Source organism: Urocampus carinirostris, chromosome 7, assembly GCF_059441175.1.
Source record: "Urocampus carinirostris isolate Australia breed hairy pipefish chromosome 7, RoL_Ucar_1.0, whole genome shotgun sequence".
Taxonomy (NCBI): Eukaryota; Metazoa; Chordata; class Actinopteri; order Syngnathiformes; family Syngnathidae; genus Urocampus; species Urocampus carinirostris.
Window position 1 is genome coordinate 7,611,944 of NC_142355.1, and position 281,375 is coordinate 7,893,318.

Below are 281,375 nucleotides of genomic sequence, written 5' to 3' on the forward strand. Positions count from 1 at the left end.
AATGTATTGCTTTCTGGTCTCCCGATGTCTAGCATCAAAAGTTTGCAGCTGGTTCAGAATGCAGCAGCTAGACTTTTGACTAAGACCAAAAAGTTTGAGCATATTACTCCTGTATTGGCCAACTTGCACTGGCTCCCAGTCCACTTAAGATGTGACTTTAAGGTTCTCTTATTAACATATTAATGTTTGCATGGACTTGCACCCTCTTATCTCTCTGATTTGATTTCCCCCTATGTTCCTGCACGGAGTCTGCGCTCGAACAATGCCGGTCTACTTGTGTATCTGAGAGCCAAGAAGTCTGCAGGCTCGAGAGCGTTCTCCATCCGGGCCCCGGTGCTATGAAATGCCCTGCCTCCGGAGATAAGATCTGCAACCTCGATGGAAGTTTTTAAATCAAGGCTTAAGACACACTTCTATTCCAAAGCTTATGATTGATGCCCACCTCATATTCTGTATTGTCCTGTCTTTTTCCAACTGCCTTCCTGGTGGTGATATGAAGGAGAAGGACGATTTGAGATGAATCAGCGGACCAGCGTTTGACCTGAAGCATGTGAACGCCTGCATGGACCAGCTGGCAGAGATGGGAAGCTGCGTTGTGGCCGTCATAGACTTTCTGGACTAGTTTACAGGCTGGGGGCGTCGCTGCTGTCATGCACTTTCAACATGGTACCTAGTGTTTACTATGTTCGTGTACTGTAATGCTAATTGTAATTCACCCTGGTCATCCTGAAAGGGGGATACCACATGTGAGGTCCCTTCTCAAGGTTTCTCTTTTTCCTCACGCTGAGGTTTTGAGTTGTTCCTTGCCCGTATGTTGGTTTAAGATCAGGTAATTGTATCATTGTAATCCTGTGCAGTCCTTTGAGAGATTTTTGTGATTAAGGGCTATATAAATAAATTTGACTTAACTTGAAGCGAAAAAGAGAAAACACTTTTAAGGGAGCTAGCTCCCGCCGTTCACTTGAAAGAGTCGGCTCATAAAGCCCTTACGTTCGCGAACGACACACCACTGCCAAACTGGCAGAGTCGCACCTGGACTTACCAAAGTCTCCACGCCCTCGTGTAGTGAACGCCACGCATTTATCTATGTAACATTTTTGTTTGAAAGACGAGGACACACTGACATCTTAATTTGTTTATCTCACGTGTTTATTTTTCCCACACTCATCATCACTGGAAAGGTTTTTGCGGTTTTATCCCCGCGTTCAACCAACCGATAAAAGGACGCCTTCAATACCCGCTCAGTGTTTGCGTCTCTCTTCGCTGGCTTCAAAGTTCGCGTCCTGGTGTTTGAATTCCACGCAGTTAAGTAAGTATATTTGACTGAATTCCACGTAAATCAGCCTCGCGTGCCAGGGGTAGGACAAAAGACGTCGCGGGGTTTCTTTGTTGAGAGGGAATCGAACAGGTGGCTGGATTTAATGGTGAAATTATCAAACCGTATTAACAGCGGTTTACGTGACTCGAAGGTCGCCTTTTCACATCTCTTAAACTCTGTTTTTTGTGTGTAATAGAATAAATCTTGTACAATAATCTACTTTGTTGCCTTTAGCTAGCTCGCACGGTTTTCTTAAGACAAGCCTCACTCTGCTCCCGATGTCCTTTGGACGTTTGCTATGGCGCTAAATTAGATAAGAACAGATTTTAGCTGTCAAGCTCCAAATGTTGTATTTTCCCTTACAAAATACAAAATAATCTTACACCATATTTTTTTCAAACGTGTTTATTTATGTAGTTTAACATGTTCCATTGTACATGTGCTTCGTTATATCTCATCTCATTAGCTGCACCGCTTATCCTCAGTAGGGTCGCGGGGGTGCTGGAGCCCATACCAGCAAGCAGTGGGCAGGGGACACCCTGAACTGGTTGCCGGCCAATCGCAGGGCACACAGGGACAGACAACTCGCTCGCTCATTCACACCTAGGGACAATTTGGACCGGGCAATCCACCTGAAATGCATGTTTTTGGAATGTGTGAGGAAACCGGAGTGCCCGGAGGAAACCCACGCAAGCACGGGGAGAACATACAAACTCCGCACAGGAAGTCCGGTAGCTGGATTTTAACCCACACAGGTTGTTCCCAAGACCTTAGAACTGTGCCGCACACGCGCAAACCACTGCTCCACCGTGCTGCCCTCGTTATATCATATATTTATTGTTAATTAACATATTGTTGTGAGATACTGAGTTGCTCGACATGAATGAGGTTTATTATGAAATAAGTAGAAAAATTAAGTAGCTTGGACGTTCACTGTAGAAGGAAAAAATACATGCAAATATAATTTAGTAGAACAATGCATTTTCTTATTCATATTATTAATTCATTTTCTGTATTAAATTATTGTTCGTAATATACTGATTAAAGGGATAACTTTAAATCAGTACATTTTCATTTTCTCCTTTTATACTAACTTATACAACAATAATGATCCGTAATATAATGCATCAAAGCAAGTGAGCCGTTTAATGAGTTGAGCCGGGGAAAAAAAACGGTTTTCTAAAAAGAGACTGACTTCCTTTCACTACATAAATACCACATGAAATCCGAGGCGGCAGATGCATCCATACCGTAGCATCAAATCGCTCGCTTCGTTTGCAACGAAAAAAACGATACCGAGATAGAGGCTACCGCGGCCAACTCATTTGACTTGATTGATTTGCCGTTTCCTGATAGTCGGTGCATACCGAATGGTACCCATCATTGACAAATTTGCTTTTTTCCCGTCGAGATTTTCTTGTACGTCGTACTCGTCTTAAAATGCAAAATAAACGTACTTTGTACGGCAAAAACGTACAGGTTGACAGGTATGTATGTTGCACCAAATTGAATCCCAAAATAGTCGTTGTGGTGTTTTACCTCGTCCAATGTTCTGTTTTCAAAAGTTTACAGTCGCTTTTCCACCCCAAAAAAAAAAAAATCAAACAAACAAAGACGTCTTTTGGCCAGAGCCTCACCCAGAGCTAGGGTCTGGGTGAGGTTGGGCCGAATCAGGTTTTCCACAAAAAAACCACAAAACCATCCAACTATTGTCAAATATCAATTTCCTAATGCTAAATAAAAATACGATTTTTGAAACCTCATCAAGAATTAATATGAAAATAATAAGTAATATGTAGTCTGAACAGAGTGAAAATCTCCCCTCGCCACAAGCCCCCTCTTGTCTGCCGGCGAGATCTGTCATGAGCATTTTTTTGTTAAGAAAGGATATAAAAATAAACCTGACCAATAACTGAATCCTCATCCCATCTCATTCGTCGTACCGCTTATCCTGATTAGGGTCGCGGGGGGGCTGGAGCCCATCCCAGCCATCTCCGGGCAGTGGGCAGGGGACACCCTGAACTGGTTGCCAGCCAGTCGCAGGGCACACAGGGACAGACAACTCATTCACTCATTCACACCTAGGGACAATTTGGACCGGCCAATTCACCTGAAATGCATGTTTTTGGAACGTGGGAGGAAACCGGAGTGCCCGGAGGAAACCCACGCAAGCACGGGGAGAACATACAAACTCCGCACAGAAAGTCTGGAGCTGGATTTGAACCCACGACAGGTACCTATGACATGAACTGTGCCGCACAAGCGCTAACCACTGCGCCGCTATGCTGCCCCTAACTGAATCCTATTTTTTTTTTTTAATTTAAAGTTTTCCTTGGTTGGTTGGATCCCCTAACCACTGACTGTGGTGTGTCTCGGGCAACTACAGCCTGGGGGCACCCATCCCTCTCTAGGCCAACATATGTTTTCACCTGGTCAAAATCCTCCCCAAAAATGGACAGGCAAAACAGTTCATCAAGAAAATGAAAAAAAATAAATAAGAAAAAAACAGTACAGTAAACAAGGAGGGGTTCCTCTAACATTAAATGGACACTGTATAATATTTGAGTATTAGCTGTCTCTGCATTACGTGGCGCAACTAAAAACGAGTGCGACAAAGCTCAAAAAAATAATACAAACTACGGAGACTCAAAGTGACCGAACTGCCCCACTTTTCCTTTTCCATGGCCAGCATTTTGCAAGTTTTTTCGGGGGTACCTGTAGCAGCAAGATGGCAGAGAATTTTCTGAACGCCTTTTAGGTGAGACTAATGTTACGTAAAATAAATGTTAATTTCTCAAACAAAAAGTTTTTAAAACATGCAAGTTTCTATCACAGTTAATGTATTTTTGCTTAAGATTTAAAACAACATAATTTTTTATTTTTTTTTTAAATGAAAACTTTTTTAGCACAAGATGTTACCGAAATATTACAGGTACTGGACTTTTGAATGTAGAATAGTCCTTTTTTTCTTATTTTTGCAAGACTTTGTGTAATATTATTGATACCTGGCAGTGTTCTGGTTTGCCCGCGTCCCTGCGTCCTAGACGCATGATTTTTGCTGGGGACGCGTCGTGTCAAATTAACCTGCGTCCCCGGGACGAAACTTTTTTGACACCAAATTGTCGTTATCCCTTTTTAACAAAGATTTACCGCACTCCAAACTTTTCGTGAGGTAGATCCGCCATTGTTGTTTTGGTCTCGCGGTCAAGACTTCCCAAAGCGCTTTACAGTGTGCTTCACATTTCCCAATAGCGGCCGTGCAGCCATGTAAGGCGCTAACCTGCTTATTGGGGGCATTAGGGGTTCAGTGTCTTACCCAAGGACACTTCGACATGTAACACGGAGGAGCCGGGAATCGAACCTGCGATCTCTTGATCCAAAGACGAGCGCGCTACCTCCTGACCCACTCCCCCTCTCTCATTTTCTCTTTATCTCTTTTTCCCTCCTTTCTTTCTTTATTTCTTTCATTCTCACTCTCTTTCTCAGTCTCTCTCTTACCCTCTCTCTCATTCTCTCCTTTTGTCTTGTTCTCCATTTCTTTATCTATTTTTCTCTATCCTTTTTTTCTTTCTCACTCCCTCTTATATTCGTTCTTTCTCTTTTTCTCTCTCCTTTCTTCCATTCTCTGTCTTTTTTCCTCTCTTTCTCACTCCCCCTCGCTCAATTTCTCCCTATTTTTCCCTCCTTTTTTTCATTCTCCCTCTCTTTCTCAATCTATCTCTCTTCCCCTCTCATTCTCTCCTTTTGTCTTTTTCTCAATTTCTTTCTTTATCTCTTTAATATGAATTTGGTCGGTTTATTTTTTGTTTAAAATCATTCAACCTTGTTTTTTAGCCCTAGGAGCCATGCATAAATACTCAACATTGTTTTTGGTCTTGTCTGCCAAAGAATAGTGATTCCCAACAATTTTTTTTGTTTTCGCTTTGTTTTTTTGCCTGTATGTAATCACCTTTTTTTTTCTTACTCTAGATCTCAAGACCTTAAGAAGTTTCGGTGTGAATCGTTTTGGAATGCCGCAGGATATGAGCTTTCATCAGAGGAGGAAAATCACCCAGACGCCTAAACGTTAGACTCTGAAAGACTTAAACACTACAATGCCTCTGAGCCTAAAATGTCTACAACCAAGCATGTTGTTATGAAAGACAAAGAAGAGAACGTAGAAAAGAAGTTAGAGTGGAGTTACATCGAGTGGTTGGAAAATGAAGTCGTCACATCGAGTGTGGTGGATGCTGAGACGCAAACCTCCGAAGGCACTTTCGAGCACAAGGAGTGTCAAACAAGCAACCCTGTGATTATGCACATCGACCTCAAGCGAACACACTCCAAGCTGAGGCATTCTCCTCCGCTGGATCCCGATGGCAGCGTCGCACCTTTTTTCCAGTTCGACCGGCAGGCTCCGGGCCGCATTTCCACATCTCCTACCTTGAGAAGGATAAGGAGCACCAGACGTCCAGTGTCCGACTCCCAGGATGCTGCCAGGATGGCCAGCACCCAGGAGGAACCCTCCACAGTATGCCTGTCATCACCTTTACACAGAGTGAAATCTCCCCTCGCCACAAGCCCCCTCTTGTCCGCCGGCGAGATCTGTCATGAGCATTCGCCAATATCAGCCTGCGGCCGACAGAGAACCCGATCCCATAGATCAAAGACTATTGGCAATGGTATCGCTTCCGTGAAGCCGCAATGTCGCAGTGTTCATCCAAGTCCTGTTAGGGATTTTGTATTCTCTGATAAAGAACAACAGGTGAGAAATACTTTTTTTCTGAGTAAAAAATCCACAACTTTGACACGCCTCACAACAGTGTCTGGACATTTTACGATCAGTGTAAGGCGCATTACTGAAAAAAATAGCAATTACAGTTGTTAGCAGGGTTGAGTAGGGTTACTTTAACTTAATTACTTTCAATTACTTTTGGATTACTCCAATACCAAATATGCTAATAAAAGACATAAGAAAGTAAATAGGAATAAAATGACTACATTTTGTGCAGGCTTGGGGAGTAACGGAATACATGGAAGGGCAAAAATTATGTTGGCAAGCTGTTTGGATTTATTTTCATTTTGTTTCTGTCGCATTTTATGTTCGTTTTGCCAGAGATCAAAGCCAGGAGAGAAAGCTTACCACGTGTTGTGAGTCATCATTTTATTCATATTTAGTTTCTTTTGTCTTTTCTTAGCATATTTGGTATTGGTGTAATCCAGAAGTAATTGAAAGTAATCCAGTTAAAGTAACCCTACCCAACCCTGGTTGTTAGTTACTTCATTTTAAAATTGATTGCATTCGCCCCTAGATTACTAAAGATTATTAAAGAAGTGCATTTTGAACATTGAAATTAACTCTAGTTACAAACTACCGTATGTACTCACATTGAAGCTGACCCCCTAAAACGGCTTAAAACAGCCATATAAGAAAATAAATGGAAGAAAAGGTGTACACCAACCTGTGGAAGCAGTGAACCCGTCAATATTTTGGCTTGTGCAATCTTCAGAGCTTGCAAACGAACACGGATACACTCCATATCCGTTTTGTCTTCCACCATTGGGTAATGTCCACAACGTTTTTCCTTTTTCCCTCCAGGCATGGTGTATTGCAAAAATAATTTTACAAATAAAAAGGCCCAAATTCAGAACTTTTACTGTAAATGATGTGCTAAATTCTTTGTTCTTTATAATTGTCCTGATCATAGCTCGGTTATTGCTATGCAACGAAAGTAGCGATTCTTGTACCTTCTTTGTATTTCTCAGTCGCAGGCTTTGTTTTTGATGCCTTGGGGGACTCACAGTGAATAAATATAGTATAAAATATAGTATTGTATCACTGGTTCTGAACTGAACAAAGAGAACGTTTTTGTAGGAGTTCAGCCAATAGCACATAAGCATCTTTATTTCATGTCGTGACCAATGTTCCCTGTAATTTTACTCGGGTCTGAGCGTTCTCACAAAGTCGGTGAGCAACGCTTGAAACAACAGTGAGCAACCATAATCCCAAGTGTGGCAAGACGATTAATCAATTAATTAATCAAGTTACACTTTGCTGCGTTTCTGGCAATGCAAAATTATTTGCAAATTATAAATGAATTGACTCATGTACAATTGCAAAAGTTGTACGGCCTACAAACGTCATTTGTCGTTTTTACAATTCTTTCACAAGATTTCCATTTCTTATTTTTCCTGATATATTTTGTCGCATAATACTAATATTTTTTGTTTAGTCGGTTGCAAGATATAGAACTGTACTTAATCACATTTTTTAGTGGAAGTACAATGTTGGCAACAAGATTCACTTGATATAATTGGAAATTATTTGAATGCAACACAAACTTTTTCTTCTTTTTCCTGTGTTTTATTTCTTTTTTTTTTAATTCCTTTAAAAAAAATCTCATTGTGTTTATTTTTTCCGAGCTGTTACTTTTTTATTTTTGTTCTCTATTTACTTTTTTCCTACATTTCTTTCTTTTCTTTTTTTCTGGCTTTTTTCTAAATGTTTACTTCTTTTTTTCTCTTCCTTTTGTTTCTTTTTTTCTCAGCTTTTCACTACTTTTTCATTTTGGTATTATTTTCTTTTTTGTTCTATTCCCCCATTCCTTTAAGTCATTTTGTGCATAATTTTACATAATATTTGGTCATGTTGGGATTAAAGAAGCAAAAACAACCTGAAGAGCCGTTTAGGACCCGAAAGAGCCGGTTCCTTTTAGTGAGCCGAGCCAAAGAAGCCGGTTCTCGACAAACTCTACTAACTTTACTCAACTTCGTTCTACTTCGACTCGACTTCAAAATACCGCATTTAGGACACAAGGTCAGGGGAACCCGTGTATTTTTACCTTCATGCACTGTAACTTTGACTTAAGTCGCTTCTTAATTAGTAATTTTGAGCCCTCATTTTTGTGCGCTGGCTAGATTTTCTTGTGCGCTGAGAATGTGCGAGCAGTGCGCAATTGCACACGCTTGCAGCTTAGAGGGAACACTGGTCGTGACACAAACCAATAGCAGAACACTATTAGCAGACAGGCATCTGAGAGACTTATGGGGCATGTGCCTTGCACAGTCATATGCAGAAACGCCACAAAGTTTGAATTTTTTTCTAGTATTCGGGCACACAAAATCAATATGGTAATGCTGTATGGTGAAGAAATTGCCATAAACTGGGGCTGAAAAAACATTTTGCATCGTAAGGCTTGGCGGCCATAACCTGGGTATCTACTGCAATATAGAGATCCGTGTTGTAGGGTGATGTTGACACTTTTGTGTAAGGACGATTGACAATTAACTTTGCTTCTACACTAATTGATGCCTGGACATGAGTTAATTAGATCTTGGTGATAATTCCATTTCTGATAGTGTTTGGGAGTTTTTCTTTTTATTACCATTAAAAGGCTACCAACAACTTTCTCCACTTTTGATGCGGCATTCACCTAACACTTTTAAGGGAATTTACTTTTTTAGATATTGTCAAACACATTGTAATATTCTTGCATAGATGGATCTTGCAACTGCTTCAAACTAAGCAATACGGCTCTTCATAAGTAAATCTGGCTTGGAGTTAAAATGCAGACATGCTAATCTTCATTGCATCAATCAAATTTTGGTAAATATAAAGCCAAAGCAACACATCGATTGCATGATTTGGTCCAGTATATAGAGGGTATATTTCCTACTACAGTTTACAGTCAAGGTGCTACACCAACAAACCCTGGTTTGGCTGTATGTCACCATGGAATCCTGTATATAGAAGCACATTAAACGATGTATGCCCACTGTTGAGACATGAACAAACTGTAAACACCTAAAAAGGAGAACCCCCCGCCAGCCACGTATTTGATTAGGTGAGTAGTAGGGGTTGGTGGTCACATAGCTGTCACATAGTTGAAGGACACATTCGTATCCATCGCGTTTGCAGTATTTTCTGACATTTTTACGAAAGATCTCTGTTCACACAACTGGTTTTGAAATTATGACAAAATTGATGGTCACAATAGCTTTCAAGATCTTAAAGGGACAGTGTGCAATATTTAGTACCTCCTAATGGTACAAAGAAAACATTGATTTGAATGATAGGCAAAAATAAATGATCATACCTATGTTAATAGTTATAGATATTCATAGGTCGCCGCCATATTTGTCTGGCACCTTGCTGCCACGCTGTCTTCGTGATCAAACATTACACAATGTACTTCTAAATTTGTCCCTCTCCCGCAGTTACTTATAGTGGTATATTTGTTTTTATGGGACTCTGGCATTATTTCATAGATCTGATCAAATCATCAAATGACACTCCGTCAAATAAAATGCGCTAAAAAATTTGCTTTTGTCTGGAGAGCAGGTTTTGTTAATTATGCCTTAAATAAATATCAAAATATTTTGCGTTCGTGGCTCTTTGAGTCAAAAGGTTCCTGACCCCTGCTTTCAAAAGATGCAGGTGGAGAGCGGCACTCTGATACCTAAATCGATACCACTCGAGGGACTTGACCCCGGAGCCCTTAAATTTCAGGCTCGCTATGTGGTGCAGTCTTCCCAGTGTGGATTTTAATCCACCGGCTGGAAATGAAATTGTTACACATTCCTCCCTTGTAGAAGTCCGTTCGGGCTCATTCTTCCTTGCCCCCTGTGGTGGTCAACCACAATGCAAGCTTTTGACAGCCAATGAATCAGCAGTTACATGCACTGACAGGTCGGACCGAGCCCACTGCCCGCAGAGGCCTGGGAAGTGTTCTCCCTGGGCCCCCATTCACGGCAGTCGGCAGTCCTCTAATAATGGAAGGGTCATTGAGCGATGGAAGAAGATAATAGGAGATCTTTTCATCAGCTCTTGCTATTCAACACAGTCGCATTCTCAGGAGAGTGCCGACATTCTCCTCAGATATTGTCTGGCTTTTTAACCGGAGCGACCACTTAAAACAGTGTTTCAAATTTGAATGTCTTTGAAAGTGATATAATGGCGACATTGGTTAGAAGAGCACTCTACGTTGCCCATGGAATGTAGAGTGCAATGTAAGACAAAGTCCCATCATTGGGTTGTTTACCTCTGACCAGGTTTTATTTTCTTTGGCATTTGCCTGCGAAGAAAGCTAAAAATGGGTTCCAGCTGGGCCAAGAAAAACATGTGGGACATAATTGGAAATACATTTTCCTTCTTCACCCTACTTCCCAGAAAAAGGAATTCTAATTAAAATTGATTTGGTTTTAAGTTCCTGGACATCGGCAATAATTTCAGAGGTGAAACTCCATACACAGGGTAGGATTTCGGGATAATACTAATATTTTATTCATGCAGTCCAAATTATTACAAATGGATGATTCAATAAATTTTTTCACTTCACAACTGTTATTTAAGGTCAACAAAAACATGGTTCCAGAAAACATCTAGAAATTATTCATTTGGAAAGAGGGAAATTATGACTTGAAGGGCTGTAGTAAATTCAAAATCCCAAAGGTGAGAACAACCAGGAAAAGTATGTGTGTGGCTGTGTGTGGAGTCAAACTTTGGAATAATTTACAAGATGAGATCAAACAATGTCCAACTAATCATTTGTTCAAATTTAAATACAAAAAACCATTACTGGCGAAATCCAGGGATGAAGAAAATGGGATATGAGTGAGATTGGAAATACTGCGTTTAAAACTATGGTTAACCTGTTATTGTTGCTATTATTATATCATAACTTATTATAAATATTATGTTTATTTTTATTGTTGTTACTATCATTGGTGCCGCGGTGAGATTTGGTAACTAGGCGCATTATGACGTTGAGGGATGGGTATTATGAAGATTAGTGTATAAAATGTGATTTTTGTAATTATTATAATTAGTAATATCTGACCTATGTAATAAGTATATCCATGAGATTTTGTTATATCAGACACAAGAGGAGAAGAGGATTTATAAAATGTATTTAATAGGGAAGATAGGGAAAATAGGGAAAATGAGCATCTGCTTCTGACTACCCTTTTTCGAACTTGTTAAGTGCCATTATTTTGTTGTTGACTCATTGTTTTTGTCCTGTTTTTATATTAATGTTCGAAATAAAGTTTTCATTCATTTCATTCAAACTCTGGAATATAAGGACGTACAGCCCAACCTTTTGATTCGAGCACCTCTAAATTCAAGATTTTATTTTCTAAATGATTAACCTTTCTTGGCTCTGAGCTGATCAAAGGTTATTTGGTGCGGTAAATTATATTTTGTTGCACGTTTTTTTTTAATTGTCTTAAATGCTGCTGCCAATAGGGCTACATTTTCTCATCTCATCTCATCAGCTTCACCGCTTATACTCAGTAGGGTCGCGGGGGTGCTGGAGCCCATCCCAGCAAGCAGTGGGCAGGGGACACCCTGAACTGGTTGCCAGCCAATCGCAGGGCACACTGGGACAGACAACTCATTCGCTCATTCACACCTAGGGACAATTTGGACCGGCCAATCCACCTGAAATGCATGTCTTTGGAATGTGGGAGGAAACCGGAGTGCCCGGAGGAAACCCACGCAAGCACGGGGAGAACATACAAACTCCGCACAGTAAGGCCGGGAGCTGGATTTGAACCCACGCAGGAGGTTCCCACAACCTCAGATCTGTGCCGCACACGTGCTAACCACTGCTCCGCCGTGCTGCTCTTTTACACTTTGCTATTCAATAATGGACTCATACAGGAGACAAAAAGCACATTTATATGATAATGAGAAACAAATGGGCTTCCTTTTTCAGTTGTGAAGATTTATTAACCAAACATCGATTAAGTTGGCCTGATGGCATTATTAATGCACCCACTGAGCAGAGCTGATGCTCCACACTAATGACACCAGCGTCGGTACTGCTAGTTACTCATTCTAGCCGCTCATGCTAGCTGCTCACACTAGCAACTGACAGGGTTGGCACAAGAAATAACAGTGCAAAAGCACCAGGACCGATTGGGGCCAAACTTAAGAATTCTTTGAGGGAAAATCACGCTCCTCTGCAGAAGGCAGGGATGAATTGAATTTACCATTTGAATGAATATAAATGTATACATATTTTTATTGCCCAACAGTATGTTGTAGAGCTTTGGTCTGCAACCTTATCTGTACCACGAACCAGTGCGCCTGACTAAATTCTGGCAGCCTGGCCCAGGTCAGGTAATGTTTATCTGTATTGCCCTTAATCACAAGAAGTCTCAAAAAGCTGTACAGACTACAGACAATTATTACACAACCCCCTGATCTAACAGCTACATGAGAGCAATGAAAAATTGAGAACTTCAGCAAGAGGCAATTAAGGAACCTTGAGAAGCAGCCGCACATAAGAAAAAAACATTCAAAATCCAATGTGTAAACACTAGACTACTAAGGATCCCGATGACAAAGGATTAGATTAGATTAGGTAGATGTTATCTCATCATCACACAGTTTTTACTGTCGGTACTACATTGTAAAAAGTTGTTTTGGCTGAACTTGTTTCTGTAATACTCTTACATTGTTGTGCTAAGTGGAACTGTAAGTAAAAATGGTCTGACGAGATAATATCTGATACCTTTTCCCTTGTCATCCACAATCTTAGTGGGCTAGTGGTTAGGATTTGGTGCTCTCACCACCGCTATCCAGGTTCAATTCACAGTGCATCCAGAGCTAAGCAAATGAGGACAGTAATATTTGTCGACTGACCAATCATTGCCCGATTAGGGTGATATACAGTACTGCTGTATAACCTCGGTGTAATTAAAGTTAAAACAAAAGAGCGTGTATAAGCATAAGAAAAATGACCCACAGCCCGGTACCGGTCCGCGGCCCGGTCGTTGTATAGCGTATGGGTCACAGTATTATTATTGTATTTGCAGAGCTAAACTTAACCGTTTGTCTATCTTGATTCAAATTGTACATTATCTTTGCAGGTGGAGGAGCATCGGCCGGACAGGTGAGTGTTTTGCATGCTGTGCTGGTGTCATACCCATTTAAATGTGACGTGTGAATATATCCGTCCTCTTTCTTTCTGAAAAGTCTAAATTATCACAATGAGTTGGCTGTGTTGTGACTGGCCGTCGGCACAAAGACATAATCCGACCTGTCTTCTAGCAGCACGTGAGGGCCTTGCCTTATGTCATCGTGTGCCTGTGAGCAAGGATGAGGGGAAGTCCTTGTTTGAGGAAGCCCCGTCGCGCGTTCTTTGTAGCTCATGTCTTTGTTAGTAGACCACAGTTAAGTTTTGAGAGTCCCATGGTTCTGTGCAGACTAGACAATCCCTCATTAATGCTGTTTTCTCTCACTGCCACCCACACTCCTCCTAATGGGCGGCTGGCCTGTTCCCTGGCTGGATAATTAGGCAGTTATTGTCTCTTTAATTACACGCTAGCGCTACACCGCTTACGGTAGCCGAGCCCTGCGGAGGTATCTGCGGAGTGGGTTTTGTTTACGGGCATCATTATTTCTCTTGTTGAACAGGGGACAAAATGGGCACTTTTACAAGGGGTCTGAGTGGACACAGAGGAGGCTTTCTGAGTGTCCACAAAGCAACAGCGTGTCATTGTGAGGATGTTGCGGAATGAAGCGCACGCACTCGCTCTGACCTGATTTGCAGGCCATTCGTGCCCTTCTTCTGAATCTCATGAGGCCTGAATGTTCTTCAGGTGCTGAAGCCCACTCTCGGTTATCTCCTTGTAACGTTGACTCTTTTACTTTACCTGAAAGGATCAGTTTGTTCCATCAGAGGTCAACAAGGGTGAATGCCGCTTAGTTATCCGATTCCCACCTGCGGGCATTTGTAACATTAGAGCTCATTGTGCGCTTTGAGGAAGAGAAAAATAGGCAGTGATGGTTTTGCATGTTATCACAAGCCGAGGTAAGGCTGGTGTGGTTCTTCTTTTCTGTGCTTCCGCCCGGGTTTGTCGGTCACACCAAGTCTAATGTGTAAGTGGAGCTTTGTTTTGCGTTTTGTATTCAGTAAAGCAATTGTGCTTCCATAAAGATGTTTGCAGTGAACTGAGAACAATGAGCTTCTTTCATCAGTTTTGTATCTCTGAACCTTTTGTTGGTGTTGGGGAAATGAAATCACAGAGAGCTGTCAAGGGTCATTGACCAACTGTCATGCTGCGGCTTGTGAACGTATCCTTCTGGAAAACTAGCCTGTTTGCTTGGATAAGTTGAGGGATAAAATACTTGTTAGTTACATCATGGCACATCCCACAATCCTTACCTGTCATCAAGTATCGCGCCGTACCTGGAAAATGACCCAAAAGGTTTTTCTCACACGATGTACATTTATGTCTACTAGTCTTAATGAAGAAATCTGTAAATCATTTTATGAAATTTGAAGCAGGTATCAAAATTCACCTTTCTAATTCATCTCAGTTGTCAGCCATTTTGACCCTTGCTCAATGGGTGAGAATTATGTCACAGTTGCTCAAATCAAGTAAGGACTAATCACAGTTTACTCAGAGAAAATTGAGGTGTGGCTTGCTGTTTCCTGAGTCTTAAAAAAATGTACAATAGCCACCTCCTATGATGGATTAAAAACGGGTGGCGATCAATTCCTATCATACTCCACATACGCAATCTAATCGTATTCTTGCGGCTGTCTGCTGATATCATTAGTGTGGATGAGCCTTCTTTCGTCCCATGACTTGAATACCTGGCACAATCCTTGTTTGTGTGTGTGTAGATGACAGCCTGGGATGTTCAGGTACATGGTTTTTATACACCATGCTGTGTTGCATTTTATTGTGTGAAAAGTCCTATACAAATAATCATGATCAAAATTGACTCAGAATGCTGTGCATTTAGGAGTGTGGGACAATGGAACATATGGAATGGGGAATCCTTTGACTTTTGACATGTGTACGCTAATTTCTAAGCCCAACAACAATGACCAACAATAATACTAGCCTTTAAAAACATTAAATTACTAAACTATTACAATTTCAGTCAACTTTCAAAAAACAAGTGTGCAGATTCTGGCGCATATGCTCATGTTTACATTGTTTCAATTTGAATATTTAAAACTTAAATGATCAGGTATTTTGAATTGTGGGGTAGAATCAATTACTGTATTCGGTGAATATAGATGGGTAAATCACTGAAATATTTTGCAACACAGATTGTGTAAATGTTTAAAGTTTGAAAAGTACAAAAAAATTCTTACTGAACCAACCTGTAAAGCTGCGGACTTGGTTTATGATCTGTAAGGCACAACTGATTGACATTTGTTATGATAGGCACCTGTTTACTCTTTTCCTGTCACAGCACAGATTATATTTAAGATCTTGAGCTTTGATTTGAGGAAAATGACAACTGACTTCAACAGCCCTAACTAGCCCAACCCATTCCTATAGCCAGAAGTATGGCTTTGTAACCAGGCTGTACTTGCCCAAGGACCACAGGAAATGGTGCCCCTATCGCCCTAGTGGTTGAGGGATCCAACCAACTACCAAAAAGGAGACTGAAGACTTTTAGAATTGAAGACGTACCTGTTTCAACACAATGGCTTTGAAATTTCCATATGTTCAGCTCTGTCAGAAGGCTATAAAAGTGGAAATACGTTGCCCCACGTGTGCTGTGAATAGCCAATTTGCTTATGGTGCACATGGCATTTCGCTGGCATTTCAAAAAGAATTCAGTTATTTCCTCCTGACGTACAGGAAGTATCCACTCTTATCGAGCCTGCGTTACTTGTTGCATAAATGTTACGAGACTAATCCAAAAGGCATATCACATTTGTGTGCTTTTATGTAATACAGCAAAATTATGGCCTTGTGTAATTTTTCTCTTTGCTTTAGGCTGGAGGAAAGGAGGCGTAGCTCTGTAGTGGTCAGTTTACCTGGCTTGGATGTTTCACCTGGAGATCTGTTTGTATCCAATGGAGCTGCTGACATGCTGAATAACTTTTCTGGTAAATAAAGAACCAAATAATAGTCCCTATTGTACCTTTTGGCGGATGAACAAACATCATTTTTCTTTGAACTTCCTTCTCACGTGTCAGTGTAAACATCTTTCAGGTACAACAACAAGTAAATGCTTCATGATTGTGTATGAAATAATTTTCAGACAAGTTTGTCAATGGCCAATTTATTGTCGGATTACTATTTATGTGCACATTTTCACAATTCACTGTCCTTTGAAATCGAGCATGTGTTCTATTTATTATTGCAGATACAAAGAAGTCAAAGTGGCCTTTTTCAAGGCGTAGCACTGTAAGTCTTTTTTGTTCTCTAGTTACCGTTGATGTGGTTTTGTGTATTTGTTTTTCAGGTTTCAACAAAGTTCTTTGACCCACTTACAAAGCAGCTTAATTTGGTTCTTCAGTCCTCATCCTTTTTTCCTGTTTTGAAAATATAAAACTTGAGCCAAATCGATCAGTTGAATTTTTGGTAATGGAAGACAAGGCCTGAATGTATAAGATTTTTGTTTAGTTAACACACATTTTCTCCTTTCCTTTGATTCTCTCGATTTTATTTTCCACACTGTCTCAAAGATTGAAAAGTTTAAATCGAAAGTCAAAACTTTGAAACTGCGCAACTCTTGAGTTAAAGCTTAATACCTGCGTTACTCATAAGCTAAGTTTAATTTCTAACTTTAGTCTCACTGATTTTTAACTTCCAGACAAAAGGGAAGTCCCAAACAAGTGTGTCTGTGTCTGATATTGAAGGCTATCTTTCATCGACACAAATTCAGGACTGGCGGAACTGTGACCTTCAAAAGTATAAGGTGAGAAATGACGTCAGTCGGCAGCATTATTTGTTGTGTAAACATGTCTTGTTGGCGTTGCGAGAGAATTTTAATGGCTGTGATATTCAATGCTAACATATACAGATTTCCAAAACGGTATCTGTGTCCAGTAAAGTTTGTTTCTCTGACATAAGTTGTGTGAGAACCTGATTTTCTAGATTCTCATCCTCTAGCATAAAAATATCAATGACTTGCATGCTTGAGTGGATCAGCATGATAAGAAGAACTTCACAGAAAGTGACAGTTTTGATAGGAAATGAGATTACTTTTACTAGTATCTCGCATGCAATTTTGGGACTTTTTTTGTGCAGGACTACTCGGTCGCTGAGTTTCTGCAGGACCAGTCTTCCCAGTCAAGTGCCACCTCTGACCCACTGGGCCTCAAAAGACTAGAAGCCATCTGGGAGCTCTTCACCAGCGAGTGTGTTTACTTCCTAGATCAGCTCATGGTCCTCAAAGAGGTGATTTTCTCAATACAATGTCTCTTGACACACACACACATATAGGTCCACAAATAAACACGCCAAAGCCAAACAAAAACCCGAAACCTGTTACTTTTACTGTCGCATCGGATTACAAACAAGAGTGCGTTTAAGCCGATTTCCCGCCTCCTTTGTCACATCAGGTGTTTTTGTCTACGCTCACAAACCTGCAGATGAGAACCTGCCTGGCTGATATCGACGCCTGGAGGCTGTTTGCAAACCTCAGTGAGCTTTGCTTGGTGAGATTGAATGCAAACATAGCAAAAGGACCTCATCAATTTATACTTATTGCATCAATAAATCATCAGTTATGTCACATGATCAAGGTCCCTTGTGGCATTTTGATCTTCCAAGCAGGCATAACTAATTATAATACTGGATGGGGTGTCATTTTTTTTTTCTGATGAATACTTTTTAATGCATAAAGTTTGTCTCTGTGATTATAAAGCAAAAAGTCATCCTACCCCCAATTCCATGTTACAGGTGAGCTTTGCCTTCCTAAATAACTTGCTGCGTGTCATCAAGGACTCGTTGGACGTCACAGACCAATCTGCCCTCCTTGAGCTGTTGAGCAAAGTAAGATGCTATCATCACTTTTTCATATGCAGTGGAACCTCGGTTTTCGAACGCCTCTCAATTCGAACAAATCGGAGTCTGACCAAAAATTTAGAGAAATTCTTGCTTCGCTGTTCGGTCAAAATAATCGGAGTTCGAACGCCGGTAATGCGTGAGTGCGTACGCTAGGGTGCGATGCTAAGCGGCGTACGGGTGTAGATCACTCTTTTCGCGACTGACTGTTATCGCGTGCGGACGTGCTTCGTTTTGCTTTCGCTTTTAATATAGGTGTACGAAGTGTTTTAGCCCCTAATTATGCCTCCGAAGAAAGTCAGTGCAAGCAGCAAAGTTGCTACAGGTGAAAAAAGAAAAGTAGTGCGTACAACTATTGCATTTAAGAAAGAAATAATAGCAAAATATGAAGGAGGTGTGCGAGTGTCTGATCTTGCTAGGGAATACAGCATGGCTAAATCTACGATCAGTACGATACTAAAGAATAAGGAGTAGGGTGGTCCTTATTTTTCGACTTTTAAAATTTCATGCTCTGACCCCTTGAATATGTTCCAATATATACAAAACGTAATTAGGCAAAGTTTCATCAAAATCAAAGGATATTTAGAGGTCGCTCAAGGCCTCTGAAATTTTGGTATGAAAAATAAGGATTTTTCGCACATTATATCAGACCTAGTGTACAAAGTTACTTGTAACTTTTCTTGTGTTACAATTATAAGCAATGGACTGAAATTGAATGTTCTAAAACGCCGTACACATAGGGTTAAGATTTCCGTTTTTTCTCGAAAATTGCCAAAATTTGACCATTTTGGGAAATTTCAAAGTCGTTGAGCTACCTCTAAATATTATCCAAATTGTTCAAAATTGCACACAGTGTGTTTTTATCGATATAAGAACATGCGGGGGGTCAGAGCCCAATATTTCAAAAAAAAAAATTTCGACCCCCATTAAGGACCACCCTAATAAGGAGGCTGTAAAATCTAGTGATGTGGCTAAGAGAGTGAGTGCTATAAGCAAGCAACGGCCGCAAGTTTTGGAAGAGGTTGAAAAACTTTTGATGATTTTTCTCTCCCCACCGTCCACCTGCGCCTTCTGCTGACCACCACAAAGGTAAGAAATCCTATTCATAATTCTTTTCTTTATCCTTTTTTTAAATTTTTACACCTTTATGTTAGCGTAATCTTTCGTACGGAAGATTACGATAACGCGAACGTACGATTAGGCTAGGTTAGCTTTACGTTAAACATTCAAGATAAACATTCAGGGTGTTGGAACGGATTTGAACGATTTACATTATTTTTAATGGGAAAAAAATTTTCGGGTGATCGAATGAATCGGTTTTCGAACAGGGTTCTGGAACGGATTATGGTCGAGAACCGAGGTTCCACTGTACTCAAAATCATCAGCGTAACATTTTGACTGTGTTCTGATTGTCGGACTTCCTTTGATTTCTGCTGCTGCATGTTCAATAATGCACATAATAATGGACAAAAGTCAAATAGAATGCCCCCGTTGAGTCAAACATCAAACGGACTGTGCAGACTTCCCACAGGCCGCTCCCTCAAGCTTTTGAAGTCATTGAAACTTTTTCAATAGCCTTGAGTGACTCTCCGTTGTGTGCGAGACTGTTCACACAGACATTATTGTGACAGCATCAGGGAGGGACGGGAAAAAACTGCGCCAGCAGTCCCGAGCTTTGCGTGCAAGCACTCAGCTGTGATGAACAAGAAAACATGACGTGACGAACCAAGCTGGCTGCTGGGAGGAAAGCGTCAAGAAAATGGCACATGATAATTACCTGTTTGCGTTTGTAGTTGTAAGGTGGCATCGTTCATGAATGAGGACTACTTGAAAGTCACTCAAAACCTGAATATTATTCTTTTTAGCTGCTGATAGTGAATCAATAAATGAATAGCCTTTCTTAAATTAAAGGGCTTTTCTTTTCAGTGGAAGGAAAACAAATTAAAAATGTTTAAATATGCAAAGGGATACATTAAGTTTACAGGTCGACCGAATATTGGGTGGGCCGATTATCTGCGCAGATATTTGGGAATATTGGGATATTCGGTATGGCCAATTGTTTAGGCTTCGATGCCTTATCTCCCTCGCGCCTCTCCTCGTAACACACCTTCTGATTAGATAAGCAACATGGGCAGAGCCACTAGAGCAAAAGCTTTCCGGCCACCACACACTGCATACTGCAAACATTAGCAGTTCCGCAAACTCATGACAAGATGTCTGAGTGTGAATCAACCTGCTCACAATATTGAGATTTTAAAAAATCGGTGCTGTGGTAAAAAAGCATGGGTGATTTATAAATCAAAAAGTTCAGGTGAAGACTGATATATTACTTTTTATCATAACATTTCATCAATTAAGCGTGAGTGGAGAGCATAAAAAGCACGCTGAAGAGGAAGGCTGAGTGATTAGCTGTTACCATAACGTCAATCTGGCTCTAAAACAGGAGTGCCCACACTATTCAATTTGCGAGCTCCGTTTAAACATCCATTGCCTTTTGCTTCTTTTGTTCAGAGTTAATTCATTTTGGTTATATTGACATTTTTATTTATTATTAAAAAATATTAATCAGGTAGCGATTTAGGTTTTCTGTACCTTTAACACGAGTTGCTGCTTAACCTAATTTGATTTCCTGCACTGTTAGTTTTTGTATTTAAGTAAATTATCAGTCAAGTTAGTTGTGTTGAAATTCTGATTTATTTAATGTGATGGTTTTCAGAGAGCTATTAGTTTTTTATTTTATTTGAATTGATCGCAGATTTTGGTTTTTTTTAGATTACTAAAAATGTCTTACCCCCAAGTCTTAACGTTTACAGCAAATGAATATTTGCTTCAAATATCAGTTATCGGCCACCTCTTAATACCAATAATTTGCATCCGTCGTCGATCCCTTATATCAATTATATATACAATTAAAACTGCACGATTAACCAAAATCTAATCGATAGTGCGATGCAACGTAGTTCAAATGTGTAATCGCATAACACTGCGTTATTTTCCCAAGAATTTATAGACGGCAACCCTAACAAAGCTCGCCGAGGGCGCTGTTTACTTGATTTTAATATTTTGATAATACTGCGAAATATACCTAAAATCATATTCCAAGATGTACCCAAAGTTAATCAAATGCTGTTGTTTAACATTTAAGAGAATCTGGATGGTTTTTGTCTCATTTTAAAGGTCACACTCTGAAATTTTTCCCCTAAGTGAAATAATCACTGCAATTGCTACTAACTTTGAACAATCTATGTTGGAACACACATAAATTGTGGGCTTTTATTCTTTCCTGTTTTTTTTTTGTTTATTTTGCAATACCATGCCTGCAACAGGGTGTAGCATGGGCATTTTAGCTGGAAAATGGCTAGGACAAATACATTAAGCATAACCTAGTCCCAGGTTGAATTTCATCATAATCTGAAAAAAGAAACATTAGTATTTTGCACATTTTTGTATGTCTAGGCTATTCCAAAAGTGGCAATTTGAAGACTCCAAAAAGACCAGTGTCTAGGGACATCATACAGACTCGTCTTTGCTTCTCAACACTTCGCAAGCGGTTTAAAGCATGTCACTCGAATTAACCCTTAGATGCATAAGTAAGATTAAAAATGACCCCATAGGTTGTTATTCTTAGAAATATTTGATAGTAAAGTTGACATATTGACATATTCCAGGTATTCCTCGTAAAACATGTGTATGGAATGTTGCCATTATTACTAGTTTTAGTTTGAACAATTTTATTGACACTTTTGACAGCAAATAAACAATGTGAGGTTCGAACAACTTTTCTCGACATTTTTAACAGCAATTAAACATATTAACCCCACTCACACTTTACCACTGGACCACCAGTGGTATAGAAGACATACGAAATGGCATCAGAGCGTATCTAATTATTACACTATTTTCACTCATGGTGCCACAAATACAGATTTTCATAATACATTCTAATAAGTTAAACAGTCTCTCCACTTTTAAACCTGTGCGTCAATAACTTTTTGGTTTGATACGTATACATACGTAAGAGGTTGGATTGTACTTTTTTGAAAGACTTTGTTTTCTGATTCTGTCTTTCACAAGAAGTAGAGAGACTGTTTTTATCTATCAGAGTGCACTGTGCAAATCAGTGTTTCTGGAACTGTGAGTATGAATAGTGCAATAATGTCTTGGCGCTCTCACTGCCGCGACCCAGGTTTGAATCTGTTGCATTGAATGTGTTGCGATTTGTGGCAGCAATACGGAAGTCTACCGTAAAACCTCATGTAGTTACGAAAACCTATTATTACTGTGTGCATTTCAAATTCATCCATTGTATTGTGGTGTATATTAGGCGCATTGAGTTCTAAGGTGCACTTTGATATTTCTGGCAAGTTTTAGATTTTTGAGTGCGCCTTGTAGTCTGGAAAATACAGTAACTAGTGTATTTATAACCACCCCAGTTTTGTGGTTGAAATTAAAAAAGGCAGACTTTAAGTACTGCTCATTTTTTCTGTTCATTTTCAGCAGACGTACCCATCCATAGCATGGTTTTCTTATGTTTTTGTGTGCGTGGAAAGGCTCAAGTCATCTGTTTTTATGATGCGTTTATCTTTTTTGCCTCTATCTGTTGGCAGACTTTCCGGGAGAGCGTTTGCCATTGCTTGCAGAAGTACTGCCTCAACTACTCGACGGCCTTGCTTTATCTGGACAGCCTCAAGCCCAGAGAGGACTTTGGGTCTTACGTCAAGGTACAGCGGGGCACTGGGGCCATGTGTGTGCGTCACAGTTCACAAATTCTGACTCTGGATCAAAACAGCCTTCTCAATCTCATAGCGCCACGCGTCTTTAAAAAAAAAAGCTGTAAACTTGGCCCTTACGAATGTGGGAATACCGGTAGGAACCAAAAGGCGGAACTAATGTATCTTTGTTAAGAACTGCACCAGGGACATTAAAGGTTCTGCCCATTCTCGAAGTACTGTAAATTTTGAGCAACATGACGCTACTTTTTATTTCCACATTTGAATCACTGCGGCTTTAAATACATTGCGGCTTTTTATTCTCTGCGCTGCGGATGTTTGCAAGGGTTTCGGACGCGCGCCGCTCCCTTCCAACGAGTTTCCACAGCTGCAGTGCCCATCTAGGCCCTACGTCAACGTGGTGGCGCAACGCATCCCCAGTTTGCCTTGGCAGGCATCGAGCAGCTGGCTTAGACCTGGTGCGCGGACCAGGAAAATCCGACTGATTAAAACCAAGCATTGCGATTTCTGCCAAGGTCTCTGAATGTCAAAGTGAACAAATTCAATTAAGTACTGGTAAACGGCGCGGGTAACTGACTCCCTTTGGTAGCCAAATGCCTCGCCATCTAAAAAAAATCACGTTCATTAATGGATAAACACATTTTCTATTGTCCCTAGGGAGTAAGAACACAGTCTTTACAGATCAGGGGCAAAAAGTAACACATTGTGTCATGTTTAAGACACTCCTTTTATGGACAGCTGTCAATCGCAATCAAGTAGCGCAGCAATCAATATTAATTACAATTGCATTAACATACGCAAGAGTGCAACAGAAATCATTATGCATAAATGAGAATAGAATAGAATATACCTTTATTGTCATTGTTACAAAATGGGTTAACATATTGTGACAACGAAATTGGGCATGACACTCCAGTTTCACACATTCACAGTGAGTTAAAAAACCAAGAAGATAAAGGAACAGAGAAGATAAGGTTATAAAACAAGGAGGATAATGTTATAGTTATAATTGACACAATATTTAAACAAGAAATGTCGGCATGTAGGATGTCACATACAGTTTGGAATCGTAAGGGTTTGTGCAATACGCATTTGGTGCAAAATAGTCATCATAGTGCAAAAAAAAAATAGTCAACATTGTGCAAGGTGAGCAGTAAACATGTGCAAGAGACATAAGTGGACTATTTCTAAAGATTTTGGCTGATTGAATATTTTAGTGTGGCAGCAATAGGAGAAAAAGTCCTTATATTCACGGTAATTACCTGCTGCATTCATGTACAATGCTTTTTGTCACACTCGAGCATACATTTTAATGGCAAGTTAATCGATATTGACTGCTGCGGATAGAATACGCAAAGGATTATCCTAATTGCAGCACAAGGTGTTGCTTTTCTCTTTTTTAAAATATAAGAAATGGATGTTAATCAGTTCATTTATATGGTCGTTTTAGCCTGCGAGATTCGGTTTTAAATTTGTGCATGCGGCTTTTAGTCAGGTGCACTCTGTAGTCCAAGATTTACGGTAATGTTTTGGAGGCTTACAAGCTCGTATGTGTCAAGTCAAGTCAAATTTATTTATATAGCCCTTAATCACAAAAATGTCTCAAAGGACTGCACATGATTACAATGACACAATTACCTGATCTTAAACCAACATGCGAGCAAGGAACAACTCAAAACCTCAGCGTGAGGAAAAAGAGAAACTTTGAGAAGGGACCTCACAAGTGGTATCCCCCTTTCAAGATGACCAGGGTGAATTACATTTAGCATTACAGTACACAAAGACAAAGTAGTAAACACTAGGTAACATGTTTGTCCGGAAAGTGCATGACAGCAGCAACGCCCCCAACCTGTAAACTAGTCCAGAAAGCCTATGACGGCCACGACGCAGCTTCCCATCTCTGCCAGCTGGTCCATGCAGGCGTTCACATGCTTCAGGTCAAATGCTGGTCCGCTGACTCATCTCAAATCGTCCTTCTCCTTCGTATCACCAGGCAGGCAGTCGGAAAAAGACAGAACAATACAGAATATGAGGTGGGCATCAATCATAAGCTTTGGAACAGAAGTGTGTCTTAAGCCTTGATTTAAAAACTTCCATTGAGGTTGCAGATCTTATCTCGCGCTCTCAAGCCTGCAGGCTTCTTGGCTCTCGGAGTCACGAGTAGACCGGCATTTTCCGAGCGCAGACTCCTTGCAGGAACATAGGGGGAAATCAAATCAGAGAGATGAGATAAAATGTGTGATTAAAGGAGCCTGAAAAGATACACTCGTCTCATGGGTCTTAGTCATACGATGTGTAGAACATTGTTATAACGGTTCACCTTCAACTAGCGGGTGTTTGTTATTGTTTTGGCAGCCGTGCCCTTTTTTATTGGCGTCTTTGCCTGTCCCTCATGTTTTTTCTACCCAGTGGTGTGAGAGCAACAAGCAATGCCGCAGGTTGCAACTGCGCGACCTGCTGGTGGCGCCGTTGCAAAGACTGACCCGCTACCCGCTGCTCCTACGGAACATCGCCAGGAGGTTCCAGACTAAGGAAGAAAGCAGAGACGTGCAGGCGGTCGCTGAGCAAGTGGACGTGTCAATATGTGAGTAAACACTCCTTCCACTGAAATTGCGTATTCAAAATTCCTCGAAGGTGGAGTGAATTTTACAGTGCGGGACGGTCATGTGGATGCCATCGTTTGGTCTCACAGGTCTCGTCCCAGTCGGTCTGATTTTAAGTCGACTCGGCAAGTTACTTGTTAACGGCCTTGTAGTTCTTAAACATTATGCACTACGGCTGGACTACAAACCAATTACCATAATGAGGAATTCAAAATTGACATGTTTTACTTACACATTAAGTTCTGTTGTTGTCATACTATGAACAAAAGATACCGTATTTTTTGCACTTTAAAAGCAAAAATCGGCCAGGAATTTGAAAGTACGCCTTACAACCCAGTGTGCCTTCATAAACCGCAAAATATGGTCGATAAGATTGGAAAAACATAGTTTTTATAAAGTGCGGCACCATGAGGGGTTTGGCGGTGGGCGATCATTGATCAATCGAAAAACATTGACGACCAAAATCGCAAATTACAGTATGCAACAGAAATTGAACCCGGTTTGAGGTGTTGAGCCAACATTTACCCACTAGGCCTTAAAAGCAATATATATATCAGGGGTGTCAAACTCATTTTAACTCGGGGGGCCACTCAATAGAACAAACATTCTCTTGGGGACTGGCCTAGTAGATTAGAGAGAAAGAGAAAAAGAGGGATAGAAATAAAAGAGAGGGAGAGAAAAGAAGGTTGGGCCAAAAAAAGGGAGAGGGAGAGGCATTTGTGAGAGGCACCTGTCTTTGGCAACATTAAGTGGACATGTTTCAACCTGCAGATCATTTTTCTCTTGCACTTCTCTCAGCGTTATCTCGTGGGCCGGATTCAGTCCCTTATCTGGCCCGATCCAGCCCGCGGGGCGCCTGTTTGACACCCCTGATATATATAATATTTATATTTTTTCCCCACACATTTCACAAAATTCCACAAAACTGCCAAACACGCTCTCCAGATAAAAGCTTAATTCTTCCGCATATTTAATTTCACTGTGTGTCGTTAGATGAATTCATCAAATCTATTAAATGATGGTAATACCTGAGCCTGTGTCCATTGTCAACAAATATGCCACTTCAAATTTGTCTCCCTCCCAAATGGATTTAGGATGTTGAGGCCGTCATTTTAATCATAATAGTTGCAAAACAAGGTGTGAGCAAAGTTATTGAGTAAAAATGTCACACAATACTGTAAACAAGGAACCAACGTATGTATTTACCTTTGACGCAGACGACGCTGGGCAAGAGAAAGAAAGAAGTGTGCTCGCTGTGTGTGCACAGATCCACCCAGACCCACCATATCAAATTGCTCCTGCTGCTTTGCTGGAGATTTGGGGTGTCTGCAGTTTGTTCTATGGGTTTTCATCATAAAGTGTCTCAACAATGATGATAGATTGTATGAGTTTCCATATTTATATATATATGTGTATATATATTATTTGTGGAGCCGTCATGATTCATTCGTTTATCGCGCGCCTGTGTTTCGTTGGCTGTGTTAAAACACGGATCGCTCCTCGGTGCTGCGCGGAAACATGCTCACAAACGGAGCAGAGGAGTAGGGGCGGGACCGTAGAGCTTCTAAACAACACGGCGCACGTCTGAAATGTTTAAATTTCAGGTAAATGTGCTTTAAAAATAAAAACATTATTTTGCGGTGCACTTGCGTGCCACTGGTTAACCCCTCGCGTGCCAGCAGTGGCATGCGTGTCATAAGTTGCCGACCCCTGATATATATAAAAAAAAATGTGTGGTTTTTTTTTTCTCAGTGCCGCCACGAAAACTGCACTGTTTTTAAAGCCGCAGTGTTTAAAATGTGGCAAAAAATAGCATCCTGTAGTCCGGAATTTTGCTGATTTAATGTATTTTGCTCATTTCTATCGTTGAAAAAATTAATTTCTGATTGAGCTGATTATTGATTGATTATTGCTCCAGCGAAGGTCGGGGGTCCCGTCCCTGTGCGTTGAGCCGACCAGATGAACCAGGTTTTTCCAATGCTGGCGGTCTTGTGCCAGCTGTTCTGCATCCTCTACAGCAACTCCGTGTTGTTGGAGGTCGCCCGCAACGACGTCGAGCCATCGAGTGCGGGGTTTCCCTCGTGGTCGTCTCCAGCCTGCTGCCTTTGGGTCAAACTGGAGAATGGCTCGTGTCGGATGGTCTGGTGGTAGACGAAGGACATGGCCAAACCAGCGGGTGCGGCGTTGTGCGACCAAGGAAGATGCTTGGGGCTGGCACGTGCGGGCTCTAAGCTCTTTATTGGAGACTCGTTGGGGCCACATGATGTTCTCGGTGGTTCTGAGAGCCCTGCTATCAAAACCGTCGATTCTTGTGGCCAGGGTGTCGTTCAGGGGCCATGTTTCTGAGCCATAAAGCAGGATAGAGAGTACGGCGAGGTTGTAAATGCGGAGCTTCGTCTTGCGTGCGATGGTCTGGTGCCGCCAGAGTGGTTTCCAGAGAGACTGCAGAGCAGATGCTGCCAGGGCTCTTCTGCGGAGAATCTCTGGTTTTAGGTCCCCATTGTGTGTCACCATGGACCCCAGATACACAAAGCTCTTGACAGGCTCTACGATGTCGCTACCAATTTGGATGGGAGGTGGATCTGGTCCATCACCAACATACATGAACTTGGTTTTCGTCCAACTCACTTGGAGGCCATTGAGCTGATGGCTGATAATCTAGAATTTTGCCTGAGACAAGTTAAAGGAGTTTCTAATATTGGTTCTTGCTATTTGATAGGATTAGGCAGATGGCTTGATAGTACGCATTTAAAGAAATATTCTTTGCTGAAACAAAAACATAATATCTAATTTATCCGATTTATTTGAATTGTACATCATGTCGACAAGAAATGGAAAGCGATGGGACATTTAGCTCAATAACACTACCAACAGATTGATGAACTTGATGGAGAAGGGACACGTTGAAAATGTAAAAATGATCGTCAGTTAGATAGTTCTAATTTTTAAAAACCGGTCGCACGAGCTCAGTTGTCAACACTTTCACTGGTCGTGAATCGTTTGGCGTGCTCACCTGATAGCGACACCTTGGCAACACTCCAAAACAAGCCAGCACACACCTCAAAACTGGCCTTGCATGTCTAATAATACTTAAAGAATGGCAGAGTAGCTTGGCTCAGTGGCAAGGAGTGTTTTATAAGTTTTTAAAAAAAAATAAAAAAATAATAATCTTCATGGGCTCTAATCTGTTAGCATGCAGTCACACCCGTAATTTAAGAGGCAGGTATGCCCAGCCAAATTGTTGGGACATGATGACGTTGTGAAAGGCTCAAAGATCAGAACAACTCACGGGCTGTAAACGTTTAGAACACATATTTTTTTTGTACCCAAATAAGAACTCCGTCTGGGTGCATGTTCTACACAAGCAGGGTTGGGTAGGGTTACTTTAACTGGATTACTTTCAATGACTTTTGGATTACTCCAATACCAAATATGTTAATAAAAGACAAAAGAAACTAAATATGAATAAAATGACTCAATTTTGTGCAGGCTTGGGGAGTAACGGAATACATGGAACGGCCAAAATGATGTTGGCAAGCTGTTTGGAATTTTTTTCATTTTGTTTCTGTCGCATTTTATGTTAGTTTTGCCGGAGATCAAAGAGATCAAAGCCAGGAGAGAAAGCTTATCACGTGTTGTGAGTCATAATTCAGATTCAGATTTACTTTATTGTCATTCGTATACACGTGTATACAGAACGAAATGTCAATACATCTGACCCGCACAGTTTCTTTGACCGTCAGCCGGGATAGATAAGATTAACCATGTCTTCGTCAGAATTTTAGCGCAGCAGTTCGTCATCTCGCGGTTCGATGCCACTATCAGTTGTTAAATGGTCCAGTTTATTGTCCAGAGAGCGAACGTTGGAGAATGGATGGGAGAGGCGTTTTGCAGGGTTTAGCCTTTAGCCTAGCTGTTAGCCCGGCCCGACAACCTCGCTTCCTCGTCCGGCGGTCACACCGCTGTCTTGCCACTCTGCTTCGCTGCTTTGTAGGCCGCTGGGTCTTGTTGACATAGCAGTCCGTGGCTAATAAACACTCCCGAGTGGTCGTAGCACCGAGCGCTTGATGTCTGGATGATCGCATATCCAGCAAAAAAAAACTGCGATCGTATCTTAATCTGCAGTTCGAGCCGACTTTGTGCGCCGTCAAAACTGAGTCGAAGACTGGGTCTTATGGCCGAAGTGTAAAAAACTGTTGCGAGCCGATGCAGCCGCAGCCGAACAGGGGCGCCGCCATGATCTATTTTATTCATATTTAGTTTCTTTTGTCTTTTATTGGCATAGTTGGTATTGGAGTCATCCAAAAGTAATTGAAAGTAATCCAGTTCAAGTAACCCTACCCAACCCTGGTTGTTAGTTACTTAATTTTAAAAATAATTGCATTAGCCCAGTTTCTGCTTGTATCATTCCTCTGTGTGCTACAAGTCCACAGTGCTTCGCAACAACAAATTATCCCATGAGAAATGTGCATCCGCATTAATGCACAGAGGTAAAAGGATTGTGTTACCCTGTAATTTAAACGTAAATGGTTCCTTCTGTGCGGAAATTCACTTAATGCCGATGGTTGGTAATGTGAATTCCAGCTCTTATTAAGGAAGTGTGTCTTTCGGCTCAGCTCACTAAGAGCTGGCTCTTCTGACTTCGAAAAGGTTCTCAATTTTGTTGTTGTTGCTTTAATCAAAATACTAAATTACCATTTCTGTGATGTGCAGAATGAATATGTCAATAATTTAAAAAAAAAAGTACTACTATATTATAAACGTTAGAGCCAACAGCAATGTTCCCTCTAATTTTCCTTACGGGTCTGAGCGTTCACACAAAGTCGGTGAGCAACGCTTGAAACAACAGTGAGCAACGGCAATCCCAAGTGAGGCAACTAAATCAATATCAAACATGTCCAAAACTTGACATCACGTTAAATTTTGCTGAGTTTCCGGCAGTGCAAAATTATTTTTCACTTTTGAATGAATTGACTAATGTACGATTGCAAAGGTTGCAGGGCCAACAAACGTCATTTGTTTTTACAATTCTTTCACAAGATTCTCATTTCTCTTTTTTCCTGGTATCTTTTGTCGCATAATGCTAACATTTTGGGGGGCTTATTTAGTCGGTTGCACGATACAGGACTGCATTCAATCACATTTTTTAGTGGAAGTACAATGTTGGCAACAAGATTGACTTGGTATAATTGGAAATTATTTGAATGCAATACAAACTTTTTCTTCTTTTTCCCTGTTTTTTTTGTACTTTTTTAAAATTCCTTTTAAAAAAATCTCATTGTGTTTATTTTTTCCTAGCTGTCACTTTTTTCTTTTTGTTCTCTATTTTTTTTTTCCTTTATTTGTTTTTCATTTTCTTTTTTTCTGGCTTTTTTCTGAATGTTTCCTTTTTTTCCTTTTTCTTTTTTTCTCAGCTTTTCACTACTTTTTCATTTTGGTATTTTTTTCTTTTTTGTTCTATTCCCGCCCTTCCTTTGTCATTTTGTGCATAGTTTTACATAATATTTGGTCATGTAGGGATTAAAGAAGCAAAAACAACCCGAAGAGCCGTTTGGTACCCGAAAGAGACGGTTATTTTTAGTGAGCCGAGCTAAAGAGACCGGGTCTCGAAAAACTCTACTGACTTTACTCAACTTCGTTTTACTTCGACATTGACTTCAAAATACTGCATTCAGAACACAGCGTCAGGGGAACCCGTGTATTTTTACATTCATGCACTGTAACTTTGACTTAATCCGCTTTTTAATTAGCAATTTCGAGCCCTAATTTTTGTGAGCTGGCAAGATTTTCTTGTGCGCAAAATAAGCTCTGGGTAGTGCGCAATTGTGCACACACGCAGCTTATAGGGAACATTGGCCGTCAGTATCATGCAAATGAGTCAAAATTTGGTTCCTTTACATGATTTGACTCATTTCTTTGTGTCCTCCTTATTGCACTCTGTCTCCTAAACACAGAGACATCATCACTGGTATTGATCAATCACATGTGCCTTCAAAAGAAAAACAGGGGAAAAAAGTTAAGCTTAGATTAGGTTGCAGATCGATCCTCGGGGGGAAGCACCAGGGCCTCGAACCTATGGATTTCTTCTTGGCTCTTGGGATCACGAGTAGACCAGCATTTTCAGAGCAAAGGCACCGGACCGGAACATAGGGGGAAGTTAAATCTGAATGATATGAAGGAGCAAGTCCAAGTATTATTTTGTATAATACCAAGAGAACTTTGAAATCACATCTTAGGCTAACAGGGAGCCAATGCAAGTTAGCTAAAATCAGGGTAATGTGATCAAACTTTCTTGTCTTAGTTAAAAGCCTCGCTGCAGTATTTTGTACCAGCTGAAGGCTCTTGATTTTGCACTTCGGTAGACCGATATACCTGTAATTTGAATAAGTTTATATGTTACTGTAAGGGAATACAGTTACATGCCTACTGTATACCAATTATGTCACACCGTTACATGAATTGCTTTAATCCCCAAGCCTGCGCTCATCACAGTATTCCTTTACACATTGTTTGTATTAAGTTCTTAATATAATGTGCAATTCAGCAATTTTGAAAAGGAAAACCCAGAATTGTCAAGTTGTTTTTTTTAAAATATATTTCCATAATGCCTTCCCTGATTTCTGTCTCATGACTGTAGCTTTTACGTGCCAATGTATTGAATGCATACTCAACCCCTGCCGAGCCATTTTTGTGATCAATTATGTTGCCTTTTCCTCAAGGTGACCTGGAGGGCAAGGTGAAATGGTTGGACAACTACCAGAAGGTCAAGCAACTGAGAGATGCGCTGGTGTGGCTGCCATTGTGGGAGCGGGACAAGCGGGCCTTTGTCCCTGAGGTAGGTTGGTCAATCCTGACGGCCGATACTTGCATACTGTTGGAGAGGTACTACTGCCCTCCCAAAATCGGCGTCAAATGAAAATCAATGTGGACCCTTTATCACGATTTCTCATTTGATTGTTAAATGTGAGCCACTCTGCCAGAATGAGCTGCAAGGAGCTGTGTTCCATTTTTGGCTACACACAGATAACTGAGAAAAAACAAGGAAAATAATGAAAAAAATATCATTCAATACATTTGATTTGCTATTTGAAAGATATGACTTTCAAACACATTCGCCGAGTTTCATAATCCTCATAAATAGGGAAAGTATCACAAACGGCAAATTAAAGTTCAAATTTCCTGATTTTAGAAAACAAAATTACAGTAAATTCCAGACTATAAGCCGCTACTTTTTTTCCCTAACTTTCAACCCTGCGGCTTATTCAGTGATGCGGCCAATTTATGTAATATTTCTAACGGCCGCCAGCGGCGCCAGAGTGTTGCTACCATTAACTGCCCAGTCACAGGCACAGTTTTGCTATATTATTATTATTAAAGCTTTAAAAACTCTCTCAGTGTACCGTCTTTCTTTGTAAATATGTGTAACCCATGTATAATATGTATTTGCAACTGTATATTTTCGTAATGTATTTATTTGTATTTATTTTAGACACTTATTCCGATATGTTTTGCACATGTGAACGAAAAAGGAGTGGCGGAAAAAACGCGGGGTGCCGAGTTTAAGTGGGGACCGCTGAAGGTGAGGGACAGACAAGGAAAGAAGAGGGGGTAAAAAGTTGGTTGAAGAAAAAGGAGTTGCGTGAGTAAATGTGTTCATCTGATATATTTTTCCCACCCTTACCTTTGGAAATATACACTTTTTTCCTTGGATTACTTTCAACGGGACCCAGACTCTGCAGGTCTGCATCAAACCTTAAGTACCGATATCCTTTTCCGTTCATTTTGCCGGCTGTGATTTTTGTACTGTGGACTTGAATGAAGGACATTTAGTTTCAATCGCGGGACTTGAAGTCGGGTTTGGGTTAATTTTGTGTTTGTGTTACATGTTTAAATGTGGGCGCGTGCGGCTTATATACAGGTGCGGCTTGTGTATGTACAAAATCGGTTTTCCTCTTAAAATGTGGTTGGTGCGGCTTATAATCAGGTGCGCTCTATAGTCCGGAATTTACGGTAGTTCTTATTGTGTATTTAAATCAATATGTGCTGAAATGTCTCAGTCTGGCCATATTCTTTTTTTATGTGTACAATGCTTTTGTTAAAATTACACTTTAGAGTTGGACTATCCCTTTAACTGTAAAAACATTTGAATGACATCACACCAAAAAACAAAGACCATTTTAAACGTGATTTTTCTCAAGGTTTTGATCAGAAAAGGGTGGATGGAAGGCCTTCATTCAAATGGTCATGTCTTCAAAATAGTCGATCATAAAGCCTTACCTATAGTATCATTTTAAAGCACATTTCTTATACTTTTCATTGATACCCAAATTTGATTTTTGCCTCTAACTCATTTCGGTAGATCAGGTCACATATGGCTACCAGAGGGCCACTCGTAGCATTAAAGACTGCCTTCACGTACCGATACTTCTAATCCATTCCTGATTTTGCAACACTCTGACCTACCGTAAATTCCGGACTATAGAGCGCACCTGATTATAAGCCGCATCCACAACATTTTAAGAGGATAACCGCTTTTGTACTCATGCAAGCCGCACCTGTAGATAAGCCGCATGCGCCTACATTAAAACATGTAACACAATCACAAAATTTACCCAAACCCTACTTTGAGTCCCGCGATTTTAACTGATTTTAACAGTACACAGTTCAAAAACCACAGCCAGCAAAATTACGGAAAATGATACCGGTACTTAAGGTTTGATGCAGACCTGCAGAGTCCGGGTCCCGTTGAAAGTAATCCAAGGAAAAAAAGTGTATATTTCTAAAGGTAATGGTGAGAAAAATATATATCCACTATTGTCAGGGATCAGAATGGAGATTTTCATTTTCAGCTGAAATAGCCAGGGTCCAGGAATAAAGCAGGGCGGAGCCAACACTACAACCCCCCCCACCCCACAACCCCCCAAGCTCCTGGGTTTTAGGCAACTTACTTGTCCAAAACCATGCTTATATTTATCATTTAAGTAACATTTTTAGAAGATTAAAATAATTTGCCCACATAACTGATTTTTTTGTAAATACTGCAAGATAAGTTCAAATGCAGTTCAGTCCCTGCAGCTTGAGCAACAATGCGGCCAATTTTTCTAACGGCCGCCAGGGTGCGCCAGAGCAATAAAGGAAAGAGTGAGACAGTCGGATTTTGAATTTGTTTGCTACGCAAGAGAAAAAGTGAAAAAGTCGGAATGCCGTTGGGGTTCAAAAACAGCGGAAATCCGCGGAGCCGCGGAAAATTCTGATCCCTGTATTGTCTGCCGTGTCCACAAACACTCACCTTTACCGGTCCCCACTTCCCGTCATTCCCCGCGTCTGTTACGCCCCTTTTTTTTAATTGGTCAGTGCAAGACTTATCAGAATAAGTCTCTAAAATAAATACATTACAAAAATATACAGTTGCAAATACATATTATACATGGTTACACATATTTACAAAGAAAGAAGGTACACCGAGAGAGTTTTCAAAGCTTTAATAATAGTATTATAACTTTCATCCCAAACCGTGCCTGTGAAGGGTAGCAAAACGCTACTAACAACACGCTCGCAATACAGTTAACGGGTCTGTTAAAAAAAACATACCGTATATGTAGAAATCACGGTAAACCTTTCTCATCTTCCTCCCTATAACTGACGTCATCAAAGTTGACCTCGTTTAGTATGGGAAAGAGACTTTATCATATAAACTTCGTCCCACGCTCCCTTATTCAAAAACATGCTAGCAACACGCTCGCAAGGTAAAGTTTGCGTGCAGTAGCTCTGTTTCCTTCTTTATCGGACTGCTCAATTGCGTTTACCTTGTAAGCTGCGTCATGTCAGGCAGTGTGTTGTATTTCCTTTTTTGAATATAAGTGTTAATTTTTAATACTTCTTAAAGCAATCAATAAGGGTACAATGCTTGTGTTATTTTGTGCCTCCTAGTGGTTAAAAACTTCAATCATTTACAAACATCAATGATTTAAATGCTTGTAGGCAATGTTCCCTGTAATTTTCCACGGGTCTGAGCGTTCACACAAAGTCGGTGAGCAACGCTTGAAACAACACTGAGCAACAGCAATCCCAACTGTGGCAACTAAGTCGTTATCAAACATGTCCAAAACTTGACATCACGTTACATTATGCTGAGTTTCTGGCAATGCAAAAAATGTTTTCACTTTTGAATGAATTGACTAATGTATTAATGCAAAGGTTGTACGGCCTACAAACGTCATTTGTTTTTACAACAATTCTTTCACAAGATTTCCATTTCTTTTTTTTCCCTGTATCTTTTGTCGCATACTACTAACATTTTTGAGGGCTTATTTAGTCGGTTGCACGATACACAACTGTATTTAATCACATTTTTTAGTGGAAGTACAATGTTGACAACAAGATTGACTTGGTATAATTGGAAATTATTTGAATGCAACACAAACTTGTTCTTCTTTTTCCCTGTTTTTTTCTATTTTTTTTTTAATTCCTTTAAAAAAAAATCTTATTGTTTATTTTTTCCGAGCTGTTACTTTTTTCTTTTTGTTCTCTATCTACTTTTTTCCTTTGTTTCTTTCTTTTCTTTTTTTCTGGCTTTTTTCTGAATTTTTCCTTCTTTTTTCTCTTTGTTTTTTTTCCTCAGCTTTTCACTACTTTTTTATTTTGGTATTTTTTTCTTTTTTGTTCTATTCCCCCTTTAAGTCATTTTGTGCACATTTTACATAATATTTGGTCATGTTGGGATTAAAGAAGCAAAAACGACCTGAAGAGCTGTGTGACCCGAAAGAGCCGGTACTTTTTAGTGAGCCGAGCCGAAGAAGCCGGTTCTCAAAACTCTACTGACTTTACACAACTTCGTTCCACTTCGACCTTGACTTCCAAATACCGCATATGGAACACAACGTCAGGGGAACCCTTATATTTTTACCTTCATGCACTGTAACCTTGACCTAATTCGCTTCTTACTTAGCAATTTCGAGCCCTGATTTTTGTGAGCTGGCTAGATTTTCTTGTGCGCGGAAAAGCTCTGGGTAGTGCGCAATTGCGCACGTGCGCAGCATAGAGGGAACATGGCTTGCAGGTCAAGGTCAAGAAATTTGATTATTTTTCATAACATGAGGCTCACTTAAAGGGAGCGGACATGATTGTCCGCCATCTTGCTGCGTTCAGATACACGAAAAAGTGGTCAAGTATTACAAAGTGTCCCTTTAAATCATTCAGCCTCGCTTTTCATGGAATACAGACATGCGTTATGGGCTCCGAATCTGAGGCTGCTCCGTCTTGTTTGCCTTCAGACAGTGAAGCATCTGCTGAAGGCGGTGACCTTGGAGAATCTCATCTCGCACCGGAGTCTGCTGCACGACGGCAAGCTGGTGCTCACAGGTGCGCCCGAAACTGGCTTAGGGGGCGCTCTCACGCCGTCTCACAGAACATCTCTTCCCCAGAGAACGCCAAGTTCATCGACGTCTACCTCTTCCTCTTTGACGAATTCCTGCTCATCACCAAGATCAAGAGGAACAAGAAGGTGCGTCGGTGGGGAGATGCATTTGTTAGCAAAAAAAAAAAATCGAATACCGTAAATTCCGGACTATAAAGCGCACCTGATTACAAGCCGCACCCACCACATTTCGGGGGGAAAATCGATTTTGTACATACACAAGCCGCACCTCTATATTAGCCGCATGCGCCCACATTGAAAAAAACGCAATACAAACACGAAATTAACCCATACCCGATACAGTCCAAAAAACACAGCCGTCAAAATGAATGGAACATAATACCGGTACTTAACATTTAATGCAGACCTGCAGGTGCCCGTTGAAAGTAATCCAAGGAAAAAAGTGTATATTTCCAAAGGTAAGGGTGGGAAAAAATATATATCCACTATTGTCAGCCGCATCCACAAACACGTCTCACCTTTACTCCACTTCCCGTCAGCCCGCGTTTGCGCCGCCTCTTTTTTCTCATTTGCTCGTACAAAACGTATCAGAATAAGTTTCTAGAATACATTACAAAGATATACAGTTGCAAATACATATTATACATGGTTACATATATTTACAAAGAAAGACGGTACACCGAGAGAGTTTTCAAAGCTTTAATAATAATATTATATCTTTCATCCCAAACCGTGCCTGTGAAGGGTAGCAAAACGCTACTAGGAACACGCTCGCAACACAGCTCTGTTAAAAAAACATGCCGCACTTGTAGTGAGCACGGTAAGCCGTCCTCATCTTCCTCTTCATAGCTGACGTCATCAAAGTTGTCTTCCTCTAGTCTGGGAAAGAGACTTTGTCATATAGACGTCGTCCCACGTTCCCTTATTCAAAAACGCGCTGGCAACTCGCTCGCTCCTTCTTTATCAGACTGCTCGATTGCTTTTAGCTTGAATGTTGCGTCATGTGTCTTTCTTTTTGCAATTTGCATGATGAAGATATGTCTACACTAATTTGTGCACAAGCTAAAAAGTTTCAGTCTAAATCTTACCTTTTGTACTCGAGCGCCGCTGGCAGCCGTTAGAAAAATTACGTAAATTGTCCGCATCACTGAATAAGCCGCAGGGTTAAAAGTTTGGGAAAAAAGTAGCGGCTTATAGTCCGGAATTTACGGTAGGTTTCCTCTTGTACAACACCCCTGATTAATTGATCTTGTTTGTATTCAATTTTGAGCGTTCCTCCCTTCTTGCCACCTTCCCAAACAAATATAATTTAAGATAACGAAACCTAATGTATGAAGTTGAATCATGAAACCGCCCCAAATTCAAACTTTCTTTATAAAAGTACAGTGTTTATTTTACCTGTGAAAAGTGATGGGTCCCGGGTACTCGCATGCTCAAAAATCTATGGGTCCCAACAGAGATCTATGACTCCCCAAAATTTAGTGTGCTCCATGCCCTTACAAACGTATTTTCCCTTACAAAATACAAATATATCTTTTCTTTTTCAAACATGTTTATTTATGTAGTTTAACATGTTATATTGTACATGTGTTTCGTTATATCATATATATTGTTAATGAACATTTTGTTGTGAGACACTGAGTTGCCTGACATGAATGAGATTTATTATGAAAAAAGTTCAAAAATGAAGTCGCTTGTACGTTCACTGTAGAAGGAAAAAATATATGCAAATATAATTAAGTAGAATAATACATTTTCTTATTCATATTATGAATTCATTTTCTGCATTAAATTATTGTTGGTAATATACTGATTAAACGGGATCACCACAAACCTGTCTTTTTTTCACTTTCTCCTTTTATACTTCCTTTTTTTCTTAACTTCTTTATACAACATAATCATTCGTAATATAACGCATCAAAGCAAGTGAGCCGTTGGAGAGCCGCTCTTTAATGAGTTGAGCCGAAAAAGCCGGTTCTCTAAAAAGAGACAAACTTTCACTACACAACTCGAACTGGAGATCGGCGTGCAGACGAAAACTCGAACCGCGAGACCAAAACAACAATGGTGGATCTGCCTGACGAAATCTGACGGTAAATCTTTGTTAAAAAATGATAATGACAATTTTGTGTCAAAAAAGTTGCGTCCCGGGGACGCACGTTGATTTGACACGAAGCGTCCCCAGCAAAAATAATGCGTCTAAGACGCAGGGACGCGGGCAAACGAGAACACTGAAAGTAATATTATTTAGCAAATACATCCTGAAAGAGTACAGACTTCTTCTCTGCGGGTGTTCTGCTCTCTGGTACACAATTTTAGCTGAAATGGCTTAAATAGGCCAGGACAGGAAAAACAACTTGTAGTAATAAATCTTCAGGATAACATATTAAAATATAACAGTTTATTCTAAGTTTGTCAATGGTCAAAATACTTGAACATCACTACAAGTGCTACAATTAACAATCTAGAAATCTCTCTTCAATTAAAGCCAAAGTTTCTTTTAAATCAGGGGCAGGATCAGTCATAAAATGTCACTGAGCACGGCAACGAATTGAAAAAAAAAATATACAGAATGTAATCAACACAGCCCAGAAGATTATTGGCTCCTCTCTGCCCAGTCTGGAGGAAATTGCCAGCTTGCTATATTGCAACAGTCAGTATTCCAAGGTAATTTTGATGCACTATTGTTAAAATGTAACTTTTTTTTCTCATTGCACTATATGAGGGCTCGCAAGCCATATAGCCTATGGCTCGCGAGCCACATGTGGCCCTTTTCAAGAGTCCACATGGCAATTTTGTACCCTGGCATTATTCATTCCTTTTAGTTTGGGAATTTTAGGGGCTCAATACTCTTCACCCCCTCCAAAAAGAGGAGTTAAAAAAATACTGATAAATGAGCAGTTACCTACCTTAAATTCCAGACTATAGAGCGCAGCTGATTATAAGCTGCACCCTCCACATTTTAAGAGGATAACCGCTTTTGTCCTTACACAAGCCGCACCTGTATATAAGCCGCATGCGCCCACATTAAAACATGTAACACAATCACAAAATTAACCCAAGCCCGACCTGCGATTGTAACTGAATACAAAGTACACAGTTCCAAAACCACAGCCAGCAAAATGGACGGAAAATGATACCGGTACTTAATGTTTGATGCAGACCTGCAGAGTCTGGGTCCCGTTGAAAATAATCCAAGGAAAAAAAAAAGTATATTTCCAAAGGTGAGGGTGGAAAAAATATATATCCACTATTGTCCGCTGCGTCCACAAAAACGTCTCACCTTTACTCCACTTCCCATCAGCCCCCGTTTTTGATTCGCCCGTGGAAAGCATATCAGAATAAGTCTCTAAAATAAATACATTACAAAAATATACAGTTGGAAATACATGTTATACATGGTTACACATATTTACAAAGAAAGACGGTACACCGAGAGAGTTTTCAAAGCTTTAATAATAATATTATAGCTTTCATCCCAAACCGTGCCTGTGAAGGGTAGCCAAACGCTACTAGGAACACGCTCGCAACACACAAAACGGACCTGTTAAAAATATATACGTTATTTGTGGAAATCAGGGTAAACCGTTCTCATCTTCCTCCTTATAACTGACGTCTTCAAAGTCGTCTTCCCTAGTATGGGGAAGACGGATTTGTCATAAAGACGTCGTCCCACACTCCCTTTTTCTAAAACACGCTAAGCAAAGTTTACGTGCAGTAGCTCCATTTTCCTTCTTTATCGGACTGCTCGATTGCTTTTAGCTTGAAAGCTGCGTCATGTGCCTTACTTAATGCTATTTACATGGTGAGGATATGTCTATGCTAATTTAAATTGTGCACAAGCTAAGAAGTTGCAGTCTTCTTCAGCGCATATATTCCACCGGTCTAAATCTTACCTTTTGTACTCGAGCGCCACTGGCGGCCGTTAGAAAAATTATATAAATTGGCCGCATCCCTGAATAAGCCGCAGGGTTGAACGTTTGGGGAAAAAGTAGCGGCTTATAGTCCGGAATTTAAGGTAAATGGGTTCCCCTTTGCTTTTGCGCAGAGGTCCCTGGGCCCGGAAGCCAACACTCTACGCTTGTCACAGAACTTGGAACTGGACCAGTTGCTGAAGGAAGGCTGCACCTTCACAGTTCTGGACCAGCCTGTTTCTCTGGACCGTCTCCAGCTCAGGAACATTGATCAACTAAACGCCTCTAGTAAGTCCAAGGACTCATCTGGGATGTTGTCTTTTCCTTCATTTGTTATGATTTCTCTTTTTTTGTTTGTTTTTTGAAGCATCGGGGCTGCCATATTCTTTTATAATCACGCACCAGAACCGCTACCAGCAGTGCATCGGTGCATTCGTCCTGCAGGCTGGGTCAGAAGCTTCCAAGGTATGCAAATCAAGGAACATCCCTTGGATTCAATTTACTGTAAATTCTGGACTACAGGTGGCGCCTGATTGAATGTCTGGCCTTTATTATTCATCATACAAGTATACGATTGATAAGTATAATAGCCGCACGTGCAAATTTGAGGAAGAAACTCAACTTTGTTTTCAGGCTGTAGGCTTAAACAGCCATGAAAATGAACTCATTCATGTCCATTTTGTACGTTTGAAAAAAAAAAAATCAGCAGGAAAATGTCTCATAAAGAAAAGTAACTACCGTGAATTCCGGACTATAGAGCGCACCTGTATATAAGCCGCACCCACCACATTTTAAGAGGAAAACCGGTTTTGTACTTACACAAGCCGCACCTGTATATAAGCCGCATGCGGCCACATTAAAAGAATGTAACACAAACATAAAATTAACCCAAACCCGGCTTTAAGTCCCGCGATTGAAAATGGATCTCCTTCAGTAAAGTACACAGTCCAAAAATCACAGCCGGCAAAATGAACGTAAAATGACACCGATACTTAAGGTTTGATGCAGACCGGCAGAGTCCGGGTCCCGTTGAAAGTAATCCAAGGAAAAAAGTCTATATTTCCAAAGGTAAGGGTGGGAAAAATATATATCCACTATTGTCCGCTGCGTCCACAAACACTCACCTTTACCGGTCCCCACTTCCCGTCACCTCGCGTTTGTTACGCCCCTTCTTTTTAATTGGCCCGTTCAAAACATATCAGAAAAAGTGTCCAAAATAAATACAAATAATTACATTACAAAAATATACAGTTGCAAATACATATTATACATGGTTACACATGTTTACAAAAAAAGACGGTACACCGAGAGAGTTTTCAAAGCTTTAATACTAATAACATAACTTTCATCCCAAACAGTGCCTGTGACAGGGCAGTTAATGGTAGCAACACGCTCGCAACACGGTAAATGGGTCTGGTATAAAAACATACCGTACTTGTAAAAATCACGGTAAACCGTCCTCATCTTCCTCCTTAGAACTGAAGCCATCAAAGTCGTCTCCCTTAGTGTCGAAAAGAAACTGTCATATAGACGTCGTCCCACGCTCCCATCCACTCCTGATTCTGTGCCCTCCTCTCCGTCACGCAGCAGACCGGCTTTTCGGAACCCGTTGGTGATGGCGGATTATTTTATGCTGCCCCACGCTCTAAGAATCCACTGGCAGACTTGCAAAAAGGTTGCCTTTCCCATGCGGCCAGTTTTAGTGAAAGATTTCTCGCCGCTAGTCAAGCCAAGAAGTTGCAGTCTTCCTCGGCGCATATATTCCACCGGTCTAAATCTTACCTTTCGTACTCGAGCGCCGCTGGCGGCCGTTAGAAAAATTATATAAATTGGCCGCATCACTGAATAAGACGCAGGGTTGAAAGTTTGGGAAAAAAGAAGCGGCTTATAGTCTGGAATTTACGGTAATTGTTCTATGATTAAGACTCACGTTTGCAGTCTCTGTCCTCAGCTCTCAATGTCAATCAACTATGGCAGCAGTCAACAATCATCTGATTGACATGAACATTTACGAAAGAGTGTGACAAAAATCATTATACATGAATACTTGGAATCTTGTAATGAGTACTGTCGGCTGATTGAATATTTTAGTATGGCAAGAGGTGACTAATTATTGGGTATATTATTTTCTATTGTGCCAGAAACTAACGTCATGTCAGGCTGGGATCAGTCTGATGACTAAGTCTGATAATTTCCGTGTACTCCTCCTTAGCAACTATTAACAACATGTATACCGTATTTTCCGCACTATAAGGCGCACCTAAAAGCCTTTATTTTTTTCAAAAGCTGACCATGCGCCTTATAATACAGTGCGCCTTATATATGGATCAATATTAAGTCGCAAAGTCTTGCAACTAATGCAGCAGCCTCCGACTAAATTTCCCCCCGAACGCCAAGTAGTCCCAATGTATGCTGGGATTTATTTACCGGCGTTTCATTGGCTAACCAATGTGTCAATCATCATTTGAATCGATCACTATTGGCTAAAGTTATTCGGAGTTAAAGGGGCGGATCCTTTTTATCATTTACAGGCTAGCATAGGCTAAAGGGGCGAAACAAAGCCTGTAATTGGCCGAAAAAGATGAATGTGTATAGCATGTTGGGTTGACGGCATAGAGACAGTATTTTACTATTCTGTATTGTATTTGTAAATATTTTACTCTCCTGGATTTACTACACTCACGGATATAAGAGGACCATGGTTGCACATTATTATTGAACACAACGACTTCGGTGAGCTACTCCGGCTATATATTTTCCCTGTATCTTGTTTCAGACTGAACTCAATGTTTCTGTGATAAGCGGTGCAGATAATGGATGGAATGGAGTGTCTATTTTTAAATTCTACTCAATTCCAAGTGTTTATTGTCATATGCACAGTAAAGTTGCGAGCGAAAAAGAAAATAGAAACTAAGGCATGGTTGGCATTTCTTGAATCCCAAGACTTTAACCTTCCGAATGATATTTGGAACGATGCATTTGAGTGACATCGTACGGACACCGCATCCGCACTTGCCTACGACACGTATTTGCGTCTTTGCAAGCTTTGGGAATGTTAAGGGTGTAATCAGTTGGACTGAACTATCTGACTGTTTTGTCCACGTTCCCATTGTAGCGCCTTATCATTTGGTGCGTCTTATATATGTCAAATATAGGACCAAGAACTATTTTTTTCGGGGTGCGCCCTATAACCCGGTGCGCCTTATAGTGCGGAAAATACGGTAATTTGTTTTTTATGGAGCTGTAGCAGTACTTGGTTCTCTTATGACTTTGTCATATGTGCTAGGGATGGGAGAGGTAAAGATCAGTTGCATGGCACAGCAAATGTAAAATAAGTTGTGATTGTACTGAAATTTAGTCCATACAGTACAATAAGTTTTGGGAATATTTTTGTTGGACCCGTGTATATTTTTATCCATCCATCCATTATCTGCACCGCTTATCCTCAGTAAGGTCGCGGGGGTGCTGGAGCCAATCCCAGCTATCTGTGGGCAGGGGACACCCTGAACTGGTTGCCAGCCAGTCGCAGGTCACACAGACAACTCTCACTCATTCACACCTAGGGACAATTCAGACCGGCCAATTAACCTGATTTGCATGTCTTTGGAATGTGGGAGGAAACTCACTCAAGCACGGGGAGAACATGCAAACTCCACACAGAGAGGCGGCAGTAGCTTGACTTGAACCCTAAACCTCTGCACCGCGGGGCTGCACGCTAACCACCCAGCTGCCGTGCTGCTTATATACATATGTACTTATCCTTGAAGTAATTAAAGGCATTTAATTTTTCATTCAAAAAATTTTCTTAATTGGTATTAAAATGGGTTAAATCCAATTTTCGGATAACTTAAAAAACATCTAAAAAAAATCTAACATTTATAAATTGGCTTTTAATAATTCACCGATTTACTTGTAGCAACCAACGTCACTCCAATAGTGCTTTCAAAACGGCAATGTGGTTTCAGTCTGGCCTTTCAGAGCAGACGCATGTCTTAGATCTACCCACAATACGCACAGCAACTTCAGACAGAGATGTTTACTTTAGACCATGGGAAACTGTAGAAGGGAGTCCTAGATACTCTTGCTGTTTACCCACGCTTCATTCAATTATTTCACCTTGACATCCAGAGCACTTGGCAGAAATCGCATTGCATCATCCGACACCGCGTGTCTCCGAAATGCATTGTTTTAATTAAACGGTAGGATTCCCTGGTCCGCATCAGTACTAGGCTGCTCGCTAGGGGACGCTCACACTTCCGTTCTGGTTCCCCGGCATTTTTATTGCACGCCAATGTTTTTTTTTTTAATTAGAGGGAGTGGCTGTCGAAGATCGAGGAGGCCGTGTCGGCCATGCTGAAGCTGGACTCTCGGCAGGCCCGCGTCAAAAACGCCTCCTTGTGGTTGGAGTCGTCGCAGATCTGAAGATCTTTCCACACTCCAGACAAACGCGTCCACCTGAACGAGTTGTAGACGACACAGACGGGCTCCGGCACTAGCATGTACAGTACGACGGCTAACTTCTACTGTAGTGTACATTAAAGCTCTCGCATGTTGTACAACTTCCTTCGTATCTCTTTGTATCCGAGGAGCAATATTGGTGGGTGACGGTCTTGGGACGAACGCGGTACAAAAGAACCCCTTACTGGAACCCAGTTACTTTTCTCGGTCACCAGAACTGGAACGCGTCATAAGTACAATTCGGTATCTCGACTGTGGATACGACGTGGAGCGTAAGTGCGTTACTCATTAAATGCAAATAATGAACAGTGATGTTCTCGGTCTGCTGGATAGCTCTAGATTGTTCATATTGTCATAAACAACCTTCGATTCATCAGCGCGCGTGCGCAATCGCGCACTGCCCGCACAATAAAATCTATCCAGCGCAATGTTCCCTCTAAGCTGCGTGTGTGCGCAATTGCGCACTACCCAGAGCTTTTCCGAGCACAAGAAAATCTAGCCGGCTCACAAAAATCAGGGCTCGAAATTGCTAATTAAGAAGCGAACTAAGTCAAAGTTACAGTGCATGTAGGTAAAAATACACGGGTTCCCCTGACACTGTGTTCTAAATGCGGTATTTTGAGGTCAATGTCGAAGTAGAACGAAGTTGAGTAAAGTCAGTAGAGTTTTTCGAGAACCGGCTTCTTTGGCTCGGCTCACTAAAAGGAACCGGCTCTTTCTGGTCCTAAACGGCTCTTAAGGTTGATTTTGCTTCTTTCATCTCTACAAGACCAAATATTATGTAAAATTGTGCACAGAGTGACTTATAGGAGGGGGGGAATAGAACAAAAAAGGAAAAAAATACCAAAATGAAAAAGTAGTGAAAAGCTGAGAAAAAAACAAAACAAAAGGAAGAGAAAAAAGGACATTTTCAGAAAAAAGCCAGAGAAAAATAAAAAGAAACAAAGGAAAAAAGTAAATAGAGTAAAAAGTAACGGCTAGGAAAACAAACAATGAGATTTTTTCAAAGGAATTTAAAAAAAAAATAATGGAAAAAAAAACAGGGAAAAAGAAGAAAACGTTTGTGTTGCATTCAATAATTTCCAATTATACCAAGTCAATCTAGTTGCCAACATTGTACTTCCACTAAAAAACGTGATTAAATACAGTTGTGTATCGTGCAACCGACTAAATAAGCCCCCAAAAATGTTAGTATTATGCGACAAAAGATACCAGGAAAAAAAGAAATGGAAATCTTGCGAGAGAATTGTTGTAAAGCCAAATGACGTTTGTAGGACGTACAACCTTTGCAATAATACATGAGTCAATTCATTCAAAAGTGAAAATAATTTTTTGCATTGCCGGAAAGTCAGCAAAATGTAACGTGACGTCAAGTTTTGGATAATAACTTAGTTGCCACACTTGGGATTGCCGTTGCTCACTGTTGTTTCAAGCGTTGCTCCCCGACTTTGTGTGAACGCTCAGACCCGTGGAAAATTACAGGGAACATTGATGGACAGTATTCAAAAACGGAGGGTGGATTGAATCCCAGAGACAAAATGGATATGAAGTGTCTCGGCTAAGCGTTGATTTTCAAGCTCTCAAGATTGCACAAGCTAAAAATGATGAAAAGTAACCACTTCTAGAGGTCGGTGCACAAGTTTTCTTCCGTTTCTTTTATTATGCGTGTTATGTTCAATGCAAAAGTAACCAATCAGGAAGAACGGGAGATTCACCGAAGGACCTGCTCATGTCAAGGTAATAAGTCCATTTTAGAACGTTATCCAGTATTTTTCAGGGTTGTGTTTCACAAGCTATTTTAAAAACGTAATTTGTTCTTGTATTTGGTCATTAATTTGTTGTTGCACTGAAAGGTGAATATTTTAAAGTGTCTTGGAGGGATTCAAGTTTCTTAGTCTAAAAAAGTTGAAATGAATTATGGCAGAGTGAAAAAATAAATATTATAATCCTGTAGAGTAATAGATTTTTCAAAAACGGATCAATTACATTAACTTTTTTTTATTTTGTTTCCTTATACATTGCTTTGTACTTTTATTCATTATTAGTTGTGATTGCTCCAGCGAGGCACGACTACATTGCCAAGTTTTGGCAATGCTAACTTCTTCATAGTAAAAAATTTTGGTAATGGCTATATTTTAACGACTTCATATTTACAAATAATGCTAATGGACTCATGTTGATGAGTTATGCTAATGGATATGCTGAAAAGTTATGCTAACGGCTAAATGCTAACTTCTTGATACTAGAAAATGTTGGTAATGGCAATATTTTAAAGACTTCATATTTACAAATTATGCTAATGGCCTCATGATGACGGGTTATGCTAATGGGTATATGCTGAAAAGCGTTGCTAACGGCTAAATGCTAACTTCTTCATGCTAAAAAATGTTGGTGATGGCTATATTTTAATAACTTCATATTTACAAACTGCCAATGGGTACATGTTGATGAATTATGCTAATGGATACATGCTAAAAAGTGATGCTAATGGATAAATGCTAACTGCTTCATGCTAAAAAATTATGCTACTGGCCACATGCTAACGAATCAGCAAAATGAATGGGCTCAATGCATTCCGGATTGGCCAACTCAAATGGAACAGCCCATTCTATTTGAATTTGTATATTTTAAGAGTTTTTAAAGTGTAATAAGTGTTATTACTATGTTATTACCATGAATGTGAGTTTTAGACCTCCACAAGGCATATATATCCTTGTTGCTAACGATTATGGGCCCATCCGAAATGAACTTGATGTTGGGCAGGCTTGGGGAGTAACGGATTACATGGAACGGCAAAAATGATGTTGGCAAGCTATTAGGATTTATTTTCATTTTGTTTCTGTCGCATTTTATGTTCGTTTTGCCGGAGATCAAAGCCAGGAGAGAAAGCTTACCACGTGTTGTGAGTCATCATTTTATTCATATTTAGTTTCTTTTGTCTTTTATTAGCATATTTGGTATTGGAGTCATCCAAAAGTAATTGAAAGTAATCAAGTTAAAGTAACCCTACCCAACCCTGGTGGTTTGCAATAACCTGTGCAGCCCTTTGAGACTTTTGTGATTAAGGGCTTTACAAATAAACACGACTTAACATTTATACAAGAAAACTGTTTCACATATTAAAATATGATAACATTTACCACTTTGTAATGTCAAAAGATTGTTTATGTATGCAAAAAGTCAAGAGTGGAAACATTAACAGAACGGAGAATATTTTATTTACTTACATATTAATGAATTTCAAAGTGAACTGAGGGCAGCACGGCGGTGCAGTGGTTAGCGCTTGTGCGGCACAGTTCATGTCATGGGAACCTGTCGTGGGTTCAACTCCAGCTCCAGACTTCCTGTGCGGAGTTTGCATGTTCTCCCCGTGCTTGCGTGGGTTTCCTCCCACGTTCCAAAAACATGCATTTCAGGTGAATTGGCCGGTCAAATTGTACCTAGGAGTGAATGAGCGAATGAGTTGTCTGTCCCCGTGTACCCTGCGATTGGCTGGCAACCAGTTCAGGGTGTCCCCTGCCCACTGCCCGGAGATGGCTAGGATAGGTTCCAGCCCCCCCGTGACCCTAATGAGGATAAGCGGTACGGCTAATGAGATGAGATCAAAGTGAACCGATCCAAATGAGTGATAAGTGGGACTTTTATTTCTCCTCTGTATCCTGAATAAATAACGGTGCAAAAACAGACAGTCGCACACCTTTACTCAAAGCTTCCCTCAAAACGAAAAGCTGGTTAGCATGCCCGACAGCAAAAAACAAAAACAAAAAAAATCCCCAGTTCAGTGTTTTAATAATCAAATATGTGGTGACTCATCATAAAAGAACAATGCATTCGACAAATTTTAAGTTTCCCGTCTTGTGAAAAGCATTATAATTGTCAGCTGTTGTAAGTATGGCAAGGGTAGAAAAGCTTAGTCTTGTAATACAGGAGAAACTGAGCTATGAATGGGATTAAATCCTGTGTGGTCTCTGCAGATTATTTTGGCACATGATTCCAACGTTGCAATAGAGCTCCCACTGTCCAACTGAGGTAGACAAAATAACACCAGTTTGTGAAACTAAAATAACCATAAACCGAGGCCATCATTTGTTTCCATTTAATACCTTCAGTGCTTAAAACAGGGGTGTCAAACTCATTTTAAATGGGGGGCCACACGATAGAACAAACATTCTGTCGGGGGCCGGACTAGTAGATTAAAGAGAAAGAAAAAGAGATAAAGATATAAGAGGAAGAGGGCGGGACAAAGCAGAGAGGGAGAGAGCGTGAGAAACAAAAGAGATAAAAAGAGAAGTCGTGAGACAGGGGGAAAGAAAGGGAGAGGAAGAAAGAAATCCAAAGAGAAATAGAAAGACAGGAGAGAAAAGAGAAAAGAAAGCGCGAAGGGTATGAAGAGAGAAAGAGAAAAGGAGAAAAAGAGGGAGAGAGCATGAGAAACAAAAGAGATAAAAAGTCGTGAGAGAGGGGGAAAAGAAAAGGAGAGGAAGAAAGAAATCCAAAGAGAACTAGAAAGACAGAAGGAGAGAAAAGAAAGCGCAAAGGGTATGAAGAGAGAGAGAAAAGGAGAAAAAGAGGGAGAGAGCGTGAGAAACAAGAGATAAAAAGTTGTGAGAGAGGGGGAAAAAGGGAGAGGAAGAAAGAAATCCAAAGAGAAATAGAAAGACAGAAGGAGAGAAAAGAAAGCGCAAAGGGTATGAAAAGAGAAAGAGAAAAGGAGAAAAAAAGGGAGAGAGCGTGAGAAACAAATGAGATAAAAAGTTGTGAGGGGGAAAAAAAGGGAGTAGAAGAAGGAAATCCAAAGAGAAATAGAAAGACAGAAGGAGAGAAAAGAGAAAAGAAAGCGCGGAGGGTATGAAAAGAGAAGAGAAAAGGAAAAAAGGAAGTTAGAGCAAAAGAAGTTAAAAGACAGAGAAAGAGACAAAGAGCAACAAAGGAAGAGGAAAAAGAGAAACACAGAGAGTGAAAGAGACAGAGTGGGAGAAAAGGGGTGGAAAAGAAAGCGAGGGAGAGAAATAAATACAAGTACAGTGTCTTTGTTCAAGGCACCTGGCTTTGGCAACATCAAGTTGACATAATTCAACCAGCAGCTCGTTTTTCTCTTGCGCTTCTCTGAGTGTTGTCAGGCGGGCCGGATTCAATCCCTTAGTGGGCCTGATCTGGCCTGCGGGCCGCCTGTTTGACACCTGTGGCTTAAAATGATTAAAAGGCGGGTTCAAAACCCAAGAAAATGTACTGCAGTTTGGGTGTTTATCGTACATTCTTTGGTCATAAGTTTTAAAACATCACCAATCCTCTGAGATGTAAATGAGTACATGATTAGGGCGAATTAAATTAAAATGTATTCGTTTTGAAGATTGGGATTCATTCTTCCGAATTTGAATAAAGAATTCAAAAGCATGAGAAGGATTTCTCAAATGTTAAATATGCGCACTGCCTGACCCCGGCCAAGTCTGTAGTCCACCTCCGGCCAAACACCTTGAAGCATATCCTGAGTGAAAGTCTCCATCAGATTTCTATTTTTTCCTTTTCTTACATTCAAATGATCTGCTTGCGAGTTATCACAGGGAACTTCAGTGTCTAGCGAAAGTCTTTACACCCCCCCTGCCCCCAAGAATTTGTCCTATTACCACATTTCAGGCTTCAAACTTAAAGCTAAAAAAAACTGGAAATATTTTCCAAGAATCCACAACACGTGAGACACAATTTAGAGGCAAATCATTTCAACATTTATCTTAAATTTACAACAAAAAAGCTGAGAAGTGTTGCAAAAATCGCCCCCCTGTTTCTCCAGCTCAGCCAACTGACTCCAGAAATTCCCGAGTGACTGATTATAATAATTAATATTCAAAGGATATGAAATGTTCTGAAACATTACAATAATGTCAACAAAGACGCTCATCCACAGGCTACCACACAAAGCAAATCAGAGCTTAAAAAGAAATGAACCATTCAAGTCATAGGATAGAATTCATACCTGTCAACCTGTACGTTTTTGCCGTAAAAATTACGTCTATTATGCATTTTAAGATGAGTACGACGTACGAGGAAATCTGTTCGGAAAAACGCAAATTTGTCAATGATGGGTACCATCCGATATACACCGACTATCACGAAACGGCAAATCAATCGAGTCAAAAGAGTTCGCCGCGGTAGCCTCTAACTCGGTATTGCTTTTTTTCGTTGGAAATCAAGCGAGCGGTTTGATGCTACTGTGCGCATGCATCTGCCGCCTCGGATTTCACGTGGTAGTTATGTAGTGAAAGGAAGTCCGAAACGGCAAATCAATCGAGTCAAACGAGTTCGAGTTGTGTAGTGAAAGAAAGTCCGTCTCTTTTTTAGAAAATCTGTACGTAAAAATGCAAATTTGTCAATGATGGGTACCATCCGGTATACACCGACTATCACGAAACGGCATATTAATCAAGTCAAACGAGTTCGCCGCGGTAGCCTCTATCTCGGTATCGTTTTTTTTTTTTTTTTGTAAACGAAGCTAGCGGTTTGATGCTACTGTGCGCATGCGTCTGCCACCTCGGATTTCATGTGGTAGTTATGAAGTGAAAGGAAGTCCGTCTCATTTTAGAGAACCGGCTTTTTCGGCTCAACTCATTAAAGAGAGCCGGCTCTCAAACGGCTCACTTGCTTTGATGCATTATATTACGAATCATTATTGTTGTAAAAAGAAGTTAGTATAAAAGGAGAAAATGAAAATATACGGATTAAAAGTTATCCCTTTAATCAGTACATTACCAACAATAATTTAATGCAGAAAATGAATTCATAATTTGAATAAGAAAATGCATTATTCTACTTAATTCTATTTGCATGTATTTTTTCCTTCTACAGTGAACGTCCAAGCAACTTCATTTTGGAACTTTTTTTTATAATAAAGCTCGTTCATGTCGAGCAACAAAATGTTAATCAACAATATATATGATATAACGAAACACATGTACAATATAACATGTTAAACTACATAAATAAACACGTTTGAAAGAAAAAATATGGCATAAGATTATTTTGTTTTTTGTAAGGGAAAATACGGCAGTTTGTAAGGGCATGTAGCCCTGGAGGTTGACAGGTATGCATTTTGCACAGGGTTGGGTAGGGTTACTTTAACTGGATTACTTTCAATTACTTTTGGATGACTCCAATACCAAATATGCTAATAAAAGACAAAAGGAACTAAATATGAATAAAATGACTCAATTTTGTGCAGGCTTGGGGAGTAATGGGATACATGGAACAGCAAAAATGATGTTGGCAAGCTGTTTGGATTTATTTTCATTTTGTTTCTGTCACATTTGATGTTAGTTTTGCCGGAGATCAAAGAGATCAAAGCCAGGAGAGAAAGCTTACCACGTGTTGTGAGTCATCATTTTATTCATATTTAGTTTTGTTTGTCTTTTATTAGCATTTTTGGTATTGGAGTCATCCAAAAGTAATTGAAAGTAATCCAGTTAAAGTAACCCTACCCAACCCTGGTTTTGCATGAGTAAATCCACCCAGCAATCAAAAGCTTTTGACTCGCATAGGAGGCATCAAAAATAATAATTTGGTTTTGAGACAAAGCAATTACTCTTGAACATAGCGAAGCGGCTGTGCTTCAGAGCATCTTTCAGTGATACCTTCAATCTTCAGTGAAACTCAACAGTCACATGAGGCGTTCGCTTGCTTCTGTCGCCACCTGCTGGCCCTTTACAGAATGAGCAAAGGCACAAAAACATGCACACACAGTTCCGTCACATATAATTTCCTCTTAGAGGTAAGATCTTAAGCCTGAGCTCGACCCGATAATCGAAAAGAGGGCTTGGAGGGGGACTGAATCTATCGCGCGGCACAAAGGAAAAGAAACAAAGAACAATGACAGGTGAATAATTAAAAAAAAAAAAAAGTCAGAGAGAAACCTTAATATGAAAATGTTAGGTTTGCTTCAGGCTCGGTCAGTCAAATCCGGTTAATCGGTAGGCCTGGATTTTTGTTTTTACTTCCTCTACAAAAAGAGGCTCTCTGTCCTTTTTAGTGCACATGAAAAAAACAACTTCAAGGTTTGGATTTTTCTTTCCCTTGAGAGTGGACTCAACCTTGAAGGTCCTCGAAGCAGGTCTCGCAGACCCGGACGGCTTTTTTGGAGGAGGGCGTCATGGCGTTTCTCGACGAACACTCGCCGCAGAAAATGTTACCGCAGTGTCTGCAGTGGTGCTGCAGTAACCACAGAAGAAAACAGTTTTCATTTCGGCCGATTTGAAAAACTGGCATTGTAAAACACGGTAGTATTTGGTAGCACTGGAGCACCATTTACATTATTTTAATAAGTCTATTTTTTTCATTACCCTATATTTTCACAAGCCAAATTTGTCGAAGTGTCCTTGGGTAAGACACTGAACCCCTAATACCCCCAATATGCAGGTTAGCGCCTTACATGGCTGCATGGCCGCTATTGGGAAATGTGAAGCACACTGTAAAGCTCTTTGTGAAGTCTTGACTTGAAAAGCGCTATATACATGCAGATCATTTCATTTCATACAACTGTGCTATGCTCCCCCCTTTGCCCGAGAGGGACCACATCTAATTTGATTGCGATTTAGTGAGTTTTATTACCTTTTAATGCAGATCATTTCATTTAATTTCATGCAACTGTGCTATGCTCCCCCCTTTGCCCAAGAGGGACCACATCTAATTTCATTGCGATTTAGTGAGTTTTATTACCTTTTTTTTGCTCATAATAATAATAAGACCCAGGAAAGTTGGTGATAGGTTGATGGAAAAGTGGAAAAAAAAGTGACAACCAGAGAGGGCGAAGAAGGAAATGATTGTAATGTTCGAAAATGAATGCGAGTGTCTGCTATCAAAGGTAATAGTCAATGGTTTCAAATTGTTTTAATTTTAGGTTTAACCATTATTCAAATATCTGCTCTGCTTATCTTTAGTAGGGTCGCGGGGGTGCTGGAGCATCTTCGGGCAGTTGGCAGGGGACACCCTGAACTGGTTGCCTGCCAGTCGCAGGGCACATTGAGACAGACAACTAACTCACTCACTCACACCTCGGGGCAATTTAGACTGGCCAATTAAACCTGACATTCATGTTTTTCGGAATGCCTGGAGGAAACCCACGGAAGCACGGGGAGAACATGCAAACTTCGCACAGTAAGCCCGGTAACTGGATTTGATCCCATGACCTCAGAACTGTGCCGCGCATGCGCTTACCACTCATTCACTGTGCCGCCACATTTTTAGCTTTATAACATGTATATTAATCTTGTATCCATGCATTTAAATAACTAGTGCTATTTAGGTACATAATTTATGAATATCTTGGTACATGTTTCTATTAGTATGTAGCTGTTTTAAGTAGTTTTAGGGTTTTGCGTATATGAGAGTATAAACACTTAAAAAAAAAAATCCGTGTATTTTGTACTAATGCTGTCTTTAAAAAGTGGGATACAAAACTGGGGCAAAATATTACGGAAAATTATTTAATATTTTTGTAATGTATTTATTTCAGATACTTATTCTGATACATTTTACACGGGCGAATCAAAAAGAAGGGGCGAAACAAACGAGGGGTGACGGGAAGTGGGGTAAAGGTGAGACCTGTTTCTGGATGCGGCGGAAAATAGTGGATATATATTTTTCCCCCCTTACCTTTGGAAATATACTCTTTTTTCCTTGGATTACTTTCAACGGGACCCAGACTCTGCAGGTCTGCATCAAACCTTAAGTACCGGTATCATTTTCCGTTCATTTTGCCGGCTGTGATTTTTGGACTGCGTACTTTAATGAGGGACATTCAGTTTCAATCGCGGGACTTAAAGTCGGGTTTAGGTTAATTTTGTGTTACATTTTTTAATGTAGGCGCATGCGGCTTATATACAGGTGCGGCTTGTGTAAGTACAAAATCGATTTTCCTCTTAAAATGTGGTGGGTGCTGCTTATAATCAGGTGCGCTCTATTGTCCGGAATTTACGGTATTTCAAATAAATCAAAATCAGCAATTTTTCGGGGCATACTAGCCTTGCCCTTAATGTAAATTGAGTTTTCGAAATGATGGCTTAAGTCTTATCATACTGACAGACGGGGGCAGCACGGCGGTTAGCGCGTGTGCGGCACAGTTTTGAGGTCATGGGTTCAAATCCAGCTACAAACCTTCCTGTGTGGAGTTTGCATGTTCTCCCCGTGCTTGCGTGGGTTTCCTCCGGGCACTCCGGTTTCCTCCCACATTCCAAAAACATGCATGTCAGGTATATTGGCCGGTCTAAATTGTCCCTAGGTGTGATTGAGCGAGAGAATTGTCTGTCTCTGTGTGCCCTGCGACTGGCTGGCAACCAGTTCAGGGTGTCCCCTGCCCGCTGCCCGAAAATAGCTGGGATGGGCTCCAGCACCCCCGCGACCCTACTGAGGATAAGCGGTACAGATAATGGATGGATGGATTCTGACAGACCTTCCAGTGACGGCTCATCGAGAGTCACGTTCAGCTCCACTAGTGGTCAATTGATATTTAACATTCTGAGGCTCTTGCTATTTGGTTCATTTTTACTGAGCCTGGGAGTTATTTTTTTCATAATAGTTCACACCGCACTTATGCATTTTTGTTTGTTAAAAATGTATCAAATAATCCAATTTATTTCGTTCCACTTTACAATAGTGCCCTAATTGAAGATTTTTGACAAAAAATGTAAAAGTTCTCATCTTTTAAGAGAAAGTATGTGTTATTTTGCTCCACATAGTGTTAAAAAACAATATTAATTCAAACGAGAAGCAGAAGTACATAAACTATCATATAAACATGCAATTTTAAATACACTCGTAAATCGAGACATTTGCATTTCATTTGTATGCTTAGCACTTCACTTATAACTTTCTTCCTACCTTCCTGACGGTGACAGAAAAGCCAATCCCGCAAGCCATGCAGTTCTGAACCTCGTGATCATCTGCCCACCTCCTGGTAAGACTCTGAGACTGCTTAATCTGAAAACAATATGCAAGATTTGGATTATGCATGAAATGCAAATCCCAAGCGGCGAGTCTCCGTTTTAGTTCCCCAACCTGGAGGGACTGGTTCTCTCGGCCCAGCTCCTGCATGGCTGCCGTGGTGTCGTCCACTTTGCGCCTGAGTTCCACCACTTTGGCCTGGAGCTTCTCAATTTCGCCTTCACCTTTTACACACCTGTTTTGATCAAAATAAGTGTGTCAAACGTAGAGTCCGAGGTGTTCTGATCTCCTTGTGTGTGATACACAATTTTACAGCATCTTCACGACCGAATTTTCCACACTAAAGGCGCACCCCCGGAAACCAGTCTGGTGTCATATTTTTCACACTATAAGGCACATGAAATTGAGACCAAAGTTGAAGATACCGTGTATATTAGTATATAACCATTCATACACTTACAGTATTGCTGTTTGAAATTGCAATACATTGTTTGCAGCATGGCGGCGCAGTGGTTAGCGCGTGTGCGGCAAAGTTTTGAGGTCATGAGATCAAACCTTCCTGTGTGGAGTTTGCATGCTCTCCCCGTGATTACGTGGGTTTCCTCCGGGCACTCCGGTTTCCTCCCACATTCCCAAAACATGCATGTCAGGTTAATTGGCCAGTCCAAATTGTCCCTAGGTGGGAATGGGCGAGCAAACAGTCTTTCCCTGTGTGCCCTGCGACTGGCTGGCAACCAGTTCAGGGTGTCTACTGCCCGAAGATAGCTGGGATGGGCTCCAGCACCCCGTGACCCTACTGAAGATAAGGGGTCCAGATAATGGATCGATGGGTGTTTGCAACAGAAATCGATCTCGGCTAGCGGCAGTGAGAACGCCGACCTTTATCACTGGACCCAAATGGTACAGGTGACCAGGGTTGGGTAGGGTTACTTTAACTTGATTACTTTCAATTACTTTTGGATTACTCCAATACACAATATGCTAATAAAAGACAAAAGAAACTAAATATGAGTAAAATGACTAAATTTTGTGCAGGCTTGGGGAGTAACGGAATACATGGAACGGCAAAAATGATGTTGGCAAGCTGTTTGGATTTATTTTAATTTTGTTCCTGTCGCATTTGATGTTAGTTTTGCCGGAGATCAAAGAGATCAAAGCCAGGAGAGAAAGCTTACCACGTGTTGTGAGTCATCATTTTATTCATATTTAGTTTCTTTTGTCTTTTATTAGCATATTTGGTATTGGAGTAATCCAAAAGTAATTGAAAGTGCGGCTGCATCGGGTCAGATGCAATCGACATTTCGTTCTGTGTACATTGTTACACAGAATGACAATACAAGGAAATTATTATTATTATTATTATTATTAAAGTAACCCTACCCAACCCTGCAGGTGACATACAAAAAGGCATAGAATACACTATGCAAATGATTGTTTCTGGCACTGTGAATAAAAATAGTGTGATAATGCAAAGACATCAGAGCATAGTTCATATGTCATCTGTACCACTGGAAGTCTAAGTCGGCGCCTTGACCGCCACAACACGGGTTTAAATTCTGTTGCAAACAATGGTTTGCGATTTGGGCCAGTGATGATTATTGATTGGTCAATCAATGCTCAAATACAGAAGTATATCACAAGACCTTATGTAATAACGCAAACCTATGAATACTGTACCAATTTCAAATCTTATCCACCGCATTTTGCAGTATAAAGGTTATAGGTCACACTTGAGAATTTCTAGCCAATTCGGGGTTATTAGGTGCGCGAATTAGAAAAAAGTGATGAGTTAAGGTTAGTGTCCAAAACAGTAAAACTGAAACATGAAATGAAAATGCATTGAATCTAATGCGACACCCCAAACGATTGAAAAAATCCAGAAAGCAATTAGCACTGTCAATGAAATAGAAATTCTTTTCTATCAACAAAAGGATTTCTTCATAACTGGGATTGGCAACATACTCTTGACGCTTTTGTACATTTTGACACAAAACGTCACGTCGGTCTGCCTTCCAAATAATTAAAAATACAAACTCACCGAATAAATTAACCTTGAGAAAAACCGGAGTGGTGTTCTTGACTTAGGGCTCCTTGCATCCTTCACTATAATTTATAGCTTCATTTACAATCATTCCATCATTCATGACCTAGTTGACTATTCTCCATGCCGATACCCTATATGCGCAAAAGTTTGGTTCGATTTATCCTTCACTGCGTTTTCAGCAGGCGGGAATCCCCGTTTCCAAAATGACAGTCGCATGGCCTGACTGACTGCTCTGATTTCAATTGAAACGTCCCACCTCTAAGCCCCGGTTCAATTTCAGTCTGAAACGTAGCGGTGGCAGTTATTTAAGGTGAACAAAAACAGTGCCAGAAAACATCCAAAAATTAATCATTCAGAAAGAGGGAAATTATAAATTGAGGGGCTGTAGTAAATTCAAAGTCCCAAAGGTGAGAACAACCAGGAAAAGTATGTGTGTATTTGTGTGTGCAGTCAAACTTTGGAATCATTTACAAGATGAGATCAAACAATGTCCAACTATTCATGTGTTAAAATTGAAATACAAAAAAAACATTACTGGCGAAATCCAGGGATGAAGAAAATGGGATATGAGTGAGATTGGAAATACTGCGTTTAAAACTATGGTTAACTTTGTTGTTATTGTTGCTATTATTATATCATAACTGTTATTATAAATATTATTTTGATTTATATTATTGTTATTATCATTGGTGCCGCAGTGATGTTTGGTAACTAGTTGAGGGATGGGTATTACGAAAATGAGTATAAAATATATGATTATTGTAATGATGATAATTATTGATATCTGACCTGTGTAATAAGTATATCCATGAGATTTTGTTATATTAGACACAAGAGGAGAAGAGGATTTGGAAAATGTATTTAATAGGGAAGATAAAGGGGTAGGGAAAATAAGCATCTGCTTCTGACTACCACTTTTCTAACATGTTAGGTCATACAGTAAGACCTCGGTTATCGCGGTTAATGGGGACCAAAACCACCCGCGATAAGTTAAAATCCGCGAAGTAGCGGCGCACCTTCAAAAAAAAAAAAAAAAAAATCATATTTTTTTTTAATTATTATTTTTTAGACCCGTTTAATGGGGAGCAAAACCACCCGCAAAAACTGAAAATAAGCAAAGTAGCGACGCCCCTTCGAAAAAAAAAAAAAAAAATCTCACCTCATCTCATTATCTGCACCGCTTATCCTTATTATTCGCGAGCGAGCCCCTAACCCGCGGCGCGGGTACAATCAGGCGCGATACGCACGACACCGCGGCGGCCTGTCGGAAGCGCAGCAGAATGCGCGTTCACGCGAGGGGGGGAGGATTTTGTACGGGAGTCGGATTTGGGCACAACACCGGCGCGCGGTTTTGGTGCGGCTTCCGCTTCACCGCCCCCTAACCCCATTGGTCCTACCCCTTTCCCCCCGATCGAGGGCCGTGTAGCGCCATGTGGAGCCATCGCGGCCCGAGCGGGAGACGTGACGTTGGTGACTTTTTCATTCGCGTTAACAAACGCATTTTGTAGAATACGACCGCGCTTTATTGTTTAAATAAACGCGTTATATAGACTATGATCGCCCAATTATTTTAATTAGCTTTATGGTTTCAATAAGTGTATTACTGTATATAGAATACGATCGCTTTTGTCGGAAGCGCAGCAGAATGCGCGTTCACGCGAGAGGGGGAGGATTCTGTACGGGAGTCGGATTTGGGCACAACCCCGGGAAAAAAAATATATATATTTTACCATTACAGACCGCGAAGCTCTGAATCCGCGAACATCGAACCGCGAAGTAGCGAGGTCCCACTGTATTATTTTGTTGTTGACTCACTGTTTTTGTCCTGTTTTTATTTTAATGTTCGAAATAAAGTTTTCATTCATTCATTCAAAAAAACTGGATGTTCTAAATTATTTTTCTTCAGAACCATTGGTTGCCGATCATGGCTTAAGAATCTGACAGATGATTGAGTTGAAAGCACAATAACTGGAGCAGACGATAAAGAGTTCGAGGGCACTCACCTCTCGAGAAGTGCCCGCCTCTCGTCCTGGTTGTGTTGCACGGTGGCCTCCAGCACGGCGATCTCGCCCCTCAGCTCGTCCGTCTGCTTGTCCAGCTCGGAAACTCGGCGCTGGCTGCCCTGCCATTCTCTCTTCAGCGTGGCCACGTTTTCATTCAGCGCCGTTACCTGCACGCCCAGTTTGGCCTCCAGCTCCTCGCCTCGCTTCACCTGCTCGTCTTTCGCGCGCTTTTCGCCAGCCTAGAGGAGGACGTGACAAAATTGCTGTGACAGCATATGCATAGAACGCATCATATTGCAAATCAAGTAGGAAAAAAACTACAACAGCAAAAGCCTAAATTATAAAAGGAGAAAGGAAAAATTAATGTCCGGGAGGAAGATGTGAAAAAGTTCAAAGCAGGAATGGGATACAAGAATATATTGCAACATTTACACATCTTCTAGAGTACTGTGCCACCATCCATCCATCATCTGCACCGCTTATCCCCAGTAGGGTCGCGGGGGTGCTGGAGCCCATCCCAGCAATCTACGGGCAGTGGGCAGGGGACACCCTGAACCGGTTGCCAGCCAATCGCAGGGCACACAGGGACAGACAACTCATTCGCTCATTCACTCCCAGGGACAATTTGGACCGGCCAATTAACCTGACAAGCATGTTTTTGGAATGTAGGAGGAAACCGGAGTGCCCGGAGGAAACCCACGCAAGCACGGGGAGAACATGCAAACTCCACACAGTAGGTTCGATCTCACGACCTCAGAACTGTGCCGCACACGCACTAACCACTTGCCCCGCCGTGCTGCCCACTGTGCCACCAATAATATAAAAATGGAGGGAGCATAAAACCATTGCAAACCTACCATAACCATATTATCCTTCTAAACTCTGGCCCAAAACAAGGAGAATACTAAACAGAAAAGCAACCAAGAGGACCTTGATCACATTAGATGACTTGCAGGCATACACAACTAAGGTGGAACAATCTGTGTATGAGACGATTATTAGTCATACTCCAAACAAATCTGCCCTTGATGGAGGTGTGGCAAGAAGAAAGCCATTTCTGAAAGAATTCCAGAAAAACGGCCGTTTGGCATTTGCAAGAGGCCACATGTGAGACACAAGCTGTTTTGGTCAGGATAAACCCAAATTCAACTTTTTGGGCTGAATGCAAAGCATTGCAATTGACCTAAGGATAACACTGTACATCATCCTGAAAACCCCATCCCCACTGTCAAACATGGTGGTGGTAGCATCGTGCTCTTGAGTTACTTTTCTTCTGCAAGGACTGAGAAAATCTTTACGGTTGATGGGAATATGGATGGAGCCAAATACAGGGGGATTCTGGCAGATATCCTTTTGGAGTCTGCAAGGGGAACTTTTGCAAGGCACTGTAGCTATTCATCATTGACCTGGATGTCAGGAAAAGGACCATTTAGTTTTAATATTGGGAAAATTCACTGGTTACACAAGCGATTCAGGCTACGAGCACAAGATCCTGCAACAAATTCAGATCTTATGAAGAGGTACCACTGTATAAGGAAAAAGGGTGTGCAAAGATGGACAAACAACCTAAGCAGAAATTCTTTGTTTTGTGAGCTTACCAGCTGATCTTGGAACTCTTTGGTTTTGATAACAAGCTGCTCCTCTATCTTATTCCTTCTGTCCCTGTCGGTCTGGTGCTCTTTCTGTTCCCGCTGGAGAGCACCCTGTGCAGCCTCTACCTGGCCCTGCAGCTCCAGTTTCTGCTGGATCAGCAGCTGCTTGCCCTCCTGCAACTCTCGCAGCTCCTGAAGTGACGGCGGCAAAAACGTAAGAATTGTGAACTAAAAGACAGCCACACCGATGCCATCAAGGAGGTATCGAAAGAACCAACCTTGTCACTCTTTTCCGTGAGCGTTTTCATTTCCAAAGTCAGCCTGGCGTTGTTTTTTTCAAAATGATTCTTGGCTTTAAGCAGCTCCTCAATTTTACTCCTTTCCTTCTCCAGTTCCCCTTTAACGTGACCCTTAATGCGTCGTTAAACAGAGTTAATAATTTATATTGAAATAAAAAGAACAGTCCTGTATTCTGTAGTGCAGTGGTCTGCAACCTTTTCTGTACCATGGACTAGTTTAATTTCTGACAATATATTAGTAGCCTGGCCTAATAATAGTACTAATAATGATATCAATTAAAATGATAAGCCTTAACCCATAGTGTAATGACTAGACCACAAGGGATCTAGAACAGTGGTCCTCAACTCCTCTGATTTGGGAACCCACTACCCCCCTAATAAGGAGCTGTGAACCAAATCAAGAAATAAACTCCACTTTTCAAAATTATCAAATGAAAGGGTTGTGCAGTTTAAAGCAGAGATAGTAAAATGTATTCACCTTTTGCCCCGAAACAAAAGAAGCAACATTTTCGACCCCGATCTGTCCTTTCAAACACATGTGAAGAAAATTACTAGAACCGCTTTCTTCCATCTCCGTAACATTGCTAAAATTCGTCCTATACTTTCTCAGTCGGATGCGGAAATCATAATTCACGCGTTTGTTACCTCCCATCTCGACTACTGTAATGGACTACTTTCCGGTCTTCCAATGACCAGACTCAAGAGTCTTCAGCTGGTACAAAATGCTGCAGCGAGGCTTCTAACAAGGACAAAAAAGTACGATCACATCACCCCAATTTTGGCTAACCTGCATTGGCTCCCTGTTAGCCTAAGATGCGATTTTAAGGTTCTCCTACTACTATACAAAATCATACATGGACTTTCCCCCTCATATCTTTCAGATCTCATCTCCCCCTATGTCCCGGCCCGAAGCCTTCGTTCCGAGAGCGCCGGTCTCCTGGTGATCCCAAGAGCCAAGAAGTGTTCCGCTGGTTCGAGAGCGTTCTCCATTCGGGCAACGGTGTTGTGGAATGCTCTTCCCCCTGAGATCCGATCTGCAACCTCGGTGGAAATGTTTAAATCTAGGCTTAAAACTCACTTCTACTCTATAGCATACGAGTAACCTAAACTTCTTATGTGTAATAACTTGTGAAGCCCTTAGAGACTAATTGTGATTAAGGGCTATACAAATAAAAATGACTTGACTTGACTTGAAAGCCAAAACCACCCCAAGTAATGATATTCCCGTTAATGCTCAAAATTTTAAACGTTTCACTTCTTTGTCTTATCTTTATATTCGATTGGCCATTCTCAACATGCATACACAAATTTCAGATGTCTTTCTTTTTAAAGGTTTGTACACTTTTCATGGCCAAATCCAAGCACTTTTAGGGACTTTCAAAGCCAATTTTCCAGGACCATAAAATAGAGAAATCCAGTATATATAATGCATTTTGCAGAGCCACCAATAAAATCTGCAAATGACAACTACAATTTATCAAAACATAAGTTTTAGATCTTGAGTAAATTGCGTATATCTTTGTGAATCTGAACAACACGAGACAAATCTCTCCCCTTAGGTCACAGTAATCTCAGTAATATGTAGCTTACATTTTCACTTGCATTAAGTTGTTTTTTACATTTACCACTGGGAAACACTACCTTATTTTTTTTGCACGGCCCATAATAAGTGTCCATAATGAAAACGTAATCCCTGCCCCAATACACACTTAATATTGCCTGTTTTGAGTGTAGTGTACAGCTGTCCACTGGAGTGCAACCCGTATAGGCAATAACGCTTGATAGGACAATGCCATACAAACCAATGCCAGTTGCTGTTAATCTCGAGGGTAGAAGATATGTAATGGCGAAGCAAAGCCACCAGAGAGCAGTGTCTGTCATTTTTAAGCAGACTTGAGGAACATAGAAACATTTTCAAGCATTGATAAGTACCTCACCCAAAATTCAAGCCCTTTCCAATCCTTGAAAAATATTAAATTAAAGGATTACAAGAACCTGTATGAACCCTTTTTTCTATGGTAAGGAATGTCAGGTGTGAACTCGAATCTGCAAAACAGTATTGCCATCTTCTGTCAGAGTGTCATTAAGTTTCAGGTTTTCTTTTTCCAGCATTAGTCTGTGACCCACTTTTGGGTCCCGACCCACCAGTTGAGAAACACTGGTCTCGATAATAAAGTCCATAGCTCATATATTCTCCACTGTATCGGCGTTTTGTCATACTTAACATGCATAAACAATCTTCTGTGGTTTGCATTTACCGGACATTATTGCTGTTAGGGAGTGTACTTGACCCTTATTTTTTCTTTTCCTAACATTATTTTTTCAAGACAAAGCCCCGCGACCAACCACTGGAGAAACACTGATATAGACGACATTGGAAAAGGCATTACATTTGATCAAGTCACGCTATCTTTACTCACAGTACCACATTGTATAACATTGTTTTGGCTGAACTCACACTGTAACACATGTGCGGTTTTTTCATTTTCCTCATGTTGAGGTTTTTGAGTTTTTCCTTGCCCTCATGTAGGTTTTAGATCAGGGGATAGTGTAATAATAGTCTGTAATAATAGTCTGTGGTTTACAATAACCTGTGAAGCCCTTTGAGACTCTTTGTGATTAAGGCTATACAAATAAACATGACTTGACATGGCTTAAATATAGTGTGATGATGATATAAAATCGAATGCCTTCTCCTACGTCATCTACATTCGCAGTGGTCTAGTAGTTCAGATTTGGCACAGTCATCGACCCGGGTATTATTTCTATTGCATCCAATGCTGAGTAAATGTGATCAGCGGGTCTTGTCGACTGACCAATCATTGCTCAGTTACGTTAATATACTACCATAAAACCTCTTGAATAACATTCACCCAAACATTGTGTATCCCTTGTGGGTAAAAAATGAAAGTATACATAAAATATTTCTATCTAAGCAAGAAATAAGGCAACTTGTTATTCTTAAGGCGGCAGTAGCTCAGGAGGTAGAGCGCTCGTCTTGGGATCAAGGGATCCCAGTTCGAATCCCGGCTCGTCCGTGTTACATGTCGAAGTGTCCTTGGGTAAGACACTGAACCCCTAATACCCCCAATAAGCAGGTTAGCGCCTTACATGGCTGCAAGGCCGCTATTGGGAAATGTGGAGCACATTGTAAAGCGCTTTGGGAAGTTATTGACTTGAAAAGCGCTATATAAATGCAGATCATTTCATTTCATTTCATTAAAATTTGGCCTGGTACCTAACAACACCGGGCCAGTACCGGTCCGCGGCCTGATGGTTGCTGACCACTGTTGCAGAGGACGTCTCATTCGTTATATGTCCTTACCTGTTGCTTCTGTAAATCTTTCAAAGACTTTTCCTGCTGTTGAAGTTTCTGATCTCTACTTTCAAGCTCCTGTTTGAGAGAACTCTGGAGTGTCTTGAGCTCCTGGATCTGATTTTTTAAAGCAGTCTGATGGGTCTGGTTAGCTGTCAGCTCCTCCTGGTTCAAACGTAGCTTGTCTTCTGATACCTACATGTCCCAAATATTTCTTGGTAAAAGTTGTGTGCACATGTGATTTTACTATTTCAAATCATCACGCATTTTTTGTGGCGGTCAAAAACCTTCCAGATTTAAAAAGTAATTGGTAAAAAAAAAAAAGAGCTAAATGGGAGAGTTTGAGACGTGCAGTGTCCTTCCTGTCATGATTTCCACAAGACTGAACAATTACCATGTGTACAGGAACAGCAGTGACATCAATGTGTCTCTTAAAGGCACAATTTCAATATATTGCCAGAACTTTAGCTAAGCACAAGCTTAGGCAACACGCTGTCTTATTGAAATTGAATGAGACTAAACGTACTTTGAGGTCCTGCTGCAGGGATGAAAGTTCCGACTCCTTGCCGTAGAAATCCGACTGGAGCTTGGCAAGGCTCTGGCGAGTTTGCTCTAAGGTTTCTTGCAGCTCTGTTGAGCGGCTCTTCTCGCAAGCAAGCTGCTGGCTGACTTCTGTTGTCTCCTCCTTCATTTGGCGCTCCTTCTCAGTCTGGAGGAGACAATCCAATTGGTGAGAAAAAAACACTCATAAGATACTCAGAAGATGAATGTGTGAAACGATCCAGTAACGTTGTCTCATGCTTACTTTTTTATCAGTGATTTTCTGCAATTCTGAAATTTGTCCATTCATCTTCGTCATCTGCTCTTCGTGGTTGGCGGTGGCTGTCTGAAGTTGGGCCTGCAGCTTCTTCACATTGTGGTCCTTCTCCGTCAGCATTTCCTGACACTTTCTGTTTTGCTGCTCCAGTGATGCCAACTGTGCTTTAAATTTGGTCTCGGCCTAATGTTTAAAAAGGGGGACAAAACATATTGTGTCTGCACAGAATCTTTTTTTTCCCACGTGACACCAGGTAAGCGGGGCGTGGAATTTACAAGCAAATAGTTTTTTGAAATACAGTTAAAAATGATTACTGTCAAGATAAAGGTTTGAAAAATAATGCAAACTGTATTAACTCCTGAGTCATTGCGCAGGCAGGATGAAAGTTTTAACTCTGTGAATCAGCTATTTCAGAAAGATGCTTCACCTTTTTGGGGCTTTTTTTATTGTAAATACAGAAATATTTTACTCCATCAGGGATTACTATTCACAATTTCCCTACTACATGGAATTTTATTGTGCATTGTGTTCAAAATTCTGATTGTCTAAACAGTCGCCCCACCCCTTTTCTGCCTATGCGTCAATAATGTTGCAGTCCAAATTGTACACGAAAAAAAAAAGCTTGACAAAACTCACATTACATATGCACATTTTTTTTTTATAAAAGCCCCCATTTCAACAAAACACTCTAGACTAACAAAAGCACCTGCAGCTTCGTGATAGTCTGTGTATACCGGATGGTACCCATAATCGACAAATTTGCGTTTTTCCGTACAGATTTTCTCGTACGTCGTACACGTCTTAAAATGCATAATAAACATACTTTGTTGGTAAAAACGTACAGGTTGACAGGTATGCAAGCACAAGGGAGAACATGCAAACTCTGCAAAGGAAGACTGGTAGCTGGATTTAAATCAACTTTATTCCCTTAATTGGCTTTTATATTATGGACAGAAACCAACAACTACCTGAATTTATGTCATTTGGACAGCGAGTCATTTTGGAAAAGCGAAATTTTTCATGGTCAAATTCAAGCACCTTTCAAGCACTTTCAAGGTAAATTTTCCAATTTCTCCAGTTCCATTAAGAGGAAATCCAACGTAAATCAATCCATAGCCCTTCTGTTTGAGGTGACTGAGTGCGGCCAGTAGGAAAAAGAACCAACAAATTTGATACATACAGCCAAATGTTAAACCAGTAGCTGAATATTCCGGACTATAAGCCGCTACTTTTTTCCCTAACTTTCAACCCTGCGGCTTATTCAGTGATGCGGCCAATTTATGTAATTTTTCTATCGGCCGCCAGCGGCGCTCGAGTGTTGCTACCATTAACTGCCCTGTCACAGTCACCGTTTGGGATGAAAGTTATATTATTATTATTAAAGCTTTGAACACTCTCTCGGTGTACCGTCTTTCTTTGTAAATATGTGTAACCCGTGTATAATATTTATTTGCAACTGTATATTTTTGTAATGTATTTATTTGTATTTATTTTAGACACTTATTCTGATATGTTTTGCACGGGTGAATGAAAAAGGAGGGGCGGAACAAACGCGGGGTGACGGGTTTAGTGGGGACCGCTAAAGGTGAGGGACCGTTTGGGATGAAAGTTATATTATTATTATTAAAGCTTTGAAAACTCTCTCGGTGTACCGTCTTTTTTTGTAAATATGTGTAACCCATGTATAATATGTATTTGCAACTCTATATTTTTGTAATGTATTTATTAGTATTTTTTCAGACACTTATTCTGATATGTTTTGCACGGGTGAATGAAAAAGGAGGGGCGGAACAAACGCGGGGTGACGGGTTTAACTGGGACCGATAAAGTTGAGGGACGGACAAAAAAAGGTGAAGAGGGGGATAAAAAGTTGGTTAAAGAAAAACGAGTTGCGTGAGTAAATGTGTTCATCTGATATATTTTTCCCACCCTTACCTTTGGAAATATACACTTTGTTCCTTGGATTACTTTCAACGGAACCCGGACTCTGCAGGTCTGCATCAAACCGTAAGCACGGTATCATTTTCCGTTCATTTTGCCGGCTGTGATTTTTGGACTGTACACTTTAATGAAGGACATTTAGTTTAAATCGCGGGACTTGATGTCGGGTTTGGGTTAATATTGTGTTTGTGTTACATTTTTTAATGTGGACGCATGCGGCTTATATACAGGTGCGGCTTGTGTATGGACAAAATTGGTTTTCCTCTTAAAATGTGGTGGGTGCGGCTTATAATCAGGTGCGCTCTATAGTCCGGAATGTACGGTACAATTCATTCCATTCTTTTCTGTCAATTTCTTCTCAAAAGCCTCAAAATTTTTCAGTTTTTCTTAATGCTGCTCTTTTGAGTCAGTTTAATTTTGAAAGGAGGTACAGAGTTAGTTTTTAGCTTCAGGTTTTTCCGCATTGCTCTCAGCATAGGATTTTTGGTGTGCTTTACATGTTCTGATGCACCTGTCCCAATGCATCTGTAGGGGGCAATGACGCTTTACATGGACACGACATGCAAATAGAAACGATTGCAGCTTTTTTTATTATTGTTTTTCCTTTATGTGTGGTCTGTGAGTCAGACTGCCACAAAAAAGGGCAAGAATTTCAAGGACGAAATTCAAGCATTTTACACACCTTAATAGCACAACATTAAAATTCAAGCATTTTCAAGGATTTGAGGCACCCGGATGAGCGTTGGAAAAGGTGCATTTTGAATTTTGGTACATTCGCATTGCCGATGACGTTTTGTTCACAAATCAAGAATTAAAATACACGTCAGACTACAATTTGTATTGTGGCCTCCAAATAAGGATTTTGAGGGCTGTATTTCATGACAAATCGAGTTGTTCTTTTCACAAATTGATACTTTTCGACATTTGGACTTTCTTTGTTGTATACGAGTTGGCTGTAGCAAATTTGTTTCGCACCTGCTGGGAATATCAGTTCAAATAAAGTGGCAGGAATTTTAATTAACTTTGCTTTAGGTATGCTTATGCACGTACCTCTCTCATCTGCTCCAGTTGTTGCTGGGTTTCTATAAGTGCCTTGTTGACGCTGTCATTATTCCTCAACAGGTCCCCCTTTGTCTTTTCATGAGACTTTTCCTATAAATAGAATAACAAATGTGATTAGAATAAGGAAGAATCCGTACAGACTATTTTTTGAAGTGACCAACTGGAACAAGGTAACATGATGTACAATTTATTAATTGATTCAACTGCCAAATATAGTCCTGTGTGTAGTACTTGTTTATAACATGGACCCCTAATTCGAAAAAAAAACCCAAATTGATTAAAATTTTGTTTTACTTTTTTAAGCTCAAACTAAGTAACAAACATTGTTGAATACGTGCAGCCATGATTAAAATCATTTATAGACAACGTTAACAATGAACATCATACTAAACATACAAATTTAATCTATCCATCTATCTATGTATCCTGGTCATCCCTCGAGAGAGGTGACCAACAACAAGACAAACACATTCAAAAACAAAGAAAATAAAAAAGGGAAAAAGTAAATTTTTGGACTGTGGCCAACCTAAATGCCTTAACAAACAAGTTAAGCACCTCGGCACCCAAGTTTGTCGTGCTTTCGTCCCTCCAGATGAAACGGGACACAAGAAGCGGCCATTTCACTCGGGTCAGGGTGACACAACACACTCTTCTGTTCAACAGCAGGGCCCAACAGCCTTTGCTCGTTTACCCCTCCCGCATCATACAGGTGCCCTGCCCCCATTCCTTTAGAACACAGGTGTCAAACAGGCGGCCCGCGGACCAGATCAGGCCCGCTAAGGGATTGAATCCGGCCCCTTCAGAGAAGCGCAAGGGGAAAAACAAGCTGAAGGTTGAAATATATCAACTTGATGTTGCCAAAGGTGCCTCTCAGAAAGACACTGTACCTACCTACCTCTCTCTCTACCTCTCTCTCTCTCTCTTCATACCCTTCGCGCTTTCTTTTGTCTTTTCTCTCCTTCTGTCGTTCCATTTCTCTTTGGATTTCTTTCTTCCTCTCCCTCACGACTTTTTATCTTTTGTTTCTCACGCGCTCTCCCTCTCTTTTTCTTTCTTTGTCCCGCCCTCTCTCCTTTTCCCTCCCTCTTTCTCTTATTTCTTTATGTCTTTTTCTTTCTCTTTAATCTACTAGTCCGCCCCCCCCGACAGAATGTTTGTTCTATCGTGTGGCCCCCGAGTTAAAATGAGTTTGACACCCCTGCCTTAGAACGTCTCAAAATCCCACTATCATTTTAGAACACCTTTCCACGCATTCCTACCACCAACAGGAGCTCTAGCTTCCTCTATATTTAGACCTCTTTCCTGCAGTGCACTCATAACACCATCCATCCACGTCAATCGCAGCCTTCCATATGACATACCATTTATGTATTTATTTCGACAGCACACTATCCATTAACTCTCAAATAAATAACATAACCCAGGCAGCCTACTTTCACCTGCGCTCCATCAACTGTCTCCGCCCCTCCCTCACCCCACACACATCCTCGTCCATAGCCTTGTCACCTCACGCCTCCATTTCCCTCCTGTACGATTTACCTCAGAGGTCCCTCCATAAACTTCAGCTGGTCCATTACTCTGCTGCATGCATTATCACCAAAAACTCCACTCGACATCATATCACCTCTGTCCTTCATCAACTCCACTGGCTCCCAATATACCATAGAATCAATTACAAAATCTTGCTCTACACCTACATGGCCATTCATAACCTTGCCCCTGCCTACCTCTCCGACATCCTTCACATTGCCACGCCATCCCGCACCCTCAGATCATCATCCACCTGCCCGCCTCAGCTCCATGGGGAGCAGAGCTTTTAGCCGCTCTGCCCCCTAGTTCTGGAACTCATTGCGGCCTGTCCCTGTCCACCTTCAAATCCAGACTCAAAACTCACCTCTTCAGACTTGCCTTTCCTTGGCCATCTGCTTCACATACCGCTACTTTTAACTCTAATGTGTTTTATTTGCTATTTATTACTTGCTTGTTTTACTTTATTGTTGTGTCCTACTATATGTACAGTGACTTCGGGTGTCCTGAAAGGCGCTTCGAAATACAATGCATTATCATTATTATTTATTGTCTTTTAAAGTCTGATTCATCATCAGATACACTAAAGAGTTTTTCCTCATCGTGCCTTTTTTGTCATTTATTTATATTTTTCAGGACAACTTTCTGTTTTCCTTATTCTCGAGTATTGTCTCTTGTACCGTGACTACAAGTGTTGTGATAATGAGATAAAACATCTAATGTTTTGTGATTTGTATGACGTGCCCCCAAACCATAAGTTATTTTTAGGTTAAAATAATGTCCGTAGTACAAGAATAAATACGGTAGTCAGTTTTGGTCTTTATGTAAGTTCATATTTGTTTTTTCATGTAAAATATAGAAAAAGAACAACCTATCGTAGTTTGGGACTGGCGTTTGACAGAATAAGTGAGGGATTGAAATCTAAATTATTTTGGCAAACATCACACCGTTATGACACAAAAACAAATTCTAAGAAACAAAATGTGCAGTTCAGCTACCTCTGCTGGACGATCATTGAACTGAAACTTTAGAAAATAATGTCTCTACTGATAACTGTATGCAGTAAGAAACGTAAGTGTTGTTTTCTGTTGACAAAGCCAACAGAATGCCGAAATGTCTGAAGTCCTTTCTTCATCCTCTAACGTTCGTCTCTGGTACTGTGACTTAAAAAATTAGTGCGATAAAGAGACGAAATCAAATGCTATTTCGCATGTCATCTATATCACTAACGATCATAATTTGGCGCACTCACCACCGCGACCTGGTTTCAACTCTTGTTGCATCCTATATTGCACTGAAATATTTATCGACCATTGATTGCACAAATACGGTAATATACTACCATAAAACCTCATGTATAATCAACACCCAGGCTTTGCCTTCTTATTCAGGTAAAAAAATGCGAATAAATATGATAATTCAATGCTGACGAGAGGGAAGTATGATCCTATGTGCTGACATCAGGAACCTGTCAGTATGTCCCTTTTTGACACAAGCGGGAATCTCCTCACACATTTCCTATTTCAACAACCAGAACTAAACTGACCTTTTCCTCCATGGCTTCTTTCTGCTTGTTCCTTTCAGTTTCTAGTTGATTCTGACATTCTTTAGTGGCCTTTACGGCTTTGTCGAGACTTTCCCGAAGGGAGGACAGTTCTTTCTCTTGAAAATCTTTCTCCTGTTGGGCCTTGGTTAGTTGTGCAGCGAGGCTCTTTGTTTTCTTGTCCCAATCTGCACGCTGTGTCTTCCCTTCTTGCGTCAGCTTGACCACATTAAGCTCAAGGGCAGCTTTGCCCTTCTGGCAGCACTCCAACTCTTTCTGGGTGTCACTTAAACTGGAACTCTTTGCTTTGATTTCCTCTTGGAGAGTCACGTTCCTAAATGGAGCAGCATATTGTAAATTGCTCAAATAAAATGACACCATTAAAATTATGTGAATGCATATCGTACATACATTGGTTAGAGACAAGTGGTATAGGTATCAGGTCTTGTTTGGCTTGGTGTCGGTATCAGGAATATATCTAAATGTATCTGCAGTCTTTTCATTTACAAATTAGAACTACATTAGATTTTATAGAAATAGAAAAAGAAAAATATTTACAAAGCAACTTGAGGATATAATCTGCTATATAAACAGTATCTGTCACTACGTAATCGTTGAAAACTAAAACACATGTTAAATAAAAATACTACATTTATTTGAAGTATGTAATGAAATGCGGGGCAGCACGGTGGTGCAGTGGTTAGCGCGTGTTGTGGCACAGTTCTAAGGTCTTGGGAACCTCCTGTGTGGGTTCAAATCCAGCTACGGGACTTACTGTGCGGAGTTTGCATGTTCTCCCCGTGCTGTGCTTGGGTTTCTTCCGGGCACTCCGGTTTCCTCCCACATTCCAAAGACATGCATTTCAGGTGGATTGGCCGGTCTAAATTGTCCCTAGGTGTGAATGAGCGAGCGAGTTGTCTGTCCCTGTGTGCCCTGCGATTGGCTGGCAACCGGTTCAGGGTGTCCCCTGCCCACTGCCCGATGATTGCTGGGATGGGCTCCAGCACCCCCGCGACCCTACTGAGGATAAGCGGTGCAGCTAATGAGATGAGATGTTATGTAATGCATCGGCATCTCATGTTACACGGAGTGCATTCAGGTAGTTTACCTAGAAGTAAGGGAAGGGCGATTTAGTCACATGATGAAATGGTTTTGTTTTTTTTACCCCAAAATATAGTTTAGATTTTTTTCAAAATTCTAACAATTTTGTATAGTTAAATATTGAGATAATAACAAATGATTAAAACATGACAAAGAGTACTAATGTGTGGCGCCATCACGCGGTCATTTTTCAAATTATGCTGCCGTTTTACGCAGAATCTAAGGCTGCAGCTGTCCGATATTGTACAATTCATATACCTATAAGGATATGTTGTAAATACAGACAAAAAAGTAACTTTACTTGATAATGTGCACCCAACTGCCAAATTTAAGGCAACATTTTAATCTGCTGATTCGATTGCGTTGACGCTAACCATTAAGTTAGCAGCCGAGTCAGCGATTCTGATTGCTAATGATAGCGTCCACAATAATAATAATAATAATAATAATTTCCTTTGTATTGTCATTCTGTGTAACAATGTACACAGAACGAAATGTCGATACACCTGACCCGTTGTAGCGAGCCGATGCAGCCGCAGCCAACAGAGGGCGCCGCCATTTTACCAATGTTATAAGTCTTAGGTATGACTCGGCCGAGGCGCGAACCAGCGACCTCCCAGTCTCAAAGCGGGCGCCTTACCATCTAGGCCACAATGCATGCATGCAAGCATCTGTGACACTAACCACCAGAGGTAGAAACTCGGTTGGCATAAATACGCATTAAAATCTATATACCATATACCCTATAACAGGGGTTTACAACCTTTTGAAAGCTGAAAAATACTTTTTGTTACTAATTAGCGAGAAGGCCACCCAGTTTGATATGCATTTTTAAAAAAACAACTTATCACGTTATTACTATAATATTATTATGTTATTACCGGATTATTGGAAGTAAGGTTGAATAGAATCTGTCAATACCTAAAAAAAAATGTTTCACAATGACCTAGCACTGGTGAGCTATTTTCAGAACCGGTCTGCAGTTACCTCAGCTGTCTTTAGGGGGCACCACATTAGAGACCTCTATAACATTTCTGACACGCATAGCAGTGTTCATGCTGCACTAGCTCAAGTAACGATTGTGGTGAGGGCTGAACCAAAGAAAACTTGAATAAACCAAATTACAGAAGCCAATTAGGGCAGAGGAGGAAGAACATCATAGTAAATGGTCAGGAATTAAAAAAAAACTGAATGAATGATAAAAAAAAACTACCGTAAATTCCGAACTATAAGCCGCTACTTTTTTCCCAAACATTCAATCCTGCGGCTTATTCATTGATGCGGCCAATTCATGTAATCTTTTTAACGGCCGCCAGCGGCGCTCGAGTACAAAAGGTAAGATTTAGACCGCTGGAATATATGCGCCGAGGAAGACTGCAACTTCTTACCTTGTGCACAAATTAAATTTGCGTAAACTTACCCTCATCATGCAAATTGCAAAAAAAAAGCAACGTGACGCAGCTATCAAGCTAAAAGCAATCAAGCAATCCGATAAAGAAGGTAACAAAGCTATTGTACGTAAACTTTACTTTGCGAGCGTGTTGCTAGCGTGTTTTGAAGAAGAAGGGAGCGTGGGATGACATCTATATGACAAAGTTCCTTTCCGATACTGAGGAAGACGACTTTGATTGCGTCAGTCATAAGGGGGAAGATGAGGATGGTTTACCGTGACTTTTACAAGTACGGTATATTTTTTTAACAGACCCGTTTACTGTTTTGAGAGCGTGTTGCTAGTAGCATGTTGTTACCTGTCACAGTCACGGTTTGGGATGAAAGTTATAATATTATTATTAAAGCTTTGAAAACTCTCTCGGTGTACCGTCTTTCTTTGTAAATATGTGTAACCATGTATAATATGTATTTGCAACTGTATATTTTTGTAATGTATTTATTTTAGAGACTTATTCTGATATGTTTTCCAAGGGCGAATCAAAAAGAAGGGGCGAAAACAACGGGGGCTGACGGGAAGTGGAGTAAAGGTGAGACGTGTTTTTGTACGCAGCGGACAATAGTGGATATATATTTTTCCCACCCTTACCTTTGGAAATATAGATTTTTTTTTTCCCTGGATTACTTTCAACGGGACCCGTACTCTGCAGGTCTGCATCAAACCTTAAGTACCGGTATCATTTTCCGTTTATTTTGCCGGCTGTGGTTTTTGGACTGTGTACTTTATATTCAGTTACAATCGCGGGACTCAAAGCTGAGTTTGGGTTACTTTTGTGATTGTATTACATGTTTTAATGTGGGCGCATGCAGCTTATATACAGGTGCGGCTTGTGTAAGTACAAAAGCGGTTATCCTCTTACAATGTGGTGGGTGCGGCTTATAATCAGTTGCGCTCTACAGTACGGAATTTACAGTATATATCACAATGCTCACCCAAAGTAAAAATGTTGCTCTTTAATTCAGAAAAACTGTGCTTTTTCAGCAAACATTGAAGTTAAAGCCAGCGACTACTACTACTACATTATGGTTTGTGATTACCCATTTCATTAATCATGTTTGTGCATTGCCGATGCTTGTCATACTCACGCTGCTTTTTCATTGTCCAACGAAAGCTGCAGCTCTTTCACTTTCTGTTTCACGCCCGATGCTTCCTTCTGCACATTTTTTATTTCTTGTCGTGTTTGATCTCTTGTTGCCTGTACCTCAGCGACTTGTGCTTCCAGTTTCTGGAAAATAACCAAACCATTTCAAGAAGTTCGATAACACATTTGATAGCTCAATGACGGTAAAACAGTCACCACAGACCTTGTTCAGCCCTTGCAGTTTCTCTCCATTTTGCTCAGAGGCCAAAATTTTCTCCTTGTATTCCTTTAAAGAGGCCTCCAGCTGACTGCAATGCTCCTGCCTCTCCTTGAGCCTCTGTGCCTGCTCTTCCACTTTCTTCTGAATTTTAATGAGCTCCTTCACAACATCCCCAACGAAAACCAACATTAAAAATAGAGACCTGATTCGAAAACCATTGATGCTTACAAGCAATGTTCCCTCTAATTCTGAGCGTTCACACAAAGTCGGTGAGCAACGCTTGAAACAACAGTGAGCAACCGCAATCCCAAGTGTGGCAACTAAATCATTATCAAACATGTCCAAAACTTGACATCACGTTACATTTTGCCGAGTTTCCGGCAATGCAAAATTATTTTTCACTTTTGAAAGAATTGATTAATGTACTATTGCAAAGGTTGTTCGGCCTAAAAACGTCATTTGTTTTTACAATTCTTTTACAAGATTTTTTTTTTCTTGGTATCTTTTGTCGCATAATTCTAACATTTTGGGGGGCTTATTTAGTCGGTTGCGCCATACAAAACTGTATTTAATTACATTTTTTTAGGGGAAGTACAATGTTGGCAACAAGATTGACTTTATATAATTGGAAATTATTTGAATGCAACATAAACTTTTTCTTCTTTTCCCCTGTTTTTTTCCTCCTTTTTTTATTCCTTTAAAAAAATCTGTGTTTATTTTTTCCTAGCTTTTACTTTTTTCTTTTTGTTCTTTATTTACTTTTTTCTCTTTTTTCAGTTTTTTTTTCTGAAATTTTCCTTCTTTTTTCTCTTCCTTCTTGTTACTTTTTTTCTCAGCGATTCACTACTTTTTCAGTTTTTTTTTCTTTTTTGTTCTATTCCCCCCTTCCTTTAAGTCATTTTGTGCATAATTTTATATAATATTTGGTCATGTTGGGATGAAAGAAGCAAAAACAGCCTGAAGAGCCATTTAGGACCCGAAAGAGCCGGTTCCTTTTAGTCAGCCGAGCCGAAGAGGCCGGTTCTCGAAACACTCTACTAACTTTACTCAACTTCGTTCTACTTCGACATTAACTTCAAAATACAGCATTTATAACACAGCGTCAGGGAAACCCATGCATTTTTACCTCCATGCACCGTAACTTTGACTTAATTTGCTTCTTAATTAGCAATTTCGAGCCATGATTTTTGTGAGCTGGCTAGATTTTCTTGTGTGCAGAAAAGCTCTGGGCAGTGCGCAATTGCGCACACACGCAGCTTAGAGGGAACATTGCTTACAAGTCACCTGCTGTTTGTCTTGGAGTGCATGCTGGGCAGACTCTAGGTTGTTGTCCAGGTTGGCCTTCTGTGCAGCTTTTGCTGCCTCCGTAGACAGCAGCATCTCAGTTTTTGCCTTCAGCTAAAATGAAACAGGCCAAATCATCAGTGACTACAGTCAATTCCAGACACTACTTTTTGGCAAAATTTTAAAGGCTGCCGCATTAAATATGGTGCGGCTTATTCTTTTTCTTTTGTGTTGGCACTGAGGACAATGGCGAGCTGCTCTTTTCCACAACGCATGCTCTCTAAATTAAAAACTACAGAAAAGATGTCTGGAAACATTTATGACGCGCTCTGAGGTAAATAATTTATATTTTTGTCAACATTATTCATATAATACATAAGCAAAATGGAAGATATGACAGTACTTTATTCCTGTTCACAACATACTCACAACATTTAAATGTGGGGTGCGTTATTTGAGGTGTTCTTAAAAAGTTAAAGTTACATATTTTCTCTATTACGTATGTGTTAAGAATAGACAACTGAATTTAAAGAGCCCTTATGCTTTGTTTTCCATTGCGTCTATCTGCTTTATCCCTCTTTTATCAGGCCTGTTCGGGGCGGAACAAACCCCAAGAAAGATTTTCTTTAAAAAGAAGAGTTTTTTCGAGCGTTTAAAAACTGCCATGTACTTGAACGCAAATCATGTTACACTTGGCATAAAGTCATGATAGCGGCAATATTTTTTTAAATGTCGCACCTCATATTTCATTTGAGCTGAATGAAATGTGAAACGTTTTATTCCGATTTTTCATCAAACATTTTGCCTATCTGCTTTCTTCTTACTTTTATCAGAGCTGTAGAAGGAGACGGGACTGGGGAGAATGCTGGATAGTGATGGCATGCCCGTCGTGTTATCTTTTTTTTTTGTCACATGAAAATGGTGGAAGTAGGAAAAGGCCCACTTCAAGTAAAGTTCAAATGCCAACCCGAACCCCAAGAAATAAGAAGAGTTTATTCGAACGCGTCTAAAAAAATGCATGTACTCGCACTAGCATCATAAACGGGCTGACGAAGGCTGCAATCATGAGTTCAAGCCAGTAGATGGCGACAGAGAGAAACAAAGATTCAATATCCGTACAGCTCTTTCAAACTTTTTCACCCACTTATTAAGTTCTCAATTTACAGCAGTGGAAGCAAATTTATGTCAAAATATCTATCAAAAACATGACACTTTTATTTCCATATCATTGTTATCAAGTTGCTGAAGTTTCCTTGAGGAATGATAACTAGGGAATGCAATGTAGTACAACAATGCAGCAACCACCAAAGACACAAAACACATGCCTGTGTTGCAATTTGGCAGTATTCTCCACAGCATTGTTGACCTGGAACTGTAGTCTAGAAATGTAGGGCCGAGGTTTTAGTCAACGCAGTCCTCATTTGCATTTTCTATTGGCGCAGTAGTAAATATGTGCTCGTATTTGCAATCGCTATCTTAAATATTCACATCTAAAAACATGTGACGTAAACAACGCAGAGCAGATCTGAAAAACGGCGCAGAAGAAAATGGCGTAGGGTGTGCAGGTGCACAGCGCTGTGGTATTCAACAGCCAAAGACAACAAGGCCGAATTACACACGCGGTAGCACCAGGTGTTAACCGGACTTAAAATGTAAGAAATGGATGTGAATTTCATTTTTTCATGACCATTTAATTTTGCTCGTAAATTCAAGCATGCAGCTTTTAATCAGGTGTAATCTATAATCCAGAGTTTACAGTATTTATTTAGCATCCTTTCAATCTCTCAAAGAGTTTACAACCTACCTGAGAGTCCAACTGGGTCACCTTCTCCTTGCTGTCAGCAAGCTCAGCATTGAGTTCAGAAACAGAAGTTTCTAGCGCGTGGGTCCGGTCCTGGGACGAACGCAGGACAGTTTTCTGCTCCTGAACTTGTTTATGCAGATTCTCCAGAGCTTGCTTGTTGCTCTCCGATTGATTCTTCATCTTGACTGTCATCTGAGTTACCTTTATATCGAGAAAATAAGCAAATGTTTAATGCCTTCACATCCATGATTTTTTTTTCTTTGATGGTTATGCCCTTGCCATAATGGGGGAACTTTTGATGAGCTTGTGAGATAGTGAGAGAAACAAAAGTTTTGGCCTAACGAATAATATGAAACACTAGCTTGGCACATAAGGTCTTACTTCAGGAGACACCATTGCACCCTAAAGCCCCGACACAAAGTAAGAATTAAAGGATTGTGCAGTTTAAACCAGAAAGTAGAATATATTCACATTAAAAAAAAGACCAGAAAAAAAACAACTACGTCAAAAAATAAGCTGCATTTTTAATGGAATCCAAAGAGTTTCACTTTGTTTTCAAGATAATACATTTTTGTGAACACTGCCAAGGACAGAGACTAATAAAAACCTAGAAGTGCAATGATAGAATAGCAAATGACTTAAAAAGTGTTTTTATTATCAAATATTATTCTGATACCCTGCGATTGGCTGGCAACCAGTTCAGGGTGTCCCCTGCCCACTGCTTGCTGGGATGGGCTCCAGCACCCCCGCGACCCTACTGTGGATAAGCGGTGCAGCTAATGAGATGAGATGAGATTATTCGGATAACCTTTAGATAAGAAATTCTCTAAATCATCTTATTTTTTGCCTCTTTTATTGTGAGCCATCGATCCATCTATTTTCCGCACTGCTTATCCTCAACAGGGTCTTGGGGGCTGTTGGAGCCCATCCCTGCTATCTTCGGGCAGGGGACAAAGGACATCCTCAACTGGTTGCAGGCCTGTCGCAGCTAATGTGAGCCAAGCGAGTAAAAAAATGATCATGAGTGGATTTTTTCAACAATGATTTATTAATAATTTGTCAATTGTCCATTATTTCTAGATTAGCATCAGTTGTAGGTCCCAAAAATTAAGTAAAAATAGAATGTTTTTTTTTTTTTTTAATGAAAAAAACTTACTACTTTTATCTTAACAGTAGCGCATTTTCTGTGCAAGAATGTCTCTAACCTGTTCCTGTAGTGTGTGGTTTTTCTCCTTGAGTTGGTGGAGCAAAGCAGCCTCTCCTTCGCCGGCTTGTATCTTGGCACACAAGTCTTCCCTCTCAATTTCCAGCTGGGTCACAATCTCCTTACTCTTTAGCAGCAGGGCTTCCAAATTTTGAATGGTCTGGTCTTTATCCCCAATCTGGCGTAAGACTTGCTCCAGGTCAGTCTACAAAAAAGTACGGCAAGCGGCAGGGATGAAACGACGTTTTCTTCAAGCAAATTGGTATTTCACAATAAGTTGGTACCTCACGATGAGTGATAAAAATGTGCCCAAAGCAAAACACGTTTGAATGGGAATGACAATTTTGAATATGTGAGAACACTCACTTTGGCATTCACAGGGAAACATTCTGATTTAAAGTCTATTTCCTGAGTGGTTGTTGTGAACCCTTTTAAGGTATAATACAATCAAATCTTTGCATGGTGGCATAACAATGTTATTTATAAAGTAATGATCCCTTGCTGTGGTTTACTTAGTTCGGTGGCTTTGGGGTTAGGGCGCCCGGTCCGAGGCTGTGAGGTCGCTGGTTCAAGCCTAGGCCGAGTCACACCTAAGACTTACAACATTGGTACTCATTGCCTCCCTTCTTGGCGCTTGGCATTAGGGGTTGGAATTGGGGGGGGTTTGGTCACCTAATGACTCCCAACACATCAGTTGGGTTGAGCAAGGGGGCTGGGAATCCCCTCCTCTGTATCAATCTCCCAGAAAGAGTCAGGAATGTGTTTTTGACTCTAGCCGCCCCCACTAGAGGGATATGGCTCCGGTATATAATCTATATATATATAATGTAATAATCCCTTGCTGTGGTTTACTTTTAGCGGTTTCGCTGCGGATTTTCATTGTGAATTGTGTTCTGCATTCTGAATGCCATTTTTTCGTTTTTCGATAACGTCCACTTGAAGAAAAAAATATCATCTGAAGAAAAAAATGGGATAGTGTCTTGATTCAATAGAGCAAGATATTTTTTTTAAATATAATTTTACAGTATAGAAGTTATTTATAAATAGCAAAGTTGTTTTATTTATTAAACAAATGCTTGATCCTGTAAATAGGGTTTGTTAATTGGTTTTCATGTATAGTAGCGTATCTAATTAATAAGTGTTATAAATGTTTCTACTTTGCAGGTTTTGGCTTTTGTAGGTCTTTTTTAGGATGTAACCCCCGTAAAAAACGAGGGATTAGTGAACACGATAAATATAAATATAGTGATTGACTGTAATAGTTTCTTGATAGACTAATGCAAATTCGTTTAATGCATTGACGTAGGTAAGATCAGTGTTTCTGAACTTTTTTGAGCCAAAGTAATTTTTTTTTTAATTGAAAAAAAATCAGAAAGCACTGTTAAATGCTAAAAAAGAAATTGGGGGCTCCAGTTAAATATTAGCACTTAGATACTCAATACAGTCTATTGTGTAGCTTTAGCTAAACATATAAAGTTGCTCTCATTAAAATGGCTTGGATATAATTAATTATTTGTGATGAACCACTGTTCAGAAAGTAACATAGGCAAATCATTTTGGTGACTAATTTTGTTGTAATTTAAAAAAATATATTTGGATTATTTTGGAGTTGTTTTCCACCTGATTTTACTAGATTTTCAACTTGTGAAATCCAAACATTAAACTTAAAATTAGCAGAATTATTAGCTAATAGAAAAAAAATTAACGATAATATTTGAACTTGTTTTTCTAATAAAATAATTTACATTTATTTCAAAGTAAATTACACATAAATGTATATGTTTTTTTTTTTATTGAGTTGCTCTCATTAAAGAGTTTTGGATTGAAATTATTATTTCTGGAAACCAAAGTTAAGAAGGCATTACGGGTAATTAATTTTTGTAGTTATTTTAAAAAAAAATCTGTGACACTTCAGAAAAGGACTCTCTGCAGACCAGAGGAACTCTTAATTTGGCCAATATGAGGAAACACTGCTGGAGTGTCGTTCATCAAATCACTGGAAATGAAGGACTGATTCTTTTACCTGCGTCTCACGAAGTTTTCCATTGGTGTTCTGCTGCAGTGCTACCAGCTCCTGGTGCTGCTGCTTGGCTTTCTCCAGTTGCTGCTGTAGGTCTGCGTTCCTATTTGAACTTTCTTTTGCCTTCAAGGAGACATGCTTGTAATCTTTAAACTGCAATTTCGTGGACCGTAATGACACATGCTGAAACGGAGTCTCATGTTTACCTGTTCTTCAGCACGGGAGAGTTTCAGATGCAAGTCGGCTGCTTGCTGCTCTTTATCCTTCAGTTTCTCCCCGGAAAGTTGTCTCTGTTCTTTCAGACGACCTTGCAGCTCACCCACCTGTCTCTCTGTCTCCAATAGCTTTGCGTGAAGCTAGACAAACGTGGGCACATCAGAGTAGACATTTCTCCATATACTGTATTTTCATGCAATTTGCTGTTTTTGTTGCGCCTTAAGCTGTCCATTAATGGTTCCCATCACATGCACACATCTACATTCGTGCAACATCAGTGCAGCGGCCATATTGAATTGTCTTTATTATCATCGATATTAATGTAGTGAAACATTGTATGCATTGTGATTAGACTCGTTGGGTGTGTGCGTAAGTTTACCTTTTTGATTTTGTGACTGACCTCAGAAATATGACAAAAAAAGCTTTGGTTGGGTAAAAGCAGTTTTTAGATCAATGTTTCAGTCTACGATACGACAGAGGTGCACTGATCGATAAACAACAAACGTACGAGCTAGAGACAAACGGGTGGAAAAGGGGTTAGGGTTAAATTAAGGCTCTTTGGGATTGCTTTTTTCGCAAGCCTGGGCCATAGCCCAAAGCCGCATTGCACTAAGTGAGTGAGGGCCTTTCTCTGACCTCCACTCACCAGATAAGGGTCCACCGTTTTCGGCCAGGCTTTCAGGGACATTTGGGGTTCTTTCTAGAGTTCATTTTAGCCGGAAAACAGCACACTTTTTTCTGCTAGGCTTTATGGCACGCGTCAGTTGTCACATAGACCAAGTGAGGGTTTTCTACCTCTGACTTCAGCTCACCAAGTAACGGCACTTACAAAAAACGGTTAAGTCACAAAGAATTGACACCTTACACTTAACACTTTCATTTGAAGAAAAATCAGTATAGACCCTTGACAAACATCAAACCGCGTCTCGTGGACCCATCCAAAATTGCTGACTGTTTACATTTGGGGATGCACGTGCTGTTAAGCAAAGTATCAATTATGTTGAAAATTCAAATTCTGATGTAGCAAGTTTAAAATAAATCGGCTTTAAAAATATATTTTCCCAAACACGGATTTCCAATTAGGCACAGAATGTGTATTGTCCCTCTCCACTATTTACAAAAAAGTTGCAAAACTTTCCACATGCCAGGAGACTCAAGAAATCTATTCTCAAAGTTGACTGATCTGGCTCTTTTCTTCTAGAGCTATGACATTATTGAAGGAACACAACACTTTCAAAATCCCATTAACACAACACGTGAGGCCAGCTGTTTTACCCTGGAGTGCCGTGTCTAATCTTGTTGTAGAAGATGTTTTACAACATTGATATCAATGACAATAAAGAAAATTCAATTCAGTTATGAGACTGACAGCAATTCTACTAAACAGCAATTGTATACAGCTTATTTCTGCCTGGATAAATTACAACTTTGCTGTTTGAGGTATGTTTACCTGCCACCGTTACAGCGTGCGTTACTTGTTTACCTTTTCCTCTGTTTAGGTAGGCAATAGTGGCCTTTGTTTTTGTTTTTCGGTGCGTGTCTCGCGGTTAATATAATTTTGTCTGGCCAGCTTCCCGTTAGCCTTGGGGCTGCCGAGGGCTTCTTGTTTTGTTTGCTCCCAGTTGGCGCTCGTTGGCTACACACTGTGTGTTGTTTACCTTGCTTGCCTGGCGTTTGCACTAATTTTGCTGTGTCTCTGTTTATTCCAGGCCAACTTCACATTTGTCATCGCAGGCGTTTTTCGTTGTTGGTTCCTGGTTAGCCAGGCTGCTCAATGCGTGTAATTTGGTTAGTCAGCTTCGTGTTTTTCAAAAAGGCTGTGGCCCTCTTTCGTTGATCGGTCCCCATTGGCCCCTGTAACCTCTTTGTGTGTTATTTTTGCCAGGTCGACCCCTTTTGGTTACTTGCTCTTTGTTGTTCCATTACCGCATCCATCTGCGACATAATGTCTCGGCCTTGCCCAAAAAACCTCACATGGTAAATTGTCTGCATTTATATAGTGCTTTTCAAGTCAATGAAGATCTCCCAAAGCGCTTTACAATGTGCTTTACACCTACCCATACACACACACACACACTCACACGTCTCAAAACACTCATAATCTTTGACTAACACGTAATCCAAAATGGTTACTGACTTGCTCGAATACATTATCTTGGAAAGTAATTGAACTATGTTGATGAAATATAATAGATTTTATGCAAAACTATGTACTATCTCCACACATTTTGCATGTCCTTGGGAATACCTTTAACAACTGTTGGGCTCACCTGACCAATTTCAGTCTGCTGCTGGGCACCTTGGCTATCCTTCTCCTCTCTCTGCTGTTCCAATTGTTTTCTCTCCGCCCTCAGTTCCGCATGCTTGACCTCCAGGTCAGTCATCTCCCTCTTCAACTTTGCCATCTCCTCAGATTTTTCTGTAAGCTCTGCATTTGCTGTCTGCAGGGCCTTTTCTGCTCCAGAAGCTCGGGCCTGCAGCTCCACAATTTCCCGCTCTCTCTCTCGTAGGCTGTGTTGGCCTGACTTCTTTGCAGTCTTCTCCGTTCTAAGTTGCTCCTCCAGCTTTTGACACTCCTTTTCTTTGCGTCCAAATTTTTCAGAGAGACTCTGGAGGACGAATGGAGATATAAGGAAAACACAAGATCGGAGGGAAAAGGAACAGTGGTTGTCAGAAAGATTTAAAAACAACTTTTCATTTTTTCTACTGTTGGGACCAATCTAGGAAAAGTCATAATATTTAAAGTAAAATCAATATAATTTTGTGGATTTTTTTCTGGGTTTTTAACAACAAAGTGGCGGGTCAATTTTGACCCGAAGACAACAAGTAGGTTTAATCATCAAACGGGCAGGACCTGGCCTCGGGCCGTATGTTTGACATGCCTCAATTAAACAAATGTTTTCTGGTCTGCACCAGTTCTAAGCCAGCTGCTATGCACCGGCCAGGCAACCATCGGGAGCACACTGCTCCTTTGAGCAACGAGATGTCGTTTCAACTTTTCGGATTTAGCCTTTTTGGAACACAATTCCCCCAAAAAACGAGGGATTACTGTACTTGCAGATGTAGACATGCATTTTTTCCACACTATCAACTATGTACTCTTACATACACACATGACCAAAAAAGTGGATGTAGTTGAGATGAATCAATGATTTTAAAACTGCATAATGACTATTACCTGGTTTTGTTGTTGAATGTCATTCAGGTCACTTTGTAGCTGGTGAATCTGCTGTGTATAAACAGCTACTTCCTGTGGTCCCTTCTCCAGTTCAGCTTTCAATTGTGATATAGTCATCTGGAGGAAAAAAAATAGTTCATGAAATGCAACAAAAGCATTTTTGCACATTAGCTGAAAACTGGCGTGAGTTTGTGACAATGAAAACATTAGGCAACATCAACAAAAGATATCAAAAAGCAACCATACATTCAAAGAAAAACACTTCATTAGAAAGGCGGAGTGAAAACAAAAATGATTTTACAAAATCCAAATGGTGTTTACCTCTAGTTTACGAATCTTGGGGAAAGAATAAGTGTTGGGGTGTTGTTCAATATGTGGATGCAGTGAAGAAAGAGGAAGAGGAAAACACATGTAGACAAAGGTAAGACACAATACAACAACAGTCACCGGTAACAGTCTCTCAGAACAGATAGCAGACAGACACACTCAGTTATTGGCAATGACAAGTCCAAAAAGGGCATTGCACAAATGCGAACAAAGAGTGCCAAGAGTGGGACACATTTTATGTGTGACATGTTCTCATCAATTAAATTATGACTACTAGATAGCAGGGAAATTACCTAAAAAATATATCAGGTGTTAGGTGTGAAAAGGTTTTAGAAAAAATATATGGTGTGCGTGATTTATGCTGCATATCACCATTCTTGAAAAAGAGTTCATGTGAGGATAAACATAATGTAAAAAATAAACACATTTAGTATGGTGTATTCTAAACCATAGAACACTCTGTTATGGAAATCTACTAAACTACATTAGTCGATGACAAGGCCCAGGCGCCAGATGTGGCCCGCGAGAAGGTTTTGTGTGTTTTGTATGATCTTGATACATTGTTGTATCATACATCAGGGATCATCAAGGTTTTTGGTATCTGTAAGATACTTCTCCATTAAGAAAATATTTTTTTAGGTTCATAGATTTTTGCACTTGATTGTAATTGAATTAGGGCTGCACCTAACAATTTCATAATCGATGAATCGGATTTCTAATTTCCCTCCTATTTATTCAAATATGGAAGTTTTGTACAGATAGATAACAGTGCACAAAACAAAATATTCAATGAAATAAAACAATAAAAAAAAAAAATGTTTGTCAGTTAACTTGATGATTTTAAAAAATACATAGCAATGTATGCTATACGCCTGAAAATATGTAAGATACTCTTTTCCTACCACCTTATCCACAGATTATATTAAACTTGGACTTATCATACAAAACAAAAAAGAAAAAGCAATACATTTCAATTTGTGTAGATTTTTTTTTTTATCCACAAAAAAAAATAAATCAAAATGTAAACAAACCCACTTTTCAAAATTGCCAACAAATTTGTTTAGGGGGGTTAAATTTTGGAATGTGATAAACACTGCCAATATAAAAATGATAAAAAAAATCAACAATTTGCCCCTTTGGTAGAGTTATTCATGTAATTATTATTTTTCTTTTTACTTTTGTTTACTCTATACTTTTACATTTTTGACTCTTTCTGAGCGATTGATACAGAGGAGGAGATTCCGATCCCCCTCGCTCAACCCAACTGATGTTTTCAACATCTCGTTGGGAGTTATTAGGTGACCAATCACCCCAATTCCAACCCCTAAAGCATTGTCAATTGAGCAAAATCTTTCTTGTTCACTACCAGGGTTTGTACACCTTTTTCATGACCAAATCTAAGCACTTTCTAAACAATTTCGGAGCAAATTTTCTAATTGGTCCATAAAAAATGTCCATATTAATCTGTAATACTTGCATTAATACACAATTTATAGTGCTGTCTTTAGGGTTAGCATGCACCTGTCCTCTTGGCAGGCTATGACACTTCATGGCACAATGCCTTACAAACTAATGCCAGCTGGAGTTAATTACGAGGGAAGAATAAATGCAATGGCAACGAAAAGCCACCAGACAGCAGTGTTGGCCTAATTTTTAGGTAGACTTGTTAAAAAAAACATAGCAGCAATTTCAAGCAGTTACAAGAACTCCACCAAAAATTCAAACGTGTTTGAATCCTTGAAAACACATCATTAATATTCTGGTATTTTCAAGGATTTCAAGCGCCTGTAAGAACCTTATTATAAAAAGCAATAGCAAATAGCATATAAACTGAAGGTTGTGATGAGAAGCGCTAACACAACCGAGAATTGTTCCCATCTTACCTCTGAGGACGTGAATTTAGCCTGCAGCTCTTCATAGTGATTTCGGAGACGCTCAGACTCTTCCTCTCTTTCACGAGTCATGTTGTCCATTAAGGTCTGCACCTGCACGAGCTCCTTCTGCAATACCTCAACATCCTCCACTCCAGGACGCTGCAGCTAGGGGCAGATTAAAAGCAGTTAGTTCTGTACAAATACAGAGAAAAAAGACCAGTGCATTCAAGGATTCTGGTTTGACATGTAAAGTGCCGTGAAAAAGTATTTGAAGTAGGTTTTCTTTTTGTTGCATATTTCTCACTCACAAAAGGTTTCAGACCATCAAACTAATTTCAATATCACTCAGAGACAACCGAAAGAAATATATAATCCAATTTTGAAATGTTGATTCAATTTATTAAGGCACAAACAAACAAATCTAGGCCTATCTGGCCCTATGTAAATCACAAAGTAACTGTGACTGTGTTTTGGGAAAGCCTATTTTCAATTCCACAAGCCACATCCAAAATGTATTGCCACTACCCGTGTTGAATCAGGGAAATCACTTAAATTAAATCTGTTAAAGTGAAGTAGGCTACAAAATCTCAAAAACACAATTGACATGCCACAATCCAAAGAAATTCCGAAGAAATAAGAAAAAAAGGATTGAAATCACTCCGAAAAAGTCACAAACACATTTCAAAGGCTGTAGGGCAACAGCGAATATGACAATGACAATAAAAACCATTACCGTAAATTCCGGACTATAAGCCGCTACTTTTTTCCCAAACTTTCAACCCTGCGGCTTATTTAGTGATGCCGCCAATTTATGTAATTCATCTAACGGCCGCCAGCAGCGCTCGAGTACAAAAGGTAAGATTTAGACCGGTGGAATATATGCGCCGAGGAATACTGCAACTTCTTGGCTTGTGCGTGAATTAAATTAGCGTAAAAATACCCTCATCATGCAAAATGCAAAAAGAAAGGCACACGACGCAGCTTTCAAGCTAAAAGCAATCGAGCAATCCGATAAAGAAGGAAACAGAGATATTGCACGTAAACTTTACTATACGTGCGTATTGCTAGCGTGTATTGGTTTAAGGGAGCGTGGGACGACGACTATATGACAAAGTTTCTTTCAGATACCGAGAAAGATGACTCTGATGGCGACAGTTATAATGGGTAAGATGAGGATGGTTTACCGTGAATTTAACAAGTCCGATATATTTTTTTAACAGACCTATGTACTGTTTCGCGTGCGTGTTGCTAGTAGCGTGTTGCTACCTGTAACAGTCACGGTTTGGGATGAAAGTTATATTATTATTATTATTAAAGCTTTGAAAACTCTCTCTGTGTACCGTCTTTCTTTGTAAATATGTGTAACCATGTATTATATGTATTTGCAACTGTATATTTTTGTAATGTATTTATTTTAGAGACTTATTCTGATATGTTTTGTACGGGTGTATCAAAAAGAAGGGACGAAAACCACAGAGAGTGAAAGGAAGTGAAGTAAACGTGAGACGTGTTTGTGGACGTGGCGGGCAATAGTGGATATATATTTTTCCCACCCTTACCTTTGAAAATATACACTTTTTTCCTTGGATTACTTTCAACGGGACCCAGACTCTGCAGGTCTGCATCAAACCTTAAGTACCGGTATAATTTTCCATTCATTTTGCCGGCTGTGGTGTTGACTGTGTATTTTAAATTCAGTTACAATCGTGGGACTTAAAGTCGGGTTTGGGTTACTTTTGTGAGTGTGTTACATGTTTCAATGTGGGCGCATGTGGCTTATATACAGATGCGGCTTGTGTAAGTACAAAAGCGGTTATCCTCTTAAAATGTGGTGGGTGCGGCTTATAATCGGGTGCGCTTTATAGTCCGGAATTTACGGTAATTCAAATGCAATTCTGTGTTCTGTGTTTTTCATTTATAGATAATTATCGGTTATTTTGTTACAGTTGCATACTCTCAGTCAGTAAGGACATCATCTTGAGGTAAGTTTGATCCTTGGGGGCTTTTATGAGGGGGCATCACTACTTCATGAATTTTCACTTTTCTGCAACAGCAATTACCCCGGTAATACTGTCATACCCAAACCAATTTCACATTAAATTTCAGCATTATTTTAATGAATTGAAAATCAGCTCAAGTGTCAATTTTGTTTGACTTGTACCAGTTCAGTCTTTAGTTTCTCATTTTCTTTCTTCTCTTGTTGAAGCAGTTCAGTTACATTGGAAAGCTTCTGATCAGCGGCTTCCCTTAAACTCTTTTCTTCATCGTAACGGGACTTGATGTCTAGTGGATGCAAGAAGATCAGTTCAATTCATCAACATACCAAACACATGATCGTCAAAGGGATGAGAGTCCAAAGATCACACTAACCTACAATCTCTGTGGCCAGTAGGGCTGCTTTTTGCCTAATGTTAAACTTTTCAGTCTCTGATTCATTTAACTTCTTCTCCAATACTAAGAGAAGAGAAAACACATTCGTGGTGCAGTTATTATCGGCATAATATGCATTGTACACAAATGGGTTTTACGTTAACACCCACCTGAATCCTCTGAGCTTATCTGCCCATCGTTCTGTGGAGTTGAGGAAAAACAGTGTGATTATATGGGGATGAAAAAGCATTGGTGTAAAATTTACAACAAATTGTTTCACAACATCTCTGAAAGTTTAAGAATCTCTAAGACTTTTTAAAATATCTTGAAGGAATTACTTGCTTCAGGTGCCCATGGACTTTGTCTAATTCTTTCTTCAGTTCCCCAGAGAACCATCTTTCTTCCTAAACAGGAAATAGATTTAAAGAGAAACCTACTGCACAGCCAACAGTACACATGTGAGAAATAAAATTACCTTAAGTGATGTATGAAGATCCTGAACTTCCTGCCGCAACATTGTAAGGTCTTCCCTAAATTAAGAGCAAATTATACCTCGCCATGATAAAAATGCAAGAAATACCTGGATTTGACTGTGGCCTGGAACAGGATATTAGCCCAGGTTGAATTCAGTTTGTTGTGTGACAATGATTAATGATCTATCGTGTAATCAGCCAATTGAGACAAGTTGCACAGCAGAGGTTCAATTAATGATGTCTCAACGAAATGGCAGACAAAAGATAGCACTATAAACGTTTCGCAGTTGGGCAAAAATAAGAGGGAGTGTTTACGTTTCAAGTGCATATGCACGCACTTTTGTTTTCCCCCTTTTCAACACCTTATACACAAATAACAGCATTTCAGTTATTTTGTATTAAAAATGACCTAGATTGTTTAGTTTGAATCCATAATACCTGAGACTGTTACTTTTGGCTTTGAAACAATGTGTCCAGGTTTATATTCACAGCGTTTTTCTCGTTTTGCTACTGACTGTGTCGACCTCTCTCTGTGTCTGTGTTAGGATTGTATAATTATATTTATCCTACAGTTGACATTTAATATGTTATATGTGTTCTCAGCCATTTTGAAGAGTTCTCAGCCTGTAAGCTGCTCTTCAAGGCCATGAGTTGTTTTTGATGTACAGCCTGTCTTTTGTCTCACATACCAATGGATACACCCTGACCTGGAATAAATCTGTTCATGCCATAACTCAAGTTGTTCTTCACCAAAGAGCCTGGGAGGAAGGAGGGGAGTTTGCCCAGGACAGAGGTCACCTGTCATCATCGGCTGGAAAGCAGGCCTTCGAAAGAAGATTAATTAACTCTACGTAGCAAAAGTTAGAATACGGTCTCGATTTGTTAGATAGAATCCCCGCCCCTCAGTAAATCGAGACTCATGTATTACAGGGCAAAAACTAAATAAAAAGAAAGGAGATTCGGAGATTTCTTCAGAGTCATTTGGGTGATTGGTGGTATACATTCTCCAAACTCTCCTTGCAAGTATCAAATATTAATTGATTCTCTTTGTCTTTTATTTCAGAGCGTTTTATCATAAATGTTGGAGACTTGAACCTAACAGTCTGATGGCCATAGATGTGGCTACCCTCCAGAGATTTCTTTAACTGACATGAGATTTTACCAATTTAGCTCTTTCCATTCTAGAGCCAACATAAGCATGGTCTGAAAATTATTTTTTCTATTCTAAAATTATAGTCCTAGTGTGATCTATTTGCTCTTTCTTAGAAAGTGTATAGAAGCTAGAGAGGGGGTAAATTGACAAAATCATTTACCTTCAATTTTTCCAGGCTGTAAACATTTCCCTCGTTTTTATTTACTGACCGATTGAATTACCTATCGATTATTGTAAGGGACGGGTGATGTCATGAGACCAAATCATCTTCGCTCTTCCCTATCACAGCTGTCTGAAAGTTACCAATAGTTCATCTGTTTGTTGTTCAACTGCAGCCCAGATACAGGTATAGTCTCGTACTAAATTCAGAAAATTAAAACGAAACATGCCTTGTAAGTCAATCAATCTTGCAGAGTCTGACTGTATTACACCGAATGCTAGAACAACACAAGTGAGGAGCGCCTTTCACTGTCACCAAAGCTGCATACTATTGCCATGAATTGTCCGTATTTTGGCATGGAAATGACAACACTGCCCCTTATGCCCAGTGGCATTAATTGTAGTGTGTCAATGCTCACTGAGAAGCAAATATTAAGCAAAACCAAAGCTTAATACTAAGTGATAATGTTGATTGGTGGCTTGATATCAATAAAAAAAACAATATTGGGATTAACAGTGGTGTAATATGCCAATACAGTGGAACCTCGGTTTTCGAACGCCTCTCAGTTCGAACAAATCGGAGTCCGACCAAAAATTTTGAGAAATTCTTGCTTCGCTGTTTGGTCAAAAAAACGGAGTTTGAACGCCGGTAACGCGTGAGTGCGTACGCTAGGGTGCGATGATGAGCGGCGTACGAGTTGACGTCGCTGGAGCACACTGTTATCGCGTGCGGACGTGCTTCGTTTTGCTTTCGCTTTTAATATAGGTGTACGAAGTGTTTTAGCCCCTAATTATGCCTCTGAAGAAAGTCAGTGCAAGCAGCAAAGTTGCTACAGGTGAAAAAAGAAAAGTAGTGCGGACAACTATTGCATTTAAGAAAGAAGTAATAGCAAAATATGAAGGAGGTGTGCGGGTGTCTGATCTTGCCTGCGCCTTCTGCTGACCACCACAAAGGTAAGAAATCCCATTCATAATTATTTTCTTTATCCTTTTTTTTTATTTTTACACGTTCATGTTAGCGTAATCTTTCGTACAGAAGATTACGATAACGCGAACGTACGATTAGCCTGGGTTAGCTTTAAGTTTACGTTAAACATTCAAGGTAAACATTCAGGGTGTTGGAACGGAGCCCAACATTGAGGGTGTTGGAACAGAACCCCCTTTCCAATGAACCGCTCACCACTTCTTGTGGAGACCCGGGTGCTAAATGACTTGTAAACGACCTGATCTTTTTATTTTTACACGTTCATGTTAGCGTAATCTTTCGTACGGAAGATTACGATAACGCGAACATGCGATTAGCCTGGGTTAGCTTTCAGTTTACGTTGAACATTCAAGGTAAACATTCAGGGTGTTGGATTAAAACGATTTACATTATTTTTAATGGGGAAAAATGATTTCGGTGATCGAACAAATCGTTTTTCGAACAGGGTTCTGGGACAGACTATGGTCGAGAACAGAGGTTCCACTGTATAAAATATACCAGTTTCCAACTGCAGTTAATTGACTAAACGGTTTGCACCAAGAAACAAATCACCTCTCACCCCCTGATTAAAATCTGGTAAATCTGTTTTTAATATGCAACATTTTGTCATAGCAGTCACCGGTTCTTTTGGAAACTCTGGAAATTGAGAAATTATCTCGACGGCTGCTTCTTCATGCAATTTTGCCTATCTTTTGTAACTAAATGACAATTGGAATTTTGTTTCAAGGTCACTAGTTGTGCAGAATTGTAAAATGTGTATACACACTAATGTGATTCAGACCTCAGTCAAAATCCTTTCTGATTAAATGTGACTGAACCAAATAGGTACATTTCAAACTGACCTGGTAGGGGCCACATGAGCGGGAAGCTCTCCAGTGTCATGGAAAAGCTCATAGTGCTTAAACAGATCCTCCGCTGAGGTGTGGGACTTCATGCACTGAGGGCAGATAAATCCCTAATGGTGGTTGCCAAGGTGGTTAGTTAATTTTTACTGCTCTTCTCATAAAGAAGGAGGAAATAAACAATCTATTCAACTACCTCAGAAGTTTGGTCATGGTTACTGTCTGTAGTGGGCTGGTCGGACTCTGTGTTCTGGGAGCCTCCTTTCCCAGGAGTCTGGGGGGGGGGAAACAGACAAAATACTTGAATCAAAATCTATGTTTGATTAAAAACAGAATTATTTTCCCAAAGTGGAAAACTGGGTCACTAGCAATGAATTAGCCATAAGGCACAGCTACACACAATAGAGAATTTCAATACAACAAGTTAAAAAAATATATCAGGGAATTCAAATGTAACAGTGGAATGGGCATACTATCAGACACGTTTAATTTTCCACTCCGTTCATCACACAACACGTCTACCATGTACACTTATAACTCTTAAGTAACTATTTTTTTCCATATGCCTTTTATGTCTATATGGTGGAACATTGGCCAGGACAAATCTATGCAACACCTTCTTTCTGAGGTACCATAGAGCAGTGATGGTTAGGGTGGTCCATATTTTTCGACTTTTAAAATTTCATGCTCTGACCCCTTGAATATGTTCCAATATATACAAAACGTAATTAGGCAAAGTTTCATCAAAATCAAAGGATATTTAGAGGTCGCTCAAGGCCTCTGAAATTTTGGTATGAAAAATAAGGATTTTTCGCACATTATATCAGACCTAGTGTACAAAGTTACTTGTAACTTTTCTTGTGTTACAATTATAAGCAATGGACTGAAATTGGATGTTCTAAAACGCCGTACACATAGGGTTAAGATTTCCGTTTTTTCTCGAAAATTGCCAAAATTTTACCATTTTGGGAAATTTCAAAGTCGTTGAGCTACCTCTAAATATTATCCAAATTGTTCAAAATTGCACACAGTGTGTTTTTATCGATATAAGAACATATGCGGGGGGTCAGAGCCCAATATTTCAAAAAAAAAAATTTCGACCCCCATTAAGGACCACCCTAGTGATGGTCACCTTTTTACAGCTCTTATGCCATAAGCCTCAGTTGTACATACCTATCAATTTATACGTTACTCCATGTTTTATTCGTTTAAACCAGACCTGGGCAAATTACGGCCCGCGGGCCACATCCGGCCCTTTGTACGTCCCTGTCCGGCCCGCGTAAGACCAATCATAAACACCATAAATTAAAAAAAAAATTTAAACTTTTATTTTGAAATTTTATTTTGACTACATATACACGTCATAGACGTAGCGCCTTCACGCGCGTATACACTTGAGTGAGTGAAGGTGATACTGTTCGCCAGGGTACCCTCAAGATGTCGGCACGCCCCAAGAAAAGAAAAGTTGATAACGAATGCCGTATTTTCAACAAGACATGGACTGCCAAATATTTCTTTACAGAAATTAAAGGTAAAGCAGTGTGCTTAGTCTGTGGTACACAGGTTGCTGTGTTTAAAGAATATAATTTGAATCGCCACTACACGACCAAGCATGAAGATGAATACAGAAACCTGTCTGGTGAAGAGCGTGCAAGGGAGTCTGATGCATTGCTAGCAAAACTACAAACCCAACAAGGATTTTTCACTAAACTTCCCACTTCCAGAGATGCAGCCGTCAGGACAAGTTATGTAATTTCTCATAAAATCGCCAGAAAAAGTAGGGCATTTTCCGACGAAGAGTTTATTAAGGAGTGTTTATTGGACTCTGCTGAGCTGATGTGCCCAGAAAAAAAGGGCGCGTTTGAGAACGTTTCACTCTCCCGACGCACTGTAACGAGGCGGATTGAGGAAATCACGGGAAATTTAGAGCTTCAGCTGAAGAAAAGAGCGGCGGACTTTGACTTTTTTTCTCTGGCTTTGAATGAGAGCTGCGATGTACGTGACACCGCCCAGCTGCTCATCTTCTTACGTGGGATAACCGCAGACTTTCAAATCACGGAGGAGTTGGCATCCTTGCAGTCAATAAAAGGGACAACCACAGGTAATGACTTGTTCAGAGAGGTAAATGCATGTATGGATGTATGGACATGTTAGAACTGAAATGGAACAAGCTTGCAGGTGTGACAACAGATGGTTGTCCAAATCTGGCCGGGAAAAATGTTGGACTTTTAAAGAGAATGCAGGATAAAGTGACAGAAATGAACCCTGATCAGAAATTGACATTTTTGCATTGTATCATACATCAGGAAGTGTTGTGTAAGACAGTGTTAAAAATGAAACATGTTGTTGATTCTGTCACTAAAATAGTTAACTTCATCAGAGCGAGAGCTTTAAATCACTGACAGTTTGTTGCTTTGTTGGAGGAAAATGAGGCTGAACATGGTGACATAAGCTATCACTGCACTGTTAGGTGGCTCAGCCTTGGCAAAATTCTGAAAAGTGTCTGGGACCTGAGAAACCAGATTCAGGAGTTCTGTGTTCAGAAAGGTCATGACGTCTCAGAACTTTCAGATGAAGACTGGTTGGCAGACCTCGGATTCACTGTGGATGTGACCGCACTAATGAACGAACTTAATGTCAAACTGCAGAGCAAGGGCCTTTTTGTGCATGAGATGTACAGTGCAGTGAAGGCTTTTATGAGAAAACTGTAGCTTCTCTCAAGCCAAGTGAAGGACAACATTCTGACCCACTTGCCAACACTTAAGGAAGCCAAAAGATCAGGCGATCACCTCCAAAAGTACTCAACCATGTTAGAAACATTGCATGCAGAGTTTTCAAGGCGATTTCAAAACTCTTGAGAGTGAAATGCACATGGTCTCTTCTCCCTTCAACTGCAGTGTGGATGATGCCCCAAGTGAAGTTCAGATGGAACTCATAGATCTGCAGTCTGACACACTTCTGGCAGATCACTTCAAGTCAGTCTCACTGCTGGATTTTTACTCCCTCAAAGAGGAGAACTTTCCACACCTGAGGAAGCATGCTCAGAGGATCCTAGTCCTCTTTGGATCTACCTATCATTGTGAACAGACATTCTCAGTTATGAAGTTTAATAAATCCAAACATAGATCCTCTATGACTGTTGACCACCTCTCAGCTGTCCTTCGCATAGCCACTTCAGACATTCCGCCAGATTCCAATGCCCTTGTTCAAGCCCAGAACAGACTGGATTATTCTCACTGAAGAGGTAACATGAGGTGGAGAACATTACAAGTTATTGTTTGTGGAAATTAACAAGTTGCACTGGTTCAATGATTGTTTTTCTTATTTAACCAATACACCACGATTTCACATAGCCTAATATAAATATTTACAGAGTGCTATATTCTTCTGATTATCAGCATCAGCTATTCAAAATATTTAATTTGAGCATTTTACAATGAAAGAAAGTTGGTGGCCCTCTGACACAATTTAGGTTTCTCATGCGGCCCCTGATAAAAATTAATTGCCCACCCCTGGTTTAAACTGATCATTTCAAATTGTGTATGCCTTATAATAGTAATTGTACGAGGAACAAAAAAAGTTTTGTCAGACTGATATCGCCTGCTCCCTTTCAACTGTATACTGGATCGTCTCAGGCCTTGAAGCAGATGACCACATCATTGTAGATTGCCATTATTGTTGCGCTACACTAGCAAATGCTATTCTCCATCAAGGATTATTTTAAACTAAATAGTGTCAGTTTCTGTTACAGGGGAGAACCATTTGTAAGACAAAAAAGTCAGTGAAATTCTGCACTGCTACGTATTTACAAGCAAAAATGAACTGCAAATGGAGAGAGCACTGATAGAGAAGTTAAAATAATTGTTTGTGTTGTTCATTTGGTAAATAAAATAAACTTGTTCACACAAATGATCTGGACCGTTTACAAGGAAGAGTGACAGAGACCACATACCTGTCAGCTTACACGGGTTCCCCGTATTTTACACGTTATTTTGATCATTTCAAATTGTGTACGCCGTATAACAAATTTTATATAGGAATATTTTTCTTTTTCTGAAAAGAACGATCTCATGGTGGACATGCCTCGGTCACTGGCAGTAGATAACACGTAATAATATCTAAATGGTATTCTACATAGTCAGTCTTGCTGTGAATAAATGAGTGCCACATAGTTTTTGTAAGCATTGTTATCACTTAATAAGTGGAATTGCAATAATAAACAAGGAAAGTAAATGGCTAAGGTTGACAGGTATGCAAAAAATACTTATGGCCCCTTCATATTTTGCCCCGAAATCCCATGTCTGTGAAGACGGTGGACTCTGACCCCATTGCATGGCTGACTTCGCTATCCATATGTGTGTGTGTGTGTGTGTGTGTGTGTGTACGCTGCAAAGCCCTTTGGGAGGTCTCCGGTGACTTGGAAAGCGCTATAAAAATGCAGTCCATTTACCATTCAAAATGCAGTCCATAGTATATTCGGAGGCGTGGAAGGAAAGTAGAATGACAGTTTTTGTTTTTTTACTTGTTCGATCATTAACTGTAAGACCACAACATATCAATCGTCTAATAGTAATACATAATATATAGAATATATAGCTTTTAATAATTGCATCCCTGCCAACCTCAGCCAATTGCTTCCTGTATTAATCATTGCAGATCCCCTCATTAACAATTAAAAAACTGATGAACACACTGCAGCACAGATCAAATCACAGAATGACAGACTATGTAGAATAAAGGCAAAGATAATGTACGTAAAACAAGTTAATTGTGTTTACCAAATATCCATACATCCATTATCTGCACTGCTTATCCACAGTAGGGACGTGGGGGGTGCTGGAGCCCATCCCAGCTATCCTCGGGCAGTGGGCAGGGGACACCCTGAACTGGTTGCCAGCCAATCGCAGGGCACACAGGGACAGACAATTCACTCGCTCATTCACAACTAGGGACAATTTGGACCAGCCAATTAACCTGGCATGCATGTTTTTGGAATGTGGAAGGAAACCAGAGTCCCTGGAGGAAACCCACCCAAGCATGGAGAGAACATGCAAACTCCACACAGGAAGGTTCAATCTCATGACGTCAGAACTGTGCCACACACACGCTAACCACTGCGCTGCCATGATTTACCAAATAAACAACACAAATAATTCTTTCAGCATCTTTCCAAGTTCTTTTCTCACATGCAGTTAATTTAGTGATGTTTAGTATATATAAAATATTCCCGTAAAAAAAAGTACAGAGTACACAATTTGAAATGATCAAAAAAGGCAGAACATACAGGAAGAACATATAAATTGACAGGTATCCAATTGCCGTTTATATATATATTTTATAAAATTATTATTACAGTTGCAAAATATTAGAGTAGGGTACAGAATGCCCATTGAGCTAACTTTTCACATTCACAACAAGTATAAGAGACCCTCTTGAAACCAAATAAAATACATTTTCATCCACTTGTTTTTATTCTTTTGCCAAGTTGCACTGCATTATGGGAAATGAAGTCTTAGAGAACATGTTTGACAAGTACTCTTGCCGACAGCACATGTTATTTCACGGGAAAAGAGCTGTTCTCCGCAAATAAGGGCAACGTCCCCGTTATCTCTGAAATGATAGGGAATCTTCGTATTTTAGTTTAATATTGAATGGGAGTCCAACTGCGGGGGGGAATGAATGAATCATCAACGATTAGCATTGACGAATGGGCGATGAATCAACTCAAGCTAACGGAAACAGAAAGAAATGGATTTTAGGCCAATAGTGTCGTCAGTTAATGTGTTTTTTAATGCAACACAACCAGTACGTTTTACTACCAACATATAGAACTGCTCTAACACATAAATTCCAGGTTGATACGCCATTTGTGTAAGTAGCCTCTGTCAAATCAAACAAGCTAGCATCTGATGCTAACTTTTGTAAACCAAAATAGGGAGCGCTTGATACAGTGAACGCGACTGGGCGGCGTGTACCTCGGTTTTACCAAAGCCCTTAACTCGCGGGCTTCGATACAAACCCGCCCGTACGCGATGTATCGTTCCATAAAAAGTGCGCCCTAGTTAGAAAACAGGAGAGGCCCTACGTAAAAAATAATTCTGCCCCCGTTAACTTGATAATGTCAGACTGTTATCGTATTACCTTACCATTTGCAAAATTCTCCTTAGCATGCCTCTGTCTGCGATTGTCCCGAAACGAACCCGAATTTGTTTTCAAGAGTTGACGTCGCTGGAGCACTCCACACCTGACCAGGACCAGTCAGAAGCAGAAGGGGCGGGTCTTAGGAAGGATGGCTATTCACGATAGGATGCTACACAATCTGCGTAGTCTGCAAATACAGTGGGACCTCGCTACTTCGCGGTTCCACGTTCGCATGTTCAGAGCTTCGCGGGTCCCAAAAAAAAAATAATAGTAAAACAAAAATTAAGCATTATTGAAGGGGCGTCGCTACTTCGTGGATTTTCACTTTTCGCGGGTGGTTTTGGTCCCCATTAACTGCGATAACCAAGGGATTACTGTATCGAAGAATCAAACTGTTGGTATGTTGGTGCAGATATATTTTTATTACATATTCACAAACGAGATGAAAGTACACAGGAGTACATTTCTCTACAAAAGTGTATTTGTAATGTGTTAACAGGGTTGGGTAGGGTTACCTTAACTGGATTACTTTCAATTACTTTTGGATTACTCCAATAACAAAAATATGGTAATAAGACAAAAGAAACTAAATATGAATAAAATGATGACTCACAACACGTGGTAAGCTTTCTCTCCTGGCTTTGATCTCTGGCAAAACTAACATAAAATGCGACAGAAACAAAATGAAAATAAATCCAAACAGCTTGTCAACATCATTTTTGCCCTTCCATGTATTCCAGTACTCCCCAAGCCTGCACAAAATTTATTAAATGTATTCATATTTAGTTTCTTCTGTCTTTTATTAGCATATTTGGTGTTGGAGTAATCCAAAAGTAATTGAAAGTTATCAAGTTAAAGTAACCCTACCCAACCCTGTGTATTAAAGGGATAGTGTGTATTATTTGACCACCAGATGTCACTGTATCACGTAGTGCAAAGCACAAGTTGTTTGTTGTAACTATTGCAAAGGAAATATATAGGTAATTACTTTGGTTAATAATTCGGCTGCAATTTGGCGTTTCTTTTTTGTTTTACTATACTTCTACCTGTTTTTCCCAGTGACCTGTTTTGAGGTTTTGAAGCGTAAAAGCTTATTTTCCTCATGTTGAGGTTTTTGAGTTTTTCCTTGCCCTCATGTAGGTTTTAGATCAGGGGATGGTGTAATAATAGTCTGTGGTTTGCAAAAGTCTTTGATCTGTGCAGCCCTTTGAGACGCTTTGCGATTAAGGGCTATACAAATAAACTTGACAAGTAAGAATACAAACTACAAAGGCTCCAAATGTACACTTTTTTTAATGGCCAAACTCGAGCACTTTCTAAGGACTTTCAAAGCCAATTTTCCCATGTTTCTTGTACCATTAAAATAAGAAAAAGCGGTGTGAATCGTGTATTTTGAAGAGCCACAAATATCTGTGATTTAACCTACATATGTGGTTTTTAATCTTGCTTGTGCATTTATCAAGACAAAATTTCTAGATCTTCAGTAAATCACAAATATAATTGTTTTTTAGACAAATTTCTTTCTATATATGGTGTTGGATAAAAATAAGTAGCTTGCATGTTTTTATTGCAGGAACTGTAATTTACCACTATGACTAGGTTTATTAATCATGGCCCATAATTAATATCCGTGATTTATAGGTAATCCCTGCACAAATACACATTTTATAGTGCCTATAAATCCTATTATAAATCCTAAGTCCTATTGGGCCTTAGGGGGCGATGACGCTTCATAGGACAATGTTAATGCAATGGCAAAGCAAAGCCACCAGAGAGCCCTGTCAACATCATTTTTTAACAGACTTGTTTAGAAAGATGGCAACAATTTCAAGCATTTACAAGAACTTCACCCAAAATTCAAGCACCTTTCAATCCTTGAAAAGTCAACATTAAAATTCAAGCTTTTTCAAGGATTTCAAGCACCTGTACGAACCCTGCAAACTGCACCCTTTGACTTTATATATTTTTTTCACACATCTTCAGGTACCTGTAGCCGCAAGATGGAGGACAATTATGTCAGCTGCCTTTAAGTGGGGCTCATATTAAATCATATAAATACTAATTTCTCGAACTACGAGTATTAAAAATCATTTTCATATGATACTTAATGGTGTTTTGCTTATTATTTAAATCAGTGTTTTTTTAAAATTATTTTTTTTTACCACTAAGAGATGCTAAATAATACACACTGTCCTTTTAAGTTAGCTATTTCAAAGACGAAATGCACCGTACTGTTCCCTGAGTGCATAGTAGCGGTTTCCCCAAAGAAAAAAAAACTGCATAACAAATGCTTAGGCACATTTTCGTCGTGAAAACGCTGTTGTTGACCTAACCCCATTCAGTCAAATTAAACTGTTCAAATATTATAATTAGCTGAGTTAAGCAGACGGCATACTGTACTTAAAACACTGATAACAACCAGGCCTCCCTTGTTTTAAACTTAGTAAAAAAAATAGGTCACAGACACCATTGCGCAACTTCAGCGTTTGATCACTTTTTTCCCCCCACCAGAATCACTTTTAAATAACAAAGCTTGGTTAAGTCAGTTCTAAAATCCTAATTACCTCGCTGCAATGTTACTGGAATTTTGATAGCTATTCTAGCTTCTAAAGCATATTTGTACACTACATTTTCTATTATTTTATTTCAGTCACGTGCAATTATAAAATTAATACTAAACTTTCCGTTGGTGCCAACTATCCATCTTAACTTCACTCTCTATGTTTTACAATCATAACATTTTTAAAAATACATACATGCCAACCTTTTGACACTAAAAAGCAGATTTTAACACGTACTTGATGTTTACAGGCAAAAAAGAATCCATCGCCAGGATTTTACAAAAAAAAAAATGTGCTTGTTTGAAGTAGCAAACTTTTACAAAAACAAAAATCTAATGCGGTTGTTGTGAAGGTTTATTCACACAGACATAAGCCTTACTCAAAATAATGCAGCAGCAGACTAAAATACTAGTCTCGAATCGAGCTTTTTCTGTTGGTTAAATTTGAAAAAGCGGGCTTTCTTATAAATTTATCTTAAAGGGTAGAAAAGCGGTGGTGTTGGTGAGTCTGCAATAGTGTTTTTCTTTTCAGGACACGATTCACTCCTTAATGATTTGTCAACAAGGCACATAAAGCACCATGATTACCATCGAGACGCACCACATAATCAATGTAAACACGGGTTGCAACAAGAAATACAGTATTATTTCTCCTCGAGAATAAATTTGACCTTTAAAGTGCAGACAAAACACTCAAAAAAGGGGAAACCTTTAACTCTCGTGTGTGTGTGTGTTGATATCATTATAAAAGTAAAGATATGACTGATTCTATTATTATTGGCAATATCTTTTCCCAATTTCCAGGTCCACCTCAGAATGAGTTTTCAATCAATGTTTTTGCAATTTGTACTTGTTACATTGTGAAAAACGGCAAGTAATGTAGCAACATTGAATCCCGCAGAGTCCCTCCTGTAGTCCTTTATGAATCTTTATCGATTGATGAGATCCGAGGTTTGGGCGGCGAAGTGAGGAGTGTTGTTGTCGAAGACTTGGGTGTCAAGTGTGTTGCCATTATTTGGTTGACACGCCGGGCTGCAGGTGGCGTTTTGGGTGTTCTTGAACCTCTGCAGGTATTCAGAATGGACAGGCCTGTAACTTTGCAGCACTCGGATGGCTTCGTCAACAGAGAACCATTTACGTTTCCTTCCTGCAAACAGTTATGAGTAAAGAGACATTATTTTCTGTGTGCCTTAGTACAATGATCGTCCAGCAAAGGTAGCTGACCTACAGGGTTGGGTAGGGTTACTTTAACAGGATTACTTTCAATTACTTTTGGATTACTCCAATACCAAATATGCTAATAAAAGACAAAAGAAACTAAATTTGAGGTATCAAAGAGATCAAAGCCAGGAGAGAAAGCTTACCACGTGTTATGAGTCATCATTTTATTCATATTTAGTTTCTTTTGTCTTTTATTAGCCCTTTTGGTATTGGAGTAATCCAAAAGTAATTGAAAGCAATCCAGTTAAAGTAACCCTACCCAACCCTGCTGACCTACACGTGTCGTTTTTAAATATATATACTTTGTGGTCATTACAATGTTCTGCTTGCAAAAGCAGTTTCGATTTCAAACCCCTACTTAATCTGAAAACGCTAATATCAAAGTATGATAGTTTATTACTTTTTCCTTTTTACGTGAACTATAACCTATAGGAAATCCATCCATCCATTATCTGCACCGCTTATCCTCAGTAGGGTCGCGGGGGTGCTGGAGCCCATCCCAGCCATCTCCGGGCAGTGGGCAGGGGACACCCTGAACTGGTTGCCAGCCAGTCGCAGGGCACACAGGGACAGACAATTCGCTCGCTCATTCACACCTAGGGACAATTTGGACCGGCCAATTAACCTGACATGCATGTTTTTGGAATGTGGGAGGAGAACATGCAAACTCCGCACAGGAAGGTCGGTAGCTGGATTTGAACCCATGACCTCAGAACTGTGCCGCACATGTGCTAACAAAAAATATAAACTCACAATAAGACTGAAAATGAGTACTGTATTTATTCACGTATAACACTTTTTTTTAAAACCTAAAAAGAACTCATAAGGTTTTACTAAACGCAAAACATTGGATGCAACGAGAATCAGGGTGGCGGTGAGAGCGCTGAATCCTAACTCCTGGACTATCAGTGGAAAAAATGAGATACGAAAAGACATTAAGTGTTATGACATCATCTCACTATTTTTTGTTACGGTACCAAAGACTAATGTTAGAGAATGGAGAAAACAGACAGTGGTCCTAAAAGATAAAAATAAACGCAAAAAGACACAGGAAAACGGAACAACTCTTTGGTGTATCTAAATTCAAATGCTTTTTTGCACATCTTCCATATAACTGGTGGTCCAGTGGTTATGATTCGGATCTCTCACCGCTGCAACCAGGGTTTGATACCCGTTGCATCAAAAGTTTAAGCTGAGATACAGTGAAACATAAATTTGTACATATATTCAATCAAAAATTAGGGATGTGGGTTATACACTGGCACGTGTTGTCCACAAATAAAAACGGTAATACGTAAGGTGATTGTGTAATATTTACACTGAACATGACTCTCCCTCTACAGAAGCAATACTATCCCTCGATGAAGAGGGATAGTGTTGAGACGCACCACACTGAAAGGCGTAGTCTCAATTATGTGAGCAATTGTTGTATTTGGCTCACATATACAACACACCTGGCGATTGGGCACTGGCTTTACATACAATCCTCGAAGCCCTCAGCGCCAACCCTTCGCCCTTTATTGTTATCATGGTGCCCTTCACTAAACTTACCTTACACAACAATGCACACACACAAATATAAGCATGCATCTTTAAAAATAGAACAGAACAAAACAGTTTGGTTGTGCCTCCCAGTATGACAGCAAGCTCAGTTCATTTGTCTTTTTTCAACATCTACTTTGAAGACCCCTGGAGATGGGGTGCCATTAGCCAGATCTTGGTATGTTGTCCCCCTCACACCGCAGGCCATTTTCAGAAAGTTGTGTTTATTATGTGTGTTTGGGATTAAATACGAGATGACAATGTCGGTTACACAGCATATTTTTGCGATCTCAGAGTCATTTAAAGTTTTCCGCGAAAATGTACTTGAGAAAAGACAGCATATTGATGTAAAAGATACCACGAAAAAGTAATCGTCACAAATGAAAACCGCACTAAGGAAGGTGGCACCGGCCGTCATAAGCAAAATACCAGGAGTGGAGAATTTGAGAATTTGGAAAGAACATGCTAGGAGGCACAATCTCATGACATAGCGTGGAACATGGTGTGAATATAACTATATTCCACATTAGACCGTAAAACACATTCATTTCCACATACGCACGTTGATAGCACACACTGAGCATGATGACACACACTGATGATTACTTCCTCATTTAATACAAATTGTATTCAATGCTCACACCTTCTCTCAAAGATTCATGGTGTCCTCCGCTTCACAGTCCACAATACACACAAAGAAGGGCATACGCCACTCATTTTGAAGAAATCTTAATACTTTTATGAGTGCCTTATATTTTGTGGAAAAAACGGTCGATTAAAATGCGTCATTGACATTTTTTACACACACACACATATTATATATAATAACGCATATATATATATATATATATATATATATATATATATATATATATATATATATATATATATATATATATATACACACACACACACACACACACACACACACACACACAGTTGGACCTCACTACTTCGTGCTTCGACGTTTGCGGAGTCAGAGCTTCGCGGGCCTAAAAATAATAATGATAAAATAAAATAATAATTTAAAAAATAAAAAAAATAAATAAAAATTAAGCACTTTTGAAGGGCGTCGCTACTTCGTGGTTCCATGTTCGCGGGTTCAGAGCTTTGCAGGTGTAAAAAATAATAATTAAACATATATATATATATATATATATATATATATATATATATATATATATATATATATATATATATATTATACACATATTACCAACTTTTCAAAAGAAAACGCTTCAATTACAAATTGACAAACGCAGCATCAAAATCAAAACATATTGCATATAAAATCTGTATAGAAATGTGAAATAATTTAAATTGCTGTTTTTGTTCTTTTGTGCCTCTAAGTGGTAAAAAAAAAAATCATTGAAAAAACAATATTGATTCAAATATTGAGCAGAAAACACATGAACTATCATATAAACATGCTGCTAGAGGTACCTAAAAACCCCAAACACCGTGAAATAATAGTTAAAAACATTAGAAAAGTTTTTTAGAACTTGTTTTAGTCACACTGCAAAATCCACTGACATCTAAAAAAACAATACTAATGTACATGTGGTTTCTTTTTTTTATTTTATTTTAATGCCTTTACAAAAAAAAAAATTCACATCGCTATGGGGTGTTATGTATGCAGGGATTTGAGGAAAAATGAATTGAATCCATCTGTGAACAATGCTTTGTCAAAACAATACGAAAAAAGAATAAAGCTCCGTGAATATTTTCCATATGCACTGTGTGTAAGATGAGCATGTAAATTACTGCCAGATTTTGAACTAAGTATAACTCAAATTGGTCTCATATCACTAATGTGAGAATTGACGGTAAAGCAACAAAATAGCAGCTTTAATACCCAGCCAAAGCTCTCATTGCCGATGATAGCTATACATGTGATTTCTACTCACTTGTATTTTTACCAGGCTGGCATTGAATGAGGGAAAATGAATTGCAATTTGCTTGAGTAAAGGTAGCAAAATGAGTGGCATACCTATGTTGATAGATTCCTCCCAGTCTTCCAGTATCTCCGTGACAATGAGGATATACACATGTGTTCTGTCTTGGTTGTGCTGTAAAAGTCGACATGAAAATATTGCTTTTACCTTCTTCTGCACAATACATTGTGTGTAAAGCTAATCAATACAATTTGGTGCACCAACTGTGATCATGGTTATGTCCCTCATATATCAAAGAGGAAGACAATTTAGCAACAGAATAAATCAATAACGGTTGATGACAAAATAAAAGCACTAGTATCAAAACAGGGCAAGCTTATTGTCCAATTCAGAATTGTTTATGTGAATTCAACAAATATCGACATGACATTTGCAGGTATTTACCTCAAAAATTCCCAGAAGTCTGCCAAGCTTTGTTTTCACCCCGGCCTGAGTGCACAAAAAAGAATACACATTCAGCAGGCATCAGAGACAGACTACTAAATGATGCAAATTACATGACAGATTTGTTTCCTAAAGCAGGTGTAGGGAACACAATCAAGTTTGAATGAGAAGGTGTTTACATATCCCTGTACAAGCCTGCATAACCGCATAAAATGTCCGGGCTGGAACCTAATCTTGCCTGTTTGTTCTGCCCAAGTTATAACAGTCTGTAATGTTATGTTTTTTGACATATTTTAATAACCGATGCATCGATTCAGATTTGTATGCGAATTGTGACACATCCTCGGTTTTCGAACGACTCTCAGTTCGAACAAATCGGAGTCCGGACAAAAAATTCGAGAAATTCTTGCTTCGTTGTTCGAACAAAAATCGGAGTTCGAACGCCGGGGTGGATGTTTCACATCACATTTTTTTTTACTCCTTTTAATTTTCTCAGGTGCAATTGCACCTCCAATACACTAGGGGACGTCCGAGATTAAACAAATGTGTAGCAAATGGGCCGAGTTACAGAATTTCACCACACCGATGAAGCTGCAGCCACCAGAGTCATCATGACTTTAATGACACTGTCATGAACCGCTTCTGAAAAGTGCTAAAAAGAAGGCAGAAGCAAGTGTCATTGGATAAATATTTTAAGAGAAAAGAACATCCTGTAGCCAGTCATCCGTAGCAAAGAGATTTGAACGTGTGAGCACCCCTCAGACAGAAGAGCTCCACAAAGTTTTTATGGAAGGGGACTCTCCTTCCAAACAATAATTTTCCTTCCTCCTCCATCCCTCTCACCGTCCATCTGCGCCTTCTGCTGACCACCACAAAGGTAAAAAAATCCTATTCATAATTCTTTTCTCTATCCTTTTTTAATTTTTACACATTCATGTTAGCGTAATCTTTCGTACGGAAGATTACGCTAATGCGAATGTACGGTTAGCCTGGGTTACATTTATGTTATGTGTGTCTTAAAGGTAAACAAATGTAAACATTCAGGGTGTTGGAACAGATTAAAACGATTTACATTATTTGTAATGGGAAAAATGATTTCTGTATTCAAACAAATCGCTTTTCGGACACGGTTCTGGAACGGATTATGGTCGAGAACCGAGGTTCCACTGTACTACCAGTAATGTAAAGATTGTCATAATTGGCGCAACTAAGGAGACAGAGAGATGACGAAAAAGTTGAGTGTGGACTTTGGATCCAATGTGATGAATGGTGACTTCAAAACATTGAGTTAGTCTTGAACTCACAGATTTTTTTTCCGAATGGAGCAAACACTTCACAAAGCTTTGACAGCAACTTCTTAGTCTACATGCTTCTGTTGGTCTGTCGGTGCATATGATGCGTTCCACAGGATTAAAAAAACTGTTAAGCAACGTGAATCAATGTGTGGCATTTTAAACATGGCTTCTACAGTTGCCAGCTTCAGTTAAAGGGTCAGACCAACACTCAGAAGCCCAGTTGCACCCTACTTAATCTTATTCATATTCAAATAAAAAGGATAATCATTTAAGTGCTGTTCATGCACATTTGTAATATTACAACGCATCAGAAGCCTGTTAATATTTCTTCAGAGATGTAACTGTATTTACTGCATTTCCAATCGAACTCAGATTGAAAAAACTGGTAAAAAGTATCTAATTTCAGATAACATTTTTAGAAAGAACAAAATACAAAAAAATTAAAACATAAATGACAAAAATACATGGACCCATGTTGTCAAGTTAAATAGCCAGTGGACTGAAACTTGATGATTTGAGTTGAGGACCTTCCAAGTTGTAAGTTTACAGCTCATCTATATTCAGACACATTTGGTCATAGGACGTAGTAACCAGAGAACCTTCCCAAATGTCACTGCGAGGCTTCAAAGTTGTCAACGCGCTACTATCAAAAAGCACAAGCTCAAAATATAAATAATAATAAACAGGCAGACAAATACGTTTCTTCATTATTTCAATTCAACCACTGGCCATCAATGCTAAAATTTTAGAACTTTTATCAGAATCCACTTTAATGCTACATAAATATAACTCTTTAAATTAGTCTTAGTACCGTATTTTCCGCACTATAAGGCGCACCGGGTTATAGGGCGCACCCCGAAAAAATAGTTTTTGGTCCTATTTTTGACATACATAAGACGCACCGGATTATAAGGCGCTACAATGGGAACGTGGACAAAACAGTCAGATAGTTCAGTCAAACTTAACATTCCGAAAGCTTGCAAAGACGCAAATACGTGTCGAAAACACGAGCGGATGCGGTGTCCGTACGATGTCACTCAAATGCATCGTTCCATCATTCGGAAGGTTAAAGTCTTGGGAATCAAGAAATGCCAACCATTCCTTAGTTTTTATTTTCTTTTTTGCTCGCAACTTTACTGTATATATGACAATAAACACTTGGAATTGAGTTTAATTTAAAAATAGACACTCCATTCCATCCATTATCTGCACCGCTTATCACAGAAACATCGAGTTCAGTCTGAAACAAGCTACAGGGATAATATATATAGCCGGAGTAGCTCACCGAAGTCGTTGTGTTCATAATAATGTGCAGCCGTGGTCTTCTTATATCTGTGAGTTTAGTAAATCCAGGAGAATAAAATATTTACAAATACAAAATAGTAAAAAATGCTTTCTGTATGCCGTCAGCCACGTGCTATACGCATTCATCTTTTTCGGCCAATTGCAGGCTTTGTTTTGCCGTTTAAGCCAATGCCAGCCTGTAAATGATAAAAAGGATCCTCCCCTTGACCTCCGAATAACTTTAGCCAATAGTGATCCATTCAAATGATGATTGACACATTGGTTAGCCAATGAAACGCCGGTAAATAAATCCCAGCATACACCACGGACTACTTGGCGTTCGGGGGAAAATCTAGTCGGCGGCTGCAAGTTAGTTGCAAGACTTTGCTACTTAATATTGATCCATAAATAAGGCGCACTGTATTATAAGGCGCATGGTCAGCTTTTGAAAAAAGGCTTTTAGGTGCGCCTTATAGTGCGGAAAATACGGTATTTACGGTTCATTCGCAAAACACAGGAAAGATGGAAGTTGTCCAACTTAATTCTTTCCAGGACCGTGCTTGTAACTCAAATTGCTCATGTAACGAGCAAAATTTCCCAATATCAAATAATTTTGAAATAATTTGCCCTTTCAAAGTGAACCCTAAACAGCTATGAAAACATCTTTCTGATCACTAAGAAGACATTCAAATAGTAACTAAACATAAACGTTTAGTAATACGCTAAATAAGATATTAATGAAAAAAAAAAACAACGTTTTTTTTATGAGCACTTAGACACCATAATAAAGGTTTGTGTGTGGTGCAGAGGAAGGGGATGGGGCAGCGTTTTGACCGTTAGTGAGAGAGACCGCATACCTGTCATTTTACACGTGTTCCCTGCATTTTACACGCTTGTTGATCATTCCAAATTGAGTATAACAATTTTTATGTGGAAATATTTTTCTTTTTTGAAAAGAACATTCTCATCATGGCCATGTCTTGAACACTGACACATCATCATATAGAGATATTTGAATGGTATTCTATGAATTCTGTCTTGTTAAGAGTGTATAGGTGCCGCATTGTGTTTGTAAGAGTTATTATTAGGATTTGAAACCATTTGGTATGAGATCAAGAACCTGTTGATGACACGTAAGCACTCACTGCACACATTTTAGAGCACAAGTTTTTTTTTGCCCGTAGTAGTTTGCAAGCGCAAACTCGACAATCTGATTCCTGCAGCAAGCTAGTGGTAGCCTCTGGGACTGCTCGCAAACTTGATTTTTCTTCGTATAGCAAGCGAGATTTTTTCTTTCTCAAATAAAACTTGTTAATAACCGAAATTCTCGAGTTTAGAAGTGCTCGTATGAAGAGGTACAAATGTATTTGCAAGAGTTGATATGGCAACCGGGGTACAATAATGTATGAATGAGTGTCAGGCTTTCTGAAACTTACTTCTTCATAAACTTCTCTAATAGCAGCGCCCCAGGGTTCCTCCTCTGGCTCCACGCCTCCCCCTGGCACGATCCATTGTTCTGGATGTCGGCTGCTGCTTACCAGTAACACCTACAGGTGGAAGAAAAATGATCACGTCTTTCCTGTGGAATGGACTACATAATTTCATAGCACCGAGCAATGCCATATCACAAGCTTTGAAACAGCTATGAAAAGGCCTATGACCAATTTTTTATATCACTACTATAAAGCGGATTAACATCACCATACCACAAATCAATGTATACTTGTGTTACTAAGAGTAGAATATGTTTCACCCGGGTAGAATTATTGTGTATGCTTTTTTGTGGTGTGTTTCAGTAAACAAAACCTGGAATGTGTAGGTATAAATATTACACATGCCAGGTATGCTTGTTTGGATGTCTTCTGATGATTGTAAACAGACTATTGCAAGAATTTCTATTACCGGTATGTAAACTCAAGATAAACACGCAGAAATATCCAACTAAGATCTTAGTCCGACTGCGAGTTGTACGATTGATGGTAGGGCTAGTCCTTTCATTTTATAAATAATCAAGCATGTATATCATTTGAATAAAATATTCACGTGTGAACATTACTCCGCATACGCAATTTCCAAATACAGGATATTTCGTGCCGCAAAGAATTGTGGACTTGTAGTAAAAAGTTGACTGATATACAAAATCTCCAGCTTACTCGCTAAATGTGTACAAGTTGATTTCTCCGAGACATTTCTGTTTAATTTTCTGTAGCCGCCACAAAAGAGGCCAAAGGTATCCATTTATCCTGTATATATTGTAAGTTCATGCTTCCGGAAAGCTACATTCAAGCACACTTTGTGTATTGGAGCACACTTTTGCAGTGAGGAAAAAAATATGGTACATTATTTAATTTTGGTGAGTGACATTAATGAAATCCTTTTTAAATCAATGTCAAAAGTTAAACGTCGAAAATATGCCTACCTGCGTAATAATGTCATTCATGCTTGCAATTATTGGCAAACGGCATGTTTGTTTCTGTAAATGATTTATTTGAATTTGAATGAAAATCCAACTTGTGATCCCAGTTGGAGTATCTCCTACACGGTATTTTTCATTGATTGACATATTCTCATTGCATAGTTCTCTACAGAAATTGCCAAATCACTAACAGTGGCTGAATGATCAATTCCTCAGGGAGGAAATTCAGCTTATTAGGACTCATCACAGCTGCCAAGTGAAAGCAACAGAGATAGACGGCAGTTTGGTCTCGAATAATAGTCAGAGTAAAAACAAAGTCAGTACAGTCATCCCTCATTTTTTGCAGGGGGTTCCATTTTAAAGAGGTTACGCGCTAATCAAAGCACGCGAAGTAGAAACTTGTATTTTTTTATTAAAGACCCAGTGTGTAATCTTTGACCACTATGTTGTTTAATGCAAACCAAAACCAGTGCCACAGAGCACAGTGTAGTGGCAAGTTGCCAGATAAACATGTCGGCGACATTATGTAGGGATTGCACAATGGAAATGAAATACAAATTTTTCGACCGATGATTTTATTTTATTTTCACAAAATTTCCATTGGTTCTTGTATTTTTTTCTAGTATTAATACCAAAGTTGTTGTTTTTTTACTGAATGAAATGTTTTTTACTACTAGAAGGCACTAAATTTGACACACTGTCCTTTTAAAACTATTTTACATTGATACCAAACAAACTCAATTTACAAGCTCAATCATTTCTTTAAAAATAAGTACTATACTTTATATACGTTCTTTTTTTACAAATAACTTCAGTACCTCACACTATCAGTTTAAAAATAATCTTTCTGCATGTATTGCATGAAGGGGTGGAAGTGATTTTAGGACAGTACGTTTTTACCCCAAATAATTCTTATAGACATTATAGAAAACTGCATTTATCTTCCTTGAGAAAATGTTGAAAAAGCCATATTGGACCTACAAGGATACTGAGAAGACAATGACACACACCTAGTCAACTCCCATACGGTTGAAGGAACCAATAGGCTGAAACTAGGGAGTGAGGTCCATGCATGCGGAAATGATAAGGCTAGACGTGAAATAATAAAAAAAAGGACATGACAGTGGGTATGTTTACATGCAGGAAATAATCTGATTGAAAACAGAATACTGCCAGTGTTCCAATTATGTAAAGCCATGTCACTGTGCACATTAATTCAATTGAGGTCTTAGTCTGTCTGCTGGTTTTCCAATTGCAATGGGTTAGTCCATAAACTTTTTGATTGTGCATGTATACACATTCAGGTAATCCGAATGCTGTTCACAGTTTCCCTCATCCAGGATCTTTTTATGACTCAAAACACTGTAGGACTTGTAGTACAGAGATGAATGATACACTTTAACTTTGGGTTGACTGCTATAAAATCCTGATATGTGACAATTCAGTTGTATTTTTGTCACCTGCAAAGAAAGAGTCTCACTTGTAGAAAAACATATATAGTGGATGCAACAGTTGTATCCATCCATATATAGTGTAAGTCTATGCTTTTGGTTTTCCTAGCCACATTAAAAGCAGATCTTGTCAGCAATTGATTTCACGTTTGGAGCGCATAGGAAACTGGCATGGTACTTTGTTTTGGCGAGAGACATGAACGAAATCATCCTTTATGTATGTCAAAAGTTAAAATGCGGAAACAATGTTTATTTTAGTAATAACCTTGTACTTGGAATTCTCACCATGTATACAGGGATATACATTTGTATCTAGGCATGTAAATGATTCATTCGGATTGCTCCAGAAATGCAACATTCAATTTTCCATTATTGGCTTGATGTATTCAGTGACGACGTTTACAGGCAAAAGTAACTTGAATTTGTGCACTAGTAACAATATTAAGCAAATAAACATCGTTACCGCTTTTAAATTTGTTCATTAAAAAAGTGTATTCATGCCACCCATCACACTTAATTAAGTATTTTCTTTCTCCTCGCTCCAAAAGTGTGCTTTTTTGCTGTGTCTCTTGTATAAATTCTGCTCGTATGTTAGTCGCCAGAAGAAAGGCATTACATTACATATGTAAAGATAAAACTGGCATTTTTATTTTAGTGATTCAAATGTTGCGGAGACAATGACATATTTATGTGAGGCTTTTTGGCCAGTTAGCGTGTATAATTAATTTCTCCAGTACACGACCAAGGTATTTTGCAGGTAAATAAGGAAGGAAAACTAGCTAAAGAGAAACAAATCGAGCATCCATATAGGGCATTGGACAAACTGAATAGGTTTTCATGAGCGAGAACTACATTTATTAAAAGGAGGAACTCAACTGCCTAAATTGGTTTATGAGAAACCTCAATATGTACGTGATTGTTTTTTTCTTGCCTAGCGTCACAAAAACATAACATTGGTAAATTTCCAAATATTAAAAAGTGCATTGACTGCTTGTAAAAGTAATTGGGATCAGTACTTTCAGCAGTTTCTTAGAGCCATTTTAGAATCAAATGTAGTAAAGGGCAGGTTTATTTTAAATTAAAGTCTGACTAATCAAATATTACTATGTCATCCTATAGCAATGAAACGAAGTGACAGTTGTTTTAAGGAGACATATGCATCAAACTTTATCTTAGGCATATGCATCCAACCTCAGATCAGGGATAAGGAAACATATGGCTCTTGAGCCATAAATGGCTCTTTTAATGAGTACATATGGTTCGGAGATAAAAGTTGACTCAGGCAAAAATTCATCTTCGGTGTTCCATTTCAGGCACGTGCAAAGCTAATGAAACACTGTTAAGTTTAAAGTTTGTTCCAGTGTATAAAGGGCAGAGTTTGGACTACAGTTTACAGTCAATATGTCACACCAACAGACCCCGTTTTGGCTGTATGTTGCTAGGGAATCCCTCATATGGAAGCTAATTAAAAATGTATGTTCAGTGTTGAGGAACTCTATGATGAAACCCCACAGAAGAAACTGTAAACTCCCAAAAACGGCAGCAAAGTACACAGAGCAATTTCATTGGGTGAGCAGTCCGAGTTTTATTTAGTGGGGCGGCTCTTAGTACACAAAGCACGCTTCATACTCTCTCACACGCGCCCACTGCGCTGAAGGGAATCCAGTAATGAAATTTTGTTTCCACTTTTTTGTGACATTTTTGCTAAAAAAAAAACCATTATTTGGAAAAGCAATTAAGGTAAAAATGAGCTTCAATGATTTTAAGTAACTGGAGGAGGGAGAAAAGTTTAAAGTGGTTGTTTAATGTGGGACACATGGTCTGGTAATATTATTAATTCACACATTTGATCAAATTATCTAACGTCAAGCAGTGACATAAAATGTGCTGAAGAATTAGCTTTCGTTTGGAGAGCGGGTTTGGCAGTTTGGTTGAATTTGTCTTAGAATGTATGGTGTGACTCTCGCTCTCTATCCCCAAAAATATTAAAAACAATCAAAATATTTTGCCTTTATGGCTCTTTGGGTGAAAAAGGTTCCTGACCTCTGCTGCACACATCAACAGGCTTTACGCAAACCTATAGATCAGCAGTTGCCTTGTAGTTTGAAAACAAGAGCACGTAGCAGAAGAGGTTATTGACCCCAGAAGATAGCTGGTCAACAAAGCACTATGTGGCTTGAGTTAACTTTGTGTTCAATCAAATAGATAAAACAAAATGTACTCAAAACATTCTTCAAGCCAGATGGAAGGTTATTCCTCATATCTCAACAGGGTTGGTCAAAACAGACACACCATTGAGGGCTGCACACTTCATGTTTTGGAGGTTTAGACCAATAATTATCTCATCAGTGACGTTAGTATGAGATAGTGATCCTGGTCACTTGAAGTACCTTAATCAGATAAAAGAATCCTCGAAAACATGCAGGACTCTGGCCCTTGAGGACAGAGTTTGCCCAACCCTGAAACGTTACATAAACACAAAGTATTTTGTTTTCCACTTGATGTAATACTGAAAATATCACTGCCCATATTTAGTCCATACCATATAATTTCTTCATTCATAACTTTTTCATTAATCCAGGCGTTATGTAACTTCAGTTGTACCGTAAATTCCGGACTATAAGCCGCTACTTTTTTCCCTAACTTTCAACCTTGCGGCTTATTCAGGGATGCGTCCAATTTATGTAATTTTTCTAACAGCCGCCAGCGGCGCTCGATTGTTGCTACCATTGACTGCCCTGTCAAAGCTATATTATTATTATTAAAGCTTTGAAAACTCTCTCAGTGTACCGTCTTTCTTTGTAAATATGTGTAACCCATGTATAATATGTATTTGCAACTGTATATTTTTGTAATGTATTTATTTGTATTTATTTTAGACACTTATTCGGATATGTTTTGCGGGTGAACGAAAAATGAGGGGCGGAACAAACGCGGGGTGCCGAGTTTAAGTGGGGGACCACTAAAGGTGAGGGACAGACAAGGAAAAAAGAGGGGGTAAAAAGTTGGTTAAAGAAAAAGGAGTTGCGTGAGTAAATATGTTCATCCGATATGTTTTTCCCACCCTTACCTTTGGGAATATACACTTTTTTCCTTGGATTACTTTCAAAGGGACCTGGACTCTGCAGGTCTGCATCAAACCTTAAGTACCGGTATCATTTTCCGTTCATTTTGCCGGCTGTGATTTTTGGACTGTGGACCTTAAGAAGGACATTTAGTTTCAATCGCGGGACTTGAAGTCGGGTTTGGGTTAATTTTGTGTTTGTGTTACATGTTTAAATGTGGGCGCATGCGGCTTGTATACAGGTGCGGCTTGTGTATGTACAAAATCGATTTTCCTCTTAAAATGTGGTGGGTGCGGCTTATAATCAGGTGCGCTCTATAGTCCGGAATTTACGGTATTTGATTTTATAATATCACCTTACTTTTTTTAAAATTCAATAAACAATGAGAGGCAGGAGACGTCAATTTCAGTTTATGAGGTGTTATTCGAAAAAGCACATTCCTGAGAAAATCAAATTGAGTAAAGTCCAGCATTTGTCTGTGTTGACAAAATACAACTGATTTTCTCGTCAAGGGTTGAGTGGCTTGAGTAAGATTTCCCCTCAGATGACAAGGCGGTCTTATGGACAGTGCTCAACTGTTTGTTTAACTTGTAATAGATTTTCAATCAACTTATGGACTCCTCTTTTTCTAAAAGAATAATGGTAAACTGCATCAGTCTTAGGAGAAATTTCTACAGACATTGGCTGAGAGCGCATTTCTGCGCATAATATATTCCGAAAATAAAAACTCAGAAAGGAACTGCTCATCTGTTTTGAACCTCTAATTCAAAAACCCACCTTCTCTGTATCCAGGACCAACAAACAAGCTGAGAAGAAAAGGCATTCCTCAACACACTTAATACGCGTTTTAAACAATGGTTCATGGCTGCCTATAGCGACACCAAAAAACAAAAAACATAATCATAAGGACGAAAGACAATAGCAAATCCGGGTGAAGAAGAAGGCTAGCAGGAGACACAACCACCATTTGTGCAAGTTCACCTACTTGAAAATATTAGAGAGGCTCATAATTACTACTACTTCTACTACTTCCGGCGCCGTCACGAATGGCAGCCACTCCAGCAGCTCCTCTGTTGTGGGCAAAGAGCTGGACAGCCTAACAACAGTAGCTGAGAGACGAGCACTGAGAAAGCTGAGGTCAATCATGGACAATCCATCGCATCCACTACACAGCATTATCTCCAGACAGAAGAGCAGTTTCAGCGACAGACTGCTGTCACTGTCTTGTACTACGGACAGGCTGAAGAGATCTTTTCTTCCTCATGCCATGAGGCTCTTTAACTCCACCCGGCAGAGTAAAGGCCCACATTAAACCACACCACCTACATTGGATATTACCGAATCTTACTGCAATATGTATTCTGTGAAGCACTATTTAGTTACTCTATATAACACGCTACAGTGGGCATTTGCACGTCACACTGGGTATTTGTATATTGTATTCTTTTGGCTTTATTATTGTACTGTTCTCAGCGAAGGGATGCTGCTGGAAATGTGAATTTCCCTTCGGGGATGAATAAAGTATCCATCTATCTATCTATCTATCTATCTATCTATCTATCTATCTATCTATTTGTCAACATGGGTAAACCTCAACCATCAGAGACAGAATGTGGGGGGGAGTGAAAATCGCATTGTTTGACTTTGAAAGAATTTCCAACATGATTTGCAAAAAAATGTATTAAAAATCTGTCTCTCATGATTAATGTTTATAAATTTTGACAACTACAGGCCTATTTAATATTTTCATGTAGGAGAACTTGTGAAATGAAATGATCTGCATTTATATAGCGCTTTTCAAGTCAAGACTTCCCAAAGCGCTTTACAACGTGCTTCACATTTCCCAATAGCGGCTGTGCAGCCATGTAAGGCGCTAACCTGCTTATTGGGGGCATTAGGGGTTCAGTGTCTTACCCAAGGACACTTCGACATGTAACACGGAGGAGCCGGGATTCGAACTGCGATCTCTTGATCCCAAGACGAGTGCTCTACCTCCTGTTTGACTAAATACCTATTTGTCTTAGTGCATGTTCCAAAACTTAAACCAAGGTCATGTGGTAGTTTGCCAAGCATTATGGGTATGTGAAATCCACACTCCATCTTGGGAGAATTTCTCCTATGCAGTTTCATCAATGGTAGGCTGTCAGGGCCTGCAATGCCTAATCTGCTCGGCTTAAAACTATCCGTATTATGTGATGTTAATTATAATTTGTCCATAAATTCATATTTAATAATTAAAAAAGAAGTCTGCCAGCTTACTTTCATTGCTTTTACATTTGTTGCCCTGATTGCAAACTTGTTGTTTTATACCTAAGCATTTGACCAATCACATTTCAGCCATTACGTTTTGCCAGGGGAAAAAATATACCTGGAGGCCTTCACAATCAGCTCTGCAGGCCCTGAGCCATAAAATAAGTGACGATAAAGCTTTTGGTTTAGGCACTCAGCCACCAAGTTGGCGGGCCAGGGTCTTCTAGCGCATAAAGAAAAAAACTGCGGTTTTAGCCACTATGATTGGCTAAGGGGGCGGTAACGGAAGTATCACAACAAAAAGGTGAAGACAAATATCTGTCATGTCCACTGCTTCTGTCGAACAAATCAAAGACTTACGCCAGAAATACAACCGGAGAGGCTGGACCTTTAGCATTACTTTCTATGGCGATAGAAAAAAAAAGTATTCATGGAACTGAAACGCAAAGATAACCTGTAAGATCGAGTAAATAAAAGTATCCAATTTTCTTTAAAATGTGTGGCGCGCCTGGTTGTGCCATGTGCCCTAAATAGCCTTAGGGTTGGGGTCCCGCCCCGCAACTGGGAGGTCACAGGTTCAAGCCTGAACTTATTCATAGACTTAGAAATTTTTGGGGTGAAAGTCAATGTTTTTGTGAGATTGTTCACATTTCCAACTAAATGCGGCTTGTTTGCGATTTCATGTGACTTCTAGGTGTGTGAACGCCACCATGTCCCGCTTGTACGGTGAAGGTGTCACATAACGTCACATGCAATGCATTCTTTGCGGAAGTACTCATGGATGCTCACTTTGTAGGCGATCTAGAAATCTGAAAGTTATTGCAATTGTCTTGGTGCTTTTGTTTTATGAAACGGGGTCATTTTCCCATCCAGACCAGAACTTTGGTGGCACAGAAACTTGCAAAAGGATTATAATGAAAATAATGTAAATGGTCTGCATTTATATAGCGCTTTTCAAGTCAATGAAGACCTCCCAAAGTGCTTTACAATGTGCGTCACACTTACCCATTCTCACACACACACAAAATCGATAACAGCGTCAGCCATGCAAGGCAACTTCCTGCTTATCGAGGGCATTAAGGATTCAGTGTCTTGCCCAAGGACACTTCAACATATAACACGAAGGTGCCAGGAATCGAACTTGTGACCGCTTTACCTCCTGAGCTACTGCCTTCCCCGATGTTACCATATTTGAGGAAAAACTAATGAACTTCTATGTGTCTTTCCAAGTTTTTGAAATAACATAAATTGATTCTTTTTTTTTTTTTCCAATGTCGATTATAATGTCTGCCAGGACTGCTGGAATTTTTCCGAGGAGCGGTACGGCACGGAAAGTGACTCTGAAAGTGAAGAAAGTGAACCTTTTTAATGGAAATTTAGGGAAGCTGTTCTGGTCGGAAAGAGGACGAGGGTTTTGACGGTTTAGTTTGATAGGGATTACCGGTAAAAATGTTACTACCAAACTCTGTTTTTTGCGCCAGTTCTTTTTTAAAAAAAATTGTTTTATCTGTTTATTTTACTTTGTAATCAACACTTAAATAAACCACAACAAAACTCAGTTTCGCTTCCGTTTTAATTTGATATGCGCAGGGTTGTATGCTTGTGTTGTTGTAAAGCATCCTCCAAAGAGGGCACCGGCACCCTATCGGACAGTGTGCCCTGTTTAGTGTTAAATACAGATATAGAAACAGTTACGGAAACAGCGCTTTTTAACATGGTGTGCCCTGTGGTCGTGAAAAAACGGTGTTAAAATCTTTATGAGGAAAGAAAGAAGGATAGATTATGTGCACACTTAAAAATGATTTTGGGTGAATAGAATGTAGGTATACTTGAAAATATTATTGTAATTTTATGAGGTTATCAGGGTTGGGTAGGGTTACTTTAACTTGATTACTTTCAATTACTTTTGGATTACTCCAATACCAAATATGCTAATAAAGGACTAAAAAAACTAAATATGAATAAAATGACTACATTTTGTGCAGGCTTGGGGAGTAACGGAATACATGGAACGGCAAAAATGATGTTGGCAAGCTGTTTGGATTTATTTTCATTTTTTTTCTGTCGCATTTTATATTAGTTTTGAGATCAAAGCCAGGAGAGAAAGCTTACCACGAGTTGTGAGTCATCATTTTATTCATATTTAGTTTATTTTGTCTTTTATTAGCATATTTGGTATTGGAGTAATCCAAAAGTAATTGAAAGTAATCCGGTTAAAGTAACCCTACCCAACCCTGGAGGTTATTTATTCTTTGTTTGTCACAACTGTAACTGCAGTTAGTGTGTTATAGCCATAAAATAGATATTGAGGGTTGGATTGATTCAGACTACTGAAGGCCTGGGTGTGAAATGCACGGCCCGGGACAACACGGGTAAATTTGGAAACTAAAGTCACCACATGAGCAAAATTAGACATTTCACCATTGGCACTGAAGAGGATCCCTCTTTTGCAGGGTTTAGTTTTTGTTTAACATATGTATTACGATCACTCAGAAAGGATAGTGTGTGATTACTGCCTTATCCTGCACGAAGATCCACTCAAGTGATTTTCTCACATGACTACACAAGATAGGGTGAAGAGTACTGGGCAACGAGGCGAAATGTTGAGACTGTAGAGACTAGAAGCCAAGAGGACTGTGAAAGCAGATCTGTAAGGGAAAGCGAGACTGCATGCACCACGTATCTAAAAATTGCAGCTCATAGGTCACTTAGTGTTTAGCACACTGTGTAACATTCAACACCTCACCACCACACCACCAACCACCTCCCAAGAATGGCTCAGATGATACACATGTCAACTCTGCACACACAACCAAGTAGCAACATACTTTTAATGAATTTCTAAAGAATGTGACTGCGAATTAAGGTTATTGTAGCGCCAAAGAGTCATTCTTTTTAAAAAGTCCATCTGGTGTGCATAGGCATGACTTTTTGAGCAATCTGACTGTTTTGGGGGGGAGAGGTCAACAACAAAGTCAAATCACCGAAATTCAATGTACTGTATAAGCAAATGGGACCACAGCAAATAATCAGCCAGTTATCTGTGTTATGAGATACAGTCTTTCTAAAGCTGCAATAGAAATCACTTAATAATAAATGAATCCAGGGATAGGACCGAGTTAACAACATTCAAACACCCCCTGAAAACCGCAAATAAAAATAAATAACAACGCATCAGCTTTTGCCAGTTTTTCCTGGAGGCAACATGATGTTAACGGTCTCATGTGATGTACTGTAATCCTATTTAGGTTTATGTCGTGTCAGGGTTGGGTAGGGTTACTTTAACTTGATTACTTTCGATTACTTTTGGATGACTCCAAATATGCTAATAAAAGACAAAAGAAACTAAATATGAATGAAATGACTTAATTTTGTGCAGGCTTGGGGAGTAACGGAATACATGGAAGGGCAAAAATGATGTTTGCAAGCTGTTTGGATTTATTTTCATTTTGTTTCTGTCGCATTTTATGTTCGTTTTGCCGGAGATCAAAGACATCGAAGCCAGGAGAGAGAGCTTACCACGTGTTGAGAGTCATCATTTTATTCATATTTAGTTTCTTTTGTCTTATATTAGTATATTTGGTATTGGAGTAATCCAAAAGTAATTGAAAGTAATCCAGTTAAAGTAACCCTACCCAACCCTGCGTGTTACAAGTAAAAATAAAGGTCTTGGGTCTTTTATTAGTTGATTCATCATTTCCGTGAAAAATATTTTGCTATTTATTTTTATCAGTCTTAAAATAATTGTAATAAATACATTAACACACAATAATAAACATTGCAAGACACCCAGCCGCCTTGTTTTAGAAACTTCTATGGATAAATTAAATCATCTAGTGCCATAGGACCTTGTTTAGTGTGCCACAGGATATTTCCCACTTGTATTTTTTTTTTAACTTGTGATTGCTTTCATCCAGTAATCATCTATCCATCCATTACCTGCACCGCTTATCCTCATTAGGGTCGCAGGGGTGCTGGAGCCCATCCCAGCTATCTTTGGGCAGTGGGCAGGGGACACCCTGAACTGGTTGCCAGCCAATCGGAGGGCACACGGGGACAGACAACTCACTCGCTCATTCACACCTAGGGACAATTTGGACCGGCCAATTCACCTGAAATGCATGTTTTTGGAATGTGGGAGGAAACCGGAGTGCCCGGAGGAAACCCAAGCAAGCACGGGGAGAACATGCAAACTCCACATAGGAGGTTTGATCTCAGAACTGTGCCACACACGCGCTAACCATTGCGCCGCCAGTGATCAGCCAAATATTTAAAATTCATCCACATCAGTGGGTGGCAGTAGTTTCCCGCACCTCTAATTTTTGATTAGAAATTAGTATAACATTTTATTTCACTTTTCTCAGCTCGAACTAAGCGTTTAAGCATTATAAGTGACAATTGTTGAATATGTGCAGCCATGATTTAAGTCATTCATTGACATCGTAAACTATGAACACTATACCAACTGACATTGGTCTCTGGTACCGGGAATCAAACTATTCTGAGTGGCCGATCAGTGTGGGAGAATATCTATTGCCTTTTCATTGTCACTTATATTACTGGTGGTCCAGTGATAAGGATGTGGAAAAGCTCACTGCCGGGGTTCAATTTCCATTGCATCCAATTTTTTTGCGATTGTGGTCAGCGGTTTAATATACTGCTGTAAAACCTTGTGTCTAAATAGAATGAAGTACGAATATAGTGCAAAACAATATTATTTTCTTGTTTCACAAAAATAAAACTGTAAAATGTTAGAAGGTGGTCGGATTGGTTATACGTTATTCCTTTGCTGTATCATGGTTTACTTAATGCATTTTCACAACTTTGCGGATTTTCATCGCGCATTGTGTTCTACGTTTTGATTGGCTGAACAGAGGAAGATGCTTTCTATCGCCAACAAATTCTCGACCCACTGAACTTGTTCAAGAGCCATATGTGGATCTTTGGCACTACCTTGTGGTTCCCTGACACTTTTTCAAAAATGTTTATAATGGAAAATATATATAGTTTATGTAGGACAGAACCAGAAGGTAAATACAGTTTCCATTATTTTCCACATGATGGAAGCAAAGTACCATGTAAAGTGAGGTTTTAATTCATTCAGTTGTGCAATAAAACAGCAAGATTATTTACAATTGATTTACAACATAATTTGACAGTAGTTATGTTTTTTTTTTTTTTTTTAATGCTTCTAAAGTACTGTACTTTAAATACTTGAGCCTGTAAATTGAGTTTGGTTTTCAGTAATAAATAAATAAAACAAGGTTTTTACTTTCCGTGTTTTGACAGTCGCGGTAGGTTTGTGGAATACAACCCACGGGAAAAACAGGGCTTTACTAGACTAAATTATAGAACTGAATATAATAAAGGAGTATCAATGAATATAGTAATACAATATCTTAGCAATCGTATGCATCCATAGCAATATATTCCCTTGAAATTGTTTTTGTGGCCCTTAAGACACATGTCAAGTCAAGTCATGTTTATTTGTGCAGCCCTTAATCACAAAGAGTATCAAAGGGCTGCACAGTCCATAGATTATTGCAAACCACAGACTATTATGACACCATCCCCTGATCTAAAACCTACATGAGGGCAAGGAAACTCAAAAACCTCAACATGAGGAAAATCAGCTTTTACGCTTCAAAACCTTGAAACGGGTCACTGGAAAAAAACAGGTAGAAGTATAGTAAAACAAAAAAGAAATCCGAAATTACAGCCAAATTAGTAACCAAATGAATTACCTGTATATTTCCTGAGACACGGTGACAACAAAAAATAAGAAAAACATTATTCTGTCAATTCAAGCTATTTCAAAAACGTGAAATTGGTGTAGGCAATTCATATACATACCTGTCAACCTGTACGTTTTTGCCGTACAAAGTAAGTTCATTGTGCATTTTAAGACGTGTACAACGTACAACGAAATCTGTACGGAAAAATGCTAATTTGTCAATTGTGGGTACCATCCGGTATACACCGACTATCACGAAACGGCAAATCAATCAAGTCAAACGAGTTTGCCGCAGTAGCCTCTATCTCGGTATCGGTTTTTTTTCGTTGCAAACGAAGCGAGCGGTTCGATGCAGTGAAAGGAAGTCCGTCTCTTTTTAAAGAACCGTTTTTTTTCGGCTCAACTCATTAGAGAAAGCCGGCTCTCAAACGGCTCACTTGCTTTGATGCATTATATTACGAATAACTATGTTGTATAAAGAAGTTAAGAAAAAAAGGAAGTATAAAAGGAGAAAATGAAAAAAAGACAGGTTTGTGGTTATCCCTTTAATCAGTATATTACCAACAATAATTGAATGAAGAGAATGAATTCATAATTTGAATAAGAAAACGTATTATTCTACTCAATTATATTTGCATGTATTTTTTCCTTCTACAGTGAACGTCCAAGCGACTTCATTTTTGAACTTTTTTTATAATAAACCTCATTCATGTCGAGCAACTCAGGATCTCACAACAAAATAACAACAAATAAAAACTCGCACAGACGTGCAGATAGGCGTAGTAGGAAAAAGCATAATGGCTCTCTGAACTCAGTTAAGCATTGTTAACATACTTGATCAGGTTTCCTACAGCTTAAGGCAAAAAAATTCCAACATTAAAGACTTTAATGCTTTTGGAAATTAAATTTAAGACTAAGTTGACCTAAAAAAAATAACAATTGAAACAAACAAAACATAAAAAAACCTGGATAGAATGTTAAACTAATGGCATTAGCGCAGGAGGTAGAGTGCTCGCCTTGGGATCAGGAGATCGCAGGTTCGAATCCCGGCTCCTCCACTGAATCCCTAATGCCCCCAATAAGCAGGTCGGCGCTTTGCATGGCTGCTATTGGTGTGTGAGTGTGTCTGAATGGGTAAGTGTGAAGCACATTGTAAAGCGCTTTGGGAGGTCTTCATTGACTTGGAAAGCGCATGTGCGGCACAGTTCATGTCTTGGGAACCTCCTGTGTGGTTTCAAATCCAGCTACCGGACTTCCTGTGCGGAGTTTGTATGTTCTCCCTGTGCTTGCGTGGGTTTCCTCCGGGCACTCCGGTTTCCTCCCACATTCCAAAAACATGCATTTCAGGTGGATTGGCCGGTTCAAATTGTCCCTAGGTGTGAATGAGCGAGCGAGTTGTCTGTCCCTGTGTGCCCTGCGATTGGCTGGCAACCAGTTCGGGGTGTCCCCTGCCCACTGCCCGATGATTGCTGGGATGGGCTCCAGCACCCCCGCGACCCTACTGAGAATAAGCGGTGTAGCTAATGAGAATATAACATGTTAAACTACATAAATAAACACGTTTGAAAAAAATATGGTGTAAGATTATTTTGTAAGGGAAAATACGACAGTTTGTAAGGGCATGGAACCCTGGAGCTTGACAGGTATTCATATATAAGCATTTTGAGCGAAGTATATGCTTCAATATGTTTTAATGAAAAGAAGCGTGGTTGAAAAACACCAAGTGTACATAATCATTACACTCCCTTGAACGCACCACCAGCGCAAAAAAGAAGCACTCGCGATTAAACGATAATAAAATGAGAATTACAAATTCGGTATGAAATATCCATTAAACACTCTTTACTACGGTTTTATAAGGACAAAGGTCCTACCTACCTCCTCTTCCGACTCGTCTCTGAAACACAAACACGCGGCTCGTCTTTTGAATCCTTCGTCGTCATAAGTTCTGGTCTTGTTGGGCTTGAACTTCATCATGTATAACGTCGTCTTGAGTTGAGATTCGAGTCAAATGTCGCTAGAGTCACAGAGGACGAATTTCATTCATCTTCTAAGGCCGCGTTTGGTCATCCATCTAAAACTGTACGGTGTTCCTTGGCTTCTGATGTCACACTAGCTGTCTGAAGTCGGCGGGCTTCATTACTAGCCGAGTCACTAGCGTAGACGTAAATAAGAAAGTACTGCGTCGAGCGTATTGGATGTTCGCTGCTATTTCGTCAGGAAGTCGGCCATGTTGGTCGTGGCTGGTCATGCCCTATAAACTATTAAAGGGATATTACGTATTATTTAGCGCGGGGTATAAATAGCAGAAAAAATATACCTGTCAAGCTCCAGGGCTCCATGGCCTTACAAACGGTCGTATTTTCCCTTACAAAATACAAGATAATCTTACACCACAGGTGTCAAACAGGCGGCCCAGGCTTGAATTGAAGAGATTGAATCCGGCCCGCGAGACAACACTTAGAGAAGCGCAAGAGAAAAACAAGCTGCAGGTTGAAATATGTCAACTTGATGTTGCCAAAAGCCAGGTGCCTCTCACAAAGACACTGTACTTGTATTTCTCTCTCTCTCTCTCTCTCTCTCTCTCTCTCTCTCTTTCTCTTTCTCTTTCTCTTTCTCTTTCTCTCTCTCTCTCTCTCTTTCTTTCTTTCTTTTCCACCACTCTGTCTCTTTCACTCTCTGTGTCTCTCTTTTTATCTTCCTTTGTTGCTCTGTGTCTTTTAACCTCTTTTGTTCTAACTTCCTTTTTTCCTTTTCTTTTTTTTTCTCTTTCTCTCTTTATACCCTTCGCGCTTTTTCTCTTTTCTCTCCTGTCTTTCTATTTCTCTTTGGATTTCTTTCTTCCTCTCCCTTTCTTTTCCCCCTCTCTCACGACTTTTTATCTTTTGTTTCTCACGCTCTCTCCCTCTCTCTCTTTTTTTTTCTTTGTACCGCCCTCTTTCTTTTTCCCTCCCTCTTTCTCTTATTTCTGTATCTCTTTTTCTTTCTCTTTAATCTACTAATCCGGCCCCCGACAGAATGTTTGTCCTATCGTGTGGCCCCTGAATTAAAATGAGTTTGACACCCCTGTCTTACACCATATTTGTTTTTCAAACGTGTTTATTTATGTAGTTTAACATGTTATATTGTACATGTGTTTCGTTATATCATAGATATTGTTAATTAACATTTTGTTGTGAGATCCGGAGTTGCTCGACATGGATGAGGTTTATTATAATAAAAGTTCAAAATTTAAGTAGCTTGGACGTTTACCGTAGAAGGAAAAAAAACATGCAGATTTAATTAAGTAGAATAATACATTTTCTTATTCAAATTATGAATTCATTTTCTGCATTAAATTATTGTTGGTAACATACTGATTAAAGGGATAACCACAAACCTGTCTTTTTTCATTTTCTCCTTTTATACTTCCTTTTTTTCTTAACTTCTTTATACAACATAATAATTTGTAATATAATGCATCAAAGCAAGTGAGCCGTTTGAGAGCCGGCTCTCTTTAATGAGATGAGCCGAAAAAGCCGGTTCTCTAAAAAGAGACGGACTTCCTTTCACTACACAACTACCACGGAATGATGCATAATGGGAAATCCTCAGGCGGCAGACGTATACGCACCGTAGCATCAAACCGCTCACTTTGTTTGCAACGAAAGAAACGATACCGAAATAGAGGCTACCGCAGCGAACTCATTTGACTCGATTGATTTGCCGTTTCGTGATAGTCAGTGTATACCGGATGGTACCCAGAATTGACTTGCGTTTTTCCGTACAGATTTTCTCGTACGTCGTACACGTCTTAAAATGCACAATAGACGTACTTTGTACGGTAAAAACGTACAGGTTGACAGGTGTGAAAAAACACTCTCGCACTAGTAGATTAAAGGGAAAGAAAGAGAGAACAGAACCAGTAGGAAAGAGAGAGAACAAATGAGAAGGAATAAAACAAAGAAGAGAGAGGAAGATGAGAGAAAGAATAAAAGCTAGAAAGAAAGAACGAAAGAGGGAGAGAAAAAAAGAGTAAGATAGATAGAGATAGATCTAACAGACAACGAAATGAAGAGAAAGAGAGGGAACAAAATGCAGCTACAGTTGCTTCGTAAGGGGCGACTGGTTTTGGCGACATCTAGCGAAAATAATTAAAACTGCACCTGATCTTTTTCTCACCCTTCTCTAGACGTATTGCGGGCCAGATTGTAACCCTTAGCGGGCCTCACCCGGCCCGCGGATCGCATGTATAAGTTGTGAAAAGTGTAATGAAATATATTTTATTTAAGGAAAAGCAAAAATACAACCTTGTGGAAACATTTTTGCCTGGAGAGGGATGGGCGCCACCAGGCTGTACTTGCCAAAGACACACCACAAGAAATGGTGCCCTAAGACCCCTAGTGGTTAAGGGATACACGCAACCACCCACACGGATCATCATACATTTAAAAAAAAAAAAAATAGATTGAGAAGTTTATTTTATTTTACATAACATGAGGCTCACCTAAGCGGGAGCTGACATGATTGTCAGTAAGTCTTTTTAGCAATGGAATTAAAATCAGAAAATGACTTTCCTTTCTAATTTAATTTAACAGGTCCAATTGAGATTTGAACTCAGTTCACTGAAAAATAAAGTAAAAAAATTAACTCATTTTCTACTATTGACGCCTAAAAGGGCTTTTTTTAAACCGGGCAGTGTGTAATATTTAGCAGTACCGGTAATCTCATCTCATCTCATTAGCTGCACCGCTTATCCTCAGTAGGGTCGCGGGGGTGCTGGAGCCCATCCCAGCAATCATCGGGCAGTGGGCAGGGGACACCCTGAACTGGTTGCCAGCCAATCGCAGGGCACACGGGGAGACAACTCACTTGCTCATTCACACCTAGGGACAATTTGGACCGGCCAATTCACCTGAAATGCATGTTTTTGGAATGTGGGAGGAAACCGGAGTGCCCAGAGGAAACCCACGCAAGCACTGGGAGAACATACAAACTCCGCACAGGAAGTCTGGAGCTGGATTTGAACCCACGCAGGAGGTTCCCATGACTTGGCTAACCACTGCGCCGCCGTGCTGCCCAGTACCGGTAATTTAGTGGTTAAAAAACATTTTCATTAAAAAAAAACACAACAATATTGACTTGAATAATATGGTAAAGCCGCTTAACAACATTGTAAAGGCTGGTCAAAAAATGAGAAGACAAATGGTGGGTTTGATCAATTTGAGTCCCCCTAGTTTATACTTTCCCTTAAACTTTTTAGCTTTTGTTTTGGGTTGCACTACACAATAACATACAGCAGGGGTCTCTAAACTTTCTCAGAGAGCAATTTTTGTTACTAATTTGCGCAAAAGGCACCCAGTTTGATATGCATTTCTAAAATAACTATTTTTCATGTTGTTCCTAGGTTAGTTATTGGAAGTTGTGTTAAATAGACACACCCAATAGAGAAAAAAACACAATTTGGAGCCTTGTGATTAAGGGCGATACAAAAAAAAAAAAACACGACTTGACTAGAAAATCACAATGGCCGAGCACTGGTGAGTTATTTTCAGAAAAGGTCTGCAGACACCTTAGCTGTACTTAGGGGTCAACCTAATGACCGTGGGCACCAAGTTGAATACCCCCCCCCCCCTTCTATTCTTTTAGTGTGGCATACTTCACTGCATCCATCCATCGTCTGCACCGTTTATCCTCACTTGGGTCGCGGGGGTGATGGAGCCATCTCAGCGATATTTGGACAGTGGGCAGGGGACACCCCAAACTGGTTGCCAGCCAGTCGCAGGGCACACAGAGACATACAGAGACATACAACCGACTCGCTTATTCACACCTAGGGACAATTTGGAGTGGCCAATAAACTCACGTTTTTGAAATGTGGGATGAAACGGGAGTGCCTGGAAGAAACCGATGCAGGCACAGGGAGAACATGCAAATTCCTCACGGGGAGGTTCCAGCAGTGGGAATCCAACCCTAAACCTCCGCACAGTGGGGCTCCGCGGTAACCCCTCAGCAGCCATGCTGCCTATTTCGCAGCATATCATTGAGAAATATATAATACTGCGTTAAGTCTACGCTTCTGGAAAGCCACATATGAGAACTTGCAATCACAGGAGACACAGAATTGGAGTACTTTTGGAGGAAACAAGCACAGTGCTACATTAATTGTGGTGAAATGAATGAAATCATCCTTTAATCAATTGAAAAAAAAAACAAAAAAAACATTTTAGTCATGACACAGCCCCTGCTACACACCATCTTATCAGATTGTTCACAAAAGCTATATATGCGGGGTTGTTTCATATTGGTCCAAAAATCCATCTTCTGATCTTACATAGAACCATTCCCTCCATAAAAACATACCCAATGTTTTCCTTCAATGTACACACACTCCATGAAGTCCATTTTATTGATAATTTTAGTACTAAGTACGTAATTATTTGAAACGGTCGAGATTTTTAAGTTTGCAGGTAGATCTGCATCAGCATGGTCTTTTTTGTATTGAGGTTAACAATGTAAGGTGTCAAATAAAAAGCACTAAAGTGCTAGTATTAAAAAAACAACAGTTTAATTTAAACGAGGCACATAAATATTGCAATGTTGTGATTTGAAGCGATTGAAGTCAGCATTCGCAGGTTCTCTCGTCTATTGCCTGAGATGAAAAAGACTAAAGAAATGGTTTCAATTTTGAGATCTTTAGTCATCTCGATTACTGTAATGCACTACTCTCTGGTCTCCCAAAGTCCAAAATCACGAGCCTTCAGCTAGTACAAAAATGCTGCAGCGAGGCTTTTAACTAAGACAAGAAAGTTTGATCACATTACCCCGATTTTAGCTCACCTGCATTGGCTCCCTGTTAGCTTAAGATGTGATTTTAAGGTTCTGTTGGCAGTATACAAAATCATGCATGGACTTGCTCCCTCATATCTTTCAGATTCAATACCCCCCTTTGTTCCGGTCAGGAGCCTTCGCTCTGAAAATGCTGGTCTACTATTGATCCCAAGAGCCAAGAAGAAATCCACAGGTTCGAGGCCCCGGTGCTTCCCCCCCGAGATTCGATCTGCAACCTCAGTGGAACTGTTTGATCTAAGCTTAGACCACACTTCTATTCTATACCATATTAATAACATATATTTTATGATGACAATATCTGTGTATTATTTGCCCTCATGTAGGTTTTAGATCAGGGGATGGTGTCATAATAGTCTGTGGTTTGCAATAATCTGGGGTCTGTGCAGCCCTTTGAGACTCTTTGTGATTTAGGGCTATACAAATAAACATGACTTGACTTATATATAAACAAAAGTTGCAAAAAAAAACAAAAATAAACCCCAAGCAAGTGTTTATTAACTAACTGAGTTTATTTACAGAAATGAAACATATGCAGATGATCGTTTTTCATAACATTCTCAGTACGGGAAAAAGCTTCCTCCCCAGATGATCAAAAATAATACATTTACAGTTAAGTTGGCTTTGTGGCCACAATTGTTGTCAGGTGTCAAATTGTACACTAATACAAACCGGAGGACTCTTATCACGCCACACCCCAGCATCACATATGCCATCATGATCCGGACTTATTAAATAAAGTGAAAGCTTAAATGGAAACGGTTTGGTGGTGAGATTTTGTTACAAAGATGGTATTGTTCAAATGACTCTTGTAAAGTCAAAATGATACTTCAGAGGGAACAAGGCTGAGTGGAGTTCGCCGTGACTTTACGAAGAAGAAAAATAGAATACAAGAGGGCTACATATTATAAAGTTAAACCAAAGATTAACCTAGATCAAGGTCCATAATGTCAATCCTATCAGCACTGGCACGCACAAAACACAGTTATGCCTAGCAGTGGTTAAAAAGTGACGGAGATGCGTGTCATTTGTTAAAGTCGAAGGCTCAGTTTTGGCTTTCAGTCCTATTGTCCGAGTTTGAGCGTTAAGCAAAACTACAGGCGGTAACTATTAGCCGATGTTAGTTACTTTGAATTAATAGTGACAAAGGAAGACATGTTAAAATACACATAAAAATCTACCGTACTGGCCACATCTAGCCCTTCTTTTTCCCCTCATCTACCTGCTTTCTTTTCCTTATCCTGCTCAATGGCCCCCCCCTGCCTATTCCCCAAAAAAAGTGTCCCCCTCGAAAAGCAGCAGTTGACAGACAATCGACGTACAAAGAAAGCCAAAGTGAGCAGATCTAAACCGCTGAGCAAACCGTAGTGAGTTAATTTGGACAAACCAGAGTCATTCTACTTTAAAGCGACCACTAATTGCCAGGGGTGTTTCCCTTTTCATCATATTTATGTTTGATTGTAGCATATGTGTGCATTTGTATGTTGAATTTTGACTGTGTCCTTCAAATGCAAATTAAGGAGGTATTGGCAGAACATGAGGACTTGTGTTCACACTTGACTTCTGTGTGTGTCTTGAATGGCTGCTTCACTTGTTTCCGGCGTAAAGTCTGGTCCATGACTTGGCTGGAGAAGAAAAAAATATACAATTTGTTGTAATCAAGGCGTATTCAGACGATCAGAAGACAGCTTGACTTTTAGATTAGAACGTGACCTAATAATCAAGTGCACCTTATATGCAGACAATATTGGAAATGTCTTACCATATTTGTGCAACTATTGATCTCTCGATACATTTTATCGTTAATCACAATTGCATAGCAATGGTAGCAGCAGGGGTTGAAAAGGATAGCAATGGTAAGTACAGCAAATCCGAATCACGTGGTTGGATGTTCACAATTGCATAACATTGGGTGCAATGAAAATCGAACCTGGATCACGGCGTGGAGAGTAACGGATCCTACCCACTAGACCAGAGGTGGCTAACCCTGTCCTCAAGAGCCGCATGTCCTGCATGTGTTTGGAGATTCTCTGCTCTAATACAGGTGATTCCAATCACCTGGATCATTATCAAGCTCTCACAAAGCTTGCTAATAAGCTGAAAATTGCCATCACTTATGTTGGAGCAGAGAAACCTCCAAAACATGCAGGACATGCAACTCTCGAGGACCGTGTTGGCCACCCCTGCACTAGACTATTAGGCATACATATGACACATGAAAAGGCATTACGTTTTGTGTCATGATCACACTGTTTTTAGTCACAGTACCAGTTGAAATGAGAAAACAAAGATTTAAAACCAATAAAAATGTTTTTTCACCTTTTCTCAGGTTAAACGGAGTACGGTAAGAGATAAGCATTTGGAGTACCTGCAGCCATGTGTTTATATCTTTCAGGACAAGGAAATTACTTCCCACAATGTCTTTCTCTTTATTCAGATCATAATGACCGAAGTATTTTCTACAATGCTTTCTCTTCATTCAATTGAGAAACGCATGCGCTTTATTAAGCCTTTGAGAGTCGGCTAAACAATACTGTAGTACAATGGTCCCAAACCTATTCTGTACCACTGACTGGTTTAATGTCTGATAATATTCTCGCCAGTACCGGCTTAATAATAACATGAGCAGTTTGATAGCATGACTAAAAATAGTGTTATTACGAGATAAAACCTGTTGCCTTTTAATGTATCGTCTGCATTCAGAGATGTCTCATTGATAGCATCCAACGAGCCACCTGCCGTGTTCCAGGTTCGATTTTGTATTCAATGTAATACAATTATGATCAGCGATACTTATGAAGGAGTGAGATTAAGAACCCTGTCAAAACAGTGGCTCTGACAAGCTTTTACCAACAATAATTTTTTTGTAAGTATGGTACTCCATTTCCGCTTTTTTTAGTAGGAGCAAGCCAAACTTTAGCCAATATTTACATGCCAGAAGGGGTTGCCAAACTTTTTTGAACAGAGAGCTACTTTTTTGTTACAGAATTGCGTGAAAGGCTACTAGTTTAAAATGTATTTCTAAAACGGAAACTCATGTTGCTGTCTCTAAGCCATGTGCGGGTAGGGTTGAAGTTACTATTATTTTTAACGAATATGGGAGCGTGACCCGTTTGTTGCATTAGATTGAGCCAACTATTTTTTTTTTTAATCGGTTCTCCTTTCTTTCGTTGTGTCACTATTCACTGTCCACTAAAAGCTAGAATACGATAAAATTGACAAACGTAGCCGAGTAGCAGGAAGTCTCACCTTCGGCAACTGTTTATTCTCAGTTAGATTGCGTTTTGACAGTTAAAAATCATTGACGTCCATTCTCACAAGAGTCAAAACACACTTGTACAAAGTCTCAATTTGAATTTAGTTTTCCTCAGTAGGACTCCCTAAAATATCAATGATCTACAGATTCTCTTCTCTCCCCATTAACACAAAGACAACTATAGACCAGGGTATTCTTCCAGTTGCCTCCGAAACACTTAAGGGGGAAGGGAATTATAGGACTTTTTGTTGCAGCCAACAGAAAAACGCCATCATCATGGCATGAGGTGTGAGTTCAAAACACTGGTCTTTGCATCAATTACATTATTGATTTGGAATTTACCTTGATAATTTGCACTTTGGGATGGAAGAGACGAACGGACAGCAATTTTATCAGGAACAGGCTTTAACCGTGTTTACAGGTGCTTCGCCTCACCATTGGAAAGGTTGTGAAAAGTGACTACACACATTGATATTGCTAAACACATATTAGCCGCAAGTGGCTACTTTTTATCAATTCTGTACCTACCGTGGAATTTAAAATAAAAGCACAGCATAATTTGGTTTATTACTCACTTCTTAAGAGAGTGAGGTGTGTTAAGTAACTGAGCAGGCTGGATGTAGCCAGTTGGATTGGCTATACTTTACCCAGGGTTTCTTTAATCCAACAGATTAAAGTGGAGGAAGTCCAAGTAAGATTTGGAAGGAAGAAACAGCAAACAACATCATTAGAATCCAGGTCTTACCAGTCTCAATAGCTTCAGCTTCATTGGACTTCCACTTCTCCGCAACATCATTTGCTAAAGGATCATCGGGGTTTGGCGCACTGAGTAATGCCTGGATTGAAAGCAGCACTGTGCGAATCTGCAGAGCTGGTGACCATTTATCTGAAATAAGGGAATTAAAATCAGACCGAATATAGGCGGGTTAGACAATAAAAATGGACACTGGGAAGAGAGACATGCGGAATATATGAGAAATTACTAAAAAAAGGACAGCTACGGGTGGATAGTGTGCAAAGTAGTACTAAAGAGACAACTGTTCATGTCTTGACCAGAGTGAAAGTATTATTCCAAAATCCTTCTGGTATTAAAAAAACGCTTAAACTGACAAATCTCTTAAAAGACATTGTACCATTCCATACAGTTTAGCTGCTGTTCAGATTTGAAAATCATTTGTGACTTACCTTTCAGAATGTCTAGACATATTCTTCCCAGCTTGTCTACATTGGGATGATATATTTTAGTCATGAAGCGGACTTTAGGCGCTGCCATCGGATATTCCTCAGGTAAAAAGAGTTCTAGTTTAAATGTACCCCCCTCGAAAGGTGAGTCCTGCGGTCCAGAAATGACCACATGAAAGTAGCGAGCGTTGCTCTCATCAGGCTCTGCTTGGATACCTGGAACAGGCTCTGCAAACAAGCGCTGCGTTTCCTGGAAAATAAGAACAATAAGCACTATTTTACCATAGCATTTATATAAAACACACCACAGGAAATGGTGCCCCTACAACCGTGTGGTTAAGGGATCGAACCAACCAACGAACCAACAAACCAACTAAGCTAGTACACAGCAGTTTAGATTACCACAGCAGGTCAAACACAACAGAGCCATGAGAATCCGTTTTTGTCTTATATTATTTTTTTAGATAGTAAATTATTATTGATCAAAAGAGAACACAGCTATTGGCCTAACTGCAATATGTTTAATATATTTAATAATATATTTGTCTGCTCCTCATCATTGCATATCTTGATTGATCATATAAAATAGAATAACCTATATCGTCATTGATATCAACGTTGCGAAACATTGTATGCAACAAGATTAGACATGGCACTCCAGGGTAAAACGTGTAATAAAAACTTTGAAGAGAAAAACGATAAAAGGATAAAAAGGCGGAAAAAAAAACATGGCTTTGAAAAACTGGCCTACGTTGTAATAATAATCCAATGAAAAAGAATAATGCATGTAATAACAGTGCTATGGAAAAAGTGCAATAATTAGCAGCAGTTGTTTTAAAACCCAATATAATTCACAAGGCATATATACATACACCTACAGTTTCATGCCATAGTATGCATTTTCCCACAGTTTCATTAAGCAACAATGAGCGTTTGTTAAGGGTGGTGATGGCCCTGGGGAAGAAGCCGTCACGGAGCTGGTTTGTCCTAGTTTTGAGGGACCTGTGTAGCTCTACACAATTTTATTTTGTACTCTACCAAACTCCCACTCACCATCACTTGAAATTTAATGTGGTGGTGGATAGGTTTAGCCGTCAAAATCAAAACGCAAAGTCAAACAGCCAAAACCTAAACAAACATTTTTTAATAAAAGCCGCTGGGATTAAAAGTACATCAAAAATGCAGAGTAAGTGCCCTTCTGTTACAATAGGTGTTTTGTTAATACTATATTTGTTTGAGATTATATTTTTCATTTAACGATAATTTAAATTGTGCAATTTTGTTAAAGAATTAGAAGCAATTTGGGATTTGTTGTAACTTGGAATGTTGCAAGAAAAGCCGTGTCAACGATAAAATTCTTTATGTTTGGTTATGTATTTGCGCAGACGTTTACTTCTTACACATGCATGGAAAATGCAGATGTGTAAGTGACATGTGAAATGTTGTTAGGCCAGTCAGGTAGCGGTAAAGAGATGATGTTGGATAGAGAGTAGACTGATACATTGACGATAATAGGCAAAAATGCACCTCCAGCAATATTTCATTTCCCCTTCAATTGTCAATAACATGAGCGTTTGTTTTTAACAGTTTGACTGACCGACCAATGCTGCGGGAATGCAAAAGTAAAAGGAGTGGGCAGTTGAAATGGGTAATATTAACACTACAGTATAGCAGTTGCACTGGTGAAAAAGTTGAGAGGCAATTGTCAAAAACAAAAAAAACCCACTATTCGCACACAGGTCGTGTGCAGTAGTTCACGTCCATAAAGGTGTCACTGAAGCAAGACTATACTACTGACCGGCAACCACAGCTACTGAAGTTTAGTTTGTACGTATAAACTATAACATGAACACAAATTATTTTCCAAACAATTTATTACAATCCCTGACAAAAAGCAGTACTTAAAAAAAAAAAAAAATGTATTCCATGACTATTAAAACTCGTATGCCGCAATTCAAATGGGGCCTAAAACCAACACACAAGTGGCCTGGGCTTTGGTCCCCACTCTCCACTGCAACTGAATTCATTTAAAAAAATGAAGAAGGCAAGTCCCCAAAATTTCCAAAATGACTGCGAAAACTGGTAGTCTAGAAGCAGTTTTGCCACAATGCATTGTTTTTTAACCTGCTAAAAGGCCTACAATCTTAGGTTATTCACCTTCCAACTTTGAAACATGTGACAATGTGAGTTATATATTTCAACATTATAGATCGACATCTCATTAAATGAAGTCAAACTATGTGCATTTCAATTAATTGCACTTTCGAAGCCGAAACAATACTTTAGGACTGGGCGGCAAATCGACTGAATCTGTAAAAGTAGTCGGTTTAAATAACAAGGATGTACAAATAGGCTGAATCGTGAAATTGAAGTGGCTATGAAATCTCGTCTTTTCCAGCTTTAGCATCTTGATTTTCTGATTACAACTTTTACTATGTTTTTTCAAATCCAAACCATTTCAGTGCTAATTCAGCGTGGCGCAAATGCGATTACGTTCTTTGTCATCCTATCACAATAAAATTTATATTTTATATTACAGCGCTCTAGGAGACATCCCGTCACATTAAATGAAGCCGGCCATTTTTGAATATTACACGAAAAGAGCTATGAGCTTCGGTAATAGAGTACACACAACGTTTAGAAACATTTTCCAAACAAGCCGGGCTAATTTAAGATTGGATTCAGCTGCTTGGAGTGGTCGGGATCTGCAGTACCCAATTTGGCCACCATGGGGCATTATAAGACCTAAGCAAGCAGAGCACACAAAGGCAGATGTTTATCGATTTTGTTGGTATTAATTGGGAGTGCCTAAACATGAACCCTATCTATAGACACTCATGGAGGCCTAAAGTACAAGTGGATTTTTTTTTTTTTTTTTACAAAAAGGGTTTCAGTCCTTTCGACACCTATGAAACATACACACATTGGGATTTATGAAAGAGTAGATAGATTTAAGGGTGCAAAATACTATTAAGGAAGCTAAAAAAAACTGCCAATATGGAAGAACCATATTCATTTTTGTATAACGTGCACTAGTTCATATTGCGCATCCCTAATTTTAATTTAGAAATCGGTACAAAATTTTGTTTCACTTTTATTCATATCAAACTTTGCGGTTGGATCCATCGGGAATCGATTTATTGTAACATGAAAAGCACAACAAAATAACATTCTTTCCAGGTACCATAACTGAGGTTCGTGTGATAATGGAATAAAACCTGGGTTTGAATCCCATATTCCAAATCCGGTAAAGGTTTTGCGATAAGGTAAAACCTTGTGTACAATGAACGGTGCATTCGCAATGATCGCAGCAAGGCTTTAGGGCTAGGACCTTAGCTTGGCCTTTTGGCTGAGAGTAAGTGTCCCGGCTCCTAGGCTTTGTAGCGTATTATGAACTGACCGATAACGGATAATGGATAATGAATAACGAAGATAGATCAATAACCCTTAAAAACCCCAAAACCCCCACAATGTACATCCAAATGTGTTCTTTTTGGAGTAAGAAAAATACAATAGTGTGATATGTCAAACGCCGTCGTTTACTGGGTCCCTGACCCTTCTGCATTTCTTGACTTAAAAATTTGTCCCAACTGATTTTGTAACTGAATTAGCCCTGCATTATGCTCAAACCACAAAGGTCATGTTGTTTCTGTCTTGATATGACAATATGATAGCTGCATGTTATGCACAAAATAAATGATAACAACCAAACATTCCAAAAAGGAATAGATGCAAAGGAATGCTGAAAAACAAACCATATTTGTTTTTTGACACACTTCTGCTGAATGCAGCTCGGAGTGAGATTCCTGAAATGTTTTCGATAACCCACAGACAAAACCGTGCAGTGAAAACACAGACGAGAGGGGCTCCAGTCACACATTCCAAAGGCTCAAGGCTTCAAACTTCCCACCAATATACGTTCAAGTAACTCACCTGTGAAGCTTTAGCTTTCGGACCCCGTTAGATTTTTTTTTAACACCCACTCTACATATTTGTACCACTAATTATTTTGTGTGATTTGTATTTTCAGGGTTTTCTTCCGTGCTTTGAGTCTCTGTAGTTTGTTATCTTCCTTATGCTTTGTAGTACCAGTACTCGTTTTCAGTTGCACTACACAACACAGCAACATTTACTAGTCAAATATTACAGCCTTCAAAGAAAGAGAAACTAGCTAAAACAGCCCCATATTTTTTTTAAAGTTGATTATAGAATTTATTTTTAATAGTCCAATCGAAATGGTGGTCAAACTTAGAGTCGTGGGCCGCATTAGGTTAAAAAATTGTCCGAGTGCCTGACTCCAAGGGAAATCAAATATCTTAATAATAAATAAATCCATGATAAAAAAGGTACAGAAATTTGTTTCATGATTAGTTTTTCTTTTGTGAAGCAGGCATGAAGGGAGACGAGGGACAATAGTGGCACTAAAACACCATTTTATTTTTATAACCAGAACATAATTGCCAGTCTGAGGTCATGAGATTGAACACTCCTGTGTGGAGTTTGTATGTTCTCCCCGTGCTTGTGTGAGTTTCCTCTGGGCACTCCGGTTTCCTCCCACATTCCAAAAACATGCATGTCAGGTTAATCGGCCGTTCCAAATTGTCCCTAGGTATGAATGAGCGAGTCTGCCTCTATGTGCCCTAAGACTGGCTGGCAACCAGTTCAGAGTGTCCCCTGCCCACTGCCCGAAGATGGCTGGGATGGGCTCCAGCACCCCCGCGACCCTACTCAGGATAAGCGGTGCAGTTAATAATAATAATAATAATTTCCTTGTATTGTCATTCTGTGTAACAATGTACACAGAACGAAATGTCGATTGCACCTGACCCGTTGTAGCGAGCCGATGCAGCCGCAGCCAACAGAGGGCGCCGCCGACCACTTTTTAAGTCTTAGGAATGACTATGGATGGATAATTGCCAGTCATTTTTTTGGACTGAGAAAAAAATGAGCACATGAGCGTGCAGCGGCAAATCTTTCGAATTGGTCGAGAAAAAAAAAAAAAAAAAAAAAAAAAGAATAGCTTTATGCACATATTAGGGCTGCACGATTAACCGAAATCGAATCGATATCGCGAGGTAACGCGTTTTTATTAAGGATTCATACTTCCAGTTTGTTATTCGAGTGATGAAGTGTTTGGCCAACAAAAATAATTACGTTTTGTGGTTTAACAGTGCCGGCCTATCAGAAGCAGGTTTCAATGGCACCAGCCAATAAAGGCAAAGTTTGCAAGACGTGTGTGCACGACTGATAGGCTGCTGTAAGCGCGCGCCCAACTGGCCACCAAAACAAACGTCACAGCCCGTAACTTTACCAGCTCGTTACATTGAAAATTAAATTTTAAAAAAATTAATAAATCGGACTCTGAGGCAAGTTAGATCAACGAAAAGAAAAGCTGATCACCAGCGGGTACTCTCTTATTATCGCGTCCTGGAATTTACTGAGGCGGCGTCGGAAGGGAAAGCTAACAGCTATGCTAACAATTCTTTAGCCACCACTGCCGTACGTAGCTAGTCACCAATGCCAGATCTATTACAAATAAAACTGACAACTTAGAGCTACTACACGTGGAAAACCGCTACATTTGTGACTCTTGTATTTTAATCATCACAAAGACATTGCAGAAGTCGCGGGGACTCGACTCTAGCGTGTAGCTTGCCAGCCGCTCTCTTAATCGTTTTTTTTTTTTTACACTGAAAGGAATAGCCCTGCAATTGTGTTGGCGTTTTGTGTAATGACGTATACTCTCAGTCTTTAAGTATGTAATCTCAAGTTATTTTTGCAAGTCACCATGTTTATGTTCTCCCTTAAAAAAACTAACACAGAAAATGCACTTTTCTTCTTAAATCGAAAATCGCATCGAAATTGCAATTTAAGTCTGAAAAATTGCGATTACGTTTTTTTCCAGAATTGTGCAGCCCTAGCACACAAGTTATTAGTGCAAAAGTACATATCATTATATTTTTACCATTCTCATTTGACAGGACAGATTAAAGAGGGCGACGGGCCGTATTTGTACCGGGTGCTTTGCTTGCTTATCCATGGTATTTTATAATCGTTACGCCAGTAAACACCGTCATTTTTTGGGATAGAAAAAACGAGCTATTCCATCTGCAAAAAGACAGAAAGGTTCCTAAACAGTGTATTTTGAAAAATAACCAAAAATGGAACACTTGCACAGCTAGCCAGAGTTCTGCACTTCAACGGGTGATCAGCACAAAATTGTGGACTCCCCTTGCTCAGAACATGCAATAATGAGCAGGGATGGTTCAGTTTTTTTCTTTTGTATTAATTATTATATATTTAACTTGATATTTTAAACTGTAGTAGATAGATACTTTATTCATCCCCAAAGGGAAATTCACATTTCCAGCAGCATCCCTTCGCTGAGAACAGTACAATAATAAAGCCAAAAGAATACAATATACAAATACCCAGTGTGACGTGCAAATGCCCACTGTAGCGTGTTATATAGAATAACTAAATAGTGCTACACAGAATACATATTGCAGTAAGTTATTAGATTATTAGTATGTTATTTTGTAAATGTTCTTGCACCATCATGATGGCACTTTTTAATATTGTTCCATATTTTACAAGTTAAAATGAAGTCATGTTTATTTGTAAAGCCCTTAATCACAAAGAGTATGAAAGGGCTGCTCGGAACACAGATTCACAATAAATTCTATTCTATTTCATTAATTTATTCCCCCGTAGAAATACGATATATTGTTTCGTGACTGATTGAGATAGCAGAAACTGGGTTGAACTGCAATCTCACCCACAGTGATGAAGTTGATATCCTCTTACGCGACAACTCGCCTGTGTCACTGATCGGAAAAGGCAAGTGCTTTTGGAAGAGGTAACTCCTAGTTTTCTAGTATCTGCCGTTCTACACAAGTTGAATACTTTGAAGAGGAGTGACATTGAAGACATTGAGGCACATTGAATGTTTGAACTATGTTTACATCAGTGGTACCCATACTACAGTCAGCGGCAGGGTTGGGTAGGGTTACTTTAACTGGATTACTTACAATTACTTTTGGATTACTCCAATACCAAATATGCTAATAAAAGACAAAAGAAACTAAGTATGAATAAAATTACTAAATTTTTAGCAGGCTTGGGGAGTAATGGAATACATGGAATGGCAAAATGGTGTTGGCAAGCTGTTTGGATTTATTTTCATTTTGTTTCTGTCGCATTTTATGTTAGTTTTGCCGGAGATCAAAGAGAACAAAGCCAGGAGAGAAAGCTTACCACGTGTTGTGAGTCATAATTTTATTCATATTTAGATTATTTTCTTTTGTCTTTTATTAGGATATTTGGTATTGGAGTAATCCAAAAGTAATTGAAAATAATCAATTATTAATTAATAAGTAATCCAGTTAAAGTAACCCTACCCAACCCTGGCCAGCAGACTGGATACGTTGTGCATTCCACATTTTACAATGACATTTTTATATAATATTCTTCGACCCGCCTCTGCATTTGGTCCGGCCCCGCTAACAATACCTGAAAGCGTTTCGGCAAGCTTTATTTACACATAAGAAAGACCGTAAGTCTTGTTTTAACAGGATTCAAACCTAGGTCGCTTGGGTAGGGGTGCCAAACTTGCTAGTCAAGTCAAGTCACATTTATTTGGAAAGCCCTTAATCACAAAAATGTCTCAAAGGACTGCACAGGATTACAATGACACCATCGCCTGATCTTAAACCAACATACGGGCAAGGAAAAACTCCAAACCTCAGCGTGAGGAAAAAAGAAACCGTGAAAAGGGGCCCCAGAAGTGGTAATCCCCCTTCCAGGATGACCAGGGTGGAATAGATTTAGCATGGAGTTACAGTACACAAACAAAGTAAACATCAATAAAAGAGAACATTAAGTAACATGTTGAAGTTTGTCCGGAAATTGCATGACAGCAACGACGCCTCAAGCCCGTAAACTAGTCAGAAATGGCCATAACAGCAACGACGCAGCTTCCAATCTCTGCCGGCTGGACGATGCTACTGGACTAGCAATGTTCAAGATTGCATGAGAAAAGGTATTGGGTATGATCTCATTATCACACTATCTTTAGTCACAGTACCAGTGATGAATGTTAATTTTGTTGTGCAATGACAATAAATTTGACACAACGCTTAGAATAGAATTTATTGTCATTTTAACCAGTGAAACGCACATAAAAACTAACTTTAGTCTCTGGTACCGTGACTACAAATAGTGCGATGAGATCAAATCTACTGGTTTTCGCAAGTCATCTAACTGTGCACATTTTCTGTGAAATCACACGAATTTTATTATGTTATGTGAAGAATCCAATTTGACTGTGTTTTATTTTTGGGAAAACATCTTTACATTCAGGCACTCCTTTAATCGGCACACTCTGTTAAAAAACATAAAAGGCGCGAGCGGCAGCCTTTCCAGCAGCTCCGTGTTATTTGGCTCTTTTTGTGATTAATTGTTTTAAGTGTCTGCTTCTATCTTCGGTGTTTTTCGTCCCATCTGACAACTACACTTTGGATTACTTTCTATCCTATGATTATGGGTTTTAACGCACAAAAATGCGATTATTCGAGGAATCAACTCCCTGCCCTGAAGAATTCTTGTGCCGGAGTGATGAGGGGGCCCTATCGTGGATGCAGAGGCGGAGCTAAGGCTAAGCGGCGTTATAAGTCTTTGGTACCGTCCATAATCATTGTAAATGTGAACTCTCTACCAAATAATACTGACGAACTGGCTGTGCTGGTAAAAAACATCAAAGCGTACAGGGAGTGCAGTTTGCTGTGTATTACGGGAACGTGGCTCACGTCTAGCATCCCGGATGCTAACGTGGAGCTACCCAGCTTCAGCGCTGTTAGGGGCAGAGACACAAAAGCCTGCGGGAAGCAGTGTTCTCGTTTACCCGCGTCCCTGCGTCCTAGACGCATCATTTTTGCTGGGGACGCATCGTCTCAAATCAACGTGCGTCCCCGGGACGCAATTTTTTTTGACACAAAATTGTCATTATTACCCGATTACTTTTTTTTTTTAAACAAAAATTTACCGCACTCCAAACTTTTCGTCAGGCAGGTGTTGTTTTGGTCTCGCGGTTCAAGTTTTCGTCTGCACGCCGATCTCGAGTTGCGTGGTGAAAAGTCCGTCTCTTTTTAGAGAACCGGCTTTTTTGGCTCAACTCATTCAAGAGAGCCGGCTCTCAAACGGCTCACTTGCTTTGATGCATTATATTACGAATTATTATGTTGTATAAAGAAGTTAAGAAAAAAGGAAGTATAAAGGGAGAAAATGAAAAAAGTCAGGTTTGTGGTTATCCCTTTAATCGGTATATTACCAGAAAATGAATTAATAATACGATGATTAACACTGAATGAATATATAGATTTTTATTATATATTTGTCACCGATTTACAATTTCAACCTCGATAACACTAAATTTTGGGGACCTATAGATCTCTGTTGGGACCCATAGATTTTTGAGCATGCGAGTCCCCGGGACGCATCACTTTTCAGAGGTAAAATGAACACTGGGGAAGCGGAGAGGAGGTGGACTCGCTATCTACGTGAACACAAGGTGGTGTAACCCTGGGCACAGATTTCCATCTGCTGCGGGGACATCGAACTTTTGACTAGCGTGTGACGTCATCCACTCCGCTGTTGCTAACTACAACAAAGCACCCCGAGGCCATCCTGTTAATAAACAACAAAAGGATACTACTGGAAGTGTGAATTTCCCTTTGGGGATGAATAAAATATCTATCTATCTATCTGGACTCGGTCCCTCGTCAGAAATAAGGGAAATGTGATGTGGCCGTGAGGAATAAAGAGTTCGGGGGTCGCTGGTTTATTCGGTGTGTAACAAAGATTGAGATTAAGAGAGAGCATGACTCAGGTGGCCATTCTGAGTCTTTCGCCGCAATAGAACGCTAGCTTAAAAGTTGCAGGTCACGGCAAAGTATCGGCTTCCTTCGTTTGAACGTGCACAATTGCAACAAAAGGCCGCGCGACGAACTCAATTGCACAAAAGATTAAAACGATTACTAAATCTGACGCTTTGGGGTCGAAACAACTCAACAGGGAAAGGTTAACCGCATAAGCGCTGTGAGCCTTTCGTTTTTGAATGTACAATACTGGTAGTCACGTTTAGCATGGTTAGCTTCGCTAGCCGTAACCATGCAGACCCCCAGTCCTCCTCTATTTTATTAACGCCTATCATTTAGAAACCGGATTTTTGTGAGTATGTTTTACATGAATAGTATAGACTTACACGACTACTACCGGTAATTTAGGTTTTAATGGTAATTTTCGAAAGATATTAGCATGAAATAAAACGGAAGTCGCTTCGGACAACTAACGGTGTCGTGGTGGATGCTACTGTTAGCACACCCAAAAATTCGATATTTCGAGCGTGTGGAACGATTGCGTTGAATAAAAGCTATAGTGAAAACATCTCGACGCCTCATATTTTTTTGTAAAATGTGAAGTGGTTACCTTAATGATCCTACGCGGCAGTCCTGCCATCTTGTCTTAAATGCGAGTTTTAGCTCAGTCGGTGCCTCCACTCGTTGACAGCACACGCACACACCTACGACTTCCGGGTTCTCTGCGTCATGGCTACAGATGGAAAGCACTTGCAGCATACCATCTGTTGTACTAATGTAGCACTACAGTTCTTACCTAAATCCCAAAGCAGTACTTTCGAAATGGATGAAAAAAATGTTGAAATTATCTTGCACTCCTTCGTACAATGTATCTGGCATGCATACATGTCACCTGTCAACCTCAGCTAATTGCTCTTCTTATTCCCATTATCATTGTGTAATATTCAGCGTCTCTTTGTGGCAACTTTATTGATTAAAAAAAATGTACTGGATGTATTGAATAGTACATGAACTACTATATGGACGTAGGTTGATAAATTTCTATTATTTTTTTTACATAACATGAGGCTTGCCTTGGGGATGCTGACACGATTGTTTACCGGTTTGGTTCTATCCAAAAACATGTCTTTTTCCCCCTCCATATTTCATTCTACTCTATTTTTCTTTTTCCCATCTTATCTCTTTTTTTCCATTTTCTTGTCCTCATTTTTTTGTTTTTCTCATTCTGTCTTTCTATCTTTCTACCTTTCTATCTTTTTATATTTTTATCTTTTTGCCTATCTATCTATCTATCTATCTATCTATCTATCTATCTATCTATCTATCTATCTATCTATCTATCTATCTATCTATCTATCTATCTATCTATCTATCTATCCATCCATCCATCCATCCATCCATCCATCCATCCATCTATCTCTCTCTCTCTCTCTCTCTCTCTCTCTCTCTCTCTCTCTCTCTCTCTCTCTCTCTCTCTCTCTCTCTCTCTCTCTCTCTCTCTCTCTCTCTCTATCTATCTATTCATTTTTCATTTTTCTTTTTCTCTTTCTTTCTGTGATGTCTCCCTATTCCCCCTTTCCTCCTTATTATTTCCTTCATTCCTTTCTTAATGATCACCCTTCCCTTCTTTTTCTTGCTTTTTCCTTCCCTTTTTCTTAATTGTTTACATTTTTATAATTTTGTTTCTTTTCCTCTTTTTTCCTTCTTATTTTCATATTTTATTTTCTTTATCAGCAAAAGGCTTGGCTTGAAACAGTTTTTAATATGTATTCTATTTTGTGTTTTTAACACTCGTTTTCAGTTGCACAAATTTTAAACAGTGTAATTTTTAGCAAAAGTAGACCTTACACCATAACATGAGTGCCTTGTCTAATATCCTTGCAAACAATGAAAACAATCCAAATAATATTTACGGTGTTATTATAAATAAAGAGCGGGAAGGCGGCTGAGTGGTCAGTGCGTGTGCGGCACAATTCTGAGGTCATGGGATCAAATTCAGCTACCAGCCTTACTGTGCGGGGTTTGCATGTTCTCCCCTTGCTTGCATGGTTTTCCTCCGGGCACTCTGGTTTCCATCCAAATTCCATAAACATGCATGTATGGTCTATTAGTTGGTCTAAAATGTAGACTCTAAATGGTCTCTAGGTGTGAATCAGCGAGTGGATTGTCTGTCTCTGTGTGCCCTGCGACTGGCTGGCAACCAGTTCAGGGTGTCCCCAGACCACTGCTCGAAAATAGCTGGAATGGGCTCCAGCACCTCGGCGACCCTACTGAGGATAGTTGTCGCAGATAATGGATGAATGTTATAAATAACATAAACACAATTAAATCTGATTTAATTCAATTGACATAAACGCACACACACATAAGGAATTTTAAAGACATTCCTGGCTGGAAAACAGTCACTAGAGCAGAAATCTCAAACTCAAGTGAGTAAGGGGCCACCGGAGCTCAGGTCTAGTTGGGGTTGGCCCAAACAAAGAAAATTTCTGATAAAAATAGTCCACGGTTCCCAAATGTCTTTTTTTTTAATTAAAATTGCCTCACAGAATAATATCTAAAAAAATGAAAACAATTAAAATTTATATGGATGTTCATTTATCACTTATAAATGAATCCATATTTTGCCTGAGCAGCATTTACATGAAAGGGACAGTCTGTTTTATTTGAATTCCAGATGTCGCTTTATCGTGCGACCACAAATGAGTGATAGAAAATACAAGGAAGAATACAAACTATTTAGACTGAAAGTGACTAAAAAGCAACATTTTATTTTCATTTTCTTGCCTGGGCTTTTGCAAAAAAGAGGTGGGTGTCCCCTGCCCACTGCCGGAAGACAACTGGGATGGGTTCCATTACCCCCGCGACCCTACTGAGGATAAGCCTTCAGATAATGGATGGATGGAATAAAAGGGAAAATAGCAAGAAAAAAAGCAAGAAAAGAGAGAAAAAAATGTTTTTTTTTCTTACCAGTGATTACAGTATTAATATATTCAATGGCGCAATTCAATTGTTGAACAGTAATGGGAAAGAGTAGCCTTCTTTTACAAGTTTTGATGCCTTAACAAAAAACTGCCCGTCAGCTGCTTCTGTTTGTTGTTTTAGATCAGGGATTTCTCAAGCTGGACTTGCATGGACTTGCTCCCTCATATCTTTTAGATTTAATTTTCCGCTATGTTCCTGTCTGGAGCCCTCACTCTGAAAATGTTGGTCTATTAGTGATTCCAAGAGCCAAGAAGAGAATCGCAGGTTCGGGAGCGTTCTCCATTCGGGCCCCGGTGCCGTGGAATGCTCTTCCCCCTGAGATTCGATCTGCAACCTCCAGGGAATTGTTTAAATCTAGGCTTAAAACACACTTCTGTTCTACAGCTTATGAATGACCTATATTTCACATTGCCAATATCTGTGTATTATTTGTTATTGCAACATCCGTTGCAGCCTGGTCATACAGAAGGGGGATTACCTCATGTGCTACACCTTCTCAAGGTTTCTTCATTTTCCTCATGTTGAGGTTTTTGAGTTTTTCCTTGCCCTCATGTAGCTTTTAGATCAGGGGATGGTGTATTCATAGTCTGTGGTTTGCAACAATCTGTGGTCTGTGCAGGCCTTTGAGACTCCTTGTGATTAAGGGCTGTACAAATAAACATGACTTGACTTGACTGAGAGCTACTTTTGTAACTAATTAGCGCAAAGAGAACCCCGGTTTAATATGCATTTCTTAAATAAAAACCTATTACGTTATTACTATGTTGTTATTATGTTATTACCAAGTTATTTATTGAAAGTAGGAGTAAAATAGACTAAATCGACCCAAAAAAAACAAACAAACTTGAAAATCACAATGACCCTGCACTGGTGAGCTATTTCCTGCACAGGTCCACGGGAACCTCAGCTGTCCAAGACAGGCACCACTTTGGAGGCCCCTGCTTAAGACACAATAAAGGCAAATAAGGAAGATTTCAGGTTGTCCTTCACTTTGACCTTTTTATTCTCTACAGGCTAAAGATTAGAGGATGGTGCGGGGCTCCTCCCCTCGCCAAATGCATGCAGACAAAAGCATCGGCGCTTTGCATTTTAGGCCTGTTAGGAGAACTAACACGGGTATCAGAAGGAGAAGAAGGATCCCATTTTCGGAAATTTTTCTCCCCCTCAAAATCAAGAAAATGTTAGGAATTCACACGCTACATTGCATAATGGGTGAGTTTATCATACGCAAATATGATTTCATCAATAATGTCACAACTGTTGGCAATAGAAAGACAGTTTAATTCTATTAAGAGAAATTTGTAACATTTTGTCTCTTATAAAACCTCAGAAGTGTTACAATATATTTTTTCCCACTGAATGAACGGAAGACATTTTGGATTAGAGTAGTATTATTAGATGATGGGTGGAGCCTATCTATGATTTTTTAAGTCCAACAATGAAATACATTTTCCGTGGTACTATATTTTTGTCTTCCTGCACTTTAATGGAATCACATTTACTGTCGATGAACAACAAGATTAGAAATGGCATTCGGGGATAAACGTAAGAAAAAGTGAAAAATAGGATAAAACAATGTCAGGAAAAATCGTCAAAATATTTACAAGGTACTGCTTGGAGTTTTCATAAAAGTGCAATTAATAATAGTGCAACAAAAAAATAGTGCAACAGCATTTATCATACCTGTCAACTTTTCCCTGCATTTTAAAAAATATTTTTCATTTAAAATTTTCCAAGCCATATGAGTCTTTTTGCAGGATTTTTTAATACCCTGCTATACATAATAAGCAACACTATATTTATAATTTGTGTAGAATACACTTGTTTTACACAAATTACTATTGCTTTTTCCACTTAATCCTTCTTGCTGTGAGTAAATAGGTGCTGCACTATGTTCATAAGGTTTACTATCGTATAATAATGAAAACTGCAATCATTAATAAGGCGAGCAACTAGCTGAGGTTGACAGGTATGATTTAGCAGCAACAAAAATTCCCTAACAAGTCACAATATAAATTAAATATATTGTCTACAGTTTTTCATGTTTATTCTGGATGGTGATGGTCCATGGAAGAAACTGTCTTTTTTTAAAAGCATACTCAACTTCTTTTTTAACCGGTTTACTGAGTCATTATGATATTTCACGACTTTCGCTTATATTGTTTTAGACAAAATGCCTTTTAATTGTAGTGAAAAATGAACAAGGCTTGTAAGGCCTTGTGATATTTCACAGCTTTTATTAAGCGACTTCAAATTTGCTAATTACACCATGGAAAAAATGTGACGTTACAGAGTGAAGGTCACCTTTTATGATTTGGTAAATAACATCTATCTATCTATCTATCTATCTATCTATCTATCTATCTATCTATCTATCTATCTATCTATCTATCTATCTATCTATCTATCTATCTATCTATCTATCTATCTATCTATCTATCTATCTATCTATCTATCTATCTATCTATCTATCTATCTATCTATCTATCTATCTATCTATCTATCTATCTATCTATCTATCTATCTATCTATCTATCTATCTATCTCTCTCTCTCTTTCTCTCTCTCTCTCTCTCTCTCTCTCTCTCTCTCTCTCTCTCTCTCTCTATCACCTTGGGGAAGCTGACACGATTGTTTACCGGTTTGGTTCTATCCAAAAACCTGTCATTTTTTCCCCCTCCATTTTTCATTGTACTCTATTTTTCTTTTTCCCATTTTATCTCTTTTACCTCATTTTCTTGTCCTCATTTTTTGTTTTTCTCTTTCTGTCTTTCTATCATTCTATCTTTTTATCTATCTGTCTTTCTCTATCTATCTATCTATCTATCTATCTATCTATCTATCTATCTATCTATCTATCTATCTATCTATCTATCTATCTATCTATCTATCTATCTATCTATCTATCTATCTATCTATCTATCTATCTATCTATCTATCTATCTATCTATCTATCTATCTATCTATCTATCTATCTATCTATCTATCTATCTATCTATCTATCTATCTATCTATCTATCTATCTATCTATCTATCTATCTATCCATCCATCCATCTATCTATCTATCTATCTATCTATCTATCTATCTATCTATCTATCTATCTATCTATCTATCTATCTATCTATCTATCTATCTATCTATCTATCTATCTATCTATCTATCTATCTATCTATCTATCTATCTATCTATCTATCTATCTATCTATCTATCTATCTATCTATCTCCTTTTCTTTTTCTTTCTTTTTCATTTTCCCTTTTCTCTTTCTTTCTGTGATGTCTCCCTATTCCCCCTTTCCTCCTTATTATTTCCTTCATTCCTTTCTTTATGATCATCCTTCCCTTCTTTTTAATAATAATTCTTCAACCATCTTATCCTATGTTACTTTGCAAGTTTCACTTTTTAATTGAATTCTTTAAGTATAGTCATCAATGTGCGTCCATGATAAGCAACCCTTTTTTTACAATTCCAAACTTAAAATAAAAACATGTTTAAAAAAAACAAAAACCTTTCATTCCATTCCACCCCACCTCACCTCACCAAACTCCACTAAAAATGCCCCATTGTTCACGTCACACAGGAGCAGATGAAGCAGAACTGAATTGCGTCCCTCCCGTGTGTTCACAGAAAGAACAGACAGTATCAGCCATATTATGAAGGGGTTACTGCTCACATCAATTCTATTAGTTTTGCCAGTATTGTTGGCCTGCACCCAACCTGACATACGACTTAATGGCATGGCAGGTCGCAACTTAATTGATTAGGAGTCAAAGGGAAGAAAAACAGAAAGAAAGGAATTAGGAAAACAATTACATTAATGCAAAAAAAGTCAAACATCCTTCCATCCATCCATTATCTGCATCGCTTATCCTCAGTAGGGTCGCGGGGGTGCTGGAGTCTTCGGGCAGGGGACACCCTGAAATGGTTGCCAGCCAGTCGCACACAGAGATAGACATCGCGCTCGCTCATTCAAACCTAGGGACAAATTGAACTGGCCAATTAACCTGGCACACATGTTTATTGGAAAGCACAGAAGCACGGGGAGAACATGCAAACTCCACACAGGAAGGTTTGATCCATGTCCGAAGAACTGTGCCGCAGGCGCGTTAACCACTCAGCTGCTAAATGACAAACAAATGACAAACAGATCTGTGAAAATAAAAAATGGAATTCAGAAATTATGTACAAAAATAGAATACAAATGAAAATCAAAACATCAGTGTATACATATATCTTGAAATCGTATTCAAATGTGGGCCTGGGGCTTTGCACTTCCACTGGACTGTGTAGATATTGCTTACTACCTCCCTACCTACTTAACTACTTGCCTACCTATCTACAGTACCTACCTAACTACCAACTCACCTACCCACGCACCTACTTACTTAACTACTTAACGACTCACCTACCTACCTACTTTACTTATCTACTTACCTACCTACCTAATTAGCTATTTAACTACTTACCTACCTACTGTTAGGGAAAAAACTATATTACAAATGTAGCATTTACCAAATTGTTCGAATTAGTTATCTGACTCCATTAACCAAACACAAACTTTATTCTCCTAACAATGCATGCTCGTTTCTTAATTTTAGGGAAAAATATTGACAAGAGACAGGCATTTTCACACGGGGGCAGATTTATTTTCTTAAAGTATTTAGCTAAGTGAATCGAATTTAGCCGAATTCTTGTCGAATTAGTCTAATTAGTTTTCGTCGAGCCTCCAATCTCTCGTCTCTGCTCCCGTTTCTCTTCCGTTTGACACGTTGGGGCATCGGCCACCCCCCATGGGCGGGCCAGGAACTCCCCACGTGGCAGACTCCTCACGTGGCCTCCACCTCGTCGCCACCTCCTCGCCGAAAGGCGCCGCCACGTCTAAAGGAAACTCATATGAGCTCAAAGCAATGCCAAGCGTCCATCAAAACAAGGCCTAATTCCCTCGTCAGCGCCCCGCTATCAAAATTCCCCAGCCAAAACACTCCACATTTGGAACGGCGCGACCTGTCCTCGAACTTCAGCCTCCTTTGAAAAATCTTCATTGCATTCAATTACTGTAATTTGTAAAATCCCTGATAGTCAAATACATAAAATATAAAAATAGGGGCGGCAGTGGCTCAGGAGGTAGAGCGCTCGTCTTGGGATCAAGAGATCGCAGTTCGAATCCCGGTTCCTCTGTGTTACATGTCGAAGTGTCCTTGGGTAAGACACTGAAACCCTAATGCCCCCAATAAGCAGTTTAGCGCCTTACATGGCTGCTATTGGGAAATGTGAAGCACATTGTAAAGCGCTTTGGGAAGTCTTGACTTGAAAAACGCTATATAAATGCAGATCATTTCATTTCGTTTCCTTTCAAATCCTTCACTACCCACCTACTTACCTACCTACCTTGATCCCAAGACGGGGCGGCAGTGGCTCAGGAGGTAGAGCGCTCGTCTTTGGATCGAGAGATCGCAGTTCGAATCCCGGCTCCTCCGTGTTACATGTTGAAGTGTCCTTGGTTAAGACACTGAACCCCTAATACCCCCAATAAGCAGGCTAGCGCCTTACATGGCCGCTATTGGGAAATGTGAAGCAATCTGTAAAGCGCTTTGGGAAGTCTTGACTTGATATTTCACCTATATACTTTCCTAAATATCTAGCTACCAATGTATGTACCTGTCCGTCTGTCTGTCTATAATTTTGGCAGTTTTAGCTGTCCATAAATTCCGACAACATTAGGTTTTTGTTGTTAGCTTGCCACCTGAATGGTTCTCACTCTTTTATATTGCAGTGTTGCTGTTCACTAGCTACAACCCAGCTTCACCCCTGGCGACTTCCGGTCCTCGCTCAGCTTTTTCCGCCACTCGGACCAGCAGCGTCGTAGGAGGCAAGCAGAACGTGGTGACTTTTAACAAGCTCTTGGTCAACATTGGAAGTGACTTCAACCCAGACAACGGTTACTTTCGTTGCCGCCTACCCGGGGTGTACTACTTCTCCTTCTCAATGGGAAAATATCCCAATAAAATGCTGTCGGTCATTTTGGTGAAGAACGGACGTGAGGTGCAAGCCATTGCCTATGACGACTACCGCAAGAAGGGCAGGAAAGTTCAAAGCCAAAGCCTCATGATCGAACTGGAGGAAATGGACACGGTGTGGTTGCTGTTGCAGCAGAACTCAAAGTATGCCGTGTACAGCAATGCAGGCCCTTACGTCAGCTTCTCCGGTTACCTGGTCTATCCCGACGCCTCGAGAAGCATCAGCAACCACCTGACTCCTCACCCGCACTGCCCTCCCCGGGTGGAATCTCAACCCAGGTCGGCCTTCTCCGTGGCGAGCACGTCCACGTTCGTAGGCCAGAATAACAAGCAATACCCTAAGTTACCTTTGACCTTCGACGTGGAATTCGTCAACATCGGGGGCCATTTTAATAAAACTTCGGGCAAGTTCACGTGCCGGATCCCTGGGGCTTACTATTTTGCCTTCACGGTGGGGAAGCACCCACGGAAGGCCGTTTCAGTGAAGCTGATGACTGGGAACGGCGTCGTCCAGGCCATGGTGTTCGACGACGACTTGTCCAAGAGGCGAGAGATGCAGAGCCAGAGCTTGATGTTGTCCCTGCGCCGTGGCGATACCGTCTGGCTGTACAGTCAGCAGAACAGTCGCTTCGCTGTGTATAGCAACCAGGGCCGGTACACCACCTTCTCAGGGTTTTTAGTGTACCCTGAAGACAACACACTGATGTACACACGTATATGAGGGAACAACTGATACTCTAACCATCCGCACAGAAGTACCACACTTAAAGGCGTACGCCCAAAATAATGTTTACTCATATTTTTTATACAAAAGGAGCACCGGACAATAAGACGCATGAAAATGAGACTGCAGTAAGAACTTCCACACGCACAGGCACATATTAATTAAATGCATTGATATGTGCTACTGAATTAAGTTGTGTAACAATATCTGCAATGGGAACCAGATCCAAGTTGAGGCATTTTGCGCAATAACACATTACCACTAGATCACTAGTGGTGCTGAGAGCATACGAAAAAAAATATGGTAATATATATTCTCAGTGCACAAGAAAATCTATCCAGCGCAATGTTTTCTCTAAGCTGCGTGTGTGCGCAATTGCGCACTACCCAGAGCTTTTCCGCGCACAAGAAAATCGAGCCAGCTCACAAAAATCAGGGCTCGAAATTGCTGATTAAGAAGCGAATTAAGTCAAAGTTACAGTGCATGAAGGTAAAAATACAAGGGTTCCCCTGACGTTGTGTTCTCAATGCGGTATTTGGAAGTTAAGGTCGAAGTAGAACGAAGTTGAGTCAAGTCAGTAGAGTTTTTCGAGAACCGGCTTCTTCAGCTCGGCTCACTAAAAAGAACCAACTCTTTAGGGTCCCAAACGGCTCTTCAGGTTGTTTTTGCTTCTTTAATCCCTACACGACTAAATATTATGTAAAATTGTGGAGGGGGGGGGGTGAATAGAACAAAAAAATAAAAAAATACCAAAATGAAAAAGTAGTGAAAAGCTGAGAAAAAAAGAAACAAAAGGAAGAGAAAAAATAAGGAAAAATTCAGAAAAAAGCCAGAAAAAAAGAAAATAAAGAAACAAAGGAAAAAAGTAAATAGAGAACGAAAAGAAAAAAAGGAACAGCTAGGAAAAAATAAACACAATGAGAGTTTTTTTTAAAGGAATTAAAAAAAATAAAAATACAGGGAAAAAGAAGAAAAAGTTTGTGTTTCATTCAAATAATTTCCAACTATACCAAGTCAATCTTGTTGCCAACATTGTACTTCCATTAAAAAATGTGATTAAATACAGTTGTGTATCGTGCAACCGACTTAATAAGCCCCCCAAAATGTTAGTATTACGCGACAAAAGATACCAGGAAATAAAAAAGAAATGGAAATCTTGTGAAAGAATTGCAAAAACAAACCTTTGCAATCGTACATGAGTCAATTCATTCAAAAGTGAAAAATAATTTTGCATTGCCGGAAACTCAGCAAAATGTAACGTGATGTCAAGTTTTGGACATGTTTCATAATGACTTAGTTGCCACACTTGGGATTGCTGTTGCTCACTGTTGTTTCAAGCGTTGCTCACCGACTTTGTGTGAACGCTCAGACCCGTAAGGAAAATTACAGGGAACATTGTTCTCTCAACTTCTTCGCTTGTGCGTAAATAACATTGCGGTTTAATATGTACAGTGTATGTGTTTGTGAAAAAGCTTTCATAGTACTTTGTTAATAGACTTTCTGTTTTCTCCATTCTCTAACATTCATGGTGAAGAAGCGGAGCGACTGTTTGACCTATGAGAATGCACTATGCAAATCAGTGATCCTAGCACCTCGAGCAAAAATGGTGTGATGAGATAAGGTCTAATACCTTGTCATATGCAGGGTTGGGTAGGGTTACTTTAACTTGATTACTTTCAATTACTTTTGGATTACTCCAATACCAAATATGCTAATAAAAGACAAAAGAAACTAAATATGAATAAAATGACTAAATTTTGTGCAGGCTTGGGGAGTAACGGAAATACATGGAACGGCAAAAACGATGTGGGCAAGCTGTTTGGATTTATTTCCATTTTGTTTCCGTCGCATTTTATGTTTCTTTTGCCGGAGATCAAAGAGATCAAAGCCAGGAGAGAAAGCTTACCACGTTTTGTGAGTCATCATTTGATTCGTATTTAGTTTCCAAGGGGCGGCAGTAGCGCAGGAGGGATCCCAGTTCGAATCCCGGCTTGCCCGTGTTACATGTCGAAGTGTCCTTGGGTAAGACACTGAACCCCTAATACCCCCAATAAGCAGGTTAGCGCCTTACATGGCTGCAAGGCCGCTATTGGGAAATGTGGAGCACATTGTAAAGCGCTTTGGGGAGTCATTGACTTGAAAAGCGCTATATAAATGCAGATCATTTCATTTCATTTCATTTCTTTTGTCTTTTATTAGCATGTTTGGTATTGGAGTAATCCAAAAGTAATTGAAAGTAGTAATCCAGTTAAAGCACACGTGTCAAAGAGGCGGCCCGCGGGCTAGATCAGGCCCGCTAAGGGATTGAATCCGGCCCGCGAGACAACACTCAGAGAAGCGCAAGAGAAAAACAAGCAGCAGGTTGAAATATGTCCAATTGATGTTGCCAAAGCCAGGTGCCTCTCACAAAGACACTGTACTTGTATTTCTCTCTCTCTCTCTCTCTCTCTCTCTCTCTCTCTTTCTTTTCCACCCCTTTTCTCCCACTCTGTCTCTGTCTCTTTCACTCTCTGTGTCTCTCTTTTTCTCTTCCTTTGTTGCTCTTTGTCTCTTTCTCTCTCTGTTTCTTTTGCTCTAACTTCCTTTTTCCTTTTCTCTCTGTTCTCTTTTCTCTCCTTCTGTATTTCTATTTCTCTTTGAATTTCTTTCTTCCTCTCCCTCTCTTTTCCCCCTCTCTCACGACTTTTTATCTTTTCTCTCTCTCTCTCTCTCTCTCTCTCTCTCTCTCTCTCTCTCTCTCTCTCTCTCTCTTTCTCTCTTTCTCTCTATTTCTCTCTATCTTCTTTCTCTCTAATATTCTCTCTCTCGTCTTTCTCTCTAATATACTAGTCTGGCCCTCGACAGAATGTTTGTTCTATCTTGTGGCCCCCGAGTTAAAATGAGTTTGACACCCCTGAGTTAAAGTAACCCTACCCAACCCTGGTCACATGTCATTGTACCACAGCTGGTCTGGTGGTAAAGTGCCGTCACATTACTGCTATTATTCAGGTTCCATTTATACGTATTGTATACATACACACAAAGTATGTGTTGCTTTCCTTGTATGGCTTTGCAAAGCATTTATTTTGTTTTTAGGTTTTTTTTTGTCCCATATGGCTCTTTCAGCATTTTGGGTTGCATTCCCCTGTTAGAAAGTGTGTATTACCTGACCAAAAATAATGAATAGATATATCCACATGGTGGTGCTGTGACATCAGTATCAAATATCTTGACAGTTTTAAAACAGCTTAAAGGTTTGATACTACCGTACTCATGTACAGGGTTAGGTAGGGTTTCTTGAACTGGATTACATTCAATTACTTTTGGATTACTCCAATACCAAATATGCTAATCAAAGACAAAAGAAACTAAATATGAATAAAATGGCTACATTTTGTGCAGGCTTGGGGAGTAACGGAATACATGGAAGGGCAAAAATGATGTTGGCAAGCTGTTTGGATTGATTTTCATTTTGTTTCTGTCGCATTTTATGTTCGTTTTGCCGGAGATCAAAGAGATCAAAGCCAGGAGAGAAAGCTTACCACGTGTTTTGAGTGATCATTTTAAATACCATCTAATATCCATTGAGCCATTAAGCCTATTTGATGTTGTTTTGAAAGTAACACTCCATGAAAGAGCAGGAAGATTATTGTTCCTGTTTAAAGAATGTTTGTCTGTTGTTGCCTAGTTTGCGGCCTATAAACGATAAAAACAATCTGCAATTACGTTTCTTTAAATCATCTAGCTCTAAATCTTATAAGAGTAGTCATTTTACTGCACTGGCAGATACATTAATTTGTTTTTAGGTAGTTATTTTTTGCAATGTATTTGACAGAGCTATATTTAGATTTTGTGTATATGATTAAAATGTTATGAACTAAAATGTGTATTTTTTTCTGGATAATCGTGTCAGCTGTCAGACTACTGTAATTTCTATACGGATTATTAGAGTTACGTAGTCACTGATGGTCTAGTGCAGGGGTGTCGAACTCAATTTACCTCGGGGGCCACAGGATAGAACAAACATTCTCTCGGGGGCCGGACTAGTAGATTAGAGAGAAAGAAAGAGAAAGAAACAAGACGAAGCGAAGGAGAGAAAAAGAGGGTGGGACAAAGAAAGGGAGAGAGAAAGAGAGAGAAAGAGAGAAAAAAGAGAGAGAGAGAACGTGGAACGTGAGAAACAAGAGATAGAGACAAATAATGAGAGAGGGGGAAAGAAAGAGAGAGAAAGATATCCAAAGAGAAATACAAAGAGAGAAGGAGAGAAAAAAGAAGGAGGGAGAGAATGGGAAAGCAAGAGAGAGAGAAAGAGACGAGTGAGAGAGCGGGAAAAATGAGAGAGCAAAATAAGCTAAAAGACAGAGAGAGAACGAGACAAAGAGAAACAAAGAAAGAGAAAAAGAGAGACACAGAAAGTGAAAGAGAGAGACAGCGAGAGAGAAAAAGGGAGAGGAAAAAAAGCGCGTGAGAGAGAGAGAGAGAGAGAGAAATACAAGTCCACCATCTTTGTGAGAGGCACCTGGCTTTGGCAACATCAAGTGGACATATTTCAACCTGCAGCTCGTTTTTCTCTTGCGCTTCTCTGAGCGTTGTCTCGCGGGCCGGATTCAATCCCTTAGCGGGCCTGATCTGGCCCCCGGGCTGCATGTTTGACATCCCTGGACTAGTGGCTAGGATTTGGCATTCTCATTGCTGTGGCCTGGGGTTCGATTCTCGGTCAGGAAAACTGTTGCAGACAGACAGACGGACAGACAGTTCTTTCGATGTGCTCTAGCACCCCCGTGACCCTACTGAGAATAAGCGGTGCAGATAATGGCTGGATGGATAGTAGGGGTTACAAGGCATACTATTTAAAATATTTTGTTGCTGGTAAGTCACTACTAAAGTTATAACTGGAACTGGCTCTGGGGTTGTGAGCTGTGGTGATTTTTAGACTGTGTGCTTTAATGAAGGAACTGACGGTATGTTCAGTTGATTTTTGTAATTGGTAGATGGAATAAGAGCTTGCTCTGTCCACTCCGCGCATCGGCCCGGTATTGCAGTACCTCCGGGAACGATGCATACACAATGATCGCTGCATGGCCCTGTGGCTAGGACCTTGACTCAGCCTCTTGGCTGGGAGCAAATGTCTCGGCCTCTTGGCTTTGTAGTGTATTATGATTTGACCGATAACGGATAATGGATAATTGATAAAGAATATTGAATAATAAACCTCTACAAAATCCCCCCCCAGTGCTAACCAAACTCTAAAAGAACATTGAAAATGCTGTTATATAAATTTATAATTTCAAAGGGACATTGCGTATTTTCTAGTGTTCTTTGAGAACAGGGGTCGGGAACCTTTTTGACCCAGAGAATCATAATAGTAGACCCGCTCTCCAGACAGAATTGAAATTTTCAGAGCATTTAATTTCACTGTGTGATATTAAATGATTTTATAAAATGTATTGAATAAGAATAATACCACAACCTGTGTCCCATATCAACAAATATACCCCTTCAAACTTGTCTCCCTCCCGCAATTACTTAAGATTATTGAGGCTCGTTTTGACCTTTATTTTATTTTTTACAAACAGTGGTTTCAAAACAAGATGCAAGCAGAGTTCTTTTGTAAGCCTGTCGAAAAAATACTGCAAATGAGGATAATGACGTATTTACCCTCGGTGCAGACGGCGATGGGCAGAGAGAAGTGTGCAGTGTGTATAGCACCGCCCATCCCTACCGCTCCGGCAATTGTTCCGTGTGCTCTGTGGCTTACGTTTCTGGCCATTTACAGGGTTTCTATGGGTTTTCATCATAATGTGTCTCAACAGTGATTCTAAATTGTTTAATGAGTATCCATATAAAGCAGGGGTGTCAAACAGGCGGCCCGCGGGCCGGATTAGGCCCGCTAAGGGATTGAATCCGGCCCACGAGACAATGCTAAATGAAGCGCATGAAGCTGATGAGATGAGATGAGATGAGATTATCGTGTTGGACGTCATTTAAGTAGGCTGACAATAATTTAACTGAGCTGGAAGTCAATGAGTTAAAATAGTTGCGCAGGAGTTTATTTGAAGTGTGTGTCTACCAATTTTACACCATTGTGAACCTTTACTACCAATTTTGACAATGTCCAAGTCACATCCCGCGAGATGCATCACTGCACGTCCCAAATCTCACAGAGGAGCGGCGTAAATTTGTGATCGTTCATCCTCCAGGAGGTAAGCATTTCCGCATGGTAGTGGTTTAGTGTTCTCAACTCCGTCAAGCGGCCCAGAAGTCGAGCAAAGTACTGAGGCTCCTGCGGGTGCTGAAGAGTGCAAATTTTCCTCAGCACGTCCAGCATGGGTTCCTGCAGGTTCTCCACAGCGTGTTGATCCTTTACGTAGGGCCGATCTAGAGCGGAGTTTATTGTTCAGCAAGATGCAAGAAAGCTTTGAGGATCAGAAGAGAGCCACTCACCTGGAGTCAGGATGGTTACTGCGGTGAGGAGGGCTTGCTCTTCCGGCAGCATGTGGAGTTCGCCAATACTTTTATAAAAGTTGAACATTGGTGTGATAAACTCCTTGGAAATACCTGAAAGAAGATGATGCGTTGGGTGTGCAGGGATACAATGTCAAACATCACAACCAACAAAACACATGTAACGGGTGTAATAATAACTTTTGTTTTATTGAAATTCCTGCTGAAATATGTTTTTGGTAAGTGTCCTGCAAAGATGAGTCCAACAGTGCCACCTGCTGGTATGGGGTAGGGTTTGGTTTGGCTTTTGACTTGTGACCGGAAGGCGGGGTTTGTCGGCAGTCTAACAGCGAGCTGTCAACGGTAAGACACGATCTTTTGGTGCTCCGAAAAAAGTTAATTTTAAACATTAAAACCACAGCTGACAAATCTCTCAACATGCACAGTAATGTGATTGATGTTTTCAAACTGTTTGGATTTATTTTCGTTTTGTTTCTGTCGCCTTTTATGTTAGTTTTGCCGGACGTTGCATGTTGTGCTAAAATGCTAATTCCCCTTATAGAGATCAAAGCCAGCAGAGAAGATTACCACGTGTTGTGACTCATTCATTTGCAGGTAAATTGCACCCGTTTTTATACTCATTATTGTTATTATTTCTATTTTCTCATATATATAAAAAGGATGATGTTGGTTGAAATTCAGACTAAAGAAAAATATGTTGAATTCATTGTAAACGTTAAAAAACACATCTCTTGTTAAAAGTATCTTGTTAAAATGGATGTAAACATGTATTGTGATGGTTGATATTCTAAAATGTATTTTATGTAAACTGAAAAGAAAGCTCTTTTATATGTTTTTGGGAGTCTACAACCAGCTGCCAACGATCAAAGAGATCAAAGCCAGCAGTAGAGCATGGCAGGTAGGAGGACTAGATGTAGATATTCATATTTCTTTTAACTTTTTGATATTTGAATTATTAATATTCTAGATTCCATAATTTAACTGTTGGCAAGCGATAGTGGCCTCAAGTACTTACAGACCTAGTGTGCGATAATGGCCAAACTGATGTACCATAAGTGTTGTTTATTTGCAGGGTTGGGTAGGTTTACTTTAACTTGATTACTTTCAATTACTTTCGGATTACTCCAATACCAAAAATGCTAAAAAAAAAGACAAAAGAAACTAAATATTAATTAAATTTTGACTCACACCACGTGGTAAGCTTTCTCTCCTGGCTTTGATCTTTTGATCTCCGGCAAAACCAACACAAAATGCGACAGAAACAAAATGAAAATAAATCCAAACAGCTTGCCAACATCATTTTTGCCGTTCCATGTATTCCGTTACTCCCCAAGCCTGCACAAAATTGAGTCATTTTGTGATGACTCACAACACGTGATAAGCTTTCTCTCCTGGCTTTGATCTCTTTAATCTCCGGCAAAACTAACATAAAATGCGACGGAAACGAAATGAAAATAAATCCAAACAGCTTGCCAACATCATTTTTGCCGTCCATGTATTCCGTTTCTCCCCAAACCTGCACAAAATTGAGTCATTTTATTCCTATTTAGTTTCTTTTGTCTTTTATTAGCATATTTGGTGTTGGAGTAATCCAAAAGTCATTGAAAGTAATCCAGTTAAAGTAACCCTACCCAACCCTGTGTATTGGCCAATACATTTAGAAGTATAGTGCGGTTTGGTCACTTTGTATTCTTTCCAGCCTTTCAAGAGGTTTTTGTTTTTGGGGGTACCCATGGCAGCAAGATGATGGATAATTATTCAGGCATCTTTCAATAAAAGAAAGTAGTTCCCTCTAAATTTTCTCTTAGAGTTAAAAAAAACACATGCCCACACACACACAATGAAACAGTATCCTAAAAGTTTATGACGCAGTGTAACCAAAACCTGCTGAGAGATCAACAGGTCAACAAGTCTTATGTCTCAGCTGTTGAAATATATATGTAGAGCAGGGGCCCATTACTGCCCGCAGGATGATAGTTTGAGGCCCCCACCTTAATACAAAACATTAATGGATCAGTGTTTATATTTAGCTCCTCCTAGTGGTAAAAAATTGTTAATACATGAACCATAATATATATATATATATATATATATATATATATATATATATATATATATATACAGTATATATATACATATACAGTGGAACCTCGGTTTTCGAACGCCTCTCAGTTCGAACAAATCGGAGTTCGACCAAAAATTTCCAGAAATTCTTGCTTCGCTGTTCGTTAAAAAAATCTGAGTTCGAACGCTGGTAATGCGTGAGTGCGTACGCTAGGGTACGATGCTGAGCGGCGTACGGGTGTAGATGGCTCTTTCCCTGACCGACTGTTATCGTGTGCGGACGTCCTTCGTTTCGCTTTCGCTTTTAATATAGGTGTATCTTTTAGCCCCTAATTATGCCTCCGAAGAAAGTCAGTGCAAGCAGCAAAGTTGCTACAGGTGAAAAAAGAAAAGTAGTGCGTACAACTATTGCATTTTAGAAAGAAATACTATCAAAATATGAAGGAGGTGAGCGAGTGTCTGATCTTGCTAGGGAATACAGCATGACTAAATCTACGATCAGGTAAGAAATCCTATTCATAATTCTTTTCTTTATTTTTACGCGTTCATGTTAGTGTAATCTTTCGTACGGAAGATTACGATAACGCGAACGTACGATTAGCTTGGGTTAGCTTTATGTTTACGTTAAACATTCAAGGTAAACATTCAGGGTGTTGGAACGGATTGAAACGATTTACATTGTTTTTAATGGGAAAAAGGATTTCGGTGATCGAACAAATCGGTTTTCGAACAGGGTTCTGGAACGGATTATGGTCGAGAACCGAGGTTCCACTGTATATATACCACAGCCATATCCCCCTAGTGGGAGGTGGCTAGAGTCATTTCTGACTCTAATATAACCGTGCATTTTTACAATAACAATGGTGGGGTTCGGTAGTTGTTTCTATTATCCAATGTGTTTCTTTAGCATCCGTTTTCAGTTGCATAGAGCAACACAGCAAGACCTAGTGGTCAAATAAATATACCAATGTAATTGAGGCCCAGGCAAATTATGGAATCATTGAGTACTGATTGGTTTAATCATTATTCATTATTCATTCTTAAAGGTGGGGTGACTTCATTCTTTCCATCACAGTGTTTTGTTAGTGTAGCAAGTATGCTATAAAAGTAAGAAAAAAATCTGTTTCAAATACAGTCCCAACGCCATCCCAAACCCCTAAAAAGATAAAAAAACAAAAGTTTATTCAAGCACGTCTAGGAAATGCACATACTCATGAAGATGGCGGCAGAGAGTAACAGATTTTCAAATTTTATTTTTATTTTTGGATCTTATTTTCTGTAGCATATGTTTTGAATTTTTTTTTGAAAAGTGTGGAAATTTTTTTAGCCAAGATTTTCTTGTAGAAAACCCAAATCGGCCCAACCTCATCCACACCCTAGCTCGGGTACACCAAAAGTCAATTAAGTTTGAGACCCCTGATGGAGAACACTATGGGTTCCAGAAATGGGGGTTGGGGGGAGTGTCGATGTGTGACGTTATGCTGTTTTTTTTTTTTGTCCTTGTTAGCGTAGCATGAAAATGGTGAAAGTAAGAAACGGCCTGCTTTAAGTAAAGTCCAAACACCAACCCAAAACCCCCAAAAGATTTAAAAAAGATGAGTTTACATGAGCACGTCTAAGAAATGCACGTACTTGCACGCATTTCATGAACAAGCTGCTTGAGGCACCAATGACGACAAAAGACAAGAGATGGCGGCAGAGAGTTGATATATATATATATATATATATATATATATATATATATATATATATATATATATATATATATATATATATATATATATATATATATCTGCATCTATCTATCTATCTATCTATCTATCTATCTATATCTATCTATCTGTCCATCTATATCTATCTATCCATCTATATCTATCTGTCCATCTATATCTATCTATCATCTATATCTATCCATCCATCCATCTATATCGATCTATCTATCCATCTATATCTATCTATCCATCTATATCTATCTATCTATCCATCTATATCTATCTCTACCTATAGATCTATCTATAGATCTATCTATCCATAAATATATATATATATATATATATATATATATATATATATATATATATATCCCTATCTATCTATATCGATCCCTATCTATCTATCTACATCTATGAATTTCCCTTCGGGGATGAATAAAGTATCTATCTATCTATCTATCTATCTATCTATCTATCTATCAATCTATCTATCCATCTATATCTATCTCTACCTATAGATCTATCTATCCATATATATCTGTCAATCTATCTATCCATCTATATCTATCTCTACCTATAGATCTATCTATCCATATATATATATATATATATATATATATATATATACATATACATATATATATTTCTATCCCTATCCATCTATATCCATCCCAATCTATCTATCTATATCTAGCCATCTATATCTATCTATATATATATCTATCTATATCTATCTCTACCTATAGATCTATCTATCCATATATCCATATATATATAAATATATATATCCATCTACCTATCCCTATCTATCGATATATCTATCGATATATCGATAGATAGAGAGATAGATAGATAGATAGATAGATAGATAGATAGATAGATAGATAGATAGATAGATAGATAGATAGATAGATAGATAGATAGATAGATAGATAGATAGATAGATAGATAGATAGATAGATAGATAGATAGATAGATAGATAGATGGATAGATACATAGATAGATAGATGGATGGATGGATCGAAATTGGTCTTATGTGTGTTTACTCACCACTCTTCCGTATCCTTTCCTCCAAGACTTCCGAATGTCCACTCGGCATCTTTCGGCTAAAAACCTGAGCAGAGCGCAAAAACATGGCTTCCACTGCCGAACCTTTCAGCAGAGCAATCTGATCCTCATGATCTAACGACACAAAACCTGGGGGAAAAAAACAAAAAGTATCTTTCTCTTAGGCCTATCTCACCATTAGTATACATTTTTTCGAAAGAGAATTGAACCTGGAATATTTTTGGTAAACTCAACCAGAACTTGGACTTGACTTGTTGCCATTTCTGTCAAAAGGAGAAAATTCTCCTCAGCACTGTACTCTTCCTGGAGCTAATATGAGAAAACAAGAATAATTTGAAATGAACTGATCAACAATTTACCTTTTTTGAAATAGAAAAAAAATATATGTATTAAGAGAAGATCAAATGGAAACACTATACCAGTTTTTTGGTTACTTCTTGAGGTATTTGATGTCTGTTGTATGCATCAACAATGACGTTCAGAAGTGCCTGCTGCTCTTTGGTGATTTTTTCCTAAGGACACGGGCAGGAAACACAATTACAATAAATTCCGGACTATAAGCCTCTACTTTTTTCCCAAATGTTCAGCCCTGCAGCTTATACAGTGAAGCGGACAATTTATGTACCGTATTTTCCGCACTATAAGGCGCACCGGGTTATAGGGCGCACCCCGAAAAACTAGTTTTTGGTCCTATATTTGACATACATAAGACGCACCGGATTATAAGGCGCTACAATGGGAACGTGGACAAAACAGTCAGATAGTTCAGTCAAACTTATTACCCCCTTAACATTCCCAAAGCTTGCAAAGACGCAAATACGTGTCGAGAACACGTGCGGATGCGGTGTCCGTACGATGTCACTCAAATGCATCGTTCCATCATTCGGAAGGTTAAAGTCTTGGGATTCAAGAAATGCCAACCATTCCTTAGTTTCTATTTTCTTTTTCGCTCGCAACTTTACTGTATATATGACAATAAACACTTGGAATTGAATCTAATTTAAAAATAGACACTCCATTCCATCCATTATCTGCACCGCTTATCACAGAAACATCGAGTTCAGTCTGAAACAAGATACAGGGATAATATATATAGCCAGAGTAGCTCACCGAAGTCGTTGTGTTCATAATAATGTGCAGCCGTGGTCCTCTTATATCCGTGAGTTTAGTAAATCCAGGAGAATAAAATAAAGCTGAGTTAAATCTCTTTGTTGTTGCAGCGGACAATAGTGGATATATATTTTCCCCACCCTTAACTTTGGAAATATACATTTTTCTCGTTGGATTACTTTCAACGGGACCTGGACTTTAAAAGTTTGCATTAAATTCTAACTACCGGTATCATTTTCCGTTCATGTTGCCGATTGTGGTAGATGGATTGTGCACTATATTTGCAATTACAATCGCGTCACCTAAAGTCAAGTTTAGGATAAACTTGTGATTGTGTTACATGTTTAAATGTTGGCGCGTGCGGCTTATGTACCGGGGCGGCTTGTGTAAGGACAAAACCAATAGAATCCGCAAAATGTGGTGCGTGCGGCTTATAATCAGGTTTATAATCGGGTGCGCTCCATAGTCCGGATTTTACGGTAATGACTTGCTCTCATATAATTGACATAAGTGGCGTCTTTAAGGATGTTTTATGCAAATTAGAAGCAATATTTGCATAGTTTAGATACATTCTTAAAAAATTTAACTTGGAGGTTGTTTGGGGGGTCTTGTAGTTGGGATTTTAGTGCCCAATGGAACAAAACAGAGCCTATTTGCCCTTACTGTATACAAATCTCCTTATGAAAGTGCAATATATACAGCAATTGTCATGATTACCGATTTAGAGCACCTGCGACTGCTTAACAACGGCAATAATTCCGGCACGAAAAAACGGCGGAGAAATTTTTCAGAAGACCGCAAAGGCTAGGAAAACACGTGTTTTGAAGCGAACGATTCGGCGAAAGATTATAAACAAAAGAATACTCTGAGCAAGAAAAGGACTTTTCTGCCAAAATGGACTCAATTATATTCCTGGTTACACTATGAGGAGGAGGTTACATGTTCTGTGATGCGTGCACCCAGCGTGACAAAAAACTGGATTGCATAAATCATTTCGCAATATGATTCTTTTCTTTCAGAAAAGCACATTGGATCGGCACAACGACAATGAATTCCACAAATTAGTTATGGAAATTCCGTTGCTGGAATTGAACATTGAGAGGGCATTGCAACTGTGGCAGGACAGCAAACCACGAAGAATATATGAACTGAAAAATCTGAAGTGATTAAAACTGCATGAATATATAAAATAATATTTCAGCAATATTATTAGGTATAATGTACAATATTTTTGTGAACTGAAAAATCTGAAGTGATAACTGCTTTGCATTATCAATTAACTGAGATGATTAAAACTGAATGAATATATAGATTTATATTATATATTTGTCGCTGATTTACAATTTCAACCTTGATAACACTAAAGTTTGGGGACCCATAGATCTCTGTTGGGACCAACGTTCCCTGTAATTTTCCACAGAAAATTTGTCGCATAATATTAACATTTTTGGGGACTTATTTAGTCGGTTGCAAGATACAGAACTGTACTTAGTCGCATTTTTTAGTGGAAGTACAATGTCGGCAACAAGATTCACTTGATACAATTGGAAATTATTTAAATGCAACGCAAACTTTTTCTTCTTTTTTTCCGTGTTTTTTTCTACTTTTTTAAAAATTCCTCTTAAAAAAAGTCTCATTGTGTTTATTTTTTCCGAGCTGTTACTTTTTCCTGTTGTTCTCTATTTACTTTTTTCCCAAGTTTCTTTCTTTTCTTTTTTTCTGGCTTTTTTCTAAATTTTTCCTTCTTTTTTTCTCTTACTTTTTGGTATTTTTTTCTTTTTTGTTCTTTTCCCCCCTTCCTTCAAGTCATTTTGTGCATAATTTTACATAATATTTGGTCATGTTGGGATTAAAGAAGCAAAAACAACCCGAAGAGCCGTTTAGGACCCGAAAGAGCCGGTTCCTTTTAGTGAGCCGAGCCGAAGAAGCCGGTTCTCGACAAACTCTACTAACTTTACTCAACTTCGTTCTACTTCGACTCGACTTCAAAATACCGCATTTAGGACACAACGTCAGGGGAACCCGTGTATTTTTACCTTCATGCACTGTAACTTTGACTTAAGTCGCTTCTTAATTAGTAATTTTGAGCACTCGTTTTTGTGCGCTGGCTTGATTTTCTTGTGCGCTGAGATTGTGCGAGCAGTGCGCAGCTTAGAGGGAACACTGGTTGGGACCCATAGATTTTTGAGCATGCAAGTCCCCGAGCTTAAAGGAGTTTGACACCCCTGCATTAGAAGGAACCAAAAAAAAATTCCTAGCACCCATTACTTTTCAGAGGTAAAATGAACTCTGAAAATTGAGAAATTATAAGCGTATTGATCAGAGTATGTCAAATACCTTTAACTTTGGCTGTTTGGTGGTTGATGTGACTTGTTTGGTGTCTGCTGCCTCGGTTTCATCTCCGGTGGACTGTCCCGGGGAGGCCTTCATGTTTTTTCGGAGTCGTTTGGATTTACACTGGATCTCCGTCAGCAGGCCTGCAGTCGACAGCAATGGAAGTTTGAAGTATGCGGCTTGTTTCGGACTTTCTTTTTGGATATTCTAAATAGTTCAAAAGCACAAGAGTAAAATGCAGTCCTTATCCTGCAACGGATTGCCTTCTTTTGACAGGATTTGACAAGTTGCCTTTTATTTGTAATTTGCTTTGTACGCATTATTCCTTCCGCTGTTATTTCTTGACCAAGGCATCCGTTGCTAATTATTTTAAATTATTTGTTATTTTTTCACTCAACAAATGAAGTACTGCGTTTTTCACAGTAGATAATGTGAGTGGAGAATATTCAGTTGATTGGACATGATTTGGAAAGGCATACTCCTGTCCATAGAAGACCAATTGTCTCTGTCTCTGTCTCTTTCTCTCTCCCTCTCTTTCACTATTTCTCTCTCTCTCTCTATTTTCTATTTATCTGTCTTTTTCTCTCTCTCTTTCTCTCTATTTCTCTCTATTTCTCTCTATTTTCCTCTCCCCCTCTCTCTACTTCTCTCTCTCTCTCTCTCTCTCTCTCTCTCTCTCTATTTCTCTCTATTTCTCCAATTCTCTCTCTCTCTCTCTCTCTCTCTCTCTCGCCATGTCTCTCTCTCTTTCTATCTCTCTATTTTTTATATTATCTCTATTTTCTCCTTGATTCTCTTGTACTTTGTTTAATTATTTTGCTGATTATTTTATTCATATCTCTTTTGCCATGTCTCTCTATCTGATTCTTTCTCTCTCTCCGATTCTCTTTTTCTTTGTTTCTCTCTGTTCCTCTTTTTCCCTCTCCCCCCCTTTTTAATTATTATTTTCTCTGTTTCTCTTTTTGATTCTCTTTTTCTCTGTTCCCTCTCTCGATATCCGATTCTCTTTTTATCCGCTTTCACTCTCATTCTCTCTCTGTCTTTGTCTTATTTTGTTTGTTTCTCTCTCTTTCCCTCTCTCTCTCCTCTCTAAATATATTTTTTTTCTGTTTCTTGATCTCTGTTTTTCATTTTTTCCTGTTAATCTATTTCCCTCGCTCGATCTCTGATTCTTTTTCTCCCTCTCTCTCTTCTCTCGATCGCTTTCTCAATCTCTGTCGCTCTCTTGCTCTCTGATTTTCTTTTTCTCTCCCTTTCTTCCCGTCTTTCTTCAATTGTCTTTTGCTGAGAAAATAGGATGATAGAAGACACTTACACTCTGCCAACATGCCCATCTCCTTGCATTTTCTGAGTCGACATTCCTGGCATTTCCTTCGCATGTACATGTCCATCTCGCAGTTTCCTCCACTTTTGCACTTGTATACCGCATTCTTTGTAATGCTCCGCCTAAAGAAACCTTAATACGGCGGACAAAGGAGAAAATGAAGTAATTGCACTAGCACCAAGGGGAATTCTTTCAGAGTTTACACCATTTAGCATTTTCCAGAGGTAATTTAACCCTTTAAAAAATGATAACATTCTCCATCTAGGGCACAGGTGTCAAACAGGCGGCCCGCGGGCCAGAACAGGCCCGCTAAGGGATTGAATCCGGCCCGCGAGACAACAGTCAGAGAAGCGCAAGAGAAAAACAAGCTGCAGGTTAAAATATGTCCACTTGAGCCTGGTGCCTCGAACAAAGACACCGTACTTGTATTTATTTCTCTCTCTCTCTCTTTCTTTCTCTCTCTCTCTCTCTCTCTCTCTCTCCCTCTCTTCCACCCCTTTTCTCCCACTCTCTGTCTGTCTCTTTCTCTGTGTCCCTCTTTTTCTCTTCCTTTGTTGCTCTTTGTCTCTTTCTCTCTGTGTCTTTTTAACTTCTCTTGCTCTGACTTCATTTTTTCCTTTTCTCTTTCTCTCTTCCTACCCTTCGTGCTTTCTTTTCTCTTTTTCTCCTTCCGTCTTTCTATTTCTCTTTGGATTTCTTTCTTCCTCTCCTTTTCTTTCCCCCTCTCTCACGACATCTCTTTTTTATCTCCTTTGTTTCTCACGCTCTCTCCTTCTCTCTCTCTCTCTCTCTCTCCCACATCTCTTCTCCCTCCCACTCTCTGTCTCCTTCACTCTCTGTGTCTCTCTTTTTCTCTTCCTTCGTTGCTCTTTGTCTCTTTCTCTCTCCTTGTCTTATTAATATATTTGGGTCTAACTTCATATTTTCCTTTTCTCTCCTTCTGTCTTTCTATTTCTCTTTGGATTTCTTTCTTCCTCTCCCTCTATTCCCCCTCTCTCACGACTTTTTATCTTTTGTTTCTCACGCTCCCTCCCTCTCTCTCTTTTTCTTTCTCTGTCCCGCCCTCTCTCCTTTTCCCTCTCTCTTTCCCTTATTTCTTTATCTCTCTTTCTCTTGAATCTACTAGTCCGGCCCCCAACAGAATGTTTGTTCTATCGTGTGGCCCCCGAGTTAAAATAAGTTTGACACCCCTGATCTAGGGAGAATAATCGAATGATCTGACTTTTTTTACAGAAACCTTCAAAAGTACACTCCTCCAAAATGTTTAAACTTAAAGGTTCAATACACACTCCTCTGTAATATCAGTCAGAGGCAACGTTCCCTGTAATTTTCCTTACGGGTCTGAGCGTTCACACAAAGTCGGTGAGCAATGCTTGAAACAACAGTGAGCAACGGCAATCCCAAGTGTGGCAACTGAGTCATCATCAAAAATGTCCAAAACTTGACATCAAGTTACATTTTGATGAGTTTCCGGCAATGCAAAATTATTTTTCTCTTTTGAATGAATTGACTCATGTACTATTGCAAAGGTTGTACGGCCTACAAACGTCATTTGTTTATACAATTCTTTCACAAGATTTCCATTTCTTTTTATTTCAGGTATCTTTTGTCGCATAATACTAACAATTTTGGGGGCTTATTGAGTCGGTTGCACGATACACAACTGTATTTAATCACACTTTTAGTGGAAGTACAATGTTGGCAACAAGATTGACTTGGTATGATTGGAAATTATTTGAATGCAACACAAACTTTTTCTTCTTTTTTCCGTGTTTTTTTCTACTTTTTTTAAAATTCCTTTAAAATAAAAAAAATCTAATTGTGTTTATTTTTTCCAAGCTGTTACTTTTTTCTTTTCGTTCTCTATTGACTTTTTTCCTACATTTCATTCTTTTCTTTTTTTCTGGCTTTTTTCTACATTTTTCCTTCTTTTTTTCTATTCCTTTTGTTTCTTTTTTTCTCAGCTTTTCACAACTTTTTAATTTAGGTATTTTTTTCTTTTTCGTTCTATTCCCTGATTCCTTTAAGTCATTTTGTGCATAATTTTACATAATATTTGGTCATGTTGGGATTAAAGAAGCAAAAACAACCTGAAGAGCCGTTTAGGACCCGAAAGAGCCAGTTCCTTTTAGTGAGCCGAGCCGAAGAAGCCGGTTCTCGACAAACTCTACTAACTTTACTCAACTTCGTTCTACTTCGCCCTCGACTTCAAAATACCGCATTTAGGACACGACGTCGGGGGAACCCGTGTATTTTTACCTTCATGCACTGTAACTCTGACTTCAGCCGCTTCTTAATTAGTAATTTTGAGCCCTCGCTTTTGTGCGCTGGCTAGATTTTCTTGTGCGCAATTGTGCGATCAGTGCGCAATTCCGCACGCGCGCAGCTTAGAGGGAACACTGCTCAGAGGTACTAACCACTGTACAATCCAGCCACTATGTGTATTGTTAATTTCCACTTAAAAGAACACTGTGTATTATTTGACTACCAGATATCTCTGTATTGTGTTGTGCAACCAAACACAAGCGTTAAAAAAGAACAAGGAAGCATACAAACTATGAACACTCAAAACGATTAAACCGCACCATTTTTCTTGTCATTTTTTTTCGCGGCTTTTTGTAAAGTTTTTGTTTTGACGGGTACTCTCAGCAGCAAGATGGCAGACAATTATTTATTCTCCCTCTACCATACCGGTCAACTTATATGTTTTCCTGTATTTGATACATTTTTTGATTATTCTAAATTGTGCACGCCGTATAACAATTTTTTACGGGAAAAAAACTGTTTTTTTGTTAGACTGATCCCATCATGCCCATTTTGGCTTTAATCCAACGTCATCATAGATAGCTATTATTGTCGCAGTCTTATACAAAGACTCTTGTTGTGAGTGAAGCAATGTTTTTGTAAGGTTTATTATTCAATAAGGGGAAATGCAATCATTGATAAGTAATTGGCTGAGGTTGACAGGTATGCTGTAGGTGTGTCACGGTTGCCATGGCGCCCAATTGGCCCCGCCCGTGTGGCGCCAGCTGCGACTCATTGACAGATTGGCTTTTCGTCTATTTAAGCTCAGTGCTCTCACTCAAACCCTTACGATACCAAACTGTATGTGACATCCTACATGCCGACATTTCTTGTTTAAATATTGTGTAAATTATAACTATAATCTTATCCTCCTTGTTTTATAACCTTATCTTCTCTGTTCCTTTATCTTCTTGGTTCTTTATCTCACTGTGAATGTGTGAAACTGGAGTGTCACGCCCAATTTCGTTGTCACAATATGTTAACCCATTTTGTAACAATGACAATAAAGGTATATTCTATTCTATTCTATTCTATTCTTCCTTTGTCAGTCCGGCAACGAACCTCTGCCTCGCAGGACGTGCGTTCTGACTCCTGTTTCCTGTTGGTATCTCCTGTCCGGTATTGCTCCCGTTGACTTTGTCCTGTTTAATTTCGGTTTCCAGTTTCGTTCCTGTCTATTTTTGTCCTGTTTATTATTCTCTCCAGTTTTCGTTCCCGTCTAGTTTGTCCGGTTTAATTTCTATATCCTGTTTCAATATCAATCCTGTCTGTCCCGCCCTGTTCGGTATCGACCCCATTATGTCCGATATCTGCTCGGGCAATTGGTATCGGTCTCGTCGGTCTCTGGATTCCTGTCTTTCCATGCCAGACCGCTGCTTAACATGCATGACTCCCCATTTCCCGTAAAATAAAAGCTTAGGTGAGAAACGTAGCACATTTGGGTCCTGATCCGGTTCCGGTTCTTGACAAGGTGAGGCTCGGTATATTTCAAATAAATACAAATTTCTCAACCGACAAGTATTTAAATAAAATGCTTGTTAATATAATAGTTCACGTATTTATGTTCATTTTTTAAAATCACTATTTTTATTTTTTATTTTTTATTTTTTATAAATAACAGATTTTTAACCTATTGGAGGCATAAAATAATACACATTGTATCTTTAATGAAAAAAAATTGAATTTTTTTATTTTATTTAATTGACTATAAGGGATTTAATATAATACAAATTAAATTTTGTTGAATGCAGTGGGGATTTTTCACAGAAGGCTGAAAGTCGCGCCGTTAGAAGTGTCCGAGTGTTTTGGCTGGGGAATTTTGATACCGGGGCGCAGACGAGGGAATTAGGCCTTGTTTTGTTATGAGCTGATAAGCTTTCTTGTTTTGAGCCCTCCAGACATGGCGGCGTCTTGTCTTTCGGTGAGGGGGTGGCGACTGGGTGGAGGCCACGTGAGAAGCCTTCCAGCGAGGAGGAGGTGACGTTGGCACCTGGCCCAACCCAGGGGAGGAGTCAACACGCCCCATGGGAGGGGCCGATGCCCCGACGTATCAAAAGGACAGAACCCGGGAGATGGACAGGAAAAGAGACAGACAAGAGCAGAGACGAAAAGATGGGGGGCTAGACAAGACTAATTAGACTAATTCGATAATAATTCGGCAAAATTCGATGGAATTCACTTGAGAAATAATTTTTAAAATGTTTCCCTAAATTAAGAAAACGAGCATGCGTTTGTTAGGAGGATAGAGTTTGTGTTTGGTTAATGGAGTCAGATAACTAATCCGAACAATTTGGTAAACGCTAAAGTTGAAAATGGGCAGCACGGCGGCGCAGTGGTTAGCGCGTGTGCGGCACAGTTCTGAGGTCATGAGATCGAACCTCCTTTGTGGAGTTTGCATGTTCTCCCCGTGCTTTGCGTGGGTTTCCTCCGGGCACTCCGGTTTCCTCCCACATTCCAAAGACATGCATTTCAGGTGGATTGGCCGGTTCAAATTGTCCCTAGGTGTGAATGAGCGAGCGAGTTGTCTGTCCCTGTGTGCCCTGCGATTGGCTGGCAACCAGTTCAGGGTGTCCCCTGCCCACTGCCCGATGATTTCTGGGATGGGCTCCGGCACCCCCGTGACCCTACTGAGGATAAGCGGTGCAGCTAATGAGATGAGACGAGAGATAAAGTTGTAAATTTATATTATAGTTTTTCCCCTAACACAACAAAAGACACAGTGAGTTAAAATGATATCTTAAACAATTATAGAACATTCTGACGATTCCACACAATGACTGGCAACCATGCAAGGAAGCTCGTGTTTCTCCTGTATTGTTACACAGAAAGTTGAGAGGGAACCTAGCACCGTGGAAAGCGGAGGAGGTGGACCTGAATCTATTCCGATTCAAATGAAGAGACGTCGCTCTTGACATTGTTCAATTTGGCCGTGTGGAATTACTTGCCACTTTACCACAACAGTGTTCTGGTTTGCCCGCGTCCCTGCGTCCTAGACGCATCATTTTTGCTGGGGACGCATTGTGTCAAATCAACGTGCGTCCCCGGGACGCAAAGTTTTGACACCAAATTGTCATTATTACCCGATGCTTTTTTTAACAAAGATTTACCGCACTCAACTTTTCGTCAGGCAGATACGCCATTGTTGTTTTGGTCTCGCGGTTCGAGTTTTTGTCTGCACGCCGATTTCGGAAACCAGATTACCTCATTGTTGTGGTGGAAGTCCGTCTCTTTTTAGAGAACCGGCTTTTTCGTCTCAACTCATTAAAGAGAGCCGGCTCTCAAACGGCTCACTTGCTTTGATGCATTATATTACGAATGATGATGTTGTATAAAGAAGTTAAGAAAAAAAGGAAGTGTAAAAGGAGAAAAAGAAAAAAGACAGGTTTGTGGTGATGCCTTTTAATCAGTATATTACCAACAATAATTTAATGCAGAAAATGATTTCATAATTTGAATAAGAATTATTGATCTACTTAATTATATTTGCATGTATTTTTTCCTTCTACAGTGAACGTCCAAGCGACTTCATTTTAACTTCTTTTTATAATAAACCTCATTCATGTCGAGCAACTCAGTGTCTCACAACAAGATGTTCATTAACAATATATGATATAAGGAAACACATGTACAATATAACATGTTAAACCACATAAACACATTAGAAAAAAAATCTGGTGTAAGATTTTTTTGTATTTTGTAAGGGAAAATATGACAGTTTGAAAGGGCATGGAGCCCTGGAGCGCGACAGATATGAGTATGCCTCGGAAAAAACAGTTAGTATTAGGTGAAAATCAACACAAAATTGGTAATTTCTTCAGTGTCAGTAATAAGTCGAAACATAATGCAGAATGTAATAACGAAGGCAATAATTCCGGCAGGAAAAAAAACAGATGAATTCTTCGGATGATCGCGTAGGCAAGGAAAACACGTGTGTTGAAGCCAACGATTCGATGAAAGAAAATAAATAAAAGAATATAGATTAATATAATTATTTCAGCAATATCAGTTTGTATGATGTAAAATCTTGTTGTGAACTGAAAAATCTTGAAGTGGTAACTGATTTTTATTACCAATAAGCTGTGATGATTAAAACTGAATGAATATATAGATTTATATTATATATTTGTCACCGATTTACAATTTCAACCTCGATAACATTAAATTTTGGGGACCCACAGATCTCTGTTGGGACCAGTATTCCCTCTAAGCTGCGCGTGCGCAATTGCGCACTGCTCGCACATTCTCAGCGCACAAGAAAATCTAGCCAGCGCACAAAAATGAGGGCTCAAATTACTTATTAAGAAGCGACTTAAGTCAAAGGTTCGGTGCATGAAGGTAAAAATACACGGGTTCCTCTGACCTTGTGTCCTAATTGCGGTATTTTGAAGTCGAGTCGAGGTAGAATGGAGTTGAGTAAAGTTAGTAGATTTTGTCGAGAACCGGCTTCTTCGGCTCAGCTCACTAAAAGGAACCGGGTCTTTCGGGTCCTAAACGGCTGTTCAGTTTGTTTTTGCTTCTTTAATCCCAACATGACCAAATATTATGTAAAATTATGCACAAAATGACTTAAAGGAAGGGGGGAATAGAACAAAAAAGAAAAAAATACCAAAATGAAAAAATTGTAAAAAGCTGAGAAAAAAAAGAAACAAAAGGAAGAGAAAAAAAGAAGGAAAAATTTACAAAAAAAGCCAGAAAAAGTAGAACGAAGTTGAGTAAAGTTAGTAGAGAACCGGCTTCTTCGGCTCGGCTCACTAAAAGGAACCGGCTCTTTCGGGTTCTAAACGGCTCTTCAGGTTGTTTTTGCTTCTTTAATCCCAACATGACCAAATATTATGTAAAATAATGCTCAAAATGACTTAGAGGAATGGGGGAATAGAACAAAAAAGAAAAAAATACCAATGAAAAAGTAGTGAAAAGCTGAGAAAAAAAGAAACAAAAGGAAGAGAAAAAAGAAGGAATGATGTAGAAAAAAAGCCAGAAAAAAAGAAAAGAAAAAAATGTAGGAAAAAAGTCAATAGAGAACAAAAAGAAAAAAGTAACACAATTAGATTTTTTTAAAGGAATTAAAAAAAAGTATAAAAAAACACGGAAAAAAGAAGAAAAAGTTTGTGTTGCATTCAAATCATTTCCAATTATATATAGTGAATCTTGTTGCCAACATTGTACTTCCACTGAAAAATGTGATTAAGTACAGTTCTGTATCTAACAACCGACTAAATAAGCCTCCAAAAATGTTAATATTATGCGACAAAATATATCAGGAAATAAAAAGAAATGGATATCTTGTGAAAGAATTGTAAGTACAAACGACGTTTGTAGGCCATACAACCTTTGCAATAACACATTAGTCAATTCATTCAAAAGAGAATTTTTTTTTTTTTTGCATTGCCGGAAACTCAGCAAAATGTAATTTGATGTCAAGTTTTGGACATGTTTGATCATTAATTATCTTGCCACACTTGGGATTATGGTTGCTCACTGTTGTTTCAAGCGTTGCTCACCGACTTTGTGTGTACGCTCAGACCCGTAAGGAAAATTACAGGGAACATTGGTTGGGACCCATAGATTTTTGAGCATGCGGGACCCATCACTTTTCACAGGTAAAATGAACACTGCACAAATTCCGATCCCTCACCTTTGCAGCCCTCACAGGTGAGAGCATTATAGTGGTAGCCGGACGCCTTGTCTCCACACACGACACATAGCTCTTCCCCTTTGATGCGACCGACGTGTCCCATGTGCCGGGCTCTTTTGCACAAAGTCGGCATGACAGTGGAGACATCCTCTCTTTCCCCATCATAGCTGACATCCATTGTTGTTTTCCTGAGTTCATACAGGCCGCTATGGGAGTACCAGTCCTCTCCATTGTGCTGGGGATAATAATTCTGACTGCAGTAATATGGTGCGGGAACGCTCGGCTCCATGCTTGGGTATTGCATGCCCGCATAGCTGCTAAACATGTCAGGGTCTTGCAGCAATGGACTGCTCTGATCTGCCAGGATATCTGAAAGAGCGAGAACAGCATGAAAATACAGTGGAACCTCGGTTTTCGAACGACTCACAGTTCGGACGAATCGGAGTCCGAACAAAAAATTCGAAAAATTCTCGCTTCGTAGTTTGAACAAAAATCGGAGTTCGAACGCCGGTACAACAGCTATGGCTAACTGTAGTGCAGTGGTATCGTCTTTCACATCACTTTTTTTTTTCACTTCTTTTAATTTTCTCAGGTGCAATTGCACCTCCACTACACTAGGGGGCGTCCGAGATGAAACAAATGTGTAGCAAATGGGCCGAGTTACAGAATTTCACCACACCGATGAAGCTGCAGCCACCAGAGTTATCAATGACTTTAACGACACTGTCATGAACCACTTCCGAAAAGTGCTAAAAAGAAGGCAGAAGCAAGTGTCATTGGATAGATATTTTAAGAGAAAAGAACATCCTTAGCAAATAGATTTTAACGTGTGAGCACCCCTCAGACAGAAGAGCTCCCCGAAGTTTTTATGGAAGGGGACTCTCCTTCCAAACAATCATTTTCCTCCCTCCTCCATCCCTCTCCACCGTCCACCTGCGCCTTCTGCTGACCACCACAAGGGTAAAAAATCCTATTCATAATTCTTTTCTTTATCCTTTTTTAAAAAATTTACACATTCATGTTAGCGTAATGTTTTGTACGGAAGATTACGAACGCTAACGTACGATTAGCCTGGGTTAGCTTTATGTTTACATTAAACATTCAAGGTAAACATTCAGGGTGTTGGAACAGATTAAAACGATTTACATTATTTGTAATGGGAAAAATGATTTCGGTGTTGGAACAAACCGCTTTTCGAACAGGGTTGGAGAACGGATTTTGGTGGAGAACCGAGGTTCCACTGTACAAGGCACAGTTGTCAAACTTGAAATAATATTTGGGTCATCGCTCACTTTTTTCACGGCAAAAACAAATACTTATTTAATTGGCAGAATATTTTACTAATTTCGTTTTGTTCTAAGATGTTTTATCTTGTTCTTTGACAAAAAAAATAATAAAAAAATATCCATAAAATAAGCAAATTTGTCTTATCTTGCGAGTTATTAGCTAAAAATATCCCTTTTAAAATTTGACAAACCAGTGCTTCTAAATGGTATACCATTTTGTACATTTTAAAAATGAGAAAACTATATACCATCTGCAAGATAAGATGATTTTTCCTCTTTTAACTATACATTTTCTTATTTAATGGGGAATACTAGTTAAAAAACCACAAACAAGAACAAATACACATAAAATAAGCACAATCATCCACCAATAGGGTATGATTTTTTTTATTGTTTTTGTCTCATGACTAAATTTCTCATTTGTTTTGTTTGTATTGCGTGATCCTCACTGATTAACAATATTGAAAACATGACCCTTAGTCCAGTATTGCAAAATTGATAACTATGAATCAAAATGGTGTTTATTTTAAAAACAAATTAAAAAATATTTCCTGTGAATAATCTGGTGTGTGGACACCAAAAGGTCTAAACATTGCATTTCAATATGTAATTTCTTTGTTATGGATTAAGATGCAATATAAACCTGTTTTCATCTGAGATTTGGCTCAAAAAGAAAAAAAACTTTGATTTAATAAGATTAAGCATTGCATGAAAAATATAAGATAGAATTATTCACTGTCTGCAATTAATTGTGAGATGGTCTATAGCCGGTGGATATTTCTCATTTAAGTAAATAAATGTTTAGAATGTGGGTAAATAAGTAACCCCAATGTATTGTTAGCTCATGTTCAATTAGTAGCTGGTGACACAAAAATAGGTTTAGACCTGAGCTTTAAAATAGAGATGAAAATAACAAATATCACATGAAACTCAAAGCGAGGGCTCCAATTGTCATGATTAGCGATTGAGAGCACCTGCGACTGTTTGATTGGCGCCAACAGCCCGGACATCTGATTGGCTGATGCTCTCTTTTTAAACCCCCGGCTTCCAAGAGGAAGCCGTCAGATCGTTATGCAAACTGTTGCCACCAGCTCAGTAAGCCTTTTCGTCTGACTCTGTTCCTGCCCTGCTTTTCTCTGCCTGATCTTTGTTCCTAGCCTGTTTCCGGACCTGACTTTGCCCCGTTCTGCCTGCCTGTTACCCGATCTGTTTTGCCCCGTTACCTGCCTGCCTCCTGTTACCGACCTCGTTTCCGAACTTGACACCGCCTTTGCTCTCCAGTCCCGGTCAACGAATTTTAATTCCCGCTTGTCTCACTTCCGCATCGCCCGCTCCCCTGGTCCGTCAGCCATCGGATCGAGGAAGCAAGCCCTGCTCTCCCTCTTTATTAATAAAAACGGAGAAAACGAGCGCTATTGGGTCCTGTGTCCGTTTCTGGTCTGTGACACCAATAGGGACCCTGGTGGAGTATGTGTGATACATTAAAAGAATGGCAATATAATTTAAAAAAATAAAGTTTTTAAAATCATTTAAATGAAAAGTTTTTTTTTCCAAATTTTGCATTTGAAGCACTCTATATTTCAAGTTCTTTTGGAAAATTAAGGAAACAACATTTGCATAAAACATTTGGATCAAAGAATAGAGTTGAGCAGAATAACATAGTCAGGTAGGTTCAGAGCGACCTGTTGGGTAGTTGAACTTGTAGGTGAAGGTTCACTTCCAGCTCAGAGAAGCAACATCTTGTTTACTCATTTTCCAAGTTTGTCATGTACACTGCATCGTACGATGACATTTCATGACCAGGGTTGGGTAGGGTTACTTTAACTGGATTACTTTCAATTACTTTTGGATGACTCCAATACCAAATATGCTAATAAAAGACAAAAGAAACTAAATATGAATAAAATGATGACTCACAACACGTGGTAAGCTTCTCTGCTGGCTTTGATCTCTTTGATCTCTATAAGGGGAATTAGCATTTTAGCACAACATGCAACGTCCGGCAAAACGGACATAAAATGCGACAGAAACAAAATGAAAATCAATCAAAACAGCTTGCCAACATCATTTTTGCCGTTCCATGTATTCCGTTACTCCCTAAGCCTGCACAAAATTTAGTCATTTTATTCATATTTAGTTTCTTTTGTCTTTTATTAGCATATTTCGTATTGGAGTAATCCAAAAGTAATTGAAAGTAATCCAGTTAAAGTAACCCTACCCAACCCTGTTTATGACGCAAGTACTCAGGATATGCTGTATTTATTCACAGATTGATTAAATGATTAGTTATTAAAGAACTGCCATTATATTTCATTCCCTAGTTTGGAATAGTATTCAATTCAAATTCAATGTTTTTATCAACTTACATCAGGTGTGTCAAACTCATTTTAACTCGGGGGCCACACGATAGAACAAACATTCTGTCAGGGGCCGGACTAGTAGATTAAAAGAAAAAGATAAATAAAAGAGAAATAGGGAGGGAAAAGGAGAGAGAGTGGGAGAAAGAAAGAAAAAGAAAGAGAGGGAGAAAGCGTGATAAACAAAACATAAAAAGTCGTGAGAGAGGGGGAAAAGAAAGGGAGAAGAAGAAAGAAATCCAAAGAGAAATAGAAAGACAGAAGGAGAGAAAAGAGAAAAGAAAGCGCAAAGGGTATGAAGAGAGAAAGAGAAAAGAGCGAAAAAGAAAAAAGGAAGTTAGAGCAAAAGAGGTCAAAAGACATAGAGAGAGAAAGAGACAAAGAGCAACAAAGGAAGAGTGGGAGAAAAGGGGTGAAAAAGAGAGAGAAAGAGAGAGACAGAAAGAGAGAGAGGAATAAATATAACTACAGTGTCTTTGTGAGAGGCCCTTTGGCAACATCAAGTCGACATATTTCAACCTGCAGCATGTTTTTCTCTTGCGCTTCTCTGAGTGTTGTCTCGCGGGCCGGATTCAATCCCTTAGCGGGCCTGATATGGCCCGTGGGCCGCCTGTTTAACACCTGTGACTTACATAATGGTCTGCCACGGAAAAACATAAAGACATTTTATTTAGCGCTAACCAAAAGACCAATGCCTTGGTGATTTCACCGTTGGGGAATCAAATCAAATACTTCCAGGCGGTTTCCAGCCGAGCTGGCTAAGCATTAGTCTGAAAGCTCCACAGCACATACTGTAAGGCCATAAATCATTAACATCTGACACTCACAGGCAGTTTTCCCTTTGAGCTGCGCGCATGCGCAATTGCGCACTGCTCGCACCTTCTCAGCGCACAAGAAAATCTAGCCAGCGCACAAAAACGAGGGCTCAAAATTACTAATTAAGAAGCGACTTAAGTCAAAGTTACAGTGCATGAAGGTAAAAATACAAGGGTTCCCCTGACGTTGTGTCCTAAATGCGGTATTTTGAAGTCGAGTCAAAGTAGAACGAAGTTGAGTAAAGTTAGTAGAGTTTGTCGAGAACCGGCTTCTTCGGCTCGGCTCACTAAAAGGAACCGGCTCGTTCGGGTCCTAAACGGCTCTTCAGGTTGTTATTGTGTCATGGTCGCCGTGGCGACCGGTCTGCCCCGCCCCCCTGGGCACCAGCTGAAGCAGATCAGCTAATTGCGTGGCTGCTATTTAAGGTTGGGTTGTGGGTATTGCGGGGGTTGGCTCATACACCTTTTCTGTTCTGTTATGCCTTGTCCTGTTTAGTTTAAGTCGGAGGAAACCTGTACCTGACCATTCTGAGTGTAAGAATGTTTTTGTTCTGTTTTGTCCCGGAGTTTTTGGACAACTTTTATTTTGGTAAATAAAAGCTTTGATCGTACGCAATTGAGTTCTCCCTTCCTGCCTCCTGCCTCCGTTCTGGTCCGGTCACCCCTTCCACCTCGTGACATATTGCTTCTTTAATCCCAACATGACCAAATATTGTGTAAAATGATGCACAAAATGACTTAAAAGAAGGAGGGAATAGAACAAAAAAGAAAAAAATACCAAAATGAAAAAGTAGTGAAAAGCTGAAAAAAAAGAAACAAAAGGAAGAGAAAAAAAGAAGGAAAAATTTAGGAAAAAGACAGACAAAAGAAAAGAAAGAAATGTAGGAAAAAAGTAAATAGAGAACAAAAAGAAAAAAGTCGAAGTAGAACGAAGTTGAGTGAAGTTAGTAGAGTTTGTCGAGAAACCGGCTTCTTCGGCTCGGCTCACTAAAAGGAACCGGCTCTTTCGAGTCCTAAATGGCTCTTCGGGTTGTTTTTGCTTCTTTAATCCCAACATGACTAAATATTATCTAAAATTATGCACACAGGGAGAAATAGAACAAAAAAAAAAAAAATACCAAAATGAAAAAGTAGTGAAAAGCTGAGAAAAAAAAGAAACAAAAGGAAGAGAAAAAAGAAGGAAAAATGTAGAAAAGAGCCAGAAAAAAAGAAAAGATAGAAATGTAGGAAAAAAGTAAATAGAGAACAAAAAGAAAAAAGTAACAGCTCGGAAAAAAAAAACACAATGAGATTTTTTTTAAAGGAATTTTAAAAATAAGTAGAAAAAAAACAGGGAAAAAAGAAGAAAAAGTTTGTGTTGCATTCAAATAATTTCCAATGATATCAAGTGAATCTTGTTGCCAACATTGTACTTCCACTAAAAAATGTGATTAAGTACAGTTCTGTATCTTACAAGCGACTAAATAAGCCCCCAAAAATGTTAATATTATGCGACAAAATACATCAGGAAATAAAAAGAAATGGATATCTTGTGAAAGAATTGTTGTAAAAACAAATGACTTTTGTAGGACGTACAACCTTTGCAATAGTACATGAGTCAATTCATTCAAAAGAGAAAAATAATTTCGCATTGCCGGAAACTCAGCAAAATGTAACTTGATGTCAAGTTTTGGGCATGTTTGATAATGGATTAGTTGCCACACTTGGGATTGCTGTTGCTCACTGTTGTTTCAAGTGTTGCTCACCGACTTTGGTGAACGCTCAGACCCGTAAGGAAAATTACAGTTACTTCCGTGTCCTGACATGCGATAAAAACAACATTCTTCAAATCAAAACCAAATAAAAGAGAACTAACCTTTCGATAACTTTTTTCTGATGAAGGTCATCTCTGAAAGACCGAAGACCCGTACCATTCAGAGCGTACATACTGTGACAGGGACCCGCCAGACGCTGCCATGGATATTTTGCCTTCTCCTTCTAAGCGTACCCTTTACTAACAACCCATCTCCAGAGTATTTCTGTTCAAAGCCAAGTTTATATCTGAGGACGGAGCAAGAAGCTTCAAACAACTTGCCCGAGAAGTCCCAAGAAGCACAAAGGTTGCTAAAGCTACTCATTAACCGGGCAATCCCTTTCTTCTTTCCAGGTAGCATGGCAGTATGCAAAGCCATTTCGAAATCCGGGCAATAGAAATGGCTACTGTGTGTTGAGTTTGTGGTTATGAGCAGGGTTGGGTAGGGTTACTTTAACTCAGGGGTGTCAAACTCAATTTAACCCGGGGGCCACACGAGAGAACAAACATTCTCTCGGGGGCCGGAATAGTAGATTAGAGAGAACGAAAAAGGAGAAAAAGAAATAAGAGAAAGAGAGGGAGAGAATAGTAGAAAGGGTGGGACAAAGAAGGAGAGAAAGGGAGAAAGAGAGAGAAAAGAAAGAGAGAGCGAGCGTGAGAAACAAAATAGATAAAAAGAGAAATAGTGAGAGAGGGGTAAGAAAGAGAGAGAGAGAACAAAATCTAAAGAGAAATAGAAAGAGACAATGAGAGAAAAGAGAAGGAGAGAAAGAGAGAAGGGGAAAGCAAGAGAGAGATAGATAGAGAGAAAAGGAAGTTAGAGTGAAATAAGGTAAAAATACAGAGACAAAGAGGAACAAAGAAAGAGAAAAAGAGAGACGGGGCTAGTGAAAGAGAGAGAGATAAAGAGTGGAAGGAAGATTGAGAGAGAGAGAGAGAAAGAGAGATACAAGTACAGCGTTTGTGAGAGGCACCTGGCTTTGGCAACATTAAGTGGATATATTTCAACCTGCAGCTCATTTTTCTCTTGCACTTCTCCGAGCGTTGACTCGCGGGCCGGATTTAGTCCCTTAGCGGGCCTGATCCGGCCCGCGGGCTGCCCGTTTGACACCCCTGCTTTAACTTGATTACCGTATTTTTCGCACTATAAGGCGCACCGGGTTACAGGGCGCACCCCCCAAAAATAGTTTTTGGCCCTATATTTTCCATACATAAGGCGCACCGGATAATAAGGCGCTACAATGGGAACGTCGACGAAACAGTCAGATAGTTCAGTCAAACTTATTACCACCTTAGCCTGCAAAGAAGCAAATACGTGTCTCAGACATGTACGGAAACAGTGTCTGTACGATGTCACCAAACAAACATTTCTCAGTTTCCATTTTATTTTTTGCTGGCAACTGTGTGGACAGCAAAGTAAGAATTTTATTGTGCAGGGAAACGGGGTTCTTTACCGTGCATATGACAATAAACACTTTGAATTGAATTGAGTTTAAAAATAGACTCGTCACAGAAACATCAAGATCGTTCTAAAACAAGATACTGGGAAAATATAAAGCCGCATAGCTCACCTAAGTTCTCTTGCAGCCATCACGTTCAATAATGATACGTAACCATGGTCGTCTTACAACCGAGAGTGTAGTAAATCCAGGAGAGTAAAATATTTACAAATACAGAATAGTAAAAAATGTTTTCTCTATGCAATCCAACGTGTGATTCACATTCATCTTTTTCGGCCAATTGCAGGCTTTGTTTTGCCCCTTAAGCCTATGCCAGCCTGTAAATGTTCAAAAGGATCCGCACTCTTTACCTCAGAATAACTTTAGCCAATAGTGATCGATTCAACTGATGATTGACACATCTTTTTCGGCCAATTGCAGGCTTTGTTTCACCCCTTTAGCCTATGCGAGCCTGTAAATGATAAAAAGGATCCGCCCCCTTTACCTCCGAATAACTTTAGCCAATAGTGATCGATTCAAATGATGATTGACACATTAGTTAGCCAATGAAACGCCGGTAAATAAATCCCAGCATACACCGCAGACTACTTGGCGTTCGGGGGAAAATCTAGTCTGCGGCTGCTTTGCATTAGTTGCAAGACTTTGCGACCTAATATCGATCCATATATAAGGCGCACTGTATTATAAGGCGCATGGTCAGCTTTTGAAAAAAATAAAGGCTTTTAGGTGCGCCTTATAGTGCGGAAAATACGGTACTTTCAATTACTTTTGGATGACTCCAATACCAAATATGCTAATAAAAGACAAAAGAAACGAAATATGAATAAAATGATGACTCACAACACGTGGTAAGTTTTCTCTCCTGGCTTTGATCTCTTTGATCTCCGGCAAAACTAACATCAAATGCGACAGAAACAAAATGAAAATAAGTCCAAACAGCTTGCCAACATCATTTTTGCCGTTCCATGTATTCCGTTACTCCCCAAGCTTGCACAAAATTGAGTCATTTTATTCATATTTAGTTTCTTTTGTCTTTTATTAGCATTTCTGGGATTGGAGTCATCCAAAAGTAATTGAAAGTAATCCAGTTAAAGCAGGGGTGTCAAACTCATTTGAACTCGGGGGCCACACCATAGAACAAACATTTTCTCGGGGGCCCGACTAGTAGATCAAAGAGAAAGAAATAAGAGAAATAAAGAAATAAGAGAAAGAGGGAGGGAAAAGGAGAGAGGGCGGGACAAAGAAAGAAAAAGAGAGAGCGGGAGAGAGCGTGAGAAACAAAAGAGATAAAAAGTCGTGAGAGAGGGAAAAGAAAGCAAGAGGAAGAAAGAAAACCAAAGAGAAATAGAAAGACAGAAGGAGAGAAAAGAGAAAAGAAGGCGCAAAGGGTAGGAAGAGAAAGAGAAGAGGGAAAAGGGAAAAAGGAAGTTAGAGCAAAAGAGGTTAAAAGACACAGAGAGAAAGAGACAAAGAGCAACAAAGGAAGAGAAAAAGAGAGACACAGAGAGTGGGGAAAAAAGGGTGGAAAAGAAAGAAAGAAAGAAAGAAAGAGAGAGAGAAGGAAAGAAAGAAAGAGAGAGAAGGAAAGAAAGAAAGAAAGAGAGAAGGAAAGAAAGAAAGAAAGAGAGAAGGAAAGAAAAAAGAAAGAGAGAAGGAAAGAGAGAAGGAAAGAAGGAAAGAAAGAGAAAGAAATAGAAAGAAAGAAAGAAAGAAAGAAAGAAAAAAAGAGAGAGAGAGAGAGAAAGAGAAATACAAGTACAGTGTCTTTGTGCGAGGCAGCTGGCTTTGGCTACATCAAGTTGACCTATTTCAACCTGCAGCTTGTTTTTCTCTTGCGCTTCTCTGAGTGGTGTCTCGCGGGCCGGATTTAACCCCTTAGCGGGCCTGATCTGGCCCGCGGGCCGCCTCTTTGACACCTGTGAGTTAAAGTAACCCCTCCCAACCCTGTTTATTTCCTTCACTAAGATTTGATTTCTAGCAGTGTGTATCTACTGTGCATTTGGGAAAAACAAAACAATTAAATTGACTTCCAATAGTTTACTTATAGCGAGAAAATTATGGAAAGAAAACATTCAAAAATGAATTCAAACGATTAATTTAATGATTTAAAAGTCTTTCTGCTTTGGATTTTTATTTTTTATAAAAATGTTTTTGAAAGGAACTAAGGAACTTTAAACTTCTGCAAAGAAACCCAAAAGCTACTTTTTTTAGATTTTGTAATTAGATTTAAAAAGTTCCTCGGTGACTTTTGTTTTAACACAATAACTACAGCAGGGGGGTCAAACTCATTTTAACTCGGGGGCCCCACAATAGAACAAACATTCTGTCGGGGGCCGGACTAGTAGATTAAAGAGAAAGAAAAAGAGAGATAAAGAAATAAGAGAAAGAGGGAGGGAAAAGGAGAGAGGGTGGGACAAAGAAAGAAAAAGAGAGAGAGGGAGAGAGCGTGAGAAACAAAAGAGATAAAAAGAGAAGTCGCGAGAGAGGGGCAAAGAAAGGGCGAGGAAGAAAGAAATCCAAAGAGAAATGGAAAGACAGAAGGAGAAAAAAGAGAAGAGAAAGCGCAAAGGGTAGGAAGAGAGAAAGAGAAAAGAGAGCAAATGAAAAAAGGAAGTTAGAGGAAAAGAAGTTAGAAAGACACAGAGAGAGAAAGAGACAAAGAGCAACAAAGGAAGAGAAAAAGAGAGACACAGAGAGTGGGAGAAAAGTGTTGGAAAAGAGAGAGAGAAAGAGAGAAAGAGAGAGAGCGAGCGAGAGAGAGAGAGAGAGAGAGAGAGAGAGAGAGAGAGAGATAAATAAATACAAGTACAATGTCTTTGTTCGAGGCACCTGGCTTTGGCAACATCAAGTTGACATATTTCAACCTGCAGCTTGTTTTTCTCTTGCGCTTCACTGAGTGTCTTCTCGCGGGCCAGATTCAACCCCTTAGCGGGCCTGATCTGGCCCGCGGGCCGCCTGTTTGACATATGTGAACTACAGGGTGGGTTGCCTCAATGTTCTCTGGTTGATAAATGGTGATCAGCAAAAACAGCTACCGTTGGTGCTTGGCGAGTAGCTCCTGGCTTTGGCGACACCCAGTGGACACACTTAATACTTTAATAAATTGTTTAATACAATTTGTCTCTTTTGCTTCTCTCAGCATCGTCTCACTGGCCACATAAAATAAAGTGGTGGGACATATTTTGCCCGCGGCTTTCGAGGTTCACATTTGTGGTTTACATCATTGTCACTATTCACCAATAATGTTGATGTTCTTTGATGACCACACCCTTTAGGACAGATCTGCTTTTTCTAACCGAGGGAATTTTATAAAAAGAAGGGGCGGGGGGGGGGGAGGAGGAATTAACAACAGATTAGTTTTGCATCTTGAGGGTTTTTTGTACAGTCGTGTCCTGTTCTCCTTGCAAGGTCAAAATTCACTGAAGTCTTCTCTCCTTATTTTGAGTGTCGCCTAAACTATAAATCACAGGTGTCAAACAAGCGGCCCGCTAAGGGATTGAATCTGGCCCGTGAGACAACACTCAGAGAAGTGCAAGAGAAAAACAAGCTACAGGTTGATATATCTCAACTTGATGTGGCCAAAGCCAGGTGCCTCTCACAAAGACACTGTACTTGTATTTATCTCTCTCTCTCTCTCTCTCTCTCTCTCTCTCTCTCTCTCTCTCTCTCTCTCTCTCTCTCTCTCTCTCTCTCTCTCTCTCTCTCTCTCTTCTCTCTTTCTCTCTTTCTCTCTCTTTCTCTCTTTCTCTCTTTCACTCTTTCTCTTTTTCTCTCTTTCTCTCTTTCTCTCTTTCTCTCTTTCACTCTTTCTCTCTTTCTCTCTCTCTCTTTCTCTTTTTCCCTCTTTCTCTCTCTCTCTCTCTCTCTCTCTCTCTTTCTCTTTCTCTTTCTTTTCCACCCATTTTCTCCCACTCTGTCCCTTTCACTCTCTGCGTCTCTTTTTCTCTTCCTTTGTTGCTCTTTGTCTCTTTGTCTCTCTGTTTCTTTTAACCTCTTTTGCTCTAACTTCCTTTTTTCCTTTTCTCTCTTTTCTCTTTCTCTCTTCATACCCTTCGCACTTTCTTTTCTCTCCTTCTGTCTTTCTATTCCTCTTTTGGATTTCTTTATTCCTCTACCTTTCTTTCCCCCCCTCTCTCACGACTTTTTATCTTTTGTTTCCTCTCTCTCTTTTTCTTTCTTTACCCCGCCCTCTCTCCTTTTCCCTCCCTCTTTCTCTTATTTCTTTCTCTTTTCCTTTCTCTTTAATTTACTCGGCCCCCGACAGAATGTTTGTTCTATCGTGTGGCCCCCGAGTTCAAATGAGTTTGACACCCCTGCTATAAATGTATTCTTTTGAAGTGTTTCATAACAAGCAGACTTACCAAATAGATGGGAGTTTTCTGAGATTGTGAATTCATCTGTGTGCGGGATTTGTAGCGGTCCCACCACATTGACGTCGGGGCCAACCCATTCATTCATGAAGGACACTTTTTAGGCCGCACTCAGCTGTGAGGAACGTTGGGTTTCTTTACCACTGTAACAAGAGTGAGCTGATGAAAAACTATCAATAGAGAAGAAACGTTTACAATGACTTACATATTTCACACATGGATTCTACTCAATGTTCCCTTTTCCACGGGTCTGAGCGTTCACACAATGTCGGTGAGAAACGCTTGAAACCACAGTGAGGAACAGCAATCCCAAGTGTGGCAACTAAGTCATTATCAAACATGTCCAAAACTTGATATCAAGTTACATTTTGCTGAGTTTCCGACAATGCAAAATTATTTTTCTCTTTTGAATGAATTGACTCGTGTACTATTGCAAAGGTTGTACAACAATTCTTTCACAAGATTTCCGTTTCTTTTTTTTTCCTAGTATCTTTTGTCGCGTACTACTAACATTTTGGGGGGCTTATTGAGTCGGTTGCACGATACAGAAGTGTATTTAATCACATTTTTGAGTGGAAGTACAATGTTGGCAACAAGATTGACTTGGTATCATTGGAAATTATTTGAATGCAACACAAACTTTTTCTTTTTTTCCCCTGTTTTTTTCCTTTTTTTTTTAAATTCCTTTAAAAAAAATCTTATTGTGTTTATTTTTTCCTAGCTGTTACTTTTTTTCTTTTTGTTCTCGATTTACTTTTTTCCTTTGTTTCTTTCTTTCTTTTTTTTCTGGCTTTTTCTGAAATTTTCCTTCTTCTTTCTCTTCCTTTTGTTTCTTTTTTTCTCAGCTTTTCAGCTTCAACTTTTTCATTTTGGTATTTTTTTCTTTTTGTTCTATTCCCCCTTCCTCTAAGTCATTTTGTGCATAAATTTACATAATATTTGGTCATATAGGGATGAAAGAAGCAAAAACAACCTGAAGAGCCGTTTAGGACCCGAAAGAGCCATAAAATGACTAAATTTTGTGCAGGCTCGGGGAGTAACGGAATACATGGAACGGCAAAAATGATGTTGGCAAGCTGTTTGGATTTATTTCCATTTTGTTTCTGTCGCATTTTATGTTCGTTTTGCCGGAGATCAAAGAGATCAAAGCCAGGAGAGAAAGCTTACCACGTGTTGTGAGTCATCATTTTATTCATATTCAGTTTCTTTTGTCTTTTATTAGCATATTTGGTATTGGAGTCATCCAAAAGTCATTGAAAGTAATCCAGTTAAAGTAACCCTACCCAACCCTGGATTCACATGATATTTGTGTCTCCTATGTGGTTTCTTGCCTTTTCATGGTGTTATTTCAGAAATGGCTTTCGTCTTGGCACTCTTCCATAAAGGGCAGATTGATGTATGGTGTGACTAATAGTTTTCGTATACAAAGATTGGCCCACTCCAGCTGCGTATACCTGCCGGTCATCCGAAGTGATCATGGGTCTCTTGATTGCCTTTCTGATTTGTTTTCTCGTTGTTTGGGTTGAAGGTTTAGAAGGACGGCCAGGTGTTGGTAGAATTTCAGTGGTTTTTGTCATGATTACCCAAGTGGAGCCACCTGGGGTAATCATCTGACGCGCGGGAATGCGCTTCCTGATTGGTTCATGTTCCCTTTTTAAGCACGCTACGCCGAGACCTGATTGTCTGAGGATTACTTCTGTACCCCGTAAGACTCTCCCGATTACATGTGCCTTCGTGTTTACCTGATTCTGCCTGCCTGCCTCCGATCCGACCTGCTTCCGTCCCACGCTACGATCTTCTCTTCAGTCCCGGTAAACTCGACCTGCTTCCGTCCCACGCTACGATCTTCTCTCCAGTCCTGGTAAACTCGACCTGCCTCCGTCCCACGCTATGATTGGTTACGTCTTCCGAAGTTGTCTTCACGTCGTTGCTGCTGCTGACGTTCGACGGTCATCACGTCTTACGCTAACCCTTACGCTTCCCCAAATAAAGAATTGTACGAACGCTCTGGGGTCTCCTGCTCTGTTCTGGTCTTCCCTGACAGTTTTATGCTCCCGCGGATGTGTAAATGTTGCGAAATCTTCTTGTATCCCATTCCTGCTTTTAATTTTTCCACAACTCCATCCCAAAACTCGATCCCAAAACTGTATTACCTACATTTCTTGTGTAAATATTGTGTAAATTATAAACCTTATCTTCTTTGATCCTTTATCTTCTTTGTTTTCTTTTATCCTCACTGTTAAATCTGAAACTGGAGTGCCACGTCCAATTTCGTTGTCACAATTTGTTCAACCCATTTTGTAACAATGACAATAAAGGTATATTCTATTCTATTCTATTCTATCCCAAACCTGCCTGGTTTGTTCTTTGTCTTTCATGAGGCTTTTCTGTTCTCAAGTGTTCCCTTTCACAGACCTCTGAGCCGTTCCCAGAGAAGGTGCATTTGAACTGAGACATAAAGATGCACAAGAGTACTCTGTTTGTCATTGTTAGTCATATAAGTTGACATTGGATCATTCAGAAGTCATCAGGGAACTTTTGCTAAGCACTGTACCTATCGGTCGATCAGTGATGAATGAAGAACGATTATTAATGTCTTGTTTCTGCTAGCAGAGGGAAGAAAGGCATGGCAGGTGATTTGCACTCGTCGATCAACCAATGGCTGAAAAGCTCAGCCAGTTTGACCAGCCCCCTCATTTTGTTGTGACAAAATACACGCCAAAATAAATGACAAAATGCATAGATATATAAATAAATTGTACCTATGTTATATATCAAGATAGTATGTGTTTTATGTGTTCACATATTTACTGCAAATGGCATATATTTTAGGTATATGTCTAATCATACATGCACTACTAATTTTGTATTGGTTATTCTCTAACAGTTCTTGATTAAGGCCTCAAATAACAGTTATTTTGTGAGATGAGTCAACAGACTCCTCCTTTCTTGTTATATACAGTTAGTTCGCGGTTCCACTTTTGCGGGTTCAGAGCTTCGCGGGTGTAAAAAATATACCTTACCTTCTCAATAAAAGCATTTATTGACGCCATTGAGCGCGAGCTTATGTCAACTGAGGACACGGTGTGGACGCTCTTATTGTGAAGGGGAGGGGGAGGCCCTGACACAAGGCTTAGTCATGGTGAGTTACCGCTTCGCTCACCCCCCCTCCTTTAACTCCTCCCACCTCACCCCCTTCATATGTGGCGCTCAGTTTATCATGGAGGACCTCAGCGACGGGACGTAAGTATAATCTCTTCCGTCACATTTCATCTCAAGTTTGACTTTATTATACCATAAGCGAGCGGTTGTTTGTACTACCTAAACAGGGCTAATTGTGTGTGGTTTCGTGCATTTGTTGTAAAAGCCGTTCTATGCCGCTAGCTAGAGTATGTTGTTATTGTCAGAAGGTAGCTCTTTTACTTTCATTAGAATGAACACAGACCATTTTTTTAACTGTTGTTTCCCAAAACGCTTCACAAACACTCATCAAATATCACAATTTCTCTGTTTTTATTTTCAAAATGTAACCGGTAGTGTTAACAAGCGAAATAAACTGCGATGGCTGCATGTGGTTGAGAGCGGTTAATACAATCCTACTGAATGGTTCGTAGTGGTTTCGCCGCAGTCCTATTCCGTGTACATATAACATATTTTACAGTTTTTTTTTTGTTAAACATGAATTTCACTCTCTCTCTCTCTCTCTACCCGTATTCTATATGGTGTACTGCAGGGGTGTCAAACTCACTTAAGCTCGGGGGCCACACGATAGAACAAAAATTCTCTCGGGGGCCGGTTTAGTAGATTAGAGAGAAGGAAAAAAAGAGAAAGAAATAAGAGAAAGATAAGGAGAGAAAGGTAGAGGGCGTGGGACAAAAAAGAGAGAAAGAGAGAGCATGAGAAACAAGAGATTAAAACAGAAATAGTGAGAGAGTGGGAAAGAAAGAGAAAGAATGAAATCCAAAGAGAAACAGAAAGAGAGAAAAAGGAGATAGGAGAGAAGGGGAAGGACAGAAGAGGAAGGCAAGAGAGAGAGAGAGAGAGAGAGAGAGAGAGAAAAGGAAAAAATAAGAAGAGAGCAAAAGAAGGTAAAATGACATAGAAAGACAAAAAGGAACAAAGAAAGAGAAAAAGAGACAGAGAGAAAAATGGAGGAAGAGAGGGAAAGAGAGAGAGAGAGAAAGAGAGATTGCAGAGAATACAAATGCAGCGTTTTTGAGAGGCACCTGACTTTGGCAACACCAAGTGGACCTATTTCAACCTGCAGCTCTTTTTCTCTTGCGCTTCTCTGAGTGTTGTCTCGCGGGCCGGATACAATCCCCTAGCGGGCCTGATCTGACCCGCGGGCCGCCTGTTTGACACCTATGGTGTACTGTATACAGGGTGGGTTTACTGTATACCTGTATACGTTTTTCTAAACATTTTTGAAGGGGCGCCGCTACTTGGCAGATTTTCAGTTTTCGCTGGTGATCTCGGTCCCCATTGACCGTGATAACCGAGGGATTACTGTAGATGAAATTGAATCAAGGGTAGCACAGGAGTCATGCAAAACACCTAGCAGCAAAAAATGTGTTTGTATTTGGAGGCTTATTCACATGGAATCTTGGAGTTTTTATGACATTCTTGGTGTGTTCTTAGGAAATTACAAAATGTTCTCATTAGCATTATTTGAGTTCAATTTAAGCCTGACGCAAGGTGCCTAAGCTCCATCAATCATTAAAACACGAACTCATTTAAAGGAGGTAAGCGATTAAATTCCCGGGCACATTTAATAAAATATCGCATTTGGCCACAGGAAGCCCATAGCCAAAATCGTGCTCAGACAATCAATTATGTAGTGACAAGATCATATCGCTTTTTCAGCATCCAACTGGAATACTTTGGTGTTACCTCAGCTTACTTCTTAGTAGGGGTTGGAGACTACGCGCTACAATAATAGCCAAACCATTGACACACACTGCTCACTCGATATAGAGTTTCTAGCAGTATCGTGTAGACCCTTCTATCTACCGAGAGAGCTAACTGTGGTCATTATGCTTGCTGTTTACGTTCCACCGGATGCTAACGTTAGCATAGCGCTAAATCTCCTGCCCGCTGCTATCAATAAACAGCAGCTTGCACACCCCAACGGAGCTTTATAGTCGACGGCGACTTTAATCGGGCATGTTTATGGACTGTACTCCCCAAATCCATTCAATACGTGGACTGAGCAATTCGGGAAAATACACTGGACTGCGTGCACTGTAAGATCAAACATCCAGTTCGATCCACCATTTCTGTTTGTCCCTCACCCCCCTCATCACCCCCCCTCTGGAGGAAGCAGAGCCTATTTACAACAAAGACAACAAAGACAGTTAAAACATGTTCTTTGTTCCTTTATCTCTTTGTTTCAGTATCCTCACTGTAAAATGTGGAACTGGAGTCATCCAATTTCGTTGTTATAATATATCCCATGTTGTAACAAAGACAATAAAGGCATATTCTATTCTATTCTATTCTTTTTATTCTATTCACCCCAACGGAGCTTTATAGTCGACGGCGACTCTAATCGGGCATGTTTATGGACTGTACTCCCAAATCCATTCAATTGTGGACTGAACAATTCGGAAAAACACCGGACTATGTGTAACGTAAGATCAAACATTCGGTTGTATCTGGCAACTCTGTTTGACTGGAGTCGTCCAATTTCGTTGTCACAGCATATCCCATGTTGTAACAATGACAATAAAGGCATATTCTATTCTATATTCTATTCTAGTAAGAGCATTAACACGAATGTACACTGTGGTTTCTCAAACTGTCGTATTTTCCTTTACAAAATCTTACACCATATTTTTTTCAAACGTGTTCATTAATGTAGTTTAACATGTTATATTGCACATGTGTTTCCTTATATCATATATATTGTTAATGAACATTTTGACACTGAGTTGCTCGACATGAATGAGGTTTACTATCAAAAAAAAGTTCAAAAATGAAGTCGCTTGGACGTTCACTGTAGAAGGAAAAAATACATGCAAATAGAATAAAAAGAATAGAATAGAATAGAATATGCCTTTATTGTCTTTGTTACAACATGGGATATATTATAACAACGAAATTGGACGACTCCAGTTCCACATTTTACAGTGAGGATAATGAAACAAAGAGATAAAGGAACAAAGAACATGTTTTAACTGTCTTTGTTGTCTTTGTTGTAAATAGGCTCTGCTTCCTCCGGAGGGGGGGTAATGAGGGGGGTGAGGGACAAACAGAAATGGTGGATCGAACTGGATGTTTGATCTTACAGTACACACAGTCCAGTGTATTTTCCCGAATATTTTTCCGAATTGCTCAGTCCACGTATTGTATGGATTTGGGGAGTACAGTCCATAAACATGCCCGATTAAAGTCGCCGGCGACGATAAAAGCTCCGTTGGGGTGTGCAAGCTGCTGTTTATTGATAGCAGCGGGCAGGAGATTTAGCGCTATGCTAACGTTAGCATAAACAGCAAGCACAATGACCACAGTTAGCTCTCCTGGTAGATAGAAGTGTCTGCACAATACTGCTAGAAACTCCATATCGAGTGAGCAGTGTGTGTCAACGATTCAGCTGTTATTGCAGCGCATAGTCCCCCACCCCTGTTTTTACCGGAGTCTAAAGTAGAATAATACATTTTCTTATTCAAATTATGAATGCATTTCCTGCTTTAAATTATTGTTGGTAATATACTGATTAAAGGGATAACCCCAAACCTGTCTTTTTTCATTTTCTCCTTTTATACTTCCTTTATTTCTTAACTTCTTTATACAACATCATCATTTATAATATAATGCATGAAAGCAAGTGAGCCGTTTGAGAGCCGGCTCTCTTTAATGAGTTCAGCCGAAAAAGCCGGTTCTCTAAAAAGAGACAGACTTCATTTCACTACACAACTCGAACTCGTTTGACTTGATTGATTTGCCGTTTTGTTTCTATCTATCTATCTATCTATCTATCTATCTATCTATCTATCTATCTATCTATCTATCTATCTATCTATCTATCTATCTATCTATCTATCTATCTATCTATCTATCTATCTATCTATCTATCTATCTATCTATCTATCTGTCAAGACGGGCTGTAGTGTAGTTTTACACTGTAACTAGATAAATGTAAATCATTCTAGAAACATATTCTATAATTTTAGCTCTACACCGTAAGAAATAAGTATACCTAAGTTCGCTGTCCGAAATTAAAAAATGTTCCACCTGCTGACACCATCTCCTGGCTGAAATCATCATTGCAGTCTCTGTCAAGCAGCTTGTGTGGCCAGTGCAAGTGCGGACATTCAATAAACTCTTCTTTTTTCACCTTTTTGGGAATTTTAGTTGGCATTTGGATTGTAACCTGAAAGATATTCTTAACTCCCGGGCAGGGTTGGGTAGGTCTACTTTAACTGGATTACTTTTAATGACTTTTGGATTACTCCAATACCAAACATGCTAATAAAAGACAAAATAAACTAAATATGAATAAAATGACTAAATTTTGTGCAGGCTTGGGGAGTAACGGAATACATGGAACTGTAAAAATGATGTTGGCAAGCTGTTTGGATTTATTTTCAATTTGTTTCTGTCGCATTTTGTTAGTTTTGCCGCAGATCAAAGAGATCAAAGCCAGGAGAGAAAGCTTACCAAGTGTTGTGAGTCATCATTTTATTCATATTTAGTTTCTTTTGTCTTTTATTAGCATATTTGGTATTAGAGTAATCCAAAAGTAATTGAAAGTAGTCCAGTTAAAGTAACCCTACCCAACCCTGCTCCCGGGGCTTGGATTTGAGACCTGCATTGATGATGGTGAGTGCAGCGCTCTCGTTGAATTTATCAGATGGTTATTCTTATTTTAATGCAACTGCAACTGTTTTAAAAAATGCTGTTAAATATAAGCAGTGTGCCCCATTACCAGAACCAGAACAGATACAGGACCCAATCGCGTAACATTCTCACACAAGCTTTTTTATTTTATCGGAAATTGGTATGTCATGCACGTTAGGGAGCTGGTCTGGCGTGGAAGGACAGGACGCCAGAGACCGACGAGATCGATAACGAATCAGGGTAACAAAAATAAACAGGAGAAACTAGACGGGAACCAAAACTGGAGAAACTAACCAACAGGACAAAACTGGAACCCGAAATTAAACAGTACAAAAATAAACAGAAAAAAATCCCGGACTGGAGATATCACAGGAAAATAGGACAGAACCTACGTCTTGTGGGGCAGAAGTTCGTTTGTCAGGAAAACAGGACAGAACCCACGTCTTGTGGGGCAGAAGTTCGTTTGTCAGGTAAACGGGACAGAACCCACATCTTGTGGGGCAGAAGTTCGTTTGTCAGGAAAAGAGGACAGAACCCACGTCTTGTGGGGCAGAAGTTCGTTTGACGGGCTGACACCGAAGCAAGAGAGCGCTGAGCTTTATATACACAGAAAGTCAATCTCTCAACGGGCCGCAGCTGCGCCACACAGGCGGGGCCAATTAGGCACCATGGCAACCGTGACACACATGGGCGGGGCCAATTGGACACCATGCCAACCGTGACACACGGGCGCAGCCAATTGAGCGCCATTGCAACCGTGACACACAGGCGCAGCCAATTGAGCGCCATGGCAACCATGACACACACGGGTGCGGCCAAGTGGGCACCATGGCTAGCTTTAAAGTGACATTGTTTCAGGTAGTTTGCTCTGATGCGGTGCTGTGCCCCATCATCTACTGACCTACAACAAGGACTTTGTAAATGAGTTTTCATGATTTTTCTGGCTGGAGTCATGCCCACTGTGACCATGTCCTCATTATTGGGGATTTTACCGTACATGTGTCCTGTCCTCATAAGCCGCTGGTGAAGGACTTTTTAAGCCTCGTTGACTGTTTTCACTTGGCGCAGCATGTGTCGGGTCCCTCAAACAAAAATGGGCATATATTAGACCTGGTTCTCGCACATGGTTTGTCTACGAGATCGGTGATAATGTGCTCTCGGATCATTTGCCCGTTTTATCCGATGCTGGTTTTTCCCGTGCATCAGTTGGATCTAGCGCTCCTGCTCGTCGCGGTTGGATTTTTAACACTTTGACCGCCTGCAGATTTTCTGCGGTATTTGACCAGCTCTGCGTTCCTTCCGAATCAACCTCCCTGGATATCACATCTCGGTTTCCCTCCTCCTGCCAGACTAAATTGGACTCTGTGGTTGCCTAAAAAAACGTGCAGCCTAAAGCTAAACCTGAGCCCTGGTTCAACAAGAGATCTGGTGTAGCTGGAAGGTTTAGAGCTAAGTGCAGGTGGACGAAGGACAAGCTATAAGTGTCACTTTTAACGCCAAAGGACTGCAGGCGTCATTAACAGAAGACAGTTAAGGAGGCTAAAAGAGAGCATCAATCAGATATTATTGTGTCTAATCGCCACATCTCATGTGTGCTTTTTAAAGCTATTGGCTCTGTTCCGAATGCCCCACAGCCTGTCTGTTTGGAAGCATCAACCGAAATGTGTGATCATTTCCTCCACTTTTTATTGAAAAGATTCTTAATAACCAGTGTTCCCTCTACACTGCGCGTGTGCGCAATCGGGCACTGCTCGCACATTCTCAGCGCACAAGAAAATCGAGCCAGCGCACAAAAATGAGGGCTCAAAATTACTAATTAAGAAGCGTCTTAAGTCAAAGTTACAGTGCATAAAGGTAAAAATACACGGATTCTCCTGATGTTGTGTCTTAAATGCGGTATTTTGAAGTCGAGTCGAAGGAGAACGAAGTTGAGTAAAGTTAGTAGAGTTTGTCGAGGAACCGGCTTCTTCGGCTCGGCTCACTAAGAGGAACCGGCTCTTTCGGGTCCTAAACAGCTCTTTGGGTTGTTTTTGCTTCTTTAATCCCAACATGACCAAATATTGTGTAAAATTATGCACAAAATGACTTAAAGGAAGGGGGGAATAGAACAAAAAAGAAAAAAAATACCAAAGTGAAAAAGTAGTGAAAAGCTGAGAAAAAAAGAAACAAAAGGAAGAGAAAAAAGAAGGAAACATTTAGAAAAAAGCCAGAAAAAAAGAAAAGAAAGAAATATAGGATATAGTAAATAGAGAAGAAAAAGAAAAAAGTAACAGCTCGGAAAAAATAAACACAATGAGATTTTTTTTAAAGGAATTTTTTTAAAAAGTAGAAGCAAAAACACAGAAAAAAGAAGAAAAAGTTAGTGTTGCATTCAAATAATTTCCAATTATATCAAGTGAATCTTGTTGCCAACATTGTACTTCCACCAAAAAATGTGATTACGTACAGTTCTGTATCTTACAACCGACTAAATAAGCCCCCCAAAATGTTAATATTATGCGACAAAATATATCAGGAAATAAAAAGAAATGGATATCTTGTGAAAGAATTGTAAGAACAAACGACGTTTGTAGGCCGTGCAACCTTTGCAATAGTACACGAGTCAATTCATTCAAAAGAGAAAAATAATTTTGCATTGCCGGAAACTCCGCAAAATGTAACTTGATGTCAAGTTTTGAACATGTTTGATAATTAATTATCTTGCCACACTTGGGATTATGGTTGCTCACTGTTGTTTCAAGCGCTGCTCACTGACTTTATGTGAACGCTCAGACCCGTGGAAAATTATAGGGGACATTGTCGCCCGCTCATCTGATCTCCAATTAAACTGAGCATGCAAAGGCATGTGAGTCGAAAACGTCAATGATTTTGTTGCAAACGATCACAACAAATGAAAATAATCCGTCACCACACTTGACGTGCCATCGAATACTTTTTAATGACTTCGATTAATTTCCCACGGGATACGAGGCGGCGCAAGCGCCCACACAGAACTTGGATCGCAACGGTTATCAAGAACACACACACACATGGCCTGGTCATCCTGAAAAATGCTCTCCTGCTCCTTACCTTCTCCTTGTTGGACGATTCCCGTGTTTTGAATCTCCTTGTGCTCTCAAGCGTCCTCCTCGGATTATACGACGCACATCAATTTTTAGCAAATTCTACCCTAAAGCACTGATCTTGTGTCTGGCCTTCTGTCAAAGCATGTGTGAGCAGCTCAGGTCAGGGAGAAAAGGATGTTGGTTATTAATTAAACTGTCCATCCGTGTCCCCACCCCTCCCCGAAAAATCCGAACCAGCTCATATACACTTGCCAAAAAAATCCCTCTCCTTATCACGAAAAGACAGAGAGGCTAACGCATCACGTTAGCTAAGTATCCCCCCCACGTACACAAATCGACTGGTTAGCATGATGCAGAGCACACCCCTTTAAAAAAATCGGCAGGAGAGCATATTAAAAGACGAGTCAACAAGTCATTTTTATTTGTATAGCCCTTAATCACAAAGAGTCTCAAAGGGCTGCACAGGTTATTGCACAGACTATTATTTCAGACTATTATGACACCATCCCCTGATCTGAAACCAACCTGAGGGCAAGGAAAAACTCAAAAACCTTAACATGAGGAAAATGAAGAAACCTTGAGTAGGGACAAGAGCATTCCACAGCACCGGTGCCCGGAAGGAGAAGGGTCTAGAACCTGCGGAACACTTCTGGGCTCTTGGGATCACCAGTAGGCCAGCGCTTTCAGAACGAAGGGTTCGGACCCGAACATAGGGGGAAATTAAATCGGAAAGATATGAGGGAGCAAGTCCATGTATGATTTTGTATAATACTAAGAGAACCTTGAAATCACATCTTAGGCTAACAGGGAGCCAATGCAGGTTAGCTAAAATCGGCGTAATGTGATCGGACTTTCTTGTCCTAGTTAAAAGCCTCGCTGCAGCATTTTGTACCAGCTGAAGACTCTTGATTCTGGACTTCGGGAGACCAGAGACAACAGTTATTTTGTTTCGTTTCAATTCTTCAGTTTATTTTAAGTTTGTTAATTCTTCAACATAGCTACAAGTACTACAATTAACAATTTAGAAATCTCTCTTCAATTAAAGCCAAAGTTTCTTATAAATTAGGCATGTCAAACTCGGTTTGGCTATGGGGCAGGATCCAGACTTTATGGATCCTGCACGGAAACGAATTGAAAAAAATATACACAATGTAATCAACACAGACCTGCAGATCATCGGCTGCTCTGTGCCCAGTATAGAAGACATTGCCAACTTGCGATACCGCCACAGAGCCGTCAACATTACATAGGACTCTTCCCACCCTGGCCACCAACTCTCTGGTGAGCACTACAGGTCCATCAAAACAAGGAAAAAAAGGTTGAGAGAGATTCTTCCCCAGGGCCATCACCACCCTAAACGAGCGCACAAAACTGTGAAAACATATCTCACGACTTAATTATTTTTTTGTTGTTTTTTTTTTTGCTGCCAAATGTTATTGCACAAACACCGGTCTCTGGCTTCCTGTCATTCCACGCCAGACTGCGGCCTAAAGTGCATGACTCCCCATCCCCCCTAAAATAAAAGGCTTGTGTGAAAAACGTCACGCATTTGGGTTCTCATCCTGTTCCGGTTCATGACAGTTTTCAGTCAAGGTGTCACACCAACAAACCCTGTTTTGGCTGTAAATCGCTGAAAATATGGAATTTCATTAAAAAATATATGTTCATTGTTGAGACACCTGATGATGAAAACCCACAGTTTGGCGGTTTTGCTACAATTTCGAGTGAAATATATGGAATGGATCCCTTTGAAAAAAAATCTAAATATTTTGTTATAATGCCTTTTTGGGTCAAATAGGTTCCCGACCACTGCTCTAAGAACTACGTACTTAACTTTTGAAAGAAACAAGATAGCACAGTGTTCTCGTTTGCCCGCGTCCCCGCATCCTAGACGCATCGTATTTGCTGGGGACGCATTGGGTCAAATCAACGTGCGTCCCCGGGACGCAACGTTTTTGACACCAAATTGTCATTATTACTTCTTTTTTTTAAACAAAGATTTACCGCACTCCAAACTTTTCGTCAGGCAGATCCGCCATTATAGTTTTGGTCTCGCGGTTCGAGTTTTCGTCTGCACGCCGATCTCGGCAAACAAGATCTCGTTGTTTCGAGATTACGTCATTGTTGTGATGCTTGGCGTTGAGGTAAGGTGAAAATCAACACCAAATTGGTAATTTCTTGAGTGTCAGTAAGTAAGTCGAAACATATTGCAGAATATGATAACAACGGCAATAATTCCGGCACGAAAAAACAGCGGAGAAATTCTTCAGAAGACCGCGAAGGCAAGGAAAACACGTGTTTTGAAGCGAACGAAAGAAAATAAACAAAAGAATACTAGCAAGAAAAGGACTTTTTTGCCAAAATGGACTAAATTATATTCCTGGTGACGCTATGAGGAGGATGATAATGGATTGGACTTTGAGAAGGCATTACAACTATGGCGGGACAGCAAACCACGAAGAATATATGAACTAAAAAATCTGAAGTGATAACTGCTTTGTGTTATCAATTAACTGTGATGATTAAAACTGCATGAATATATAAATATTTCAGCAATATTATTTTGTATAGTGTACAATATTGTGAACTGAAAAATCTGAAGTGATAACTGCTTTGTATTACCAATTAACTCTGATGATCAAAACTGAATGAAAATTAATTAATTAATTAAATCATCCAACAGGTGGGATCCAGTCTGGAGGCCATATGTTTGGCATGTCTGCTACAGGATTGGGTAGGGTTACTTTAACTGGATTACTTTCAATGACTTTTGGATTAGTCCAATACCAAATATGCTAATAAAAGACAAAAGAAACTAAACATGAATAAAATGACAAAATTTTGTGCAGGCTTGGGGAGTAACGGAATACATGGAAGGGCAAAAATGATGTTGGCAAGCTGTTTGGATTTATTTTCATTTTGTTTCTGTCGCATTTTATGTTAGTTTTGCCGGAGATCAAAGAGATCAAAGCCAGGAGAGAAAGCTTACCACGTGTTGTGAGTCATCATATTTAGTTTCTTTTGCCTTTTATTAGCATATTTGGTATTGGAGTCATCCAAAAGTCATTGAAAGTAATCCAGTTAAAGTAACCCTACCCAACCCTGGTCTGCTATGAATCTTTTGTGTAAGCCCGACAAAAGGAGCACTAACATCCAAATAATTCTGTATTACAGCTAGCTTTATCAATTTCTTTGTTGCTCAGGCAAGGACGGACTGATACATTGCTTTTTTCGTCTAAATTAGCCAAAAAGCAAAGTTTAATCATTGACGGGCTGTTGCTCCACTCATTGGGGTTGTTCTGAGTCAACAGAACAGTATCCCTGGAATAAACAGAACCTTTGCCATTGACTGCTGGACTCTGTGGTTTGTCTTTGGATACCAGCTGACAGTGATGGACTCTGTGACGGTACGTTTGCAATGGTGCATCCGGCAACGGCATTGACGCTCCATGTTGGGAAAAAATGTTGAAGGTCAAGGTTACTCGCAGAAAAAAAAAACTCAAGGGAAATAATTGATCATTAGATTCGTATTTGTATTGACCAAAGCGTACCAGATATCCGTCTCAAAAGCATTAAGTAAACGTCAATGTTACAATCAGGGTTGGGTAGGTTTACTTTAACTGGATTACTTTCAATTACTTTTGGATTATTCCAATACCAAATATGCTAATAAAAGACAAAAGAAACTAAATATGAATAAAATGATGACTCACAACACGTGGTAAGCTTTCTCTCCTGGCTTTGATCTCCAGCAAAACTAACATAAGGCACCTGGCTTTGGCAACATGAAGTTGACATATTTCAACCTGCAGCTTGTTTTTCTCTTGCGCTTCTCTGAGTGTTGTCTCGCGGGCAAGATTCAATCCCTTAGCGGGCCTGATCTGGCCCGCGGGCCGCCTGTTTGACACCTGTGCTCTAATATAAGGTTTGCAGTGCCTGGTGATCAGGGTCTTGACCTTGTAGCTCTCCTTTGTAGCATTTTCTTTTGACTCGCCGGGTCTCGTAAAAAAACGGCTGCTGTGCCGTTAAAACAGCTTCCAGTTGCCTCACCTTTTCACAGCGTTCATTTCCATTTCAGAATGTTTCTTCTGGCAGTGCCTCTTCAAATTATATTCTTTGAAAACCGCCACAGTCTTTTGGCAAATAAGGTAGACGCAGTCGTTTTGGATCATGTGAAAAAATGCTACAATTTCAACTTGTCCTAGAAGCAGCGCCCCTCACAGTCAATTTCCCTTTTTTTATATTCAGTCGCCATGTCAAAAATGGGGTGGGCAGAAATTCTCACACAAAGCCAAAAGCGAGAACAAGGTGGCCAAAGGGTTACTGCCATCGTCGAGTGAAATCTTGATTTTTTCTTTCTTTAACAAATGTATTTCATACTGTTGTCAACATTACTGGCTGGCAGCATAATATTAATTTTATGACAGTAAATATTGGATCTTGGGCTGTAACTGGCCCCCGAGCCTGATTGTGGACCCGCCTGGCCTAATGGCATTTCTGGTGGAAAAAAATTTGGGGCTGAAAATTCAGTGCATCCTCACACACGATAAGGTAAAATGTGGTGGGCATTGATTTGCAATAAAAGGATGACTCACAACACGTGGTAAGCTTTCTCTCCTGGCTTTGATCTCTTTGATCTCCGGCAAAACGAACATCAAATGCGACAGAAACAAAATGAAAATAAATCCAAACAGCTTGCCAACATCATGTTTGCCCTTCCATGTATTCTGTTACTCCCCAAGCCCGCACAAAATGTAGTCATTTTATTCATATTTAGTTTATTTTGTCTTTTATTAGCATATTTGGTATTGGAGTCATCCAAAAGTCATTGAAAGTAATCCAGTTAAAGTAACCCTACCCAACCCTGGTTACAAGTGAGGAATATCCTGAAAATTAATTATGTTGAAGCACTGTCGTTTGAAAAGAGATAAGACAAAGGATGTTTACAACAGTGTGAGGAGAAACAGAACCATGTTTGGCTGTCAAAAAAAAGACTTTGTGTAAACGCTTCAAGTTTTAAACAGTTAGTGATATGGACTAAGTTTTGTTGTTGTTACCGAATGAAAAGCCTCTTGTCATTTACAATTGTTTATATACATTTCTATGGTGTAAGATTCATCATGTTGAGGTAAAACAAGTGAAAACAAACATGAACCAAGAGGAAACGAGACAATATATCAAAAAATGATGTAGGAACCCGAACAGACGGTGGACCCAGACTCGTAATGTTTTCACACAGGCTTTATTTTACCGTGATTCGGCGATCGCTGGGCGGAAGAAGTGAGACGCAGAAGTCAGGCGGGGGAAAGCATGAAGCCAGAGGCAGACGAGATTAAAAACGGACAGGACAGACGGGATCGACACCAGATACAGGATACACAAGCAGATACCGGACAGGACGGGACAGACGGGATCGATACCTGATACTGGATACACGAGCAAGATACCAGATAGGACGGGACAGACGGGCTCGATACTGGATACACGAGCAAGATACCGGCCAGAACGGGATGGACGGGATCGATACCGGATACGGGATACACGAGCAAGATACCGGACAGGACGGGACAGACGGGATCGATACCGGATAAACGAGCAAGATACCGGCCAGGACGGGACGGACGGGATTGATACCGGATACTGGAGCAAGATACCGGACAGGACGGGATAGACAGGATCGATACCAGATACTGGTTACACGAGCAAGATACCGGAGAGGACGGTAAAGATATATATATATATATATATATATATATATATATATATATATATATATATATATATATATATATATATATATATATATATATATATATATATATATATATATATACCACGTGTTGTGAGTCATAATTTTCCCAGAGCTTTTGGAGTAGCCCAACGATTCATTAGTTTATTTTGTCTTTTATTAGCACATTTGGTATTGGAGTAATCTAAAAGTCATTGAAAGTAATCAGGTTAAAGTAACCCTACCCAACCCTGGTCTGGAACTTTAAACCCATGACAAGAAGAATATACTGTATTTCGTCAATCGAAAACCTCTCAACAAGCAGTTCATCTCCAGACTGATTTTATCAACATACATCCCCTGGTGAATTTGAACGAACATCATACAAGAGAAGACCCCAGTTTAATAAATCATTCAATTTTTGTGTGACTTAATTCAAATTCTCTGAAGAGTAACTAATGAAAGAAGCCATAAATATTCATTTGTCAGGACCAGAACGGAAACAGGACCCAATCGCGTTTCTCACAAGTTTATTGAGATAGTGAGAGGAAGGGCAGCGCACGCTATCCAGTGCTCGCTAGACCCAGGAAGCAAGTCGCTCTTGGATTGTGATCCGAATAGGGAAGTGGATCTTCCGTAGCAGGCGATGGCGGTGTCAGGGACGGAAAAACAGGCCGAGAGCCGGGACAGGAGAGCAAAAACGTGGTCGGGATCAGAACGAGTCGTAAGCCAGGACGGGAGAGTAGACATAGTCAAAACAGGTTGAGCCGAAAACAAACGGGAGCAAAAAACGGGACAGGTGGGAGTCAGGGTCGAAAAAGGCTAACCTTGTATACACAGAGGTTCGCAGACGGACTGACAACAGGGGATTGACAGGACTGGGTTCAAATAGTGACAGGGAGCCAATCAGAACCCGCGGCGGTTGGCGCCAAATGAGCGGGCACAGGTGAATCACATCAGTAATCATGACATCATTATATTTATAGATAAATTAATTCAACAAATATGTTATCTGCTTTAACATAGGGCACACCTACAATCAAATCCCATCACATTCAAGGTTGTTGTATTCTTTTGGGATATTTTTCAGGCATAGCTCAGGCTTTCACTCAAAAAAGAAAGCCTTATCAGCAATGTTCCCTGTAATTTTCCACGGGTCTGACAGTTCACACAAACTCGGTGAGCAACGCTTGAAACAACAGTGAGCAACCGCAATCCCAAGTGTGGAAACTAAGTCATTATCAAACATGTCCAAAACTTGACATCACGTTACATTTTGCTGATTTTCCGGCAATGCAAACATTTTTTTTCACTTTTGAATGAATTGACTAATGTATTATTGCAAAGATTTCCATTTCTTTTTTTCCTGGTATCTTTCTTCGCATAATACTAACATTTTGGGGGGCTTGTTGAGTCGGTTGCACGATACACAACTGTATTTAATCACATTTTTTAGTGGAAGTACAATGTTGGCAACAAGATTGACTTGGTATGAATGGGAATTATTTGAATGCAACACAAACTTTTTCTTCTTTTTCCCTGTTTTTTTTCTTTTTTTTAAAAAATCCTTTAAAAACATCTCATTGTGTTTATTTTTTCCTAGCTGTTACTTTTTCTTTTTGTTCTCTAATTTTTTCTGTTGTTTCTTTATTTTCTTTTTTTCTGGCTTTTTTTCTGAATTTTTTTCTCTTCCTTTTGTTTCTTTTTTTCTCAGCTTTTCACTACTTTTTCATTTTGGTATTTTTTTCTTTTTTGTTCTATTCCCCCTTCCTTTAAGTCATTTTGTGCATAATTGTACATAATATTTGGTCATATAGGGATGAAAGAAGCAAAAACAACCTGAAGAGCCGTTTAGGACCCGAAAGAGCCGTTTCATTTTAGTGAGCCGAGCCGAAGAAGCCGGTTCTCGAAAAACTCTACTGACTTTACTCAACTTCGTTCTACTTCGACCTTGACTTCCAAATACCGCATTTTGAACACAGCGTCAGGGAACCCCCTGTATTTTTACCTTCATGCACTGTAAATTTGACTCAATTCGCTTCTTAATTAGCAATTTCGAGCCCTCATTTTTGTGAGCTGGCTAGATTTTCTTGTGCGTGGAAAAGCTCTGGGTAGTGCGCAATTGCACACACACGCAGCTTAGAGGGAACATTGCACTGGATAGATTCTCTTGTGCGCTGAGAATGTGCGGGCAGTGCGCAGTTTAGAGGGAACATGCTTATCACTATAGTCTTCTGCCAAAGCCAATATCATGTTACATTTGTAATACTTGACATTTCACGAGAGAAAATAATCCTAGATAATGTTAACAACACAACATTAATACCTTTCTTCTTCTTTTTTTAAACAAAGAATTTATTTTAAAGACAGGTCGTCACTCTAAAACTGGTGTTTTCATACATGTTAATGAAAGTTATACTTCATATCTACAGGTTTAAAACTGGATCTCCAGAGAGTTTCTCACTGGTATCCATTAGCGTAGTCTCCATTAGCACCATGTTTATCATCCTCTTGCACGGTCACACCTTTCTTCTTTTTCCAGCCGTGTCTCTGACCGGATGCGTTTTCCGCGGTTCCGTAGCTCATTTTGGGAGCTGTCACGCTCTCGCTGTTGAGCTCAGATTCTTCCGCCAGCTCGTCTTTGTCGATGAAGCCATAGTTCTCCTCACTGGTATTCTCGGGGTTGGCCCAGTCCTGCTGTTCTCCCGATGCGAAGATGGCATAGAAGATGACCCCAGTGTAGTGCACCATGGATGCAATAACAAAAACATTCTGCCATTCGAGTCGTGTCTGTCATGAGGAATGCAAAAATAGAGTGAAAAAAAACAAATGAACCACTATTCCATAGTAAAGCAATGCCTGATGATAAATCCATATTATCATTCTCTCTCAAATACTGCAGTTGGTCCAAACGCTGGGCTATTGTTCCATTTTTGATACAATAACTTCAGCCACAATTTTAAAATAGTGTACAATAAGAAAGCTACGACTATTACCGTATTTTCCGCACTATAAGGCGCACCTAAAAGTCTTAATTTTTTTTAAAAGCTGACCATGCGCCTTATAATACAGTGCGCCTTATTTATGGCTCAATATTAAATCGCAAGGTCTCGCAACTTACGCAACAGCCGCCGACTCGATTTTCCCCCGAACGTGGAGTAGTCCGCGGTGTATGCTGGGATTTATATACCGGCGTTTCATTGGCTAACCAATGTGTCAATCATCATTTGAATCGATCGCTATTGGCTAAAGTTATTCGGAGCCTCGGATAGGCTAGAGGGCCGAAACAAACCCTGCAATTGGCCGAAAAAGATGTGTCAATCATCAGTCAAATCGATCACTATTGGCTGAAGTTATTCGGAGCCTCGGATAGGCTAGAGGGCCAAAACAAACCCTGCAATTGGCCGAAAAAGATGACTGAATAGCAAGCTTGCTAAACTACGCCATAAAGAAACATGTTTCATTAGTCTGTATTTGTAAATATTTTACTCTCCTGGATTTACTACACTCACTGTTGTAAGAAGACCATGGTTGCGTATCATTATTGAACGTGAGAACTTAGGTGAGCTATGCGGCTTTATATTTTCCCGGTATCTTGTTTTAGAACGATCTTGATGTTGCTGTGATGAGTTGAGTGAATTAAACTCAATTCCAAGTGTTTATTGTCATATGCACAGTAAAGTTGCGAGCGAAAAAGAAAATATAAACTAAGGAATGGTTGGCATTTCTTGAATCCCAAGACTTTAACCTTCCGAATGATATTTGAAACGATGGATTTGAGTGACATCGTACGGACACCGCATCCGCACGTGTCTACGACACGTATTTGCTTATTTGCAAGCTTTGGGAATGTTAAGGGGGTAATAAGTTGGACTGAACTATCTGAATGTTTTGTCGACGTTCCCATTGTAGCACCTTATAATCCGGTGCGCCTTATCTATGGAAGATATAGGACCAAAAAGTATTTTTGGGGGGTGCGCCCTATAACCCGGTGCGCCCTATAGTGCGGAAAATACGGTACTCAATGAATAAATTGTGATTTTTTTTGTTTCATATATTGCGGCCCCATCACAGGATGCTTTGACTTGATACCTTGCATGGAGCAAAACATATTTGTATTTCAAATCTATGATACAAAAGCCCTTGTAGTTCTACCCCAACAACAATAAAAATACAAAGTGTCATACCTTGTGGATGGTCAGAGCTCCAACAATCAGGGGACACACCATTCCAGACAGTGTTCCAACACCATTAGAAATACCCATGAGGATGCTGGCATAGCGAGGTGCAATATCCAAATGATTGACATTGAAGCCTTCCAAAACAAAAGGCATTTGATTAGGTGTCCATTAATAATCTATTTATATACAATTGTCAGGACCAGAACAAATAGTAGACCCATACGCGTAACGTTTCACTCGAAGGTTTATCGGGATATCGGGGAAACAAACGCCAGTGATTCAGTGCTCTCTGGACAGGGGGAGCAAGCAGCTCATGGGATCAGAGCGTGATCGGGATGCGGAAGTGGATTTGCCAGAGCGGGAGATCGGAGCGTAGTCAAATGGACAAAACGAGTCGATAGCCGGAGCGGGAGATCAGAGAGTGGTCGGTGGTCAAAAACGGGTCGATAGCCGGAGACAAACGGGAAATCGGGAACAGGCGAGTAGGATACGGGTGAAGATGGGACCGACGAGAGCCAGAGTCAAAGTGCTTGCCTTGCGTATGCAGAGGTTCGCTGACGGACTGACAAGAAGTGACTGGAGTACTGGGTATAAATAGGAGGGGAATCAATCAGGCAACGAGCAGCACAGGTGAGTGCAATTGTCACGGTTGCCATGGCGCCCAGTTGGCCCCAGCCGGGTGGCGCCGGATTCTGTCATGGTTGCCACGGCGCCTAATTGGCCCCGCCCATGGACACCGGCTGAGACGCATTGACTGATTGCTCCGTGGCAGTACTTAAACGCGCTCCTTTGAGCCGTTAGTGGTCTTAGCGTCAGTGATACTTATGTGACACTTCTGCAAGACTTGATTTTTACCACTCTTTTGTTTGGATTTCAATCCACTCATGCGACCATCGATCCGCGGATCCAGTGTGCGCGCATTCCTCCTCTCCCTAATAAATTGTGAGTACGTAACGCGAGTGGGTTTTAAATTCTGTTTCCTGCCCTGGTCCGTGACTGAATGCTCAGACCACAAACATGAACCCAGCGAGCTAGATACTCCCTACGATCTCCAGCAGTTGGTATCGGACAGAGGGCGCCGTCTGGCAATCGCCCAGTGATGTCACCGCCCTTCAACTCGAGGTCGAGCGAAATCAACGGAGCATACAGCACCAGCCGGAGCAATTAGCTCAGCGGACTGATTTCCTGTCGCGTCAGCTAAATGAGCTCCTGTCTGCAACGGCCCCGCCTCCCTGGGCCTCTTCTCCTGCCGCGCCGTCACCCTTCCTGCCCATTAGACCCACGGACCCGCCTGCCATGGCAATTGCTGTGCCTCGGATGGGGTTTCCCTAATAAATTGTGAGTATGTTACGCGAGTGGGTTCTAAACTTTGTTTCCTGCCCTGGTCTGTGACAGAAATGAGTAATCATGACAACAATACTTTATAAATCTCGATTTGTGTGTGTTTGTATGTGACTTAAAGCAGTGCTTTTCAACCTTTTTTGAGCCAGGGCATTTTTTTTACATTGGAAAAACTTTGCAGCACACCACTAACCAAAAATGTTATAAAATGACACAGCAACAGTATGTTTAATTACAATATAATTTACAATAACCCCAATTTTTCCAGCAAAGACAGAAAAATAATATTTGTAGAAAATGATTCAGAAATGTTTTACAAAATTTTAAATTTTAAAAAGAGGCATCGGATGATTTCTCACGGCACACCTGACGATCTCTCACGGCACACTAGTGTGTCGCGGCACAGTGGTTGAAAATCACTGACTTAAAGGGTCTGAAACAGCTGAAACGCATTTCGTGAAAACATTTCCAGTTGTACTTTAGGTTTGTCTTGATCTAGGTGCACCAAAAAAACACCAACAAAATCAATAACCGTCTACTTTCATGCAGTCTTCTTTCGGGGGGGGGGGGGGGGGGGGGGGTGTCTCTCTAATGCCCTCCAATGCGGTCAAATTGAGTACTGCATCTTCCGACAGCCAACCACTCCAAGCAGCTCAATCCAATCTTCTATCGGCCTGGTAACAATTTTTCTTGTTCAAAATAATGGAACACTAATCTGCAGATATTGGAATTGTGGGTCAAACTTCTGAATTGACCATTAATTTCAAAGATGATGTTTTTTGTTTTGAGTAGAGTGCATTGGTCCTGTTACAAAACTTGGAAGTATTTTCACTGGTACCTGATATGGCAAATCCGCTAAAGCCGACAGCAAGCACCAAGAAGGAGATGGCTACAGCACGGGTGTGTGAGAATCCGACAACTAGCAGCAAGGTAGCCTCCATACCAAAACCTGCAAAAAGACAATAACATAAAACCTCAGTCCATTTCTTAATGACTGCAATTTTTCTTTTTAAGCAATAATAAACCTTAAGATCGACTATGTCGATTAAAAACAATGAAAATTTCTGTAAGTTTCTTTTTTTTACCAAATAAACAACACAAGCAATTCTTACAGGATATTTCTTAGTTCTTTCCCCACTTTAGTGTTGGTTTTTATGAATGGCTGTCACAGACCAGAAACGGACACAGGACCCAATAGCGCTCATTTGTGTTCATGCCTGTTGATACCTGTTTATTCTTGTTTTGCTTGTTGGACTTTGTTGCACTCCGGTGTAACATTCTGAGAGATTCCTGCAAGTTCTGTTTAATCCATGCCTAGTCTGTAAATCTGTCTGCGTTTGAGCCTGCTTTGTTTTGTTTTTGGTCTGTTTGTGTGTTGGACTACTTTTCTTTCTCTATTAAAGTGACAGATGGTCTACGCAAATGAGTTCCTACTTCCTGCTTCCCGACCCGTTTCAAGACAGTCCCGTCCCGCTTCGTGACATTATGAGACCAAGTGAGAACCCGTGCCCAGCCACCCCGACCTCCATCACATCAAACTACCTTAATAATATTCTCCAGTGTTATTGTTATTGTATAGTGGCTTGTTTACCTGACTGCAAATTTTGCACATCTGGTTAGCTGCTCCTCTTGCACTTTTTGCACTACTGTATAATACTATACATAGCTATTTAGTATATTATTAGTACTTCAATACTCCAACTCAATACAACATTTTATTTATATCTGTACATTCAAGGAAACTGTGCGGGTCAGATGTATCGACATTTCGTTCTGTATACACGTGTACAAGAATTACAATAAAGTACAGTGCATCCGGAAAGTATTCACAGCGCTTCACTTTTTCCACATTTTGTTATGTTACAGCCTCATTCGAAATTATTTAATCTTTTATCTCAAAATTCTACACAAAATACTCCATTATGACAATGTAAAAAAAGTTTTTTTTTTTTTTTTACTTTTATTGAATTTATTAAAAATAGAAAACTAAGAAATCACATTTACATAAGTATTCACAGGTTTTGCTTAATACTTTGTTGATCCACCTTTGGCAGCAAACACAGCCTCAAACAGTTCTTTTGACTTCATAGATAGATAGATAGATAGATAGATAGATAGATAGATAGATAGATAGATAGATAGATAGATAGATACTTTATTCATCCCCTAAGGGAAATTCACATTTCCAGCAGCATCCCTGAGCTGAGAACAATACAATAATAAAGCCAAAAGAATACAATATACAAATACCCAGTGTGACGTGCAAATGCCCACTTTAGCATGTTATATAGAGTAACTAAATAGTGCTACACAGAATACATAATGCAGTAAGATTCGGTAATATCCAATGTAGGTGGTGTGGTTTAATGTGGGCCTTTACTCTGCCGGGTGGAGTTAAAGAGCCTCATGGCATGAGGAAGAAAAGATCTCTTCAGTCTGTCCGTGCTTGGTGTTTGTGCTCTGACATGCACACTCAACTGTGGGACCTTATATAGACAGGTGTGTGCCTTTCCAAATCATGTCCAATCAACTGAATTTACTGCAGGTGGACTCCAATTAAGCTGTAGAAAGATCTCAAGGATGAACTGTGGAAAAAAGCTGCACCTGAGCTCAATTTTGAGCTTCATGGCAAAGGCTGTGAATACTTATGTAAATGTGATTTTTTTAGTTTTCTATTTTTAATAAATTCAAAAAAAGTAAAAAAAAAACGTTTTCACATTGTCATAATGGAGTTTTTTGTGTAGGATTTTGAGATAAGAGATTAAATTAATACAATTTGGAATGAGGCTGTAACATAACAAAATGTGGAAAAAGTGAAGCGCTGTGAATACTTTCCGGATGCACTGTATATCTGAATCTTAATCTGAATCTGAATAATTGTAAAGCAAAGCCAATAGACAAAATTTAAAAAAGTATAAATGGTTTCCTCGACATACCTCCACAGTTCATTAGTTTCCTCACATTTGTAGTAGTCATGATATTGTTGCTACGCAGGAAATCTGCTAGCTGTCCTCCGATGGGTACAACAATAGTCATGACCATATGAGGCACAGCCGACAAAATCCCCACCTGTAGGAGCGTCATCGTTTCAGGACAGAAAATAAAAGGCCACTGTCTTCCTTCGGCAAGTACGACAATAGCAACCTTGCTGATGGGGAAACCGAAGACCTCTTCAAAATATGCCGGCTGGCTGATAAGAAGCAGGTAGAAGGTCCAGCTTCTGCAGAAGTTAGCCACGATGATGGCGTAGACCGGCATGGAGGTGAAGAAACGATGCCACGGCGTCTTGAATTTCTTTGCACACAACAGGAAGGAAAAATTTGTGTTTGACGTGTCAACGTGGAACCGCGGATGGAGGAAACCATCAATTCACTGATGGCAGTTTACCGTAAATTTCGGACTATAAGCCGATACTTTTTTCCCAAACGTTCAACCCTGCGGCTTATAAAGCGATGCGGCCAATTTATGTAATTTTTCTAACGGCCGCCAGAGGCGCTCGAGTACAAAAGGTAAGATTTAGACCGGTGGAATATATGCGCCGAGGAAGACTGCAACTTCTTGGCTTGTGCATACAGTAAATTTAATTAGCGTAAACATACCCTCATCATGCAAAATGCAAAAAGAAAGGCACATGACGCAGCTTTCAAGCTAAAAGCAATCGAGCAGTCCGATAAAGAAGGAGCGAGCGTGTTGCCAGCGTGTTTTGGAATAAGGGAACGTGGGACGACGTCTATATGACGAAGTTTCTTTCCGACACTGAGGGAGACGACTTTGACGGCTTCAGTTCTAAGGAGGAAGATGAGGACGGTTTACCGTGATTTTTACAAGTACGGTATGTTTTTTTTAACAGACCCGTTTACTGTGTTGCGAGCGTGTTGCGAGCGTGTTGCTACCTGTCACAGGTACCGTTTGTTCTGCTGGTTCGAGAGCGTTCTCCATCCGGGCACCGGTGCTGTGGAATGCTCTTCCCCCTGAGATCCGATCTGCAACCTCAGTGGAAATGTTTAAATCTAAACTTAAAACTCACTTCTACTCCATAGCATATGAATAACCTACTCTTCTCGTCGGCTGAAAAATAGTCTGTGTAATATAGTGTAATAATCTGCGAATCTGTGAAGCCCTTTGAGACTCTTCGTGATTTAGGGCTATACAAATAAAGATGACTTGACTTGACTTGACTTATTATTATTAAAGCTTTGAAAACTCTCTCGGTGTACCATCTTTCTTTGTAAATATGTGTAACCATGTATAATATGTATTTGCAACTGTATATTTTTGTAATGTTTTTATTTCAGACACTTATTCTGATGTTTCCCACGGGCGAATAAAAAAGAAGGGGCGAAAAAAACGCGGGCTGACGGGAAGTGGGGTGAGTGTTTGTGGACGCGGCCGACAATAGTGGATATATATTCTTCCCACCCTTACCTTTGGAAATATACACTTTTTTCCATGGATTACTCTCAACGCGACCCGGACTCTGCAGGTCTGCATCAAACCTTAAGTACCGGTATCATTTTCCGTTCACTTTTATAAAGGACGTTCAGTTTAAATCGCGGGACTTAGTCGGGTTTGGGTTAATTTTGTGTTTGTGTTACATTTTTTCAATGTGGGCGCATGCGGCTTATATACAGGTGCGGCTTGTGTAAGTAAAATCGTTTTTCCTCTTAAAACGTGGCGGGTGCGGCTTATAATCAGGTGCGCTCTATAGTCCGGAATTTACGGTACTTACCTGAGTGGCACTCTGGTGATGGATCGTTTCACCAATAGTGGACTCAATGTATGTCCTTTCTTCGTCTGTGATGGTTGGATGCAATGCTGGACTTCCGTAGGCCAGCAGCAGCCACAGGACGTACCACACGATTCCAAAAACACCTTTTACGTCCAAAAGACAAATAGAACATACTGAGTAGGCAGCAAAGGTTCAATCGAATCATGCAACCTCTACTACACAGGGGTCAAACGGGCGGCCCGCGGGCCATATCAGGCCCGCTGAGGGATTGAATCCGGCCCGCGAGACAACACTCAGAGAAGCGCAAGAGAAAAACAAGCTGCAGGTTGAAATATGTCAACTTGATGTCGCCAAAGCCAGGTGCCTCTCACAAAGACGCTGTACTTGTATTTATTCATCTCTCTCTCTCTCTCTCTCTCTCTCTCTCTCTCTCTCTCTCTCTCTCTCTCTCTCTCTCTCTCTCTTTTCCACCCCTTTTATCCCACTCTGTCTCTTTCACTCTCTGTTTCTCTCTTTTTCTCTTTCTTTGTTGCTCCTTGTCTTTTTCTCTCTCTGTGTCTTTTAACCTCTTTTGCTCTAACTTCCTTCTTTCCTTCTCTCCCTTTCTCTCTTCATACCCTTTGCGCTTTCTTTTCTCTTTTCTCTCCTTCTGTCTTTCTATTTCTCTTTGGATTTCTTTCTCCCTCTCCCTTTCTTTTCCCCCTCTCTCACGACTTTTTATCTTTTGTTTCTCACACTCTCCCCCTCTCTCTCTTTCTTCCTTTGTCCCACCCTCTCTTCTTTTCCCTCCCTCTTTCTCTTATTTCTTTATCTCTTTTTTTATTTCTCTTTAATCCACTAGTCCGGCCCCCGACAGAATGTTTGTTCTATCGTGTGGCCCCCGAGTTCAAATGAGTTTGACACCCCTGCTCTACTATATACATGAAAAGCTTTATTATTATGCGTATGAAAAAATGACTTACCGCACCCAAATTGGAAAGTGCTTTTATACCCATGAATCCCAAGATCATATCGCACAAAACGCAGAGTGGCTTTTTATTAAAACACATCTAGCAAGATGTGAATTTGGTGCCCGCGTTAATCGTTTTAATCAATCTCCAAAGCAATTCAGATAAGGTTTATTGTTCAACACAGTATAACTCACAGTAAAGGATCTAAATTACATGGCGATGATAAGAATCCTATAATGATTCGACGTTCTGTTACTGTGTGTTTGTTGACTTTGATAAAAAAAAAAATACTTATTAGAGAATACAGTACATTTTACACGTAAACAAATAACACAGTGTATGGAAGACAACAAACTTGATGACTCAAATGCTCAAAAAAGCTCAAGACTCTTGTATGCTTGTATACTTGGTCAAAAATTGTACACACATGACATTAAGACTCTTACCATAGATGTAAAATACTGATGGCCACCCAATGTACTGCACCAAGACCCCAGCCAGTGGCATGGCTATTACAGCTCCTGCATAGGATCCTGCCAAACAATAGATTACTATCATCTGTATTGAAACGCTACGATAATATGTCTGTATGAGTCATTCTTTTTGAAACTAAGAGCTAATTTTTATTACTGGTTTGCATTAAGGGCTACCATATTGATATGAATTTCTAAGATGATAACTTACCATGGTAGTACTATGTTGTTACTATGTTATTACCAGGTTGTAATTATTAGAAGTCGAGTTAAAATAGGATCAGTCAACCACTAAAAATCATGCCAGTTAGAACTCAAATTTCCTGATAAATCACAATAACCGATCACTGGCGAGCAATGTTCCCTGTAATTTTCCGCCGGTCTGAGCGTTCACACAAAGTCGGTGAGCAACGCTTGAAACAACAGTGAGCAACAGCAATCCCAAGTGTGGCAACTAATCCATTGTCAAACAAGTCCAAAACTTGACATCAAGTTACATTTTTCCGGGAGTGCAAAATAATTTTTCACTTTTGAATGAATTGACTCATGTACTATTTCAAAGGTTGCAGGGCATACAAATGTCATTTGTTTTTACAATTCTTTCACAAGATTTTCATTACTTTTTTTCCTGGTATCCTTTGTCGCATAATACTAACATTTTGGGGGGCTTATTTAGTCGGTTGTACAATACAGAACTGTAAATAATCACATTTTTAGTGGAAGTACAATGTTTGCAACAAGATTTACTTGATATAGTTGGAAATGATTTGAATGCAATACAAACTTTTTCTTCTTTTTCCGTTTTTTAAAATTCCTTTTAAAAATAATCTCATTTTTCATCTCGTGTTTATTTTTTCCTAGCTGTTACTTTTTTCTTTTAGTTGTCTATTTATTTTTTTCCTTTTTTTTTCTTTCTTTTCTTTTTTTCTGGCTTTTTTCTGAATTTTTCCTTCTTTTTTTCTTTTCCTTTTGTTTTTTTTTCCCTCAGCATTTCTCTACTTTTTCATTTTGGTATTTTTTTCTTTTTTGTTTTATTTCCCCCCTTCCTTTAAGTCATTTCGTGCATAGTTTTACATAATATTTGTTCATGTTAGGATTAAAGAAGCAAAAACAACCTGAAGAGCCGTTTGGTACCCGAAAGAGCCGGTTCTTTTTAGTGAGCCGAGCCGAAGAAGCCGGTTCTTGAAAAACTAATTTTACTCAACTTTGTTCTACTTTGACTTCAAAATACCGCATTTGAACACAACGTCAGGGAAACCCGTGTATTTTTACCTTTATGCTCTGTAACTTTGACTTAATTCACTTCTTAATTAGCAAGTTCAAGTCCTGATTTTTGTGAGCTGACTAGATTTTCTTGTGCGCAGAAAAGCTCTGGATAGTGTGCAATTGCGCATACACGCAGCTTAGAGGGACCATTGCTGGTGAGTTATATTCAGAACCTGTTGGAGACACCAGTACACGTAAAGGTTTTACAGGATGTATTACGATTAGCCTGGGTTAGCTTTATGTTTACGTTAAACATTCAAGGTAAACATTCAGGGTGTTGGAACGGATTAAAACGATTTCCATTATTTTTAATGGGAAAAATGATTTCGGTGATCGAACAAATCGGTTTTTGAACAGGGTTCTGGAACGGATTATGGTCGAGAACCGAGGTTCCACTGTAACTATTAATTAAACCATCAAACCGGATGAGAATTTTGCCTCAAACTAACATGTAGCAAGATTCTAACCCCAAAAAATTAAAGTCACACATGACCTACGTAGCCACAATTGCAGTAATTAAAAAAGAAAATAAACTCGGTTCATAAAATAATCTTACCACAAAACGATGTAGTGGCAAGTCGACTGCGTTCAAGAGGTGGCGCCCATTTTGACCACATTCCATGGCACGCTGGGTAAGTGACACCCTAAAGGGTAAATATGCCAAAACTCAAAATTTTGAAGGCATGTCCTTCTGTCACTTCACGAATCAACAATTAATAGTTCTTACCTCAACTAAGCCCTGCAAGATGCGAACAAACATAACACAGCCATAGTGCACCCTTGCTGCAGATGGGATAAACATATTCAGCACTGATGTCAAGAAAATGGCAGCTCCAAAAACTCTGCAGAGAAGTAAACAGTCAAATTAGAATAAAACAATTAACAAGCCCTGTATAATCTCACAACTTCTGTAAACATGTTGTTCATTTGACAACTCTAGACAATTTATCAGGTTTTCTTATCTCCTGCTCTTGACACCTGCAGAGCTGTTACATTTGCCAAGTTAGGCTCAAAGGCGAGGAAGCCGGATTGGAGACAGGTGTGCTCAACAAAGGATGGTATTTATTGACAAAAACTAGGAACAACAAACAAAAGAAAACCAGGTCTCAAAACAGGTACCAAAGTGAGACAACCAGAAGCAAGAACCAAACCCAACATGATAGGAGAAGACTGGATGGAGTGGCATGGAAATGGCAACGACAGAGGAGCCTGACTACCAAAGGACCCTGCGGGAAGCTCTCACATCTCTATCCCGTCGGCGAGGGAAGGGTCCCTCGGCCTTTCCTGTATCCTGTCCCAGGGGAAAAGAAGGGGATGGTCCCTCGGCTGACTTTGTATCCTGTACCAACAGCGAGGCAAGGATCCCTCGGCCACTTCTGTTCCCTGTCCTGGCGGTGAGAAAGGGTTTTCCCTAGCAACCAGAATGTCACTCGACTGCTTCTGGCCCTGTTTTGGCAGGGACGGACAATGAACTTTAGCCGTCCCCTGTTTGGGCAAAGGAAGGGGGCTGGCCGAGTGCAGCGATTCATCCAATTTGGGGAAATTCCAGGCTTGGTGACCCACCTTCCCGCAGGTGAAACATTTTCTGCAAAAAATGACTCCAACTTTCCGGTACGACCCCAGTTGGCTAGACTGCAGCCTTTGTTCTGGTTTCCCTGCGTTTTGGTCCACCTGCAAAACTTGACTTGTCTTAGAGCATTCGCATTTGGACAAATCTCTGGGGCTATTACTGTCACAGACCAGAAACGGACACAGGACCCAATAGCGCTTGTTTTTTATTAATAAAGAGGGAGAGCAGGCCTTGCTTCCACGATCCGATGGCTGATGGACAAGAGGAGCGGGCGATGCGGAAGTGGCACTTCCGTGTCTAGCGAGGAGGGTCGAAGACAGGTGGGAATTACAAGTCGTTGGCCGGGACTAGAGAGCAAAGGCGGTGTCAAGTTCGGAAATGAGGTCGGCAACCGGAGGCATGCAGGTAACGGGGCAAATTAGATCGGGTAACAGGCAGGCAGAACGGGGCAAAGTCAGGTCCGGAAACAGGTTGGCAACAAAGATCAGGCAGAGAAAAGCAGGGCAGGGACAGAGTCGGACCTAAGGGCTTACTGAGCTGGTGGCAACAGTTTGCATAACGATCTGACAGCTTCCTCTTGGAAGCCGGGGGTTTAAAAAGAGTGCATCAGCCAATCAGCTGTCCGGGCTGTTGGCGCCAATTGAGCAGTCGCAGGTGCTCTACATCGGAAATTATGACAATCAGAGTAGTTTAAATCTATTTGTCTCCACATCCACAAATCACTGGGCGGGCAAACACGACATTTTCTATTGGGCGAGGCCGTGAAGCACGGCTACCTTCCAGTGCATGCCCTGCTATCAGTTGGATCCTCAGTATGGTCACACCTGAGGCCAATCCACTGAGTGCCCACGGATCAGCATCTAAGTGCCGCTTACCAGAGAGGAGAGGAGAAATGACCAGGTTGATGAAAAAAATGTGCCAATCTCTCCACGCCTTTGGGGTAAGTGGCCAGTGGCCTGATCATTTTTGAAGAAAGAAAAGGAATCTCCTTTTGTCAGGACCAGAATGGAGACAGGATCCACTTGCGTGCGTTTCTCTTAGTTTTATTGGGAAGAGGGGAAAGAATAGTACGCACGATCCGTAGATCGCTGGTCGCGGGGAGCAGGTTGCTCAGACACGGAAGTGGTATTTCTGTGGTGAGCGATAGCGGTGTAGAGTGCGGAAAAAACAGGTCAGTAGCCGGGACGGGGGAGCAAAAGTCGTGGTCGAGATAAGAAAAAAGAGTCGGAGGCGGGAAACAGACAGGAATCAGAACAGTAGAGAATCGGGGTCGAAACGCTTGCTTAGCATAAGCTGAGGTTCGCAGACGGACTGACAACCGGTGACAGGAAAACGGGGGTTTCAAAAGTGACAGGGAGCCAATCAGCGTGCGAGGCAGTTGGCGCCAAAAGAGCAGGCTCAGGTGCCTCACATCAGGAATCATCACAGGATCAAAGACAACGTGTTCTCACCCCAGGAGGGGGAGACCCGTGTGCAACCTCTGAACAAAGGCTCCGCCGGCTACAGCAACCCACCTCCATTTGGAGAAGAACCAAAGTTAGTTTTGGACCTCACGCCCCCTTTCTCCTGAACGTTTTGGCAGTTAATAAATGTATCTCTGTTAAACCCTTTAAAACTCACTTGGTCGTGTGATTTCCCGGGTGTAACACCTACTTGATTCCCATGGTTGCCACAAAATATATTTTAAATGGTACAGTATCTCAAACCTCTGATTGTCATGCACTAAAGCAGGGGTGTCAAACTCATTTTAACTCGGGGGCCACACGATGGAACAAAATTCTGTCGGGGGTCGGACTAGTAGATTAAAGAGGAAGAAAAATAAATAAAGAAATAAGAGAAAGAGGGAGGGAAAAGGAGAGAAGGCGAGACAAAGAAAGAAAGAGAGAGAGGGGGAGAGTGTGAGAAACAAAAGATAAAAAGTCGTGAGAGAGGGGGAAAAGAAAGGGAGAGGAAGAAAGAAATCCAAAGAGAAATAGAAAGACAGAAGGGGAGAAAAGAGAAAAGAAAGTGCGAAGGGTATGAAGAGAGAGAGAGAAAAGAAAAAGAAGAAGTTAGAGCAAAAGTAGTTAAAAGACACAGAGAGAGAAACAGACAAAGAGCAACAAAGGAAGAGAAAAAGAGACACAGAGAGTGAAAGAGACAGAGACAGAGTGGGAGAAAAGGGGTGGAAAAGAGAGAGAGAGAGAGAGAGAGAGAGAGAGAGAGAGAGACATAGAGAGAGACACAGAGACACAGAGAGAGAAATAAATACATTTTAACTCGGGGGCCACACGATAGAACAAACATTCTGTCGGGGGCCGGACTAGTAGATTAAAGAGAAAGAAAAAGAGAGCTAAAGAAATAAGAGAAAAAGGGAGGTAAAATGAGAGAGGGCGGGACAAAGAAAGAAAAAGAGAGAGAGGGAGAGAGCGTGAGAAACCAAAGATAAAAAGTCATGAGAGAGGGGGAAAAGAAAGGTAAAGGAAGAAATAAATCCAAAGAGAAATAGAAAGACAGGAGAGAAAAGAGAAAAGAAAGCGCGAAGGGTAGGAAGAGAGAAAGAGAAAAGGGAAAAGGAAAAAAGGAAGTTAGAGCAAAAGATGTTAAAAGACACAGAGAGAGAAAGAGACAAAGAGCAACAAAGGAAGAGAAAAAGAGTGGCACAGAAAGTGAAAGAGACAGAGACAGAGACCGAGAGGGAGACCAAGAAAGAGAGAGAGAGGGAGAGAGAGAGAGAGAGAAAAATAAATACAAGTACAGTGTCTTTGTGAGAGGCACCTGGCTTTGGCAACATCAAGTGGACATATTTCAACCTGCAGCTTGTTTTTCTCTTGCGCTTCTCTGAGTGTTGTCTGGCGGGCCGGATTCAATCCCTTAGCGGGCCTGATCTGGCCCGCGGGACGCCTGTTTGATACAGGTGCACTAAAGAAACATCTTTGATTTCACAAGTGTGTTCTTGAACGCTGTCCCAATTGCCTTCGCAATGCTTTTTCTCCTTCACTGTAACCCGGCTGTTTTCTTTTTCCAAAACATGGTGTAAGTGACACTTGTAATATTCCTGCGGCTGGTGTGTCAGAAAGAAATCAGAGGCAGGATCTTTCATTATTAACTCTGTCACTGGCGTGTCCTCTTTTCCTGTGAAGCTTTTATTACAGGATGACTATCTGCTCCATCTCCACTGCTCCAAGCACTGAACAGGTTTAACGATTTAGAAAGCCAACCTCGAGCTGGTGTTTATGATTTTTTTTAATTTTTTATTACGGCTTAAAAATGAAATTTATAATTAGTTTTAATGATGAAAGCCAAATATTCACAATGTTGGCCCCTCATCTCATTAGCTGCACCGCTTATCCTCAGTAGGGTCGCGGGGGTGCTGGAGCCCATCCCAGCAATCATCGGGCAGTGGGCAGGGGACACCCTGAACTGGTTGCCAGCCAATCGCAGGGCACACAGGGACAGACAACTCGCTCGCTCATTCACACCTAGGGACAATTTGACCAGCCAATCCACCTGAAATGCATGTCTTTGGAATGTGGGAGGACACCGGAGTGCCTGGAGGAAACCCACGCAAGCACGGGGAGAACATACAAACTCCGCACAGGAAGTCCAGTAGCTGGATTTGAGCCCACACAGGAGGTTCCCAAGACCTTAGAACTGTGCCACACACGCGCTAACCACTGCGCCGCCGTGCTGCCCTATGTTGGCACCTAAGTATTGTAATTAATACTTCTCTTTGAAGGGCAGCACGGCGGCGCAGTGGTTAGCGCGTGTGCGGCACAGTTCTGAGGTCGTGGGAACCTCCTGCGTGGGTTCAAATCCAGCTCCGGCCTTACTGTGCGGAGTTTGTATGTTCTCCCCGTGCTTGCGTGGGTTTCCTCCGGGCACTCCGGTTTCCTCCCACATTCCAAAGACATGCATTTCAGGTGGATTGGCCGGTCCAAATTGTCCCTAGGTGTGAATGAGCGAGCGAGTTGCCTGTCCCTGTGTGCCCTGCGATTGGCTGGCAACCAGTTCAGGGTGTCCCCTGCCTACTGCCCGATGATTGCTGGGATGGGCTCCAGCACCCCTGCGACCCTACTGAGGATAAGTGGTGCAGCTAATGAGATGAGATGAGACTTCTCTTTGAGAAGCAAGTTGTATGATTTTCCAAGAAACTACATATTGCCATGATGATTAATTTCACCTGTGCCCACTCATTGCTGAATGGTTCCCCGTCCTACTTAAGCTCCGTCCTTTCACTCGCCTGCTGTCAGTCCGTTAGCAAACCTCTGTTTTCTCAAGGCAAGCATTTTTTGACTCTTGACTCTTGTCGGTCCTGCTTTTTCACCCGTTTTCCACCCGTCCGTTCCTGCTTTCCCCGTTTGTCTCCTGCTATGACCCGTTTTTTGACCCCGACCACGTTTAATCTTCCGTCCCGGCTAAAGACCCGTTTTTTGACCCCGACCACGTCTAGTATCCCGTCCCAGCTAACGACCAGCGAGCACAGGATCGCGGGTGCTGCCTTTCCTCTATCTCAATAAAACTTGTGACTAACGTTACGCATCTGGGTCCTGTTTTCGTTCTGGTCGTGACACATATCTTGTTTATTTTTTCTTTTCAATTATCTTCCAACAAACATCACATCACAAAATGAAAAAAGTATGACCGGTGGAAGCCAAAGGTTTATAATAGATCCGTCCCCAAAATAACTGTGACCGCTTCTTCTATTAATCATACATTATTTTGGATGGCCGTTGTAGCATTGAAATCAAGGAAGATAGGAATTTAGATTGTTTGCGATTCAGACCTCAAAACGTTCGAAATGTACAAGTCAGCTAAGTCAGAAAACGTTTTCATGCTCATCTGTTAAAATGTGATCTCAAACTAGCGGCCCAGGGGAAATTTGCGGCCCAGGCGAGGATAGTTTGGGGCCCCCACTGTCATGGTTGCCATGGCGCCCAATTGGTCCCTGCCGTGTGGCGCCAGGTTCTCTCACGGTTGCCACGGCGCCCAATTGGCCCCGCCCACTGACACCAGCTGAAACGTGTTGACAGATTGCCACCGGACTACTTAAACGCGGTCTTGCAAGTTGCCTGGTGTCAGAGCGTCTGCGAAACTCCTGCTATACTCTGTGTGATATTCCAAGTCCTGTGAATTTGCCTGTATTTTGATCACGTTTTATTTTCGGCCCGATCTGTTTGATTTTGACAACTCCTTAGTTCTAATTTCAATCTACTGTCAGGAGACCAGAACATTCGTTTCAGTTATTTCTACGATTCTGGTCTCCTGACAGAATACTCTGACCAAGAAGTCGCGCGCTAAAGAACGAAGCGTCGGCCAATCAGAAGGTGCCCACATGATTGCTCCAGGTGACCAGAGTTAGCAATCATGACATCTACTTCCGCGACCACCGATCCCTGGATCGAGTATGCGCACATTTCCTCCTCTCCCCAATAAATTGAGAGTAACGTTACGCGATTGGGTTCTCATTCCTGTTTCATGTCCTCACAGACCTTGACATGTAGTTTACAGACTACAAGCTAAATGAATCAAATAGTTTTAGACCTGTTGGCAGACAGTTTGTTGGAGATGAAACCACCAGGAATTTGAGTGACAATGTAGCCCCAGAAGAAGGAGCCATGGATAAGTCCGACTGTTTCCGGATCCCAGTTGAACTCAGCTTTCTGGGGGAAAAAAGAAGGATTAAGAACATATTCTGTCAATAATGAGAGCAGAAAGCCACACAACGACAAACCAACAGGAAATCAATGGGGCAAACCTGAGCACAGATTTTCCAGTAAAAGTGTAATAAATTTTGGTCTTTTTTTTGTAATTCTTTTTTGCAATACACCATGTCTGGGGGAAGAGTAAACCACGCGTAACTCAGAGACACAGCAAACTCTTGCTAACGTAAGAAAACCATTTACAATACATCTAACAATTCTATTAGTTGTTTATGTAGCATACTTCACATTAAATGAATTTTAATAATAAGACGATGTGCCATAATTATCTGATAATTATTACTACAACAGTACCCAGAAATGTCAGGTTCTGGACAGTTGCCATGGCGCCCAGCTGGCACCGCCCTTTGACACCGGCTGACTTGCATTTTCTGATTACTCCTGTGGGTACTTAAACGTGCTCTTTTGAACTGCGCTTTGCCAGATCACTGTTAAAAACTTGTTTATGTATGTTTATACTTGTGCTTGTTGGATTTTGTTGCACTTCGGTGTAACATTCTGAGAGATTAATGCAAGTACTGTTTAATTCTGGAAATGCCTGGTTGTAGTTTTGCCTGTGTTTGACCCGTTTTGTTTTTTGGTCTGGTCCATTTGTGTTTTGGACAACTTTTCTTTCTCAATTAAAGTGTGAGGACGTCTACGCAAATGAGTTCCTACTTCCTGCTTCCTGATCCGTTTCATGACAAGAAATGGAGGAGGTGGTCTTCGAGTGGTTTGCAACCCACAGTCAAAATTGATATGGAGTGTCTCTCAAATTAGCACAAGCCAAGAAATATGAAGGGTTTACTGGTTCCTCATATTTTTGTACAAATTTTCTTCTTTTTCCTTTATGATATGGCTATTTTAAGCCGTTTTATGGGGTCAGCTTCTATGTTGATATTTACGGTAAATTGTGACTGGATAGTTACTTTCAGAGTAACGCGTTACTTTTTGAAATCAGTAATCTGGGGGGTGATTGAATTGCTTTTTAAATGAAGGAACCAGTAACCGTAACTAATTACTGGTTTTCAGTTATGCACCCAACACTGCACAAAAGTCTCGTACCTGAAGTACTTCGGTTCCATTCACATAAACAGTGTTGTTGTTCACCATCTCCACAATTGCAACACCAAGGTTACAACGGATGCCGAAGGAGATGCAAAAGCCCAGACCACTGAGAATGGCGATAATGTAACGCTTGGGAAGACCACCACAGTGGCAGTCCAGCAGCGGAGCTTTATGTGATGTGGATGGCACTGGGCGGCCATCTTCTGTTAGCTCGATGTTGCTCTCTTCTTCTACATTGCTTCCATCGATCTTTCTGTGCAGAAAAAGCAGTAAAAATTTACTGTAGTACAAATTAGCAGTGGTGGTCCTTAAGGGCCTGAAAGTCCTTCTCTGCTGACCTAAAAATATCTGAATGTTTGATGTTAATAATATTTTGTCCATGAATACTTCCAAATTGTCTCTCAGCTTCCTTTCATTGTTTTTCCCTGGTTGTGCTGCTTCCAGAGGTGTGCTTTCATATTTAAGCATTTAACCAAACACATTTCAGCCATTACCGTATTTTCCGCACTATAAGGCGCACCTAAAAGTCTTAATTTTTTTCAAAAGCTGACCATGCGCCTTATAATACAGTGCGCCTTATGTATGGATCAATATTAAGTCGCAAAGTCTTGCAACTAATGCAAAGCAGCCGCAGACTAGATTTTCCCCCGAACGCCAAGTAGTCCGCGGTGTATGCTGGGATTTATATACCGGCGTTTCATTGGCTAACCAATGTGTCAATCATCAGTTGAATCGATTACTATTGGCTAAAGTTATTCGGAGGTAAAGAGGGCGGATCCTTTTTATCATTTACAGGCTAGCATAGGCTAAAGGGGCAAAACAAAGCCTGCAATTGGCCGAAAAAGATGAATGTGAATAGCATGTTGGGTTGACGACATAGAGAAAACAGTATTTTACTATTCTGTACTGTATTTGTAAATTTTTTACTCTCCTGGATTTACTACACTCACGGATATAATAATAATAATAATAATAATAATAATAATTTCCTTTGTATTGTCATTCTTTGTCACAATGTACACAGAACGAAATGTCGATACACCTGACCCGTTGTAGCGAGCCGATGCAGCCGCAGCCAACAGAGGGCGCCGCCATTTTACCAATTAGGTATGACTCGGCCGAGGCGCGAACCAGCGACCTCCCAGTCTCAAAGCGGGCACACTACCGTCTAGGCTACTGAGCTGGTAGAGGACCATGGTTGCACATTATTATTGAACACAACGACTTCGGTGAGCTACTCCGGCTATATATTTTCCCAGTATCTTGTTTCAGAGTGATATCGATGTTTCTGTGATTGGTCTTTTTTTAAATTAAACTCAATTCCAAGTGTTTATTGTCATATGCACAGTAAAGTTGCGAGACTTTAACCTTCCGAATGGTATTTGGAACGATGCATTTGAGTGACATCGTACGGACACCGCATCCGCACGTGTCTACGACACGTATTTGCTTCTTTGCAAGCTTTTGGAATGTTAAGGGGGTAATAAGTTGGACTGAACTATCTGACTGTTTTGTCCACGTTCCCATTGTAGCGCCTTATAATCAGGTGCGCCTTATGTATGGAAGATATAGGACCAAAAACTATTTTTTGGGGGTGCACTCTATAACCCGGTGCGCCCTATAGTGCGGAAAATACGGTACTAGTTGCCAGGCTCAGAAATCTACCCAGGGGCCTTCACAATCAGTGACCTGAGGAAAACCATCGGTGTCGATAAAGTTGTTGGTTTAGCCAATCAAATTTCTGTAAGGTGTAAGCTAGGGGGCGGTATCGGAAATGTCACAACAAAAAGGTGAAGAAAAAAATCCTGGCGTCTATCGCTGGTGTCTGACGGACTTTTTCATCCCTAAATTGAATAAAAACTTGTGCCAGAAATACGACAGGGCAGGCTGGATTTTCAGCAACAGCTTTGATGGCGATAGAAAATTACTTCTTGATTGGAACTGAAACACAATGAAAATTAGTACGACAGAGTAGTTACATTTTTTTGAGAAAAAAAAAGGCCAGAATTTGTCCATGAATCAAACAGATTTTTGGTAAGTAAATTTTGCCGATTTTCCTTAATAATAGTGTAATTTAACGAGGTTATTACTATTGATGCATTTTTGTATGTGTCACAGTTGTAGCTGTAGTCAATGTTTTATAACAAGAAAATAGCTATAACACTACTGAAGGCCTAGGTGTGAAATGCACAGCCAGTCATTAGTATGATATGTCCATTCACTTGTTCTTTTTTGTTTGCATGAGCTGGAGAATTCTGAAACAGGCAGATTGGAGGCCCAAATGATAGAAGAAATACTGAAATACATAACTGTAAAGGGAGTATAGGAAAATAATGTGTTTTTCTTCATGGTAGTTTACTGACATGCACTTTCAACATTGTTTGTCATATCATGTTCCATTTTCCCCCAATAATAAAAATAATCATAATAAAAAACAATATGACCAAATAACTAAAGGACGGCTATGGCTCGCGAGCCATATATGGCTCTTTCTATGAGTACCTATGGCTCAGAGACCAATTTGATTGCATGCAAAATTTCTCCATCTTGTTCAAAACCGAGATTGTCTATCCTATTAAGGTACACGTAAAGCCAAACCAAAGCTAAACGCAATGGAAACACTTCGCAGTATATATAGGGCACGTTTTTCACTACAATTTACAGTCAAGGTGTCACACAAAAAAAGGGGAAAAAAAACTCGTTTTGGCTGTACAACGCTAAAGAATCCTTTATTTAAAAGTTCACTATATAATCTGTGTTCAGTGTTCAGATACTTTATGATGAATCCACAGAACTGTAAATACGCCAAAACACCGGAAGAGAACTTAGTCATTTGATTGGGTGAGTGGGAGGGATGGGTGGAGCTATGCAAAAAGTACAAGCATTCCCTCCCATCTCTCGCCAAAGGTAAGCACATAAGGCTCCCTATTCTCAGAATGTTGTGACGTTTTTACAAAATAAATGCTTGCATCTGGTTTTGAAACCAATATGTATGAAAAAAAGGGTCAAAAGGAGTTTAACCGATCTTGAGTAATTGCAAGAAAGAGACAAGTTTAAAGTGGTCTGTTTGTTGAATTTGGGACGATGGCTCTGGCATTATTCTCTTTTCATAATTTTTATCAAATCATCAAAAATAAATGTGCTGAAGACTAAGCTTTTGTCTGGGGAGAGGGTTTAGCAATTTAGTAAATTTGTCTCATAATATATGGTGTGGCTCTTTCCCAAAATAAAATTAATATTTTTTGCTTTTATGGCTCTTTGAGTCAAAAAGGTTCCCGACCCCTGCTTTACACTGTTCCATGACATCCTGAAATGTGAAGAAATTACTGGCGCCTTTTTTTATGAATGTAATAATGATCAAAAGGGATTATTTATTTCTCAATACAAGAGAGACTGAAATTGAGAGGCAGTAATAATGGAAATACATTTTAAGACCTGAAAGAGACCAGGAGTCTCCAACCTTTTCTAACTTGAGAGCTACTTTTTTGTTCCTGATTATTGCGAAGGACTACCAGTTTGAAATACATTTCTAAAATACCAACTCATGTTATAATTATGTTGTTACAATGCTATGATCATGTTATTACCAGGTTTTCCGTTCATCCATTATCTGCAAGACTTATCCTCAGTACGGGTCATGTTATTACCAGGTTGTAATTATTATAACTAAGGTTAAATTAAGCACAGCCGACCACTAAAATATTGTTTTAAGACACTGATCTTGTCAAATTGAATATCCTACAAAATCACTATTACACATCGTTAGTGAGCTATTTTTAGGTAGTTCTAAGCGTGTACCTGTTGCCCACGGGTCCTACGATGGAGACCCCTGGATTAGATTTTAACTTTTCTTTATACTTACATTTTTTATTGGTGCCGAAGATTCTGGAATTGCGGTTCATTCAAAGAACAAGCCAAAGTCAGAACTTTTACACATACAAATAAAAATCTCTGTTGACTGAAAGTTTTGGGGGGTTTGGACTTTGATTCGGATGTTTGAAGTTTGATTACTTGTTTGAAAGGAAATTTTGAATAGGATTTTTTATAGACTCTAATTGCATCACTGTAATGTTTCCATGATTGCAAAAAACAAACTGGATGCAAGGTGCTCAGAAGATTGTGGCAGGTGTATATTCTGCAAAGGCTATTGCTAATGCTAATGCTATTAGCTAGATCAGTGGAAAATGGAAGATGGATGTAAGCGGCGCAGTGGTTAGCGCGTGTGCGGCACAGTTCTGAGGTCATGAAACCGAACCTCCTTTGTGGAGTTTACATGTTCTCCCTGTGCTTTGCGTGGGTTTCCTCCAGGCACTCCGGTTTCCTCCCACATTCCAAAAAACATGCATGTCACGTTAATTGGCCGGTCCATATTGTCCCTATGTGTGAATGAGCGACTGAGTTGTCTGTCTCTGTGCCCTGCGACTGGCTGGCAACCAGTTCAGGGTGTGCCCTGCCCACTGCCCGAAGATAGTTGGGATGGGCTCAAGCGACCCTACTGAGGATAAGCGGTGCAGATAATGGATGGATGGATGGCTCTTTCAACATTTTTAGTTGCCAACCCCTGGCCTAGATTGACACACTAAAAGGTACAGCTTATTTTTTAAAATGGTAGAGTGACCTGCTTGGAAAGGAATAATTATTGGAATTCTCACATATGCGTAATTGGAGGAAACCCTTACTTTTTTGCGAGGAACTGGCATTTTAACACTGATTAAAGTTAAATGTAAATGTAAATGGTCTCCATTTATATAGCGCTTTTCAAGTCAATGAAGACCTCCCAAAGCACTTTATAATGTGCTTCACACATTTCCCTTATACACATTAACTAACCAATAGCAGTGTCAGCCATGCAAGGCAACTACCTGCTATCGGGGGCGTTAGGATCAGTGTCTTGCCCAAGGAAACATACAACACGGAGGAGCTGGGAATCGAACCTGCGACCTTTTGATCCCAAGACGAGCGCTTAAAATAAAATACTACAGTACTTTTGTGGGGCTTGAAACAGATTAGCACATTCAAAATGTGTCTCTACTTACGAAGTTTTTAGAATATGAAGCTCCTTTCAGAACGAATTAAATTTATAAGTAAAAGTACCACTGTACTCAGGGGTTGCCTGTGTTGTGCCACAGCAAAACTTTGGTCCCATTGTTTGATTCGCAGCTAAACATCTTCCAAATCCGGCTTAGAACCTTGCCCAACGCACTTGCAGTAAAACACCATCGTAAAAAGTGGTGGTTGTATTCTTCTGTCATGGTAATTGATATTTGTTACAGCTCAAATTCAAGTGCTGACCGCTAGGGTGCTGTTACTGACCGTCATGGCTCCCATTCTGCCAAGGAAGGCAACGTTATGTCACGTGCAAAAGGTCAATATAAACCACGATAGCTTTTTTGTTTTAATCACGCCAATCAATACTCAATCTCACCTAAATATGTTTCCTTTAAGTTTAGGAAGTATTGAAGTTGTGAAAAGGGCCTAATACGTGCGTGTGAAAGATTTGAGTAGATTTTGGATGAAATAGCAAGATAGTAGCATGGGAAAGTAAAACATTTTATGATCTAAGCATTTATTATCTACATTACGGGATTACAGGACGTCGTAAGCAAGGGCGTAGTTTTGGCATGGACAGAGGGGGCATGACCCCACCAATATCAAGAAATAATAGTTTTTGTCCCCAAAACATCTCATCTCATCAGCCGTACCGCTTATCCTCATTAGGGTCGCGGGGGGGCTGGAGCCCATCCCAGCCATCTCCGGGCAGTGGGCATGGGACACCCTGAACTGGTTGCCAGCCAATCGCAGGGCACACAGGGACAGACAACTCATTCGCTCATTCACACCTAGGGACAATTTGGACCGGCCAATCCACCTGAAATGCATGTCTTCCAAGTGCCCGGAGGAAACCCACGCAAGCACGGGGAGAACATACAAACTCCGCACAGGAAGTCTGGAGCTGGATTTGAACCCACGACAGGTTCCCATGACATGAACTGTGCCGCACAAGCGCTAACCACTGCGCCGCCGTGCTGCCCCCCAAAACATGATCTTTTGAAAAAATGTACTATGTCCCCTCCGAGATAAAGTAAGGCCCTTGATTATAAATAAATGGTAAATGGACTGCATTTATATAGCGCTTTACCAATCAAGCGCTTTTACAATACACATTACACTTTACCCATTCACACACACACACACACACACTCACACACTGATAGAGGATTCAGCCATGCAAGGAGGCGCCTAATTGCATATTAAAGGCATTAAGGTGTTGAGTGTCTTGCCCAAGGACACGTTGACATTTAACTTGGAGGAGCCTGGAATCTAACCTGCGACAACTGTTTACCTCCTGAGCTACTGCCACCAAGCATAATACTTACCCAACCACGTTGATTTATGATACTCATAAAAATGCTAAAATCTATAGAATACTAATCTACCATCCCAAACATTTGGGCAGGTTTCCCATTTTAACCAGAGTATTTTAACCAGTGACTCGGTTCTAGAAAACTGGAGTAATAGGTTCACATTAGAAAACAGTCCTGAATGCTTCGTGTTTTATCCTGCATATTTAGTTCACCAGCTATCCAATGTACACAGTCCACGCAGTAAATTTTTTAATAGGGCTGGCTTGATATTATTTACAAGTATAATATCAGTTTTCATTGCTACGCAGATGACACTCAACTATATCTTCCGATGGAGGAATCTGCCACACTTAACTGTGGAAATTTGGAGGCCTGCCTCACTGAGATAAAAGAATGGATGTCACTCTAATTATTGTGCCTTAACTCTGAAAAGACCGAAATGTTAGTTATTGGTCCATCTAAATGCCGTGACCTGTTCTCAAAAACTGCTCTGAACATTGACAAATGTAATATTACCCAGAGTGACTCGGTCAAAAATGTAGGTGTCATATTTGACCCTGATCCGTCCTTTCAAACACACCTTAAGAATATTACCAGAACAGCTTTTTTCCATCTTCGCAACATTGCTAAAATTCGCCCTATGCGGTCTCAGTTTGATGCGGAGATAATGATTAATGCGTCTGTTACCTCCCGTCTCGATTACTGTAATGCACTACTCTCCGGTCTCCCAAAGTCCAAAATCAAGAGCCTTCAGCTGGTACAACAGGCTGCAGCGAGGCAAGAAAGTTTGATCACATTACCCCGATTTTAGCTAACCTGCATTGGCTACCTGTTAGCTTAAGATGTGATTTTAAGGTTTTGTTGGTAGTGTAAAATCATGCATGGACTTGCTCCCTCATATCTTTCAGATTTAATTTAGCCCTATGTTCCGGTCTGGAGTCTTTGCTCTGAAAATGCTGGTCTACTAGTGATCCCAAGAGCCAAGAAGAGAGCCGGAGGTTTGAGAGCATTCTCCATTCCGGCCCGAGTCCTGTGAAATGCTCTTCCCCCTGAGATTCGATCTGCAACCTCAGTGGAACTGTTTAAATCTAAGCTTAAAACACACTTCTTTTCTATAGCATATGAATAACCTATATGTTATGTTGACAATATCTGTGTGTTGGCAGTATTTAAACTCTGTCCAGTCAGCCCCCCTTTGTCAGTCCGTCTGCGAATCTCTGTTTTTTTCACGGCAAGCCCTTCTTTCGCTTGTGCTGTGTTTTTTGCTCTTGTTTTTTCTCCTGCTACGTTCTGTTTGATCTCACCACGGCTAATCTCCTCTCCTGGTTTTCGACTTTTTTCCATTCCCAACATCGCCATCCCTCGCCACGGAAGTCCTGAGCAACCTACTCCCCGCGACCAACGATCTCCGGATCGAGTGTGCGCTCCTTTCCCTTCTCCCACAATAAATTGTTACGCGAGTAGGTCCTGTTTCCTGTTCTGGTCCTGACAGTAGCGTCGGTTTGTAATTTGGTTCATAAACACATACATCTCTGTACTATATGAAATTAATATCATTATTACAACGTTAATTACATAGAATATTATTATTTGTTTAGTATTACTCTCCTAGGTCTATAAACCTGACAGGGTGGATTTTTTAAGATAATCCTAGCTGTAGCTCTTTCGCTGATCATCTTTTAGCTAGCAAACTTTCAAAAGAATAACAAAAATTTGATTACTACATCCAAAGTGTTTGTTTTTTAAAAGTTGTACTCAGTAATTTTTTTCTATAACTTTTCCTCACAAGGTCAAACTTAGAGCGTTCCTCAAACAAGTATTAATAAAATAAAAATTAAGGAGAGAGTAAAAGTTGACGCTTACCTTTTTCCACAGTTGAATTCCCGCCAAAATCAAATCATGTAACTTCTTGTAAATGGCTTTTTGGGAATTGTAGTCTTTATGGGGGGAAATTGAGCACATTGTAACAGGGTGGAATCTTACTACTATAACATGTAGAATTTGTACAAAATAGCAAGTAAAAATAAAAGCTGTTAACATTTATTTTCATAATGAATTTAAGTTTAGTGTAGTTTATCAAATTATTAAATAAAATAAAAAGATTCTATATTTTTATGGCCTACATGTTTTGAGGGAGTTGATTACGTTGCACCGCGGACACAGTAAAATTGAGCATGTGTGTCACCCCAAAAATTAAACGAAAATAAAACGTTTGAAATGGATTTCATCTCGGGTTAAATGATTGCAAACACTTAAAGTGAAGAATAAAATAACTTTTTCTGTACATTTTGCAAAATTTTGGAGAAAAATACACAAGCACAAACACACACACCTAATAATGAAATATTTATCACACATGAGGTTTGGATTACTGCTTTAAATTCAATGCAAGATTAATTTACAAATTGCGGTTGCTTAGGAAAAACAGGTCCTATTTATTACATATTTATTACATGTACTACATGACCTGAGAATATTCTTGAGTTTTTCCTTAGCCTCCTGCACATGTCACGCCACACTTTAGTAAACGATGAAAAAAAATCATATCTCACTGCAGACAATAGCTGAAAAAACAATTCATCTCACCTTTGCAGTTTTCCCAACGAGTTGCTCACAGTACTTTTCACATCTTCTGTCGCAGGGTTTAGCATCTGCCCTCTCAAAGCTCCCAAAGACATGTCTGTGTCTTTATCTTTTGTCAAATGTGTCTCAATGCTTCCTACTTTCTCCCTAAAATAATCCACTAGATATTCCCCATTAGTGGTGACCGAAGAAGTTGCATCCACTTCTGAGAAGTCCTAAGGGTAAAAAGCACGTCGCCAAACCACTCTGGCTGATGATTCAGAGTGTTTCGGAAAGGTGGAAGGAGGACTTGATCAAGTTGGGATATATTTCTTCATGGTAGATTCATCTCCGAAATGTTTCATTTAAGAAGCGTACTTAAGGAAGAGCGGAGGATTTTCACCTAGTGGGCTTGGTGATCATTTTTCATATACTGAAAGCACACCTTGTTGCCACTGCTCATGACAATATCCTCCCAGAAAGGAGGAGTAGGTAATGCCCACACACAACACGCTCATCTTCTTTATCATCTCCATCAACAATGCTCCAGCGTCATCACTGAAGGTTCATCTGATCTCGGTCACTCGGGTGAGTAATGAAAGATGCATGAGCTTGACAGCTTGCATCGAAGTCAACCTCGGAGAATTTCCCAACAATATGTTGTAAGGGTAAGCACTGCTATAAACAGATCATTTTAAATACAGTAATCCAGGGGTGTATAACTCATTTAAGCTTGGGGGCCATGTGGTAGAAAATAAACTCTCACGGGGGCCAGGATAGTACTTGAAAGAAAGAAAGAAAGAAAGAAAGAAAGAAAGAAAGAAAGAAAGAAAGAAAGAAAGAAAGAAAGAAAGAGGGAAAGAAAGAGAGAAAGAAAGAAAGAGAGAGTGAGAGAGAGAAAGAAAGAGCGAGAGAAAGAAAGAGAGAGAGAGAGAAAAAGAAAGAAAGAGAAAAAGAAAGAAAGAGAGAAAAAGAGAAAGAAAGAAAGAAATAGGGAGAGAGAGAAAGAAAGAGAGAAAAAAAGAAAGAGAGAGAGAAAGAAAGAGAGAGAAAAAGAAAGAGAGAGAGAGAGAAAGAAAGAGAGAGAGAAAGAAAGAAAGAGAGAGAAAAAGAAAGAGAGAGATAGAAAGAAAGAGAGAGAGAGAGAAAGAAAGAGAGAGAAAAGAAAGAGAGAGAGAGAGAGAAAGAAAGAAGAAAGAAAGAAAGAAAGAAAGAAAGAAAGAAAGAAAGAAAGAAAGAAAGAAAGAAAGAAAGAAAGAAAGAAAGAAAAGGAAATAGAGAGAGCCATAAAGAGAGACTAAGAGAGAAAGAGAGAGAGAGGGGAACGAAGAGAGAGAAAGAGAGCACCCAAGTAGACCGTGGGCTGGTTCTGAAAACAGCCTACCACTGACGGCACAAAGTGATCTTCTAGGAAATTTGATTTCTAACCGGCAGAAAAAATAATTGACATAATCAGTGTCTTTAAAAACAATGTTTTAGTGGTTTGAATTGTGCTTATTTTAACCCTAATAATTACAAACCGGTAATAACATACTAATAACGTTGTAACAACATAGTATTTTTATTACAGTGTGTATTTTATGTAGCACTATCAAAATACTTTATATCAACACGTTACATTGGGTATTTATGTATTATATTCCTTTTCCTTTATTATTGTTTTATTTTCAACACACATCTATTTATCTATCTATCTATTTATCTAGTAATAACATAAAATGCTATATTCAGGGTTTATACAACTTTTTCATGGTCAAATTCAAACACTTTTTAAGGACTTTCAAAGCCAATTTTCCAATAGCTCCTTCATCATTAAAAGAAATAAATATAGTGTGAATCCTGTAGTTTGCAGTGCCACAAATATATTTGTCATTTACATATGCAATATTAAATTTTGTGTGTGCATTGATCAAGTCTTATGAGTTTTAGATCTTGAGTAAATCACAAAAGTATTTGTTTTTGAGACAAATTCTTCCCCATGTTAGTGTTGTGTAAAAATGACAGTAATATGTAGCTTAAATTTTAAGTTGCTGCAAGTTCTTCCCATTAATATTTACCACTGGGAAATGTTACCTTCATTTATTGCATGGCCCATAATAAGTGTCCATACTTGATAGGTAAACCTTCCCCTGATACACATTTTATAGTGCCCTGTTTAAGTGTAGCATACACCTCTCCTCTTGGGCGCAACCCGCAAGGGGCAACGGCACTTCATATGACAAAGCCATACAAACTAATGCCAGCTGTTGTCAATCTAGAGAGAAGAAGTACAACGGCAAAGCGAAACCACCAGAGAGCCGTGTCGGCATCATTTCCAAGAAAACTTGTTGAGAAACAGGGCAACAATTCCAATCATTTACAAGTACTTAACCAAAATTCAAGCACTATTCGATTCTCGAAAACAGAACATTAAAACTCAAGCATTTTCAAGGATTTTACGCACCCATTCAAACTTGTATTTTAGAAAGGCATTTCTGATATGGCCCGCCCACTTTGGGCATAAACAAGTCGGGCAGCCGGGACGGGAGATCGGAGCGTGGTCGGAGGAAGGAGTAAAGTCATGTAGCCGGAAACGATCGGGAAACCAGGGGCAGATAAGTAGGATACAGGAAAGGACGGGACAGACGGGAGCCAGAGTCAAAAAGTGCTTGCCTTGCATTTCCGGAGGTTTGCTGACGGACTGACAAGGAGTGAATGGGTGTGTTGAGTTTAAATAGGAGGGGAACCAATCAGGAAACGAGCAGCAGCTGGAGCAAAACGAGAAGGCACAGGTGAGGGCAATGGGCAAATCATGACATTTTTACATATATAAATCAATCCATCCATCCATTATGTGCATCAATTATCCTCAGTAGGGTCGCGGGGGTGCTGGAGCCCATCCCAGCCATCTTCGGGCAGTAGGCAGGAGACACCCTGAACCGGTTGCCAGCAAGTCACAGGGCACACAGAGACAGACAACTCACTCGCTAATTTACACCAAGAGACAATTTGGATCAGCCAATTAACCTGACATGCATGTTTTGGGAATGTGGGAGGACACCAGAGTGCCCGGAGGAAACCCAAGCACGGGGAGAATAATATAATAATAATTTCCTTTGTATTGTCATTCTTTGTAAGAACGAAATGTCGATACACCTGACCCGTTGTAGCAAGCCGATGCAGCCGCAGCCAACAGAGGGCGCCGCCATTTTACCAATGTTATAAGTCTTAGGTATGACTCGGCCGAGGCGCGAACCAGCGACCTACCAGTCTCAAAGCGGGCGCCCTACCATCTAGGCTACTGAGCTGGTAACATGCAAACTCCACACAGGAATGTTCGATCTCATGACCTCAGTACTGTGCCCCGGACGTGCTAACCACTCAGCCGCCGTGCTGCCCCCTACATACATTCAAATGTTGTTTTTTATTTTTTAACTTTTATTATGGGATTTTGTTACATGTGTTTTACATATACAGTATGTGAACCTACATATTATCAATACAACTGCAATATTTGTTACTTGATTGAGTCATAAAATCATAGTTATTTTACATGAAGGAGTACTTATCTATTTTACATACCATTCAATGAGATTTAGTTAAATTTATAAACAACAAAAAGCCCTTTGAAAGCCGTCATTATGCTGATGTCGCATTCGGTGGAAATGAGTTTGACACCCCTGGTCTAATGGTACTATCTAGTGGTCGTATTGAGAAGTGTTCAATCCCGGGTGGGGACATTTTTTGGCTTGGAGCCCTCTGGAGCCAGGCTGTACTTGCCCAATAGACACCACGGGAAGTGGTGCCCCTAAGACCAGGGTTGGGTAGGGTTACTTTAACTGGATTACTTTCAATTACTTTTGGATTACTCCAATACCAAATAGGCTAATAAAAGACAAAAGAAACTAAATATGAATAAAATGACTCAATTTTGTGTAGGCTTGGGGAGTAACAACATGGAACGGCAAAAATGATGTTGGCAAGCTGTTTGGATTTATTTTCATTTTGTTTCTGTCGCATTAAATGTTACTTTTGCCGGAGATTAAAGAGATCAAAGCCAGGAGAGAAAGCTTACCATGTGTTGTGAGTCATCATTTTAAAAATGATGTTGGCAAGCTGTTTGGATTTATTTTCATTTGTTTTTTGTCGCTTCTTATGTTAGTTTTGCCAGAGATCAAAGAGATCAAAGCCAGGAGAGAAAGCTTACCACGTGTTGTGAGTCATCATTTTATTCATATTTGGTATTGGAGTAATCCAAAAGTAATTGAAAGTAATCCAGTTAAAGTAACCCTACCCAACCCTGCCAGTAGGAGGAGACAAGATGCGTCATCTCTTCCGTGCTTTTTAACACCACTATTACAAACTGCCCTTTCATGCCATTTATATTAATACACTACACATTTTAACCAATTTATATTCCCCGGTCGAGTTAAATCCTTGTTTTTGCGGAAATAAATCGGAATATCCGACGACATCATTCACGCGCTCGCTTCATCTATGCATTGGAGTACCAAGCCCCAGTGCACCCGCACCGGCTCCAGCCATGGCGGCCAGGCATACCGCCGCTGGCGGCGGTGACAGAACGGATTGCGAAATGGAAGGTAATTTCAAACATTCCACCCTGACATTTTTTTATTAACACGTCTGCGTCTTGTTGTCGAGTTGGTATTTACATACTGGGCTTGATAAGCAGTGTCGTTTATGTTTTTCCCCCCTGCACCGGGTGACCGTAACTTTGCGCTATTCCCAAAAGTAGGTCAGTAGATCAGTAGAGCAAAGGCGCTCTTGGCCAATCTTTATACATTTTCTTTTACAATATTCGACATTTTAGACTACTACGGGTTGAGAGATATCATTGCGGCTTATAAAAAGACACAAACGACTTAAAACGCCAGGCGAGCGTATTTCGCCGACCTCAAATACGAGCAATAACAAGGGAATGTTAGCTTAGCATAGTAGCACGGCCTGTTTATCGGCGAACTGGAATAGTCATTTTGGATTTTTCGACACTTTAGTAGCCCGTGTCAGGTTGACAGTGCGGTCTCGTTGTTTTTATAAACATCCTAAATGATAGCTATTGATCTAATAATTTATATTCCTCTAGTTCGTGCTTTATTTTATTTTATTTCATTTACTGTTGACAACGAGCAGCCGGTGTTATGCCGAGAAATGAATCCCTGCCGAGATTTGCACCCCGTAGCTACTATAAGCACTTTTACCTCGTTTTATCTCACTTTTATATCACTTTTCGGGAATGTAATAACCAAAACCACTTCGTCTTGCATTTGTTGGGAATGTAATACAACTTTAAACCATTCCGTCTTTGTATTTGTTGGGAGTGTAATCGAACGGTAATGCACAACGTATATAAATCACTTTTGAGAACTGTTATGCACTTGGTAGGTGCATAACAGTTTCAATACGAGCGATTTGAGAAGAAAAGGGAAAATAAACATATTACCTGCTCAAAAGTGATTTATATACTGTGTGCATTACCGTTCGATTACATTCACAACAAATACACAGACGGAATGGTTTAAGTTATATTACATTCCCAACAAATGCAAGACGAAGTGGTTTTGATTATATGTTCGCCATTACATTCCCAAAAAGTGATATAAAAGTGAGATAAAACGAGGTAAAAGTGGTTATAGTAGCGAGGGGATCCAAATCTCGGCAGGGATGCATTTCTCGGCATAACCGAGAACTGTTATGCACTCTACCATAAAGCTTATTATGCTGAAATAATATTTATTATGCTGAAATAAGCTTTATGGTAGAGTGCATAACAGTTTCAATACGAGCGATTTGAGAAGAAAAAGGCAAAATAAACATATTACCTGCTCAAAAGTGATTTATATACAGTGTGCATTACCGTTCGATTACATTCACAACAAATACAAAGACGGAATGGTTTAAGTTGTATTACATTCCCAAAAGTGATATAAAAGTGAGATAAAACGAGGTAAAAGTGGTTATAGTAGCTAGGGGATGCAAATCTCGGCAGGGATGCTTTTCTCAGCATAACACTTGGCAAAACTACAACAGCCAATTGTGTATTTGTAGCGTTACTGCCTGTATATGATAAAACGATTACTTGCTGGTGCTGAACTGGAAACAATAGTTGAATAAAACAAAACTCCATTTTCAGCAAGACATTTCTTGTAAATATGGAAATATTTATCAGGAACAAAAACATTTTGCTGCTAAATGCCATTTTACTACTTTTTGTTGCACTACTGTTACGATGGAATATTCTGTCATTGCCTTATTATTATTATAACTCTGTCTCTGAGCACTACATTGTAAATATTTTCTCCCGTGTATCATGTCAGCGTACTTTTATTTTTCTCTTGATGTCCTTATAACATGTTTACCCTGGAGTGCAATGCCTAATCTCGTTGGGTTCAATATTTCACAACGTAGATATAAATGACAATATCCATCCATCCATTATCTGCACCGCTTATCATCAGTAGGGTCACGGGGGTACTGGAGCCCATCCCATCCATCTTCGGGCAGTGGGCAGGGGACACCCTGAACTGGTTGGCAGCCAGTCGCAGGGCACACAGGGACAGACAATTCGCTCGCTCAGTCACAATTTGGACCGGCCAATTAACCTAACATGCATGTTTTTGGAATGTGGGAAGAAACCAGAGTGCCCGGAGGAAACCCACGGGGAGAACATGCAAACTCCACACAGGAGGTTTGATCTCACGACCTCAGAACTGTGCTGCACACGCGTTAACCACTGCGTCGCCGTGCTGCCCTAAATGACAATAAACCATTTAAATTGAATGGTTGGTTGGTTAGATACCTGAACAACTACGGTCGTAGGGGCACCATCTCCTGTGGTGTGCCTCGGGCAAGTACAGCCTGGTGGCACCCATCCCTCTCCTGGCCAACATATGTTTCCACCTGGTTTTGAACCAGGGACCTTTAACGTATTCAAAAGCTGTTTTACATCACATAAAAAATGTATTATTTTCCAGAATACCACACTCTTAACCCTTAAAGAAATACTTGCAATTGTTATTGTCAGGTCGGTCCCGTTCTCTCAACGGGTGCGGCTTGCAAGTCGCCTCGGCGCCCTGGTACCTGTCCCCAAACCCTTCTCAATCTTGCTTACGGCCGCCTTAGTCTAGTCCAGGCCTGGCCTGGTCGTAAGCCAGTCCCCACCCAACAAAACCAAACCTTTGCCGCAGGGTACGCAATATGTTACCTACTCTTTCCGGGCAGAGCTTTAAAGTCCCCGCTGTTGCGGCCTGGTGGCATCAGGCGCCAGGGTCCATCACGATTCAGGCCCGGCTCCCACGTCTGAATGCCAGGATAGGTGCAAGATTGAGCTTATATTTAAATGGAAATGGTCTTGAAAACATCTTAAGAAGTCCTAAATTTGAATGAATGAATACTGGGGAGCACCAGGTGTCACCCCATATTTTAATTTTCAAAGTAAACATACTAGCGAGCATATTCCTAATAAGTCCGTTTGCCTCTGACCCTTTGATTGACACCAATCTTGACCAAGTGCAACCTTTTTTTACAACCCTTAGTCTGCGATAGCCTATAAAAGTCTCTAATGAAAAAAACGGACATGACCTACTTTGGCTTCAAAAATCTTCAGCCAGTAGTGACCGATTCTAATGGTGAGTGACACATTGGTCAGCAGATGAAATTCCCAACACTAATTTATACATATTTACGAGGTGTATTCAAATTAGAGCCGAAAATGAATGTGTGTAAATGCAACTTAGGGTCCATTTTTACGTGCAATGATTACATGCAAGTGTGCATAATCAGTGATTGTCTTCTGGAAAGAAAAGTTTAACATTTAAAAATGGCCAAAGTAAAATACATGATTGCAGACGTTTTAGAGCTGTAAACTGGTTGTCTCTGAATGGTCACTTTGGAAATGCCGTGATATAGGTGTTGAAAAATGTAAAATACAATGTTTAGTTTTTCAGATAGTGATCAAGTTTGACGTAGGACTTGGTAAGACTTAATGTTATTGTCCCAGCTGTTTTCCAGCTAAGATGCCCATTCTACACTTTTTGTGGTTGCTAAAAAAATACTCAGGCAGGAGTAAAAAAACATTTATTTCTGTGTGTTCCAACCGACTTAATTGATTATTCCAGTTGGAGACGAAAATCAGAGTGTTTCATTTCAAAAGAGACCAAAGCCATCCATATTCTCCTAACGGTTCAAGAATGGCATACAATTTACTTTGGGTACGTCTTGGTCAGGGATATTAGGCAATTTTTACAGAATTGTTAAGAGGTTAAAGTGTTTAAAAAAAAAGAGAAAAACAGAACACAAAGTTAATGGGTCATATTTCATTGAAAGCTACCGAAATGTGAGTGTATTGTTGTCTGGGGTTTTGCACAATTCAACATCCATAAGTGAGGGGATAGAAGTTTGGTTTCTAACCCAAAAAGAATGTCAGTTCCAGTAGCAGATTACAAAAGGACATGTTGCAGCATACAATCAGTGCATTGCGATGGGCTGCAGGAGACTTACTCGCTGAGGCGCCTACCAGTCATTTCTGATGAGCAGGCGGACGTTTCACGCCGACAAAAACAGCAACTAGATGACGAAGGTGCTATATCTGAGTCAGATCAGGAGGCATCTATCTCCTGCTACTGGTTAACATGGAAACCCGCTTTACTGGTTTTATGTGAGGGAGAAAACCCCTAACCCCAAAAACAGCCTAGAGAGGGATGGGCGCCGTCAGACTGTACTTCCACAGGAAATGGTGCCCCAACGACCTTGGCGGGTGAGGGAAAATCTGTGAAAATTGGGAAAAGCTGACATTCATGGCACAAAGGTCACAAGGCGCTGGAGCAGACCCAAACTGGCATTGGGCAGAAACAAACCAGACTGGTTGCCAGTCAATTGCAGGATACACTCTGACCTAATGACAATTTAGCTTTAACCTGCCATGTTTGTATTTAGAAAGTTGCGTGAAATCCATTGCCTCAAGAGAACCCACAAATGCACAGTCTGAAGGAGTTTCAGCAATGTTGTTTGAAACCTGTGAACGCTAAAGCTTTTTTTGCCCAATACTGGTTTGGCACCCCACAACTCCACATTGTCTCGGCTGGCGACGACTGCAGACAACCTTGTTCGTTTTGTTTTTCTGGTACATGAAGGCACTTGAATGGAAGTGGGCAGGATCCTTTTTAGTTTTTTTCAGGTTCTACATTTGTAACATGTTTAGGTTACTAATATGTATTTCAGGAGTGGCACTGTGGATAACTGGTTAGCATGTCCGACTAACGGTTCAGAGGTTCAATCCCTGTATTCAGTTTGCCTGCGAGGCTTTCCCTGGGCACCCCAGTTTCCTCCCACATTCCGAAAATGCATAAAGGGTTGATTGGTGAGTGAATTGTCCCGAGGAATTAATGCGTGAGTGAACACTTGTCTGTGTGTGGCTTGTGATTGGCTAGCCCAATGTCACCCCCATGACCTTAGTTTAGATCACAGGTGTCAAACAGGCGGCCCGCGGGCCAGATCAGGCCCACCAATGGTTTAAATCCGGCCCGCAAGACAACAGTGAGAGAAGCGCAACAGGAAAATGAGCCGTAGTTTTAAATATTTCCACCGGATGTCACCAAAGCCAGTTAACACTTGCAAAACAATTGTGGTAGTATTTCTCTCTGACTCACTTCTTTTTTTATTTATTTCTCTATTCCTCTTTTTCTTTCTCCTGTTCACTCTCTTTCTCTCTCTCTTTCTCTTTTCTCTATTTCTCTCTCACTCTCTTGCTCTCTTTCTATTTTCTCTCTCTAATTTACACTTTAATTCATCTTTCTTTCTATTTTTCTCTTTCTTTCTCACCCTCTTTCTTTCCCTTTTTCGACCTCTCTCACCTACCTTTGTCTCTTTTTCTACTGTTGACTTTTTCTTTCTGTCGTTTCACTTCTTATTCTTTTATCTTTCTCTTTTTTCACTTTCTTTTTCTCTCTATATTAATTTCCCCCGTCTTCTCCATTCATATCTCTATTCTGCTCTCTCCTTTTCTCTCACTGTTACTCTATCTCCCTTGACCTCCCTTGTTCTCCCTATCTGTTTATCACTCTCTCTTTCCCTCCCTCTTATTCTCTCTCTTTTTCTCCCTCTCTCTTTCTCTTAAACTTACTAGACCGCCCCCCGTGAGATTTTTTTATAGCATTTGTGGCCCCCAGCTAAAACGAGTTTGCCACCCCTGGTTTAGATGGATGAATACCTGATTTCAATACAATTGACAAGGAAAGAGAAAATGGAACACCAAAGAAAGCCCTGAGTGTTACTGAAAGCCCGGCCTGAATAAGTACATCCTTATTCGGTGAGTGGAGGGCAAAGATAGCTCCCGAATTAACCTAATGGGCAGGGTCTGTTAAAGGGCCTTGCCGATGAAAGTGCACCATTCGCCTATTGAAACAAGTCCCAGAGATCGACTTTTTGAACTCTAACCCCTACACCACACACTTTTATCTGGCACGTATTCAGGGTTGAGTAGGGTTACTTTAACTGGATTACTTTCAATTACTTTTGGATTACTCCAATACCAAATATGCTAATAAAAGACAAAAAAACTAAATATGAATAAAATGATGACTCACAACATGTGGTAAGCTTTCTCTCCTGGCTTTGATCTCTTTGATCTCCGGCAAAACTAACATAAAATGCGACAAAAACAAAATGAACAGCTTGCCAACATCATTTTTGCCGTTCCATGTATTCCGTTACTCCCCAATTCTGCACAAAATTTAGTTATTTAATTCATATTTCGTTTCTTTTGTCTTTTATTAGCATATTTGGTATTGGAGTCATCCAAAAGTAATTGAAGGTAATCAAGTTAAAGTAACCCTACCCAACCCTGCACGAATTGGTCTTGCTTGTACATCAGTGAAGATTTGTTGTCATAACTTAGCACGGGACGTTTAACAGCAGCTAAGCTAGAGATTGGATCGCCATACTACAAATGTTAATCACAATGATAATGAGGTAAAATTACCCATCCAGTATGGTCGCCTTACTCAGGTTCCCTGAATTTATACTTCGTGATAGAAAACCATCAATTTTGGATAAGAAGTTTAAAATGGGGCAGCACGGCGGCGCAGTGGTTAGCGCGTGTGCGGCACAGCTCTGAGGTCGTGGGAACCTCCTGCGTGGGTTCAAATCCAGCTACCGGCCTTACTGTTGCGGAGTTTGCATGTTCTCCCCGTGCTTGCATGGGTTTCCTCCGGGCACTCCGGTTTCCTCCCACATTCAAAAGACATGCATTTCAGGTGAATCGGCCGGTCCAAATTGTCCCTAGGTGTGACTGAGCGAGTGAGTTGTCTGTCCCCGTGTGCCCTGCGATTGGCTGGCAATCAGTTCAGGGTGTCCCCTGCCCACTGCCCGGAGATGGCTGGGATGGGCTCCAGCCCCCCCGCGACCCTAATAAGGATAAGCGGTACAGCTGATGAGATGAGATGAGAAGTTTAAAATGAGCATGTTGTCAGTCAGCCATCATGCTGCGCTAAACAATTCATCGATAATGGAACATATCAGTAAAAGTGTGACATTTTTGTTTTAAACAACTATCCTTTTGTTAAGAACCTGGCATAGTGAGCGTGTAGATAATGTTGTAGCAGCTAAGTGGAGCAGATGTTCTTTGGAGGATTTAATGAATGAGCATGTTAATGAGTGCACATGGCAGTGACCAGCATAGCACATGAAGAGGGACACAGATGATGTTTGCTGCTATTTGGGTCACAGTGTGGACAAGCGCTAGAAATAGATGTCATAGATATTTGCTGCATTTGGTTTAAATGACATTCTGTCATGTTTTGACTGAATCGCCTTTGAGCTATGGTAGCACACACTTGTCAAATTCATATATTGACTGTCAGTTCAAGATATCGGTGGGTCTCCCCTTAACCTCAAAACAAGTCCTCATACGAGGTTTGTTATATGCAATGCACATACCCCGATTAAGGTTAGGGAATTCAATAAGTAATTATGAAACATTTTGACCAATAAAGTACCGTAAATTCCGGACTATATTGCGCACCTGATTATAAGCCGCACCCACCACATTTTAAGAGTAAAACCGATTTTGTACTTACACAAGCCGCACCTGTATATAAGCCGCATACGCCCACATGAAAAAATGTAACACAAACACAAAATTAGCCCAAACCCGACTTTAAGTCCCGCAATTGAAACTGAATGTCCTTCATTAAAGTACACAGTCCAAAAATCACAGATGCACAAACCACAGACTATTATGACACCTTCCCCTGATCTAAAACCTACATGAGGGCAAATAATACACAGATATTGTCAACATAATATATAGGTTATTCATATGCTCTGGAATAGTAGTGTGTTTTAAGCTTTTAAGATCACCGGTGGTACAGATGACATACGAAAAGGCATTTGAGCTTTTCTCATAATCACACTATTTTTACTCACGGTGCCCAAAATACTGATTTGCCTAGTGAATCCTGAAAGGTTGAATAAGCTCTCCACTTCTTTACCAACAAATGTTAGGGGATGGATGAAACAGAAAGTCCTTCAACAAAATACTGTACAAGCTCTTTTACGTATATTTACATGTTAAACCTTAATGTTATTGACGCACAGTTGAAGAAGTGGAGGGGACTCTTTAACCTATCAGAAGGCACTTTACAAATCAGTGTTTCTGGAACCGTGAGCACAAATAGTGTGATTATGAGATTCGGCCGAATGCCTTTTTCATATGTCATGCGTACCACTGATGGTCAGATGGTTAAGTGTTGGTGCTCTCACTGCCACTACTTGGGTTTGATTCTTGTTGCAGACAATGTTTTACGATTTTGGTCTGTGACACTTATGGACTGATCAATCATTGCATTGATATATACTGTAAGTGTATAAACAGCCCGATGGTTATACACTAATATAGGCTCTCAATTCCATGCACCTCATAGTCTGGTGCGCCTTGGGAATGAAAATATGTGACAAAACGTTTTTGGGGGTGGGCCTCATAGTGTGGAAAAAAAGTATTTATTTTGGCATTTTTATGGTCATCAACAATTTGGGATTTATTTAGCCAGCGCTATTCCGAAAATGCAATTGGTCAAAGCTACTTCTCACTTTGCAGCTATCTGCTGTTGTAGTTTATCAAATTGATAGATTTTTGGAGAAATACATTGTTAAGGTGCATTTGGTTGGGGCAATAGGGTCTTGTGTAACCCGTTGGCGCCTCAACCCCTGAATCTGGGCTTTAGTGCCCTACTGCGTTTGCTTTACACATCTGTTGTCAATATAATTCTGACATGCAAGCTTTCTTTGAATGCTTGGCAAAATGATATGTATTTTCATCTGTGGAACATGCACAGCTAAAGCAACAGATGTGCCACACACCAGGCCGGGCACTGGAAAGTAAACTTGGTGACATTCCAAATGAGACAACGGCAGGTGATTCAATGTAGTGTGAAGAAAGTTTTGAAGACCCCACTTTTTTCTAGAGAACATTTGTAGGATTAAAATCTGTTCAAAGTTGCAAATAAATAAGTTATATATATATATATATATATATATATATATATATATATATAGATCAGTGTTCTCGTTTGCCTGCGTCCCTGCGTCCTAGACGCATCATTTTTGCTAGTGACGCATAGTCACAAATCAACGTGCGTCCTGATCCAACGGGACGCAACTTTTTTGACCCAAAATTGTCATTATTAGCCGATTACTTTTTTTTAACAAAGATTTACCGCACTCCAAACTTTTCTTCAGGCAGAAAGCCATTGTTGTTTTGGTCTCGCGGTTCAAGTTTTCGTCTGCACGCCGATCTCGGCCAACGAGATCTTGTTGCTTCAAGATTACGTCATTTTGTGGTGCTTGTCGTCGAGCGAAGGTTAAGTATGCCTCCGAAAAAACAGTTAGTGTTTAGGTGAAAATCAACACAAAATTGGCAATTTCTTCAGTGTCAGTAATAAGTCGAAACATAATGCAGAAAGTGATAACAACGGCAATAATTCCGGCACAAAAACACGGAGAAATTAATATCTGTCAACCTGTACGTTTTTGCCGTACAAAGTACATTTATTATGCATTTTAAGACGTGTACGACGTGCAGTAAATCTGTATGGAAAAACTAAAATTTGTCAATAATGGGTACCATCTGGTATACACCGACTATTACGAAACGGCAAATCGATCAAGTCAAACCCGTTCGAGTTGTGTAGTGAAAGGAAGTCCGTCTTTTTTTAGAGAACGGGCTTTTTTGGCTCAACTCATCAAAGAGAGCTGGCTCTCAAACGGCTCACTTGCTTTGATGATCGATATTACGTATCATGTTGTATAAAGAAGCTAAGAAAAAAAGGAAGTATAAAATGAGAAAATGAAAAAAAGACAGGTTTGTCGTTATCCCTTTAATCGGTATATTACCAACAATAATTTGATGCAGAAAATGAATTAATTATTTGATGATTGAAACTGAATGAATATATAGATTTATATTATATATTTGTCACCGATTAACAATTTCAACCTCGATAACACTAAATTTTGGGGACCCATAGATCTCTGTTGGGACCCATAGATTTTTGAGCATGCGAGTGCCTGGGACCCATCACTTTTCAGAGGCAAAATGAACACTAGTTTTATTTCTTGTGAATGCTTATCATCATGTAAAATGAAATTGTACATAAATGAAAAGTATTAATATTATTATCTTTAAATCGATTTAATATCTACAAAAAGGTTATAAATTACAGGTTCTGTTTGACTTTGCCATTTGATTTCTAGCTACTATCCCACTCCCCTCCGAAGGTTTTCCTTTTGTTTACATTAACAAAAGTTTGATTTCTTTTTTCTTACCATCAGCTTCCTTTACCGTTTCTTTTTTTTTTCCTCCAGAAGATGTGCTGGTTGAGGAAAACCAAATGAACTGCAACTCTCTGCCTAGCCTGATGACACCATCTTCAATGGTTGGCATGTCTTTGAGCATGGAAATTCCCCGGAAGCGAAAGGGCAGTATGGACAACCAGTAAGCATAATTGACTCCTCTTTCATTTTTTTCTTCTTTGCATTTATGAATCAAATCGCTGCAACTGATGTTTACCATTGTTATTTCATAGGGAACCTAGATTAACTCCCATCACCAACACAGATATGGAAGAGGACCAAAACGAGTATGTATGAATCGCGTATGTGTGCTCATGTGTAGTCAGTTAGTCTTGTCTAGACATTTTGCACCAGATGCATTTTTTAAACTTCCTTTAGTTAGTTATCTTCTTTTTTTGTTTTGTTTCTAATCAATTCTAAATGGTATTCGTCCAGGCCGACTGATATAACCCAAAATTTAAATTTTAGATTTTATCGCCCAGCACTAGTTGATGTCGAATATCAGGATCATGATACCGTAAATTCCGGACTATAGAGCGCACCTGATTATAAGACGCACCCACCACATTTTAAGAGGATTACCGCTTCTGTACTTACACAAGCCGCACCTGTATATAAGCCGCATGCGCCCGCATTGAAACATTTAATGCAATCACAAAATAAAACCAAACCCGACTTTAAGTCCCGCAATTGTAACTGAATATAAAGTACACAGTCCAAAAACCACAGCCAGCGAAATAAACGGAAAATTATACCGGTACTTCAGGTTTGATGCAGACCTGCAGAGTCTGGGTCCCGTTGAAAGTAATCCAAGGAAAAAAAGTCTATATTTCCAAAGGTAAGGGTGGGAAAAATATATATCCACTATTGTCCGCTGCGTCCAAAAACACGTCTCACCTTTACTCCACTTCCCGTCAGCCCCCGTTGTTTTTCGCCCCTTCTTTTTGATTCGCCCTTGGAAAACATATCAGAATAAGTCTCTTAAATAAATACATTACAAAAATATACAGTTGCAAATACATATTATACATGGTTACACATATTTACAAAGAAAGACGGTACACCGAGAGCGTTTTCAAAGCTTTAATAATAATAATAATATAACTTTCATCCCAAACCGTGACTGTGACAGGTAGCAACACGCTACTAGCAACACACACAGTAAACGGGTCTGTTTAAAAAATATACCGTACTTGTAAAAATCAAGGTAAACCACCTCATCTTCCTCCTTATAACTGACGCTATCAAAGTCATCTTCCTTAGTATCGTCGTCCCACGCTCCCTTATTCCAAAACACGCTAGCAACATACTCGCAAAGTAAAGTTTACGCGCAATAGCTCTGTTTCCTTCTTTATCGGATTGCTCGATTGGTTTTAGTTTGAAAGCTGCGTCATTTGCCTTTCTTTTTGCAAATTGCATGATGAGGGTAAGTTTACGCTAATTTAATTTGTGCACAAGTTAAAAAGTTGCAGTCTTCCTCGGCGCATATATTCCACCGGTCTAAATCTTACCTTTTGTACTCGAGCGCCGCTGGCGGCCGTTAGAAAAATTACATGAATTGGCCGCATCACTGAATAAGCCGCAGGGTTGAACGTTTGGGAAAAAAGTAGCGGCTTATAGTCCGGAATTTACGGTAAATGCGTATCCAATATCGATCGTACCATGAGATCTATAACTTAATCCTGAATTTGGAACCTGTGATATTTTTATTTCACTTTTCATATTTATTTTCACAATATTTCAATGTAATTTTTATGTTCACAGCTCAGATGGAGAGGATCAACATGCCAAAATGAAATGTTTCAGGTAGTAAGCCCCAATTTTGACTCCATTTTAAAGGAATGCCATATGTGCTTTCGCACGAAAGAGGGTACATAAATTGTTTGTCCTTGCAGAGAGCCACACAGTCAAATTGAAAAAAGACGACGAGACAAAATGAACACACTAATTGACAAGCTTTCAGACATGATTCCAACATGTAACCCAATGTCTCGGAAGTTGGACAAACTCACCGTTCTCAGAATGGCGGTGCAGCACCTTAAATCCCTCAAAGGTACCACATCTTACTTGCAACCAGTTGTTGTCTTGAGCTTGTCTATTAAAGTAGCATCATTTTTATTACCTGGAAATATTAATCAAATACACTTTGATATCTGACTGCAATAGCTTTAAAATGGATATCTTTTAAAAGTATTTATATAGACTTTTTTTTAAGACAAATGAATTCTCTAGTTTCATATGATTTAAAATTGTTAGAACGTAAACCTATTGGAAAATGCAGACACTAAAAATATCTAAAATAAAAGGAATAAAAAAATACAGTTATCCCTCAGTTATGCGGTTAATGGGGACATCCTTCTGACTTTCCTCAGTGTCCCATTTAATGGATGAATTTGCTTTCAACGTAACTTTGGGGGCGGCAGTAGCTCAGGAGGTAGAGCGCTCGTCTTGGGATCAAGGGATCCCAGTTCGAATCCCGGCTCGTCCGTGTTACATGTCGAAGTGTCCTTGGGTAAGACACTGAACCCCTAATACCCCCAATAAGCAGGTTAGCGTCTTACATGGCTGCAATACAAGGCCGCTATTGGAAAATGTGAAGCACAATGTAAAGCGCTTTGGGAAGTCATTGACTTGAAAAGCGCTATATAAATGCAGATCATTTCATTTCATTAACAAGCTGCTAAAAGCTAGCTGTTATTCCACTTTGCAGTTTGTTTTGGTTTTCACATTGACTTGTGCGCCCATCCCGCTGTTTTATTGATAGCATACACCGGCCTGCTGTCTGCTGCAGCACACAATGCATGATACGTTGATATCAATGACAATAAAGACAACTCGATTCAAAATTCACAAAGCAGTGAACTAGCGATAACCGAAAGTATAGAGGGATCTCTGTATTCAACTTAAACTCCCACTACAAGCGCTATGCGCTTCAGATGAACTGAAATTTGTTTTCTTGAGAAACGACTGTAGATAACCGTCTGTTTCTAATGCATATTCTGAAGTTTAATTTTTGATGCGAGGTCAGGAGCTTCATTTGTAGTTTGGGGATGCCACTTGACCACTATTGGGCTTAAGAAACAACTAAAAACGTATGATTTACTTAGTTTCCAAACAACAGGCGCTCAATTTGTGCATGTGATCTAACCTTACTCAGGTATGACAAATGGAGAGAGTTGTGGAATATCATTTAACAATATTATTTTAAATCATTCAACCAGTCTATAATTGGACACAAAGACACAATTGTTATTATTTTTTAACTATGACACATTTCAGGTTCTGCAAGCTCTTTTTCTGATGCCAATTACAAACCTTCCTTCCTGCCTGACGAGGAGCTCCAGCATCTTATCTTAAAGGTACTCAGAAATTTCTGTTAAAGTTAGTTTCTGTGAACTGTTCAAGTTAGGGGTGTTCCCTGTTTGACGTTTATGTTGCCCGTTCCAATGATTATCATAGTGGGTGAAAGTAGACTCACATACTGTATTAGCAATGCACTCAAAATAAGAAAATGGAGCCCCAGATTGTTACATATCTGTTGCGTTACTGGGCCACAGCCAGTGTTCCCTCTAAGCTGCGCGCGTGCGCAATTGCGCACTGCTTGCACATTCTCTGCTCATAAGAAAATCTAGCCGGCGCACAAAAATGAGGGCTCAAAATTACTAATTAAGAAGCGACTTAAGTTAAAGTTACAGTGCATGAAGGTAAAAATACACGAATTCCCCTTACGTTGTGTCCAAAATGCGGTATTTTGAAGTCGAGTCAGAGTAGAACAGAGTTGAGTAAAGTTAGTAGAGTTGGTCGAGAACCGGCTTCTTCGGCTCGGCTCACTAAAAGGAACCGGCTATTTCGGGTCCTAAACAGCTCTTCAGGTTGTTTTTGCTTCTTTAATCCCAACATGACCAAATATTATGTAAAACTCTGCACAAAATGACTTAAAAGAAGGGGGGAATAGAACAAAAAAGAAAAAAATACCAAAATGAAAAAGTAGTGAAAAGCTGAGAAAAAAAGAAACAAAGGAAGAGAAAAAAGAAGGAAAAATTTAGAAAAAAAAACAGAAAAAAAGAAAAGAAAGAAATGTAGGAAAAAGGTAAACGGAGAACAAAAAGAAAAAGTAACAGCTTGGAAAAAATAAACACAATGAGATTTTTTTTAAAGGAATTTTTTAAAAAAGTAGAAAAAAACGCGGAAAAAAAGAAGAAAAAGTTTGTGTTGCATTCAAATAATTTCCAATTATATCAAGTGAATCTTGTTGCCAACATTGTACTTCCACTAAAAATGTGATTAAGTACAGTTCTGTATCTTGCAACCGACTAAATAAGCCTCCAAAAATGTTAATATTATGCGACAAGATATATCAAGAAATAAAAAGAAATGGATATCTTGTGAAAGAATTGTAAAAACAAACGACGTTTGTAGGCCGTACAAACAATAGTACATGAGTCAATTCATTCAAAAGAGAAAAATAATTTTGCATTGCCGGAAACGCAACAAAATGTAACTTGATGTCAAGTTTTGGACATGTTTGATAATTAATTATCTTGCCACACTTGGGATTATGGTTGCTCACTGTTGTCTCAAGTGCTGGTCACCGACTTTGTGTGAACGCTCAGACCCGTGGAAAATTACAGGGAACATTGGCCACAGCACAGTTTTATAGGACAGGGGTGGGCAAACAAAGGCCCTCTGGCCCAGGCGGCCCATCAGGCTTTGTAATCCGGCCCGCTAAATGTTAAAAATATAATAGTACATAAATAAAATGGTTTCAAAAAGTTCTCCTAATATAATGAGTCTGGTGCTACTCTGGTCCCCAGCATTTAAGTAACTGGTTGCATTTTTCTTTACATGCTATTTTTGAATTTTTCAATGATTATGATCACATTTTGTGCTTAACTAGGGACAGTTTTACTTTGCTTTGATTATGATTGTTTCAAAACCAATTTGGTAAATTTGCAGATAAAGAAAAATATAAAATCTATATGTAGATGTCTGCATGTTAACCACTGCTATTTTATAAAGACTTATCCCCGTTTTTATTATTTTTTTGAATTAAAGGAATGATTAAAAGGGCCCTTTTTAATGAAATTGACAACATGAGAAAAATTGGACACCCCAACATTTTATTTTTTACTCATGTATTTTCAAGGTTTTAGAATGCGGACTGTCTCTGTAAATGATAAAATGATCAAATCACATTTTTTTCTCCAGGCCTAGCCCTTCTGCCATTTATTTACACAATGTTTCCCTCCAATGAAAAAGTTTGCCCACCACTGTCTTGTTGGAAAATATGTATGGTTGAAATTTGTGTATTCTTGCATGAAAATTGGCTGTTGAATCACAGCGTCACTGGTTTGAATTTGGCTGATGGTCCTTTTCATATCCTCACATTGTTCTGTCCGTACGATGTTATCATATAGACACACCATATCTTGCTCTTTTATTTGTGTGCCGGCAGGCTGCAGATGGGTTCCTGTTTGTTGTTGGCTGTGATCGTGGGAAAATTATTTTTGTCTCCGAATCCATCACGAAGATAATAAATTATAATCGGGTAAAACATGTTTTTTTTTTGTATTTAATTTTGTTTTTATACTCTCCCCGCAGCATGTGAACCTCCTGAGTCGCTAAATGTGACATACTGAAAAACGGTATACATCATCAACTAAGAATACCAAGACGATTACATCACTGCAATGGGGTTTATTATATCATTGTAATCTGAATGTTTTTATGATGCATTACAGTTTTATATCACTGCAAAATACAATCACAGTAATAAACTTATTAACAATTCATTGTGTCAATCACCGTTGTATACTGTTGTATGTAATAAGGCAAAAACAAAATGTTATGTATCGATAAAAAGTTTTTACCTGTTTTTGTCGTTAGTTACTTGGAACATCTCAATTTTCAAAACAATGCATTTTATTTGTACAGCATTTTTCGAAATACTTATACTTTACAAGAATTAAATAATCCTGGTTTTGATTGCAGTTTTCAGTATTAATTCTAAAAACTAGGAAACATGTCTAAAACATGAAATAAAAAATAAAAAGGACATTAATTAAAGTTGATAAGTATCTAAAGGAAGGTGCATGTTGGCATACTATTAAAGGGCATTTTGGATCTTAAATCAGTCAATACGCACATTCATTTTTTCACAAAAGTGTCATAAATTTAAGTTTTTAAAGCTTGGTCATGCATCGGTTCACTCAATTGAATAATACCTGAAAAGGTCTGTAGCAGTTTTACTATGATTTTGGTACAATTCCTGAAAAAGCACACTGATGTGTTTGTGGTAGATGACGTATTTTATACCCTAATACTGCAACAGTATGGAGGAATCCCTCTCTTTCATTGTAAAAATCAATTGATTTGACAAATGATCATTCTATTAGAACACCCTGACAGCGCGTGCCACCACTAGGAGGAATCGTACATGGACACATGATTCGGGCAGTAATTGTGCATATCACACACTCTGCTAATGCACTATGCGACCCTGCAATTTGTTTGAGTGAAAAATCGCACAAATCAACTCCGAACCGCTCTGATTTTTTTGCTGTATTTTATTTCAGCCCTGTTAGCCACCCTCCTTTCTATCCTCATCCAAAAATATTAACCGAAAGAAAAGTGTATGTTTAAGATCTATAATAAACTACATTATATATTTATTTTGTTAATAAATTTTAGGGCTGGGCGACGTGCCCAAAAATCAAACTTTTAAGTTTGAAATCTTTCCATTTTAATCGATAGATTTAACCCAACAAACATTTATGTAAACAAAGCTCCGTTACTAAATGTGTCCAGTGGAAAGAAGTTCAGCAATAACTGATTTTATAATGATCTTGGAAGAAAAAAACACTTAAAAATCAGCACTAGCTTTGAGTGATTCAAATAAAACGCTATTACCATAAATGCCAACCTTTTGACTTTGAGACATGGTAGATTTTATCGCACACTCCATTTTTGTGCGCGAAACACTAACCATCTGCAGAATATCTAAAAATTAAACTGGGGGAAAAAACCCATGTTCTTGTTAAAGTGGCAAACTTTTACTAATACTTGAACTATTTTACTAAAACAAATGCGATTGTTGAAGCTATTTATTTGCGATCAGTCTTCAAAATGAAACAGTTGTAGACTAAAATACAAATCAGGAGTCAAGGTTTCTTTTGTTGTCTAAATTTGAAAAAGAAGGTTCTTTTGCTTATTTAAAGCAGTAGGCTTTTTTAACTTAAAAAAGCAGTCGTGTTGTCAGGTATGCATTACTCCTAAAAGTCCGCCCCTCGATTAATGATCTTAATTCTTTGATGCTTAAAATTGTAATTTAATCAAAATTATTCCATTTGTTGTACAGCCCTTATTTATTGATTGCTTTGTGTACTCTGGGACGTAACATTGCTAATCACTGAGTAACTGTTCTATTTAGAATAACTTAAATTTATTGACCTCTGGCTTAATAGATATTTATCCGGCCATATTTTTCCTTGTAGATGGAACTAATCGGGCAGAGCTTTTTTGATTACATCCACCCTAAAGACATCGGCAAAGTGAAGGAGCAGCTCTCGGCCTCTGACCTGTACCCTCGTGAACGACTAATTGATGCAAAAAGTAAAGCAATTATTCCTTTTCCTCAGTGTGCTTGTATAAGACCAAGCAGTAAGTGATGTTGTATCCACAGCTGGTTTGCAGGTCCAGGTTGACCTGCCGCTCGGCGCAGCACAATTGTGTTCCGGTGCACGGCGCTCTTTCTTCTGTCGCATGAAAAGTAACAAAAATTTGGTCAAAGCTGAAGAGAAGGAACTGCAGGCCAGCACCTCCAAAAAGAAAGGTACCAAATGCATTCTGTCTTTAAGTGTTATATACGGTTTATAAGTCGTGACACAAATTATTTCACGGTACTGTAATCTGTCCCTGATCGCTTCAGAATGACCGAGCACTATAATACATGGATCGAGAACCACGTTTGCCTTCTTTAATGAGTACTTCTGGCTCAGATAAAATTCACTATTTTAACACATTGAGTAAGGGAGTGCAATACCGCATTTCTACCACTAACTGCACAAGCGCTGTAGCACTTTTCTACCTTTAAAGGTGGGTGCGTCGTTTGAGGTGTTCTCAAAAAGTTGAAAGTTATATATTTTCTCTATTGAGTATGTGTTAACAATGGGCAAATGAGTTTAAAGAGTCTTTATGTCTTTTCCACTTCGCCTATACGCTTCCATCTCGCTTTTATCACGGCTGTTGGGGGCAGAACACATTACAGGGTTTGTACGGGTGATTTACATCCTTGAAAATGCTTGAATTTTAATGTTGTGATTTCAAGATCAGGAAAATACTTGAATTTTGGGTGAAGTGCTTAAAATGCTTGAAATTTTTACCATTGCCATGTTTCTTGGAGGTCTCACTATAGACCACGCAATAAATCAATACAATTTTTTTGACAAAGTGTGAAAATGATGCAGACGTGCCTGCTCTGGTGGTTCATCATTATGGCGTTGTCATGAGAAGCGTCGTCGCACCTTAGAGAAAAGCTCTGTTTAGAAAACCGGCTTTTTTGCCTCGGCTCCCAAACGGCTCCTCAGATTTTTTTTGATTTTTTTTTTAATACATAATCAACAATGATAAAGAATTATGCACCAGATTATTTTGTCATTTGAAATGAAATGATCTGCATTTATATAGCGCTTTTCAAGTCAATGACTTCCCAAAGCGCTTTACATTGTGCTTCACATTTCCCAATAGCGGCCGTGATCTGTGCAGCCATGTAAGGCGCTAACCTGCTTATTGGGGGTAATTGGGGGTTCAATGTCTTACCCAAGGACACTTCGACATGTAACACGGACAAGCCGGGATTCGAACTGGGATCCCTTAATCTTAAGACAATCGCTCTACCTCCTGAGCTACTGCCGCCCCCGTTTGTTTTCCAAGGGATCCCTGAAAAACACATGAAATATAAATTAAAATATTCACAGATCTACAAAAGAATTGTAAAATAGAAAACAATTTTAGCTTTTTACACACTGAAAAGATTTAAAGTTGAACAACAACTAATCCCTGAAAATACAAAACAATTAAAACAAAACTTATATATTTTAACACTTCACACAGGGTCTGCCATTATTATTTCATACAAGCATAATAGCCTGGTGTGTTGGGGCCTTGCTCTTTTGAAAAAGTGCCAGGGCGCTACTAGGAAGTGCCAAAAAGCCATTAGCTATTACACAAAAGCAGATGTTTATCAATTTAGCTAAACGTAGCTAAAGACACTCGCAGAGGTCTAAGGTACAACTGTATAAATTTTCACGAAAATTGGTTCAGTTGTTTCGGAGCCTATAAATCGCATACAAACACACACCCTCACACACTAATCGGGATTCATTAAGTAGTTTGGATAGATTTAGACTACATCGATATCTTAGATATTTTATGAAATCCTCAAAAGTCACACAGTGCAATAGATGCACTGAAAAATTAGCTTTTGTCTGGTATAGCGACTTTGTTTAATTTAGTCTTTCAATATATGGTGTGGCTCTGACTGGGAAAACAAATCTGAATATTTTCTTTCATGGGTCTTTGAGAAACCTTCCCGACCCCTGCTCAAATATGAATTATTTCACTTGTATCTGTTTCTGTGTAGAGTCACAGAAGTACTGTACAGTGCACTGTACAGGCTACATGCGCAGCTGGCACTCCAGTCAAATGGAGGCCGAGGGCGACGGTGACGGTGAGAAGCAGGATAACTCTCACTTCAGCTGCCTGGTCGCGGTCGGGCGCATCCACTCGCATGCAACTCCTCCAGTTAATGGAGAATTCCGTGTGAAACCCACAGAGTTTATCACACGCTGTACCATGGATGGCAAGTTCACCTTTGTTGACCAAAGGTAAGCTGGAATTCAGGGGCTTTACTTTTTTAAAATGTTCAGTTAGAATTGATTTTTAAAATTGAAAAGTAACGATCCATGAATAGAAATTTTCCAATCTTTGTAATGCCAAGAGTTGGTCATTTTCTATTACTCTTTACACGTGGTTTAAAGTGAAGGATAGACTTTTTCGTCCTTTGCACGTTCGAAATTAATATCCGGGTTGCGAGGACAGACTGGTAAAAACAAGTCCTGGAGTGAGCAGTTTAAAGTTTTTCAACACAATAAAAGAAATTCAAGAAATGAATAAAACAGAATATTTGGGGCTTGTGAATACAGAACAAGGCTGCAGATTACAAATGCGCTTTCAAAATGGCTTACATTTATATAAAAAAGGTTGTTAGTGGATTATTTCCAAGGCTCCAGCTTCACACCTGTCCTCCATCCAGACGAATTCCTGCAGAGGGTTTGATGAGACCAAAAGCCTCTCCCACAATAGTAAATCCGAACAACATTTAGAGCAGGAGTCTAAAACTTATTAGTTGGGGGCCGCTGGAGCTAGGGTCTGGGTGAAATTGGACCAAATGTCATTTTCCCCAAAAACTTCACTGTTCTTAAACATGTTTTAAATAATTCTTTACAAAAATAAGATCTAAAAATAAATTTTTTCAATCTTAATTATTTTTAAAAATCAGAAACAAATCCATAATCTGTGTCAGTTGCACTTTAAGGGACAAGTGTGTATTATTTAGAGCAGGGATCTCCGACCTTTTTCAAGCTTTAGGCTACTTTTTGCAACTTATTAGTGCAAAGGGCACCTAGTTTGATTTGCATTTTCAAACTAACTTATATTTTAGTATTTACTACTGTATGTAATTTCTATGTTATTACCAGGTAATTAGTAAAAAGGAAAGAGAGATGGGGGAGAGTGGGAGAAAGAGGAAGAGGAAGAGAGATGGGGAGGGACAGAGGGGAAGGGAGGGAGAGAGAGGGGGGTAGATAGAGAGGGGGGTGGATGGGGACAGAGAGAGAGAGAGATGGGGAGGGAGAGAAAGAGAGATGGAGGGAGAGGAGGGGAGAGAGAGAGAGAAGAGGAGAGGGAGAATCACAAAGAAAAAAGAATTGCCTGGAAAATCACAATCATCCAGCCCTGGCGAGTTATTTTCAGAACAGGTCTGTGGGCACCTCAGTTGTCCTCTGGGGGAACCCTGGTGCCGGTGGGCACCACATTGGAGACCCCTAATTTGGTCAAAAGGCTCACTAGTATTTGTATTTTTATTTCTATTTTCTTTATAGCTCTTTATTAACTCGATAAATAGATATATTGTGGCGACAGGTGAATTAAACAAGAAGAAAATAAGTACATTTAAGTTACCATTAATTGACTAACTTGATTAAAAATATTAATGTAATGATTCAAAAGAATGAATATGCAGTGACACATTTCAATACTAAAACAAAAACTGGATGCCACTTTCCAGGGCAACAACCATTCTCGGTTACCTTCCCCAAGAATTGCTTGGTACTTCATGCTACGAATACTTCCATCAAGATGATTTACCGCATTTAGCTGACAGTCATCGAAAAGGTAAGTTGTATTTCTTTGTCGTCGGATGAGTGGCAGCGTAATTCATCCCCTCTAATCCTAATTGTCATTATGTTCACAGTGCTGCGGAGTAAGGAGAGAATCGAAACAAACCGCTATAAGTTTAAAACAAAATATGGTTCTTTTGTTACACTGCAAAGTCAGTGGTTTAGTTTTGTAAACCCGTGGACCAAAGAAGTAGAGAATATTGTGTCGACAAATACAGTCATATCGTAAGTAACTACTACACTTTCTTAATTTCGTTGCACAAATGAAACTACTTTACTAATGTGCCTCTTTTCTCTTGATAGAAATGATCACAGTCGAACAATTCGGTCAGGGAACAAGCCGGAACAGTCTTATAAAGCTTTAGGAGGTCAGTTGAAGTTTTCTATTCTATTTACGGTCTTGTGGAGATATTTGAGATCTTACTCTATTGGAGGTGACATACTGTGAAGAAAATAAGTATTTGACGGGGCAAAAATCATGCATTGGGAGTTCTGGATTTTTCTTTTTAGTTTATCTCTCACACAGTGGACATGAACCTATGATGAAAATGTCAGACCCCTCCATGATTTCTAAGTGGGAAAAAAGCTAAATTGGGGGGTGTTCAAATACTTATTTTTCTTCACTGTACCTACAGTGTTTTATTATTGCACTTTTACTTACAGTTGATGGAAAGAAATCTTTTCCGATGATACCAGGCATCTCTACCACGCCCAGTACAGCGGTATATGCTGGGACAATTGGGACTCAAATTGCCAATGAGCTGCTTGACTTTAATAGGTGAGGAATCTTCAAAATAGGTGTGCCGTTAAAGGTATTCCGACGTTTTAAAACATGCAAAATGTGAGGAAATAGTACATGGTTTTTGCACAAAAAATATTTATGTATTTCCTCGGAATATTCCAAATATTCTCCAAAATAATACTGTTACGTGATGTGAGCAACACCAGCACCCTAGCAAGCCTGTCACTGTATTGGTTTACAGGCAGTCAAAAGGGTTCCAAGTGTTTTAAGTCTAGTTTTGGTAGTTTTTGTGGAGAATTCCAAGGCGTTGTGTCGCAAGTGGTTGCAGTAATGCTGCAGCCAAAAATGGCCTAACTGGCAAAAATTACACACAGAAAGCTAACCAGCACCGATCAATGATAGCCAGACACAGCCCCGGTAGGAAAACGCGAGGCTGGTTGACCAAAATAACATGCAGTGAGGAGCCAGGCTAAATGGGAACCAACAATGAAAATCTTCTATGGCGACCAACCAAAGTCGGTCAGGAATAAACCAAGGAACAGGGCAAAATCCGGCACTAATGCCAGGCAAACCGGCCGAACAATATGCTGTGTGCAGCTAACAAGCACCAAACAGGATTAAACAAAACAGGAAGCTCTCAGCTATCCTATTCAAATAAGACTTACTTGACTCTAGCATACGAGTAACCTAAACTTCGTATATGTAATAACTTGTGAAGCCCTTAGAGACTAATTGTGATTAAGGGCTATACAAATAAAAATGACTTGACTTGACTTGACTTGAAAATGTGTACTGTAAAATTCGGACTATAAGCCGTGACCTTCTTCCTAAGCTTTCAACCCTGCGGCTTATGCAATTGTGCGGCTAATTTATGCATTTTTTTTAAACGGCCGCCAGGGGCGCCTGAGCAGTGAAGGTAAGAGTGGGACACGTGGAATATGTGTCGAGGAAAATGCACGTTTAATGTAACTTTGCACTTTGTGCATGAATAAAACTAGCAAGAACAGACCCCCATTGTATCCGGTCCAACAGGTAGGACCTAAACCACGAGGGTACAGTTCCCGAGATACCAATGCATTCCAGACGAACAAGTAATATGTTGTGGTCGACAGTATCAAAAGCAGCACTGAGATCCAGCAGCAGTAACATTGATGAGGCACCGGAATCTATTGCTAAAAGGATATCATTGGTTACTTTAGCCAGGGTTGTCTTAGTAGAGTGATTTGCCCTAAATGCTGACTGGACAGTTTCAAAGAGGTTATTTTCTGACATGAAGTCATTTAGCTGCTGTGCAACGACCTTTTCAAGTAATTTTGCAAAAAATGGCAGATTTGACACTGGCCTATAATTACCTAGGCTTTCTGGATCAAGGGTAGGTCCCGTGGGTTTAATGACTGCAGACTTGAAGGCTACAGGAAGAGGAAGCTGCATCGTGGCTGTCATAGACTTTCTGGACTAGTTTACAGGCTGGGGGCGTCATTGCTGTCATGCACTTTCCGGACAAATTTTCAACATGTTACCTAGTGTTTACTATGTTTGTGTACTGTAATGCTAAATGTAATTCACCCTGGTCATCCTGAAAAGGGGATACCACTTGTGAGGTCCCTTCTCAAGGTTTCTCTTTTCCCTCGTGCTGAGGTTTTGAGTTGTTCCTTGCCCGCATGTTGGTTTAAGATCAGGTAATTGTGTCATTGTAATCCTGTGCAGTCCTTTGAGACATTTTTGTGATTAAGGGCTTTATAAATAAATGTGACTTGACTTGACCCCCATTGTGAAAAAAAGTGTCTTCAAAAGGGGAGGGTTAACTACCATATCGGGAATAATTTCCCCGAGTCTGTTTATTTGTAAACGGAAATAATGTGGGAAAACGAACGGATCACAAGAATAAACATCCTAGGAACCACAAATGTTTAAGGTGGATTCCTATTAATCTGTCGGCATTATCGTGTGTTTTGGAATATTTTACTTGGTTGGATTCTATCGATTGTCCTGTAACGAAGTCAATTTCACAGAGATTCAAAGAAGTTGAAGACAACCAGGGGACGTAATGGGGGTTTCCACTGGCTTTATGGCTTTCGGGTATCCTGTTTCAGACTGATTGTGATGTTTCATCTGATGATTCTATTTTGAAATCATATCTTGAATCCCAAGAGTTTAAGTTTCGTACCGTATATTATTAAAATGTTTTCTGTGTACTGTACCATATTTCTTTGTAGATATCTCATGTTTCAATGTGGGTACATGCGGCTTATAGTCAGGTGTGGCTTATGTATGTAAAAAAATATTTTTCCTTTTAAAATGTACTGGGTGCAGCTTATTTTCAGATGCGCCTTATAGTCAGAATTTTACTGTTTTTTTTTTTTTTGGTCTGCTTTAGAATGAACTCGTCACCCTCTAGCGGAAATGTGAGCCCATTCAGTCTGCCACTGGACAAATCTCCACTCACATCTTCTCACAACCAAGTCAACAAGAATGTAAGTTTTATACTCTTCAAGTTCAGTGGAAAAATACTCTAAAGGCTAAATAGCTTTTGATGTTAAGCCATTTCATACTAGGCTTATAGGCATTTATAAGATTATATCTTTCTTTTGACACGTTGTTGATGTGTTTTTCAAAAAGTTATTTTGATGGTGATACTCATTCAGAAGAAAGACACTCTGATAAAAACGATGCCTTTCTCAGGTAGAGCAACAAGTGTAATTCTGCGCTGGACTCTTGGGGTGATCAAAGACCAGACACGTAGTCACAACTTTAAGTCAGAGCTTATATTCTTTTTTATGATTAAGCTTTTCAAATTAGCTTCACTTAAAGCCCCAGTGTGTAATATTTGACCACTAGATATCACTTTGGCACAACACCAAGTATTCAAATCAGTGGGGGTTTTTTTTTAACTGAATGAAGGTTTTTTTGTATGACTAGTAGGCACTAAATCAGGTGTGGCGAACATGTGGATCTAGAGCCGCGTGTGGCTCTTGGCCAATAAGAATGCGGCTCTTTGCCTCATCATATTTTCTATGTACTGTGGCTCTTTGCCTTGTTTCATGTTTAGTTTTTTTTGTGTATTGAGGGTGGACACTTTCCTTGAAATCAACACAAGGACGATACCTGTTGTATTAAAAGGAGAGGAGTGTGTTATGGGAAATAGTATGTTTTTAATTGTGTGTGTGAGTGTCTGTCTGTCATGGCAGGTCAGTGCGTGGTGTGGCTCTTTGACTCTCACAGTTAAAAATTTCGGCTCTGTGTGTCAAACTTGTTCCCCACCCCTGCACTAAATAGTACACACTGTCCTTTTAAGACGCCAATTGTACCGTTTAGATTCGTGATCCACTTACAGCATATCATGAGGAAACCTTCTCGATATTGATGGAATAAGAGCTTGCTCTGTCCACTCCACGCATCGGCCCGGTATTGCAGTACCTCCGGGATCGGTGCATTCGCAATGATCGCAGCAAGGCTTTAGGGCTAGGACCTTAGCTTGGCCTTTTGGCTGAGAGTAAGTGTCCCGGCTCCTAGGCTTTGTAGCGTATTATGAACTGACCGATAACGGATAATGGATAATGAATAACGAAGATAGAACAATAACCCTTAAAAACCCCAAAACCCCTCTCGATATTTATAACCAATTTTAGAGACCAACAGACAAAGGCAAAACAGGATAGCCCTGACTTCTTCTCCACAGCTGTGGCCATATCTCTCAGATTAAATAAGGAAAATCTGTGACGAGAAGAAGGGTAAACGTTGTGCACTGAACTATTTTTCTTTAATTTTTGAGCACATTTTAATCTGAGCTGAAAAACTCTTTTAAAAGTTTTAACTTAAGGTGAATCCCAAAATAGGGAGAAATGACATCAATGGATTTTAAACATGAAAGGAAGACAGGGGAAAAGATCTTCAGGTAAGGAATGTCCATCTCTGCTCTGCACTCCCCCAGTCTCCTCTTTTTATTAAATCCTTATCGTTGCAAAAAACAGATCAGCTCTAAGGGGTGTGGATATCAAATAACGGCAACATGATTGCCCGATAGCAACAATGATGTCAGAACTACAAACAACTCAGTGCAATCGTATGAAATCTCCTCTGCGTTTGTCGAATATTTAAAACCGAATTAACCGATCAAGGAGTTAGTCACCAAGGATCAGTGACTCAAATACTTTCAAGTTCAAGTAATACGAGTATAATATGATGTGATGGTTGGAAATAGTGGTTAAAAATATTTGGGTAGTAACATTAAAAGATTATTCCACAATTTAATTTAATTTAAATTTAATTTTTGTGCTTTTTCACAACCATTGCATTGTGTTTTAGTAAATGAAATGTGTGTATTATTTTCACTCTCTTTACACTATCATCCCCCCTTTTTTTTGTTTTTTGTTTAACCCTAATCTTTTTTCGGTCAAGGTGCCAAATGGAGATGTGACTGAGATGGCAATGCCAGAAAAATCTAATCCAGAAGATGCCCCTCAGGGAGCTGTATTTCGTGGCGGGGAGGCATTAATAGGTAGGTATGCTCTATATATTTATCTTGTTGGTAACAAGTTAAGGTGGCTCAGGCATCTGGGAAAGATGCCTCCTGGACGCCTCCCTCGGGAACTATTTGAGGCATTTCCCACCGGCAGGATTCCCAGGGAATGCTCAGGACACGAGAGACTACGTCTTCAAGCGGGCCTGGGAACGCCTAGGAACTCTGTTGGATTAGCTGGATGAAGTGGCTGGGGTTAGGGAGCCCTTTGAGACTCTTTGTGATTAAGGGCTATACAAATAAAAATGAATTGACTTGATAGGGAGGTCTAGGCTTCCCTGTTAAGGCTGCTGCCCTCACGACCCAAACCCTAAAAGGAGGGAAATGATAGATGTCAATTAACTTCAATAAGTACATTGGAAACGGGGTTTTATTAGCTCCAATCCAAAAAAGAAAAATGGGGGATCAGCGTTAGTCAACTCATATTTATTTGCATAGCACTTCATAACAAAGTCTTGGAAGGGTTGCAGAGACCACCATTACAACATCCCCTGATTCAAAACCTACATGAGGGCAAGGAAAAACTTAAAAATCCCAGCATGAGGAAAATGAAGAAACTTAGAAGTGGCCTCACTTGAGGTAATCCCACTATCAGGAACACCAGGCTGCAATGGGTGTTGCAAGGGCATAAACAGACAATACACAGTCATCATCAACATTGAATATTGGTAATGACAGAATGTCAGCTTCCTGCTCAAAAATCTTGACTGCTGCAGAACTACATAAGGTCCAAGTGCTGGTATGATGGTTCCAACTTCAACAACACTCATGAGCTACAGAATGTAAGCGAGTATTAATTGTAGATTTAAACGTATCCACTGAGGTTACAGATCATATTTCAGAATCTAGAGCATTCCACAGAACCGGGGCGCGAATTGAGAATTCTCTCGTACTTGCAGATTTCTTCTTGGCTCTTGGTATCACTCAGTAGAACAGCATTTTCTATGCAAAGGCTCTAAGAAGGAACATAGGGGGTAATTAAATCAAATAGGTGATGGGGGCAAGTTGCTCAAATCTGTTATTTGCAGAACTATAAAATCACATCTTAAACTTACTAAACTCAGTGCAGCTCAGCTAAAATTGGGGTAATATGATCAAACGGCAATCAAGACAGGGGGTAAAAAAATGCATGAATTCAGAGCAGGCCCTTTTTTCAGCCCGAAAGTTTTATACCCAAAGTCGGTGTCCTACCTTGCTGAGAAGTCCTAGCGAAGGCAAATTTGACAGTGAATTTTGTTTTATTTTCTTTAAAACAAAACTATTAACACTAGAACTCAGAATTATTGCAAAGGGAGCTTTTGCTCATTAAATATGAGGGTTGGCATGTATGCATACAGTGCGTGATTACCGTGGTCATCAAACACCATGCTAAAAAGTTACCACAGAAAAACACGCCAGGCTTCAAAGCTGGGTCATGAAACAGTATTTTAAAGCAGTGAATAAGTTAAATAAGACTCAATCAAAACAAGAATTGTGTGTAGGAAATCAAAATCAGCATGCGCACTAAGCAATAGTAGGATCTCGAGGCACGATAGCACGTTTCGGCAGAACACCGGCCCACTAAGATGTGGAGGAGGAATTTGAATAAATGGAAGTGCAGCAAGTTCTCTTGATGTATTTTTATTTGGAAGAAATTCAAGTATATGATGATAAGTTAACAAAAAATACTACCATTAAAATCAAAGGAAAATTATATAAAGATTCTGTTATAGACGAAAACATATTCAATATTTTAAGAAAGAGATGGAATTGCTATCACTACAAGCTTATTTCAGCAAGAAGAGCTATGGTAGAGATAGTTAACTTATAAATTCTGCAAACACTTAAAACAAAAGTCTATAGTCCGGAATTTACGGTATTCTTAATCTGTAACTGAATTGACAGATTAGGGTCAAATGCGACACCTAAATTTTGGAAGAATGACAGTAAAAGGCTAACGTGACATCACGTTTAACATGATTCTCTTGACAAAATCAGGACAGTTTGCAAGTATATCTAGTAAACCTTTTTCTACATATCCCTCCTATAATTTTGTACCCTTTAATAAGGTATTTCCAATCCAATTTATTTCTGTTTCTGAATCAGCCACAGGAGACAACTCACAGCTGGACCTGGACAGCGTGGTTGAACCGGGCCTCGGCAGTCTGAGCAGTGATGAAGCAGCTATGGCAGTGATCATGAGGCTCCTGGAGACGGACTCCAATTTGGGTGAAGGAGGGGACTTCGAAGAGATGCACTGGTCCTTATAGAACCCCCACTTGAAAAACGAGACGGTGACAATAATGCTCCGTCCGATTTTATATTTTATTTATGAACGAATCTTATAAGCTGTGTGAAGTTCTCTTATAAACAGACACATTTTTAGCCAATTATACAGATCAATGGCTTATCTCCAGAATATGAACAGTACATGAGCTGCCTCCAAAGCCTTATTGCAATCTGCCTGCCATAGGACAGCATTGGCTGGTTTCAAGACAGGCCTACTTCTCACACAGTTGGCAAATCCTATATTTCTGAAGAACTTTGTGCGAAAGAAATAGTACTTAGGAAGTTCTACTTAGTTTTCTACATACACTTGAACACAGGATGGGAGTGAATGCAAAAAAAATGCACTGTTTTTTTTTTTTATTGAGCTATGATAAAAAAAGGAGCCTTGCTGTTCCTTTATTTTGACTTGATCCTTTCTAAGTTTGCCTCAGAGCAGAAGTTTTAGTCACTGTCATAACATTTTTTGAGTTCATGAACATTGCAGTAATCATACCTGGTATTTATAATTTAATTTCAGTCGACATAAAACCGGAAGCAAACTCAGATTCAGTTTCTTCACAATGTTTCAAGCTTCTTTTTTGGGCTAAACGCAGAATCCTGGTTTTTATTGTGGGATATGAATTCATCTGCAAAACGGATATATTTGATCTGTTTTTGTCTGTATTTTATTTGTATGTGGTCATTTTGCTTTTTTGAGGGTTTTGCTTTTCAACAAAAACAATATAACTATACACTAGTTTCACGTGACGTCTTTCTCTAAGACAGGGGTCAGGAACCTTTTTGACTCGAAGAGTCATAAAAGGAAAATAGTTTGAGTTTTTTTTTTTTTAAGATCCTCCCATTCTTACCGCTCACCCAATCAAATTGCCCTGGGATCCTTGTTTGTGTTTTGGGAGGTTGTTGTTTGTTTTGTGGCTTTTCATCGTAAAGTGTCTCAACAGTGAACATGGAATATTTAATGAGCTTCCATATAAATTCCTTAGCCATGTACAGCCAAAACAGGGTCAGTTGGTGTGAAACCTGGACTGTAAACTGGAAGCTATATATACTAGACCCTACCTCAAGTCTTAACACTATTGTACCGTCTTTGCATGCACTACTACAAACTTCGCTCATGTTATAAAATGAAATGGCATGAAGAAAATATGCATCTTGCCATTTTTGTCTCCGAGCCAGTCGTACAGTCGTATGCAAAAGTTTGTGCTCCCCTGATCATTTTCAAAATTTTCCTTTATAAATCATCGTTTTTTTGGTTCAGCAATTTTGGTAAAATATATCAAATGGCAGACAAACACAGTGATATCTGAGAAGTGAAATGAAGTTTATAGGATTTACAGAAAATCTGCAGTACTTGCTTAAACATAAGTAGGCAAGTGCACAAATTTGGGCGCCCCAACAGAAAAATTACATCAATATTTAGTAGATCTTCCTTTTGCAGAAATAACAGCTTCTAAATGCTTCCTATAGCTTCCAATGAGGGTCTGGATTCTGGTTAAAGGTATTTTTGACCATTCTTCTTTACAAAACGTCTCCACTTCAGTCAGGTTTGATTGTTTCTGAGCATGGACAGCTTGCTGTAAATCACCCTAGAGATTTTCAATAATATTTAGGTCTGGGACTGAGATAACCATTCCAGAACATTGTACTTGTTCCTCTGCATGAATGCCTTAGTAGAATCTGAGCAGTGTTTGGGGTCGTTGAAGTATCCAGCCCCGGCACAACTTCAGCTTTGTCACTGATTCTAGAACATTGTTCGCAAGAATCTGCTGATACTTCTTCTTCCGCCATACATATCGCCCCTTGTTATGTCCAAATAACTCAATTTTAGTTTCATCAGTCCACAGCACCTTATTCCAAAATGAAACTGGCTTGTCCAAATGTGCTTCAGCATACTTCAAGCGACTCTATTTGTGGCACATGCGCGGAAAAGGCTTCTGCCGCATTACTCTCCCATACAGCATCTCCTTGTGCAAAGTGCGCTGAATAGTTGAACGATGCGCAGTGACACCATCTGCAGCAAGATCATGTTGTAGGTCTTTGGAGCTGGTCTGTGGGTTGAGTTTGACTGTTCTCACCATCCTTCGCCTTTGCTTATCTGAGATTTTTCTTGGCCTGCCACTCCGGGCCTTAACTAGAACTGTGCCTGTGATTTTCCTTTTCCCCACCATGGGCCTCACAGTGGAAATTGAGGGCTGAAATCTTTGAGCTAGCTTTTTGTATCTTTCCCCTAAACCATAATATTGAACAGTCTTTGATTTCAGGTCATTTTACAGTTGTTCTGAGGCTCCCATGTTGCCACTCTTCAGAGAAGATGTAAAGAGGAGAACAACTTGCAACTGGCGGCCTTAAATACCCTTTCTCATGATTGGCTATGCTGTGTATGTAGTCAAGGGTCAATGAGCTTACCAAACAAATTTTGTGTTCCAATAATTAGTGCTAAAGGTATTCAAATCAATAAAATAACAAGGGTGACCAAATTTATGCACTTACCTACTTTTGTTTAAGTAATTATTGCACACTTTCTGTAAATCTTATGAACTTCATTTCACTTCTCAGATATCACTGTGTTTGTCTGCTATATGATATCTCATCTCATCAGCTGCACCGCTTATCCTCAGTAGGGTCACGGGGGTGCTGGAGCTCATCCCATCAGTGGGCAGGGGACACCCTGAACTGGTTGCCAGCCAATCGCGGGGCACACAGGGACAGACAACTCGCTCGCTCATTCACACCTAGGGACAATTTGGACCAGCCAATCCACCTGAAATGCATGTCTTTGGAATGTGGGGAGAAACCGGAGTGCCCGGAGGAAACCCACGCAAGCACGGGGAGAACATACAAACTCCGCACAGAAAGTCCAGTAGCTAGTTTGAACCCACACAGGAGGTTCCCAAGACCTTAGAACTGTGCCGCACATGCGCTAACCACTGCGACGCAGTGCTGACCCGCTATATGATATATTTAACTGAAATTGCTGATCCGAACAATTTATTTATAAAGGAAAATCTTGAAAATGATCAGGGGTGCCCAAACTTTTGCATACGACTGTATATATGGCTCGCGTGCCATAAGTTCCTGACCTGTGCTCTTAGAAGTATATAAACTGGCTTTTCCTTGTAGCAGAAAAATGCTGTCCTTACACTGTCCTCTGTGTGGCCAGTTTTGGTAAAGAAGTTTTGACTCTATTTAGTCTAAAGCGATATATAGAGGGTCAATTCGTTAGGAATGGCCAGTTTTACAAATGCTTTGCCTCGCGGTGGGATACCAATCTTGTGATGTCACAAATGTTTGCAAGCATGAAACTGGTCTATTGTTCAGGCTTCAGATAATGACCAATCACGGCTCTGCTTCAGAAAAGAGCAAAACTTGTTTGGTAGTTGTCAGATCCCTTGGCATGTTTGGTATAATTTCTAAGACAGACAAAAACAGGTACTGTATTTTCCGCACTATAAGGCGCACCGGGTTATAGGGCGCACCCCCCAAAAAATTGTGTTTGGTCCTATATTTTCCATACATAAGGCGCACCGGATTATAAGGCACTACAATGGAAACGTCGACAAAACAGTCAGATAGTTCAGTCAAACTTAACATTCCGAAAGCTTGCAAAGAAGCAAATACGTGTCTCAGACATGTACGGAAACAGTGTCTGTACGATGTCACCAATCACTCAAATGCATCGTTCCAAATATCATTCGGAAGGTTAAAGTCTTGGGATTCAAGAAATGCCAAACATTTCTTTGTTTCCATTTTATTTTTTGCTGGCAACTGTGTGGACAGCAAAGTAAGAATTTTATTGTGCAGGGAAACGTTTTTTTTTACTGTGCATATGACAAAAAACACTTTGAATTGAATTTAGTTTAAAAATGGACTTATCACAGAAACATCAAGATCATTCTAAAACAAGATACCGGGAAAATGTAAAGCCCAATGGCTCACCTAAGTTCTCTTGCAGCCATCACGTTCAATAATGATACGTAACCATGGTCTTCTTACAACCGTGAGTGTAGTAAATCCAGGAGAGTCAAATATTTACAAATACAGAATATTTAAAAATGTTTTCTCTATGTTGTAGTGCAACCCAACCAACGCGTGATTCACATTCATCTTTTTCGGCCAATTGCAGGCTTTGTTTCGCCCCTTTAGCCTATGCGATCCTGTAAATGATAAAAAGGATCCGCCCCCTTTACCTCCGAATAACTTTAGCCAATAGTGACTGATTCAAATGATGATTGACACATTGGTTAGGAAATGAAACACCGGTATATAAATCCCAGCATACACCGCACACTACTTCGCCTTCGGGGGAAAATCTAGTCGGCGGCTGCTTGCCTTAGTTGCAAGACTTTGCGACTTAATATTGATCCATATATAAGGCGCACTGTATTATAAGGCGCATGGTCAGCTTTTAAAAAAAGTAAAGGCTTTTAGGTGCGCCTTATAGTGCGGAAAATACGGTACATCATATTCTATAAATACAATAAAAACCAAATAGTCATGTTAGACTAGTGTCTGCCTATGACAAAATATAATTACGAAATCCAATGCTATCGCCTCATGTCTGTCTTGTTAAAGCTATGATGTGGTTTATTTTTTTGAGTGTAATAGTACAAGAGGTGAATACTCAGGACTGATGGGGGAGACATAAGCCACACAGTTATATAGTCAGAACAGTTCTCAGCAGCTATTGCAGTATTTGGCATTTTCACTCCCTTGAATAATTAAACTTGAAATATGAAACTGTTCCTACACATGGCCTAGATTTAGATTTTTATTCACATTATATCTGTGGCAGTCTTTCATTGAGAGATTTTAGGAATTATATTATGCAGTCATCATGCATTCCATTAAGGTTTGGAGTATGGTTCATTTCTGTCGGTGTACTATGATCTGACTTTGGATGCGTCGGTCAGTTGGAGGTACCTCATGCCATTGAATCTACTGCTGACATTGCACACAGGGATGGTTCGTGTTGGATTCTGCAGAACTGTTGAACCAGATTGGCCTTACATGGATTACAGTTGTCTCTAATTACAGCAAAAGTATTCAGACACCTGTCAGGTACAAGAACAAAGTAAATCCGCCCATTTGAACCTATCCTTATGACTTTTTACATGATTATGGAGACACTGATTTTGGATATGAGAAGCAAGTGCAGCTTTATGGACCTTGAACTTGGTGAAATCGGCGGCTACAAAATGGGATCTCCCTCCAGCATCGAACTGCGAGGGGAACAAAAGGTCCTCATAAGATGTTTTCATTCTGATGTAGGTGAAACTACCATTTTCAACCCCACCTCAATAACTGTCTTTTTTGTGTTTTTTATCTGTGAAAAAACTTACCTCTCCTGAAATCACTAAATTGCATTGTAAGATCATCCGTTAGACATTTTGTGTTTGTGTGTGCAGATGAAGGAATTTTTGTTTTTCGGTTTATTGTAAAGGGTAAGGTTTGTTAATACGCAAATGTACTATTCAGTCACTGAAACCAGCGCGGCCAAAGACTGAGAACAAGCCAAGAAATGCTGTCGTTTTTTTGTATCCATGATGCCATTGTTCCCACTGACATCCTTAGGGACTGTTCAATGTTTTCTAAAGACAGCTATTTCTGTTGCGTGATGCTATGCCGCTTGTCAAATGCTTGAAATACGAGGGCTGATTGGCAGGTTGATGACCTTGTGGACACGCCTGCTTTTGTCCAAAGTGCCTGTGAACATTTGAACTTTGACATGTAATAAGCCGGCCTGTGTTTTTCCATGCGTAACACCAGCGCTGACTGAAAGTGGGACTAACTTGCATGATTTTCTGGATCGGACTTGAGACTGCTATGCCAGTCGAGATTTAAAGTAAAACAGACGCTGTGATCACATGATATTAACTATCTGACCAAATTTTGAGTGCATGGCAGTCTTCAAAGACCGATGCAGGTCAGTTCGCTTATAACCAGTGTTCCCTCTAAGTTGCGTGCGTGCGCAAATGCGCACTGCTCGCACATTCTCAGCGCACAAGCATATCTAGCCAGCGCACAAAAATAAGGGCTCAAAATTACTACCGATAATTAAGAAGTGACTTAAGTCAAAGTTAGTGCACGAAGGTAAAAATACACGGGTTCCCCTGACGTTGTGTCCTAAATGCGGTATTTTGAAGTCGAGTCGAAGTAGAACGAAGTTGAGTAAAGTTAGTAGAGTTTGTCGAGAACCGGCTTCTTAGGCTCAGCTCACTAAAAGGATCCGGTTCTTTCGGGTCCTAAACGGCTCTTCAGGTTGTTTTTGCTTCTTTAATCCTAACACGACCAAATATTATGTAAAATTATGCACAAAATGACTTAAAGGAAGGGGGGAATAGAACAAAAAAGAAAAAAATACCAAAATGAAAAAGTAGTGAAAAGCTGAGAAAAAAAGAAACAAAAGGAAGAGAAAAAAAGAAGGAAAATTTTAGAAAAAAAGCAAAGAAATGTAGGAAAAAGGTAAATAGAGAACAAAAAGAAAAAAGTAACAGCTCGGAAAAAACAAACAAAATGAGATTTTTTTTTAAAGGATTTTTTTTTAAAAAGTAGAAAAAAACACGGAAAAAAGAAGAGTTTGTGTTGCATTTAAATAATTTCCAATTATATCAAGTGAGTCTTGTTGCCAACTTTGTACTTCCACTAAAAAATGTGATTAAGTACAGTTCTGTATCTTACAACCGACTAAATAAGCCCCCAAAAATGTTAATATTGTGCGACAAAATATATCAGGAAATAAAAAGAAATGGATATCTTGTGAAAGAATTGTAAGAACAAACGACGTTTGTAGGCCGTACAACCTTTGCAATAGTACATGAGTCAATTCATTCAAAAGAGAAAAATAATTTTGCATTGCCGGAAACTCAGCAAAATGTAACTTGATGTCAAGTTTTGGACATGTTTGATCATTAATTATCTTGCCACCTTTGGGATTACGGTTGCTCACTGTTGTTTCAAGCGTTTCTCACTGACTTTGTGTGAACGCTCAGACCCGTAAGGAAAATTAGAGGGAACATTGCTTATAACTGTTGTATCACTACATTAGCCCGTCCTAGTCTATCTTTTCGAAAACCTCATGTGAGTGATAAACCTTGCTGGAAGGGTGCCTATTTGACCTCTTATTTGTTGATATCTCGTGTTTGGTTCCCTAGTTATCATGTTTTGACTTTATATCTGTTGTCTTTTCAGTTGCATGGCTCGTGTCTGTTGAGAGGATTGACAGGTGTGTGTGAGTTTTTAAACAACGGATATTCACTGCACACGACCTGCGAGCCGTAAAATGACATTTGTATGAAAAGAAACTGTTTTCAGCCACGTCCTGCCATCTTTTGCCCACCAGGAAGACGTGCTGATTTTGTCTTCGGCCTATTGCTGCTACAATTAACACGTGTGGCACCTCTTACCAGGCCGTCTTGTGAATAAATGTTACTTTACTTAACACCCACTGTGACTCGATGTGCGTTTAATTTGTAAGGTTTTGTCAAAAATGTGTGTATTCCACTCTTAAACCTGAGGCAAAAACCTGAGTTTAAAAAAAAATGAACGCAACACCGACTTGACTGGAAAGGTAGTGAGGGCAGAGGTGAAATGGCCACGAAAACATGTCATCTCATCCATTAGCCATACCGCTTATCCTCATTAGGGTCGCGGGGGGGCTGGAGCCCATCCCAGCCATCTCCGGGCAGTGGGCAGAGGACACCCTGAACTGGTTGCCACCCAATCGCAGGGCACACAGGGACAGACAACTCATTCGCTCATTCACACCTAGGGACAATTTGGACCGGCCAATTCACCTGAAATGCATTTTTTTTTTAAACGTAGGAGGAAACCCACGCAAGCACGGGTAGAACATACAAACTCCGCACAGGAAGTCTGGAGCTGGATTTGAACCCACGACAGGTTTCCAAGACATGTACTGTGCCGCACAAGCGCTAACCACTGCGCCGCCGTGCTGCCCCGCCACGAAAACATGTCCTTTGAAATCTAAGTTAAACAAGATAAACGGTCGGGCTTAAGATCTAACCCTTAAGGCACAGGTGTCAAACAGGCGGCCCGCAGGCCAGATCAGGCCCGCTAAGGGATTGAATCCGGCCCGCGAGACAACAGTTAGAGAAGCGCAAGAGAAAAACAAGCTGCAGATTGAAATATGTCAACTTGATGTTGCCAAAGAAAGGTGCCTCGAACAAAGACACTGTACTTGTATTTATTTCTCTCTCTCTCTCTTTTCCACCCCTTTTCTCTCACTCTGTCTCTTTCACTCTCTGTGTCTCTCTTTTTCTCTTCCTTTGTTCCTCTTCGTCTCTTTCTCTCTCTGTGTCTTTTTAACTTCTTTTGCTCTAACTTCCTTTTTTTTCCTTTCTCTCTTTTCTCTTTCTCTCTTCCTACCCTTCACGCTTTCTTTTCTCTTTTCTCTCCTTCTGTCTTTCTATTTCTCTTTGGATTTCTTTCTTTCTCTCCCTTTCTTTCCCCCCTCTCTCATGACTTTTTATCTTTTGTTTCTCACGCTCTCTCCCTCTCTCTTTTTC

The 281,375-nt window shown here is 39.8% G+C and overlaps 8 protein-coding genes and 1 pseudogene across 11 annotated transcripts; 4 read left to right on the plus strand and 5 right to left on the minus strand.

The window, feature by feature from the left end:
* The first annotated feature begins 993 nt into the window (after nucleotides 1-993).
* plekhg7 (pleckstrin homology domain containing, family G (with RhoGef domain) member 7) lies at nucleotides 994-45,253 on the plus strand. 2 transcript variants are annotated; one of them, XM_088339628.1, is made up of 17 exons: nucleotides 994-1,309; nucleotides 5,288-6,062; nucleotides 13,175-13,197; nucleotides 16,052-16,164; nucleotides 16,425-16,465; nucleotides 16,875-16,979; nucleotides 17,312-17,461; nucleotides 17,626-17,721; nucleotides 17,966-18,058; nucleotides 22,678-22,791; nucleotides 25,210-25,384; nucleotides 32,123-32,238; nucleotides 36,677-36,764; nucleotides 36,827-36,906; nucleotides 40,871-40,982; nucleotides 41,062-41,159; nucleotides 45,006-45,253. In XM_088339628.1, the coding sequence occupies exons 2-17, from the start codon at nucleotides 5,430-5,432 to the stop codon at nucleotides 45,114-45,116; spliced, it is 2,148 nt and encodes a 715-aa protein (XP_088195754.1). In that variant the 5' UTR covers nucleotides 994-1,309; nucleotides 5,288-5,429; the 3' UTR covers nucleotides 45,117-45,253. The 2 variants fall into 2 exon arrangements, with proteins under 2 accessions (XP_088195754.1, XP_088195753.1); XM_088339627.1 differs by having other exon boundaries at nucleotides 995-1,309; nucleotides 40,829-40,982.
* Nucleotides 45,254-52,551: 7,298 nt separating this feature from the next.
* eea1 (early endosome antigen 1) lies at nucleotides 52,552-100,238 on the minus strand. Of its 2 annotated transcripts, XM_088339632.1 has the most exons (30): nucleotides 100,110-100,238; nucleotides 94,160-94,237; nucleotides 93,964-94,076; nucleotides 90,827-90,881; nucleotides 90,690-90,755; nucleotides 90,522-90,552; nucleotides 90,352-90,435; nucleotides 90,143-90,264; nucleotides 87,991-88,146; nucleotides 86,102-86,116; nucleotides 85,781-85,897; nucleotides 84,873-85,211; nucleotides 82,593-82,742; nucleotides 82,390-82,509; nucleotides 80,368-80,571; nucleotides 79,163-79,363; nucleotides 77,359-77,472; nucleotides 76,078-76,233; nucleotides 75,859-75,998; nucleotides 72,226-72,556; nucleotides 69,141-69,242; nucleotides 66,138-66,332; nucleotides 65,859-66,041; nucleotides 65,342-65,527; nucleotides 61,996-62,127; nucleotides 61,724-61,909; nucleotides 60,126-60,364; nucleotides 56,193-56,313; nucleotides 56,016-56,114; nucleotides 52,552-53,348 (listed from the first exon to the last, which is right to left on the minus strand). In XM_088339632.1, the coding sequence occupies exons 1-30, from the start codon at nucleotides 100,131-100,133 to the stop codon at nucleotides 53,226-53,228; spliced, it is 4,182 nt and encodes a 1,393-aa protein (XP_088195758.1). In that variant the 5' UTR covers nucleotides 100,134-100,238; the 3' UTR covers nucleotides 52,552-53,225. The 2 variants fall into 2 exon arrangements, with proteins under 2 accessions (XP_088195758.1, XP_088195759.1); XM_088339633.1 differs by lacking the exon at nucleotides 86,102-86,116.
* A 265-nt stretch (nucleotides 100,239-100,503) lies between these two features.
* On the minus strand, nucleotides 100,504-127,503 carry nudt4a (nudix (nucleoside diphosphate linked moiety X)-type motif 4a). The gene is made up of 5 exons (XM_088339634.1): nucleotides 127,140-127,503; nucleotides 111,782-111,892; nucleotides 107,767-107,811; nucleotides 107,418-107,496; nucleotides 100,504-103,811 (listed from the first exon to the last, which is right to left on the minus strand). The coding sequence occupies exons 1-5, from the start codon at nucleotides 127,236-127,238 to the stop codon at nucleotides 103,594-103,596; spliced, it is 552 nt and encodes a 183-aa protein (XP_088195760.1). The 5' UTR covers nucleotides 127,239-127,503; the 3' UTR covers nucleotides 100,504-103,593.
* Nucleotides 127,504-132,580: 5,077 nt separating this feature from the next.
* On the minus strand, nucleotides 132,581-147,141 carry ube2na (ubiquitin-conjugating enzyme E2Na). Its single transcript, XM_088339635.1, has 4 exons — nucleotides 147,013-147,141; nucleotides 136,531-136,777; nucleotides 136,091-136,231; nucleotides 132,581-133,714 (listed from the first exon to the last, which is right to left on the minus strand). The coding sequence occupies exons 1-4, from the start codon at nucleotides 147,040-147,042 to the stop codon at nucleotides 133,677-133,679; spliced, it is 456 nt and encodes a 151-aa protein (XP_088195761.1). The 5' UTR covers nucleotides 147,043-147,141; the 3' UTR covers nucleotides 132,581-133,676.
* A 3,361-nt stretch (nucleotides 147,142-150,502) lies between these two features.
* Nucleotides 150,503-158,310, plus strand: c1qtnf13 (C1q and TNF related 13). The gene is made up of 2 exons (XM_088339636.1): nucleotides 150,503-150,599; nucleotides 155,160-158,310. Exons 1-2 carry the CDS (start codon nucleotides 150,566-150,568, stop codon nucleotides 156,122-156,124), a joined length of 999 nt encoding a protein of 332 aa, XP_088195762.1. The 5' UTR covers nucleotides 150,503-150,565; the 3' UTR covers nucleotides 156,125-158,310.
* Nucleotides 158,311-161,031: 2,721 nt separating this feature from the next.
* On the plus strand, nucleotides 161,032-161,173 carry LOC148362222 (U2 spliceosomal RNA; annotated as a pseudogene).
* Nucleotides 161,174-162,130: 957 nt separating this feature from the next.
* On the minus strand, nucleotides 162,131-203,258 carry nr1h4 (nuclear receptor subfamily 1, group H, member 4). The gene is made up of 10 exons (XM_088339180.1): nucleotides 203,112-203,258; nucleotides 192,195-192,346; nucleotides 180,124-180,492; nucleotides 172,176-172,316; nucleotides 170,864-171,003; nucleotides 167,836-167,928; nucleotides 167,626-167,725; nucleotides 167,399-167,545; nucleotides 162,551-162,664; nucleotides 162,131-162,484 (listed from the first exon to the last, which is right to left on the minus strand). The coding sequence occupies exons 2-10, from the start codon at nucleotides 192,289-192,291 to the stop codon at nucleotides 162,246-162,248; spliced, it is 1,440 nt and encodes a 479-aa protein (XP_088195306.1). The 5' UTR covers nucleotides 192,292-192,346; nucleotides 203,112-203,258; the 3' UTR covers nucleotides 162,131-162,245.
* A 7,955-nt stretch (nucleotides 203,259-211,213) lies between these two features.
* Nucleotides 211,214-239,167, minus strand: slc17a8 (solute carrier family 17 member 8). Its single transcript, XM_088339181.1, has 12 exons — nucleotides 239,046-239,167; nucleotides 230,092-230,347; nucleotides 228,869-228,987; nucleotides 222,503-222,617; nucleotides 222,332-222,419; nucleotides 220,483-220,569; nucleotides 219,087-219,229; nucleotides 217,502-217,651; nucleotides 217,294-217,426; nucleotides 215,196-215,306; nucleotides 213,023-213,150; nucleotides 211,214-211,625 (listed from the first exon to the last, which is right to left on the minus strand). Exons 1-12 carry the CDS (start codon nucleotides 239,135-239,137, stop codon nucleotides 211,296-211,298), a joined length of 1,752 nt encoding a protein of 583 aa, XP_088195307.1. The 5' UTR covers nucleotides 239,138-239,167; the 3' UTR covers nucleotides 211,214-211,295.
* A 4,164-nt stretch (nucleotides 239,168-243,331) lies between these two features.
* Nucleotides 243,332-274,053, plus strand: bmal2 (basic helix-loop-helix ARNT like 2). 2 transcript variants are annotated; one of them, XM_088339182.1, is made up of 17 exons: nucleotides 243,332-243,601; nucleotides 253,878-254,007; nucleotides 254,099-254,152; nucleotides 255,630-255,671; nucleotides 255,761-255,918; nucleotides 257,145-257,224; nucleotides 259,321-259,413; nucleotides 261,359-261,476; nucleotides 261,547-261,696; nucleotides 263,506-263,749; nucleotides 265,210-265,316; nucleotides 265,396-265,546; nucleotides 265,625-265,689; nucleotides 265,985-266,099; nucleotides 268,441-268,537; nucleotides 270,462-270,561; nucleotides 272,668-274,053. In XM_088339182.1, the coding sequence occupies exons 1-17, from the start codon at nucleotides 243,544-243,546 to the stop codon at nucleotides 272,829-272,831; spliced, it is 1,926 nt and encodes a 641-aa protein (XP_088195308.1). In that variant the 5' UTR covers nucleotides 243,332-243,543; the 3' UTR covers nucleotides 272,832-274,053. The 2 variants fall into 2 exon arrangements, with proteins under 2 accessions (XP_088195308.1, XP_088195309.1); XM_088339183.1 differs by having other exon boundaries at nucleotides 253,881-254,007.
* Nucleotides 274,054-281,375: the final 7,322 nt, after the last annotated feature.

Bases quoted from the DNA above. Each gene is read 5' to 3' on its own strand.
- plekhg7 (XM_088339627.1), top strand. From the start codon at position 5,430: ATGTCTACAACCAAGCATGTTGTTATGAAAGACAAAGAAGAGAACGTA. The intron at 32,239-36,676 runs GTAGGTTGGTCA...GTTTGCCTTCAG, and splicing joins AGCGGGCCTTTGTCCCTGAG to ACAGTGAAGCATCTGCTGAA. The intron at 36,765-36,826 runs GTGCGCCCGAAA...TCTCTTCCCCAG, and splicing joins CGGCAAGCTGGTGCTCACAG to AGAACGCCAAGTTCATCGAC.
- eea1 (XM_088339632.1), bottom strand. From the start codon at position 100,133: ATGCTAAGGAGAATTTTGCAAATG. The intron at 90,553-90,689 runs GTAATTCCTTCA...TCAACTCCACAG, and splicing joins TCCATGGGCACCTGAAGCAA to AACGATGGGCAGATAAGCTC. The intron at 77,473-79,162 runs GTAGGTTGTAAA...GTTTCATTTTAG, and splicing joins TGACCCAGTTGGACTCTCAG to CTGAAGGCAAAAACTGAGAT.
- nudt4a (XM_088339634.1), bottom strand. From the start codon at position 127,238: ATGATGAAGTTCAAGCCCAACAAGACCAGAACTTATGACGACGAAGGA. The intron at 111,893-127,139 runs GTAGGTAGGACC...TTCCACCTGTAG, and splicing joins GAGACGAGTCGGAAGAGGAG to GTGTTACTGGTAAGCAGCAG. The intron at 107,497-107,766 runs GTAAATACCTGC...CGACTTTTACAG, and splicing joins GACTTCTGGGAATTTTTGAG to CACAACCAAGACAGAACACA.
- ube2na (XM_088339635.1), bottom strand. From the start codon at position 147,042: ATGGCAGGACTGCCGCGTAGGATCATTAAG. The intron at 136,778-147,012 runs GTAACCACTTCA...CTTATTTTCCAG, and splicing joins TGCCGCGTAGGATCATTAAG to GAAACGCAGCGCTTGTTTGC. The intron at 136,232-136,530 runs GTAAGTCACAAA...CCCTTATTTCAG, and splicing joins ATGTCTAGACATTCTGAAAG to ATAAATGGTCACCAGCTCTG.
- c1qtnf13 (XM_088339636.1), top strand. From the start codon at position 150,566: ATGTTAGGAATTCACACGCTACATTGCATAATGG. The intron at 150,600-155,159 runs GTGAGTTTATCA...TTTATATTGCAG, and splicing joins CACGCTACATTGCATAATGG to TGTTGCTGTTCACTAGCTAC.
- nr1h4 (XM_088339180.1), bottom strand. From the start codon at position 192,291: ATGAATGAATGGGTTGGCCCCGACGTCAATGTGGTGGGACCGCTACAA. The intron at 171,004-172,175 runs GTAAGTGTCTTC...TGTCGACTGCAG, and splicing joins GATGGGCATGTTGGCAGAGT to GCCTGCTGACGGAGATCCAG. The intron at 162,485-162,550 runs GTGAGTGGCTCT...ACTCCGCTCTAG, and splicing joins AGTAACCATCCTGACTCCAG to ATCGGCCCTACGTAAAGGAT.
- slc17a8 (XM_088339181.1), bottom strand. From the start codon at position 239,137: ATGTCTTTGGGAGCTTTGAGAGGGCAGATGCTAAACCCTGCGACAGAA. The intron at 222,420-222,502 runs GTAAGAACTATT...TTTACCCTTTAG, and splicing joins TCTTGCAGGGCTTAGTTGAG to GGTGTCACTTACCCAGCGTG. The intron at 217,427-217,501 runs GTTGCTATTGTC...ACGCTCCTACAG, and splicing joins TCGGTTTCCCCATCAGCAAG to GTGGGGATTTTGTCGGCTGT.
- bmal2 (XM_088339182.1), top strand. From the start codon at position 243,544: ATGGCGGCCAGGCATACCGCCGCTGGCGGCGGTGACAGAACGGATTGC. The intron at 254,153-255,629 runs GTATGTATGAAT...TTATGTTCACAG, and splicing joins ATGGAAGAGGACCAAAACGA to CTCAGATGGAGAGGATCAAC. The intron at 265,547-265,624 runs GTAAGTAACTAC...TTCTCTTGATAG, and splicing joins TCGACAAATACAGTCATATC to AAATGATCACAGTCGAACAA.